The 262136-nt window shown below is 34.5% G+C and overlaps 2 protein-coding genes and 3 long non-coding RNA genes across 5 annotated transcripts; all 5 read left to right on the top strand.

The window, feature by feature from the left end:
- The first annotated feature begins 1764 nt into the window (after window positions 1-1764).
- LOC123562517 (uncharacterized) lies at window positions 1765-5465 on the top strand. The gene is made up of 4 exons (XR_008367163.1): window positions 1765-1882; window positions 3499-3591; window positions 3801-3884; window positions 4894-5465. It is a non-coding gene; the product is annotated as an uncharacterized LOC123562517 (long non-coding RNA).
- Window positions 5466-25624: 20159 nt separating this feature from the next.
- LOC128548562 (uncharacterized) lies at window positions 25625-27891 on the top strand. The gene is made up of 3 exons (XR_008367162.1): window positions 25625-25689; window positions 25953-25997; window positions 27056-27891. It is a non-coding gene; the product is annotated as an uncharacterized LOC128548562 (long non-coding RNA).
- A 16799-nt stretch (window positions 27892-44690) lies between these two features.
- Window positions 44691-242184, top strand: LOC128548226 (multiple epidermal growth factor-like domains protein 10). Its single transcript, XM_053522690.1, has 12 exons — window positions 44691-44711; window positions 44942-44999; window positions 46173-47624; window positions 52245-52356; window positions 53334-53419; window positions 55102-55331; window positions 61228-61321; window positions 237818-237882; window positions 238308-238347; window positions 238670-238773; window positions 239319-239444; window positions 242179-242184. The coding sequence occupies exons 1-12, from the start codon at window positions 44691-44693 to the stop codon at window positions 242182-242184; spliced, it is 2394 nt and encodes a 797-aa protein (XP_053378665.1).
- On the top strand, window positions 157309-164382 carry LOC128548561 (uncharacterized). The gene is made up of 5 exons (XR_008367161.1): window positions 157309-157436; window positions 158053-158126; window positions 159517-159576; window positions 159839-159871; window positions 161151-164382. It is a non-coding gene; the product is annotated as an uncharacterized LOC128548561 (long non-coding RNA).
- On the top strand, window positions 186002-212734 carry LOC123527945 (multiple epidermal growth factor-like domains protein 10). Its single transcript, XM_053523810.1, has 8 exons — window positions 186002-186165; window positions 200150-200201; window positions 200380-202038; window positions 204794-204932; window positions 205501-205574; window positions 205834-205896; window positions 206179-206223; window positions 208931-212734. The coding sequence occupies exons 1-8, from the start codon at window positions 186145-186147 to the stop codon at window positions 208975-208977; spliced, it is 2100 nt and encodes a 699-aa protein (XP_053379785.1). The 5' UTR covers window positions 186002-186144; the 3' UTR covers window positions 208978-212734.
- Window positions 242185-262136: the final 19952 nt, after the last annotated feature.

Below are 262136 nucleotides of genomic sequence, written 5' to 3'. Positions count from 1 at the left end.
CCACACATTTACCTAGCTTGTCAGCTGTTTGAATACAAATACGAACTCCCGTAAAAATGGTATCAGTATGCCTTATTAATATTTGTTTAAACTATTTCGATTACTCGTCTTTAACATGCAAGTAACAAAATCGGATTTAACAGATCGTAAACATTTTAGATTTTTTGGACGTTATAGTGATGTCAAATCAAATAGAATGAAATATTTAGTTCTGAAACAGTCAAGTGGCAAGATTTTGAATGCACTTCGTATAAATATACATTAACCGTCTTCTTTTCCAACAAATATAATTTAAAAAAAAAACAAACTTGTTTTGGCATTAGGCCTTAGACCACAGTTATTATTACTATATGTTCTATATAGACACTGGACACTTGCAATTTTGCATGTATTCCAAAACCCTTAAGGTACATTCTATAGCCAAAATATCGACATTTTAGTGCTTGTCTTTACAACCATTTTGCGAATTTTTACTGAAGAATTACATAATTTGATGAATTAAATGCCTATTGAAAATGATTTAGCTCTCCTTTGAAGTATATATCTTGAAAAACAAATGCCAACTTGTACCCGAAAATCCGGACAGAAGACAGAAAAAAATATTTTTAGGTGGTCATATTTTTTCAAAATCGACAGCTGCTACATTCAAGCATTATTCTGCCTAAAATTGTGACCAAAACGTACCTAGATAATATATCTACTTCCTGCGAGCAATCAATTTTTAAATAAATTTGATGAAAGTGCCTTTTATAGTCGATAATTTCAGATAATTTTTATTTTCTCTTTTTTTTTCATGCAGACATGATCATCTCACAACTAATTTGAGATAAACATGCGTATCTATGACAAAAATCCATAATATCATTACAAGGGCAATACACATAAAAGTCAGATGTGTCAATTTTATTTTTAGAAACGGTTGCAGTCACAAAGTAATTGACAGAATAAAATGTAAATTTCAGCATATTTTTTCACACAAAAATGTGTTAGTGCGTAGAAATGTGATCAGGCAGAGCACATGGCCTTATGGATTTTATGATTTTCGGCGCTTAACGTGAAAACAGTTAAAGCACAGGATTCACAAACATTAAATTTATGCTTAAATCTATATGCGATACATTATGCATATAATTATAATTCACGATAATATCGCATATGGAAGTAACTGGAATAAATTTGGACTATTTCCTTCGGAAGTTTACATGACTGTCTTGTCAAAAGGCCTCCCTCGTGTTTACATATTTCGACAGGTCGAGTTGTTCTGGGACTAGGAACAATGGTAAGTGCAAAGTTATATAGATTTATATAAATTAATTATTTTTGCAACGAGTTCAAAGTAATGTTGATTATCAGTCGACTCTATTTCAAGATCTGAGAATGATTTGCATATTTTTGGGCGGAGAACATAGCATATGCATGCTTGTATTACTGCCGCCATAGATTATCATTAGAACCACTGGTAGATCTACAACAAATCATTCTCAGATCTTGAAATAGAGTCGATGCAGAATTAACGCATTGTTTCATAGATAGTGAATCGATCAGAATAGACAGAATAGATCATTGTCATAGAAAAAAACGTTGATGTATTTTTTGCATTCGAATTGACATAATTTGAACATAGACTCTGCATCTATGCCATAAAATATGTCTGATCGGACGTGCTGAATCATCCGGCAAAAACCATCAATATATTTAGAGTAACATTAATTAGAATCAAGGTCTACTGTGCATTTAATCCGTCATATGTTTGTTTTAGATGAATGAATACCTGCACCATGGAAACAATGTCATTTGCAAGTTTTTTGAACCTGTGCTGGGCGTTCGCATTGACACTTCTTGTTCAACAGGAATACATGATGTCGACCAACAGTACAGCTAGGTAAATGTCAATGTTCTGTATATATTCTACAATAAATTTGTAAAATAAAAAGAACAATGTCTATAAGTAAGCTAAAGAAAGGACACCTCTGCATAGCTGACAAGGTCAAGGGTCTGGATGAAGCATGATCATGCACCAAAATATCAACAAATTTAAACAATGGAATGAAATAACATACAGTAGGCCTATATTACAGCAAGATGTGATTAATAAATAGTATCATAATTATTTATTTTACATGGCATGCATGAATTGTTCAACTTCATAAATCAGCTGTGCTGTAGACCTACAGAATCAGCATAAAGAAATGAAGCTACATGAGTAGTTTTAAGATACATTAATCCACACTTGTCAAGATTCCGTATATAATGCTGATTTCCTTATATGGGTGGTTTTCAAAATAATGAAGCTGTTTCTTCTTTTTCACCTTACTTTAATTCAGTTCAGTTTTAGAATGTGTTTTGGGGCAAATCATATCCAAATCAATGTATTCAAAAAATGTGTCCAATTTCAGATGAATGGCTCAAGCATTTTTAAAGTTATGTTAAATTAAATAGCTAATTTTGTCCCCCCTGCACCAAAAGTGTGACATTTTGCATGAAGGATAGTTTTCAACAGTGAACTGTGTTTTACTTTTTCAAACCAAACTTAATTGTTACAGCTTTGGCTTTTCTTATGAAATCTAAACTCTGTACATTTAAAACAAAATACTTCTTTTCATTAACTACATTTTATTCTTACCAATAGTTCATGTCTTGTGATGGAAGCCCCTTCATAAAAAATAGTGATACATTTAAAAATTGAACACTACAATTTCATAAGCCCATTACTTTTCTTAAGTCATAATGTTTTTCTAAGATCTTTATCCTTACAGCTTTGAAGACACCTTATGATTTTATTGTTTTATAAATCAACTTGCTCAGAATCTTCATATAATTATGTTTATACACCCAAAAATGTCCCTTGTAAGTATTCTTTAGATAAAATGGGTTTTCTATTTAGAGGAAAATAAAGTAAAAACCCAGATGTTTTACACTGATTTTTAATATGTGTCCCCTGTGCATCTCTTAAAAATCACCAGACATTTTTGAAATTTTGAATGTGGTTTATAAACCTGCAAAATGTGAGAAAAAAAAAGTTTTATAATAATATGTTAATTATTTTTCATTCAGCAACAACTTTTCTAGGTAAAATTTTATTTTTATGTCAGATTTGTGCAGAAAGGGTGATTTTAAAAACCAAAGTCCACAAACATTTATTAATTAAGTTTCAAACTATACACAAACACCTATTCATATATGTTGAAAAACATTTACTGTTATACATATTTCCTTGTCATAAAACACTGCAATATTTATCACCCATCTTACTGTAAATTCTCTGAACTTATGAACTGAAGGCTGTTCAAAATATTATCTGATTGGTATTTCTCAACACTTTCCCAAAGTTGTATATTTCCTTGAAATTTGAATTATTTGCTATCATAAAAAATAGGTGACCACCAAAAGAAATAGGTTTGAATTTCCAACCCCTATGTCACACTTTTGCTTCATTATTTTGAAAACCACCAATATGTTTCCTCATAGTTTTTTTATACTATACTATACTTATTTCAGATGAAGATATAAATTTATTCAAAGAAATAATGGGACAATGAATGCTAAAATTGCCAAGAAGAAGACTGCCAATTTACACACCATTTTATACAGGTAGGTGTTTAAAAGTGTTTTGAAAATAGATATGGCATTCAGCATTTATTTTACAAACTATAATAACTGATTTTAGAATTATGTTATGTACATTGTACTTTTAAATTGTTTTTAATGTGAAGTGTCAGAATTTTATAGAGAAATCACAGTTAATTGTGAAAGGAAAATGTATGTATATATAAATGTACATGTTGGGCTTTTTGTTTTAGTTACAGTATGATATGGTGAACAAAATGCCTCAATGCAGCCAGTTCTAGAGCTTTGGCTAGACTATGAACAGTAGACATCAAAAGGTACAAGATAGTTTAGAGCTGCATTTATTATTTTTTTATGTAATTACTATTTATCAGTTCAAATGAAACTTGGTACATCAGCATGAAGTGGACAGGCACATATTGTCAGGACTATCAAATTTGATTATTTGTTTCTACAGTTATTATGTCATTTTCTTTTTCAGATTGTCATATCATAGCTTCCTTCATACTTTTTGCATTAAAACTCTCTTTCTGCAGATTCCATCATATTCAAATGGATCATGGTATATTTCATGGCCAAGCAGCAGAATTATACACATACTATAGTGGATTTTACATCTGATGACAGTTTTCTAAAGTTATGGTCCTTTTAGAATCTTGAATTAAATGAAAGAGTTACAGTTTCTTTTCTTCTATTCTTTATGTACTCAGCTCCTCCCCCACTTTCTATCCAATGCCCTTGAAACTTGTAATACACTTTTACCTTAAATGTAAAATTAAGGCCTTTATCTATTTTAGCCTAAAATCTAAATTTGGAGTGTTATGCCCCTTTTTATATTTATATAAGAATTATATTTCATCTCCTTCTACAGTTTTCATACTGTGTCACAGTGCAAAAGTAAGTTGATATGAAATTATCAACATGAAGTAGGCATGCACATATTGCAAGACTTCATTTCAGGTTACTTTTTATTGAGTGATGTCCTTTAAAATATCACAAATACACTTACAAGTACATTGTGTATGCCTACTCACATGCCTTATGGACATGAAGTGATCATGTGCCTATATATAGTGTTAGTTGAAAATGGAATGCATGAAGACATACAGGCAAATATATATCATCTGTATGAATTCAAAGCTGTATTTCTTAGTCTTTATTACTTGTGTAAGGTACTGTTTTTCCACTTCTTAATGACATTTTGTTGATAATGTCTGTCAGACTGATAATATTATAATTTTACATTCTAAAATTTTGTGTTTTATGAACATATAAAACATGTTAAGTTTATACTAGTGTAAAAATGGCTAAATTTTTCCATTTCAGATGATCATCTGAAGGGCCACAATTGTTTAAAGCACTGGTCAACAAAAACTGAACTATTTGATGGATCATACATCTGCAGAATGTACTACCATATTTCCAGAATCAGAGAAATAGAAATATCAAGTATTAGAGAGAAAGAAAAGTATGCATCATGTATGAAGAACTGCCTAAGAATAATTTGCAAAATACATTGAAATGTAACAATTGCTAATTGCATAAGGAAGTTAAGGAAGGTGTACTGTTCTGGAAAATATGTGTCCAGTGCAACATTTCTTTTCCAATTTTGTGAGCACAATTCTGAATAAAAATTGCAACATGGCTACAGGGATAATACAAAAGGTTTAATCTTATTTCCAAACACATTGGGGGAATCAGAGAAGAAATATCAAGAATTAGGGAAAAAGAAATAATTGTCATGAATGAAGAACTTACTTTTTATTAATTTACAAAATACTTTTTATCCTCACAACTGTTAATGATATTATGAATATGGAAGTTAAAAGTGTGGACTTTGATTAATCTTCAACTTCTCTGAGCATAGTTCTACATAAAAATTGTAACTTTATAAAATAGTCTTGTAAGACTTTCATACTTGTTTTATAGAAAATGTTTCTGGATGTTTCCAGACCACTAACTCCTAAAAACAAAGAAAAATATCAAACAGGGAATGCCACGCACCAAAAGCGCAGCCTCCTCAAAACGAACCCCCCAGCACGCAAACGCGCGCACCACACACACACACACACACACACACACACACACACACACTCAAAGCTTACACATCAGGACAAAACGAGCAACACACACACACACACACACTCAAAGCCAACACATAGTCAAGGTTACACTTAGATGTCAAAGGTTAAAAGGGTCTGTTTCTGTCTGGTCAATAACTGCAATACATAAAGGGATTTTGGAATTACTCGGCAAAAATGTTCACCATAAAGAGACAACGTGTTATGCGCAAGACCCAAACCCTTGCTCCAAGGTCAAGGTCACACTTAGAGGTCAAAGGTTAATAGAGTCTTTTTGGTGTCTGGTCAATAACTCTGCGGTCCATGTAGGGACTTTTAGATAACTTGGCATAAATGTTCACCATAATGAAACCAGGTGTCATGCCCAAGACCAAGACCCCTAGCTCGAAGGTCACACTTGGAGGCCAAAGGTCAGATACAAAAATGACTTTGTCCCTAGCATTTCTTGTTCATGCATGGAGTGATTTTGATATACAATGGCAAAAATGTTCATCATCATGAGATGGTGTGTCATGAGTAAGAACCAGGCCCCTAATCCTTTGCTGTTACTATAAATAGCTATTACTGTAAAGTTCTATTCTATTAACCCTTACCAAGCTGAACATGATTTATTCTGTCTTTGCGACCACTGTAGATCATGATCAGCCATGCAGTCTGATGATGATCAGCACTGTTCGCCATTCACTCAGTATATTTTTGGTAAGCATCCCGTTTAACAGTAAATGGTACTGTCCAAATTGAAAAATGGACAAGTTCATTATAGAAATTCAGCAGGGTAAGGGTAAATATTAGCCCTAGGAGAAAATTGGGACTACTTTTCTGTAGTACAAAACGCATGTTACATCCAATTTTTGATGTATTTTGACGTAAGGCTACCTGATAAGTACTTTTGTGTGGACTGAGATTTTTTCAGATTAACTTCTCTTTGTTGTCACTATAAACAATATATAGACAACTTTTTATAACTGATCGTAGGGAGAAATCAAGACCATTTATTTGGAGAATAGGGGGGCTATACTATTCGCCCCGGCGTCGGCGTCGGCGTTACCCTTCTTGGTTAAAGTTTTTCGGCAACCTTTGTTTTTCTGTCATATTTTTGTTACTATTGCTTGTATCTTACTGTAACTTCATATAAACATTGTCCAGTATATAAACAAAGTATGTGTAGGGGCTGAGCCCATTATACCCAAGGTCAAGGTCACCAAGGTGTTATACTTAGGTTATTTTTAAGGTTAAAGTTTTTCGGCAACCTTTGTTTTTCTGTCATACCTTTGTTAATATTGCTTATATCTTACTGTAACTTCACATAAATATTGTCCAGTATACAAACAAAGTATGTGCAGGGCTGGGCCCATTATACCCAAGGTCAAGGTCAACAAGGTCTTACACTTAGGTTATTTTTAAAAGGTTAAAGTTTTTCGGCAACCTTTGATTTTCTGTCATGTCTTTGTTACTTTTGCTTATATCATACTGTAAGTTCAACTTTGTCCAGCATAGAAACAAAGTATGTGTAAGGGCTGAGCCCACTATACCCAAGGTCAAGGTCACCAAGGAGTTAAACTTAGGATTATTTTCATGTTTTTTTCCCGAAAACTTTGTTTATAGACATATCTTTGGTATTTTAAAAGATAATGACTTGAAATTAAAAGTATTTGTTTATGATCATCTGCATGTGTGGCTACATACCCCATAACTCTAATTGTGTTTTTGATAGAATTATGCCCCTTTTGTACTTAAACTTTTTTGCAATCTTCGCTCTCTGAATACTACTTTAATGTTACTTTCAAATTTTAGGTGTATTTTAAGGTACCACTTCTGGTAAGGAGTTTTTTGTGGACTTAAAAAATCAAAACTTACTTCCCTTTGTTGCTACTATATAAAACGATTATTCTTGAAACTTTTTACGCTGGTTGTTAGAATTGGATATGTCATTGTTTTGGCTTTCTGTCTACCAAACTTATAGTTTTGTACAGAAAATGTTTTATTATATCATCTTTCTGACGAGCATATATTTAACATCCTGGCACTCTTGTTTTATTTTGTTCATGCCAAGATGCTGTATTGGCATACAGTATAATCGATCATAAAAGTCAGGGCAACATGTACATATTCATTTCATGCTTCTGATGTATACCTAGTTTCAATTCAGTTGGATGGATTTGTTCGACTTAAGTTCACGAGTTTACGATGTGATGAATTAGTTCAAGATCAAATAGGGCAACAACTCCAGAAAAAACAACAACAAGAATTTGTAACAGAGTTAGCAACGTCTCCTGCCTAAGGACATTTGTCCCCTGCCTAGGGACATTTTCATCATACATTTTTCTGGAGTTGTGGCCCTTCTTTTACGACGGATGACAACTACATTGTAGTTTCCTTCTCTTCATTTCAAATAAAACTTGTTAAGCATCATAAACATTATGTAGACATGCGCATTTGTTTCTTGTTCAGTTGTTTAACTTCTATATATTTTTCCTTAATAACATTATTGACCCCTCGTTATTACAAGTTATTGAATGAGACATTTTTGTCGACATCATTCTAGTTCGCTTTGCAACCTCCGTGAAGGAATATTGTCAAACTATACCGATAAGGGGAAGAGTTTGCTTCCTTTTGTAGCACAGCTGTCTATGCATTATTGTGCCTTGCTCATATACATAATACTTTTATTTGTGTGAACATGCATGCATTTGTTATACTGCAAAATAAAACAGTCATCATTGATTACTTTACTTGTCGTCACTTTCATCCTTTTTATCGTAAATAGCACAGTCATACACAGAAGATGCTGTATGCTAAACATATTTTCTCAAAATTCAGACCCAAAATTCCATCAGATGCCACCATTACATAACTATATTTCAAACTTTTGCAGGGGAAGAACACCCTGATTCCTACTCGCGCTGGGAGCTATTTGTCTCACTGGTGACACATTCTTTCTAAACTGTTGCCTCGCTGCATCAAATAAAGGCATTTCTGGATCTGGACTAGCCTGGGAAGCCGTTGACAATAATTGTCTGAAGAAATCTTACCTACATTAAAGATCCAACTTAAATTGTGCTAATTAATGTTAATTGGCATTCATCCGAGTTTCTGATCTTGTCAATTTGCAGGTAGAAAAATGGTTAGAAATTGTCAGACTGGATTCCCAGGCTAGATCCGGACCTGCCCTTAAGTATGATAAAGGCCTTTAAGGTCGATGTCAGAAGAGGGATCTAGCAAAGTTTTACAACATTAAAGCTTATCAACGACTTTGGCAGAGCTTATGAAGTTGTTCTGTTGTCAGGCTTAAGATGCAGGCATACTTAAACTCCAAAACGAAAGCCGTTTTTGTACAATAAAACTCCATCAAGTTTGAATAAATAGTTCAAATGGTTATGAATGTTGTACAGTGATCATTTCTGCGTACAGACTGAAGTATTACCATTAGTGGATTCATAGCGGAGGTCGTGGGGGGGGGGGGGGGGGGGGGGGGGGGGGGGTCACCGGGTCGCTCCCGCCCCTAAAATCGCCGGAGCATAGGTAATTTGTCTGATGTTCTGGTTAAAATAATTGCAAAATATACATTTTTTTCTCGCTCGCTACGCTTGGATACATAATTTGTCTTTTATTCTGACTGAAGAATATGAAATATGCATTTTTTTCTCGCTCGCTACGCTCGCACTAATGATTGATCTTTTGTTCCGGCTGAAAAATATGCATTGCCACGCTCGAAAACTCGAAAATTTAATATGTCTTCTGTTCTGGGTTAAACATAAAAAAATGCATTTTTATCTCTAGCTTAGGTAATTTGTCTTACTTGTTTTTTTTTTTTTTGCTATTATTTTTTTTATTGATGGAAAAAAATGCTTTTTTTCTCGTTCGCTATGCTGGCGCATTTAAAATCTGACAGTTTGCATGAGCTCCAAAAAATTATTTCAGTCCTATGTAAACCCTCTCCATGAAAATCCTCAAAAAACGAACGGCTAAGAAATTCCGAGACACTCGCGAAAGAATAAGTCTGACAATTCATAAGACGTGACTATAATTAGCATGTTATTTGTGTTGATTTTGTCACAAAACCTGTCCTTTGTCAATAACAAATAAAGTACCCCAGAATGCACCAAATGGATCCATTATTTTCATAGTTTTCCGGGGAATCATGCCCTCGGACCCCCTATTTTATCTAGTCTTCAAATATTTTACGCCCCCTCTTACACCAAATACTGTATCCGCCTCTGAGGTAGTCAATTTTTTTTAAAAAAAAGTTATGCATGTAAGAATTTTTTTACAAAGTTTGGAACGATAACGCTTTTATCATATTAAGTAGACCGTTTGAAAAAATGTTGGATAGTTCAATGAATCAAATATTCTAGATTTCATTTCAGGTTGTAGAATATTTTGAAAAAAAATTGATTATTCTTCGAATACTTTTTGACTGTACTATTAGAATAGTGTTATTGGATCTATAAAATCTGCCGAGAATGATAATCGGGATAAAGAACTCTCCCTACAGGTAAGCGGCGTGAAGAACTATCCTTTATTATATTTGGCGGGAATCGAGCATGTTTTCACCGTGCAATATTAGTATTTATAGTAACAAAAAAGTAGTCCGTCATGTCAACAAAACACGATGAAAACAATCGTCTGAAGCATTTTAAAGTATATTTTCAATCGTAAATTGTCAGCCTTTTTGAAAAAGTTTGGGTAATTTAAAGGGTGGCAGGAACTAGATACATGTCTTGTCTGTCCATTAATGCAATTTAAATGGACTCCGCATGTATTTTGAAGCAACCCTTGATTTTGAAAAAACATGACCAATTTTGTTATCAAATTCGTCGTCGTACGACTTATGAAAGAGTCGTAGTCGTAGTTTGATTATCTAGTCGTATACTTCGTTCCAAGACGAATCTATTGGTGTATACTTTTTATGACTTTTGTCCAGTAACAAACCCGCCAATCTTAATTATTTAGACCCACTATTTTTCCGATAGAATGAACCTTAAAGTACTTGAACTCAACAGAACTATTCAAGATAAAAAAATTCAGCCACAATAAACATGGGGTTGTCCGGCTCTTTTCCACTATTTTGAACAAACTCACATGCGTATGAAGAATACTCTCCAGATGGCCGCAAACAGGCAAAACTGGCCCTATCAAAAAGTCATGTTATGCATATTCTGACATTCTCATTTTGTCAAATTGTATATGTACCTACTCTTCTATTCAAATATACAAGTTATTGCAGGTCTTTCACTAAATATTCACCATCAAACAGAGGACCTATTTTCCGCGTAACCACTTCCTTATTACGATCAACCAAGGGCAAATAACTGTGATCTTGTGCCTATATAGACTTTTTTTCTCTTCAAACTAAAATTTATTTTACCAGTACAATCTCAAATGTATAACAAATTAAATCTGAAAGTTTTACCTTTGTTGAACTGACAGCTTTCAAAGTTACATCGGTTAAATCTGAGAAAAAGGACAAAAGAAAAACGAAAAGTTCTATAACTTTTTTGTTCGATGAGATTTTCACCCGAAACAAAAACGGCATATTTCCTTATTATATATCTATACAAATTAAGAGCCAATAAAAGTTTGATTACAATATCACTATTCAAATTTAAGAACAATTATTTATATTACAAAAAGCACATCGAAACGCGTCGTCCACGAAAAACTAAAATGTGAACAAAGAAGAAGCATGTAGCTGTCAAATTCGCCCTTTTTAAGCAGCATCATATGTGGCAAATATGAGAATGAATAGCTTTTGTATATACTTTTCAATGATCATTCATATATATTGCTGCCCTATGTAAAAATGAGCCAGACAGCTCCAAAAAATCCAATACGTGAGCTTACTAAAAAGCTTATGAGTCTCTCTGGAATAAATATTTCACTGAACTCTTACACTTTAAAGACATTAAGTGTACTTTGTACAAAAAAACGTGCACACCATGACCATTTACACTGTACAAAATCTTAAAGCTGAGCTTTCCGGCAAAAACAGCCCCTCCCTATATAAAGAATGATTTAAATGTACATCACTGCAAACTGGCTAAATTTCTGTAAATACCTTAATAAATATTAACCTGAGAACTAAAACTGGTTCTCCTAATTTTTCCGGTGACTAATATCAGTTCAAGTGACCAGTTCATCCATTGTTTTTCCATTATTTTGAAAAATAATGCTGTTCTAATCGAGAAAAAGTCATTGAAATCAGTCTAGATAAATGGTTTTTGAATGATTTCTCTGAAAAAAAAGGTGATTCAATGGGGCTTTATGGAATTTCAATGCTTTTTTACCATTACATTTCGCTAAGGGTATGCCCTTGCCATGCTAATCACACTCTGATTTTTTGTTTACACTTTTATCAATGAGAAAGATGGCGTTGATCCCGAGTTGAGATGACGGGGCATTCAATTTTTACCTGTTTAAGCAAACCTGGTGCGTTAGAAAGAAAAACTCAGAAGTACTAATAAACTTTGATAATGTGGCAGTTGACCTCAATACAGTCTACACTGTTTATTTTCCAATACAGGTAGTTCCAATATTTGCTGCACAATAGATCTATGAAGGATTATCTTTGAACACCCCTGGACTTATTGGACTCACCTGCCACATTATCAAAGTTTATTAGTACAACATTATTTGTTAAACTGGCATTGTAAAGTACGTGTTTTTTCCGTATACAAAAGCTTAATATTTTGTGTTGGATGTACTTTCACGACGACCTGTTTTCTTATTGGAAGTGTCTAGGGGTACGGATCCGTACCTCTAGACAAGCCTGATACGGGTTTTCTAGGGGTACGGATCTCCTTTTTCTAGAGATTTAGGGTTATTTACATCTTAAATTTTGTTGAAAATAAAATAACAAATAAGACTTAACCAGTGTTCACTTAAAACTTTGATTTAAATGATTTACAGATACCAGCGTTCACTTGATTGTTTACCTTCTCTTTTAAATCCTAAATAACCGTGGAACTCCAAATGAATACACTGTTCCGTGCCGATTAGTTTATTGTAAAACAAACTGTTTATAACAGATTAATGAGTGAATCTAACCGCTGAATAAATTATATATGAAATTCGGCAGAAAAAAAAAAACAAGGAGCTGCTTTCAATAAACGCTTGATGCCCCCCCCCCCGTTCCCCCCCCCCCCCCCCCGTGGCATCTTTGTCGATAGAGTTTGCACCTTAGTCCAAAACGAGGTCAAGGTCAAGGTCAAACTGAGGACAGGTGATGTTTGAAGATGATGAATGGTCAATTTACATCTGAATAAATATAATTTAATTCTTGTAAGGGGTATTGATGCTAGACGAAACGGTCCCATTTGGTTAACCAAGAGATGGCCCATATAAAGCAACCAAAGTCCAAAGTGAGGTCACGGTCAAGGTCAAACTGAGGTCAGGTGATGTCTGAAGACAAGGAATGGTCAAAGGTTACATCTGCATTAGTATCAAATCATTCTAGTAAGGGGTATTGATGCTAGACGAAACGGTCCCATTTGGTTAACCTCTATTTAATGATAATTGGCACGGACCTGATTGTTTTAATAATCAATAACAGACATTAAGTAAAAGAAGCTGATTGAGAAAACGTCCCTTGTATCTCGTAACGGCTGCCAAATGTGTGAAAAACATAAATACCCTAAGACTTTATTATCGTTAAAAATATTTTTTTCACAACATATTTAATATTATTTTGTTAAATCTTTATATCTTTTTTTTCTGCCAGTTCGAATCCTCGTGATTTATTGGTGTTCCTCGGTTATTTACGTTTCCAAGGAAAATGTAACAAATCGGATGCACGTTGATATCTGTAAACCATTTAGATGCAAGTTTAAGGTGAAAACTGATGAAGTCTTATTTGAGATTTCATTTTCAATAAAATTTGAAATGTAAATGACCTTCAATATTTTACTTCCTGTTGTCAAATTCAAACATTTTGCAGTTTATTTCTGTAGGATAAGAAATTATTCGTGGTAGCATGTTGTATTTTAAAATGAAACGGACTTTCAGAATGGTAAGCAATTACAAATTTAATACATGCTTCCATCAGTCGACCTTACTTTAGCATTATGTTTCAATTTTTGACAGCATTTTTGATAAAATGATTTACACCCACAAAAAGCATTTTTCGGTTGATCGTTTCAAACTTTAGATCATAACAATTGAGTTTGTCCATAGAAAAAATTAAGCGTGTAACTCTTATTTCATTAGAAGTAAGACAAGACATGTAAATAACATAAAGCATTGTCATACGTTTCATATTACTCTTGTTATCTAAGAAATAATAAGTTCCGAAACGTGGTTTATCATAGAATAACCAGAGTTTTGAGTTCTTAAGCGCAAGAATGTATCACGAAGGCCGTACGATAAATCACACTTGGGAACTTATTATTTAGATTCTAACACGACAAACTAGTATCAACAGTATTAGAAAAAATGGTAACTATGCACTTGTTCGGATGACGGCATTGCACGCAAGTGGTTTATTGCAGAATAAGCCGAGATAGATTTTGCTCTACATGTAGATTATTTGCTAGTCGCATTAGAATGTATAATAACATTTTGACGTTGTTGACGTCGTTTCAAGTATATAAGATGCTGGTCAAATTGACATTACCTATAACATGTATAGAACGAAGAAATTTCAGTATTTCAGCAGATAAAGATTACATGCACAGTGAATAAAAGAAATATTACATTTGTTTCTTTCCATATTAAATTTATGAAACTTGTTGAAAAATGTCCAACTCATTTTATAAATTCAATATATATCTTTCGACATATATATTAATTCCTTGATCAAAATTAAATTTAATGTAGATTCATTGAACGGGATGCTTTGAAATACATGTTTTTGGTTTAAACATATTTATTTCTAAATATATACATTTTAAATAATAAGTTTCATATATGAATTTTAGCTTGAGCTGGAAGTAGGATTATTGAAGTCCATGTTTATTGTAATAATTGTTATAGCTATGAATGCACATGCCACTGTAATAAACAATTTCTGATCTTACATTAATACAGTCAAAGGGCGTTTATGTGTTACAACTCTTTTACAACAGTTTTAGTTCTCTGATCATATTTATTACACGATTCCTTAATAAATTTCTTCTTTTCGTCGATTTAAATAGCCATTCACCTTTTTATGGAAGACTAAAATATCGAGTTTAATACTATACAAATTTGCTCAACTATATCAAAGTCGCGTTTAAAATATATGAACTTGATCATCGTAGTTTTTATTATGTTTAAAATAATATTGCATTCAAAACTTTACTTCCTGATGGTAAACGTATATAAATATTATGTCAGTTTATTTCTTTAGGATTAGTAGCTGGCCGTGTTTAAAAAATGAATCGGACTTTCAAGATGGTATGTCAGGTTGCAAAGCGTTTGGATGAAATAAAGGAATAGTCTCTGTATTATATGGTGTCTGATTTCTGCCATTTCGTACTGGGCATTCATGTTCAAATGATGAAGTTTCGGCTTTGACAAAATACCTCAAACTGAAATCAATTGCTCACAGTCTCTAATTGTCCCATTTCCGGCGCGAATATGATAATTCAGTGAAAGTCCTTCTTCGATTATGTCTTAAATTCCAACAATTACGACAAATGCATGACAAAAACAGATTAAAACACTGAATTTCTAATCTGAAGAAGATATAGGCTCCAAAATGCAACTTTCACAAAGTGAAAGTTGAATGACTTAGGCTAAAATGTTACGTTTATTTCATGACAAAAGTTTGTTCAGGATATTTTTTGTTTCGGTGTAAGACAAAAATAACCTCACAATCGATCACCAAATTTACCGAACACAGTGTGCTGAAGTGAATAAGATACAAAAAGCTCATGCTGAATATGATACAGGCAAAATTGACTCATGTGGGAGTGACCATAAGAGTTTATATAAGATTACCAAAAAATCTTCTTGGCGATACAAATGATGTGGCTTTACCATCACATTCATCTCCACAGCATCTCGCACAAGATTTCAGTGCCTTTTTTATAGGAAAGATCGAAACAATTAGAAAAATATAACATCGCAAACACAATCTGTATCTGGTTTAGATGACATAGAAACTGAATACACAGGTAAAATAATGTTGAGTTTACTCAAACCTCAGAAGACAAAGTGAAATCAATTTTTAAAAGGTCAGCAAACAAATATTGTGGCCTGGATCCCATCCCGACATGGTTATTAAAAGAATGTCTTGACGAACTAACACCAGTGATAACAAAAACTATAAATGCATCTCTAGATGCTGCGTACGTGCCCGAAGCGTTCAAGCATTCACGAATAAGACCTCTTCTAAAAAGCCAAGCCTAGATTCTAATGTCCTAAAACAACTATAGACCTGTGTCAAATCTGGCTTTTCTGTCTAAAATCTTAGACAAAGTGGTGGACGTTCGAATTGAAAATCATCTGAGGAACAATGAACTCCATGATGTCAATCAATCTGCTTATAAGAAATTCCACTCGACCGAAACCATCCTATTAAAAGTCCAAAATGACATTCTTCAATCGTTGGATAAGAACAATGTGACTATTCTTGTGATGCTCAATTACCTGCAGCATTTGACACTATAGGCCACGGTACATTGATTCATCGCCTAGAACGTCACTTTGGTATTAGAAGCAAGCCACTCTCAAGGATGATGTCATACCTTAGTGACCGCTACCAGACCGTACGCATAGACGGTGAGCTATCACAACAAGTGCTTAAGAAGTACAGTGTACCCCAAGGGTCTGTCCTGGGGCCAAAGAACTACCATATGTACACCAAACCAGTCGTAACTATCTGCAAAAAGCACGGATTGAACAATCATTTCTATGGGGACGATTCGAGGTTACATCAATCCTTCAAACCAATAAAAAGAGAATATCTTTTGAAAAGACCATCCATCGCGTTGAAAGTTGTTTAAAGGATATAAGAAATTCGATGAATACTGACATGTTGAAACTCTATGCTGAAAAATAGAGCTAATCATATTTTCATCTGAACACAAAACACTATCTGCTTCAAACATATCTGTGAAAGTAGACGGCACTGAAATCAAACAATTAGGCAGTGTCAGGAACCTCGGTGCTTTCCTGGATGAGAATGGAGCAACATGTGAATAGTGTGTATAGGAATTCCTATACTCAGTTGTGGCAAATTAGTCAAATCAGACAATATATAACCGCAAACGCAACTAAATCTCAAATCAACTCTATTGTCACGTTTGGAATATTGCAACTATCTTCTATATTGGATTCCAAAACAGTCAATGAACAAACTACAATATGTCCAAAACACGGTAGGTAGAATCGTAACCAGAACATCCAGATAGGCCATATAACACCCTTGCTGCGTGAACTCCATTGGCTTCCTGTGCCGTGTAGGGTAGAATACAAATTCTTACACATACATATAAGGCACTCAAAGATCAATCACCAGCTTATGTAGTGAACATGTTAGAAATATATACGCCATCCAGAAATCACCTGAGATCGCAGAATAATGCATTAAAACTAGTGGTGCCTAAATGTCGGACAGTGCGATTTGGTGACAGGAGCTTTCATACAGCAACTGCGAGGTAATGGAATGCACTCCCATCTGGCATAAGCGATTGCAAGACCTTGAAAAGTTTGATAAAAGCGCTAAGAACGCATTATTTCGTACACTTCTTTGCTTAATTTGGGAACTAACTCACTAATTATCTGGTAGAATAATGTAGATACTTTGCCGGCAAATTAATTACTCTAATCAAGAACTCTAGTGTGACAGAATAATGTACACAGTGTTTATTCTATGGGATGTATCATAAATGTTCTCCGGATCGTTTAGGTGGGGACTGACCCAATCATCCGAGACGGTTTGCATGCTGTGATGCATTTCACAGGCATTATACTGGTTAGTTCTGTCTGTCCAAAATGTAAAATATCTTCTGTTCTATTCTACTCTAGCCTGTGTCATTGATAGGTCAGTTAATGTTTTACGCTATTATATTTTGTTTCATGTTTTGATCTGCTTACCTTTAATTTAAAACGCTATGTATCTTATTACCGTAATGTAAAATAAAATTCTTTCTGTAATAGTTCAATTACCTGTTTTATTGAACACTGTATAGATGTTTTAATGTAAAGCACTTTTGAACTTATTGTTATATGAAAAGAGTGCTATATAAATGTGGTATATAATAATAATAATAATAATAGTTATAATAATAATATGCATAATGAAAGAATTGACATATATAATATATTTACAGGTATCCAGCCTCTATGTACTGAGGTTGATATGGTTTTCTTCAAGATTTCCGGTGACAGGTGACTTATTTTCTTATGGCATTGATTATAAAGGTTAATGTGAGAAATGTTGCCCATACCATTACCTCTCCTGAATTGACCAATCAAGCCATGTTTGCATGCGTTAATTAAGAAATAACATATCTCATCCGGTGATTTGTCGTTGAATAAATCATTGCGCCCTCGTGATATAATAATACGCATCTGAACGACAAACAATGATTTATTCAAGAGCAAATCACTAAATGAGATATATTATTTCGATTCTAACACGTTACCAATGAATTTTAAGTATATCATTGACGACATTCATTAAATATTTGCCCGTTTTCAATCGGTTTCTTTTCCAGCGCACCGCTATGCCGTTTGATGCCATGACGTAATTATTGTGACGTCAGAACAGTGATTTGTTGTATAATAATTCACTGTTTTCAGCCTTTTTGTTTAATAGGAAAATGAACCGGATCGTGTTAGAATGCAATATAAATATTAATTAGGTTATTTTACACCAGTTTTATATATAGTTCTGATGATCATAGAATTCAAAATGTTCAGGAAATAATGGAATGATGTTTAGTGTTACTTTTATATTAATATATAAGAGAAAAGTTGCAACACTCAAATATACAACATAATCACGACGATGTATCCTTTTGTGGGTTATGTCTTCGACCCGAAATGTAATACCAGCTGTAACTGTTGTATAAACGGTAGATGTCATACTGATTTTGACTGGCCTAATGTCTGCTCAGAGGGATGCATCGATCGTCACTGGGGTGCTAGATGTTTTGTGTTATGTACATACAACTGCCTATCATGTAATAATAGCGTGGATATATGCACAAGATGTTTCGAGGGTTTCCATCTTGGACCAAATAAAGATTGTACATCAGAATGTCCCGCTAACTGCAGAGCTTGTACTTCCAACACAAGGTGTACTGCTTGTAAGGACGGATATTATAACAAAGATGGGTCGACAACATGTCCTTACTTAATTTGCCCTGCGAATTGCAATGCAATGGAAATACATGCGCAACTTGTAAAAACGGTTTCTATGATACAGGTAATGAATGTAGTAAAGAATGTCCGTCTAAATGTATGTACTGTTTATCCAGAGATGTATGTTACCAGTGTAAACATGGATTTCATAACGGGTATGAATTTGACAATAATATTAGACAACTATTCAATAATTGCACATTTAAATGCCGAGAAAGTTGCACAGAATGTCAGTCATACGACAACTGCTTGCAATGCGTTAAAGGAAAATATGGCCTGAAATGTCAAAATAATTGCTCAGTCGGTTGCAAAGATCAGACATGCCACATTGGATCGGCTATTTGCGACTGTTCCTCGAATTTTATGGGTGACAAATGCGATGAGTGTGTTGAAGGGAAATATGGGATATACTGTGACAAAAACTGCTTTTCATTTTGCAAAAATGGTATTTGTGACAAGAATTCTAGATATTGTAGGGACTGCATGAAAAATCATTACGGACCCCTCTGCAGTGAGATATGTTCTGAAATTTGCAATGCGTCACAAAACAGTGACAAAACTTCTTGTGCTTCATTTGACGGCGCATGCGTAAATGGTTGTAAAAACGGCTTCTTTGGTCATACATGTAATGAAACATGCAGTTTCATTTAGACATTTAGACATTTAGTCTAAAATATACTTATATTAAAGTATACCACTTCTTAATTAAAAAGATATTTTCATTGAACGACAACTGTCAGTTCCTCATATTTTTGTTGTTCTCAAAAAAGCTAGCCTCGTTTTTAAAATTTAAAACTAATACAATACCATAATCATCAAATTTCAGTGTTTATTTAGCCATTCCGCCTTTTTGTCTTAAGACCCTGCAAAAAAATAAAAAAAAATTAAGAAGGTTAAATGGTTAGGCGAGGACCGATATTTCGTTAAGCAGCGTGGTCTCTGGAAATCAATCCGCTTTTTTTACAATTACATATCTATAACACCACTATCTGAATTTCATAGACAAATACATATCCGAATTTTGTCCGTTTAATATTGTAGGAACTCGCGTACTGTAAAGCTAAAGAATATCAACGCTTAAAGTTTGAAAATAATTAAATATAAGTTTTGAAATCCTTGCACGCTTTATTTGTCAGTGCATGTGTCATGTGTCTCAACTGCTGCTATGAAATGCTTAATTATGTACAGCCTTAAGATCCCCCATCTCCCAAGTTGCTTAAATACGATTTCATGAAGAATTTGATCAAACTTTCTGTCAGCACAATCGGGGAAGTAAGATAAGAATATGTAAGATACCAATATTCTATCCCTCTCGGGTAAGCTGGAAACATTTAACCGTCGGTAAGTAAGAAGACGTTTAATCTATTATAATATAAGATTTTAATGTTGTTGATTTTATATTTTGTTTGATTTCACGTCCCACCGACACAATTATAGGGCATACTGGCGACTTTCCTGCTTGAATGGTGGTCAAAGACACATTTTTTCATCATGGACGGGCACCACAGATAGAACCACATACCTTCTCTAAGCAAGTAGGATGGCTTCCTCACATGAAGAACTCAACTCTTCGAGAGAAGCTTGAGCCCACATCGGCGAGGAGCAAGTGATTAGAACTCAGCGACCTTAACCATTCGGCGTAGGAGGTCCCTTGTTTAATTTATTATTTATTTTTTACATGATGGAAGTTTATGGGGATAAAACGCTATGGATAGCTGTAAGGGTCTTGGATTTTTTTCTAGGATAAAATGGTTTGCTAATTATTAGATATTTTCCTGTGTTGATGTGTGAAAAGAATCTGTATCTAGTTACGTCGTTAAAAAACATAAAAACCTTTTATCATGCAGATCATAAGGGTTGCTGTATAACTACAAGATACTTAGAAAAACAATGCTTCCAAAATGCTGTACTTTGAAATAAGTATATAGATCAAAGGGTAACATACAAAGATGAAAATTAACAAATGTATTCATTGAGAACGATATTTAAGCTATATGGTACAAATTCTCTTACATTTAAAATGCAACTTATCTATACGTGAGCAATATTTGTACAACTATTAAACAGAAAAAGATGTCTGTTGGTATGTTAAAGACATGCATTTCTTATTTCTACGATGAAATTATCACGTGCGCATGAAATCTTATCTCAAGCGCACCACATCCAGTCTCGTGCGTTCGCTCTTATCTCGTGCTCACGACATCTAATCTCGAGCGCTCGACATCTTATCTCATGCGCACGACATATTATCTGGGGCGCAAGATATATTATCTCCTGTGTTTGCTGTTATCTCGTGCGCACGACATCTTATCTTTAGAGCACGACATCTTATCTTGTGCGCCTGACATCTTATCTCGTGCGCACGACATATAATATAGGGCACATCACATACTATCACGTGCGTTCGCTCTTGCGCGCAGGACATCTTATCGCAAGTGCACGACATCTTATGTCGTGCGCCCGACGTCTTTTCTCGTGCGCACAATGCTAGAATCTTATCTCGAACGCAAGACATCTAATATCGTTAACTCGACATCTATTCTCAGGCGCTCGAAAACTTATCTTTGCCCTTTAATGATACACGATGGGGCACATGGGGTATTCTCCATCATCAAATGCTGGAAAGTCGAAATATGACCAATATTGTATCAGTGTGATGTTATAGCCTAAAAATAAATATTTAGAATGCCACTGCGATCTATTGTGGCTGATTTGTACCATTTCCTTCTGTCGCAGCGACTCAACGTCAAAACGTCGTAATAGTTCCCCGCTTAACAGTATTCCGGCAAACATTGCCCCGCCGAATGCCGCCAGCCAGAAGTCGCCCTGTCGAACTTCATTACTGCGCATGGACAAACGTCGTGCCGCCGAATTCCACCACGCCTGACGTCGCCCCGCTGAATGTCGTTCAGTCGAACGCCGTCGTTTAGACTTCGGAATGACATAGTATTAATTCAGCTGAAGATAAAAGTTAGTAAGATTTAATAGGTATGATGTATTTGTTATTCACTTATGAAGTGTTACCAGAGGAAATTTCTCACTCTTACCCCACCCCGTTACCTAAACCCAACCGTCTGTCATTCAGTGAGTTTATCAGTGACATTTTTAATTACAATATTGTTTATGACATACATATAGATATTGGGCAATATGCGTGTGTGCGTGCACCTGCCTGTCCATCCGTTCATTTAATGTTTGTTGTCGTACATTTTGCAAAGAATAATTGCTTGCCTCAGTGAGATGGATTTTTTTCAGCATGACCCTTGCTCAACCCTGTCGGTCAAATGTAACCTTACAGATACGATTTTATATTGCTCGAATCCACCTCTCTGAGTAAATCATTAAGTATTTTACGGCAAAGTTACATTCTGAACACAAAATAATCGGACAGAGGGACGAACGGACGGATCGACGCACACACGCACGTGTGTATATTGCCCTGAATCTATATATTTTCATGAAAAAGATGGTTATTCAAAAGTAAATCATCGTGTCACTGATGGACTCACAGATGAATTGAAGGAGGGGGAAGAGAGTCAGGGCATTGGAGTGAGAGTAGGCAACTTCCTCTGGTAACACGTCGTTGAGGACTGACAAATATATCATTATTATTCATAACTATTACCACCTTTTATCTCCAATCAAATTTATACAATCAATACAATGAGCGACGTTCTGCGGCGCGACGTTTGGGGGTGGGGGTGCATAACGACAGTCGGCGGGTGAAATTCGGTTGGGCGACGTTCAGCTGTGCGCCATTGCGACGTTTGTCATTCTGTTACTGCGATAGAACGAAATGACGAAATGGCATAAATCAGCCACCATAGCCATCAGCTAAATGTCGTTATATTTTAACAATTACTTTCATTTTTATCTTTTGGGGAGCGGGTCTCTTGTTTATAGAAAAACAAAAATCACAGCTGGTTTCTAACAAGCCCATTGAAGGCCGGTGTGACATGCTTATTTCTAAATGCTTAAATGTCCTTCGCACGAGATAAGATATACTGCGCACGAGACAAGAAGTCGAGCGCTCGAAATAAGATGTCGTGCCCTCCAATTAAGATGACATACATTCGAGATTAAATGTATTGTGCTAGAGATAGCATGAGATAAGATAAACTGTGCACGAGATAAGATGTCGCGATATATTTTATTCTTACTATAGAGTTTGGAAGAATTCTTATATTCAGAATAATTTTAATAAATTAAATGCAAAATACATTAATATTTGAAAGTCAAAAGAAGACTTAATGCATTTATTTATCATTTTATCGATTGTTTGTAAATAAACAAATTGATTCAGTTCATATCATCTGATCTATCAACCCCATCTAATGGTCCATCTCATATCTGTACATACTTTATCTAATTCAGGAAAATCTGATGACGATTCAACAGCAACACCTACAAATATTGTTTTAGCAACACTCTTGGCTTTGACTACTACTGCGTTGTGTATCTTAATTTTATGGATAATAGTAAGGAAAACACGATCTACAGACAGGTAATATTTTACAACTTGCTGGTAATAAACGGTGAAATATAAAGATTGGCCTGTGATATAACAAAGAACATAAACGTAAACAAGTACTTTGTAATATTTTGCAGGGACATCTTTAATGTTAAGAATCACAAGGACTTTTCTTCTAGTGTGTTACTCGCTGTATCCTGCATGTTTACATAAATAAGAATTGAGTGGACGTTATCTATTTATCATTTTCCATGCAAAAAATCCAGTTTTCCATCAAGAAAAGCTTAAGTTCGACTTGATAAGTATTCCAGTCACTTCTATCTAGCATAGTTAATAGAGTACCTACAATTGTTGTATTTTTGACATTATCTAGGATCCTACTTAAGGTTCCTAATTTCCATACCAGTATTGATTTGATCTTTAACAAACAACTTCATCATCAGAGCTATTGTTGGAGCGCAATTGCATATGACTTGTTCGTCTTTTACTGAATGGTTTAATAGCACCAATGCCATCGGCAGTCTAGTTTATATTTTCTACGTTATAGATTCTCTTCAGTATGTATTTTAAAATCTTTGATAAGTAGCTGTTCTATAAAACCAATCAATTGATTTCGCTTTCTAAAGCACTATTTAGGTTTGCATTCTTTTTCTAAATATTGTTGATTTTTTATTAACCAACAGATATTGTGTCACTTACAGGCAGACCGGGGATTCATTGTTTCAAATTCCAGAACATTCTTTGGCAGTGGATCAAACTCCACAAAATCAAAGTAAGTGATTCAAAATGATTTACTGCATACCGAATATTAATACAAAAAAACGCTGCTGCAGTAAGTTTCTAATAAAACAAAGTTTGAAATGATCACACCGTTTTTCCTTCTTGATTCTTTGCATATCTATAGAAGGAAATAGTTTTGTTTTTATTGCAGCGACATCAGTTACAAATAGGTGTTATTGCTTAAATTAGTTATCGCCTTTAGGTAAGTAACGTTTGCACAGGCAATGTGACTATTATTTAATGTTCATTTTGATGTTGAATACATGGGCGTACCAATTAATATAATTTATCATGTACATGCATAAATTGTGTAAGGCTTATCAAACCGAGCCTGCAACATTTTCATTTTTGTCGTGTTGAGCGACCTGTGAAGTTTTCCCTTTTTTTCTATTCTATTATCACAGCAGCGTTGTTTGTGCCGTGTGGCGGCCGTAAAAAGTCTCTCCGTACATTCAATCAGGGCTGTTATATTTCGATCTTCTCAGATCGTTCAGCACGACTTTTATGTCGTGTTATTGGTACTGTTTAGTTTCTCAACATGACCGTTTCGGCCTGGGTGGTTCCAATACTCCCGCTTTCATAGCCTTGGGTATTGTTTAATTATCCCTTGGATTTGGTTACTGCTTTTTAATTTTGTCTTTTGACAGTTCCAGTGATACGCAGGCTCCATAATCTCAGATCCCCTTCCTAAATTCCAGTTTGTTTATTTCTGCCCATTGTTTTCTCGTTTGCTTTATTGCTCTACTTTATCTGGGGACCAAACGCCGCTCTTCATGGAATTACACGCCTAGACACGTGTATCATTGAAGGTTCCATGTACATCGCTGCGGATGTCCCTAAATTGACTTTTGTACTTTTAGCATGTGTAAATGTTGAGTTCTGCTCAACACGTGGCTAGAGGGCGTGGACGGTAGCATGCATTTCTACTACCGTCCATGAACAGGCTCAATCAAACCGAGCCTGCAACATTTTCATTTTTGTCGTGTTGAGCGACCTGTGAAGTTTTCACTTTTTTTCTATTTTATATTTTACAATTAAGTAAGAACAGTCATAAAAGAAATTCGATGTTGGTTATAAATCCTGTATTATGCATAATGCCGTACTACTTTCATTAATCGAAATTGGTGACTTGAATTCCTTTAAAACACATATTCTATGTGCATGGGTTAAGACAAAGCAACAAAAATGTTCAAGTAATTAATAAAACGTCAATCTAAAAGTAGCCTAATCTGTGATGTATTACAAAAACTGCAAATGTAATAGGACTATCATAACAGTAGCTTGACGTTGGTACTTTTTTCAGCTCTTATGGAGTTTTCCAGGTCGGATCACCCGAGGCCTGCAGGCAATGGCCTCATTTGCAGTCTTTTGTAATAAGCACATTAATAACTTGAACGATGTCTGTATTACAAGATCAGTAAATAATGTTTATTTTAAATGTTATTGGTCTGTCTGAAGCAGATAATCCGGCCTATGAGTTTCTCGATAGGACTGAGGGTGGTAAGTGTATCAAACTTGCTTTAACATCATTCCTTAATTAAAACAGTAAAAAGACTAAACAGTAACACTTAAAAAGACAAACAATAAAATTGCACTAATCTAAAGTCACTATTATTCAGAATAATAGTTCTTTTAACACAGGGCTTATATTGAAATTATAGTACTTGCGCATTTAAATAATATTATAAAATTTGTTTCTTCAGTCTGCATTTATTCCAGTCATTTTTAAAGATTTAATGTAAGAGCTGAATATATAGTTGTAGCCCCAGAACACACGTACGATACAGCTTCTCCTACTGCACCAAAAAGTAAGTATTGCTTTTATTCATACAAAACACTCTTCCGCATAATAAATGACTCCTACAACACTTTGGTCAGATATATACTAATTCGAAGATTATATAACAAATTAAAGCAACAGTCACATATGCAATATATTGAGCTGCCGAAGGTGAGAAAATGTAAATATTTATTTAATACTGCGAAAATAGTAAACCCAGATGAACATTTTAAATTATTATGCTAAATAAAAAAAAAATCTTGAGATCATAATTCAAATAATTAAATAAAACAAAATGGAAAAAAGAAACACACCTTTAAAAATATTCGTTACATGTATTGCTCATGGTAAGCCTTTGATTTCCGTCGTCCGTCTATCAGTCGCTACAAATGATATCTTCTAAAAATGCACATTACAACTTCCAACCAATCCATAGAGGGATGTTCCTTTGGTTTTTCTCTTCTTAAGTCGTCCAAAGAATGCCATTACATACAAAAGTTATCGTTGAATGTATCACGTTTTTGTCATCTATATTACCACTAACATCCTAGTGAGAGTTGAATGTGTCACGCTGTTTCTTCCTTCGACGCGACTGATAGAAGTCCAAGCAGGATTCATTCCAACAAATCTTTGACTCACCTCTTCACTTGTAGAAATTCACATATAAAATATCCTTTCCCTCGTAATGGCTTCGATATTGAAAAGGGCTTTGTCGTGCTTTTTACGGACGATTCTGATCGGTTTCCGAAGATCTTTAGCGAGACGTCACTAATTGGATGACACCTTCTTTTCATGATGTACACAAAGTAAAGATATCGGTGGCCATGTGTCAGAGGTTCAACCAGGAAACCATGGAAAGCTTCTGATATGCGAGAACGGGAAATTAGCTCATGTATTTTAACAACTCCATTAATTATAACGATGAAAATTACGATTAATCAGAGGAATCTCTTTCATTTACTCGATAATCCATTTGGACCCTATATGTGTTAGTGTAAATCATATACATTGTATAGGCTACAATATATTATGTTGGTGCAAAATGTCATACTATAAACATCATTTGAATATCATCTTTTGTTTCAGGTACAGTCAGTTCTGGAAACGCAGAGTATTTGAATCTTCAAATGAAAAAATCATGAGATGCCAGTCTTCATTCGAGTACGTTTTCTTCACAACACGAAAAAGGATTCTAATTTTATTTAGATTTGTCGTTTGACTGTTTAATTCTTACTTGATAACTATTCCCTGTGTAACCGGTATAAAAACATTTCAAAGAAAGAATTCATCTATACTTCATAAAATATTAAATGAATTGTTCATTCGAAGAGATATTGAGCACTTTCGCAAATGGTCAGTTAAGAAAACTGTTAGTTGTGATGTCGCTTGTGTCTTTTCACCTTCAGCTAATGAGTTTTAACACATCAATGTTCGATGTAGATCGTAAAGCGGCCCTCTTCGCCTTCCATAAGATCGAGATCGGGTAGTAAGCACGATTTATAACATGTTTATAGGTACAAGGAATGGAATCTATGTAAACTCATTTTTATGACATGTGGTATTTGGTTATTTAATTAATATGATTTCATTTTACAAAGCGAAAGCAGAATATAATAGCACCAATTCTACATTATTTGCAATATGTACGAGCACTAATCTACTGACGTCACATAATAAAAAAGGAAGTAAAGATAGAACGAAGACGCTTGCCCTTGGCAATGAAAAGATCTACAGTCCATTTTTTGAAAAAAAGTTATTTCAAATTGATATGTAGTTTACAATCGATTCAACCGATATATAACACTAACTTCGTCTCATTTCTGTGTACGTATTTTCATTTATAATAAGACTTGTTGTTTTCTTATTAATGGTTTTGGTTTCGTTTGAAAAATTAATATATGTTTGTAATAAATATCACTTTTGAAATTCGACTTTTGACTTTTTGAGTTGTCTTTTTTGTGTTTTTTAATGTTACGATATATTTAATAGTTTTAAATTAAAATACGAAAAATCACACTGTTACTAATATTTAATGATTTTTTTTGTGAAATATATCTTAATATTGTTCTATAATAACTACGAACAATGAAGAGTAGAGAACAATATGCATAATAAAGTATTGTAAAAAAATTATAAACTAATCAGGGTATCTTTAAAGTTAAAAACTACTACCCCTCTGGATTAATGTGCAACTCTTAAAACAATTGATTCAAATCTAGGGGACATACATACCCCTTTACCATTTATCCAGCATATTTTTCTGACTTAAAAGATATGTATCTTAATGTCAATGCCACCCGGTCGATTTTTAATCCGATAGACTGAAAGACCTTAACATAACACTGGTTTTTAAACTTTAAACATTCCGCTTATTGTTTTGCGTTTCAGTTTGTAAACATAATACAAATAATAGTATCAGTAATAATAATAACTTCCTTCTTGACTATTTGTTAAAACTTTATTATTTTGAATAGATAGTATCTAATATTCTTAAAATAAAGCATGCCAGTGTAATCATTAAAGAAACAAGCAGTTAAATATGTATTATTATTATTAAAAGGAATAATGTTACCAATGATATCAAACATTGTCTAGCTCACAAACAAAAATGTCTAATCGGTAACTGGTGTACATTCGTCTGTTTGTGTATTTAATGTGGACTGTCAATTCAGCATAGGTCATTGTTATTAAACTCACTGCAGCGATCACCTTCTTTTACTGTAACGGGAGACAACTACGTAGGATATTACATTATTACTTGTAAATTATTTTCTTTCATAACTAGTTAGAATAGTTCGTGCAATTATCTGCATCGAATGGATAAGCGCGAAACTATTTTACGAGTAACTGTATATGAATAAAGAACATTGTCAAGATAAAATATTTTCGCAATCTGTTCGCGGCATGATGTTTGCAATTGCAGTTTCCTTTTAATTAATCAGAAAATCAGATATTATATTGGATATTTATATCCGTTTTCTACACGTTACTTTGCATTTTGAAATGTTAAACTCTCATTTTAAATGAAATGATGATTGAACTTTTAGATGACATATAGCAAAACCTGTTTGTATATGCAGTGTTTTACTTTCAAAACTAAATCCATACTAAAAGAACTTGATAGATGATAATTAGTTTTGAGACAATTATAAAGTGTTTGATTTATCTGTATGGAAAAGTACTGCAATTATTTTTGCTCATTAGTGAGATAAATTTGATTATTACATGACTGTATTCTATTGTTTCTCTGATTGGCTGAAAACGGTTCGAAAAGTAATAAGTACATTATTATATCAACTTATCTTGGGTTATAAATAGTACGAAAATAAAAATAGATCAAAGTAGGTGCTTGGAAGACCAATATCAACCTGATTTGATCTAACTTTGGTCTAAATTTATTTCTTATTTCTTTGTTAAAGATACAATTGTAAGAACAAGACTGACTAAACATTTATTCATGTAATAAAACAATTATTGACTTCGGCTCGGTGAATATAACTATTTTCGGGTTGATAAATCCTGATATCAACCTATGAAAAAGTCGATAATTGTATAGTATCAATACAGATACAGAATAGCACATTAATTGTCCAAGCATCTACACTCTTAACTTATCATAAGTATTTTGAAAACTGAATTTGAAACAATTCACGTTCAGGAATAGTTTGCTTGATTTTCTGTATTTGCATTTTCTTCTAATATTCCGTTTGACAAGGTGTGATCAAGTCATTAGTATCAAGAGGTTTCTGATTCCTTGAAATCCTTTCAAAATATCGATTTTAGATCTGAGTTTATAGGTTTAGATTTATTAAAAATATAGTGTAGTAGACAGTTGGCTAATTTGGAAAAGAGGCCTGGTTAACAAATCCGTAGCCATGTTTTAGTACAATATGGTATCATACCTTAAAACGTTCTTTATTCTTTCTTCTATACAACTAGGGTGGATACCAGGCTCAAAAATCCATTTTTAAATTTTTGTGAGGCCCCAAAAGGGGACAATTAGTTTTTTCTCAATTTTAAGGGAAATTAAAGAAAATTTTCATTTTTATCATTATTTGATGAAATGTGTATCTGTTTTAGATTAAATGTATTCTAATATGAATAAATATGTTCATCACACTAATTATTTTAGAATTTGAGGCCCAATACAGGGTTTTTTAAAAAATATTTTGAAATTTTTTATAGGTATCGCATAATTTAGAAGTATATTGTTTTTACTCTATTTGTGACATCTCTACGATAGTAAGGTTGAGTATTTCAGTTGTGTAACAGGCATTCTAACACACAAAATAATAAAAAAAAAGGCACCATGCCTGTTCTGGCCATGGATACAGTCCGATAACGATTTTAATAACAATAGCTGCCCAAAAGCCTTGCGCTCGATTATTCAACAACTTCTAGGATTAACAAGGACCATGGCTGGACAAGACTTACAAAACCATATATTGGTTACTTTCCGAGGTTTGATGACCGGAAGCACTATGTGAAATTTTAATTAAATGCATGTAGTTTCCGAAATACACCTTGTTTTTTAGGTACATGCTTTTACCAAATATTCTAGGTTGAAAACGAATCATATTTTGTATTAAACTCAGTCAAGATTATTTTTATTTCAAAAGGTTAGATGACACAAAAACCTTATGTAAAGTTTTAATCCAACACATATACTGGTTGCTAAGATATGAACTTACATGCAAAACTTATCCGAGGTGAGGATGTTAACAAAGGCGACAACAACACCAGAGTGAACAAAATAGCTCTCACTATTCTTCAAATGCACTGGAAGTTTGAAAAGTTTGGCAATTTATATGTGTATATCAATGTACATCAAATATTTGCACACAATGTTTTGCAAAAAAAAAAAAATGAAATATTTGCCCAAAAGTGATATTGCGTGTTTACTTTTTTGAGTGTATATATCGGTTCAGTATTCCGTATTTGGGCAATTTGACTATATGTGTCTCAAAAGTTAGTACCAATAAACCGATATTTTACGCACTCTTATTGTAGTAACAATTAAATGAAAATATTTTTTTTTGCCCCTCCGTGCATTATTTCATCACGAGCGGGCACCTGGGTAGAACCACCGACCTTCCATAAGCCAGCTGGATGGCTTCCTCACATGAAGAATTCAACGCCCCGAGTGAGACTCGAACCCACATCGATGAGGGGCAAGTGATTTAGGGAATGAAATGCAGCGAAGTAACATGTATAATGTAATATATTGGCTCTACAATTTCTTGAAATTCTCAGAGTTACTTATTCTATATGTATCAAAGTGTTTTGTGAAAGTCTCGGTTTTAGTGTTCTCAGACCTCAATAGAAAGTGATGCTGCAATAATAAAAACAATAAAATTACTTTACACAATAAGTTTTAGTACAGTTAATGTTTTAAGACAACGTGAGTATATCCACACACTTAACTGAATGTTACGTTGATGGCAAAAATGATATTTAACATGTCCGGTTAAAATTGTTCATTTTGAGTGTAACTCCTTTTGGGGCCTCTTGAATTATATATGAAATTTCAAGAAAATGTAATATGTCTTAGTTTTTTATATGCACTGGATACTATAGAGGATAAACATTCATTACTTAATTACATGTTAATACCAATGTACCGCAAATTTTAACATATTGGATACGTCACATCATCATGTAAATGCCGTCTGACGGAGAACCCCCAATTTAGGGCCTATTAGTCTTTAATTTCGCTTGAAAATTACATTTATATGTCAAATTATATTATATAATTGAATCTTTCCACTCTATTATATATTTAAGTCATATTTACCTTAACCTGTAATTTAAACAACATTTTACTTTCATTATTATTTCTTATCACGTGCACCCCTTTTGGGGCCTCACAAAAACTTGAATAGGGATATTTGAGCCTGGTGTCCACCCTGGCTGAATTCCATATACCCCAACGAACATTTTGATGTATGATACCATATTGTACTAAAAAATGCCTACGGATTTTTTTCTCAGGGCTTTCGCCAACTGTCTATAGAGTACGTTTCAAAATTTGAAACTGGCTTGCTCCAATAATAGAAATTCAAGCCAGCTCGAAATGGAGAATCAAATTTCGAAAAAGCTGAACTTAAAACTACCTTTTAATTTCGGGTAAGCTCAAATTATGAAAAGGTAAAAACGGAAAAATATATTTTATAAAAGATTTCGTTAAGTGATTATAGTCGAAATAAAAGCGAGCTTCAGCTACAGTCACACATACGGATATGTCCGTACGTTGTGGTAAGGTGCGGATGGAATTGGTCTGTGGACGAAGACGCGGATAAGTACGGAGCAGTGCCTCTTAGTACGGGAAAATGGTGAGAAACGGGGAACAAAATATACAGGACGCGAATAAGTACTACGTGGAACTACGTTTGTTTTTCTGAGCCTGGCAGCTATCCTAGCGCGTGAACGAGTCTGCGGTGAACTACGTTGAACTACGCTTAAGTACGGGCAACCTCGGATAACTACGTTCAGCTACGGATCAATACGGCAAGGTACGTTTCAGTATCGAAAACTACGGATGAATAAGTTTCAACCAAGTTGGACTAAAGTCACGCTCATATGGCTACGGATCGCTCAAACTTTTGTGCATGTTCAAAAGTTGGAGAAACTTGCAAGTTTGGGATAAGTCTTGAATACATTTTGACCAAGTGTTGGTACGGATTGATACAGATTACTACTTTGAGATATGGGTCAGGTATAGATCAATACAAATTATTACGTTTCTTTCCGTGACTAGACGTAGCTATCCGCGCCGTATGTGTGACTAGGATTTTAAAGCCACTAACTCAGCAAATATATTATATATATAATAAATATATAATAATATTATAGTTAAACGTACTAAAACGTAGTTATCCGAACTGAAACGTACCTTGCCGTATTGATCCGTAGCTGAAGCGTAGTTCACCACAGACTCGTCCACGCGCTGGACAAGTTGCCAGGCGAGGTAAAACATAGTTCAACGTAGTACTTATTCGCGTCCTGTATTTTCTGTTCCCCTTTTATCACCATTTTTCCCGTACTAGAACGTACTGCTCCGTACTTATTCTTGACATTCGTGTCCGCCCCTCCACCACAGACCAATCTCAGCCTCACCTTACCTCAACGCACGGACATAAACGTATGTGTGACTGTACCTTTAAATAGAGAATATTTTGATTTTGTTGAATTGTTTGAATGTGTTTACATTTTACTCTTTATTGCATCATGTTCCTGTCTACCACCGGCGTTAGTATGCATGTAAATTATCAATGTTACAGTATATAGTTCTTTATGCAGTCTACAATGTCTCTGCCCGCCAGCTTAGCTCAGTAGGAAAGAGCGTTGGTCTACGGATCGCGGGATCGTGAGTTCGATTCTCGGGCAGGGCGTATGTTCTCCATGACTATTTGATAAACGACATTGTGTCTGAAATCATTAGTCCTCCACCTCTGATTCACGTGGGGAAGCTGGCAGTTACTTGCGGAGAAACGTCGCCCCGACTTCATCTCAGTGTTGTTATATTTTCTGGTCCTTTGGGATCATTGATTTCAACTCATTTAGATTTGAAGATTGAATACTGCTTAAGCCGGTGCTAGGGGGGGTGTGCAGTGTTGCATTTTCCATTACTGCTCATGAACAGACTCAATCAAACCGAGTCTGCAATTTTCACTGTTTGCCTTGTTTTCGGTGCTTCCGAGGGATCTACTTTTCAGATTTTATTTTTTTGTACTGGTACAGAATCCAGGAACACTGGTTAGGTTAACTAACTGCCCGCCGTTACATGACTGAAATACTGTTGATAAAAAGCGTTAAACCCAAAACAAACAAACAAACAAACAATGTCTCTGTATGCGCTGTGATACAAATGAACGCAATAGTAACAGGTTTTTGTTTTAATCAGTTTTGTGTATTGTCAATGCTGGCAACATGGAATATGGCATTGTGAATCTGTTTATTTAAAATCTTGAAACTGACATGATATGAAGCCTTTACTCTACTCCGCTTTTGATAATCCGCCTAGATAGCCTAGCGGTTGAGCGTCCGCTTTGAGTTCGGGCGGTCGTGCATTCAATCCCCGGCCGTGTCATTCCAAAGACGTGAAAAAAATGGTATCAGTAGCTCCCTTGCTTTGCGCTCAGCATTAAAAGGGAAACTGGCCTCTTCTTTTATACCCTCGTGGCGATGGATTCCATCAGGAATGAGGTGTGAAGGTGATTAATATAAGTTGTAGAATTTTCTTCACAATTGAGCTAAAATAAATTATGTATAAACTAATAAAGTGCTCATTTGTAGCCAAATTTACTACACATATAGCCGTGTACCTATTATGAACCAATAGGGTAAAGAATATGATACTATTCAAAATTGCTAAACTAAATCGAAATCGCATGTCGTCTTTATACTTGATCAATTTTGTAACTTTTAGTGAAAATTTTAATGCTTCATATCTTGGGTTATAAATGAGTTTGGATACCCAAATTGCTGTTTCTTGATATTTTTGTCATTGATATGGGTATGGGCAAGTATGATACATCAAAATTCGCAGAATTGTGTGAGCTTTACCATAGTATAGTTTATATTTGATGAAAAGAACGTTTAAATCTCCAGAACAGATTTTTGTCTCTAGGACAACCATTTACGATATCGTATTTAAAATTGTTACCCCCAATCGATAGAATAAGTCATAACCTTCAAAATACATGAGGGGTTGTCGATTTTATTTTTGACCGTTTTTGAGTTATTGCCCTTAAACCTCTTTTTTTTTTTACCAAAATTTTCAAAATGTAATTTCTCCTCTATTTATGGACCGATTTTAATGACCTTGGTATCAGACCAAAACGTTTGACGAGAACTAAGTGTTGGTAGCATACAACCGGAAATGAAATCACTCATGCGTAAAATATCGGTTTTCTCATTTATTTCTCAACCGAATATACCCGTGTTTGGTATCCTACGAAATGGTTTGACTAGTACTATTTCATTGTTTGCACTAAAAGAATATGGGGTCACTCACGCGTAAAAGTAAGCTTACCTGATCCTTACACTTTGAGATCAAATATGACAATGAACGAATTCACAGGGTAAAGTAAAATAAATAGAGTCAGAGCAATGTTCTGATTAGTCAGTATAGGTTATAGCAATGCTCTGATTGGCTAGTGATATGACGCGTTCTGATTGGTTTAATTCTCAAAGGAAGGGTAGCTTACATGTTAAAACTTGTCATTTATGCGATAGTTTGGTTCAAAGCTGTTCCGAACTAGAATTTCTATTTTTAACTAGCCAATGAAATCACTCCCCCTTTTACATAAGCCTTACTTTGAAAATGAGTCCCTTCGAAACGTGTATATTGGAGCACGCTTTTAGTTAATCAAATCAGTCTGACTTTAGACGTCAAAGCTTACAGTATGAAAAACTCTCGCCATTCAAATGTCATCATCAAACGACAAAAAGCAATCATCATATGCACGATTATACTTATTGTTATATTTACCTTGCCTTTCGCTTTAGCGTTTGCGACTAAGAATTCAACTACATACGTAGATAATGAAATTAAAGTGAATGAAAACCAGACTGCCTGCCACTATATGAAACAGTTCAAGATACAGCAAAACGTGTATATTACTGTCTGCAACAGAGATAGTGAAATCCTGGTTGATTTGAGACGTTTCATAAATCCCACCGCAAGTATCATCGGAATACAACTTTACCTTAAGCAGTGGAGATCAATCATACAACTTCTTCCTAAAATCGACACAGCTATCATTGAAGCACAAAGCATTCAGAATATTACATATTGACACAAAGACTAGAAATACTATAAAAATAACAACAATCATTGCACCACCACCACACCACCACCACCACCACCTCCACCACCACCACCACCTCAACCACCGCCTCCACCACCACCACCACCACCACCACCACGTCAACCACCACCACCACCTCAACCACCGCCTCCACCACCACCACCACCACCACCTCAACCACTAACTCCACCAACACCACCATCACCACCACCTCCACCACCACTTCCTCCACCACCACTACCACACCACCACAACCTCCACCACAACCACCACCACCACACCATCACCACACCACCACCACCACCACCACCACCACCTCAACCACTACCTCCACCACCACCACCACCTCTACCACCACCTCCTCCACCACCACCACCACCTCAACCACCACCACCACCACCACCACCACCTCCACCACCAACTCCACCACCACGTCCTCCACCTCCACTACCACCTCCTCCACCACCACCACCACCTCCGCCACCACCATCACCACCTCTACCACCAACACAACACCACCACCATTACTGGCAATAATTCTGACAGCAAAATATGTTTTAAAAGCGTAAGAATTTAAAATTTGTAAGAACACAAAGCAGTGTTTTGTTGTATGAAAATAATTTTACATCTGCTTTACAAATGAATAAGTGCCATCTATGTCACCAGTCATTTTCTAGGCGCGACGCCATGCTGAGACATCAACGTAATAAGCATTGGAGTGACGACCACACTGGGAATTATTCACCATCATTACAAATATTGAACACTTCAAGAGAGACGACGTTTCAACATCCATTTTCTATGGTCGTTTCAGGACCAAGTGGTAGTGAAAAAAATGAATGGACAAGAAAACTGTTATCATCAAATCCTGTAAGACCTCAGCCTCAACGTATCATATGGTGTTTTGGACAATGGCAACCATTGTATGATGAACTTCAGCGTGAAATCCCCGGGGTCGAATTTGTATACGGTATTCCAGACCACTTGAATGATTCCCAATATATAAATGTTAGTCAAAGGAACCTGCTGTTCTTTGACGACTTGATGACTGAAGCTAAATGCGATCGAAGAATTGCTGATCTCTTTACCAAGGGCAGTCACCACAGGAACATATCTGTCGTATATCTCACCCAAAATTTGTTTCCTCAAGATAAAGCCTGAAGAGATATCGCTTTGAATATGCAGTATCTGGTGCTATTTAATAATCCTATTGATAGACAGCAAGTAGCTACATTGGCAAGAAGAATATATCCTTTGTCTAGTAACATCTTTATGAAACGGTTTGAACGAGCGACATCAAGAACGCACGGTTATTTGGTAATAGACTTAAAATCGAGCACCCCAGAACAACACCATTTACGTGATAACATTTTCCAGGCGGACAATCCAGAAAAGAGAAAACGAACAGATGATGAATATAAACAAGAAGACTATTTCAATAGAGAAGGATACTCATCTGACGAAAATGATGACAAGGTTGAAGATGAGGAGGAGGATTATGATGACCATGATGATGATGATGATGATGATAGTGATGATGAAACAGAAAATAGAAATAATGACACAAGCTTTGTAAAGAAACGATCTTTGATCAAGGGACCTCCCGGTAAACGTAGAAAAGTTGAGATTATAGAAGAGCGATCACGCCGTGAGATTTGGGATAAGCGTTTTCAGGATCCTCTCAGACAATCTATTAAAGAACAATTTAAAGCTAAAGTTAACAACTATACAGAACGAGGGCTCTCTTTTGAAGAAGCTTACCGTCGCACTGCTAATGACGAATTGCCTCAATTAAGAAAGAGACTGAGACAAAATTATGCTCGATTTCTAATTGACTTTTATGAGCTACAAAACGACCCTACTCAGCAGCAGATTCTACAGTCGGCTAAGAAACTACGAAGTCAGCACGGCATGACTGTCAAAGAATCTATTAGGCAAGCCATTGCCCTTAGAAAAGACCTATTTGATGAGTTGTGGCCCGATCATAAAAGCAAAGAAGAATATTCAATGGATGATAATAAAGAAGCTGATGACGATGAAGAATCGGATGATGATGAATGAACGTTGTAAGAAGGATTGGCGTGCTTTACCTTTCACCATGCCAAAATGGGTTCCATAGAGGTATACGATTATAAACAAGAAAAATGGGTACCGGATAAACCGGACCCGGAAAAATGGATACAACATTTCAAAGACCTGAGGGACGGATACGTACGGCCTGATCATATGGGCCGTTACATCGTGGGTAGCGGTGCACGTCTTAGGAAAATGGCCGAATTAAAAGAGAAACAAGAAATGGAAGCAATGAAACAAAAACAAAAAGAGGAAGATCTCCAAGTAGTTAAACTTGTGACATCCGTAGCCCAAGCGGTTGATATTGCTAGGTCGGAAATAAAACGGTCACGAAAGCATAGAGATCTGAAGCGACATGGGGATAAAATGGACACAACTATGAGTCATGATTTAGACAGCTCACGACGTAAGAAATATCGCGAAAGCATGACACGAGATACTTTGGATTGGAACGCCTATACATTTTAAAATGAATAACTATGAACTCGAGGAAATGTTAAAAGAGTACCCTGTGACAATATGTGCTGCGGATCAACTTCATATACGTAGGGGCCAATACGTCATTTCAAATACAGACACGAGCCAGGGATCAGGAAAACATTGGGTGGCCTTTTACTTTCCTAAAAGGGGACCTGACGAATTTTTCGATTCACTAGGTAATAGACAAGAGCACTACAAAGTTCATTTTGAGCAAGTGTTAAAGAAGCGTTATTGAATGAACTTCAGTCAAATACAGGATACAAGATTCAAGCATATGCGGGCTGTATTGCGTATATTACATTATGAACCGATGTTCTGGACGAAAAATGAAGGACATTGTAAAACCGTTTGTTGTGTATTGCAAGAAGTTGAATGATGACTTTATTTTGTCTTATATTAGTTGATACATTTAACCTGTATTAGTGATACAAGCTTTGGCAATAAAAGATTGAAAGAACAATATGTCTTTGTTATTTATAACCCATACGTTTGAATTTGATTTGAAAGAAAAGATGAAGCGTCGGTAGGTGTTGTGGTGTACACAAATAAAACAACATATTCCTTTTTTGTATTTTATTTCTTCAACATCGTTTCACAAATTGATATCATGCTTCGCAATAAGCGTCTCTAGCAGTTCTAAATGAAGAATTGCATCAATAATATCTACAGTATTCGTAAGAAAAATAAGATTATGTTTATTCTTCTTCTCTTGGACTGGAAACCAATCGTATTGAAATTCTTGGCCACCACCTCGTATCACATCGTTGACATAAAGCGCTATTTCCTCGTTCTCAGGAATATAAGTCATCCAGTCACTTTCACTGATCGCCTCAATATTTAAATTCATCTTATGAAAACGAATCATGTCGATCAAAGTGTCTTTAAAAGATATAAAAGTGTTCTTTTGCTTTAACCACTGTTTTATGCATCCTTGGGGAAAATTTTGTGCTGTTATTTTACTAAGAACCATTCTATACGGCTCATAGTCCAACATTTTAAATCTACCAATTTCTGTTTGCATAATGATCACAAAGCATAGTAAGTACATTTATGTAGATATTTTCGGGTTCTTCAGGTTCCGTACTGATGTTACAGGGGCAATAGGAATTTGGTTGCAAGCTATGTTCGCACCACTTGAGTTCTATTTGCGGATGATATTTGCTCATGTAGTTTCGGAGCATGTACATCCATATGGAGTAATTCATATCGAATTCAATTCTTGTTTTTGTTATGTCCTTGTACTTAACATAGAGGCACCCTTTCGCTTCCAGAAAGTCGCGTAAAGCACACTCTATGTCTACCAAATAATGACCGCCAGGCAAACTGTCCCACATGTCCCTATATGGATCATCAGTGTGAATGATGGAGAAGTCTACATTTAAATTCGTCCTGTTTCTTATATAGGCTGTTAATAATTCTATAAAAGTGTCTGTGGAAATCCCAAGATGCACTTTACTGAAATGCGCTTCATAAATCCATACTTTGTGATGTACTGGACACACTTCCTTTAGGTCAGCAGCGAAGGAATTCATCATATTCTCGAATACTCCCGAGCTATTTTCCATGATTTCAGTTCTGAGGTCAGAATGATTTTGTCTGATGAAGGCACTGTTATATAATATTCATTGGGATATTTTTAATAACAGTGGTCATTCCTATTATTTTTGATTGGCCGATCAAAAATAGACATTCCAGTATGGAAATGACAAGTTTTAACATGTAAGCTACCCTTCCTTTGAGAATTAAACCAATCAGAACGCGTCATATCACTAGCCAATCAGAGCATTGCTATAACCTATACTGACTAATCAGAACATTGCTCTGACTCTATTTATTTTACTTTACCCTGTGAATTCGTTCATTGTCATTTTTGACCTCAAAGTGTAAGCATCAGGTAAGCTTACTTTTACGCGTGAGTGACCCCATATTCTTTTAGTGCAATAAATGAAATAGTACTAGTCAAACCATTTCGTAGGATACCAAACACGGGTATATTCGGTTGAGTAATAAATGAGAAAACCGATATTTACGCATGAGTGATTTCATTTCCGGTTGTATGCTACCAACACTTAGTTCTCGTCAAACGTTTTGGTCTGACACCAAGATCATTAAATCGGTCCATAAATAGAGGAGAAATTACATTTTGAAAATTTTGGTTGCGAAATTTGAATTTACCGCTCAAAAGGTGACGTCACAAATGTGTAATACCATTTTTAAATCTGAATATCTTGGAAACAGTAGAAGATAGACCCTCTTTACCTAGTATATTTGGAATCAGAATGAAAAGAACTACTTTCAAATGGTATTATTTTTAAGTTAATCTGAGAACATTTAAAAAAAAAGAGGTTTAAGGGCAATAACTAAAAAACGATCAAAAATAAAATCGACAACCCCACATTTATTTTGAAGGTTATGACTTATTCTATCGATTGAGGGTAACAATTTTAAATACGATATCGTAAATGGTTGTCCTAGAGACAAAAATCTGTTCTGGAGATTTAAACGTTCTTTTCATCAAATATAAACTATGCTATGGTAAAGCTCACACAATTTTGCGAATTTTGGTGTATCATACTTGCCCATACCCATATCAATGATAAAAATATCAAGAAACAGCAATTTGGGTATCCAAACTCATTTATGACCCAAGATATGAAGCATTAAAAATTTCACTAAAAGTTACAAAATTGATCAAAATTTAATTCATTACTATAGTTGTTGAAAGTATTAGTGTCAACATTGGCCAGCTCCCTTTATGATTTATCTTAAGCTGATCTCAAGTCAAAAAATATTAATACTTAATGTCCGCTGAAGGTTGAATTTCATGTATGGTCTTGTAAAATCCTGCACAGACTTGCATTAGGTATCAAGAGTGCCACACACGTGTTGGTTCATTTTAGCCCGAGATATCGAGGAGTAGGTAATATCTTATCTTATAAGTTCATTTTACGAATAGAATATCAATTATTCTCATATCGTTTTAATGCTCTTTATTTTAATGGTTGATCAAACCATAGACAGTACGTAATTATATCATTATTAAACATTTTGTCTCAAATGGTTCTTTTTTATACAAAAAAGAGGTTAAAATGTTCTATTTCACGCATGAGTGATTTCACATGAGGTTTAATTTTTTTTGCCCTATAGTACTTATCGAGACCTTTGATTAGATACCCTACATGCCTAGCTTTTTTTCAATAATGAAGGAGTCAGCAGGGTTTTAATGCTTGAATTATTTTGGCTCATTATTCGGTCCCTTTTGGAAAAACGATTAAAGTATGCATTTTACGAATCTTCTTATGGAGACCTTTCCTAACTTTCCTCACTTAAGCAGGTTCGAGTCTAGGAATGCGCAGAAAATGTGAAATTTATGCATGATTGATTTTACTTCCGGTTTGAGTGTACCAACTTATAGTACTCGTGGAGACCTTCGGTTAGATACCCAACAAGCCTAGGTTATCTTTAATAGTAAAGGCGTGAAGCCGGGTGTTTCCGGATGAATGATTCCGGTTTTAACCTTAATATCTGGAAAACGGATAGAGATAGACCCATAATAGTACATATTTTCCGAACCTACTCGAAAGGATGTTTCTAACGGTACCGGTCCCGAGCCTGTACAATGACCTTGAAATTTAATGACTTCATTTTCGGTTGGCACCTAGGTTATGGTAAAGTGTACCCTATAGGCTTTCCAAAAATGCCAGATACCCAGAATGTAAAAATGGACCCTAAAATGTCTTATTTTTGATGATTTTTAGCAACCTTCTCAAAAAGTACCAAACCGGTTCTAAAACTCTAGACAGTCATTGAAAATGTTGGCAAATATTTTAGAAAACTATCAAAATCTTTCTTTAACATCATATTATTGATGGTATGAAAGAGGCACTTCGGTCCATATGTGACCAAGACCTGATGTCGTCTCCCTTCCCGTACTCAATACACGGATTAACTTGGACAGATCAATAGGCCTTTGTTAATGCATCCGTCCATAAGTCAATAGACGCTAGACCTTGTGGCGACTTCAAAGGGATTAACTTTGACAGTTGAATAGGCTATTGTTAAGACATCCGCTCTTAAATAAATACACGCCAGACATTGTGGCGACGTTAAAGGGATTAATTTTGACATGTTTACTTTTTATTGTCCGCCTATCCGGCCTTAAATCAACACACGCTAGACATTGTGACCATGATCACGTTTGATGCACTCGTGATCTTATTTAAATATAGCTTATAAAGTCATTGTGGAAAATAGGTCCGAGCATGCGCATTTAGGGATAATACGCTCATAATTGGAGTCATTTTGTCAGTAGACGCCAAGGAGGAAACATCGTTGACAAAAATGTAATACTTTATTTTCAGTTAACGTTATTTCTAACGTAGCTATCATAAATAAAGCTTAATGGTTTTAATTAAAAATATAATAAATATCTTGCTTTAAATTAACATTAATAAGTTCTTTGATAACCATACAATGTATTTATTCATTTAGGTTATAGATAAATCTATATGTTCAAATATAATTAATATTTATTTGATTTTCTTGAAATATTTTGTTTTCGTGTTATCTCCCCGTCTAGGGCTGAGCACCTGACCCTCAATGTGCGCGAACACGCCCTAGATAGGTATATAAGTCAGCTCTATATACTGCTGGGAGATATAAATAGCAGAGTGAGGTCATTCTTAAAATAGGAAGATGATGTCATTCTAAACATAGAATTCAAAATGGCCGCCGCGCATGACGTCATTCTCACGCATGCGCAGTCGTGGCGTTAAACCGATGCCTATACTACTACTCTCTTACCAGTATGCGTTGTACACAAGTTATGGCACAACAGTACATTCAAGTTCAAGTAGTTTCTATCTGGAGATCTCCTTTAATTTGTGGACTAGCATTTGATTTTCTGGTGGGTGGTTACATTGTAAAATGTTGTAAGGGTGATTAACTAAAGGTAAATGTATTTCATTCATCTTATGTATAATTTTATCTTTTACTTTGGTTTATGAATGATTCGTACATTTGTAATGTACGGGTTTTCATAGAACCAGCGATTATATATATGTGTTTGCTCGCTCTCAGAAGTCGCACACAAACGCGTACGCACACATATACACGCACGCTTGTAAAAACGCAATCTTATAAATAACCAGTATACATGCATTTACAGACACATTTGTAAACATATGTACACTCACTCCTACATACGATATTCACATTGCAATGTACTCAAATTCTGATATTAAAATTATGTCTTCAGTAAACTTTTAATAGTTTAAAACAGCTTTCAATCACATTTAAAATACTTTTCAGTGTTTTCTAAAAAAAGTCCTGTAACAATGAATGTAATTTTAAACAAGATTTTTGTTAACTTTGGAAAAGTATTATCTGACATATTCGATATATTATGTATTAGAGCATTTTATAGGTTCTTGAAGTTCTATATAGAACGACCATTTGCTTGTATGTTATATTGTAGTTTCCTGTTTTATGCTTACATAAACTGTAAGTATGTAAACTAATTAGTTTGTGTTTGTTCTATATATCTTTAAAATAAGCAATAAATATTATGGTTAAAGTGAATTATAGTCTTTTTAAAAATAATTGCTAAATTGTCTGTTTCAAGTGGTTTAAAGTTACAATGACGTTCCTTACATGAAACTGAACATTATAAAATCATTTAATTCATAGACAGTGTTGTTTTACAAACTAAATATTAACCATATTTAGCATGACTGTCTTACTGCATAATAGTAATACGCGTCATCCTGTTGCCACGGAATAAGGAACTAAATAGGGCTATACCTAGCTATACAGGGTTGTAATTCCAGACGGTTTTACACTATTTATACCCCAAAGTTATCAACGAACTATTACTCGTGTTAATTGTGATGCATTCTGAATGTTAAAATTACACAAGAAGTTAATCATTGGTTTCAGCAATTGTGATAATCTGTGAGAATTTTCTCTAAATTCGCCACCAGCAAAGGGAGATGATTTAAGCAAGCATTGTACATATAACTTAAATATCTGTTTTTAAGTATCCAAATTTGCTCCAAAGGCAAGGATGATGGTACATGTAACAAGCATTTAATCAAATAAACTCTAGAGTCAAATAAATAAACAGAACATCAATAATTTCTCATTTGTTACAGGAATCGTTTTTTTTTTTTTTTGTTGATTTAGATAAACATCTTCCATAAGAGTTTTCGTGCATTTTCACAGATCAAGCTTGAATTGAAATTATTTTCCAAAGGTTTGTAACAGTAGAGTTGGACAGAAGAGGAATGAACCGTCTTGTTTATAAGGTTAAAACGAGTTTTTATTTCATTTCGCTTTTGAATTGAAATTTTTAAAAAATGACAGTGATGTTAACAACGGTACTTTAAAACATATATAACGAATATCTTGATGTCTCTGTCAAGTTAAACTCATATAAATACGCTGCAGAAAGCAGTCATAAATAAGTTACAATTTTGTTCGCCAAGTGCGTTAAAACTGAGTCTATATAAACGCCCAGACAAAACTTGATAGTTCGATAATATTTTCATAAAATATGTTTGACGCAACACTATAATAATTTGTCTGAATATCTATTTTTTCCTTTCAGTTGATCCCACTTTTGGTAATTGAGTGCATTTCTCGTGGCAAATATTTCGTGTTTGCTGGTACGTATACGAATAAAATCTCGTACGCAAAATTGCAGATATTTCTTTTTTAAATTATATAAATTATGTTGATGATAAGCTTGTTCTAGAAAATGGGCGTGTTGCGTGATAGCACATGCGTCTGTCAATTTGTGTAGGATACTTCACGTTCAGAGCATCACTTAATAACCATCCAATGAATTGACTACAAACTTAGCATAAACGTAGGTGGCGATGGTATAACAGCAAAAGAACCGATCGGTAGGTACAGTAGTTTGTGAGCAATATAAATGTGACCAATCATACCGCTGCATGTAGTTCGTGCTATGAGTCATGCTGTCTAAAGTACACAGGCTTTCAGTAGAACTCAAACAAATTGCATAGTAAAGTTGGTTTGCATTGATGTCAAACTTATTTAGCGTTGTGCATGCATTTATCAAACTAAACATTCTTTGTAAGCTTGTTAGAAGCTGTCGTGATCTGATTTATATGAATGCCTGCTTTATTACGATACCTTTTACTGAACTAAACGTGTAATCTTACGTCAACATTGCCTAATATGTTTTGTAGAATAGTATCACGTTACTAAAGGGATAACGATCACCCTGGTAACCGCTTTAGATAATCGTTATGTTGAGAAGTTTATATTCCCTTACAAACTGAAGAAAATAATATTCGAACATAAACTCAGTTTCCTAAACCAAAACGTTTATTGCATTTTGTACACTATTCCCTGCTTGACAGGACCATGTATCACAATTCTAAAACATGCATGGTACAATTTTATGTTTGTTTCTATGGTTAAGTCGTTAACGTACATATAAAGGCAAAACATTAATTTGAAGACAGACATTAGAATTCTGTGAAATGTTTAAAACTGGATATTGGGTATAAAATGCAGTGACACATTTTGGTATAGGTTATCATCTTTAGAAACAAACCATGGTCGAATAAATATTTTATTCTCTGTTACGACCATTATCTCTCTGTGTATTTATGTATGATCCCTTTGTTTAGATATTTGAAAGACCTTACCTAAAATATGTAATTTATATATGTTCTACGTTTTATAAAAAGTGATAAAACCTTTGAAGACACTAGCGACTAAAATTTCTTTAAACGTTACACTCCTCTAAACAAAATAGCTAAAAATACCAAAGAACTTCTGCTTTTTCGCAATGTGATTTTTTTCAGTACTGAACGAAACTTGTAAAACTAACGAGTGCAGCATTTGTTGTGTTGACAAGATTTGTGCACAAGGCAACTATCCTAATGATTGCACAAATGGATGCATAGATGGCCACAGAGGCGCTCGATGCTATGAACTCTGCACATATAATTGCAAGTCTTGCAAAAATAATATTGATATATGTGAATCGTGTTATGATGGATTTTACCTAGGCGACCGAAAGGACTGTGCATCAAAATGCCCTCCTAACTGTAAAACGTGTTCTTCGAATTTGCATTGTAATACTTGTAAGGCAGGATTCTACGACAAGGGCGGGTCTTCTACCTGTGACTATTCTATTTGTCCTACACATTGTGAATGTGATGAAACCAACTGCGTTGCTTGCAAGAACGGTTATTATGATATAGAAAACTCCTGCAACAAAGCATGTCCGCTTAACTGTTTGGCTTGCTCAACTTTTAAACAGTGTAGTCAATGTCAAAATGGATTTTATAACGGTTATGGAATTCATAGTGATATCAACGTCCTTTTAAATGACTGTACCTATAAATGCAGAGATGCATGCATCAATTGTTCCTCATACGATAATTGCGTGAAATGTCAAGCTGGAAAGTATGGACTACAATGTCAAGAAAACTGTTCAGTTGGATGCAAAGAAAAGATCTGTTTGATAGAAACAGGCAAATGCAATTGTACTTCTAACTTCTCTGGTGAAAAGTGTACAGAATGTGTAACTGGAAAATATGGGAACTTGTGTGAACTATTATGCCCGAATAACTGTAATAATACAATCTGTCACAGGCTGTCAGGTAACTGCACTGACGGGTGTGTAAATGAAACTATGTCCGGCGCAAAATGCTATGGATGTGTTGTTGGAAGATATGGAAACCTTTGTGAGAATATCTGTTCAGAAAACTGTAAAAACAGAAAGTGTGATAAAGACAACGGAGACTGCACCGACGGATGTGAAGCTAATTTTAATGGCACAACCTGTACGGAATGTATAACGGGCAGATATGGAGACAAATGTCAATACATCTGTCCAGATACATGTGCAGATGATATGTGTAAAATGCAGTCAGGCGATTGTTTCCAGTGTACTGGCAACTTCGACGGAAATAAGTGTGATAGTTGTAAACCTGGATTTCATGGGTTAAACTGTGATCAAAATTGTTCTAGGAATTGCTTAAATAATTCTTGCGACAAAATATCAGGAACATGTAAGAACGGATGTAAAAGTAATTATTCTGGGGACAAATGTTGCGTTAATAATAACAACTGTATATATTGCTCATCAAACACCGAATGTCAAGAATGTAAATCTGGTTTCTTCGGTGATTCTTGCAATAAAACATGCAGCAGCCTTTGTATTGACAATGTATGTAGTCAGGAAAAAGGTGTATGCATAAAAGGGTGTAGTGGCTCACATGAGGATCCGGCGTGTCCTGTCAGTTTGGGTAAGACAGTATGATCTTTTTACTGCATTAAATGCTCTCTCTCTCTCTCTCTCTCTCTCTCTCCCTCCCTCCCTCTCTCTCTCTCTCCCTCCCTCTCTCTCTCTCTTCATTTACTGTATACTATAGGTTTAGATTATGATATTTTACTCCCCTCTGATATGAAAGTCTTCAAAAAGTTTTTTTTCTATTTAAATTGATTAAGTTCTTAAATGTTGTATAGCTTTCTAATTTAAATGTTTTGGTTGCAATACCAGAATAGGGAAAGGTGGTAATATTAAAGACACATCTGGCAGTTTTCAGTATGTATATAGACAAGCATTTTCTACTGACATAATTTCTTTAAACTTTATGTACTGGCTGAGAATCAAGTTTAAAATGGAAGCATGTTTTAAAAATCATAGGTACCGGTGCTTGATCTTGAATTATCTAAGCTTAAAAATAGATCTTTCAGTATTTTCCGACTTTCAAGGGCAGACAATTCATGAACAAGCCTGGGTACTTACAATTTGCTTTATATAATTTTTCTGTTTCTGATTTGATTCGCTGTCAGAAAACACAATTTAAAGAAGAAATTTTGTCCGTACGAAAATTTTGCCCCATGTCAATATACCATCTCATGCGGACAACCCACGTTCCGTTTTCATCGAAGGGAACGTCTTGCATAGCGATAAAATTCCCCCGAGTACTGCCTTATTCTGACTCGGAGTACCGAGTTTTATTGTTATATGACTTAAGCGGAATTTCGTCGAGTCAGTCCGAGAAATTACTTGATGGAACTCCGAGTCGAGAAATTATACAGGTAACACTATAATGATTTCCGGTATTTTACGGCCACTTCGCGCGACTCCGAGTGTTGGTCATTTCGAGTGGCGTGAGATGATTTAAACTCCGAGGCAGTATTCCTTACCTTGGTGGAATTTTTATAAAATAAAATTGTTCTTTTTACTGATTAAATTTTGTGAATTTTGATATTGAAATAGTTTCTGACCATACGAATTAGATTAGGCAGTATATTTATGTAAAATGGATTAAATCATTAATCATATAAAATTAAACTTTCAAATGACCGCCGTTAAAAAATTTAATTCAAAGTGATTTGTTAAATTTTGATATTATAATAATTTCTAACTTTGTGAATTAAGTCTAGAAATAAAGCTATGTAAAATGAACTAAATTAAGCATAATTTATATCTATAAATTTTACATAACACCCGCTAAAAGGTTTGTTAAGTATGATATTGAAATACTTTCTGACTGTGCTTAACTAAACACACTTTTAAATAACTGGCGTTAAACAATCGTGATTTGTTAAATATCATATTGAAATAGTTTCTGACCATGCAAATTAAATTCAGAAACAGATTTATGTAAATTGACAAAATTAAGACCTGTATAAAACAAGATAAACTTTAAGATAATGACCGTTAAAAATAGTGATCATTTTATTGAAAATTGCAGGAGAAAAGATTAATTTTCATTACGAAAATGGTCTTTCATTTTTGATTTGAAAAGATTTATAAAAGGGGAAATGATTGCTGCCGTATCCACTCAAAAAGTAATAAAATGTTATAAGTAAACAGAAAAAAATGGTTTATTTTAATGTAACATAGAAAGAAAATATTATAATTATTCATATTTTTTTTGTTTCACGTATCACGTACAAATATAATAAAAAATATTATTTTCTTCATCCATGTAATCTGAATATTCTGTCCTAGAAAGTCCTCGAAGACCTAATTAAATTTGTATAGGTAATTATTCATTCTTCTCGGGAGTCACCCGAAAGAATTCCGTCAAGTGACTCGTAAACCAAAGAAACCAATACAGGTATGCATTACGCTAATTGGATTTCACTTCGAGTCACTCCGAGGATTTCTTCAGTGACTTCGCATAAATCCTCAGAGTCGGAATAGCGAAATTCCTTGACGGAAACTGGCGACTCGAAGAAACTTCGGGCAGGAGCCTTGGTACTCGTTTTGGCCATCCTCCAGTGGAATAGGTATTCCGCGTGAACTGATCTGTAGCAAATGTCCTTGACTATGAACATTTCAAAATGATACCTCAAAGCACTGGTCTTTCCCTCGGACCGATAAAATGCAAATAATGACTAAAACAGAAATATGAATTAAAATGCTCAGTTCCCTTGCCTTAACCTTGAATTATCTGCCCTTGAAAATTGGATTGTTTATTATTTTCTGATTTTTCCATCGACTTTAATTTTATATCAATACATTATACATTGCTGACGTGTGCTTTGGCTTTGTGATACCGGTTTATCGACAAATATACAACTATAGACTATAGATCATGTTCTGCAAATAAGTGTAACAGGACGTCTGAATGTAGCCGGGTTCATGTATAAACAATATACAGCCTCAGGAGTTAAATAATCTTTTGTATTACAGTAAAATATTACTGTACTGTAAGAGCCTGTAACGATAATAAAACTTATAAAAATATGGACACAGTACTCACAAAAATTCTAAATGCATTCAATCGATTATCATTACAGGAAAGCAAAATTACTACAATTGATATGAGAAAGTGTCTTTATCTAATCTTTGGGTATAACGTATAGAATAAAATGGGTTATGTTATGTAATGTACTTCAAACAGTGTCCATATTTTCTCCGAATACTTAAAACAGTTATGGACAAACATCTGTACAAAGTAGATTATGAATAAACCTGTATTTTTCCGTATTTGGACGGTTCAACAGTCCCATGTTAAGTCTACTTAACCGAGCGCAATGTGTAAGGTGTTACTTTTAACAAACGACAAAATGTCGGTGGTTTTAACAATACACAGATGTATATTGTACAATATTTTGTTTTATTATATATCTATATAAATTCTGTAAAAAGATCGGCTTTTATTATATACCTATATAAATTCTGTAAAAGGTCGGGTTGTATTTCACAATTAAATATGAACAGACAGACAAAAATTCCGTATTGTACCTTTTAAATTCCGTATTGTACCTTCCGTATTGTATGCTGCCGGACTATTTTCATTAATATGCATGACCCGACACATTTCTATAAATAGCGCACATAAAAACTTCACTAAGTTCCATTTAATATCGATAAACATTGAAGATTTCGTTCAAGAACAAAACAAGAATCAAAATGGTAAAGGTATATAATAAAAGGGTCATTATAACAGTAGCTAGATCTGGGACTTTGTATTCGGCTCTCGTGGATTTTGCAAGGTCGGATCACACTCGGCGCTTGCGCGCCTCATGAGATCCGATCTGGCAAAATCCATTCGAGCCGAATACTGCATCCCAGATCAAGATAATGTTATAATAACCCTATTGTATATCACGATTAAATATAAACAGGCAGAAAAAAAAACGTATTGTACCTTTTAAATTCCGTTATGTACTTTCCGTATTGCATGCTGCCTGACTAGTTTCATTAACATGCATGACCTGACACAGTTCTATAAATAGCGCACATAAAATCTTCACTTAGTTCCATTTTAACATCAGCAATAATTGAAGATTTCGTTCTATAACAACACAACAAACGAAAAGGTCGAGGTATAGAATAAAATAGGTAGCGTTCGATTTGGGTTTCGGTTATTCGGCTCGAGTCGGATCACATTCGGCGCTTGCGCGCCTATGAGATCCGATCTAGCAAAATCCACTCTAGTCGAATAACCGAATCCTAGATCGAGCTACTGTTATAATAACCCTATTTTATTCTTTATCTGTTTTATTTATCCAGTCGTTAACATTTATTTGCAACACGTGACAGTACAATATATTTCCGTACTGGACACACGTGCGTACAAATAAACATGTATTTTTTCCGTATTTGGACGGTTGAATAGTCCCATGGTAAACATATGATAAAGCCGGAAACTCGTGAAATGTTCCGAATGTAAATCGGATGAAGTAGGCGGTCGGTTATGCGTCCTGAAAGCTTGGTTAATACAGAAAACTTTAAGGCAGAAATTAGATATTCAGAATAAAACTAGAATAATAAAGATACAGAATAAGACGGTTATTTAACATTGTTCTGTATAAAACGAGATATATTTGGACTCGTACCTAGCTGGGAAAACCATATTTGCCTATCGGTACTAGTCCAAATATATCTCCGTATTGTACAGAACAATGTTATATAGCCTAATAATACTTGTATCTGTACCGTATCAAAACAAATATATGATATGCAGTTTCGAGGGGCACTACTTCAATTATATTTCACTTTGTACACGAACAAAATTTACAGTTGTTCTAATTCTATGCTTATTTATTCTATACAGACAGACAATTTTAACGGTTAACAACTACTGCTTTTTAGTTAACAAGGAAGTTCGAACCAAAGCTGAATTGCCTGGTATAGAGTGCAACTACAGTTGTTGGTGCTGAGTTGGTGCACCACAAACAATGCCATGAATAATATTTGAGTTAAAATTATGTTTTACTTTGATGTCATTGAATAAAACATTGAAACATCGCAACGTTTGAAATGTTTTTTTTTAAAATATCAATACCATTTTCAAATATATCAAAGTTTCTGGCAAACATCATTACAAATGGATTTTTAATAATATTTTATATGTGCTGTTATGGACATTATAAATTACATTTCGCCTTCGTATTTGTAGGTCAAACGTCTACTACTTCACCCTCTATTGGTCCTATCGCGGGAGGTGTTTCAGGTGCTGCTTTGGCTGTTATAATTGGAATTGTATTTGCAGTATTCTTCGTCAAGCGAAGGTAAGGTCTGAGAACATTTTAACATTTGTTTGAATTTGGTTTTTAAAGCGTCTTGTTGATATTGATCATAGCTAATTTCCAAAATAGTTCAGGGTATTCAGAGTGTGCAATGTGAGTTTAAATGTAAAACGTTTCAAAGGATTTATCAAATGAGCCGCGCCATGAGAAAAACCAACATAGTGCGTTTGAGCATCCGCGCAGTCTGGCCAGGATCCATGATGTTCGCTAACAGTTTCTCTAATTACAATAGGCTTTGAAAGCGAATAGCGCAAACGCACTATGTTGGTTATCTCATGGCGCGGCTCAAATGACTCATCTGTTTTATTGCTATAAATCTTAACATCAATTTATTACAGTCCATTTTAAAGGACAAGGAATGCCTTACAATAACTTAATTTAATATGAAAGCCATCCTCAAACCTTTCATTAAGCTGAAAGAAGTTTTAAAATCGGAGGACTATTAACAAAGATACGGCAGTTTGAAATTTAAGAAAATTATTGATCATGGAGGCAATCATTTTAGTGTGTTTATGACGTCATTTACACACTGCCATATTCTTATTTAGCAAACAATCTTTTAAATAGATTCATCTTACTGTTTCTTGGATGTAATGTGTAAAAAATGATTATTTCTTTCAATTTAGCTGAAAAAATAGAAAAAAAAAGCTTTTGTTTTACAAAAATAAGTAAATACAGTTCAAATTTGTATCGTAAAATTCAGTTAATTCGCCATTTTGTTTTTGTTGACATTGAAACAAAATTGCCGCCAGTTTGTCCAAATATATCCAAATGCTCATTTGTACTCCGATTGTGAAAATTCTTTCCCTTTTTTAAAGGATTTAAGAAATCCCAGCTGACGAAAGATAGCATATCAAGAACGACGTCTCCTTTCGCTTTAAGAACTGTATTAGCTGATAAATGTTGGCTATCATTAGATAATTATCGTTTTGAAAATTGAAATATTTGTCTATGCTTAGGCGCACAGGGAAACCTTCTGAACAGCAGAACGACGGTGCTAGGACAGAACATGCAAGAGAAGGACCTGTATACGAAAATTATCGTGGTATGTAACATAAGAGGCAAAAACTTACAACTAACATTTACAGACTATGCGCTTCGTTGATCAAGAAATGTGCACAGTACTGGAACTGAGCGGAATATTGCGTGTGATTTTTGAGCGCAGTAATGATCTGCAAAATAACGAGCACATATTCCTCGATAACTATTAATTATCTGTTCATTACACACTTGTTTACACTTACACAAAATATACATTTGTTCCTAAGACATTGGCAAATGAAACAATGATCAACGGTTTTGAGCCGTGTATCGCGGAGACATTAAAGAGATGGTTTAATTCAACGAATATCACGTGTCTGATATGAAATATACACGTTTAGAAAATGGTATTGATGGATTATCTTCTGATGTAGGTACATAGAGTCAAGAAATGGGTACGTCTATAAAAGTAGTTATGCACGTCAGACAAACTAGCATTAGTCACGTGACATCATTTATCCGGATTACGTTGAATAAAGTCTGAGCTCGGTCTACGAATGTGAAATGTGTGTTTTATATATTAATGACAACCCGTGAGACAGCTAAGAATGACGGCAACGATACTATCTTTCTTATGATATATGTAAAATATAAAATTAAAACATTTACACGTTTATCATTTCCAGATATTGTTCTAAAATCAGCGTGTAATGTACAGATCGTTTTAAACATTAGCAAATAATAAACATGCACACTGTCCTTTATATATAAATGTACTGAATTATAGACCATACATTTATTTCTGACTGTAAAAAGTTTCATAAAAAGCTAGATTGGAGAAACAGCTCTTTGAATAACATGTTGTTTAAATTGTTAGTTTAAATACAAGCCCAATATCGAAACTTGTGTGAGGTCCAACTTATTCAAATCAGTCTAGCAAAAGCGATTGAAAACGACCCCATGTTTTTTGCCAACATTTCGTAGTGTATCCGGAACTTTTGAAAAATCAAGGTTTAATCTACGTTCTATTATTATCAGTTCTACGTTGCAGGCAAAACATTGTTTTGAGCTACCTTAATGAGTGTAAATGCGTGATTAGATTAGTTTAAAGGGAGTTATGCACTATGCTCTGTATTCGAGCATAAACCTGTTTTAAATATTCACCCAATTAATATCTGCAAAGTTTTATATAAGTAAGAGTAGAAATAGGTTCTCTAAGTAAATTCCATAATCTCTTTAAGAGATAACGGTCTGACTTGTACAAAATATTGATGCCAGAATGATATAATGGTTCATGCAACCAGTCAATTTACGTTAAAATTCTCTAAACGTATGCAGTTCACACAATTAAATGGGGCGCACCATTAGAAAACCAACATAGCGCATCCGTGCAGTCTGGTCAGGATCCATGCTGTTCTCTTTCAAAGCCTATCGCAATTAGAGAAACCGTTAGCCAACAGCATGGATCCTGACAAGATTACGCGGAGGCGCAGTTTGGTCTAGATCCTTGCTGGTCGCAATGGTTTCTCATGGTGCGGCTCAAATATTTATTTAAAAAAAATAATTTAAAAACAAAAAATAACAGCGTAATTATTCATTTTATTACATAATAATGATGAATTTCAAACTTTATGTATACATACTACACTATACCTATGTGGAAGGAAAAAGAAAGTTGTGGTTTGAAATCCGTTCAAACTGACTTAGCATGGTTTAAAGTTTGTATTTATTTATTTTGGTAAACAGAAACGCAGTTACTTGAAGATGATGAAGAACGAAATAGTTATGCAACAAGGAAGGACTCAAACACCGCAGTAGATGTTAATGAAGTAGAAATAGACGAACGGTCTAATGATGCTGCTAGCAGGCCCAGTGAAACGTATTACAACTTCAGACCAAACAGCCATCGGGTGAAAGTAAACGTCCTGTTTTCGTATGTCACGGAACACGTAGACTCATTCGCAAACGAGTTTGGGGTAACTGAGAGTTTTGTACTTCTCCTTAATATAATAATGTCACAACTGTACTAAAATATAGTACTATACTATAAGAGACATGAAATTTACTTCTCGCTAAAGGTTCACCTTGTAATATCTAGGCATGACAGTGTTCTTCTTTATATGATTAATCGAAGTATTTAATTAGCTATAGTAGTCTTTCAAAATGTTAAGAAAACGCCTACACTGCGATTGCAATGTTTAAATAAACGTATTTAACCGTCAGATATATTTCACTTATTGAAATGTATTCGTGTGTTTTGAATAAAAAGAGAAGCCTATAGAAATAATTTATATTTGCACAGGATATTTCTATAATATAAGCAATAGTAAAAAAAACGACGGTGTAAGTTTCAACATTAATGTAGTATAATTTAGCGTCGTTCACGCATTGTGATTCGATATAAGATTACATATAAACGTCTGGTATTTCAATCGTACAAAAGCTTATACACCTGTGTTTTCAAAACTTCCTTGTCTTAAAATGTTTGAGATAAAAACTTTCATCAGTTTCAAAATCACGAGTTTATGTCAAATGCAACGGGAATGAGGTTGGTGGTATCTAGTTTGGCAAATTAGTTTAAACATAGTTTATTTCAAACAAAATTGCAATATTTACAATTCATGATACATGGTACATAAGATAATGCCTGAAAAAGGATCAGAGCCGAAAGCAACAGCTTATAGAGGTCTTCTCCTACAGAAACATATTGTTGTAGGTACAGTACGGCAGTGTTTATGATCTTGTCTGAAATATTATCTTTAAGCAATATAATAAATCTTAGCGCTTAGTCAAAGAACTATATATAAGAACAATATCAATAAAGGGGTACAAAAGTGAAATAAGCACCCATGGCTAATGAGTGTATAAGTTTAAAGTGAGATAAGCAGAGAAAGAAAGAGAATGCATTAAAGTATAAAGATTCATTCGGATTGTAAAATGGTGGCAGCCAGTTATATTACATAATCAAGTGCTCATGAAAATCTTCTACTTTCCATGATGTAGTTTTGAACTGCTTGAAATATCTGGAAGTTAATATCATCGCTGAGATTCCTGTCTCCATTCAGTAAGGTGTGAAGTGTTACAGTACAAAAGATGGAAGCAGTCTCAAGAAGACGGACTCTGATGTCACTATAACGGTGACATTCAAAGAAGAAATGATGGTTACTCTCCGTAGTGCCACATTGACAAAGAGGTGATGGATGAATGTTTTTTCTAAACAAATGCTGGTTTAAGGAGCTGCATTCAGTACGAAGACGAGCATGATGGACTTGCCATTTCCTGTCGCCTACGTAGAAGTATTTAGGACATTTCGATTCGTTCAATTTAAGCTGCGTCTTGAAGGAGGCCAGGGACGGTGAATTTTGTAGCTCTCTCGGAAGTTCATTCCAATCTCTCAGAGCCGATGGCAGAAAAGCATTATAGTAAAGGGATGTCCTTGTGTGGAATGACTGGATGTCATCGGCATTGCGTAGGTTATACCGAGAAGTTTCTCCAACAGACGGTGGGACTAAGGATGAGAGGTAATCAGGAGTTAGGCCGTTTTTCATTTTGTATAGTAGAGTTAGTTTATGGTTTTGTCTTCGGCGCTCCAGGGAGTCCCAAGGAACTTCTCTGTTGAGTTCATTGAGAGACACAAGTTTAGTTGTCCCAGAAACGATGCGGGCAGCTTCATGCTGAATTTTGTCAAGTTCGAGTTTCTCATACTGCGTACAATTGATATAAACCACATCAGCATATTCAATAAGAGGTCTAATAAAAGATAAGTATATCACTTCTAGTGATCTTCTGTCAAGCTGAAACTTTAGTTTACGCATGATATGTATTCTTTTCCAGGCTCGCTCTTTAATAGAGTTTATATGAGAATGCCAGGAACAGTCATCAGAAAGATAGACTCCAAGATGTTTGTGTACAGTTACTGAAGAAATAGACTGATTATGCATAACAAGTGGTGGATGTAAGGGTTTGGATAACTTACGTGAGATGGTCATAGTTTCCGATTTGGAAGGATTAAAGGTAACTAACCATGTATCGGCCCAATTTGATATCCTATCAATGTCGGATTGGAGTATTTCTGCAGCCGAGACAGGGTGATCAACAATTATATGCAAGCTCGTATCATCAGCAAAAAGATGAACATTTGAACCCAAGTCGTCAACGATATCATTGATAAACACTAAAAATAAAAGAGGGCCAAGAATAGACCCTTGGGGAACTCCTGCGTTCACCGTAGACCAGTTTGACTGGGTACCCGGTAAGACAACAGACTGGCGTCTGTTGAAGAGATAATCAGAAAACCAATTATGAAGACGTCCATCCAATCCAGCATTTTTTAACTTGAAGAGTAGACCTTTGTGCCATACTTTGTCAAAGGCTTTGCTTATATCAAAAAATACAGTTCGTAATTCTAGTCCATCATCGAGAGCTTTACAGAAGGTATTGTACAAGTATGTGAGCTGATTCACTGTTGAATCTCCTGGTGTGAACCCAGATTGTAAAGACGAAAGAAAGTTATTATCACGTAGAAAATTGAAAAGGTACTTAAATATAATGCGTTCAAATACCTTTTCTATGCAGCAAAGCAACGATATCGGTCGATAGTTGTTGGGTAAAGACGGGTCGCCTTTTTTGAATATAGCACAGACGTTAGCGTCTTTCCAAGTTTGAGGTACCTTGCTGCATTGTAGTGAAGAATTAAACAGGGAACAAAGAGGAAATTTAAGCACAGGAGCAGTTTCGCGCAATATACGGTTGCTAATTCCATCGGGTCCGGCAGCCTTGTTGATATTAAGGGACTTCAGGGCGTCTTCAACATCTTGAGGGGTAATAATAATAGAGTCAAGTTTGTTTCTTGGTTCTGGATAGTAAAAGTTAGGAAGGTCCTTATTGGAATCGTCAATCGAAGCCTGGTTACAGAAGAAGTCATTCAATAGATCAGTTTTAGACTTAGAGTCAAAGACTAGCTCATGAGTGGCTGGGTTTATGAGTGGAGGAACAGTTTGTTTGTCAGATGGAGAAATGAAGTATTTAATAAGTTTCCACCAATCTTTGGTAGTAGCAGAATCAGATTTAAGCGAATCAGCCATTTTTAGGAAGTGATTTTGTTTAGCAGTACGGATAAGTGATACTATTTCATTACGTATTGTTCTGAATTTATTCCAATGAACAGGGTTCTGAGAATGCTTAGCTCTGCGGTAATACTTCTTACGTTTCAGAATTTGCTTTTTTATTTGTGTTGTGATCCATGGTTTATCATTAGGTTTAACATTTATAATTCTTGATGGTATGCACTCCTTTGAAAGTTCAAGTATTTTGTTTGTAACAAGTGAAGTATAAGTGTCAATATCATCATTATTTAGTTGGTCCCAGTTTATGTCGCTGATTTTACGTCTGAGTGAGGTGTAGTCTCCCCGGTCGTATAGCCAAACAAACCGTTTAAAGGACTTGACATGAGGTTTAGAGAAGTTAAATAGTGAATAAATAGGACAATGGAACCGTTGGTTTTGATCTAGAACTGGTTCTCCAACACCAGAGGTAAAACATCTGAATATTCTGATGATACATTTATCTCAACAGGAAGTCGATAATAATTGAATGTGGAATTGACCATTGAAATCTGGACACATCGGAGGTGAATTAAATGTTATGAAAACAAATTTACAGTTTACCCGATTTTAAGACACAAGTACGACAATATCATGAATGTCTTAACTACTATAAAAAATATAATGATTTTAAATATTTTGGCTGTTGTAGTAATCAAACGTACACTCAATACAAATTCATGCAGTGAAAAAAATAAACTTCAAAAATGAACCAATGAGAATAATTTAGTCAAGAACCTTGTATGTACTACTGAGTGGCTACAGGTACCGAACATATTTACAATTAGTTTGGTATCTATAGTTAAAAGTACATGTTTACACAATGTGACATCGAGACAATTAGTATATTGTATACATACGTTAATATGCAACTTCAGAAATTTTTGATCAGGTATTGTTTATAAATAACACATAGAAGACAAGTTTAAAATGTGCCCCAATTTAAGCCACCAGGTGCAATATCGTGAGTGTCATAACTACTTTGAAAATGTAATGATTCCGAGTATTATGACTGATACACTTAATCAAGCGTACATTCAATGATAAATGCATGCGGATTAAAAAAAATAAATAAACTTCTAGAATGCACTAATTTAGAGAGTAATTCATTAAAAACAAACCTAGTATGAGCTACTGAGTGGCTACAGGTACCGAACATACTTACAATTAGTTTTGTATCTATAGTAAATAATACCTGTAAACACTATGTAACATCTAGACAATTATTATATGGTATACATACGTTAAGATGCAAGTTTAGGATTTTGATCAGGTATTTGTTTATAAATAACACATAAAAAAGAGATTTGAATATGAAGTATTCGTTGATTATCAAAACACAGTATTTTAGATCAGATACATGTTTATAAATATCCTAAATTATGCCATATACAATAATTTAAGGTCAACGGTTGAGTGATTCAATCATCATGTCTTTTGTATACTTCCAGCCAAACAATGCGGTACACATACTAGTCAACATTTACTTTCTGAACTTGCTGTTCTCTTTGAAGTGGCTGTGGGCTTTTGGCCTTCAGTAAATCAGCTTCAGAGCTAATACGGTGAACCTTGTAATGGGCGTCCTTTATCATAATTGCTCCATCATATGTCCAAGCACCGGTCAAGTAACGACTTTTCACTAGTTGCCTGGCCTTGTAGAATAAGGATGACCGTGTCCGTGTCAAGTCCTCATTAATGAAGACACCCGAGTAGCCGCTAGATTTGAGTCCAGCCCTAGCTCTGTATAGAACGTTTCGCGCTCTATAGGACGAGAACTTTACGATGATATCTCTTGGTTTACGGGGCTTTTGTTGGCCGATACGATGTGACCGGTCGATGTCTGAGAGTGATACGTCAACATTTAGCGATCTTGCGATTTGTACGATTACATCGTCCGTAAACTCACGATTCGTCTGTTGGTCGTCAGCTTCATCACTGATCTGAGAAGATGTCTCAAGATCATGTGTTTCAGATTGAGGCTTGCTGCTGGGATTGTGTTCCGGGATGCCACTGACACGCAGACAATTTCGCCGACTGTATTGCTCGGCTGTGTCAGCGTCACGTTCCAGTTTAGAGACGCGTGCTCGCAATTCCTCGTTCTCGTGTTCAAGATGTTGAATCTTTTTGTTGAGGCCTGCTAGTACACCATCAATTATAGCTTGTACCTGTACGTCGACATTTGTTACTGGTTCCGGATTAATACATTCCGTTCGAAACGTATCTTTTAGAACGTTGGCTATGGCAACAATATCTTCATGCGAAAGAGTAATATGAGTATCTGACGTTTTTGATTTCTTGATATCAGTATCGTCAAATGGAGAGGATAATTCTCTTTTTTTGTTATCAAGTTTTGGTGTTGCACATTCAGCGCTTTTCAATTCACTCATGATTATAGTGGATACAAAGTTTTTGCGCCCAGTATAGATGAATTAATATTTGTGCGGGGGAGGTCTCTGTTACTAAATATAGTTTGATGCACGACTTTCTCGATTATCATGTGTAACAAAGTAGCGTCACTTAGCAATTTCAACTTTGAAGAATTTCAGTTATCAAAAGCACAGTTCATAAGTACATTACTTCTCTTCAATGTTTGTCTATCCAAATGAGACCTCCAGCCGTTAGTTTAATCATATTTCAATGTTTAGTTCTTGTTTACATAATTTTCAACACTACCATAACCGGAAGCGGAACCTGAGAAAGACATTTTATATAAAAAGGTATAAATATCGGAGTCAAATTGCATTTATTTGTTTTCTTTGCACTGTTTCAGAATCTTGCAAAAGATTTGGATTTGACACAACATTGCACTTTTGCGAAGAAGCCCGAAAACCTACCTTTAAATAGGTATAATGGCATATATCCGTGTAAGTAATAATAATATTACTAGTACAAATAATAATATAATACTACAATTGATAAAAAATAAAGATGAATTTGATTGAGCCTTGTTCAGTATTAAATCTAAATAGGGATAAAGCGTTTAACTTGAGAGAAACAGCTTATTAGTACGGGCACGGCAAAAAAAAAAAAAAAAAAAAAAAAAACGATAAAAAAAAGTAAGCAAATATGAAAACTGTGAAACACGCTCTATCATCTTTTAATACACTGTCAGAGTCTGCAATATCGAAATGCGAAGTTAGCCATTTCTGCTATGTTCTTACGTGTTGATATTGAAATACGATGGACGGCAGACATCTGACATCTATGATTATAATTATAAATGTTATATAAAGTGTACGAAAAACTGACTCATACTCTCTTTATTTCAGACGATCATTCTAGAGTTACAATATCTGATCAGCCGGGATTCTTTATAAATGCTTGTTACATCGATGTAAGTATAATATACAAGCTACATTCTGTGTGCTACGCAATGTAAACGATTTATATTCTATGAATTATGATTTTGTGTCAGTCATTAGCTCCTCTACTCGGAGAATAGGGGGGCTATTCTACTCGCCCCGGCATCGGCGTTGGCGTCGGCGTGAGCTTTCTTGGTTAAAGTTTTTCGGCAACCTTTGTTTTTCTGTCACATCTTTGTTACTATTTCTTAAATCTTACTGTAACTTCACATAAACATTGTACATCATACAAACAAAGTATATGCAGGGGCTGGGCCCATTATACCAAAGGTCAAGTTCACCAAGGTGTTATACTTAGTGTTTAGTGTTCAACCCGTTTACAGTTGGACACTACGCTTCCCTCTTTGATTGCGTCTGACGGAAGAGGGGGAGGACTCTATGATAAGCAGTTTTTAAATCCTACCAGGACTGAACTGTTTTGATATTTGTCTTCTGGCCTGTTTCGTCGGGCCCTTAAGGGTGTTTCTCTTGTTGCTCTGTCTTCTGAAAACTCATTGAGTACATACGTTTTTGGTTCTTAAGGTTTGTTTTTTATATATTTTTATACACGAGCATTTTTGTGTTTTACATGCCATGCCTTTTTGTTTCCATTACGTGTGTAAGAGATTCACCTGGAGGGGATTACTTTTATTTACACTGTCCCATGTCTTTGGAACATGGTAGGGGTAAGAGTGAGGTTAGGTGCACCATAAACCGGTTTAAGCTCCCCAGTGGTGTTTTTGCCACTGACCGTTCCAAGGCGGTGCCCCACTGTGTTCCTTTGTTTGTTCGTTTCGTCTTATGTGTTGGCTTTGTGTGCGTGTGTGTTGTTCGTTTTGTCCTTATGTGTTGGCTTTGGGTGTGTGTGTGTGTGTGTGTATGTGTATGTGTGTGTGGTGCACGCGTCTGCGTGCTGGGGGTTTCGTTTTGAGGAGGCTACGTTTTTGGTGCGTGGCATTCCCTGTTTGATATTTTTCTTTGTTTTTTTTTTAGGTTATTTTTAAGGTTAAAGCTTTTCAGCAACCTTTGTTTTTCTGTTATATCTTTGTTACTGTTGCTTATATGTTACTGTAAGTTCACATAAATATTTTCCAGCATACAAACAAAGTATGTGCAGGGGCTGGGCCCACTATACCCAAGGTCAAGGTCATAAAGTTGTTATACTTGGAATAATTTTCATGTTAAAAGTTTTTGAAAGCTTTGTTTATAGCCATATCTTTGGTTCTTTAAAAGATAATAACTTGAAATTATTTATAATGTGTGTTACAATCCCCATAACTCTATATGTATTTTGACAGAATTACGCCTCTTTCATACTTAAAATGTTTTGGCAATCCGCTTTCTTGATGTTACTTTAGTACAATATAAGATAAAGACTTGAAACTTTAAATGTATCTTTATCATCATCATCTGCATGAGTGGTAACAATCCCCATAACTCTGATTAGTATTTTTGACCAAATTATGCCCCTTTCATACTGATTTTTTTTGACAATTTTCGTTTTCTGGACATAACTTTGATACAATATAAGGTTATGACTTGAAACTCAAAATATATTTTTATCATTATCATCTGCATGTGTGGTAACAATCCCAATAACTCTAGTTTGTGTTCTTGACAGAGTTATGCCCCTTGGTGTATCTTCCTTTTAAAGTAGAGGTCTGTTATTGAGACATATATTCATTTTACTGTCAAATCGCCGAATAGAGGAGCGCGCTGTCTTACGGACAGCTCTTGTTTGGACTGGTGATGAGTTTCATAGTAAAGTTTGTTTATCTTGCAGTATCGGAGATACACATTAACACTATGCTTTATTTCTGTAGTAAAACTTTTCCATTTTGTGCTTGAAAATGGTCATAAGAATAATGTTAGACTGAAACAAATCTTTACTTTTAAGGGCTACAACAACAGAAAGAAAGCGTATATTGCCTCCCTAGGTAAATGTTATATCTATCTTCTACATTGAAACATGAATCTCTTATGATGTGTAAAATACTTTCATTTAATTTGTTACGACAAAAGAATATTTGGGCAAACTGTCCTGAATATAGTTATAAACGATATACTTTTTAAAACGAAATCATGATACTCTGTCTGAAGAATACCATACTCTTAGTGTATTTTATGAATTAGTAATTTCAGCAGGAAACTTCAAAACATATCTTTAATATGAAATAAGGCATCGTGCCGACTTCAACTCATTCTATAAGCTTTGAAAAGAACTGTCTAATGACAACACGGAAGGACACAGATTTTATTTCGATAGTAAATATCTCATTCGGTTTATCGCATGTTAACAATTTAAGGGTAGATGTTGGAATAAAAACAACACTGCCCATATTAAGACGTTGCGGTTCGGACAAGTTATGTGGACGCTTATTAGGCACAAGAAAAAATTCTTTATAAAATCCGAAGTCAGACGCTCTGTGCACGTGCCGGGAGTGCATTTTTTAATTCGATAGTATATATTCATTCGGTATATCGAATGTTACCGTAGAGGATCGATTCCTTATTATTGCTATATATCCATACTAATCTGTAGGTCCGACTGCAAAAACAACAGACCAGTTCTCGAACTTCTGGCTTATGGTTTGGAATGAGAAATCTGATATCATTGTGATGCTGACCAATCTCCGTGAAGCTTCGGTAAGTAAATACTTTAAACATTGATACACTTGAAAGGCAGTAAATACAAATATGATGATAGTAGAATATTGGTAAAGTTTTTTTGCCCGCGGGAAAACTGTTGAATAACTTGTGTTGCTTTTTTCTTCTTCGTAACGAGTCGTATATTTATTGTTTAGAAGCATTCTTACATTTTTGTTACAGTAACTGTATCACTTTATTGGAAGATTACTAAATATCAATGATATTAATCGGGATTTAATGTGATAACTTGCGTCCTTTCACTTGAGTTTTATTCATCACTATATGTTTTCCTTGTTTATTGTTAAAACTGCGTTTATAAGCAAGTGAGTAAGAAGAGGGTGTGCTGTACGCAAATTAACGCATTTATACAGGGCGAATAAACTAAATAAAATGTTGTTTTTATATTTTCTTTTATACCAGTTGTGTTTTTTTTTCTATTACTAACAAAGTTTAAATCTTAAGGATATCATAATATCACCATATTCTTCTCAAAGGGAATGAAGTGTGAGAAGTACTGGCCAGATTGGAGAAAGGGGCGATTAAATGTCAAAATCAAAGTGACATGTCCGAAGTCTTGAAGATTTTGGCTGAGTACACTGTCAGAACCTTCTCTATATCAAAGGTAACTACAAACACAAAGTTTAGACATTTTTCCGAAGACCAATCGAAATGCTTTATATCTTCAGTTTAACATTAGCACATATATATAATAATGATCTACTTCCGCCTTTACGAAGTAAAATTACTTTACTGAATTGAAATACTTGAATTAATGTAAATCATTATTTTCTGATCGTGACAATATCAAAATGATAGTGCTGTAATATTTGCTTTAGGAGAGTGTTACACTCTGAAATGTTCTGATATCATATGATTGATCATTGATAACTCTTCTGTCCTTGGACTTTCAAGTACTCTTCGTTATAATATGATAGAATCTTTCTCTAGTAAGGATTAAATTGTTTAAATACGAATTTCTAGAAAAAACTTACTTTTTTAAGTAAAGTGTTATACATCCCTTACATTTCAAGGGCAAAGCAGAGAGGCACGTAGTGCAGCTACATTACACGGCATGGCCGGATAAAGGCGTTCCACAAGAAGTGACAAGTCTTGTAGAATTTAGACAAGAGGTGAAGGCCGTTCCTTGATATAGGTGGTCCAGTCATTGTCCATTGCAGGTAGAGTTTGTACATGTAAAATAACTGACCAAGTTTTTTTCATGAAATGATATGAATATCGTTGGAAGTAAAAACGTATCACAGGGGAGTCAAAGGACAACAAAGTTTATTATCAAGAAATTATTTTTGGATTTACTTTTGGTAAGAACATTCCTAATATAAATCAAACTCAAAAAGCAGTTTTATAGATCACATACACGTTTATTTTCTAGGGTTACGGTATAAATAACGAATTAACAGCATTTCAACATATTTTGAATATTTTTAGTATAAAGAAAATATTATTCTTTAAAGACGTATGGCCTGGCAATACGGACGGGTTTGAGAAACACTTTGTTTATATAAGACGTTGCCTCTAAACTTTATGTATATTTACACTTCTGTAACAAATGTATCCATATTTATTTGGACTTTATTTAATGCATTTTCCACTGTCTACTATCCTCCATCTGATAAAATCACCCCTTATAAAAGTCACTGTCCTAAACAGAAGTGACAAGTCATTGTTGACAGAAACACTCACGGTATGAAATGTCTGCTATATCCTCGTGGAATGCTCACCTGATACTAGAAAACATAGAATCATGTCTTATTTTATCCAGGCAGGTAGTGCTATATTTGGGTGTCCTTATTCTACTTTTTTCGATCGACAGGCTTTGAAAGTCTTATAATTACAAATCGCAAATCTTAATAGCAACGATACTTTGCAAAAGCGACTATATACAGAAAACAGCACAGTACTAACAGTTTTTTGAGCAGTAAACCAAAATTAGGTTACCGTATCATTACAATAAGCATCTGACTCTATATAAAAATATCCAAATTAAGGAAGAACAATAAAGTAAAGTAAAGTACTCACTTAAGTATTTTAATTAAAAGCATCAAAAACGTTATTTAGAAAGCTGAAGAGAAACACACCCTATCAATGAAAAATACATTTTTATATAGTTAAATATTGTAAACATATGAAACATTGAGTTATTATTTTAACAATGGCAACGTATATTATCCACAACGCATCATGGAACTACATAAAGTATAATAGTGATAAAACTCAACGGCAAATAATGTATACAGAACGAATAAAAGTAATTATTGTAATTTTATTAATTATCAATTTACAAGCGCCGGAGTAGGGGAATAACTGGCACTTTTATGCTCTGGACGGCACTTACAGAAGAAGGCAAGGTTAAAGGATCTGTAGATGTATAACCAACTGTGTAAACAGAATGAGGGAAAAGGGGGGGGGGGGGGGGGCAAAAAAAAAGGGTCAATATGGTCCAAACCGCTTTGTAAGTAATGATAATCGTCCAGACTACTTATAAGTATAAATGTGGTCCAAACCGTTGTAAGTAATGATATCGTCCAGACTACTTTAAGTATAATTGTGGTCCAAACCGCTGTAAGTAATGATATGGTCCACACCACTTTAAGTATAAATGTGGTCCAAACCGCTGTAAGTAATGGTATGGTCCAGACCACTTTAAGTATAAATGTGGTCCAAACCGCTGTAAGTAATGATATGGTCCAGACTACTTTAAGTATAAATGTGGTCCAAACCGCTGTAAGTAATGATATAGTCCAAACCGCTGTAAGTAATGATATGGTCCAGACCACTTTAAGTATAAATGTGGTCCAAACCGCTGTAAGTAATGATATGGTCCAGACTACTTTAAGTATAAATGTGGTCCAAACCGCTGTAACTAATGATGCATAAAAGCAAATCACCAATCTTTACAGGAGTTTTCCTTTTCATAAATTTAAGGAGTGAACAACCGAAGATAATATAGCTTTCTGTCCAATTCCTGGAATGTTATATTGTAAACTGTCATGATATTTTGAATAAAAATAGTTTTAAACCAAGTTAAATTTGGAACTTGATGATGCATGTTTTTTTGTAATGAATGTACTTTTTAGATTACATTTTATCAATCGTAGCCATAAATAACATAATACGATCTAAAATAAATGGTTCAAGGGAGGACAATAATACGTACGCTCAAATACGTCCATAATTAGAGATATTTTGTTCCATGATATGGTACACAATCACTTTAGATATTTGTTGTCTTTTTAACTTCATAGTAAGATTTATTTGACAATTTAAATGTTTGAAACAGTACTTGTTTCAGAATGTATGTGCCTGTACAAGTATAAAACCATTATATGACATTTTGAATCTGCAGTTTTGATAAAAATGTTTATAAATAAATTGGTTATACTCTTTTTCTAATAATTGCCAAATCTCCAATTGTGTGGTTACACCATTTATCATGACTTGTCCTTTCTTAGTAAAATACGGAAAAGAAACACGAAGTCAGGCGTTAGTATCAGGCTGAATATTGTATAATTTTAGGATCAGTACAAGTTCCTTTACAAGTCTTTTGGTGCACGTTCCGCTTGTCATTTGTTGCGACGCCTTGACGGCTGAAAGAATTCAAGGATTTACATACAAAGCAGATGGACATTTGTTCACCAGACTTGTTTGAGGCTTTATAAAGGACGTTCAGCAAAATTGTCAATGATGGTTTTATCTTTAGACAATTAAAACTTCTATATCCAAATTGGACGATGTAATAGACGGAAAAAAAACATCATCCAAAATGTTTTTTTTATTTAGAAATGTCCCATTTCTAAGAACTTCCTGTATGTTATGTTTGGTTTGCACATAAATTATGTTCTTAATGAGGTGAATGTAAAAATACTGTGGTATATTGACTTTTGACTCAATACATAAATTAACAGCAATCTACAATTGTGGAACTAAAGCTTTACCCATTATATTTTCTAGACTCTCGACAAGAAGTTGATATTGAAGTAAGGAAGATACGGAGGATCGCCAAGAAAACAAAAGACGACCAAGGACAGAAACTCGACGACATTCTGATATCCCTGGTAATACATACCTATCAGTTAGATTTGGTACCTTAAATAAACATACCAAAATGAAACAATATTATTTTCAAAGTAAGTGCATCGCAATAATCTTATATCAGTTTTACTTTTATACTGACACATTCAAAGACACATTTTTCAAGTATGCACGTATGTTCAAAAGCAACCTACACGTGTTTCCAGTGTTTTCAAAAATGTTCTTCGGTCGATTTATTAGCTTGTGTAACACGACAGGTTTTGATGGACAAAAACGGTTTACAAACCACGTTTTAAGTAAAAGCATAAACAATGGTAAAGAAACAGCTAGCTCTCGATAATTTTTGGAACGAGACGACAACTGTCAATGTGCGGAGATCCCTTCTATCCAGTATTTATCTATGATTATATTCAAGCTCATCGCAGTATAGTATCGATTGTACCTTGCACGAGCAGATGGACACCATGACTACAGAAATGCTGTATTTATAAATTAAGTAAAATACGTTATCTCGTTAACGATGTAGCCATTATCCTATACAGCGCATTTATATTCAATGAATTAACTCTAACAATGATACTTAATTTCAATGCATCTAACCTCATTTTGAATAATAGGCCTCTTAGTTAATAATCTGACTGTTCATATACACTGAATGCTCCTAATATGTACTCATAAGAACATCTTACAACTGTATAGTGCCTTACATCAATCAACACCAACAGATTCGGAACATCATCTAAACATAATTATGTATGTTGACTCACCTGTCGACGAGAAAGCTTATGGTACTCGAGGTATATTGGTTTCCAGTTGTATATATGTCTTCGCCTGTCTGTCTTGTCCGTACAATCTTGCGGGCACCAACCTCTTCATTCCCTGTGACACAATTTAACGAAAATAGAAAAAGTGGAAACTTCTCAGGTCGCTCAACACGACAAAAACGAAATGTTGCAGCTCGTATTGATTGAGCCTGTTCATGAACGGTAGTGGAAATGCATGCTACCGTGCCCACGCCCTCCTAGCTCTCTAAACCTCACACAAGTGATCAATAACAATAGCAGTTATGCGTGTGCATGTAAGGTTCTTTCAGAAATTTTGCGGACATTGTTCCTTTTTTTTGTTGTTTCTTTTTTTTTATGTTACAATACTATATACATAGAGATTGCATATGCAATCTTATTATTATTATCCTCATTATTACTATAATTTACCAATTTTATGTATCTCCCTTTTCATGATAAATACGTTCAAAGCGCCATTTACATCTACAAAGGCAGCCACAAAGGACGCAAATCATCCTCTACTAATACAGTCGTAAGCTATTTGACCAGAGTGGGACAGAGTGAGATAAAGCCCCAGAACAGATAGAAGAATTTTTCGATTCAGACTTGTCCGGCTAACAACTTAATAAGCTCTTGTGAATAGACAGTCTCGTTCTTTAACGTGTCCGCTGTATATAGCACCGATAACGCGAACCGTCTTTCCTAGAAGACCAGTACATAGCTCTAATTTGATGGGAGACACTCAAGAACATCTCAGAAATTTCAGTGCCTGGAACCGGGATTCGAACCCGGACCTCTGGATTGACAGTCAAGCGTATTAACCACTAGACACACCGGCCCACCTCAGTCTTATGCGCACCTATTATATCTCCTGACCTTGCACACAATTAAGAAACTTCACCTCAGTACCAACCGTAGTTGTGCTTGGTGCTTTATATTCTTTTTCTATTAACATTCTGCAGAGGTACGGACTTTGTTTTTTTTTGTTACTGCACTATATACAAGAGTCTGCATCTGTGCGCGCCTAATCTCCCTGATCCCATGCACACAATTTAATGACACTTCACACAATCGACCAGTAGTAAACCTAGCTGTGCATGGTGCTTGTTATGTCTTTCATAAAATATTCTGCGGTGTTATGGGACTTAATAGTATTTTGTAACTATACTTAAAGTCATATACATTACATCCACTTAATTATGCATTCTTGGTGTGTCTAATTGCAATGTACCATGACAGTGCGTGCGTGAGGTACATTATCACCTTCGGTGATAGTTCTAATTTATACTTTTTTCAGTAAATTTAAAAATAGTGTAGATAAAGAATGTATATATTTTGTTAAGTGTCTTTCGCTACACATGAAATCGGAAAAAACCCAAAACCTACTTTATTTTTCTTATTTTTTGTGGAACTGCCGTTGCATGGAGCGTTTTGTTTTAGTTCTAAGATCTTTCTCTTGCGTTTAATGTTTTAATTCTGAACTTTTGGGAGCAATACATCATAGCGGACACATAAACAACATATAATTAATAGGATCATTTAAATGGGAATTTTTCAAGTCAGTTCCGGACGAGCTAAACATTCCTAATTGCAGGCGCGCGTTTGCTAATTTAAAGGTATTGATTTTCAAAATAAGCGTAAGCAAAATCCGAAGTTCTTTTTCCTTTCAGAGTTTTCAGGGAACCAGAACCCTTTATTGCTGCACAGTCCCCACTTCTGGAACTGTCGAAGCCTTTGTCGCCATGATTTATCAACGCGGGGAAACAGTTCTTGTGTTTGTTGATTTAGAGGAATCTCATGATCAGAAAGTATCTGATTACCTTATTTTGTTTCATTATCTACAAACGTAACGTAATACTGCATATCGTAGAAAGTAATCTGATTCCTAGAAATTATACAAAACCGAGTATGGAGATATGTCTAGGTATTTCTCTCCATGTACCATCGCATCATTAGAACTAAAAATCGCCATGATTACTATTAAGGAGCAAGAAATTTGTTATAATACTTTATTCATCCCCTTGCCACAAAATGGTATAATTGTTATTAAAAACAAACTAAGTTTAGAATAAAATGCTAGACATATTCTTAGATATAACGTGTTATTTTTCAATAAAAATTTAAGTTCATGGTTCACTGTTAAGGGGCGGGTGAATAAGACTTTAAATAACGATATTACTGGTAAGCTATAATTCTCAAGATTGTGTCAAAACTTTTATATTGGCCGTCAACGAATATGTAATAACCAGGAAGCAATGCAAATTTATCCCTTACGAAAGAAATCCTGTGCTAACTAATTATGCTTTAGTAGATAGAAAACTTAATAAAATAAAGAGTAATTGAGTTCAGGAAAGTTAATTGAAAGGTCCATAGGAACCACTATAAGTAAATGAACGTCATGAACACGGTTGTTTTTCTTTCCTCCTAATTACATCATAATTTTTATTTAAGAAGTAAGCCTTTAGAGACATAGTGCATGTTGTGTTTCTTAGAAATGAGTTAACCTTTTAGGATGTTGGAAAATATCTTCGTGCTGTCAATGAGACTACAAATGTGGCGATTTCACTGTAACGAGCTCAAAGTGTGAGACCAAAAAAACAGTAATATCTGAAGAAAGTATCAATAAAAACCACCAAGAAGTAGGAAGCAAAGACTAAAAGCTAATGTCTGAATAGAACAGCTCGATGAAAAATAAAAAGTTGGTGATTCATACAAATTAACGTAACACAAAATTTGAGACTTTGCCATTTCTTAACAAATAAAACAGAAACACGGAGTTTGAAAAGAAAACAAATTGCCAGATATTGGTAATTACTTATCGATATTTGTCAATACAACAGCGGAATCTACTTTGTCTTATCTTATCATACTAGAACCAAGGATAGAGTTTGTCTGATATTCTAGCATCTTATAAAGTCAATAAACGTATGTAGTTCGTCAGCAATCAAATGTGTCACAATATGACCAAATACACTATCTGAATAATGTATGCTTATCGCCTAAGAACATTATCTTAGAACATATCATATACATCAAAAGTTATCAAGTTGGAAGAAAATTACTTAAAATATTTAAGGATTACTATGTCATAACAGCTTCTACCTATATTCAATTCTCACAGCATATATACTCATATCTTTTCCACAGAGTGAAAGAAAAATCAGTTTATCACTTCAAGTAACCCGAAATGGGGAAGATCTAAGACGGTTCCAGACAGTGTTGAAGATTTTGTTCACTTCATAAAAGATGTAAAAAAAATTGTTAACCGTCAAACTGAGGGACCAACCTCACATAGTAGCGCACTGCTTGTAAGATCATTTATTATCTTAAAGCTGCACAAAGCGCTTCTAGATTTGTAAGCATCGAAATTTAGTCTAAGAACAAAGGACTTAAAAATAGTTTGATACACCTAATCATCTTTTGATTTAACTATACTGCTTCATGCCATCAAGTAATTGTGTTAAAATTAAAATAGTAAAACATCAAAAGTACTAGTCTCACTATTGCAATTTTATGAAAGAATAGATGTACATGGAATCATCCGCACACCACATCTTTCAACAATAGTGGTTAGTCATTTCGTTACCTTATACAAAGTGGTCTCTTTTGTAAATTTTTGAAATTTGTACCTTTATATAAGGTATTGTTTGAATGAGAAGGTGTACATTCAGTAAATAATAAACATACAATTTAATTACGAAAACAAAGTAATAATGCAGTTCATAGTAACACGTTGTAAAACTACTAGGACTCATATATGTGTAATTTACTCGATTACACATTGAGTAAAGTTGTAGCCAAGATTAATGTTCACATTTGTAAATAACTAATATGTATTTCAGGAGTGGCTATGAGAGAACTGCTGTTTGTGTCGTTAACAAACTGCTAGAGAAACTGAGGCAGAAAGACAAGTCAGTGTTGTTAACACTGTGAGAAAATAAGAACACATCGGAAACAGTCAATCACACCTGTGTAAATTAATTGGTCACTAACAATAAAAAATACCTGATTCCAATTCTAATCTTAAAATCCCAAATTCAGTTTAAGATCTTCTTGTTTGTTGAAGATAATATATAATATGTGCCCATCTTTTTCTTAAATTTATCCTTTACATCAGAAAAATCTATCAAATATAGATAACGTTACTACATATAAAGATTCAATTTGTATGTTAGCTACAACCACAGATATCCTCTAGTCAAAGTGTAAAAGGCCAATTGTTACAGCTCTTGGCCATACTAATTTTGGAAACATTATAAAATGGCGAACAAATCTAAGTAGTAGAGATGGTACCCAGTACCAAACAGGATGTAATTCTGAACTGAAGCACAAATAAAAACGCATTATCATAAGTGACCAGAAAATTAAATAAACCCTTTTTCACAGTGACAGAACAGGCTGACCTAAACATGACTTACCTTGTTTAAAATCATTTGTCGAGACATAGAACGGCTTTACGCAATCAGTTATTTTTTTTTAGTTTTCGAGGCACTGACATAGTTAGTTTGTAACAAAAGAAAAAAACATGCATCAAGATTGTTCTAAAAATTACTTTATGACGCAGACTTGTTACTGTAAATATTAGATTTTGGCTTTTAGCCCTAGGATATCATCTTGGTCAGAGAAAAACTTGAACTAGAATCGGTAAACTACTGGTATCACATATTTGTAACAATTTGTGTAGAATGTTGGATATTCGCCATTCCATTTTACAGATTTATATGCGTTTCATGCAGTATTTCTCCGACTCTTTCGTTGCAAACAGGGAAACACAAAGTGGCGCTGTCATTAAAGATAATTTTAATACGATCAACAAATCTAAGATACTGTTGTTATTGCAAACAATAAAAGTGAATGACTATAGAAAACTACAGTAGTTTATAACATACATAAAACTCAATACAGTAACTTTACATAAATTCATTGGGGCCGCTCATTTAAGATTAAATCCAGACAATTAATTATGACATTATTCCCTACTTTAAGTGGAAAAATATTGATGGTTAAATGTTGTACGGCGGCTTGGTTTACATTATAAACTCTTTAAAAAGTTCTTTCAGGTTAAATTTTGTTTTTATTGTAGTAAGCTCATGATAACGAGAATACATTTTTTTACTCGTAATTATTTTAAGAGTTTTTGACTCTTTGCTAGTCTTGGACTTTGAATTTACTAAAAGACAAAATAAGTTTTAATATAGCATTTTTCGAAGTGTAAACAGTAAACTAAACTTAACACTAAATTCTATTGAAATTAATTACCTGTGTATACTTTTGCCAATAGAGGTTAGTTGATGAAATCCCAAATTCATTGGAAAAAACTTCTATGCTAGATTCACCCCTTTTGCTGCATAGAATATTTCGTTTTATAAGCAGATGAAGAAAGGGGATTACAAATTACGTAACTGTAAACATAGAATAGAACAAGTGAAACCCAATCTGACCAAATCTTCCTAAATGTTAGCTTTGATGCGATCTATTACAAATTCATCCTTCCTGTATAATCGATATAATCAATATTGCTATTTTTTCATTTCAATAAAATAAAGGTAACCTCGCATTTCGGAACATACAGCTCAAGTTTTTGCTACCATGCATATCAGTTACTTTAGAGATGTACAACACCTACTTCCAATCATTGCTACTTGAGAAGTTGCACAAACTCTTTGTACTGTTAAAATGGATTGCCATACAATCAACGTATACTTATTGAACAAGTATCTGTTCATTGTGGGTTTATTATTCACTTATCATAGAATGCATTCAAAAACCTATGAGTGTATGTTAGGTAAATAGTTAATCATCTTCAATTATTATACTCAAAAAATTGACATTGTGCGTTTTCATCATTTTGTACTCCTGGTGAGTTCTTGAAATCTTTGTATCAGTATCTAGAGAAATGTAATTTTTTTTAATTTTTCCATATAACTCATTATAATGATAAGGAATATCAAGTTGAAAATAAATGTAATTAGATGAAGCATGACTGCAACGCGATAAGCTTGTATTCCTACCAGTTTTATTTGGAAAAAATCGAGATAACCAATCCTTTTTAAACCAGTAACTAATATCTGAAAATGTCCGTGACAAAGGTCAAAGGTTTTAAATAATTTGTGTTACATTTCTTATTGAATAAAAATTATCGTTTTAAGTTTTAATTGTTTTTACGACGTTGCAATATGGCTACTAAGGTAACGTGATGTAAAACGCATTGGTTTTTTATCACAATAGAAACCCCAGATCCGTAGCCTACCAGGTGGAACAATCCAAATAACTGATTGTGATTTATCTTTAGCTAGATGGCGCTTTACGAAGAGAGTTTCATCTACCAGTAATAAAGGTAGATAATGGTTTTAATATAGAGATGAAAGTTTAAAGAAAATACAAACATGTATTTCGAATGTGTGTTTGTATGGATATGTTGTTAAAAGTTGCCTTTTTGTTTTGTAAATTGCAGCTGTAAATTTTATATGACATTGGAAAAAAATGAACATTATTATCGGCGAACAGAACGTTTTTAAGTTCACTTCCGGAGATTGTTCTTATAGATTTTCTTAACTATCAAAACAGAAATCAAGAAGTTGCCATGTGAATGTTGCAAAATGTGTCCCGAGCTTGATCCAATGGCGTTATATTTTTTGGCTTTTTTTAGTTTACTTATAAGTGCAAATGAAACGACTTTGAAATAGCGGAAACCGTGTGTTGAGTGAAAGGTATGGCACATTTCATCCACCTCTTAGGATAAATTCAGTTTAACCCAGCCTGACTTTTATCTTGGTTGTGTACCATTCTTCCCAAGATATTCTCTAGAGAAGTAATCAATTGCAAACAGGGTTCCAGAATAAAAAAAAATATTTCCGTTTCAAACATGAGGTGGCCTTTAAATTTTATTAGCGCATGTTAAAAGAAATTGCCAAGTAAATTTTAGTAACCCGATTGTACTACACCTTTTAAAAGAACACATATATACATTATGTTAACGTAATTAACAACTTGTCGATATTTAACATAAGCAATACGAGGTTAAGACTGTTAATTATTCTTGTGAATATAAAAACTTGAAAGATATCAATGACAATAATACGTTGTTTTCATTTAAGTTGGTATTTTAACGATTTGTGAAATTTATTCACACATTCCATTAATATAAGTACCTTTTATATATAAGCAACACATATAAACCTATAGCATCTTTGAGAAAGTCAATCAAATCTCTTAAAGATAAAATTCAATACTGATTAGGTCTCTTATTATTAGGAGTAAAATGTACCAATCATCATAATTTTTTATTTAGGCTTGAAACAACGAGTAACTCAACTCCCCGTTTACCCAAATTATACAGCATTACTTATAGCGAGAACCTAATCACATAGTGGTGATGTTTGTCCTCGACTGTTTTTAATGCGTTATTGGTGCCGTTACAGGATAATTATACCCATGTAACCACAAAAAGGTGGAAAATGAAATAATTCTTATAAAGTCTTTTGCATGTAGGGAATAGTTCATAAAATGAAGCTAAACGTTTAGGTTTAACTGTTTACCTCTTAGCTGTAAACCTGTTTCAAAAATTTTTTAAGGTTTTAGGAATTTTATTCCTTTTTATCTTTTTACATTTACAGTCAGCGTATCGAGAAGTAGGGATAAAGTAGAATAAACGCCAAAACTTTACATATATATCTGACAATGTTATTTATTCAAAGGACATGCTTCAAAACATTATTATCAATTGATTTACGCATGAAAAACTAACAGTTTTAATGTATATGTATGAATCCTTACATCGAATTGACGCCCACAAAGTAATTACGTGACAATACTTACACCATAGTTTATTATAGATCCAAAGAACAAATTCACTGAAACCTGTCGTTGATTTAGATTTAAAGTGTAATCTTTTTATATTTCAACAAACAGCTGATAAAGCTGGAGTTTTTAATCTTCGGGACAAATCCCGAACAATGTGCAAATGTTGGGTACACTATACATGCACATACGAACACAAAGTAAACTAAGCATTCGTAATTTAAGTGGCCTTGTTTAGATTTATATTTACAATTAAAAATACTTGAGATATGCTCGTTTACACTCCTAAATTGATTGTTTGAATTCACATAATAATTGATGGTTTGAAATTACCCTATACTTGACTTATTGAATTTGCCCCCATATAATGATGGTTTGAATTAATTTTATTCATTGACTTGTAGATGTCATTTTCTGCTGTTCAAATATGTAGCTTTGTTGATCATTTTAATAAACTAAAGATCCAATTGTTTTTGTTTATCCTTTTTTAGAATTGTTTATTTTGTCAATATCAAATCAGCAGATGCAGTACTTTGCATAAAATATCACGAGACATGAAAGAAGTGTATAATCTATAAAACTATTTCGGCAAAATATGATGAGTCCTAATACACATGAACTTTGTAGTCCTCTTAAGGATTTGGAAACGTTTCAGGCCTATTTGTTTCTACAAATAGAATTTTTTCATAACTTTGCATGTTTGAAGACCTTTAGTATCTATGTTCATATAAAGAGCAAAAAAAACGTAGGTCACACGAACTCCTTTCATTAAGCGGCCATTTCTGATTCTACACACACTGTCAATACAAAATGAAATTTGAAAAACCTGGAAAATTAGGTAACATTTCAAACACAAACTTTCTTTATCCAGTTTGTAAAATAATTTGTATTTCTAACAATTCAGTTTGATATGCTATGAAGTCAGTAAATGAAATTTTTAATGATTTTTCACATACTCCAGTTACTCATTTTCACAAGGGTGCAATATATTTAACCCCACCCGCTTTTATTTTCCAAGGACCATACTATGTAATCAGTCCTAAAGATAGCATAACATTATTTCCACAGTTAAGATTTTGAAATACTTTTTGTATAAATTGTGTCTCCAAAAATGCTTCAAAATAAGTAAAAAAAATTGGGGGTCAACCGAACATATAAGTAGAATATTCTGTATTTAGTATATCATGAAAGTACCAAAATTTTAGAATAATTGTCGGAGTTTGCTGGCACATAACTAATAACAACAAATATTTTCATGGAAAACAAAATGCCCTAAACATATGAACAAATGTGTGCAAAACATAATTTTAAAATAACAAAATAGTTTTCCAAACCATTTACATTCGACATTTACATCATAAAAAATACAGATGAATATACCCCACCCACTTTTTTAAAGTTAAGTATGAATTATATAGCATTGTTAACACCCAGCATGAAAATTACTAAAACAATCTTCACCAAAGTAAAAAAACCAATATGGCATGGCTCCATAATGCTGGAATGTGATGCATTATGGGGATGATCCGACCAGTATAACAAGAGTACTGTGGCCCTCTGATAGAGTAAAAAAATAGCAAATAATAACCCATTTTTTTTACAACTGTATCGCATTTTATTTAAAGAAATCTCGAATAAATTTAGAAAATTGTCTAAAATAGACAATTTGTACGCCATTAAAAGGGTTTGCAAGACCTAATTTCAAGAGCATTTTCAGACTAGCAAGCAGAGTTGTCTGTCCCTGTTATATAAAAAGTGCAATATTTTGACAATTTTAACGCTCTATTTGAAAACATTTTCATAACAAATTTGTTTTATATAAAATAATAAAAAATAAAACAAAATCAGATTTAATTGGCAATGTATATGAGGACAAGCTCTTGGAAAACTCGATTTGGGATATGATCAGACCAGCTTGTCCAAATTATGTGCTCCTGATAAATCACAAAAGCTAGTCTGTTACTGCACACTTGAAGGGGTTGAGAGATACAGATCAGACACAAAATTGAAGGCTTTGAGTGTGACCTTGAACTTGAACCGACATGGGTGACTCATGGGTTCTGCAATTGTCTTGATGAGGTGGATCATTTGAACCAATTTTCATGAAAATCCCTTCACATGTTCAAGGGGTTTAGGAGATAAAGAGTGGAAACAAAATGTTACGGAAGGACGGAAGATGGAAGGACGGAAGTAGGGAAAGGATGGCAAGACCATTCCTATAACCCCACCACTTGTGGCGGGGAGTTATAAACACCACGACAATAACCATGGAGGAAATGACCTTCAATTCAGCACCTATAAAATTTCATGTTGTGATAACTGCCTACAAAAACAAGCTCCCAGTACCGTAAACCGGTATTATCATTTTTCCTAACAGAATGGTTAACCACCTTAAATATTTCTAACAGTAGTGAACCACGCAAGAATAGTAATCAAAAAGCATATTTCTAATTGTCACTCAAAAATATCTGGTATGGTAGGACTCTTAAATGAAAATTATCTTAGAACTATATGAGGGCGTAGCTGGCATTTTATAAATTGCAGGCCCGATGCAAACCGAAGAAAGCGACTTTGTATGGGGTATTGGAGTATCTCCCCACCGAATATGTGGAAAAAACTAAGAGTGTCTAATGGTGCATTATCTGTCCATTCTGGAGAATAAAACAAATGCTAAGCGGGAGAGTTTAATTCAATAAAAACACACAAAAAACGACAACGTTCAGTTTATGACTAAGTTTTTCATAACTAGAGTATACTACCCAACATCATATTATCAGTTCCAAATCAGGCACACGCTGTGATGATAAAGGTTTTTTTCTATTTCTTTTATTAGCATTCCAGCAACAACAAAATAAACAGAATTTGTTTTGTTTTTGAGTGAATATGAATAATCACATTGACAGTTTGATGCAATAAATATTTCATGAGCAAGGTTAGGCGAGTATTGTATTATCCAGTTTTTCTCGATGTGATATACCATATCCACTCACAGCAAACAAATCCTGTTTATTTTTTGCTGAATCTAATACAAGAAAATAGCAAAGCTATAACACTCACAGTGAGACTGATAAAAGATATGTTCCTGTATTTTGTTGGGATGGATAAAATGATGGAATAATTAATCAGCCTCATGGCTACCACACTCCTGATTTAATTACGAAGCATCCGAGTTCTGATTAAAATTTTATTCACCGATAAAATGTAGTAAACATTATTTATTAAAAAGATGCACTTCAATAATTATTCAACGAAAAATAAAGCTGTATACACACTCAAGATTTGCATTTTATGTACTATGAAAACAGATTTAACAGCACAGTCTTAGACTTCTTTAATCAAAAACAATACTTTCAACTTTAATAAACTTGAAACAGTTTTGTTTTCAAAATGCATTAGAATTCACGGAGTATTGAGAGGCACCGAGGTGTAGGGGTAGAATTAAAACAGGATTTTTCCCTTCATATAGGGGCTTTGCATCAGGGGTTTTTAATTCCCCCTTTGCTCAAATACTAGCTATATCCCCCCCCCCCCCCCCCACCCCTCAAATAACATGGCCTTGGCCCCTTCCCCCATCGTTAAAAAACCCTGGAGTACCGTCGGAACTCCTACCCGGAGGTCGCGGGTTCGACTTCCCGTCCGCGTAATTTGATCATGACATTCGCAACCCCATTTTTCGGCGCAAGTACTGTCTATTTTGCCAACATATCTAAAGTATGTGGGGCGAATAATTGCGGGGCGGTGGTATACGAGCAAGAATATACTAAAACTACTGGTATCTGTTTTTTTTTCTTATTTATCATGGAATATCTAATAAATACGCCACTAAAATACCTGTTCAATATTGGTCAGCGCGTATCTGGGCATAACGCCTATACGCCTGTGCGTACAAATGAAATTCGACATAAACATGTCAGCTAGAACATAACGACATATAAAGGCACACAGTGGGAACCGCACAGGAACGGCCGGTGGCAACACCTTCGAACGATAAATGTGTATTTTTTCTTTTTCTCCTTCTAAAGGACACAGTGGGGGGGCTTACAAAGCTGGGCATACTGATCTGCTTCATTTCTGTATACAAAAAAGACTTATCATTCTTTGCAGTTTGCAGTTTCATATATCAGTGGCATCTGGATTATGTGATCTATAGCGTAAAGTGAACAAACCTTATATAGGGAGTACGGACATATCATTTGATGGTCAACATCAAATGTGAATCGTTTTTTTTAAAGTTTCGTATATTTTAAATGAATTCGTATGTCAATGATTCCTTTAATTAACATATGTGTAGTATAGTGTGCATCCGTTAGTTGAAGTTTTCTATACATGTAGAAGACATTTCGCATAGATTATGTCCTCACAAGAACTAAAAATTTTCTGTCTGTCTAAGTGACCAAACTAAGCAGAACAAGCCAAAAAATGAAAGAAAAGCAAGGTTTTAATCCATGGAAAACAATTATGTAGGTAAACTCTAAACAGTTTCAGAGTTTAGTATAAAATCATCGACGTAATTTTACAAGTACGTGTTTATTGTCTCAAAAGAACTGTCCAGCTTTTAACAGTGTTTTAATGTTGGGAGGAAGACCCCCGGATGTCACCTCGAACATAAAACTTTAAGGCCATGACTGATGCCTGGATAAAGCCGTAAATTGTTCAGAAAGCCAACCTGATGTATGAACGATCCTGGATCAAGCCATAAATTGAGTTCAGAAGCCACCTGATGTTTTCCTCACAATGAAAATGAAAAAATAGACAACCTCGTGCGAGTTTCGAACATACAAAGATACAAGCGGATACAAGCTAAAGAACTTTCATATTTGAAAATAAGAACAGTTTATACAAAAGTTGAGGTAAACATAAAGTAACAGGTTTATCTGTATTACCATACTACTATGCCCAGGTTTTAAAATAACACGTATGCATGTATAGCTCAACACAGTAAAAAATATTTCTGCTATACACAAACGATTAGCCAATGTTTATAATAATTGACACTAAATCTCAGCATATACGGGTACATGCAAAATTAACTGATGTTTGGAGTTTTTAGATTTAAACCACCACTTCAGGCGAAACATTTTTCCACAAACCCCTAGTTGCAAATACTCAGTCAAAAGCGAGATTCTGTTGTGCATGCAAGTTTTCAACGGCAACTACGAGCGCATCGTTTCTCAACAAACAACCTACATAATCACCTCCCCCCTAAACAATCGTATACTCAATTTTGGACATGTCGGAATCTGTTTGCACAAAGGATCACCCGCCTAACAGGGCTATTCAAGTATCCAATAAGATCAAAAAACAGAGCAGTGGGAGAATAAAAATATAGTCTTCCGTACTCGAGAGTCAGAGAAAACGTGACTGCTTACGTGATATCGAAGACTTTTATTAATGGTTGCAATAACATCTATATCAATCTATATCCAGATCTGAAGCAAAGTACTTTTAGCAATTTGCGCAGTTTAAATTGCATTTGCCAAAATTAGGATTGTGTAATGCTAAAAAAATGTTAAGTTCCCGTGAGAAAACTTGAAACGTTGCAACGTGTGCATAGATTAATTTAATCAAAAACTTTGCCAAAATGTTGATGCACGACGCAATGCATTAAATTAAACACTGACGAAGATTTCAATACGATTACAACAAAAGTAAAAAAAAAACGACCTAAAATACCTTTAAAGTGCGAGGTATCAAAAGTTACCAAAATGCAATGCAGACGCAATCATTAATTCATGACAGAAGTGAAATAAAACGAATAAAAACAAAAAAAAACTAGTATACCCCTTAATGTGCTAGGTAACGTTTCCCATTCATTGCCAATGTAATCTAAATTGTGGAGGATATTAAATGAATAATAAATAAGTAAATAAATAAATAATCATTAGTGACAGCTTGGCACACGATTCGAATATTCGATGCTTTCAAGTGTGGTAGCAGTTAGATGGCAGTTACCCAAACTGCCATAGTGGTTAGGCCCCCCATTGGCGTGAGCGGGTCTTGGCAGTTTTGTAAAATAAAATATATCATAGAATTACACAGTGTTTGTCAGTAACAACAAATATTTTGAAACATACCCATATATCTACTGTTACTATTGAATGTTCTAATGTACGAAAACAGGGATATATTGTGTAGAGCAATTTCACAGAACTCTGATTCTTCAACGTTCTAAGCCTCAACAGTGCTAGAGCGGATAACACAATTGTAAGGTCAAGTTTAATTAGAACTCTTCATTGTAAAAATAAAGTATACGAAAAATGGTTGTAATCCGTCAAAATATCTGGGCTGCTGACGCACCACGAGTTGCAGTTTTTGCTTTTAGACAATGTCACGATCCCTGCCATTAAGCATGAGCGTGTGCAAACTTTGATTTTAAATGATTACCCTGTCCGAAATAATGTAGTACAATGTGAACAAACAGAAAATAGATTGACGCTGGAATAGTAGCAAGAGAACGCATCTCTTGCCTAAAAACATTCACTAAATCTCAATTTCTGGGAGATGGAGCACCCCCTTCCCTGATCTACCATCATAACTTTCAGCATCGCTACTTCGTCCAGTAACTACTGCGGCGCATATCTAGCGTACAGTTCAAAACCATCCATGTACGCTCCCGTTAGTGACTGATTCATACCTCCTACAGCCTAACCCCTTTTACCACCCATTCGATTTTTTATTGTATATTTGGCATTTTTATTTTCTCTCTTTCTCGATAATCCTGCAGGCCCGGGCCTGCGGTGCCTTATAGAAGCTACGCCACTTAATGATAATAAAAATCACCTTATAATGTCCGAAGTTGTGTTGACTACTTAAATATTCTTTCCTAAATAATACTAGAATTTAAACCAACGGCAACAGGCTACTTCTAATCGCATGTTCTAATCCACTGCCTGGCCTGGCCGGCCCGGCCTGGCCGATGAGCCCAATTTTCGAGTGGGCCCGGGCCAGGGCCAGGCCAGATTTTATTGTACTAGAAAAATGAATGGCATAAAATCTAAATATACGATACAGTAGCAGGTATATTAACCTGTATTGTTTACTTGCTGTAACAGGTCAAAGCAAAATGAGAAATCCAGTCCTCTGGAGAATCATTAATTAGCACGCATTCATCTTATTTGAAATACAGATTTGCACTGAAGAAAATGGTGTAACTAAAAGATCACTACCCATTTTTTTCTTTGATCAAATCTTTAAGTCAACTTTAACACTTGGTTTTAAAAGTAATGGCTACTTCATTGATACGTTTACCTGCTGCAATAATAACTAAATATTTTGCATGCAGTGTATGCATCTCTTTGGGACTTGTAATTACAGGTTGTATCCCTACTATCCTTAGCTGACCTCTTAACTGAACATTGAACTTTTAATGTGTGTTTGGTTTAATTAAAAAGCGAGTTAATTTATGGAAGAGTAGTGAAAATAATATTCATAGTGGGACCTCTAACTCCATTGTCAGGGTGTTGGCAATTTAAATTGTTGATATTTTTCTTGCCCAAAACATATGATGCATGAGTTTATGTTATTTCTAATGATATATTTTAACGTCCCAAAAAGATGCTCTTGAGCCTGTTTCACAAACTTTGTAGGAATTTTTTGCACATACTTATATCAATAAAACACAGTCCTACAAAAATATTCATATTTTGGTATAATAACGTTAAACTCCAAATTTATTTATCGCTTCCCCTGCATCATATTATCCCAGATCCTAGAACGGAAGATATAAATTTGAAAGTTGTTGTCCGTTAGTAATTGACAGTCTGCCACCCATTAATCTTCGCCAATATTTCGGGTGTGTTCTTTATTTTAACACCATATTTGTAACCTGAAAATAGCTAAATTGACCAAAACAACATGCATAGTTTTACTCAATGGCACAGTGGCGTCACGATAAGTTCCCTGACTTTCACGCATGTTACCGAGGGTTCATTTCGATTTCAATTCAGACTTTTTCATTAAATCAATAAATTCATTTTATCCGATACTGATTTTTATTCTTACAACATTTACGGTAATAACTGTATGTTAGAAAATGTCCAAATACTTGTGTATTTCTTCAATAAATGAACACTAAATCACGATAAGTGACAATTTTCCCCTCCAACAAGTTTACAGATGAAATTAAAAAAAAATGATAATGAAAATAGATCAAGCAGATGTCTCGAACTCACAATCCCGAAGATTGTAAACTGAACGTTTTGTCAGCACAACTATATCTGATGTACGACCCTGGCGATAAGAAATGATGATATTTATTTGGTTTTCAATATTTTATTTTATTTTATGTTTTAAGGCACGAAAATAAATTTACTGAAGCATACAGAATATTCTTGATGATAGTTTCAATAAATTTCGACAATACTAAATAATCCTCATAGATAAAATAATAAAATAGTTCGGTTATCAAGGTCGGGGGAAAACCAAGCATCCAGTCAAGAGGTGGCGATCCCTTGATAATATCATAACAATTTAATCAGGCATCACCTTTAAATTAGACTTAAGAGTTATGTTAGCTACAGGCTTTATTCCCAGGTGTGTAATTTTACAGAGTGGGAGTTCAAATGTATTTAATAATTGTCTGGCAATAGCCACACTTATTTCCTCAATTTAATAAGTTTCCAAAAGTCAGATTTAACAGATGCTATAGAAATTACTTTCACCTTTTACAAAATTGAAATCATGGCCTGGCTGGCCTGGCCTGGCCTGGCCCGGCCCAGACGAAAAATGGCTCATCGGCCAGGCCAGGCCAGCCGGCCGGGCCGGGCCGGGCCGGGCCAGCCACAGGCCAGAGATTAGAACAAGCCCTTCTAATCAGGCCATAAGAAATATAAAGTAATGTAGAGTACCAAAAACCTATCAAAGTGTCTTTCAAGTTCAGAACTGACTAGTACTGAAATAAAAAAATTTCCTTTTTAATTCACTGCACAAGATATTACATATTTGAAAATTTCTATTAGTTGACTATTTGAGAAAAGTACCTTGGACCTTTCATCAATGAAATTTACCAAAATTCTCTAATATAAAGCAAAGAAAACCTGTAATTTGTTCAGGATAATATTAAACAGTAATGTTCAAATCAAATAAAAGTACATGAATTTGTATACTGGGTATAATTACTCAGATTTTCTGAAAATCTATTAATAGAACAGTTTTACTTTATGCTAAAATTAGTTAACCACTGGACCAATGAAAGATCAATACTACCTTGTAATGAGGATGTGGAAAATTGCTGGAATCCCAAAATGTGTACTGTAACTAATAAATGGGGATCCAGAAACTGAATCAAAACAAGAGGGCCATGAAGGTCCTGTATCGCTCACCTGACCTATTGACCTAAAGATCAACAAGATTACTAACCAAGTTTCATTAAGGAGACGTCACGGCTGAGATAGTTTAGCAATATTACAATACACAGTCGGTATTGAAATTATGTATCCAATACATGTGCTCATTAGATAAATCCTCAATATCTATGTGAAAATAAGGGATGTGTTTTGTATGATTGCAACACTGTGAGTTGCTCTAATTACTGACAAATGACTGAAACAATAGGAATTCGTACGAGAGATGGATAGACAAAACAACAGTGAGGTAACAATATATTCTTTTATTGTTTTAATGTATGAGTTGTAAGCTACAATAAAGAATACCCATTTTATGAAAATCAAACTGGAAGTTAGAAATAACAGATAAAAATTAATTAGGTCATGAGTCATCATATACCTGTCAAAATTTGTCATTAGTTTTCACGAGCTGTCAAAATTACTTTTATCTCTCTATTCTGCAAATGCATTGTTTTTGTAAGTATCTTGGACGGATATTGTAATGTGTAACTTACTTTACATTCCACATTAATATTTGTGCTTGAAATTGATTTGTTGAGCTCACCGATGTCACATATGAATGTCTATTGCTTTAGTTTATTGTCTGTTATAAAGGTACCAAATCTCAATATTAAGATATAAGAATTGTTCCTTTCTGGTAGACAAAGGAAACAATTTGGTTGAATCATGATATAACGGTTTTTGGAAAGAACTGAATATTCTTTGGTTTTTTGTTATTCACCGGAAATTCAAAAAGTGACATCACCTTAAGATATGGTCATAAATGTGGCCTCTAAAGTGTTAACTAGCTATTCCTTTGATTTGACCCCGTGACCTAGTTTTTGACCCGACATGACCCAGATTCGAACCTGACCTAAAGATCATCAAGATTAACATTCTGACTAAGTTTCATGAAGATACAGTCATAAATGTGGCCTCTAGAGTGTTAACAAGCTTTTCTTCTGATATGACCTAGTGACCTAGTTTTTGACCCCATCTAACCCAGATTTAAACTTGACCTAAAGATCATCAAGATTAACATTCTGACCAAGTTTCATTAAGATATGGTCATAAATGTGGCCTCTACAGTGTTAACTAGCTTTTCCTTTGATTTGACCTGCTGACCTAGTTTTTGACCCGACATGACCCAGATTCAAATTTATCCTAAAGATCATCAAGTTTAACATTCTGACTAAGTTTCGTGAAGATACAGTCATAAATATGGCCTCTAGAGTGTTAACAAGCTTTTCCTTTGATTTGACCTGGTGACCTAGTTTCAGACCCCACCTAACCCAGATTTAAACTTGAGCTATAGATCATCAAGATTAACATTTTGACAAAGTTTCATTAAGATAAGGTCATAAATGTGGCCTCTACAGTGTAAACTAGCTTTTCCTTTGATTTGACCTGGTGACCTAGTTTTTTTAACCTACATGACCCAGATTCAAACTGGACCTTAAGATCATCAATATTAACATTCTGACCAAGTTTCATGAAGATACATCATAACTGCGGCCTCTACAGTGTTAACAAGCTTTTCCTTTGATTTGACCTGGTGACCTAGTTTTTGACCCCAGATAACCCAATATCGAATACGTCCAAGATTTTATTAAGGGTAACATTCTGACCAAGTTTCATTAAGATCGGGCAAAAAATGTGACCTCTAGAGTGTTAACAAGCTTTTCCTTTGATTTGACCTGGTGACCTAGTTTTTGACCCCAGATGACCCAATATCAAACTCGTCCAAGATTTTATTAAGGGTAACATTCTGACCAAGTTTCATAAAGATTGGGCCAAAATTGTGACTTCTAGAGTGTTAACAAGCTTTTCCTTTGATTTGACCTGGTGACCTAGTTTTTGACCCCAGATGACCCAATATCGAACTCGTCCAAGATTTTTTTGAGGGTAACATTCTGACCAAGTTTCATTAAGATTGGGCCAAAAATGTGACCTCTAGAGTGTTAACAGTCAAATTGTTGACGACGGACGGACGGACGACTGACACAGGGCGATCACTAAAGCTCACCTTTGAGCACTTCGTGCTCAGGTGAGCTAAAAATAAGACAAGTCAAAAAATAAATTCCACTGACTAAGATTAGTAACAAAGTACTGGCTTGTTGAATATACCTTTTAATTGTTAAATATATTGTTTTTAAAAGAAATTTTTATTTTGATGGCAATTTCAATAGATTTAAGAGATAAAATTTAGTTTGAAAAGAGATAGATAGAAGATACATCCAAAGAACTACAAAATACATTATAGCTATTTGATACAGTTAACATGCAGAATCCTTCACCAATTATAGTTTAATTCTGTTAAAATCCCTTTTACCAAGTTAATGTGACTTTTGAATTTTCTTTCTATCTTTTACAATAGCACATCATCTTGGCTGATAGTGATTCTTTTTTTTTCATTTGTACTTTATTGAAATCACTCAAAAATCCTAACTGATTACTGAAATACTAAACAGTTGTAAAGTTTCAACATCCAATTTTGAAAAATTTTGATTGATTTTATTTTACATTCACTCTAAACCTGTATGATATAATGAACACAATTCTCTCAGATCACTAGCTGTTTGTTGGAGGAATCACCGTGTAAAAGTCAAATCAAAATAAGTGTAGACCAGTCTGTAAATACTGTCTCTTCTGTCAATGGTAAACCTGTTTCCAAACTTTTCCATACACTAAAAGTTTTCATTTTACTAGTATAATCTATGTATGTTGTTTCGTCAGAATCACCGGATTTTTTCCTAAACTCAGTGTTGTCGACCTCTGTAATTGACTTTGTACTTCTGTTCTGTCACCCACTAACATTATTCATAAAATTTCTTCACTTGACAAATTAATCACCACATATGTATAAACATCAACATATGTGTGAAGTCTGGAGTACATCTGACATTGTACTTATAATATAAAATTCTGGTTCACGTATTTTTTAAGAGTATCTGCACAAAGATCAGCAAAAATTTCTCTCAGAACTGATAATTTATGAATTAATGTTACTTCAAATACTTGTCAATCTGACTGCACATCATTTAACGACCACACCTATACAGTTGACACCTCATCACGAACTCTCACTGGGGCTGCATTATTGTACTCGCCCTTACTTGGAACTTTACCAGTTATAAGAAGGAGGTCTGTTCTGCTCTTTATTATTTCCTTAGTATCTGTTCTACCAAGACATTTCTCAAACTGTACTCTACTCATATCTGGTTCTGAAAATAGACATAATCATATCTGGTTCTGAAAATTGACAATCAATACAATTCGCATTGTTACAGAATACTAACTTGATTACTTATAATTAAATATTTTAAAATTATGTATACTAGGTCTTTATTAATTCATTCATAAATTATCATGATAAAACATATTAAAGCACACTGGTCCATTACTCCAGAAAAGATAAAAGAACCTTAAGGCCTCAACAGACATTAAGTTCTAGTTGTACAACACTAATTATCTCAAAGATGTACAATTTTAAAATTGTACATCTTTCACATTCAGACAGTATTCCACTCCCATTTCAATAACAGAGCTTTACCTATTAAACATAGTGCATTAGGTACTGAAAAGAATGTAACCATTCTTAATAAAAAATAATATCCCATGAATTTGATTATGCATGACACAAATGAGCCACGCCATGAGAAAACCAACATAGTGGCTTTGCGACCAGCATGGATCAAGACCAGCCTGTGCATCCACGCAGTCTGATCAGGATCAATGATGTTTGCTTTCAAAGTCTATTGCAATTAGAGAAACCGTTTCATAGCGAACAGCATGGACAAGACTGTGCAGATGCTAGTCGGAAAGGCAATATGTTGGTTTTCTCATGACGCAGCTCAAATCTTACAAAATAGAACATGTCCTAATCTGTAGGTCAAGAAAGATTTACGAAATCAAGGAATAGCATCGTACACACGATAACATTTGGCTGCACATCTTAAATTTAATTGGTGTTGTACAAAAAAAACCTACCGTCTGTTGAGGGCTTTAGAATGAACGAAAATAATTAATAAACAATAATTGAGCTGTGCCATGAGAAAACCAACATAGTGGGTTTGCGCCCAGCATGGATCCAGACCAGCCTGCGCATCCGTGCAGTCTGGTCAGGATCCATGCTGTTTGCTAACAGTTTCTTCAATTCCAATAGGCTTTCAAAGCGAACAGCAAGGAGCCTGACTAGACTGCGCGGATGTGCAGGCTGGTCTGGATCCATGCTGGTTGCAAACCCACTATGTTGGTTTTCTCATGGCACGGCTCAATTACAGTACAGTATGATCTACTATCAAATGACAATAAAATATATTTTACATGACTCACCAGACTTTTGGAATCTGTAAACCATAAATGAACAGGAACAACTCGTGACAACTTCCGCATTCATTCTGGTGCTGTGCTATTTTGTGTTGATGTCGTATGTATTTCCATGTTTTTTTTTCTAGTATTTATTTTGGAAATTTTATGGAAAATGTAGACAAGCTTACTGTCGCCGAGTGGCTGCTTTTAAATTTCTGACTTTTGTAAGCTGCCTTGACCAGTGGTCCAATTCAATAAGTCCTTTTTTCCTGCCATTCTGGAAACTGGATATAGTCCTCATGGATCACTAGTGTAGGAATTCCGAATGCCAGACAAACTGTCCTTTTTTACGAACCATATTTAGATCTATAGAAATACTTCACAGTCTGTTCCGGTACTCTCGACAGCTAACAGTTACTGCCTAAAACTGATGGCAAACGTAAAACAAATGACAGACGTAGTGAGACGAAGAATTCGTCAACTTTTCAGCCAAAAAACTGCATCAAGACGACACTTCCGCATTGCGCCAAAACAAAGGGAAACCCTTGATTCAAACTTCAAAGGATTCAAACTACAATCTTGCGTACGATACTCTGACTAGAGGTTAGGGTTAGGTTAAACATAGGTATATATCGCTTGTGGTTTGAAATAAGGGCCGCTTGTGGTTTGAAATAAGGGCTATCCCAAAATAAACGACCTCTTTACGAAACCGGTGAATGTCGTTAAAAATCCCGCGATAAACATAGATTTAAAGGCATACAGACACTAAATAGCCTGAGCACCTATGAAAAAATGGTAGTCGCATAATGGTGGATTCAAATAGTTCTCAGTTTTTTTTTTTGCTGTAAGAAGGATTTTTCCTTGAAATCATTGCTATATATTGGTTGAAATCATATTGCATGCCTATACTTGACATACTGGTAGCATTTGCATGTTGAAAAAAGACTCCAAACTGATTTAACATGTGAAATTTATTCATACACCCCTACCCTAAATTGTAATTGTCATTTCAGTGTAAAAAAATACGGTGTGTCCGTTTGACCAGAAATATGTTTCTTGCATCAAACATGACCCATACTTTTCTTTGGATATTTTTACAGTATAAATGTTGCTCTACAAGAAAATGTAAGTTAAAGAAATTTAAAATGGGTCTAGGTGTGTATTGCAGCATTGTGAAAACTTGTCATTTTATATAGAATATATAGTGGTGGCTATTTAGTGTGTTATAACCTAAAGCCTCAACAAATAGTTTCCTTCTACCTTTTCTATTAAGACGCCGATTATTGAAGATTCTCTTGGAAAGCAAGCAAGAAATAAGTAAAATTCAACACACTTAAATTTTTCGACTTTACGTAAACCGAGATCATTCGCGCATGCGCACAAAATGTATCGAACTACCTTAAAGGCTGAACACCACTAAATCCAGCTGTTCTTTATTTCATATAAAATCCACTCACTTCATAACGGTGTTTCGACATTTTCTAGCATATCAGATTTTCAGAGACTTATATTCCCATAAAGAACTAGATCGCTACTTTAGAAAAACAAAAAGAAATGGGGGTGTTAACTTTTATATAAGAAAACTACAGTTCGTTAAATACAACCCGCTGAATTTACTACTTTTCGCTTCTTCCAATTTCTCTTTTCGTGACATTAAATTCTTACGCCGCCATTTTTATCTAGCATGCGATAGGAACATGCCGATTTCATAAGAATGCAAAGTGATACATACTGAAACGCGGTAGGGTAAAAGTAAGCACGTTGCTGCCGAGAAAATGCACTAGGAAAGGAAAAAAGATTAGTAATATTTATATTTGGACTACTTGTGACTAGACCTGCGAAGGCTTACATTCTATTTGGTAGTGATCAGCCTAAAACCCTTTATGTTTCATGGTACGTGGTACCGGTCTTCTAAAAGGCTTCTTCCATCAAGCTTCACGGTATGAGACAGTTGTCATGTAAAACGCTTCTTCCATCAAGTTTCACGGTATGAGACAGTTGTCATGTAAAACGCTTGTTCCATCAAGCTTCACGGTATGAGACAGTTGTCATGTAAAACGCTTGTTCCATCAAGCTTCACGGTATGAGACAGTTGTCATGTAAAACGCTTGTTCTATCAAGCTTCACGGTATGAGACAGTTGTCATGTAAAACGCTTGTTCCATCAAGCTTCACGGTATGAGACAGTTGTCATGTAAAACGCTTGTTCCATCAAGCTTCACGGTATGAGACAGTTGTCATGTAAAACGCTTGTTCCATCAAGTTTCAAGGTACTATGTAGAGGTCCTCTAAACAGCTTAATTCATCAAGGTCCGAGAAGTCAAATTCGGAGTCACAAAAGGCTCAGTATTTTAAATTGACCTTTGCTTTAAAGCAATGCACACATTTCGGCTCCCTTTTCGAACTTTATATTCATTTAAATTTAATTCTCTAATCGTTAATGAACACATAAGAGGCAAAAAGGTATGAGACTTGTTACAACATGAAGGTGATTATCTGTATACATCTCCGTGTTAGGATTTTTAATTTTTTAGTAAAATCATTGTACAAAATGATTATATATCATCGTCTCATAAAAGTGAAAATTCACCTTAATCGTATAAGACGTATTTGAAATAAAAAGGTAATATTAGGCATATTACGTACCAGTACTAATGCCTAATTTTGAAATCATCCATGCGCTAAGATAAACTGAAGGATTTTGTTTTTTGAAATGCAATTTATTTAATTCTTTGCGATTTGTAAAATGGTGGGAATCTCTTCTTCCAAGTGCCGTCTGGAAAAACAATTTTTACATATAAACTTGGAGATATTTAAAGGTGACGGGCAATTTTATATATCTTTAAATTGTCAAAGATTTTCACTCAGAAGAGTTGACGATGCATATATTGTAGGTGTTTAAAACGATACAATAAAACTTATTTCAGTAAATGTTTCAAAAGTCCTATAATTCTAGTCTCATTCTCAAAGTGGATAGCGAAATAGGCTTTAACTTAAGGGGAACTTTTACATCAAAACCTACAATTCAAAGCCAGTATGCACGAGTACAGGCTTTATCCCCCTTTAAACCGCTTAATATGTGTAAATGGTTATCAGTTGAATATTAGATCCTGCTTATATGCTCCGCCTATCAAATGAAATTCAGTATCCTATCGAATTTTATATCATTTTTTGGCTGTGATTTTCGCCGTGGGTTCCTCCTGAAGAATGAACATGCGTGACTACTCGTTCCCTCGTAAGGAAACATCACGCAATGTGATTTCTAGTGCTAGGTCCTAAAACAAACGCAGCTTATATCCTCGCGTGAAATAACTGTACTTGTTATATTCTGAATTGCTAGTAACTTCTTTAACTATTCTTACCGGAGGAATATCATGTTCCTTCTCCCGTTATTCTTCTTAAAAGTCTTTACGTTTTTTTTTTCAGATCTGTGAGGAAAGGTAATGCTTCCTATCTCCGGAAATTTCTTAATAAATTCAGTAACATAGACAAATAAATTTTCTTTTAAAAGACAAGCTAGTTTAAATAGTATTTATTGACATATCATATACAAAAATCAATACATACAGTCATATTTGTGAGAGCAAATGATTCATTTTCAGACAGGCTAACGAAGTAAACAAAAAGTAAAATGTGTAAAATAAAATCAATAACTAATAAATAGCTGACCACTTATAACAGTATTCAAATTTTAGAAAGCATGAGATAATAGAACATACTGTTGTTACACAATTCACTTAATTCTGAAATATCAAACAAGTAACAACAACTAAACAATAATACCTTTTCCACATTAATTGAAATAAACATTGTAAATACATGCAGCTTTGGGAGATTATTTCAGCAGAAAAGTAGGTATTTACAAATTTATTTCAAGAGTCATATCCACTGCATGCCTTAGTGCTCACTTTAAAAATAGTTATCATTGTACAATGTATCAGTGCCGGCGTAGGTAGAACTTGCACCTTAATATCTCTAGATCAGCTGACACAGGAAGACATGCTTGAAGTATCTGTAGAGTCCAAACTGTAGTAAGTATGAACAGAATACTTACTATAACGCACGACTGTGTCTTTTTTCCCACAATATTACTTTATTTTCAATTCTAATACTTAAAACAAAAAACAAAACAAATACATCATTCGAAAGCAAATTTTAAAACTTAATGTCATGCCATGGCCGAGGTACTGTAAATACGTCCTAAACGGTTCAAGGGAGATAAGGATACGTATAATTTTAGATTATTGAATAGAAAGTTATCTGTCTTTAAATATCTAGATACATTAATACTTCCTTATTGGAGCTCTTTCGCTTTATATGAAACAAAAAGTATTTATTAATTATAAGGATAAATGATTGTTCTGCTTAATTTTATTTTCCTCTCCAACTGAGAGCTCCAAAGTCTGCAGTTGTACAAGGAATGCCGTATCTAGAATGTGCTTCATAGTAAATAACAAAAACGAATTCAAAGTGTCTTATTTTGCTGCAAATGAAAAACACGAATACAGGGATTTGCAAAAACTTGTACGTTTATGTATTTATAGAAGCAGTTGCAAGTTTCTTCAGAGACCTTTTATGGACTCGATTTCCGTCGGTTGTGTAACTTGAAAACCCTTAAAGATTTAACGATTAGCATATGTAGCGGAGGAAAACAGTTCAGACCTGTTTGAGGTTTGAAGTAGAACAATCAACACAACTAATAATGAGTTGGTTCGACCATCGGGCAGTATAATGTAGTCCGTCTTATTATATCGCATTACGAACGAAGTACATGTAATGGGCACGGAAGTGGCGAAACTGCAGTCGCAATTTCTTTCCAGTTAGAGCATATCTTTTTCTTCTGACACCGAGGATGTTACGTTTACTTAAATTTTGTCAAGGAGTTAGAGACGAGAACAGCTTCCTTGATGTGGCAAGATAATTAAATTATGGTTTACATAAAAAAATAATTTCAAAAGCCTACTTAATACCCACTTCTTTGCATAACATTTAGCAAACTGGCCGTATCATATTAAAGCCTAGAACAGTATTTTATCCATATTCACTGGAAATAGGTTTGTAACAATGATTAGCTGTTGTTTAACATACATGTACAATATATCAAGGAGCAAGGAAAACTCCTCCATGATATATTGAGCTGAATAAAATGTATTTTGGCCGGATGAGAAAGTTTTAATACTAAAAGACTTTATGATTAACAAAAATTGATACATTAGAATTTTGTGAAAAGAAATGTTACAAGAGCGGGTTCATAGCAAGAAGCAACTACTAAGTTTTGTATACATTAGAACCTCTGAATACTGGACCTTTCAAAAACCGGAAACTTTGGACGATTTTCTCGGTCCCAGTTTATCTCCTTCTTTTTTTAATATAGACCGTACATCTTAATACAGGAATTTCCAAATTCTGAACACCGGGAGATATTTTCGAAAAAAAAATTATTTGAATACATGTCTACTTCCAAAAACCGCACGTCACGAACAAGTATATATTTTGTTCGAATAAATCAACACAAATTTGTGCCTCCGGGGAAATTCTGATCTTGCTCTAAATCACAGGGAACGATTTATGGTATATTAAGAATGCTAAAAACACATTCATGTATGTAGGATATATGTGTCCAAAAATATGAGTTAGATTCAGCCAGTCAAATTCAACATACATGACATTCAAAGACTTCTTAGTGTCGAAAATCAGCATAACATATATACTATAAATGAGGGTGTTCCATAAGAAATGCAACTCATGTATTCTCTTTTAATGTTGTAAAAAATCTTATTATACATCAGCAGCATGGAGTTTTTTCTTTACACAGGATTACATTTCATAACTTCTTAAACCATGAAATTGCTCTATATTACCAAAGATAAAGGACAATAGACAATCCTATTTATCAATTTTATTAAAAGGGTGGGCAACCTACGTGACCTACGTGACGTTTTGGTATCATAATTGAGCCGTGCCATGAGAAAATCAACATAGTGGGTTTGCGACCAGCATGGATCCAGACCAGCCTGCGCATCCGCGCAGTCTGGTCAGGATCCATGCTGTTCGCTAATGGTTTCTCTAATTGCAGTAGGCTTTAAAAGCGAACAGCATGGATCCTGACCAGACTGCGCGGATGCGCAGGCTGGTCTGGATCCATGCTGGTCGCTCACCCACTTTGTTGGTTTTCTCATGGCACGGCTCATATCACTCCATTTAGGTAACATCTCTGCTAAAAGCTATTTCAAACACTTCGCCCAAATCCCAGTGTGCTTGTTACCCACGCATTTTGTCCGTGAAATCCATTACAACACAAGTTTGTTTGTTTTTTGTACAAACTATTGTGTAGTGGTAGCATATTTTTTTAATTAAAATTTATTAAAATAATACTAGTGGGAACATCTTCTTATTCAATCAATGACATAAAAAAATCTAAAATGATTTCTTCATAATTTACCTCATTATTTATGTGAACAAATCCTCCTTAAGTACTAAATCTGCACTAATTTACAATACTACATTAATGGCTTTCTTTCCTTAAGTTTGTATTTCCCCTATCAAGATGACCTATTGAATGTAACGTAGCGGCCTGGCCGGTGCACCTGAAGTTTTCTTTAAAACACAACACCATTATGACAGTTCTAACATTTTCATTTCCTACGAAAAACAATGCACAGTTACTTATAAATGTTCAGTCGAATTTCAAAGATATAATCAATGTTCAAATAGCCTTTTAAAACAGTTCTATTTACAATTCTGTTAACAACATTTCTTAATTATAAACGTACTTCAGCCTAGCTTTTAACAATGATTAATGAGAGCGGGACTATGTCCCTAGCCCGTCGCCTGGGCTATCCCTCTGATCACAGTGTATATTGAGTTGATATAGAACACAAGAAAACGTTGCAGACACATTATTTAACATCTGTCGATTTACTAATTAAACTAAAAATAATTCACGGATGTTTAATACCTATAAGCTACTGCAGATTTGACAAGTTTTGTCTGACTTCGTTAATTAATGAAATCTACAGCTTTGTATATAATTTTTAAAATCTTAAATATCTGAAAGAAATATCCAAATTAAAATACAAAACCTAGCCATTACACTACATGAAAAACAAAAGCAATTTTTAAAAATGTCAGTTGATTTTAATACAAATATAATTATGACTGACTTTAAATAAATTAAATCATATTTATTAACAAAACAATTTACACAGTATTTGTAGAATTAATCACTAAATACATCCTAGATATTTTATTAAAATATCTTCGATTATAAAGATGTTATATTTTCTAAGTTGGATACTGTACAGTTCATAATTATACAAATTTCATAATACTAAATCTTTAGTTACGTTTATTCAACCAGGTAATAAGAAACGGAAAAAAAATAAATCAGTTTTAGATATACGGGATGGAAGAAAAAGATAAATTTATAACTAAATGAAATGTTTCTAAACAGACTTTTCAACTGAACTTCTTCACAAGTATATATGTTTCTTTTCAGAACAAAAACAATCGCCTAATAAAAAATTCAAAATTTAACACAGGACATGCATGATTTATAATTCAAATGCAAACAAATAAAAAAAAACAATGTAAGTAAATACTTTTGATGTAATATAAATTGGAGACTACCGTTAGGGATAACACCGCAGTTTTTGAGCTCAAAACATCTTAATAACGATACTACGATGTTGATAAGTCCAGGGAAACGAAACAACGATGATGAAATGCTGAAAAGTCAAAACAACAAATCTACGATATAACGATGGTGTAACCTCGAAACCACGATGATGAAAAGTCGACACAACGAAACCATGATGTTGAAAAGTCGAAAGATGATGAAAGTATGAAATAATTTCAACTTTTTTAAACCGTAGTTGCATGTTTTCATCATGATGGTAGTTCACATTTTTACTTTCGAAGTGTCGTTATTTTGACTTTGCATTATCGTTTTATCGTTCTTTCGTCAAAATCATAGTATGCGGAGATGTCCTTTGTATAAAGTAACATAACATATAAAGTAACATTTGTCCTAAAATATCATAATTTCATTAATTAATACCAAAAAAAAAAAGTAAAAAAAAACATAATGCGAAGAACGTCGAATAATTAACGCACTACCTGCAACATACCCAGATGAAGGAAAGTAATATGATGTTAAGAATAACAAAATAACCAGACAGCTATTGCAAAAAGATATATGTTATAATAGGACAGTAGTGTGGAACATTTTAATAACGTTTGTATCAGATATAATTGTAATAGATAACCCCGAATATAAAATATTAAAGAAAAAGACAGCCATTGGATGTATTAAACCCTTACCACGCCTAAATTTCTATAAGGAACTTGTCCATCTTCCAATTTGGACAGTACCATTAACTGTAAAAAGGAGTCCTTACCGAAAAGATACTGACTGAATGGCGAATAGTGCAGATCTTGATCAGACTTCACGAACGTGCAGGCTAATCATGATCTACACTGGTCGCAAAGGCAGAATCGTTCGTGCTCAGCATGGTAAGGGTTAAACTAAACCTCAAAACAGTATCATTTCATCTTGAAAATCCTTTTCAGATGTAATTTGCTATTTTCGAGTATTTTCATACTTCTGTCCAAAGAAACGTAGCAATACTTTTAATGAAATGCAGTTAAATGAAATCGTCTCTGGAACGCTGAAATACGATATTGTGTGATATATTTGATTAAGTACGATACATATCAGTTATAACGGGTCTATGCATTTGTTACAACACCTAAAGAAAGGCTGCATATTAGCCGCTGCATAATAACGATAAAATAGAAGGTGTTTTGACACGAAAACATATGTCTCCCACCTATGTATACCTTTAGCTCTGGCGGTGTTTTATGCAGCGAAGCGGAACGTGTCGGCAATATGCACAACTAGGCTTGGTACTGATCACTCCTACGAAGTTTCGTCAAAATCTTGCCAGCTGTTTGACATGTGAAAGCCGGACAATATCTTTCTATTTTTAGCTATGGTGGCCATTTCGTGCAGCGAAGCGGACCGTGGCAGCGATATGCACAACTAGTGTTGGTACCTATCACTCCTGTGAAGTTTTGTCGAAATCTAGCCTCCAGTCTGACTTGTGAAAGCTTCACAAAAATTTTCTATTTTTAGCTCTGGTGGCCATTTTGTTCAGCGAAGCGGAACGTGCCGGTGTTTTGCACAACTATGCTTAGTACTGATCACTCCTGTGAAGTTTCGTCGAAATCCGGCCAGCGGTTTGACCTGTGAAAGCCGAACAAGCTTAATGCGCACAGACAGACTGACGGACAGACAGACGACGAAGGCAGAAACAATATGTTTCCCCTGTATGGGGGAGACATAATACGATAAGTTGTCTATTGGTTTCCCTAAATGTTAGCATTTAATGCAGACAGCAATCTGACTTAAAAACTTGGTGATATGAATGCAGCCCATTCAAATTCATCTTTCTGTATAATCGGATTTCTAAATTTCTAAAATCTTTGTTTCCATCAATCTATTTTTAATTGAACCAATCAAATGACTTGTTTCAACAAGCTAAAAGGGACTAAACTCCAGATATAGGCTAAACATTTTTTAGAATAAAAGTTTCGTCATATTATAAACATAAGAACAAAATCTCATGTTTCTAAACTATCATCAAAAATGCGAAATCAACAAAATATCACGCCCTAGTCGGGAATTGAACCCGGGTCGCTGCGGCAATAAATTATTTGCCCGCGTTCTTGACCAATACACCACAGAGGAACACGTACTTACCGGTATTTAAATATAAGGCTTTGTAATTAAGGTAGTTTAATTCCGGTACCCTGTAGCCAACGCTTTCAATTTTGAATGGAAAAATAAGAAAAACAACTGTTTCTCTTGTGTTCGCATATCTATCTGTGTTATTAAAGAAAAGAACACCAGGGCACAGCCAAAAGACTTAAATAAACCCGTGGTAACATCATATCGAAAACTGGAATCTCATGTTAAATACAGACTTTTTAACTCCTTCTTTCCCTTTCAAAATGGTGAAAGCAATGCTCTGATTGGCTAGCGTAAAGATCTTCTGAAGGTGACTCTCTAATCGTCAGATCTAATGCGTAGCGTTGATAGATGATTTTAATCACATTGTGCAGAAAGTTGCTATCGACATATAACTTTTCTATGTTTCTTGAGATAATGACTGATTTAACTTTGTTTCCATAGTGACCGACCTGTCAGAACTACTTGTCGGCATGGCTTTCAGCTCCGAGGCTCCCTGGGAAGTGCCACAATCCGTCTTTCGTGTAGCACTTGTAGAAGTTGTAGATGCACGGAAGACAGAAAACCTCCTTGTACCCCAAACTAATCTTTGCACTGGATTTATATATATATTGTAAAAACATATACGAAACTTCTTGTTTAAAAATAAGTAAATATAAAAGTTTGCGTTGAACGAGAGTGCAAGTAAGATTTCATAAGCCATATGAATTGCTCTGTTTGTTTTAAGGTGAAAATTTTTTCCTTCATTCACTGTCTTTTCGAAAGCACTATATAAAAGGAAAATACCATACGGTATTTCAGGCACCAGGAACACGATCAAAATAGCAGTAACTATAATGGAAATGCGACGATTTTCTTTTTTCCTTTTTGACGGTTGTGATGCATTAAATCTTAAATGTTTGATAAACAGAACAGTAAACGTTGTCAGCGAGACGCATGGTATAAAATGACGTATAGAAAACAGTGCCCATAGATAGATACAATCACCGCCGCAACCTTCCTCACTAAGGTTCCATTCGCACATTCCGCCAACCGCTTTATCGGAAGCTAGATGATACACGTGCAAAACAGGCGAAATGAGGAAGATTAAAACACAGAAAATGATTGTTTTGTTGACGGTAAAAATAGATTTTGACTTATGAAGGAAAGCAACAGAAAGGTACCTTTGAATTCCAAGCAATAATGTGAGAAATATTGACATGGTATGAAACGACTTGGACAAGAAATATTTCGATATCATAAAGCCACGACATAGGTTCTTTGTTAGAAAGTACCCATCAGAAGGGGGCGTTGAAGCATAATGATCAAAATTTCGTATCTCAGTTACACCATCAAACTTTGGATAAAAGGACATTAAAGACATATTTTGGTTGTCAAAGGATGAAGTTGAAATTTCAAGATTTTGATTAGATAACATATATGTTGCATCAGGATACGATGGCAATGTGCTGTATTCATTGTTCGTTATGTTGCCAAAGTTATGGCCATCGTACGTGTAATAACTGTCTGGCAACGGATCATAGTCCTGGTACACCATGATATATGTAGGCAAAGTAATCAGTCCGGTTAGTGTGTCTGATATTGCAATAGCGGCAAGTATCAAGTTTGTTGCGTTGCGCATCTTTTTGTGCAGCAAAACAGATACAACAACGATGTTTACTAGAAATGTTGAAATGACCAGTATTTCCCAGATATACAAGTACATTGGTCCTTCAAACGTGTAGCCAGGATAAATGTACTCGTCTCCGTAGTCGAAGTAGTCATTGTAGTCAGTTGTATCAGAGTAGTTCATCGTAGTATCTGATCCTTTGTGTGGTGTTTCTATCCCAACTAAGTTTGTTGACCTACTGAAATTATCGGATGAATTGCTTTCAGCGGAATGTGATGACTGTTTTGATGTGTTGACCGAATCAGATGAGTCGGTTCCTTGTGTATATGTTGTATTTGAATAAACACTCTTTAGTAATACTGCAACAAATATTGACATGAATAGTAATAATGGTATGTTACTATTATTATTTCCCATATCTGATAATATGTTCCAAATACTAACTCATGTCACTAAAACAATTAGTATTGAAATCTCCCGATTTCGCGTATCATTAAAATCAACTCTTAACCCATTATGTTATGTCATTCCAGTTAAGATATTTTAAACACTGTCTTTCCTTCCATTTGAATAGATGTAAATTCTCTGTTTTGTGTTGTGGAGGTTTTGTCCACTGTCTGAAAGTTCTGAAAGTATAATAGAGCATATTTTGTTTTATGAACATGTCACGTATCACTTCAATGTGTTTTTCATAATATACATGCTTCAACTTTACCAAATATAATCTCAGAATTAAACCTCAATTAAACTATATTTTTCCTATCCGGAAATTTATATCGTTGAAGAAATAACCTTAAACATTGAATTTAGCGTTGAAGAAGATCATAGTTCTATATCACAATTATATGCATTTGCTTGACAAAAACACTGCCCTTATTCAACGTGAAAAGCGACTGATAGGGATATGTTAGTTTAACAGCCACCAAAAAATTGCAGTTATGCCAATAAAATATTGTCTAAACCAAACAAATCGAGCATTTACAGCGCTCAATTTTAGTGCCGGTTTAGGCGTAAGAACAATACCAGGAAAAGACAGAGTAACGTAAGCGTATGTATGTCACATTTTCAAACTTCTTTTATAACAAGAAAACAAGTTGGGTCAGTGCAACATTACATTTGATGTTTGTAACGAAACAGTCAGATTTGAAAATTAACAATAACCACTAAAACGGATATGGTACAACCACTAAAACGGATTAGGTACAATCTGTATCTCAAATACAGAAAAAAGCATAATAAATGCGGGTCGTTTAAATTGATCATACATTAGAAAAATAGTTTCCCTTTATGAGTCATGTAATCAAGAAAGGAAGAGTTTAGTATGTAAATCAAACACGGTCAAATATCGCGCACTTACAATTGTTTACAGTTTTGTATTTGCCATAAATGAAAGCATGTGGCGGCAATGAATTGCTAAGTTTTTTTTGGCACACGAATCCAGAGATTCTACAAAGTTGATTAAGTGTTCATAGAGTCCATGCAATCTTACGTAAAGTAGAGTTCCGCTTTAGCCGCTGTTTTGGACGTGAGGGTTGTTTCATGTTTCAACAACCATCAGGATAACATTCATTTAAATCGTTGTTATTATTTTGCTTGGTTGCAGTCTACACCTATGTAATTATCATGTTATGGCGGTAACTTTTCTTAACCTACATGGGACATGACTTAAGCTTGCAGTCCGGAAAGTTTTATTTGGATAAATATACAGAAATTTAGTTTTCGGTAAACTATATCGAATACCCGTAGAAGTAACGACATCCAAAAATGATATAGAAGTTAATCTTGGGCCAGTTCCACGAAGCCTACTAAGAAAAATGGTACAACGTGGGTAAAATTATTTCAAGAAAATCATTCCTAGTAGATTCGTTATGAGTATACGTATACCTCTACAATAAGAGCAGAACGAAAATACGATGATTACGTCATAACACTGGATTTATAAAAACTATTTAAAATAATATTTAGGAGTAACCTGAGAAAAAAGTTTGCTTGAAATATTCACAAACATAGGAGACACTTTAGAATGAAACATATTAGCTTTTGTGTAACAGGCACCTGGGTTTCAATATCTAAGGAGATCCGTTTGAAGACTAAATTGCAACTAAAAATAATAAGAAACAGGGTTTGAATGAGTGTGGCAACGTTAAATGTCGCAACGCCGCTAAATGTCGCAACCACCGTTAAATGTCGCAAGGTTGACGTTAAATGTCGCAACCACCGCTAAATGTCGCAAAATTGTCTGCCGCTAAATGTCGCACCATTAACGTTAAATGTCGCAAAAATTTGCCCACCGTTATATGTCGCAACACCAACGCTAAATGTCGCACTTCCTATTTGACCCTATGACTATTAATTCCATGTGTATATTTATTTTTTTTGAGGGAAAAAATGACAGGTTTATGTAATACAAATAATTATATTAATGATAAGTGCTGTTACGTATAGCAACGAGAGGGCCTTGTTGACCCTAGATCGCTCACCTGAGTTCCACACCTTGCTTGAACAGTCACGCAAGAAAAATATTTGTGAAATTATTTTGTAATAGGGCCAGTGTTTTAGGACAAAAATGGTCTGAGGTTTCTTCTAACTAAATACGATTTGGTAATGGTGTTGTATGTTTGTGGGGGTTGGGTATGGGTGGAGAACGAGGTGAATAACGACACAGAAATCTAAGACACAAACACACAGCACCAAGACAATTAACAGAAAATATAACTATTTACACTTGTGAAAGAGTGGGGTGGGGGAGGGTATGTGTGGGTAGGCGGAAAAGGAGGATAATGAGGACAGGGGGAATGAGACTAAACCAAACAATTTTAAGAGACTAAAAGTAAAATAATATCAAAATTCCCGCTTTACCTGAAAGAATGTACAGAGGGCCACATAGGATCTTTCTCCGCCATTGAAGCCAGATAGTCGCCTTATGACTTTAAATGTTAACCTCCCAACAAAGAAATGAACCCATGGCTGATTAATAGAAAATCTTCGTTTTCTACAGCTGGTACAAAACACATTTACACTGTTTAGGTTAACTGGGTACGGGTATATAATAAGTGACACGGACAGGTTTCAGTCTTATTAAGATTGGTATGGTTCGCATGTGTAACAAAATTAATTGCGATTGAATGTGTTTTAACATATCGGGGTTCGATCCTTTGGTGGCAAGACATTTTAATGTCGTATATATCTTAAATGTTTCCATTACAAAACTATATTTTGTAGCAGCTTTTACTGAAATGAAACGGATTGGGCTGGGCTGGGCTGGGCTGGGCTGGTTTAGCCTAAATATTTGATAGAAGCTATTCGCTTTCTATACGCCCGAGGGGACTTATGTTGTTATGACCACGATGTACGTCTTTCTTTCCGTCCGTCCGCAAGCAATTTCGTGTCCGCTCTTTATCTCTTGAATCCCTTGAAGGATTTCAATGAAACTTGACATAAATGTTCACCGCACCGAGACGACGCGCAGAACGCATGTGTTTAGTTTAAACATATTTATTCCCAAGAGTATATTACAGAATTGTACAATTACAACAACAATTAAACATTATATAAGGTCAGGATAAGAATGAAAGACAATGTCTTATAGAATTCTTCATTTGCATGTGTTTGGACGACTTGCTTAAAGGCCAAGTTCACAGTTAGGGGTTTAAGATCATATGATCGTTTGTCTTGTATCCGCACTGTAACTCTGAACTGCTCGAAATGTTTTTAGAAACTTGGTACAAATGTTCAGTATATCAAGAATGCGTGTAGAGCGCCTGTTTAGGATGGCTCGCTTCAAGGTTAATGTCATACTTAGGAGTCAAAGGTCATGCCTTCGTGCGTATATCGTTCCGCATTGCGGTGCTCTTGTTACATTTGGTATCGTGGAGGTAAGTTGTTGGCAACTATCTAAAACAAATGTTGTATTAAAGTAAAGTAGTAAAGTATGGTAGTATGTATAGGATGCACACTCATGTTGTTTATTCACGTATGACCAGCAATCGAAATAAGATAACGTGCGGTCGAGATAAGAAGTCGTGAACTCGAGATAAAAAGTCGTGCTATCGAAAATAGTCGCGTGCAAGCAAGACTCGATGTCGTGAACTCGTGATGTCATGCTCTCAAAACAAAATGTCGCGTGTTCGAAATAAAACATTGTGTGCTCGAGATAAGTTACACAGCGCCAGAGATAATATGTAATACTATGGAGGTAAGATGTCGTGTGCTCTAGGAAATATGTCAAGCGCTCATGATAGTTTTTTTGAACACGTGAGTTATGATGGCACGTCAATGTATCCCGTGTAATCAATATCTTATCTCGAGCGCATGACATTTATGTCGAGCACTCGAGATAATTCAATCTAAAACAAAAAAAGTATGTGTCCTAAACATACCGCCATATAGAAGGACATGTAACTGATTTTTGTCTTGTAGAATTGTTCAGGACCAAAGGTTATCTACATGTGAAATTAAAAACTTAAGAATTAAACTAAATATTGTTAAAAGTCGTATTTGTTGATTTTAGCAATACTTCAGATTTTAATGAAATTTAATTGAACACATGATTCGCTACGCCAGGCAACCGTGACCATTTATTTTTGAAAGGATACCTTAACTTTTAAGTTTATATTAAAGTATATTTCATTATTCTTGCGTTTTACATTAATGACTACAGACAATTGCTCAAAGAAATGGCTTTCCTAACATAAATGGTCAAGGTTGTTGATTCCAAGGACTAGAAGGGCAACAAATATAAGTTTCTTGATGATTAAATTACGTCATAATTTTAGGCCGTTATATTAATCTTTATACGGGCAGGTTGGCAGGTATATCTATAGGAACAGTACATACAATACGCTTTGATCAAAACGCCCACCACGCGACATGGCCACACACGGTATTTCCACACAACACGCGACATAACTTCCGTGTCGTAATGTAACTTGAGAGTCGTCTTGCATAGTTTAGCGTCGTGTTGTGTGTCGACCGTCTACTCTCCTAGGTCGACGCACGTAATGCGATATGACGCACGGCAATAAGAAACAAAGCACCCCGTGACAAGCGCACCAGATCTGTTTTAGTCACAGTATTTTCGTGTCGCGTAGTTGAACATCCTGTTGTGTAACAGATCCGGATCGATCCCTCCACCCCCAACCCCACCCTTGTTGGCTTAGTAGCGACTTATATACTCATCAACGTTGCTACCAATTATTTTGGAAATAATATTTTCTCAAAATTAACACCCAAAACGCCCCAGAGGCGACCATTTTATATCTATATTTCAATATTCTCCAGGGGGAAGAACCCATGACCCCTTAAAATAAGGGGAGTACCTCTCCAGTACCTTGAGATTAAGACAAAAAATGCACCAGAGGCAACCATTTTATACCTGTTTTTCAAGCTTTCCCGGGAGAGCCCTGAGCCCTCGAAAATGACAGGGGTAACCCCTCCCATACACCGAAATTCAGAACCAAAAATGCAATAAAAGTCCAGCATTCCATACCTGTATTTCAAAATTGTCAAGGGAAAGCCCCCTAACCACCTAAATTAAGGGGAGTGTCCCTCTAGTACGTACCTAAAACTTAGACAAAATATGCATCACAGGCCAACATTTCATACCTGTACATAAAAAATCTTTCCCACAAATACGGATAGAGGCACCCTGTACCTACCGCACGTCGCCGGTGACGCTTTTGTTTTAAACTGGTGCTCCCCCACCCCCTACACAACCCATCCCCCCCACCCCTCCATCAACAATTTCTGGCTCCCGACCTGTTGTGTAACGAAATAAAGGTCGACTCAAGACATGCGATATAACGCGCGACAACACGAAGCGCGAGCTTAATGTCTCATGAGTTAAACAGGACTCCATAGAATTACACAGTTCAGTCCTAAAATAAATTTAGTACTGTGGCGAGTACCACGTTATTGCTCAAACCTTTAGATATAAAATGTATAACGTATGTATGTTGCTGGACCACTGAAAAGCAAACTTGCAGATTAGAGTGGAAGGTCATTTCAGCCCTTCCCAAATGAACACATTGCATACTCATGCATGCAAGCATGCATTACCCAATCTTATCTCTAAGTTGTAAAGAATGTTTAACTTACCTTATTTTACTGTGCGACATTTAGCGTTGGTGTTGCGACAGATAACGGTGGGCAAATTTTTGCGACATTTAAATTTAAAGGTGCGACATTTAGCGGCAGACGATTTTGCGACATTTAGCGGTGGTTGCGACATTTAACGTCAACCTTGCGACATTTAACGGTGGTTGCGACATTTAGCGGCGTTGCGACATTTAACGTTGCCACAGGGTAACGTTAAATGTCGCAACGCCGCTAAATGTCGCAACCACCGTTAAATGTCGCAAGGTTGACGTTAAATGTCGCAACCACCGCTAAATGTCGCAAAATCGTCTGCCGCTAAATGTCGCACCTTTAACGTTAAATGTCGCAAAAATTTGCCCACCGTTATATGTCGCAACACCAACGCTAAATGTCGCACATCAAAATAAGGTAAGTTAAACAGTCTTTACAACTTAGAGATAAGACTGGGTAATGCATGCTTGATTTTGGAAGGACTGAACTGACCTTTCATTCTAATCTGCACGTTTGCTTTTCAGTGGTTCCGCACCATACATACGTTATATATTTCATATCTAAAGGTTTGAGCACTAACGTAGTACTCGCCACAGTACTAGATTTATTTCAGGTCTAAACTATGTAACTCTATGGAGTCCTGTTTAGCTCATGAGACATTAAGCTCGCGCTCCGTATTGTTGCGCGTTGTATCGCATGTCTTTAGTCGACCTGAATTTCGTTACACAACAGGCTGAGGGCCAGAAATTGTTGATGGAGGATGGGAGTGATGGGAGGGCACCAGTTTAAAACAAAAGCGTCACCGGCGACGTGCGGTAGGTACGGGGTTCCTCTGTCCGTATTTGCGGGAAAGTTTTTAGCTCACCGGGTCACGAAGTAGTGACAAGGTGAGCTATTGTGACCGCTTGATGTCCGTCGTCCGTCGTGCGTCAACAATTTCTAAAAAAATGTTCTTCTTGAAAATCACTGGGCAGAATTACACCAAACTTCACATGAATGATCCATGGGTGGCCCCCTTTCAAATTTTTTCAAAGAATTGAATTCCATGCAGAACTCTGGTTGCCATGGCAACCGAAAGGAAAAACTTTAAAAATCTTTTTGTCCAAAACCTCAGGGCATAGGGCTTTGATATCTGGTGTGTAGCATCATCTAGTGGTCCTCTACCAAGATTGTTCAAAAGTGTTCAAATTATCCCCCTAGGGTCAAATATGGCCCCGCCCCGGGGGTCACATGGTTTATATAGACTTATATAGGGAAAACTTTGAAAATCTTCTTGTACAAAACCACATGGCCTAGGGCTTTGATATTTGGTATGTAGCATCATCTAGTGGTCCTCTACCAAGATTGTTCAAATTATCCCCCTAGGGTGAAATATGGCCCCGCCCCGGGGGGTCACGTGGTTTATATAGACTTATATAGGGAAAACTTTGGAAATCTTCTTGTACAAAACCACATGGCCTAGGGCTTTGATATTTGGCATGTAGCATCATCTAGTATTAAGAGGCCCCGCCCTGGGGTCACTTAGTTATTATTTGAGTTATATAGGAAAAATACTTAAAAAATCATCTGATACTATTACCAAGACTGTTTAATTATAATTACCTGATGACCCTAAGTAATATGATATCACCTGATTGTGACCTTGACCTACTGACCTACTTTCTTGTTTTTTAAGATACAGCCTTGAAATGTGGATGACATGTACAGTTTTACACACCAATCTTAAAACTGACTTTTAGTTACCACGAATGTGACCTAGTGACCTATCTCCTTAATATTTTAGAATCAGCTTGCCATTTGAAACATGTGGCTGATATTACTCAGGTGAGCGAACCAGGGTCATTATGACCCTCTTGTTTATATACAGGTATGAAATGTTTGCCTGTGGTGCATTTTTTGTCTATTTTTTAGGTACGTACTAGAGGGGCACACCCTTATTTTAGGTGGTTAGGGACTTTTCCCATTGACAATTTTGAAATACAAGTATATATGGAATGCTGGACTTTTATTGCATTTTTTGTTCAAAATTTCGGTGTATGGGAGGGGTTATCCCTGTCATTTTCGAGGGTTCATGGTCTCTCCCCGGGAAAGTTTGAAAAACAGGTATAAAATGGTTGCCTCTGGTGCAATATGTTCCCTTAATTTTAAGGTACTGGAGGGGTACCCCACCCCCCACCATTTTAAGGGGTCAACGGTTCTTCCCCCTGGGGAATTTTGAAATAAAAGTATAAAAAGTTCGCCTCTGGGGCGTTTTGGGTCTACATTTTGAGAAAATATTATTTCCAAAATAGTCGGGTGCAACTTTTGAGTATAAGTCACTCTTAAGCCGACAAGGGTGGGGGGGGGGGGGGGGGGAATCGGCTCGGACAACAATCCAGGCCTGTTACACAACAGGATGTTCACCTACGCGATATGAAGACTGTGTTTTGTACCAGCTGTAGAAAGCGAAGATTTTCTATTAATCAGCCATGGGTTCTATTTCTTTGTTTGGAGGTTTACATTTAAAGTCATAAGGTAACTTTCAAGCTTTAATGGCGGAGAAAGATCCTATGTGGCCCTCTGTACATTCTTTCAGGAAAAGCGGGAATTTTGATATTAATTTACTTTTAGTCTCTTAAAATTGTTTGGTTTAGTCTCATTCCCCTCATTATCCTACTTTTCCGCCTACCCACACATAACAGCCCCCGCCCCCTTCAAAAATGTAAATATTTATATTTTCTATTAATTGTCTTGGTGCTTTGTGTTTGTGTCTTAGATTTCTGTATCGTTATTCACCCCGTTCCCCACCCATACCCAACCCACACAAACATACAACACTATTACCAAATCATATTTAGTTAGAAGAAACCTCAGAATATTTCTGTCCTAAAACACTGGCCCTATTACAAAATAATTTCATAAATATTTTTCTTGCGTGACTGTTCAAGCAAGATGTGGAACTCGGGTGAGCGATCTAGGGCCAACAAGGCCCTCTTGTTGCTATACGTAACAGCACTTATCATTAAGATCATTATTTGTATTACATAAACCTGTTAATTTTTCTTCCGTCAAAAAAGTAAATATACACAAGGAATTGATAGTCATAGTGTCAAATTGGAAGTGCGACATTTAGCGTTGGTGTTGCGACATATAACGGTGGGCAAATTTTTGCGACATTTAACGTTAAAGGTGCGACATTTAGCGGCAGACGATTTTGCGACATTTAGCGGTGGTTGCGACATTTAACATCAACCTTGCGACATTTAACGGTGGTTACGACATTTAGCGGCGTTGCGACATTTAACGTTGCCACAATGGTATTATTTCGGATTATATGAGGAAATTTTTGCTAGGAAAATGAAAAGCAGTCATTCTATGTGATAGCCGTTACTTTCATTTCACAAAAACTGGAATCACAGTAAAATTAGATCGATTTTTTCGGAGACAGAGTGTAGAAAAAAAGATACCTCTGACGATGTACCATGGTACCATCCTCGTTGTTTCTGTCAATCGAGCGGATACCGTCCTCGTTATTGAAATGAGCATTACACTGAGGCAGACCCAGTTTCTGATTTAGCGATAACATGCAATGGCCAGCCAAGATAAAGATAAAACTTTGGTCTTTTATGCCCTCCAGCTACTGGAAGCAGCCTATCCGGAGAAAAACTTCTCACATCGCTTCAAATTCGCTATCAACTCAGTATCGAGATCCATCTACATAGACACATTCTTATGTGTATTTTCAATTGAATATTGCTTCCGTACATTTTGTCTTGTTATTTAAGTTGTTACGGGGGGTAAAATGTCCATAGCAAAAACAAAATTAAATTTGTTCAGAAATTCTATTCTTTTTGTCGAATATTTTATTGCGATCGACCCATGTTTCTAAGCTTCGTTTTGAGGAATAAAGCCAGTAATTCGGCCGAAAAGTAGTCGAAAGAAGCCGGTAGTAAACAGATCCTTATTTCTCCATGTTTTGTTTTTCGAAAATTCGTATGGCACAAGTGCTTTAATCACACATTTTACTGCAAGAATACATCATGCTTGCATGAAATGAGATGGTTTATGTTTATAGGCCTACACTCCACACTGCAAGTTTTGCGGATCGAAACCGAAAGTAGGGGTTTATTGTGCGGACATGAGCATATTTTAGGGTAGCAGACCACAACTGACTGGTATTTTACTAGGAACTATTACACTCCCTCTTTATTTTCATCGTTATTTTAAGTTATGATAGAACTTTCATGAAAAATAGGTGTTGGAAAAAGTGATGTTCTATTAAATTTAAGATAGGTAAAGAGGACATGAAGTTTAGCAAGTTTGCAGGTTTGTCGAACAATTCAAGCATCGAGAAATTTGCTTATTATCAAAATGTTGAAAATCAGAGCTAAAAGGATGGGAAATGAAAAAAAAAGAAAAAGAAAACGACGAAAAATTTTGGTGAACTGGGTCCACCCTATGCTTGCTCTGGGTACCTTTTTGTACATCATTTCAAAGTTATTACAGCTCGTCTGATACTTAAACTTTAACAAAATATCATCTTACCTGTCTTATCGTCTGTTGCTAATTCTGTATTGCAAATGGTGATTATGAATCTAAGGGGAGTAAGTTAAAGTATAAACAAACCAATCTGCTCTTATATTGTGCCTTTGTATTGTGCCTTTGTAGATTACAAGAAAGCGTTTGATTCTGTCGATCGTGTGTGTTTATGGAATGAATTGCTGCAGCATAACATTGATGACAAAGTCTTTGAGGCTAAATATGCAATATGTGATAAAGCCAAATCTTGTGTAAAGAGTAGCCAAGGTCTATCAATTTTCTTCGTTATAGCTCACTCTGGTGTACGACAAGGTGAAAATTTATCATCGATCTTATTTTCTGTTTTCTTGAATGATTCAGTCTCACGTATGCCTAATTTTGTTTTCAGGACTAGTGGAATTATCAAACAATGTAAAGGACCTGCTAGATGATATTTCAGAAATGTTTTCAAGTTATTTTTGTTACTTTATGCAGACGATACAGTGTTATTTGCAGAATCTGAAAATGATTTACAAACTGCATTAAATGTTATGTCAGAATATTGTTATATTTGGAAACTTACAGTTTATTCCAATAAAACTAAGGTTGTTATTTTTTCACGTGTAAAAATGCGAAATAGGCCTACCTTTTATTATAATAACGCGGCACTTGAAGTAGCAGATGACTTCAGTTATCTAGGAATTTAATTTAACAACAATGGTTACTTCAATAAAACTAAAATGTATTTGGTTGACCAAGCTAGAAAAAATATGTATGCTCTGTTGAAAAAAATGTAGGAAATTGCAGCTTAGTATTGATTTACAATTACGTTTATTTGAGTCTGTGGTTCAAACATTATGGATCAGAGGTATGGGGTTGTGGTGATGTTAGCATTGTTAAAAGTTTTCAGCTTAATTTTTTTTTAAATGGTACTGAAGGTTAAAAAAGTCAACACCTAATGTCATGTTTTTTTGGCGAGCTTGGTTTATTACCAATAGATGTTATAATTAGAAATAGAATATTGAACTACTGGTGTACACTTATTAATGGTAAACAAAAAAAAACAAAAATAAAAAACTGTATACTTTACAGTTTCATGTAGAGACTCCATCAGAAAATGTAAATTATTGTTCTTGGATTTCATATGTAAAAGAACTTTAAGAGCAACTTGGATTTGCTGAATACTGGTTGAATCAATCATTTTCACCAGTGTATTTCCGCGGTATTGTACAACAGAGGTTGAATGCCAGTTTATTCAATCTTGGAATGAAAAAAACTTTGCAAATTTCCAGAAAATGTTTGTGTTACAGAATATTTATAACAAACTTTGAGTTTGAAAATTAGTTTTACCAACAAATCTCGCAATATCCATGTGTCATTTCCGATGTAGGAACAATCTGTTACAAGCTGAAAGAGGGATATTTTTGAATATTGGGCACAATAACAGGACTTGTTATCTGTGTGATAATACATCTTTAGGAGATGAATTTCATTACATTATAGAATGTCCGTACTTAAATTTAGACAGAGTAAAATATATACCAAATGACTTTCAACAATCAAATGTAATGTCATTTCAACGTTTATTTAATAGTAATGATAGTACTCTTCTTTTTAAGTTAGCATTGCTTGTACAGAAAATACTTCAATTGTTTTGGGAGGAATAGGTTTTTGTCACTAGCAGTTATCTGCTGGCCAGTTAAACACTGTTTTCAAACCTTGTTAATTCTAAATGTACACCGTCTTTTATCTTTTAGCTTACAAAATATTTGTATCAGATCTATTATGACTGTTAAACTACTGTTTTATTTTATGTAGGCCCTTTAAGTGTTTGTTTTGTTAAATTTGTTGTTATTATAATAATGATGCCCGTATAGGTCCAGTTATAAATAAAATCTTGAAATCTTGAATCTCACAGATTTCCTCCCTTGACGTACATTCAACGTTTACAACCGCTGTGAGGAGTGTGTGAACAAACATTAAAAAGAGATTGGATCTGATAACCAGACTTCCCTATCTGCTTCTTTTTCTTCAGTTAGTCACCTGTAAGACACTTATACAGTAGTGTATATTGTATGCACTTGTAAATAAGTCGCATAATTAGCACGAACTTATATAATGGAGGGTGCACCTATAATTACAAGATACGATAAAAGGCAGATTTAAGAAGCCGCAGCCTCTCCCTATACGAATACATGCCCAGAGAGAGGGTCCGATTCCCCTTTCAGGAAGAAAAAGAAGGTCAGTCTTAACATAGGCACATTTGCACGGTGCGACGACAAGTTTGGTCGCTTTCATAATGAGACTGGAGGAGAAAAAGAAAAACTCCAAGTAGGCAAGATGATAGAATGTGTAGAATAGAGGGTGGGTGTGAGTGAAGTATATTGATATTGGTGAAATACTGCTAACTCACTTCTTTACATTTTTAATGTTAACATTCTAATCAGATAGATCTACTAAAGGCCGGGTTTCACATTTCCAGTTCTTATTTCCAGATCCTCAAAGCGATTACCTTTAATTGTGTACTATATTGCGGAAGTAATCGCTACGGGGAGTTTTATAAATGTTCATTGACATAACGAGGACGGTACCCATGTGCAAACGGGTAGGTATCATTGTTTATTTTCATCCATCGTCAGAGGTACCATCAAAAACAGCGACAGGATGCATATAATTGAAATTTTATCAACAAAAATAACTTGCAGGTATACGATCCATTCGTTTTGTAGTTGAGTATGCATAGTTTTACTAAGGAGAGTGCCAAATTCAGTTATCTCAACTTCGAACAAAGAAAAATACGTCTCAAAACGTCAAATTACATGAATTTCGTTATATTTCTTCAAATTTTGTAGTCATATCAATATTATTGAGGACTGATATTTTCACCAGTGCGAATTAATGCATTTCCTCAGACGATTATGTCTTTAAAATGTACAACATGCTTAAATATGTGTCATACGTTGGTATTCTTTTTATATACCCTATACAACCTACATGTATATAAATCACACGAGGGCGGTATCGCTCACTCGAGTAGGTACCCGAATAACCAGTGTGTTTAAGCTCCTCAGTGGTGGTTTCCCACTGACCGTTTTAAGGCGGTGCCCCACTTCGTTTCTTTGTACGTTTTCGTTATTTTCCTCGTATGTGTTTCTCGGTATCTATATATGTGTATGTCATGCTAATTGGCGGCAGTTGACAACTGCATTACTATCAGCTGTATCTGCATTGACTAAAACATATGTTTTGCGATAATTCTGGATTCTCTCTGTTAAATGATGAAAATTAAGGACATAATCGGAAATAAAATCTGTTTTCAAAGTGTGTCACAAGAAGTGTAGGGGCTTTCATTTAGTTTCAGTTTCTACCGCACAATTGTTCATATTATTTTCCATGCATTGTTTTTTTAAGTCTATTGAACTTGCCCACATAATCCAGGAGATGTATGTTACAACATAAGTCATGTCTCAACGTTAACATGTAACAATATCCCAACGACAATTGTTACGGTTTCTCAATGTGACATGGGTGAGATTTCTTACATGTATAAGGATTATGTTGTTTACATTAATATGTGTCCTACAGTTAAATTTTATTAAAATTCAAAATTAATCAAATATTGACATTTTCATACTAGTCGTCTGTTGTTGTAAATAAAATCGTTTAGGTATTTTCCCGAAAAGGTGTTACGTCTGCACAGAATTCATATTTTAATTTCTTAAAGTAACTCATATTAAACATCTGTATCCTGATGCTAAAACAGATTTACTTAAATGGTAGAATATAGAATAAGCGCTAGTAGGAACCTTAAGCAAAGCTAAATCTTATTGACAGATCTGTTAAACTAACACAATAAATATAAATACAAACTCTTAAGTTTAAATTTGACCTTTTCAGTGAAATTATTTATTCACAGTTTCGTCCACATTTCCCGAAACAAAGGGTTTCCTTGACATATCTTTGGATATACCAGTATGTTAATGTAGGGTTAACGCACGTTTTTTTTTGTGTAACAACATCTGCAGAATCCCAAGGGATTGGTTGGTGCACAAGCCCATAGGGCGAGTGCACCAACATAGCCCGAGGGATTCTGCAGATGTTGTTTCACGAAACAAACGTGTGTTATCGCTATTCTTGCATAAAACACAACTAAAGTGCTGAAAATATGGAAAAAACAAGACTATTCAGCTGACATTAGCCGATCGAAGTCGGCCGTTTCAGGTTGTTATGGACACATGTTTTATTTATGCATTTCCAGGGCCTACAGAAACAGTGCATATTTTATACATGTCGTACGGACATTCTTGTTGTGGTAATTTCTTTAATATTAAATATATGTAAAATAAGTATGACTCCCCCTTTTCCCGATATATCGGTAGGAACTTTAGCTTTAGAGGTTCGGAATTATGAGAAAAGGGCATACACGGCATCCTGCCTTTACACAATTTGCAGGTGAGGTGCCGACAGAACACAATTCTGCTTGGTTCATATTAATAGTCTGTCCCTTACGCTTTTTAAATGTAAACATTACCGTTTAATAGAAATTGGTATCGATACCTATATTCTTCATATCGTTAAATATGAAATCTCTAGGCCTATAACGTAGAAAATTTTGCTTTGCACCCCACCCCATCGCGATCAAAGTTTGATAAACACAACAATTTGAATTTTTCCAACATCGATATAATCAACTTAGATTGGATTTATAAACTCAAACATGGTTGGTGAGATCTACAAATAAATTGAAAAATATATAATAAATACCTTCTGTTCATCAAATGTTCATAAACTATGGAAAAATCCTTCAATCGCTTCGTCATGTTTATGCTTTACATTACACACCATCACTACATCAGTAGTTTGCATAGATGTGTAAAGTAGACACAAACATTTTTTTAAAGTTTTAGTGTAAGATTTAAAGTTAGCATGTCAACTTTCTCTACGCAAATTAATTTGGAAAACGGAATTGTATTTTTGTAAATGATGTTTGCCTTTCATTTTCAGGGATTAAATCGCGGCGTGTAAACTTACTTTGAGTCAAATACGCGTAATAATACAATAATACGAAACGTCAATGCAGTCGCGTATCAAGAGAGGTAGCACTTATTACAAGTTAAAGTAAAGTTAGGTTGAAAAATTATATTTTTAATAAAAATGCAGATGAAAAGATTTCATAAATCTCGGACCTTTCGACTTCGGCCAAAATTGATTCGGGATCCATAATTTGCTTACGTTGGACCCGCAACAGCATATTCAAAACGTTCACCAACAGCGCGTGCTCACGAGAATCTCCTTGTTTGTACACGTTTTCCCTGTTTGTGCATGCCCGAAATCGGCAAAAAACAAAGGTTTTATGCAAGAATAACTTTCAAAGAATACATTATTTTAAATACATATCGGTGCACAATATATTTTATTAATGTATTTTTCGTTGTAAATTTCATTTTTCATTATGGGCATAACAAGTTCATAATATATATATATATATATATATATATATATATATATATATATATATATATATATTGGTTAATCTGTGATTTGATATTTTGGAAGTTTTGAAGACATTTTTTTAGAATAAAAGCAAAATATCTCCTAATTATTGATGAAACACCTCTAACTTTTTTTGGGAACAAATATGTAATTGATAGGAAGGTCACTGGTAGGCTTAGAACGCAGCCAAACATAAGATTAATTTACGTAGTCTGTTGAAAAGTGCACCATCGCCACGCCGGCTTAACCTCCAAAATACATGACTGTTGTAACTCAAATTTACGGAGACTATTTAATGGTGTTTTTTTCGAATTGACGGTAGTTTCGCTATCATATAATCCGTCTACCTTGGATTATAACTTGATAGTTACTATGGGATATATTTTATAAACTTCGGAAAATTAAACGTAATGCTTATTTTGAAAATCATGTTCCCATTTATAATTCTGAGCGATGCTGTTATTTGGTGTGTGGATGACGATAATATTATATTGGCTGAAAATTCGAATTTATTTTAAGAATTCACGTCCCTTACTGCCCTGTGTAATAAATAGGGTAATGCATGTTAAGATATATCTTCTGCTAACATATTTTTGTTAACATCACGTAACATGGTCGGATCTCGTATTTAAATTGAAGCTTCTTGCATAACATTAAAATATGGATTTATTGTGTACACGTGCCAACCGAACGTGTAGGCTTTGCTTACATTTAAATAGTTTACCTTACCTTAAACATTTGATTTACTGCATGGATGAAAGGTCACTTGTTAATTTTAGCTGATTTCAGCACGTTTCATTGTTTTAGCCATGTTCGATCTACGACGCCCGCACTTTTGTGATTTTTATTTTACTTTGCACGTTATACCATCCCTAATGTCTCAGTCCCATGGGGCGATAATAGGACTGTCTTGAATTTCAACATTAGAGAGTATTAGTTTATGTATGATGCCTTGTGTATTAAAGTATTCTAAAAGTTTTTAAACTAATCCAGACATCTTAAAAGTTTAAAATTACTACCACTCCAGGAGTAATATGTAAATGGTAAAATATTTTATTTAAATCTTTGCAGCATGCCGCTTTAATATTTATTACTTAAGCGGGCATATTTTTTCACCAAACGGTATACATTACAAAAAGATATTTATCCTAATTACAAATACACCCATCTGACTGTTGTAATGCCGATAAGCTAAAATCCTTACCCTACACACTTCTACTAAGTGTTTTTCTTTTTCAGTACTTAATAGTAAGACAAAGTATTATGGATCGTATCTGTCAAGATACAAGTTATATGAGCCTACACCTTTAGTATCTTGAGCAATGAAATGGGTCCAATCGCTACATTAATCGCTGGATACAGATTGACGTCACTGTCATCTGTCTACCAATTATATACTCTAGCACTCCTATAAATTATAGAAATTATTTTTGTTTTGTCTTAATTCGTCCATATTACTCTACATTGAGTTCTTGCTGTAACAAATAATACAATACATGATTCTAAGATCCAGCTATGAAAAAAATAACCAAAATCAACCATTAATATCCAATTCTTATTATTTTAACAACAATTCAACTATAATTATAACTATGATAGAATGCAAAGGGAGTCAACAACTATATGTACTTATGTGGTTAATTATTAATACATCAAATATACAAATTATTCTGGCAGTATCCTCCGTAAGTATAGTATCAGTCTGTAACATTAACTCCCTTCTTAACTATTCGTTAAAAACTAGTTTGACTTGTCAAATGTAAAATGTATTCATTAAATAAATCATGAAGATATAACCACTATAATCATCAAAATTTAAAAGAGTAATTTGAAATTTACTAATGCCACGTAAAAACTTATACATGAAACAAAACAATATCTATTCGGTAAATAGCATATTTTTCATTTGTACTTTTTTTAATTCTCATCTTTTAAACAAACTCGGGAAACACATTCGGGAAATGATTATTATTACAAAACTCCCTGCAGTGATTACCTCAACTGGCGCTCTTTTCTGTAAGGGGAAATAACTGTGTATTAAATTATGAGATTATTCTTACGATTTATCGCTCCAAACATTACAGCTGAGTCGTTTACCTTTGTTTTATCTAGTATTTGTTTAAAACGGTAGACAAGAAAACTAGATTTTTGCGGTAATTTGACAGAGCCTCGCTATCCTCGAAACGAAAATTCCTGTCCGCATCTACAACCAGTGACAGATAATTATAATGTTTTCTAAGGATATGTTCCTTAAGCATGTTTAAATATTCAAAATATTTCCATTTTAACCGCAATGACGTTTACACTTACAGATGATGTCTAGCAAGAATTGTATGTAAATTTTTGTATTGCTGTCAAAACTTAGTTTGCGGTTAAGAACTTGATATTGTAAATGCTCTAAGATATAGATTCGTTCCTAAGTACAGTGAACAGTACAACACAATAATATTTTCATTTTGTTGGTGGTGACAAATTTTCTTCCGAAGTCTTAATAGACCTTGGTAATTCTGACTGTAGCATTGATGAAGAGTTTCTGACAATGGCCTTCTATAGAAGGGTGTCCACTGTTCGGGAAATGAGATGAAGTATTTTTTCAAGGTAAGATCTACCTTCTACAGGCCTGCATGTTATGTTGCAGGCATTATCCTTGTGTTATTGAGAACAGCGAATATTAACAAACAGAACCACTTGCAAGATAACATTATCAGAAATGTGGTGAAAATTACATTAAAAAAACAACAAAAAACAAAAAAAACATGCAGCATACAATACCCGAATCTCAGTTACCAACCATTATTCATGTAGAACATTCTTTCGTTATAAGCGTCTTGTGGATAGGAGAAATTTAACAGCATGTGCATCATATATGCAAAACCAATTTATAACTGCATGTTATAGAAACCACTCAGCATTTCTGTAGAAATAAGCGTGTTTATGAATGTTACATAACATACCCTAGATTGATCTTAATTACACAACCAAAATAGATCAAAACTATACTAGTTCTAATGTCAATAAGGAAATTAAAATATGAGCCGCACCATGAGAAAACCAACATAGTGCGTTTGCGACCAGCATGGATCCTGATCAGCCTGCGCATCCGCGCAGTCTGGTCAGGATCCATGATGTTCGCTTTCAAAGCCTACCGCAATTAGAGAAACTGTCAGCGAAAAGCATGGATCTAGACCAGACTGCGCGAATATGCAGGCTGGTCTGAATCCATGCTGGTCGTAAATGCACTATGCTGGTTTTCTTATGGCGCGGCTCAATTATTTATTGGTATATATTCTGGAAATTTCGCAAAAGTTATAAAACAAAATTGTGGTACAGAAAATGTTATTTTTGATATTCCGTGTACCTTATTTTTATGTTTTACTATTCGATTATTTTGTTTCATACTTCTACACGTTTGTTTTTCGTTGTATTTTGTGATATTATTACGTCATATAATACGTATAGTACTTGTCCTTGTTTTTCTGCCCTTGGTCGTAGAAAGACAACAAAGTCAACTAGATTAGAAAATATATATGACTTTCTCTTCGTCACATTCTGAGTACGTATTAGTTCTCATATATACTTTATTCTTTAGTTGATTTAATATTTGTTCTTTTATATTTTTTAATGAAAATCAATGTATATTTATGGTGGATATGACATTTGATATTATATAATGATTATGTCTTATATGTACAGGAATTTGGATTTCAAAATCATGTTGTTGTCAATAACAAAAACACTTAATGTGTGACATTGTCGTTAGTATTAAACTATTAAAACAACAAGAAACTTTAAACACTTTAGAACAAAATGTACACGATATTTAGTCGAGCTATATTTTGGATTAAAGGAAAGGAAGGAAAAATGTCAGAAGCAATAATCTATAATTTGATTAATAATCTAGTAAGTCTTTACCTGAATGCTAGTAAATGTCTTCCTTATTTGGAACGTTATACAGTTCTTTTACATTTCACATAGTCTGAATAGATTCCAAGAAATATATAACAACACCAAATCTTAGTATGTGGAGATTTCTTACAGCCTCACACTGTAGTTAAAGATTGCTGTGAAGATTGTGATAAATTATAAAGTCTATGAGAAGATCCTATGGAAGCATAGAAAGCAACCAAGCAAAATAATAGCAGACTTTGTTGCGCTGGATCTGTTTATGAGAGGTAATGGACAGTTCAACACCCATCACGCCACGCCCGAAAGCACCAGCTTAAGAGAGGAGACTTCTTACGGCCGCCACTTCAATAAATAACACATTTACATAACTTCTCAACTATTTACCTAGTTATAAATAAGATAAATGGCCGATATGCTCGCCCATATGGGATTCCCCGGCGGCGAGGGTAATTAAACACAAATACGCACACAAATTGCAAGTCATATTCCGCGTAAAGATTGTACCAATATATCATACAAGTACGGACATTCCTGCAAGATGCAGCAAAAAGAACTCCGCGCCAAACAAAGCAGTGTTGACTGAACAGGAGATGATATAACGATACTGCTGTCATTTTTGTAGACCCTAGGCTAACAGACGGTCTGATGGGGTTTCATGAATGTTGGAGGAAAAACTTTGCATTTATAGTGTGAGAAGGCTTTTTATTATTTTTGTATTTAGTTACCTAATTATTGACTGGTCATGACCCATATGCGAAATTGAGGGGGGCCTCCGTGGCCGGGTGGTTACGGTCGCTGACTTCAAATCACTTGCCCCTCATCGATGTGGGTTCGAGCCTCACTCGGGGCGTTGAATTCTTCATGTGAGGAAGGCATCCAGCTGGCTTACGGAAGGTCGGTGGTCCTATCCAGGTGCCCGCTCGTGATGAAATAATGCACGGAGGGGCACCTGGGGTCTTCCTCCACCATAAAAGCTGGAAAGTCGCCATATGACCTATCATGTGGCGGTGCGACGTAAAATCCAACAACAAAAAAATTATGCGAAAATGACCTCTAAGTTTCGCTATATGGCATAAAATGTATTGCATACACGGTTGTGCTTAAATACAGACTTACATGTAAGTAGTAAGTAATCCAAAATGACTGAGTTTCAAACTTAACTCAGATGTTATCGAGTCCATTATTCTGATAAATATCTAATCAGGAAGGATTGCTGATTAGGAAGGACTAAGATGTAAAATAAATGAAACGCTACAAACATAATTTTATCCCACCTAGGGGCGGGAAACTCACAGTTTAAATGGAACAATAATGTTATATGTTGTCGTTTACTTAGGTGGTGTTGTTGCTATTGTTTAAGAAATAATAAGTTCCCAAACGTGGTTTATCGTTGAATAACGAGTTTTGAATTCTTATGCGTAATAATATATCACGAAGGCCGTAGGCCTGACTGATATATTGTTTCGCATAAAGACGAAAAACTCTGGTTATTCTACGATAAATCACACTTGGAAACTTATTGTTTCGATTCTAACACGACATACTAGTATCAACAGTCTTAGAAAAAAAGGTAACCACTTTTTACGACCTTGCTACGCACCTGCATCGGATGACGTCATTGCATGCGAGTGGTTTTCATTGCAGAATAACCGAAGAGAGATTTTGCACTACATGTATGTAGGTTATTTGCTGGTCGTGTTAGAATGTTTTATTCACCTCCTCCTTAAGAGTACAGCTTCTGAATACGCAGTAATGAATATTGACTAAACAGTTCTCTACTATAAACACCTTTACCACTATAATTATACAGTCATATTCTTTTCAACTGGTATTCTGGAAGGACAAACATGCTTGTTGTGCCATCAGCCAACTTGTAAGAAAGACGATTGTCCTGATATTGCTAAAGGTCAACCTGTAAGAAACATACATTGAGATAATAAAGCAAGGATACCTCTCATGAACAGACTCAGTCAAACCGAATCTGCTATTTTTCTTCTTGGTTGCGTTCTTTGCTTCCAAAGGACCTTTTTACAGATTTTATTAAAAAGCAAATCACCTTGGTTCAAAGGCCAGTCTTTGCCTTATTGTTAGATGACATTTGCAAAATGTTTGAATATAGTAATGAATATCAAACATTAAACACTTAAATGCATAAAACAAATCAAAATATAATATTAAAATATAAGATGATGTTTCTTCCAAATGTAAGTACTGTGTAAAAAATTTGATGTTGATTACCGAAAGAAGAATGGGCAAAGGCATGTCTACATTAAGATGACAGAGCCTTGTACTTTTAAGGAATTGCCGAGTGAGCAACAAACTTAATAGATAAAAACAACGAAATAGTAATAATATGATACACAACATACAATAATCCTTGACATATGCACAACAATCCTTAACAAATGCTGATACAGAAGTAGTAGAATAAAACGTACTTATTTTTTTTCATTTATTTATTTATCTTTTTTTTTGTGGGGGAGGGGGTTAAACGCCCTTTTTTAACAGTATTTCACTCATGTATCGGTGGATAGTTAACGTAACCAGTGTTCCTGGATTCTGTACCAGTACCTGTTCTCCGCAAGTAACTGCCAACTTCCCCACATGAATCAGAGGTGGAGGACTAATGATTTCAGACACGATGTCGTTTATCAAATAGTCATGGAGAACATACGCCCCGCCCGAGGATCGAACTCACGACCCCGCGATCCGTAGACCAACTCTCTTACCTACTGAGCTAAGCGGGCGGACACTTACCATTAAAAGAAAGTAACACGATATTTAAAGTGGGTTTAACTAGAGCTATCACTAAAGGTGATGAATGTACCCCCCGCATGCACTGACACAGTACATTGCAATTTGACGCGCACAAGATTGCATAATTATGTGGACTGTATGTATATAGACTGTATGTATACAGTATAGTAACAAAAAAAACAAAGTCCCATAACTATGCAGAATATTTATCTAAAAGAACAAAACATGCACAGTGCACAACTAGGGTTGGTACTGATCACTTGTGTGAAGTTTTATTAAATTGTGTGCAAGAGTTCGGAAGATTTGGCGCGCACAAGATTGCATATGCAGACTGTATGTATATAGTATGTTAACAAGAAACAAAGTCTCATAACTCTGCAATTTTTGTCGTTGAAAGAACCTAACATGCCCCATGCACAACTACTGTTGTTACTGATCACTTGTGTGAAGTTTCATTAAATTGTGTCAAGGGGATGAGGAGAGATGGTGCGTACAAGATTGTGTCTATGTATATAGTATAGTAACAAAAAACAAAGTCCCGTAACTCTGCAATTTTTTTCTCTGAAAGAACCTAACATGCCCCATGCACAACTACTGTTGTTACTGATCATTAAATTGTGTCAAAGGGATGAGGAGAGAGGGTGCGCACAAGATTGTGTCTACGGACAGACGGACAGACAGACAACCTGAAACCAGTATACCCCCCCCCCTCCATTACAACTTTGTTGTCGTGGGGTACAAAAATAAGCATGAATTAAATTTACAAAACAAATACCGTTACCCGCAAAAGAGATGTTCCACACACGCTTAGAGATGTTCCCGGGCTTAATCGAACTAAATGCATATATACGGCATGCTTTACTGGAACCAACCTTGGGCATGTTAAATAAACAAGGGGGCCAAGATGGCCCTAGGTCGCTCACCTGAGAAACACACCATAATACACCATAACATGTAAACATAGACCTAGTGATTGCATGGAAAAAATATTCTGACCAAGTATCATTAAAATTGGAGCAAACACAAGTATTTCTTTTATTTGACCTAGTGACCTAGTTTTTGACCTCAGATGACCCATATTCAAACTTGACCTAGATTTCATCAAGGAAATCACTCTGACCAAATTTCATAAAGATCAATTGAAAAAAACAGCCTCTATTGCATACAGAAGGTTTTTCTTTGATTTGACCTAGTGACCTAGTTTTTGACCACAGATGACCAATAACCAAACTCTACCTAGATTATATCAAGGCAATAATTCTGACCAAATTTCATAAAGATCAATTGAAAAATACAGCCTCTATTGCATACAGAAGGTTTTTCTTTAATTTGACCTAGTGACCTAGTTTTTGACCCCAGATGAACCATTTTCGAACTCGGCCTAGATTTCATCAAGGTTATCATTCTGACCAAAATTCATGAAGATTACTTGAAAATACAGCATGTATCGCATACACAATTTTTTTCTTTGATTTAACCTAGTGACCTAGTTTTTGACCCAAGATGACACATTTTCGAACTCTGCCTAGATTTCATCAGGATAATCATTCTGACAAAAATTCATGAAGATTAATTGAAAAATACAGCCTCTATTGCATACACAAGGTTTTCCTTTGATTTGACCTAGTGACCTAATTTTGATCCAAGATGACCCATATTCAAACTTGACCAAGATTTTATCAAGGCAATCATTCTGACTGAATTTCATGAAGATCAATTGAAAAATATAGCCTCTATCGCATACACAAGGTTTTTCTTTGATTTGACCTAATGACCTACTTTTTGACCCCAGATGACCCATATTCGAAGTTGACCTAGATTTTATCAAGGCAATAATTCTGACCAAATTTCATAAAGATCAATTGAAAAATACAGCCTCTATTGCATACACAAGGTTTTTCTTTAATTTGACCTAGTGACCTAGTTTTTGACCCCAGATAATCCATTTTCGAACTCTGCCTAGATTTTTATCAAGGTTATCATTCTGACCAAAATTCATGAAGATTACTTGAAAAATCCAGTCTCTATCGCATACAAAATGTTTTTCTTTGATTTGACCTAGTGACCTAGTTTTTGACCCAAGATGATCCATTTTCGAACTTGGCCTAGATTTCATCAGGGTAATCATTCTGACCAAAATTCTTGAAGATTAATTGAAAAATACAGCCTCTATCGCATACACAAGGTTTTTCTTTGATTTGACCTAGTGACCTAGTTTTTGACCCCAGATGACCCATTTTCGAACTCGGCCTAGATTTCATCAAAGTAATCATTCTGACCAAACTTCATGAAGATCAGTTGAAAACTACAGCCTCTATCGCATACACAAGCGAAATGTTGACGGACAGACAGACAGACGACAGACAGACGCCGAACATCGAGTGATCAGAAAAACTCACCTGAGCATTGCTCAGGTGAGCTAAAAATGTATCCGAATGCATAGTGACTCTTTAGAGGAGTTCCGAATCGCATGCCAACGGCGTAGCAACGGCTGTTCTTGAAAAATAAAGTAAATTATTTTAAATATTTTGTATTATTTCAGTGTAAAATAAACCTTACCTTCCACTTAATATCAAATTCAGTATTCAGTATTAGTAGTAATATATTTAAGGTAGTTCTGCACGTTAGGATCGAATTTTTTTCTACAATGTAGAATTTGATTTAACTCTGATTTTTCAAAACTTCCGAAAAAAAATCAGCAAATAAAAAACATAGGGTCTTGTGCTTGATTTTTTGCTAGACTGATATGAAAAGTTTCGACCTCACGCAATTTTTTATAACTGGAGTCTATGGGAAAAACGCAATTTTCATAACATTTTCGCGAATAGAATTTTTCTACAATGTAGATTGTAATAGAACTTTCACAGTCGTAAATGAACATGTGGCCTATAATATGATGAAATAAAATGTATAGGTCCATGTGCTTATTTTTTAGATATCTGGCTATGAAAAAGGTGAACAGCCTATTTCAAGCTAATTTTAAGACATTATTTTGAATTATTTAACGTGTAAGATGTTTAAATATCATATTTGAACTTTAGAAAGATAGTAACAGTGCCAGTTTAATACATTTACTCACGGGTTGCCCTTATATCATAAACTGGTTTTCGTTTCCGTACGCCGAATCCAGGCATTATTCTACGTTTTCCGGATAAATGACGTTACGCCATCACTTCCGGTTTATCAAACGTGCAGAACTACCTTAAGTCCAATAAAATTATTACGGTCATGCGTGCGTAGTTTATTTGAATTAAATACATACAAATGCAAATATTGATTTTGTTGTTGCTAGTAGAAACTTTGGTTTGCAACAGTTATATAATTATGTTATATTTGAAAGAATCTGTATATTAAACTTTAACATTATGCAAGTTTGCTTACGGTGACATCTTCAATAAAAGGAATTTCAAACTATTGATACCCCAAAACTTACTGAATGAAACATTGATTAGCTCGATTAATAGAGAAATAGACTATGGTGTATGTGTATTACATTTGTACGCACTTTGTCTATACTTCAAAACGATTGCAAAATGTTATATTTCCTCATGAAAATATATCAAAATTGTGAATCTCAACACAATTGTTTGATGATATCTTATTGAAAATACAATTATTTTCATTATTTTGTTAGTGATTAAAATTGGAGAAAACGGGTTCTCTAATTGTAATAGGCTTTGAAAGCGAACAGCATGGATCCTGACCAGACTGCGCGGATATGTTGGTTTTCTCATGGCACGGCTCATATTATTATATAAAACCTGTCGAAAATTTGTGAATATACACACAATAAATGGTAACATTATTCTTATCCCAAAGAAGGAACTTTTATTATTACTTGTACTGATTTATTAGTTCTGCCTCAAGAGAACATAATGTGAAGGTATCTATATGTACCTTCTCATTGTAACTTACTATTTGACAGGCCAATATGCTGATGTCGCTTCGTCGACTGATGAAATTTTCTTCCTGGTTTATCTGTAAACTATAAAATGATAAAATCTGAAAGAAGATCATTGACTTGTGAAATGAAATGCATACTATACAAATTTGTACAACTTAAACATTTCAGCTACATAATAATATTTATACGTGTATACCACGGACGGTTAGATTTCTTTATCTTGGAGTAAAATATGCCATTTGTCAATTCATACATTGTACTTTAAACAATATTGACTGAGTGATATCTTCGTTATAGTGAAATTATTTGTTATTTTTCGCTTTGGAAATATGATAAAAATGAAGTGGATTAACAAGGCGGTATGTAAGCAAAATTAAATCATGTATTGCAATATAATGGGAGATCGTACATTACGTTAAAACATCTTAGCGTATCTAAAGAAAATATACGTCTGTCGGCATTTTTCTTGAAGTTATAAACTGGAACTATATTATGTAAATTGGTCAGTGTCAAAATATACGAATGTTTAAATCGTTGGTTCGTTTCATGTGCAGCGTTATGATTGTAATTTATCATTATTTAAGCGCAAGCTGACCATTTAGCATCAAAAGTGTGACATGTTACTATTTATGTATGCAATGTGACATGGGTGAGATTTCTTACATGTATAAGGATTACATTGATTACATTAAATTAATCAAATATTGACATTTTCACGCTAGTCTTTTGTTGTTGTAAACAAAATCGTTTAGGTATTTTCCCGAAAATGTGTTACTTCTGCACAGAATTCAGATTTTAATTTCATAAAGTAACTCATATTAAACATCTGTATCCTGATGCTAAAACAGATTTTCTTAAATGGCAGAATATTGAATAAGCGCTAGTAGGAACCTTAAGAAAAGCTAAATCTTATTTACAGGGGTCTGTTAAACTAACACAATAAATATAAATACAAACTCAAACATTCCCCGAAACAAAGGGTTTCCTTGACATGTCTTTGGATATACCAGTATGTTAATAACTTTCAAAGAATACATTATTTTAAATACATATCAGTGCACAATATATTTTATTTATTTACTTAATGTCTTAAATAAGTGAACATTGAATTTGATGTATTTTTCGTTATAAATTTAATTTTTCATAATGGACATTAACAAGTTTAAAAATAATATATATATATATTTTGATTAATCTGTGATTTGATATTTTGAAGGTTTTGAAGACACTTTTTTTAGAATAAAAGCAAAATATCTCCTAATTATTAATGAAACGCCTCTAACTTTTGTTGGGAACAAATATTTAATTGATAGAAAGGTCATTGGTAAGCTAAGAACGCAACCAAACATAAGATTAATTTACGTAGTCTGTTGAAAAGTGCACCATCGCCACGCCGGCTTAACCTCCACAATACATGACTGTTGTAACTCAAATTTACGGAGTCTATTTAATGGCTTTTTTCCGAATTGACAGTAGTTTCGCTATCATATAATCCGTCAACCTTGGATTATAACTTGATAGTTAAAGTAAGATGATTTCGATGACAGGAATCTTTATATTAACCAAAAGTCATTACAGCAGGGTTACCGATATCATAAATTACGGAAGGTCTTCACTTAATTTTACTACAGATCGCCCGAACTTTTAAAGAAATAAAACACAACCTTATCTAAAACTTTGTTCGTACACATTCCGCATACTATGGGATATATTTTATAAACTTCGGAAAATTAAACATAATGTTTATTTTGAAAATCATGTTCCCATTTATAATTCTGAGCGATGATGTTATTTGGTGTGTTGATGACGATAATATTAAATTGGCTGAACATTCTAATTTATTTTAAAAATTTACGTCCCTTACTTACCTTTGTACTAAATAGTGTAATGCGCGTTAAGATATAACTTCTGCTAACATATTTTTGTTAACGTTTGTTCAGCACACAACCATCACCTAACATGGTCAGATCTCGTATTTAAATTTAAGCTTCTTGCATAGCATTACAATTTTCATATATCATATGTATTTATTGTGTACACGTGCCAACCGAACGTGTAGGTTTGCTTAAATTTGAATAATTCACCGTAAACATTTGATTTGCTGCATGAATAAAAGTTCATTTGTTATTTTTAGCTGATTTCTGCACATTGCATTGTTTTAGCCATGTTCGATCTACCACGTCGGCGCTTTTGTGATTTTTTATTTTTACTTTGCACGTTATACCATCCCTAATGCCTAAGTCTTCGATATGCCCTCACTCATTGTTTTATGACTGCCAAACAAATTCCAATAGGAAATTATCTGTCCCATAAAACTTTCATTTTTTTCCATTATTTTCAACATTAGAGAGTATTAGTTTATGTATGGTGCCTTGTGTATTAATTATTCTGAAAGTTTTTAAAATAATCCAGACTTTAATGTTAAAAACTACTACCACTCCAGGAGAAATGTGTAAATGGTAAAATATTTCTATTTAAATCTTGGCGGTATGTCGCTTTAACAAATGTTTTTTCACGGAACGGTATAAATTACAAAAAAAGATATTTATCCTAATTACACATACACCCATCTGACTGTTGTAATGCCGATAAGCTAAAAACTTTACCCTACAAACTTATTGTTGTTTTTTCCCCTTTTTTAACACAAATTATTGTGGAACGTATCTGTCAAGATACAAGTTATATGAGAATACGCCTTTAGTATCTTGAGCAATGAAATGGGTCCAATCACTACATCAATAGCTGTATACAGAATGACGTCACTGTCATCTGTCTACCAATTTATACTCGAGCACTCCTATAATTTATAGAAATTATTTCCGTTTTGTCTTAATTCGTCCATATTACTCTACAACGAGTTCTTGCTCTAACAAATGATAAAATACATGATTGTAAGATCCAGCTATGAAAAAAAATCAACAATTAATAACCCAATCTTATTATCTTATTATTTTAACAAAAATTCACACTATAATTATAACAATTATAGAATGAAAAGGGAGTCAGTTACTATATGTACTTAAGTGTTACGTTATTAATACATCAAATATATTAATTAATCTGACAGTATCCTCCGTAAGGATAGTACCAGTCTGTAAGGTTAACTTCCTTTTAACTATTCGTTAAAAACTAGTTTGACTTGTCAAATGTAAAATGTATTCATTAAATAATTTAAAATCATGAAGATATAACCACTATAATCATGAAAATTTAAAGAATAATTTGAAATTTACTAATGCCACGTTAACATTACCTAACTTATACATAAAAACAAACAATATCTATTCGGTAAATAGTATATTTTTCATTTGTACGTTTTTTAATTCTCATCTTTTTAACAAATTCGGGAAACACATTCGCGAAACGATAATTATTACAAAACACCCCGCAGTGATGACCGCAACTGGCGCTGTCTTTTCTGTAAGGGGAAATAACTGTGTATTACATTATGAGATTATTCTTATGATTTATCGCTCTAAACATTCCAGCTGAGTCGTTTTCCTTTGTTTTGTCTAGTACTTTTTTTTAAAACGGTAGACAAGAAAACTAGATTGTTGCGGTAACTTGACAAAGCCTCGCTATCCTCGAAACGAAAATTCCTGTTCGCATCTACAACCAGTGATGCTCCTGAAGCATGTTTAAATATTCAAAATATTTCTACTTTAATCGCAATGATGTTTACACTTACAGATGATGTCTAGCGAGAATTGTAGGTAAATTTTTGAATTGCTGTCGAAACTTAGTTTGTGGTTAAGAACTTGATATTGTAAATGCTCTAATATAAAGATTCGTTCATAAGAATAGTGAACCGTGCAACACAATAATATTTTCATTTTGTTGGTGGTGACAAAATTTCTACCGAAGTCTTAATAGACCTTGGTAATTCTGACTGTAGCATTGATGAAGAGTTTCTGACAATGGCTTTTTAGGGAAGGGTGTCCACTGTTCGAGACGTGAGATGTAGTGTTTTTCAAGATCACTTCTACCTTCCACAGGCCTGCAATGTCATAACATGTACTTTGGTTGCATGCATTATCCATGTTTCGTTGTCAATAGTGCTTAGACCGACATGTCCATGTATAATGAAGAACTACACGAAGCCAGACATTTAAAACGTACACTTGAACACAAATGGTGAAAAACAAATTTGATAGTAGATCATGTGGTATACAGAAATCACTGTGTCAATAAATTGCTGAAACAAACACATGTTAATTTGAGTCCTGTTGACGCGATCAGAAAATTTTATTACAAGTGTCAAAGAATCTTTGGATGTCGTCCTGCTAACATCTTCATCTTCCAAAATTCTAGCACAAAATTTCAGCGACTTTTTCACCGATTCAATGGATGGATAAGAACTAAAATTAGATTAGAAACAGAATTACAAGTCGGTGCGGTTACCACCGAGGAAATTTCAAACACAAAATCTGCAAGTAAATTGTGTGAGCTAGATACCATTCCTACATGACTTTTGAAAGAATGTTTAGAAAATTTAGAAAATCTGCTACCACCTCTTACTAAAATAATCAATGATTCTAAGAGAAAGCATATGTACCAAAATCCTTCAAAAGTTCGTTGATCAGACCATTCATCAAAATGTCAGATCTAGATGCAAATGTTCTGAAAAACTATAGACCTGTCTCTAATTTACCGTATGTAACTTAAATACTTTAAAAGATAGTCGATGCTCGTTTGGAAAGCCACTTGTCTTTGAACATTCTCCACGAAGAACAACAGTCTGCATACAGAAAAATTCACTCCACTGAGATTGCAACACTGAATTTTCAAACTGACATTCCTTGAATTCTTCATGTGAGGAAGCCATCCAGCTGGCTTACGGAATGTTTGTAGTTCTACCCAGGTGCCCGCTCGTGATGAAATAATTCACAGAGGGGCACCTGGGGTCTTCCTCTACCATCAAAAGCTTGAAAGTCGCCATATGACCTATAATTGTGTCGGTGCGACGTTAAACCCAACAAAAAAAATCCCAAACTAAAATGATATGACAATGTCAGTTATGCTTGACATACCAGCTGCTTTCGGTACCATCGACCGCAAGACACTACTACACCGCCTCCACGACCACTTTGATATCACAGGGAACCAACTCAAATGGATAACTTCATATCTTGAGTGACCGCTACCAAACTGTGACCATAGATAGTGAATCGTCAAAGCCAGTGCAAATAAAATATAGTGGTTCACAGGAGTCCGTTCTCGAACCAAAATTTTTCATAATGTACACTAAACCAGTTGGTACAATATGCAATAAACATGGACTAAATCACCATTTTTACGCCGACGATAGGCAGATTAATTTATCTTTCTAACCAACAAATCCGGTCTCTCAGAAGGATGTTTTACTCTGTCTTGAAAACTGTCTCGTCGAAATTGTATCGTTGATGAAGAGCAATATCTTAAAAATCAACAGCGATAAAACTGAAGTTATTGTATTTACATCTAAAAGAGACGAAAAATATATTGAAATTGGAGGAGAGAACATTAAACCATCTAAATGTGTAAGGAATCTTGCTCTTTTCTAAACTCCAAATTGAGCATGGAAAGGCATATTAAATCAGTTTGTAGATCATGATACGGACAGTTATGTCAACTATGCCACATCTGGAAATACCTAAATAAAGATGCTACAAATGCTATTAACTCTCTTGTCACTTCACGCCATGATTATTGCAAAGACATCTGAGATCCAAGAACAACTCAAAACAACTAGTTGTTAAAATGCAAAACTGTGAGGTACGGTGATCGTAGTTTTTCACCAGCTACGCCGAAGTTATCGAATGCATTTCCGGCTACCATTAGAGACGCTAAAAGTTTTGATGCTTTTCAGAAGATCATTAAAAACACACGTTTTTCCTCAGAATCTATGGAAACAAACTTTGCAAGGGAAAGCAAGCTGTTGTATGACTGTGCAATAGAAGTTATTTACTGTTATTGTTCTTTAAGATATATAGTATAATTGATATGTAAAGTCAACCCTGATTCCTAGCTAATTACCTCTGGTAATTTTAATGTTGATATTTTTTTAATATATATATTTTTTGTGTTGTATTGTGTGTCCATATCATAGTTTGTGCAGCGTTTTAGATGAAAAGAGCGCTTTAAAAATCTGGTAAATTATAAAAATAATAATAATAATAATAATAATAATTGTTCAATTAATCTGTAAATATTGTAAGATGTTCAATGTGAACTAACCGTCACAATACACATGATGATTCTATTCATTGTTTGGTCTTAATTATAATATTAAACTAAGCTTCATCTTAGTAATATGTGATATATTCTAATAATATCTTGTACGTGAATGTGGCAGCTGTGTTTTTCACATTCTTGTTCTTAAGAAATTAGCTAATCTAAATAACAAAGCCAGTATGGAACCTCTTAATTGATAACATCACATTATATAAAACATATCGGAACTTTGTGAATATACATTATTCTTTGCATAATGAATTATGCGTATCCCAAAACAGGAACTTCTTTTATTACTTATTAGTTCTGCCTCATTAATACAGGTTGATTTAGGTATCTATGAACTGTCTCATAGTAACCGAAAATACTATTTGACAGATGAATATGCCGGTGTCGTTTCGTCCACTGTTTTCTTTGTAAACTATGAAATTATAAAATCTATAAGATCATTGACTTGTGAAATGAAATTCATACTATACAAATATGTACAACTTAAACACTTTTAAACAGATAATATTTCATTGTGTATCATGGTTAAATTTTTTTACTTCCTGGAGTGAAATATGCCATTCGTTAATTCATACTTAAAAATATTGACTGACTGATATCTTCATTATAGTGGAATTATTTGCTATTTTTCGATTTGGAAATATGATAAAAAATGAAGTGGATTAACAAAGCGGTATGTAAGCAAAATCAAATCTATGCATTGCGGCATAATGGGAGAACTTAACAACGTTTAAACACAGACATCTGTCTTGCAAATTTCTATCCTCCAAGTACAGATATTCGCTAATTAGATATATTTAAATGGTACTGTATTAAGTGCTTCTCAAAGCATGACAGAAGCATAAAATATTCATATTTCCTTTGATATCAAATAATATACACAGTGTGTACCTACTGTTTTTTAAATGTCATGCACATTTTCCTAAAATTTAAAGATTATACGTTTATAAAACAGGTATTATGCATGAATGTGGTGTCGCTCTATCAAGTTGCTCTGCCAATAGAATTGCTCCATTTCGTTCAAATCAGGCCACTCAGTTTCACATACAGTTGCCACATCAGTGTCTCTCACCTAACTAAGAAGCCTATACTTGTTCTTCCCAGGAAAGACGGCTTCGCTTGTATCGGTGCAAGTTAAAGAACCAGACTGTATTTTCGCAAAGAGCTAGGCTAAGTCAGCCGGACAGGCCTGTATCTAAAAAGAATTTCTCTTTATCTGTTCTTGGAACGTAATCCAGTTTGAAACTTGCCTAGGAATCAACAATATAAACATTCTGACCAAGAGTCATAAAGATAGGGTCATAAATGAGTGTAAACAAGCTTTTCCTTTAATTTGACTGGTTAACCTAGTTGTTGACCCATTATAACCCAGTTTTGAATAAGGCATAGAAATCATCAGGATAAACATTCTGACCAAGGTTCATGAAGAAAAGATCATACATCTAGCCTCGAGGATGTTAACAAGCTTTTCCTTTCATTTAACCTGGTGAACTAGTTTTTGACCCCACATGACCCAGTGTCGAAATTGGCCTAGAGATCATGAAGGTAAAAATTTTGTGCAAGTTTGTATCAAATGAAAGCATAAATGAAACCTCTATATTGCTGGAGGACCAAAAATAGAAACTTTTGCCCCGCTCAGGGACTGTTACTCTAAAACACATGATGGAATCTAGCCGGTTTTCGAAGGGAACCGAGATTTTATTGTGACTTACAACACTGGGGGCAGGCACGTGTAACGTAAAATGTTTTTCAAATAATGCACATGTATGTTCCTCAATGAAAGCGTGTTTACATTCCTTCAAGTGAACACTGTTGAACGCATGCTGGATACAATTTTGTGTATTCCTTGGACTTTTGTACTTGTGACGGAGTTCAAAAAAGAGTTTTACGATGGTAAATGTTATTTTCAGTAACACAAACGCCTCTTGTTGTTATACTTTATGTTTTAGTTCAGTCTATGTCATGAAAGTACGCGCTTTGTACTTCCTTGCATGATTTCATGTATATACTAACTTACAAAGAAAAAATATAAACGTCGTGTTTGATAAAAAAAAATTCACAGTTTATTGTGTGTACGTGTCGCACAGAGAGTGTGTATGTTTTCCAACAACGAAGTCAAATTTTATGTGTGTATTTATCAACGAAGTCGTGTTTAATTTTAGGAAATGAACAATGTTGTATGTCCACACTTTTGCCTTTCATTTGGAGTGGTAAATGACGCGTTATGTCGAAGCGTAGCGGTCCACTCAGAGGAAAAATTGTCATACATGTTCAAGACACTCACTGCGTCGAAAGTACGATATAAACGAGCAAATTCGATCAACTGGTATCCTCCGCCAAAGGGTTTGTGGTGAGGAATGGCAAAGAAACATAGCCAGCAAACAGTTAAAGATGTTGTTACTAAGAAGCAAATAATTTCATTAGTCAGGATCAATTTCACAGAAAACAAACGTTTTACGTGTATATAATAAATGTATGTTACGTTTTGATCCTGGCTAATGAAATTATTTTGAATGGAGTATGTTTACTGTAATAAGCTTAGCTTTTAGAATAATATGGAGTTATTTTAAATGTGAGCTTGAAGTGTAACTAGAACGAAATATTGTATTCGAGTAGTTTGGCACCAAGTGTCGCTGTTTAACATGTACATTTGTACTTAAAAGAACAGATGTCCTTTAAAGAGAGCACAATCAAGTAAGAAATCTTGAACGTTGGTGGTGGTGGTGGTGGCGGGGCTCGGGTGTGGGTGGGTGGTTTGTTGTTTACATTACTTTACATGCTGATAAATATTCATGGAAAGTTTTAAAAAATTAAACAGAAAGGAATGGGAAAAAATGTTTTCTTTTTGTGTGTGTGGGTGGGGGGGGGGGGGGGGGGACCGGGTGAGGGTCGAAATTACACATATTGGTAATAAATCTTGATGGAAAATAAAAACAAATGAAAACAAAAGGTTGGGGAGTTAGGTTGAAGGGATGCTGCATAATCCGGGAGGTGGGGGTGACTGGGTGGAGGGACGAGATGGGATAAGGGTACAACTTAGCATGTTGATAAATATTCATGGAACATTTGAAAATTTAAAAAAAAATGATATTTTTTGGCGGGGTGGGGGATGTTGGGAGGGGGAGGGTTGTGACCAAGGCGGTATGGGTGACCGGGTGTGGCTACACAACTTCACTTGTTTACAATAAATGTTCATATGAAAAAGGGAAGAAGTGAAATGGAATTCTACCACTCTGAAGATAGTAAAGAGATCTTGAAGAAATTGTGTATGCACTACCACATAATGGTGATCTAAATTCTATTTAAGTTTTATAGTTCTAGGTCAAATATATCACAAGTTATGGAGCAGAAATTGTCATATTTATAAGTACTCTATATAGTTAACAATAGAAACTTCTAAGGGCCATAACTATGGTATTACTTGGGCAATTTGACTGAAACTTGACGGGCCGCATTTCCCTAGTGGTGAATATGTATATGAAGTTGTTTTTTTTTTAAATATTCCAAACCACTCCCTAGATATGGCTCTGGACGGACGGACGGACGGAAGGACAATGCCAAAACTATATCCCTCCGCCTTCGGTGGGGGATAACAAAAGACATTTAAAGTACGCGCACGCAACTTTATAGAGAATCATTCCTTCCTTCCGTCATCCGCGAATAAAACGCGCTACCCGAGCATATAAAAAAATCATCTACATTAAGTGAATTCAAGTGTAAACTAAATACGAATTGTCATAGTGTACCCCCACACTTTCTTATTGGGAGCAGACTTGGACAAATCCTACAAAGCCGTCTTCGTCTAGAATGTAGCTCCATGAAATACGACTTATTCAGAAAATCAGTTGTAGATAGCCTGTCCTGCATATGTGGATAGATTGAAACAGTGAACCACTACTTACTAGCATGTCCTCTTTATAACGCAAATAGATTATTATTCTTTTCACATTTACCGTGTCCAACAACCTTCCAAAATCTCATTTAAGGTTCTGAAAACCTAAGTCAACTAGAAAACATTGCCGTGTTCTTGCAAGCCCAACCATACATCGTTGCCACACGACGTTTCATGACATGGTGCTCATTAAAGAGTTTGGATTGTCGAGTCGCGTACACATCGGGCGTTGGGCGATTGTTGATTGCAGCAAACTTCATTTTCTATCCTTTTCTGTTTATTTCTTCTTTTTTATCCTTTCCGCTTCGAAAACATCATAAGATGTTATCTCAAAAATATACACACACACATACTCAAAATTTTGACCAACGTCATTAAATCTCAATCTAGGCATTGCAACTCTTTTAAAAGTGATAATTTATGTTTTGTTAGCAATACAATAACATTCGATGTATAAATGTATAGATTTATGTCTTGATTATCAAAACATTGCATCATTTCATGAAGCGACGATAATTTGTTGGCATTTTAAACGTTGAAACACGTAAAAACCACTCTGCATTTGCATAATTTTTATTCGAAGTTTAAAACTAAGAACAATTTCCTACATCTACGCAGTTTATTTCGTGTTCATTTATCTCACCGGTTAGATGGAGGTCGGAATGTTAACACGCTTTCATTACGAACATATACGTGCTGTCTTTGAGACACTTTTTGTTACACTCGTCAGCCCCAAGTGCACAATGTACGATGTTATTATCTTCGCAATATGTGTGGTGTTACAAGAACTTGAATTAGCGTTAAAATAAGCTTTATATGGATGATGACTCAATTTTGGAATCCAATACATTGTTGGAAGTTTAATTTGCTGGTCTTCTATACGAACTTTCAAATTAAAAACTACAGTGATGTGTTCAGTGATCAAATGATGTTCAACAGAAATACTCAAAGTCAGTATTTGAAGGAGTTCAGTATTTCGACCTTTTAAATACGAATACGTTTGTCTTTAACAATAGCAAAATTACCATTGATGACATGACCTGGATCTGAATAGAAAATTAGAGTTTTTACATTCCCAGGAAGTCAGAGTATTTGTATATACATCTAGGTCCAAAACAACTTTATTGTAATTGAATATAATATTTCTTACAGCTGTAAATTAAATTTTCTTTGATTTCATTTATAAAATATAATTCGAATTTACTGCAAGTAAATTTGAAGGTACCTTATTTTAAGTATGTTTCAAATGCAGGTAAATTTCATCCAACGTAAATTCCAATAAACTTTATATCTCACATTTAAATGTATTAAAATGATCATGATGATATATGGAAAAATCTCCAACTGCGTATCGGACATGTCAGGCGTGATGGCTATTAATACCCCAGTCACACATACGGCGCGGATAGCTACGTTTAGCCACGGATAGAAACGTAGTAATTCGTATCGATCCGTACCTGAGCCGTAGCTAAAAGTAGTAATCCGTATTAATCCATATTAACACTTGATCAAAACGTATTCAAGACGTACTCCAAACTTGTAAGTTTCTCCAACTTTTGAACATGCACAAAAGTTTGAGCGCTCCGTGGCCATTTGAGCGTGACTTAGTCAAACTTGGTCGAAACTTATTCATCCTTAGTTAAACGCACTAAACGTAGTTATTCGTACTGAAACGTACCTTGCCGTAGTTTGACATGATGTAAAAGATAATGATATGAAAACGCTGGCTACACGTGGCCTATTTATATGAAACTTACCGTCCCGTTATTAAACCTTAATGCGAACGTAGTCATGCGTATTGATCCGTAGCTTAACGTAGTTATCCGAGGCTGTGCGTACTTAAGCGTAGTTCAACGTTGTTCACCGCAGATCCGTCAACGCGCTGTGCAAGTTGCCAAGCGCAGTAAAACGTAGTTCAACGTAGTATGCCGTACCTATCCGTAAATTTTCGCGTCCAGTATCTTTTTGTTCCCCATTTCTCACCATTTTTCCCGTACTAAGACGTACTGCTCCGTACTCATCCGTGTCCACTCCCCCACAGATCATTCCCATCCGCACCGTACCTCAACGCACGGACATATCCGTATGTGTGACTGTAGCTTTAGGAAATAGACACTTGAGAAGAATGGCTGAATGAATAATAAAATCAACGATTGATTGATTGATTGATTGATTGATTGATTCTATGAAAGAATGTAGAAATGAAAACATGAATAAAAGTTTATAAATCAACCGAAATGAATGAGTAATTGAGTGTACAAATAATGTAAGCATTCTTGTGGGAACTAACTAGGAAATAGGACAAATAAATAGCTGATAATCAATGTCAGGATACAAGTTATAAGACCCAGGGAAGTGCATACGCCTTTAGTATCTTAAACAATGAAATGGGTCCAATCGTTAAGCTGACTATGTCTTAGACTAGCTGACATACGATGTAGAATGTCCTTTGTTAAAACGTATAGCTCGTGAGACCATATATTTCGTAGGTAAAATGTTTCTCTGGCTACCTCGCCTAAATGATTCGTGTACCTGATTTGTAAATGATTTTAATAATGAGCTAGATACTTTCAGAGATCAGGAGAATCAATGTTTTAAACTATCAACCTTCAATTAATGTTAATCAGCTCAAATCCTATAGGCTGGAGATACTATAGTTGACTGGTCTTTTTGTTGAAGTTCCCGTCAGACAATGTCTTTGAATCTACAACATACGAGTCCTATCGCATAGTTACTCAATCTATGTCTTCTTTATTGAAGTTGCGCCCAAACACCTGGATGCTCAGTGCCTATATGCTATCACATGTAGCATTTAACTGTCATATAGATATAACTCCGATGTTTTGGCTGAACTTTGCATTTAACGCTGAACCTTGTCTATAAGCTGGAACTCTCCTACTGTCTTTACGTTAGTAGATTACCAAAACCTATGTCTCTGTCTCAGCTTTCCGATGCTCAGCCATCGTCTATAGCATTCAACTTCCCTTAAGGTAAACCTCCAATGCGCTTGCCCTATAGCTCGAAACTTTGTTGAAATTCTGCAACTCTTCTTAGTCTATGAACTTCAAAAGTCTCCAGACCCACCCGCTTAGCTAAGTAGGTAAGGCGTCAGTCTACGGGTCGCGGGGTCGTGAGTTCGATCCTCGACCTAGGCGTATGTTCTCCTTGACTATTTGATAAACGACATTGTGTCTGAAATCATTAGTCCTCCACCTCTGATTCATGTGGGGAAGTTGGCAGTTACTTGCGGAGAACAAGTTTGTACTGGCACAGAAGCCAGGAACACTGGTTAGGTAAACTGCCCGCCGTTACATGACTGAAATACTGTTGAAAAAACAGCGTTAAGCCCAGAACAAGCAAACAAATAAATCAAACGTCTCCTTTTTATTAATTGATCTGGACAGGAATATCTCACCATGTGTAATTATTGCATGACATGGTGCTAATTTATATGTACCGTTATATTATCTCCAAGAGCCTAAAAATCACTCTCAGTATTTTTATATTCATTTAGAGAGTGCACTAGCCGGTTTGACTGTTTATTTATTTCTTCAATTAGAATTACTTGGATAAAATTACTTCTGTTATATGTATCTTTTATGACACAATACAGAAACCAGATTACCTTTACTTTTGTAGCTTTACAAAATTTACGAGAACCTTCCTCGTGTGAGCGGTATGCATATATATAGGAATATCCATCCTAAACACACGTAAGAGTCTTGGATGAGATTAACCCTTGGGGTAATCTCAACTGGGAACGGGCCCTTGTGAGGCATTCTGAACTATCCGCACCCCACCCCGCCTTAACTTCATGGCATTAAATTTTACGATATAGACGTATTTACTTGTGTGAAGACTCTTTAAATTCATTTCAATCCGATATAGACGTATTGTGTAAAATTAAATTCAAAGACCTTCACATTTACTTGTGTGAAGACTCTTTAAATTCATTTCAATCATCCGATTTATTTCATTATATGAATTATTGGTTAATAAAATTTCTTTTCATACAGACATTTTGTTAAATATGGTAAATGACATTTAAATTTTACTTGCATGAAGTTCCAATGCACTCATATAAATCGTCAGATTTATTATCCTAAAATTTATCTGGGATTGTATGAAATTTTGGTAAATTAAGTATCTTTTTATACAGACAATTGTGTGATATTCGATCAGTAGCGCTCAAAATTTACTTGCATGAAGATCCACTAAATTCAAATAAATCATCAAATTTAGTTTCGTAAACTTACAATTAGATCAGAAATGTATGATTAAGAGCAACTTAAATGCAAAGGAAATTTAGGAATTTCATGAAAAAATGAAGGCAAAGTAAATTGAAAGTAAATTTTGAAATTAAGTTTACATTAAATTCACTTTCATGAATTTGTTTTCAAATTTACATGTAATTTATATTACATTTAGTTTTGTATAAAATCCCAAAATTCATGCAGTAGGACTTGCCTACATTTTTTTTCAAATGTTCTACTCATGATCATTTTATTTTCAGCTCAAATGAGTCTTTTTCAGAAAACGATAGTTTCATTAAATTTCAGACTGAGTACTTTGATATAGTAAAGAGTCCTCTCTGGCGCCGCTGGCTCGAAAGGGAAATCCTTAACTTAGACAAATAAAAATCAAAAATGAGTATCCATCAGAGAAAGCCACGTTCCTTAAACGTTAAGGACATGTAGATATGAATAATTTTTTGACTGAGTGAACATATGTTTCTTTTTTAATAGTTTAATCATATTCATTGCTTAAGAAATTAGACAACGCAATATTGTGGACATAAATATGACAGAAGAAGAGGGTTTTTTGTTGGGTTTGGCCTTAGTGTTAATAAGAACAATGTTGATTTTTTTTTCAGTTGTTGTCACTTATGGTACTCGAGTGTATTTTTCGTTGGAAATATTTCGTGTTTGGTGGTACGTATACGAATACAATCTCGTACGCAAAGGTTAAATACATTGTTTTTATTATTCATAAAGACACGTTGATCAAATAGTGTGATGCAGTAGATCTGTGTACAATATTAATGAATTACACCTACCGCTGCAAGTTAGCTCATTCTATCAGTTGCTGTTTGCATTTATCATCGTGTTAATATAGCTTAATGAACCTACATTACCACACATTCAAGATATTACGCACATTGCATGCATTTATCAAAATCGACATAAAGTATTAGCCTTGTAATAGTTGTTGTAATCTTAATTGTTAAACCATCGAACTTCCGTTAGCCAGCTGGATGGCTTCTTCACATGAACAATTGTACGCTTCAAGTCAGGTTTAAACACACATCAGAAAGGGTCAAGTGATTCAAAGTGTGCGGCCTTAACCAATCTGCCACGGGGACCCGGGGACCCACATTGACATGTCTTGCACATCATTAACATTTCAACATATCTTACAAGAGGTAACCTCCTACATCCAAAGTGTTTCTGTATTTCATACATTATTCCCTGCTTGAGGTAAAAGTGTCACATTTTATTACGTTTTTTTATCGTTTAGTGTTTATAACTCTCTACTATTTTACATACCAAACAAGGGCATGCCATTAATTTGCAGACAAAATTTAAAACTCTTTGCTAGCATGAATGTGTGTATAACATGCGCAAAAGTGTAACCTCTAACTATAACTTTTTATCCCTGTAGTGACATATTCTTTTTTATAGTCACAAGAGTAGCGGAGGGCGTCTCTCTAGACCACGCTTTTCCTTCTTTGTCGATATAAAGCCGCTATCTTGGATTGGGAGGATTTGACTGCTTCCTGATTGGCTTTCGTTGCAATAGGTTGTGCATTGTACAAACCCTCTGCGACCTCAGTTAATTTCATTTTGGTGAATAGATCTAGGAGAGTGCACATCACGGTATATGCTTATTAACAATTTAATCAAGTATTTCATATCAGGTTCATTAATGAAATTAATGACATTTCAATATTGTCATTTCTATAACTATGTTAAAGCAATTCAGCCCTATTTAAAACCAATATTTACGTATTATATAGCCTGGAGTAAAGGTAAACCTGTCAAACTTCTGCGTTCTGTTAATTAATTACATCAGTAGTTATATTTGATTACAGGCTGGTTAAAGTTTATTGTCATCTAACGAAAACATGCATTGTTAATCCAATTGAACAGGTCAATATTTTTTCACATGTCATATGTGATACATGTTTAATTAAAAAACTCTTATCGAAGTGGCTGGAGCAGAAACTAGGTTTCGTTAAACCAACTTAAAACAAGAATCCGAGTGTCACGGCTAGCTTGTACTAGGAAAATCAATATCTCCGTGAAGATAATAAAATAAAGCAACACAAACGACGACCATGCCACCTTTGAACCCGTTGGAATGAGTCCGTGATGTACGTGTTTTAGGTTTGAGAGAGGTAAATTGGCGACTAACTGGCTCATATGGGGAGCTCTAGTTTATTGCGTTGTTTCAATTCTACACATTTTTCAATTATAACGATGATCAGGTCAGTACACTAACTAACTTCAAAATTAATGGCATCTCGCTTAATTTAAATATATCTAAATTTTATAAGGAGAGTCGTCTCTGTACAGTAAATGGCGTCTTGTTATCGTAGTTCCTTACCTGAGATTCTAATGACTTCTCAGACATCTTCTCTACATATATATAAAACGGCGGACAAACATACTAACGTGACCTCCTTTTGTTGATATGAGTCAAATCCCGTCATTTCGCTCCTCCCAATCCAAGACGGCGGCTATATATAGACAAAAAAGGAAAGAGAGACATCCTCCACTACTCACAAGGACTATAGTCATGTTTGTTTTATCTGAAAATACCTCTTTTCGAAATATTTGTAGGTTTATATGCTTCCACATTTTATTAAAAAGAGATACAAGCGACTATAGCAAATAAAATATCATAAAGATTTAAACGTCACATTAAACAAAATAACAAGATGAAAAACACTTTTGTTGATTCATAATGTGATTTCTTTCAGTAAGAAACCAAACGTGTTTAACTAACACGTGCAGTTGTTGTGTTTACAGTTATTGTAGACCAGGGCTTTATTTTGAAAACGAATGCGTGAAAGGATGTATAGATGGCCACAGAGGCGCTCGATGCTCCCAAATGTGCACATATAATTGCAAGTATTGCAATAGTAATGTTGATATTTGTGAGTCGTGTTATGATGGATTCTACCTAGGACCCAGAAAGGATAGTACATCAAAGTGCCCTCCTAACTGTAAGACATGTTCTTCGAATTTGCATTGTGATACTTGTAAAGAGGGATTTTACGACAATGACGGGTCTTCTACCTGTGCATATTCCATTTGTCCTACAAATTGTGAATGCGACAAAACCGACTGCGTTGCTTGCAAGAATGGGTTTTATGACATAGAAAACTCCTGTAACAAAACATGTCCGCATAACTGTTTGGCTTGCTCATCTTTTGAACAGTGTAGCAAATGTAAAAATGGATTTTACAATGGTTATGGACTTCATAGTGACATCGACCGTCTGTTAAATGACTGTACATATAAATGCAGAGTTGCATGCATGAGTTGTTCTTCATACAATAATTGCGTGAAATGTCCAGCTGGAAAGTATGGACTACTGTGTCATGAAAATTGTTCAGTTGGCTGCAAAAATAATATCTGTTTGACAGAAACAGGCAAATGCAATTGCACTTCTAACTTCTCTGGTGAAAAGTGTACAGAATGTGTAACAGGAAAATATGGGAACTTGTGTGAACAAAATTGCCCCCAAAACTGTGAAAATAGAATCTGCCACATGTCATCAGGTAACTGCACTGAAGGGTGTAAAACTGACATTATGTCAGGTGCAAAATGCGATAGATGTGTTGTTGGAAGGTATGGAACACTTTGTCAGAATATCTGTCCGGAAAACTGTAAAAACAGAAAATGCGATAAATACACTGGAAACTGTTCTGATGGATGTGAAAATAATTTTAATGGCACAACTTGTACCGAATGTATCAACGGCAGATATGGAGACAAATGTCAATACGTCTGTCCAAATACATGTGCAGATAACATGTGTGAAAAACAGTCAGGCAATTGTTACAAATGTACTGGAAACTTTGACGGAAATAAGTGTGATACTTGTAAACCTGGGTTATATGGCTTAAAGTGTGATCAAAATTGTTCCTTTTATTGTTTACATAATACTTGCGATAAAATCACAGGAGTATGTACCAATGGATGTAAAAGTTTCTATTATGGGGACAAATGTTGCGTAAAAAACAGCAACTGTATGCAATGCCTATCAATCACTGAATGTCAAAAATGCAAATCAGGTTATTTTAACTCTTCTTGCGATGAAAAATGTCCAATAAATTGCTTAGATTCCTGCGACATCTCAACGGGCGTTTGCAGAGACTGCATAATAAACCATTTTGGTAACAACTGCAACTTCACCTGTTCCAAAAATTGCAAAGCTACACACAGCAGCGAAATAAGGCAGTGTTCATCATTCGACGGAACTTGTGTGTTTGGTTGTGAAGATGGTTACTTCGGAATTTTATGCAATGAGACATGTAGCCAACTTTGTATTGATGGCGTGTGCATGAGAGAAAGTGGAATATGTGTTGAAGGATGTACAGGCTCATACAACGATCCCGTGTGTGGCCTCAGATCAGGTAAAATATTACTGTACAATCACAATTTATAATATTGTTACAACTGAATTAAGTTGCAAAATAGTGTCCGGCATTAGAAAACATCATTAGCTAAAAACATCTTTACATGTAAAATCCTATTGAGGTAATATGAAGCGTATGTAGAAACTTTGAAAATAGATACGTTTTATATTACTACATCTGATAAAATATCGAACGTCTTGAAGGCAAATATGGGAACCAGACGGGACAAGTTTTCGTACACTTGTAATGACCGCTTTATTTAAGAGTGATTCACACAATCAATTTATCCGAAGCAATTGCACGATTGTTCTTTATTTATATAACAAATCACAGTTTCACAAGACTGTGTTAGCGTTAAGTTTTATGATGAAACTTTACAACTTTCGGTCTCAACGGGGCATTCAAAAGCTGTAACTTGCCTAGATATCAAGTGGGGAAGAATTAATAAAACTGCATATTCCATTAATGGTGAAGATATGAGATACTTTTTCACTACGTTGTATTTAGCACATAAATTGCAGGACTGTCAAGATTTGGTTTGAATTCCTTCTAAATCTATTCAATGCAGAGTTCGTGTAAGAAGAAATTTGAGTTATGCAAAGTTAGCTTCTCATGCTTATGTAGCTTTCTGGCGAAAACATGGTTAACTTTGATATGTATTGTTGTAATGATGAATGATAAAGTAATGTGTAAAGATATTTTAGTATCAACATAACAACAAATCAATGTACGGCTATTGATTAACTACAAGAGAAATTTTATGACCCCATCCGAGGCCCTAAAAGACCTATACTTAGTTCGTCATTACGTGCAGCTGATTATATTTTCGGATGCAGTAAGAGTTAAAGCTCATTCAATTCTGGTTTCATGTATGAATTAAATACTGAAGAAAAGATAGGAAAATTTGTCCGACTACTGGTTCCCGGATATTGCATCTGAATTTCCAGGGACGGGCAATTTGAGTAAAACGCATTCATATCAAGCTGCACATACAATTCTAGAAAGCTTTTGTTTTCTATAAATAGCTTTCCAAGTATGGCGACCACAAATAAAACATATACTGTTCTGGTTTTCATTTATACCTGTTTATTATATTACATTTGTAACTAGAACACAGATGAACCAATATTAGCTGTATGAAGATTGTTTCATGGTGGCGTCTAATCAGTTTGTAATAATGTCGTACTACGTTACCAAAATAACAAAAATAGAAAGGCTTTAATGTAACATACCGATTGAATAATGAATTATATGATAAAAAATATATGTGTTTCCTTTTTTGCCGCTATATTGGCCTCCAACTTGTTTCTAGGTAAATGCTCTGTTGTGACACTTGTCCATCAACCGGATTCATTATCTACAACGCTACACTTTTTAGCTCACCCTGTCACATAGTGACAGGGTGAGCTTTAGTGATCACCCTTCGTCCGTCGTCCGTCCGTCCGTCCGTCTACAATTTCCTTGTGACTACGATAGAGACCACATTCTGTATTTGATTTTAATCAAACTTGCACTCAACTTGTATTGCATTGTATCTCGGTTCCTTTCGGAAACTGGCCAGATCCCATCATGGGTTCCAGATTTATGCCCCTTAAAGGGCCAAAATTTGCTATTTTGGGATTGTGAACACACACGATAGAGACAACATTTTGCAATCAAATTCAATCAAACTTGCACACAACTTGTATTAGCATAATATCTTGGTTCCTTTCGAAAACTGGCCAGATCCCATCATGGGTTCCAGAGTTATGTCCCCTTAAAGGGGCATAATTTGACATTTTTTTGGCTTGTAAACATGATAGAGACCACATTTTGCAATCAGCTTTAATAAAAATTGCACACATACTTGCAAAATACCTTCAACAACAATAAATCTGGGATTCCATGATGAATCTGTCGGGGATCCAATCATAGGTTCTGGAGTTATTTTATATCTGATTACCTACCTTGATTTTAATCAAAATGGATTTATATCAGTAAGTACTTATAGGACTCATTTGAAATTTCATTATTGTCATTAGTTGGACTCAGACAATCAGGGTAGATAACTATGAACTGATTTTATGTCCAATTATCTCCCTTAATTTCAAATTAAAATGGGTATATCTCCGTAACTAGTGAAGATACTGATCTGAAATTTCATGTATAACATCAAATGGACTTGGACAATCAGTAAAGATACATATTGACCGAAATTATGACAAATTACCTCCCTTTATTTTTTATGTAAATGAATATACCTAGCAGCTTCTAATGAGATTGGTTTGAAATGTTATTTATGTCTTCCATGGTAAGAAATTTCTACTTTTACTTACATTTCTAATATATTGTTGTAAAGGCTTGTATTCTGTATCTTCTACATGCATATACCAATGCATGATTACCTCCACTGATTTTAATAAAAATGGATTCATCTCAGTAAGTATTTGTAGGACTCATATAAAATTTCATTATTGTCATTAGTTGGACTGAGACAATCAGGGTAGATAACTATGGACTGATTTTATGTCAAATTATCTCCCTTTGTTTCAAATTAAAATGAGTGTATCTCAGTAACCAATGAAGATACTGATTTGAAATGTCATTTATACAATCAGATTGACTCGGACAATCAGGGTAGATAACTTTTGACTGAATTTATGACAAATTACCTCCCTTTATTTTATGTAAATGAAGTTATCTCAGCAGCATCTAATGAGATTGGTTTTATATGTTATTTAAGCTTCCAGGGTAAGTAATAGTCATGCTAGTACAAAAATGCAGCATTTGAGCCTAGGACCCTGGACCTTGGATTCTCAAAAGGGGATACGATGCGGAAATCGTGAAGCACAGTGCATGTTTAGTGATTGGCCCCTCTACAGTTAATTGCTACGCTTTCCTATTTTATGGTGCGATGACTAATAAAGTGTAAGACTCCATGATGCTTTTCTCTTAAATCCTACATACAACGGACGGAGGGATTTGATTTTAGTCTTGCAGTTTTCTTAGTCGTGCCCTTAAAAGTTAGGCTTTTGTTTGACTTCAGACAAGTTGTTGAGTACATTGGTGTAAATATACCTTAAATTTACCTGAATTTTATGTTTTGCTTTATTTATCTATTATTTTTGCACTAATGTTAGAGCCTTTCTCAGCGGGGACTTTATTTACATTGTGTTGCTTAAGTTGTTGAAAATAGGGTAAGTGCGAGGTTGGCATGCCCTAAACGCGTTTAAACCCCCAGTTTTCTTTATATAGGTTACTGACCGTTCCAAGGCGGTGCCCCTATTTTCAACTGGTTGTTTTGTCTGTCTTGTATTGTCTGTTGCGTATGTTTTCTTGTTTGTTGTAAGCGCTTTTCCTACGCCTCACTCCCATTATTGCCCGCTCCTTTCCCTTGGATTTACGTTACTTTTTGCATCCCCTTCCCCTTTACTTTTAGTAAGTTTTCGTGCTCCCCTTTGTTTTGGCAGCCGAATCCTAAGACGTTACTTAATTGTTTTTTTCCTACTTGTGTGGGTGCGTTTGTATGCTTGTGAGTCTATAACGGTACCCTACTGTTTAGAGACTTACCCTAAGCCTTCTTTACACAAGGGAAACAATCCGTTTATATAGTGAAATTGTTGAGTGATCACCGTTTCTTAATCCTAATCCTGCCCATGTTATATCAGTGCAAAGGAAGAGTAACCTATCTATGATAAATGCCATGTATGATTACACAGTTATGCATCTAACAGTTTTGAAATTGATTTCTTAGATTTTCTCATATTTCTAGATATTTTTCCCATACTTTGACGCATATGTATGGGAATATTGTTCTCTTTCCAGCAGTAGCCTTTTCAAAATATTTCACCTTGTGAAATTCTGTGGGTTTTTACTTTTTAAAAAAATCGTCTGTTTGTTGACAAATTTCACCACAAAAAATGTCCTACTTTCCCCAGAGCAATCAATTATTTGATCTTTACATAGTTTTATATTCAGGTTGCTAATCCATGTGGCAAGTATGCATGCTTTTTTCATGATTAGAGGTAAAAAGTGCATAGTTTGCATGAGGTACTAAATCAATAGTCACCTAAGCCTATCATAAAGTCTTTGCGGAGTTGTCTCCATTTTTTCCAAATATTTCATCCGGGATCATTTTCTTCAGCTCAAATAACTCTTTTTCAGGAATTGATATTTTAATAATTTTTTCAGTCCTTGTATTTTGACGCAGTTAACTTCACATACATCTAATATAGATCGCTCCTACTTGAAGTTTGTATTTTCAGTTACAATGCCTATACTGTTTTCATATGTGTTGCTTGTTTGTTTTTCTATGTTATTCAGTTGATCGTAGTCATATGGGAAAATTAGACCCATCGTGAAAATCACCACAAAACCCGATAATAAGTTTGTCCAGGTAAATCGGCTGTCGAGACAGTTCGTTAGTTTTCGGCATACTCCGTATTTTAGGCCGATGTCTAACAAGTAATCCATGTACCGTTACATTAATACTTTTGATCATATGGATTTAAGGAATAATGTCAAGTCTAATTTACAGTGACTGAAAAAATAAATTAGAAAATAAATTGGAACTAATCGGAACCTATATGGTATTTGGCGGATTAATCAGAATACCTTTATAACGGCATTCTCAACAAACACATTATTATAAAACCAAACAATCCCGTTGCAAAAATAATTTCTACTATATTACAATCAGAGGGACGCCCGCTTTTATAATACTTTGTTTGATGATCATGATTATGAAATAAAGCTTTTAAATAGTTTTTTTTTGTGTAATCAAATAACTGCACATTTATTATTATGTCGTGAGCGGTGTCCAACTAGCTTAGAATCTTATGCCAGCTCGACGATCGAAACTCAACTTCATAACTTGTCGAATTTTTATCCCAAGCTACCCCTGAAGATCGAGAAATGTAAAATTTCAAAATAGCTTTTAATTTGTGGCCAGCTCAATGATCGAAATTCATAATATTCCAAAAGCCAAATTTCGATCTTGTATTGAATGAACAGCCTAAAGATTGATAATAATTTTTTAAAAAGTCAAATATCGAGCAAACAATTAGTGTCGAGCCAGCTCGAAAATCGTACTTCAAATTTTGAAAAGATTGACTAGAAATTCATGCTAGCTCAAAATATTTAGTGTCATTTATACTAATTTGTTTTAGCTCGATTGTGATGAAGGCTTCAAGCTTCCTTGAAATACCAGCACTGGTGTCATATGAGAAGTCATGGCCGTGACCCCAGTAGGGCTCGATCCCACGACCCCTGGGTTGAGCGGCCGACACATTATCCACTAGACCACCGCTCCCCGCAAAATATTTGAATTTCAATCTTCCTGCTGGCTTTAATTTCAATTCTGCCTCAAAATTCGATGATTTCTTTTGATTTTAATTTCGATTTCCGAGTTTGTGCGAAATTCAATGTAAGCAAAATTCAACGTCATCCTTTCGAAAATTTGAATTTCAATCTTCTACTTCTAACTTGCCCAAAACATTCCGCCTCAGATTTCAACGTTTTGAAACTCAGTTTTAAGTCTTTTTTCTGCTTACACGCTTGAAATTTAATTCAAGCTCGAAATCAGTTCCTTAAGGTTTCCATTTTCGACAGACTCGATGTCCAATGCTGGCTCGAATGAAACACTGAACATTCAGTTTCGAGCTTCGAGCAAGGTTCAAATTCGATGCAAACTCGAAATTCTTCATTTTGAAATTTTGAATTTCGATCCTCAAGCTGTTTAAAGTTCACTATTGGCTTAAATAAAATCATATTATGGAGCGTCCACTAATTTATAAATCCATACATGTGTGCAGTTTAGCGGGTGAGAAGAAATCAGTCCTTACCGTTAAGGAGCTTAAATTCCGTAAGAATTTACGAAAATGTACGAGAATGTTTGAGTCTTTCCGATAACGAAAAAAAAACTATACTCATCTGCAAAATGCTTAAAAAAGACAATTTTCTTCTTTACCTAGAAAACTGAAGTTAATATGAAACAATAGCTAAATGAATATAGTTTACTAAGTAGTTTGCAATGGTCTTCAAGGGCAAATAAGAATCTATTTATTCTTTGTTAAACAGAACAAATTTCAGCAAATTATCCATATTTTTACTATGTATCTAATTGTAGATAGACAGACATAAAATATACGCAAAAAATACCATTTTCTTTTAAATTCATTTTAAAAATAAAATATTCATAAGAAAGACAATGCATTGAATATTATCACATCGTTCGCAAAGCTAAAATACCTATAATACTTTTTCTATAAATTTAAATAAAGTAAAGGGCTCCTTCTTTGCGCTATATAAAATATTTCACTCGTGCGAAAAATCGATGGGTCTAATGTTCCCATATGTGTATGTATATCTCTGGTACATGAGTGCCTGTGCTGTTGTGGTTTACGTTGTAGTGCGACTGTTTCTAAAGAACACGGCATTCCCTTGTATATTCGTCCTTGTTCAACTTTCCCCTTTGGGCTCCTTCCTCCCCACCCCCCCCCACCCACCCCGACCCCATTTCGCCCTTTACTATTTCCTTCCCCTCCGTCAATATGTAACATGAATTAATATGTACTTGTTGGATGTTTGAAGCAACCCGTCTGAAATATTTTTCCATTACAGCTTCTTTTTGTTGTTGGCAAATGCGTGGCTCTGGGGCTGTGTTTTTGGTGCTCTGTGCTTCCGAGAAATCTACCCTTACCTATTATCTTTGGTATGGAGATTGGCTATGACTAGTACATGACCCATAGGTCTAAAGGGACTGTTACAAGAAAATATTTATCCTGATGATTTTTAAAGTGTATGCCTATGTGATCGATCGTCAAAACTTGATCCTATCATTAAGAGCAGTGGTATTCAGATGAGCGATATAGGGCCATCATGGCCCTCTTGTTTATGTAACCAATGCAATATGTTACCTGCCTTTTACCAGAACAACGTATAATTTTGAAAATGTACAAAATATTCAACGGATATTCACATGATGTATTATTTTAACCTTCTCTGCAGTTAATTGTTAATTTGCATAGACCTTTGGTCCTATAAATATTAATATTAGGTATGTAGTTCAATCCGTCTCAGTTGTCTCAGTCCCAAATGGTATGTTACATTAAAGCTATTTTTTGTTATTTTGGTAACGTAGTACCACATTATTACAAACTGAATAGACGCCAACATGTAAGTTCTGAATATAAATCAGGGAAACCACATGACGCATCAGCCGATAACTCAACAGTAGCTGTAATTGCAGTTCTTGCAACACTCTTGGTTGTAGTTTCTACAGCGTCTAGCATCTTCATGTTGAAGAAACTCGTAAAGAAAATACGTTCTACTGACAGGTAATCGTGCATACTTTACATCTGTATTATTCTTAGGCTATTTAACAAGTTAATAATAAATTTCGTGCCGAGATATAACCGTTTATCTGTTACATAGAAACATAAGACAGATGTCTACGCGTTTATTATATTATTATTATTATGTATGTTAAACACATTTATTTATTAAAAAACAACTTGCATGCGTAATAGATAAAACACTTATTGTAGTTGATAAGTAATATTTAGTTTTTTTAACCAGATGTCACTTGCCTTCCACATGCAACTGACAATATCCTCACAGGGTTCGGCTTGTGAGGTAAAATGCCATTGAATCTGTCAAGTTAGGGTTTTGTTTCGCCTTGCTTACTACGGCATTGCTGGAATTGAACTTTTCGACCTATCCAAAACATCTTTGTCTTCTTTTTACTGTAAGTGCGAGGTTACTAGCCATGAACGAATTATGTGATTCAACTTATTGCAAAGACGTCTGTTTATCAAAACCTCATCGTGATTGTTATATGTCCTTTTGTACAAACACATTTATAATGTTCATCGTACAAGAACGTAATGAGTTTAAATGTTTTAGGCACTTTTTTTAATTGTACTCCAAAATGTCACTTGTATCCATTTACAGGCAACCAGAGCAGTCTATGGTCCAAATTAACTTTGACAATTTAATGGTAGAAGAACAAACTACACACAATGAATGTAAGTGTAACTATATACCTGTTATGGTTGTTGTGATTTGAAAATGATCGAGACTTACAAAATAACGTCATGGTAGTTATAATATATGTTAAGAATAATTCGGTATGGTTCCGCCTCAGATTTCAACGTTTTGAAACTCAGTTTTAAGTCTTTTTTCTGCTTACACGCTTGAAATTTAATTCAAGCTCGAAATCCGTTCCTTAAGGTTTCCATTTTCGACAGACTCGATGTCCAATGCTGGCTCGAATGAAACACTGAACATTTCAGTTTCGAGCTTCGAGCAAGGTTCAAATTCAATGCAAACTCGAAATTCTTCATTTTGAAATTTTGAATTTCGATCCTCAAGCTGTTTAAAGTTCACTATTGGCTTAAATAAAATCATATTATGGAGCGTCCACTAATTTATAAATCCATACATGTGTGCAGTTTAGCGGGTGAGAAGAAATCAGTCCTTACCGTTAAGGAGCTTAAATTCCGTAAGAATTTACGAAAATGTACGAGAATGTTTGAGTCTTTCCGATAACGAAAAAAAAACTATACTCATCTGCAAAATGCTTAAAAAAGACAATTTTCTTCTTTACCTAGAAAACTGAAGTTAATATGAAACAATAGCTAAATGAATATAGTTTACTAAGTCGTTTGCAATGGTCTTCAAGGGCAAATAAGAATCTATTTATTCTTTGTTAAACAGAACAAATTTCAGCAAATTATCCATATTTTTACTATGTATCTAATTGTAGATAGACAGACATAAAATATACGCAAAAAATACCATTTTCTTTTAAATTCATTTTAAAAATAAAATATTCATAAGAAAGACAATGCATTGAATATTATCACATCGTTCGCAAAGCTAAAATACCTATAATACTTTTTCTATAAATTTAAATAAAGTAAAGGGCTCCTTCTTTGCGCTATATAAAATATTTCACTCGTGCGAAAAATCGATGGGTCTAATGTTCCCATATGTGTATGTATATCTCTGGTACATGAGTGCCTGTGCTGTTGTGGTTTACGTTGTAGTGCGACTGTTTCTAAAGAACACGGCATTCCCTTGTATATTCGTCCTTGTTCAACTTTCCCCTTTGGGCTCCTTCCTCCCCCCCCCCCCCCCCCCCCCCCCGACCCCATTTCGCCCTTTACTATTTCCTTCCCCTCCGTCAATATGTAACATGAATTAATATGTACTTGTTGGATGTTTGAAGCAACCCGTCTGAAATATTTTTCCATTACAGCTTCTTTTTGTTGTTGGCAAATGCGTGGCTCTGGGGCTGTGTTTTTGGTGCTCTGTGCTTCCGAGAAATCTACCCTTACCTATTATCTTTGGTATGGAGATTGGCTATGACTAGTACATGACCCATAGGTCTAAAGGGACTGTTACAAGAAAATATTTATCCTGATGATTTTTAAAGTGTATGCCTATGTGATCTATCGTCAAAACTTGATCCTATCATTAAGAGCAGTGGTATTCAGATGAGCGATATAGGGCCATCATGGCCCTCTTGTTTATGTAACCAATGCAATATGTTACCTGCCTTTTACCAGAACAACGTATAATTTTGAAAATGTACAAAATATTCAACGGATATTCACATGATGTATTATTTTACCTTCTCTGCAGTTAATTGTTAATTTGCATAGACCTTTGGTCCTATAAATATTAATATTAGGTATGTAGTTCAATCCGTCTCAGTTGTCTCAGTCCCAAATGGTATGTTACATTAAAGCTATTTTTTGTTATTTTGGTAACGTAGTACCACATTATTACAAACTGAATAGACGCCAACATGTAAGTTCTGAATATAAATCAGGGAAACCACATGACGCATCAGCCGATAACTCAACAGTAGCTGTAATTGCAGTTCTTGCAACACTCTTGGTTGTAGTTTCTACAGCGTCTAGCATCTTCAAGTTGAAGAAACTCGTAAAGAAAATACGTTCTACTGACAGGTAATCGTGCATACTTTACATCTGTATTATTCTTAGGCTATTTAACAAGTTAATAATAAATTTCGTGCCGAGATATAACCGTTTATCTGTTACATAGAAACATAAGACAGATGTCTACGCGTTTATTATATTATTATTATTATGTATGTTAAACACATTTATTTATTAAAAAACAACTTGCATGCGTAATAGATAAAACACTTATTGTAGTTGATAAGTAATATTTAGTTTTTTTAACCAGATGTCACTTGCCTTCCACATGCAACTGACAATATCCTCACAGGGTTCGGCTTGTGAGGTAAAATGCCATTGAATCTGTCAAGTTAGGGTTTTGTTTCGCCTTGCTTACTACGGCATTGCTGGAATTGAACTTTTCGACCTATCCAAAACATCTTTGTCTTCTTTTTACTGTAAGTGCGAGGTTACTAGCCATGAACGAATTATGTGATTCAACTTATTGCAAAGACGTCTGTTTATCAAAACCTCATCGTGATTGTTATATGTCCTTTTGTACAAACACATTTATAATGTTCATCGTAAAAGAACGTAATGAGTTTAAATGTTTTAGGCACTTTTTTTAATTGTACTCCAAAATGTCACTTGTATCCATTTACAGGCAACCAGAGCAGTCTATGGTCCAAATTAACTTTGACAATTTAATGGTAGAAGAACAAACTACACACAATGAATGTAAGTGTAACTATATACCTGTTATGGTTGTTGTGATTTGAAAATGATCGAGACTTACAAAATAACGTCATGGTAGTTATAATATATGTTAAGAATAATTCGGTATGGTTTAGGTAATCAGCTCTACAAGTTTTCGGTTAATACTCTTCAGAAAGAGCAAATTTAAACATTCAAAGTTATTGAATAACTAGACAATAAAGAGTGTTTAACTAGACAGTGCAGATTTCGAATCACACATCACAAATCTTCTACGAAACAATTAAGTTTTTTCCAACATCTTAGATGTCACATGAAGTTTATCTTTGAGAATTGACATACATCGTGTAATAATATATTGATTGGTTAACGCTTAGAAAACACAGGTTGTAGGACGTAAATGGTGCTTTCAGTGATTTAAATGAGAACATTGTCTTGTCGGGTAAATATTGCGGCTTTTGTTGACCAATCATCACCCTAGGGCTGATGTTTTGCCTCACCCTTGGGGATGTTTAACCACGTAATTGAACGCTTTATACGGAAATAAATAGTTCAAGTCCTGCTCAAGTCCACTTGTCCAAAGAGTTTTGTAAGAAACGGTAAAGGTTTGACCAAATTTATGATAGCTAAGGCTTTAGAATTATTAATTCTTACTTACGACTGTATAGTACAGGTACAAGAAAATTGTATCGATTGATTATCCTCGAGATCCAGTTAACTTTCAGAGAGAGAAAATATAGCTTCTCTGGTTCTATTCAGTTAAAAAAAAAACAACTAAAATGTCACTTCTGATTTGTGAGACATGAAAACAAAGATTTGAGTATATATATGCAAAGATTGAACCAGTACGAATGTGAAGTACAATTCGGGCTCGTATATAAAGCAGCATCGAAACTAATCTTATTGGGTTAGTGGACTTGCTGTGGCATGTGCGTGTTCGTTTGTACTTCTAGGCGCTTTGCCGTAATTTGTCTGGTATATTGTGGTGGTGATTTAGTTCGTATAAATTCTCTCTTATATATATATATATATAATTATATTTAAAATAGCCATGTTGTTGGGTCTATGGTGAGATTCATCCCGTACGGTTGGGTCTCTACCTGCTTATTGGGTCTAATTTTCAAGTTATTGGGTCTTTAAAAACAAAAGAAAGACCCAATATATATATATATATGTGTGTGTGTATATATATATATATATCAGTCGTACCATTTGGATGCAAAGGGTAAAATAACCATTGAACCATTGCAAAGGCAAAATTGTAGCTATAGAGTAAAATGGAAACAACAATATTTATGCGGAGCTGTGACTTAATACATAGTGTTTGTATTCTTCAAATACAAATTGTCAAAATGTACGCTATATATACTTGATGAAAATAGCCATTACTTTAGGTAAATTTATGTTTTTGCAGGCAACACTAATGTTTCTGATGATGAAAACGTCGCTTATGAAATTCTCGATAGAACCCAAGGTAGTAAAGTATTTCTTATAAGAAGGTACTTGCAATTCAACTTAAATTTTATGGAACGTGCAGTTTAAGGATACACATAACTAACTTCAAAGAAAAGATGATACTTAAAAGTGAAACATAGAATAAAATCTTTTTGTACTTATATCTTTGCAACTTTTTACCTACATAACATTTAGTTTCATTCACTCTACATTAATTACCCAAACCTACATGGATATAGTTTCATGATAGAGCTATTTATTTATTTATTTATTTATTACAGCCCCAGAACACACGTATGACACAGCTCCCGAAAGTAAGTACCACTCTAAATTTTAACTACTGTACAATCTGAATCGACGTGATTTTGTTTGATGCAAGTAGGCTCTGAAATAACATTAGGAAAGTCTGACAGAAACGCACACTTGCATGATTTTATGAATATGAAAACCAAGCAGTCACGTTGTGAATGTAAACAAAAACAACACTTAATAATACTACGCATAAACGACAAACAAACTCTCTCCTATGTGAAGAGCACATTTTTAGTGTGAATACTAAAGGATGACTAGCAATGTGTGGATCTAATCTAACGACACACTAAAACATTACATACTAAAGTACTGATGCTATCACTAGGGCCTTTTCTTTAAATAAAAAGCTATATTCAGATATTCCCATTTACAGGTTGAACACTCCCAATTTAGCTTGGGGAGAATATGAGTACGATTAGTCTGTCCGTCCGCCTATCAGTACGTTAGTACATTTTTATCCAGTCAATTCCTAATTTACTATTTCGACAATAAAGCGTGATATGTTTTGAAGATAAGAGACTTCTTCCAAAGGGATTTTGTTGTAAGAATAGCTTCTATTTCAAAATCTTGTGTATCTAATTGTTTTAAAGACATTTTTTATCTGCTGTGCTTCACTTTGACGCTAGTGTAACGTTTTTGAAATTATGCAACTGAAAACATGAAAAAGTTCTATCAAATTAATTGTAACCGAAAGTTATTACAAAAATGTATATCTTTTTGCGTTTCGTTTTCGTGTTAGGATTGTCTCGCTTAATGTCTGCATAAGTGAGAATTGATCTATGATTGTAGCAAAAGCGTTTGTCGGCGTAGTGTTAGTTACAAACCAGTTAGTGCTTTGACGGTAAAAGTGCTATGCAATTTGACCCTTTATATGTTTGAGATTTGTGTTGCCTAGTTTCTTGATTTAAATATAATTCACACATAGAAGTATTTATTGATTATCCATACCATATATAGAGCTATATTCACAGCAGAGAAACATGGAGTCTGTATTTTCATTGGTTTGAAAATACAGACTCAACATAGAACTGATGGATCAAAACAAAATACATTGATTTGAATAATAAGCAAATTTGTTATACATGTTACGTTTCAAAATTTCTCTATCTCTCTCTCTCTCTCTCTCTCTCTCTCTCTCTGTGTAAATCTGACTAGTAGTTACCTTTTCCGGTACAATTTCACTTCGATTAGCAGCATATAACCACCTTTGTTGTAATTTCTGCAGAAATATATTTCATAAAACGTTAGTTCGATAAACTTAATATTTGAGATTCGTTTCAGGTATGGGCAATGTGAGAAACGTAGAATATGAGAACTTGCATTTCTAAACAACTGGACATTCTACTATATATCTGTGACTGTGTTAAACACCTAGGGACGTCAGGCAAATAAAAAAAAAACATGCTTTCTTTGCTTTTTTTATATTCTAATGTTGATAATTCTTATAACATGGAAATGGACTTTTGTCCATTTTTAATGATTTCACAAATGTATGTAATACTATCAGAATCGATATACAGGATATAACATATTGTACTATGGAAATGTAATTGCAGAATGGATATACGTGTACATATGTACATACGGAAAAATGTTGGATAAATGTAAACGTTTTGCTATCAGTGATATAGATTCATTGCCGGTATATAAATTGATAATAGTTACTGTACGTGAAACCTAACTTGGTTTAGGATGTTATCATGGTGAGGAGCCAGCTGTGTTCTGAACAGCATCGACTTGATTTCAAACATGCGGAAAGATAAACACCCAAATTGAGTATGAATACGATTTCTGAAACTTGATTCGTCTCGTTATAAATACTGATTTAGTAGCTAATAGACATTTTTAATATTTGCATTATTATGTCTCCCCCAGGAGACATATTGTTTTTGCCCTGTCTGTCCGTCCGTCCTTCCGTCCGTCCGTCCGTCCGTACGTCACACTTCATTTCCGAGCAATAACTGGAGAACCATTTGACCTAGAACCTTCAAACTTCATAGAGTTGTAGGGCTGCTGGAGTAGACGACCTCTATAGTTTTTGGGGTCACTCCGTCAAAGGTCAAGGTCACAGGGGCCTGAACATTGAAAACCATTTCCGATCAATAACTAGAGAACCACTTGACCCAGAATGTTGAAACTTCATAGGATGATTGGTCATGAAGAGTAAATGTCCCCTATTGATTTTAGGGTCACTCCATCAAAGGTCAAGGTCACAGGAGCCTGAACATGGAAAACCATTTCCGATCAATAACTAGAGAACCACTTGACCCAGAATGTTGAAACTTCATAGAATGATTGTACATGCAAAGTAGATGATCTCTATCGATTTTGGGGTCACTCCATTAAAGGTCAAGGTCACAGGGGCCTGAACATTGAAAACCATTTCCGGTCAGTAACTTGAGAACCACTTGACCCAGAATGTTGAAACTTCATAGGATGATTGTTCATGCAGAGTAAATGACTTCTAACGATTTTGGGGTCACTTTGTGAAAGGTCAAGGTCACAGGGGCCTGAACATTGATAACCAGTTCCGATCAATAACTTGAGAACCACTTGACCCAGAATGTTGAAACTTCATAGGATGGTTGAACATGCAGAGTAGATGACTTCTATTGATTTTGGGGTCAGTCTATTAAAAGTCAAGGTCATAGTGGCCTGTTCATGTAAAATCATTTTTTGGAAATAACTTGAGAACCACTTGACCTACAATGTTGAAACTTAATAGGATGATTGGGCATGCAGAGTAGATGACCCCTATTTATTTTGAGGTCATTTGATCAAAGGTCAAGGTCACAGGAGCCTGAACAGTGACTTGAGAACCACTAGGCCAAGAGTGTCGAAATTTAGCGGGATGACTTGACATGCCAAGTAGATGATCCCTATTGCAGCCATCAGTGTCTCTTTGACTTTCGCTCCTGACCCCTATTGACTTCTTGCCTATAGGACTTTGCATTGGGGGAGACATGCGCTTTTTTACAAAAGCATTTTCTAGTTTACGTCTGAAACAAAATCATTTTTGTGAAAATTCTTTTTTAAGGAATAATAAGGTGTACAAGTAGCTAGTGGCTTAGCTCCCGTTTGATACATATCAGTTTGTTTAAATAATAACGCTACAAACTTCATTGACTTCTGATTCTACTATGTAGGCTTTCAGTGTTTATACACATGTCTTCACTCCGTACAATAACGAACAAAATTTCGAGTATTACGTAACGTTACAGTAAATTTTGGAACTAAAGATCTTTGTCCGGCAAAACTTCAACAGGATAGCTTTTAGCCTTATTATTGCCTAAATAATAACTACATATACGTAATCATATAACTAACGCACACAAGGTATTGTACATATCGATTAAGGTAGTTTTGTGGTTTGAATTTAATTAACTACTGGTTATTATTTAAGGCAATGACGTTTTTAACGTTTTAAAGCATTTTGTATCGGTTTTATTTACTTTTAAATTAACTGGATTTTAGGTTGGCTGCAGTAAAACTGAACAATGTTTGATATTAGCTTTGACATACATTTGACAGAAAACAAAAAGAAGATTTTTTTATCGAATGATTTAGTATACAACCAAAATCAGTTAGAAGCTTGTAAAAAGAATATATGAGCTGCTCCATGAGAAAACCAACATAGTGGCTTTGCTTTGCGACCAGCATGGTTCCAGACCAGCCTGCGCATCCGGATCCATGCTGTCCGCTTTCAAAGCCTATATCAGTTAGAGAACCCGTTGGCGAACAGCATGGATCCTGACCAGACTGCGCGGATGGTCGCAAACCAACTATGTTGGTTTTCTCATTGCGTGGCTCATATGTTTTCTTTGTTTTACTTAATTTGTCATAACACTCTTACCAACAACAGTTGTATCACAATTTATGGCACAATATTGCATTCAAGTCAGTAGTTTATACTTAGAGATATCCTTTGATTTATTGACATATTATTTACTGGTTGTTATCTTGTAAAATGCGGTAAGGCTTTGTCAAGGTAAATGCATTTCATGCATCTTATGTATAACTTAATCTTTAACTTGCTCATGAATAATTAACACACTTTGATGTACGGATTTTATAGCACATGCAGCGATTTCACAGGTGTGTTTGCTCGCTCTCAGAACTCGCTCACAAATGCATACCCTCACACATACATGCACACTTACATTAACGAACTCTCATAAATAGCAAAAACACATGCATTTACAGACGCATTTGTATACATATCTTCAATCACTCCTTCATACGATCCTCACATCGCAATGTACTACAATTCTGATGTAAAATTATGTCTCCAGCAAACTTTCGATAAACAGCTTTCAATCACATTTCAGTGTTTCCTAAAATAGTCTTAAGATATACTTAATGTAACATTTTTTTTAATCGGAATATTGTTATTTTGACATAGTATGTTTTAGAGTATAATGTAGAATCTTTAAGATCTTTATAGAATAACCTTCTGCCTGTATATTATATTATATTGTTGGTTGTATAATTGCAATTATATAAATTAATCTAATTGTGCTTTTCTATATATCTTTTGAATAAACAATAAATATATGATTAATTTGAGTATGTCTTGTTATGTAATTATTGCGAAATGTTCTGCTTCAGGTTGGTTACTGTGACGTTCCTTATATGAATTGAAAATCATCAAATAACTTAATTTAAAGAAAGTGCCATTTAACAAACAAATGATAAAGCATGTTGAGCATGACTGTCTTCCCGACAATTACTCGTCAACCCATTGCCATATCATATGTATTCTTTAAAAGGAAGCTGCACAGTGGCAAGGGGCTTTAGAGATCTGTATTTTATTGACAAACTAAACTCGCTTTAAACATTTAAAATCATGTTCATATGATAAATTGTAAGTATTCTGTATGTGACAAAATACAAAATACAAAAAAAACATGAGTATATACCTTTAACAGGTGAAATGAAAATCACCGGTGCATTACTGATCATGTTCAAAATAGACTATTTTTAACACAAGGTCAGTTATGACTGAATAGTTGGTAGCTAATTATAGATCTGGAAAACCTACAAAAGTACAATAATTTAATTCTAAGTGGTAGTTGAACTGTCTCTTCGTGCTTTTCTGTTAGAAAACACATATTTATTCATGAAGTGTTTTACTTATTTAAATGATATTGAACTAGATCTACCTGTATATACATGTAGTTAGAGACAGCAGTCTCGAATCGGCACTACGTAACATAGTATCCAGAAGACATTAACTAGGCATTGGAGGGTGTGATCTCATGAACGGTCAGAACGGCATGGCAGTGTGGCCACCTGTTTATTAGTACGCTTCCGTGTTGTCAGTAAATATTTTTATCTTTCAACTGCCCTGATCATGAAACACTGAATATAAATCTATATAATGTATGAAGGTTTTGAACAATTACACTTATATATATTAAACTATACATAACTTCCATGTTCGTCAGTAACTATTGTTGTCTTTCAACTGCCCTAATCATGAAATACTGAATATGAATCTTTAAAATGTTCGGAGGTTTTGAAGAATTACACTTATATATAAGAATGTTTTTAAAAATGATAACGAAACATAGACTATTTAATCGGTACTTTTTTCTTACTTAAGCTGAAATAGAATTTTAAGATCACATGTACCTGGTCATATATGAATGTTGAAAAATGGCATTGAGGCCTCTGTTAAAAAGTATATTTTGTATTTTTATGTTGTTTTTTTTGTGTGTATTGTGTGTTTTATTTTTATTTTTCTAAATGTAATTTGCATTTATCTTACGTAGAAAAAACTTTCAGCTATAGAAAAATAATGTCGATAGTTCTCACTATATATAAGCTCACTACTTAAAAATTGGTACTCTTGACGTCTTGTCAAAATATGTTTTCCACTAAAAACAAATTCAGTGATAGGATAATGATTGTTTCCATGTTAAGTAATGTTTTAATAGCACTACTTAATAGTTTATGGCATCCGTAATTAGCTAAATGAATGTTAGGGGTTTACGAAATTCAAATAAAAGAAAGCAAGTATTCCAATGGTTAAAATCTCGAAAATTCTCAATAATGGAAAAAACTTTATCATTGGGGGAGATTTTAATAGAGTATTAGATATAACAAAAGACAAACGAAATGGGAAAGTGGACGCTCAACTAAAATCAAGAAATAAACTTAAAGCAATTATACAAGAATGTAGCTTAATTGATATATGGCGACATATAAACAATTCATCCACCCAATTTACATGGAAATCAAACTCAACACCAGGTATATACAGTATACTCGATTATTTTTTAATTTCCGAATACTTATGTAATCAAATAATTGTTATGTAAAGCCAGGCTTTAAAACCGACGAATCGTGTGTTAATCTGCAAATACAATTTGGCAAATGTAAACGAGGTCTAGGTTGTTTAAGCTAAACTACAGTATTCTTTTAGGTGGCGATTTTAAATCATTGATAAAAGACAATATTAAAGAAATAGTTAGACAAAACTCTGAAGCTGAACCTGATATTTTATGGGAAATTATCAAAGGTACTATTAGAAATACAGCAATTAAATATTCTACAAACAAAAAGAAAATCGAAATAGATTATAAAAGTAAACTGATAAAAGAAATCGAAAGTTTAAATAAACAGGTACTTCACGAAAATAAAGACATAAATAATATTAAAGATCAATAACGGAAAGACAGAATGAGCTTGACTGTTTATATGAGAAAGAAGTCAATGGTTTATTGGTTAGATCAAAAGCTATACATATTAAAGGTAACGAAAAGAATTCTAAATATTTCTCAAATATAGAGAAAAGACGTGCAGAAAATATGAAAATTACAAAACTAATAATTAATGGTCAAGAAATAACAACAACAAATAAATGATCAGATTTTAAAAGAGGAAGTAAATTATTAAAGAACTTTACGAAAAACATGAACAAAACAAAAGAAAAATAATTTTTTCGCATCAGAACATAAACAAATTATCACATGATGAAATGGAAACATGAGAAGGTTTATTGACAGAAAAAAAGTGTAAACAAACACTACTTGATATGAAAAACAACAGAAGTCCCGGTTCTTACGGACTAACAACAGAATTTTATTAACTGTTTTGGAACGAAATAAAACTCTACCTCCTAAACTCCTTAAATTTCTCGTATAGAAAAGGCGAATTCACAGATTTACAAAAGCAAAGTATATTGACACTATTACCAAAAACTGAAAAAGACAGATCATTACTTTCAAACTGGCGACCTATCAGTCTTTTAAATATAGATTACAAAATTACAACCAGAACTATTGCCAATAGAATTTTAATAGTTTTAGATAAAATTATTACTCATGAACAAACTGGTTTTATGAAAGGCCGCTATATTGGGGAAAATGTTCGCTTGATTTATGAAATCATTGAATATCTTGAAGCTAATAATCGTCCTGGCCTACTCTTTTTCTGACTACCAAACAGCTTAATTCACGGCATTATGACGCGATATCTCCATCATTTCAACTTCGGACCATCTTTAATTACATGGGTAAAATTATTTTACACCAAAATAAACAGTGTAATAATAAATAATGGTTATATGTCAGAAAGCTTTCCAATAAAGGATGTCCCCTCTCCTCTTCTTAGTTCATAATATGCATTCAATTACTGACAAATTTTATAGCAAAAGATAATACAATAAAAGGTATAACAATAGACAACACAGAAATTTAACAAACCTTGTTCGCAGATGATGCCACTTACGTAAATAACAGACAGAAAGAATCTTTTGAACGACTTATACAAGTTATAATTGAATTTGGCAAAATATCCGGACTCACACTTAATACAACAAAATCTATAATTCTAAAGACTGGTTCACTTAAACAGAGGAACTTAAAATATGCTGAAAACATGAATTTCGTTTGGACTTCTAAACAAGCTAGAACACTTGGAATGACATTTTACACAGATTTAGAATCAAATAATAAGCTCAACGTCGAACCTAAATTGCACGAATTAAAAAATTGTCTGAAACAGTGGCAACATGGAAAACTATGATTAAAACATATGCTCTACCGAAACTTGTTTATCCATTTACGGTGTTTAAAAACCCACCGGAAGATACTATCAAAGATATCACGTCAACTATTTTTAGATTTTTATGGGACGGAAAAAATGAAAAAAATAAAGCGCAAAACATTAGTAAATGACTATGATCTGGGAGGACTTAAACTCACAGACATTAAAGCTTTTCTGTACTCGATCAAAGCATGTTGGGTTAAAAGAATAATTTCGAATGAAAATAACGGCTTTTGGAAAATATTGTACAAGAAATTCCTTAAAAACTTTGGGGGCAATTTAATTTTCGAATATAATTTACACATACAAGATTTTGCTAGAATTTGCAAAAATCACACATTTTTGAAAAATATATATTGACTTCGTGGTTTGCAATCATGAAATCTTCAAACACAAATAATGAAGTGAAAAAAAAACATATAATATGGAACAATGTCGGCATTAAATTACAACAATATACAATATATTGGGACAATTGGAACAGAAAGGGAATAAAATATATTGATCAATTATTTGATTTCCGAACAAAAAGGTTTTATAAGTTCGAAGAAGCAGTACGAATACTTAACTTGGAAAAAGTGATTATCTCAAATACTACCAACTGGTTACAAAGATACCGAAAATATTAATAGAAAGCATCTCTGAAAATTTTCTGTACGGAAATAAAACTAACATTCATATAGAAAAAGTAAAAGTTTGTAAAACACCCAACCAGTATCTTTATAAATTACAAGCAACCAATGTACCAACTGCTACTGTGAAATGGGAATTTGTTTTGAAAATGAAAACCTAAATTGGAAGAATAGTTTTAGCTTACCATTCCTTTCTGCTATTGATACAAATCTACGCAGTTTTCAATTCAAATTTCTAATGCGTCTGTTGCCCACAAATAAATATCTAAATTTGATTTTTTTAAAGAGGATTCTACACCAATAATCCTCTTTTAAAGAGGTAAATTTAGCCTTTTTGTCTCTTTTTTCTCATTTTTCTCATTTTTTCACACAGAATGTGGAAATTTCTACGACAATATGTAATATATCACAACGCTTTTATTCATTTCTTTTCATCTTTTTTGCGAATGTGGAAATTTCCACACCAGAAATATGTTTAGGAATACCCATTTTAATGTTAACAAAATAACAACAAATATAGTTGGCATATAAATACATATTTATTGAGGGAATAAAAGAAGTAATAACAAACATTGTGGAAATTTCCACACCTCGTCGAATGCATAATATAACGGGGTAAATTTTCATAATATCAACACATGGTAATTTCAACATTACTTAGCATAATCTTGGTGTGGAAATTTCCACGTCAACCAATCATTCTGTAAAATATGAAACATAACAATGTTGAAAATCAATCTATAGATCAACTAAGAAATCTGATCACTCGATTCAGTGTGGAAATTTCCACTATAAATATATTGTCTAAATGTTTTCAAACAGTAATCTTTGGCGAAATATTACAAGCAGTAAAGAACATTGTGGAAATTTCCACACCTCGTAAATGCACAATAAAATAGGGTAAAATTTCAAAATATCAAAACATGTTAGTTTCAAAATTTACCCTTTATAAACATCTGTAGCAATCTTGGTGTGGAAATTTCCACGTCAACCCATTATTCCGTAAAATATTAAACATAACAATGCTCAAACCAATTTATAATAAGAAATGTTAACACTTGTACAAGTGTGGAAATTTCCAGAATAAATATTGTTTAATGTTTTGTCATAAACGTTTTCAAACAGTAATCTTTGGCGGAATATAATAAGCAATGAAGAGCATTGTGGAAATTTCCACACCTCGTAAAATACATAATGAAATAGGGTAAAATTTCAAAGCATCAAAACATGGCAGTTTCAAAAGTTACCATTTACAAACATCTGTAACAATATTGGTATGGAAACTACACCAACCCAAATTACAATAAGAAATATTTTCACTTGTGGAAATTTCCACAATACATAAATTGTCTAAAGGTTTCTTTCATAAATGTGGAAATTTCCACGTTTTCAAAGAATCGTTTTAGCGGAATATAATTAGCAACAGCGAACATTGTGGAAATTTCCACACCCACACCTCGTAAAATGCAGAATAAAACAGGCTAAAATTTCAAAATATCAAAACATGGTAATTTCAACATTTTCCTTTTACAAACAGTTGTAACAATCTAGGTGTGGACATTTCCACACCAACCCAAATTATTTCCGAAAATGTGAAACAACAAAGTTTAAAATAAAATTACATTAAAAAATTTTCATTACTTTTACAAGTGTGGAAATTTCCACGATACATGTATTATCATGTTTTTCGCCTATACGCGGATATTTCCACGTTTTCAAAATGTCATCTTTGTTGGAATATAACATGCTTTGTTTGTTTGTTTTGGGTTTAACGCCGTTTTTCAACAGTACTTCAGTCATTAAAGGCGGGCAGTTAACCTAACCAGTGTTCCTGGATTCTGTACCAGTACAAACCTGTTCTCCGCAATTATCAGAGGTGGAGGGCTAAGGATTTCAGACACAATGTCTTTTATCAAATCGTCACCGAGAACATACGCCCCGCCCGGGAATCGGACTCGCGGCCCCGTGATCTGTAGACCAACGCTCTCCCTACTGAGCTAAGCGGGCAAATAGCGAATATTGTGACAATTCACACACCTCGTAAAATGCAGAATAAAATAGGGTATTAACATTTCAATAAAAAATCATCAAAATTTCATACAGAAAAACATACTGACCAAATTCCCTGCACATCAAATGAAAAAAGCAGCCTCTATTGCATGCACAAGGTTTTTCTTTAACTATAACAAGTGACCTAGTTTTTGACCTTAGATGACCCAGATTTAATCTTGGGCTAAAGATCATCAATATCATCATTCTGAGCAAGTTTTATGAAGATAGGATCATACATGTGGCATCTGGAGTATTATCAAGTTTTTTATTTGACCAGATGACCTAGCTTTTGACCCCAATGACCCAGATTCACCTGGAGGTCATCAACTTTGGCCTAGAGATCATCAAGACAAAGATTCTGACCGAGTTTCATAACGATTGTGGTCTCTAGAATGTTAACGTCATTTCCTTCGACCCAGTTTCAAACTTATCCTTGAGATTATCAAGAGGAACATTCTGACGTGTCATACAGATTGAGTCACAACTGTGGCCTCTAGAATTTTAATTCGGATAGATGATCATTTGACCCAGGTTTCATTTGCATTCTTCAAGGGCATTAGGAGATATAGAGCGGACACAAAATGGAAGGCTCAATTTTTTGCCTCAGAGTTGTGACCTTGACCTTAAGCCAACATGGCTGATTCCTGCGTTCTGCACATTTTCTTGATGAGAAGATCATTTGATCTTAGTTTCATAATTATCCTTCAAGGGATTTAGGAGATACAGAGCGGACACAAACTGAAAGGCTCAAACTTTTAACCTTGAGTTGTGACCTTGACCTTGAGCCAGCATGGTTGACTCATGGGTTCTGCACATCGTCTTGATGAGGTGATAATGTGACCTAAGTTTTATGATTATCCTTCAAGTGGTTTAGGAGATACAGAGCGGACACGAAATAGAAGGCTCAAACCTTTGACCTTGAGTTGTGACCTTGACCTTGAACCGACATAGCTGACTCATGGATTCTGCACATCGTCTTGGTCAGGTGATCATTTGACCCAAGTTTCATGAACATCCTTCAAGGGTTTTAGGAGATACAGAGCGGACACAAAATGTTAAGGAAGGACGGACGGAGACCATTCCTATAACCCCCACCACTCGTGGCGGGGGATTAATCAAATGTTGGGTACAACTAACCCGCCAATAACAAATAACTACACTAGTATGAAATAATTACAGAAAAGATTAACATTATGGACATTAATCAAAACATAAACAAGTTATTCAACAAAGTGACAAATAGAGGATAATTGCCCAATAGTGTACAAAGAGGACTGTGAACAGTATCTCAAAAATAAATTAATAATATTGGGAGAGGAGGGTGGGTGTAAGTCAAAATGTTTCTGGTTTGGAAAAACGTGTTTAAGAAAATGGCGTAGGTAAGACTGAATAAAAAAAACTGAGTGTCGTCCCTAATCCGGATTCGACTAGGTTATACTGCACTAAATTATACTGCTCAACGCATATATAAAAAGTAACCTAGTCTCACAGCCATAAAAACATTTATTTACAATAAATAATATCTATGTCTGCCGATACATGTTGGTAGTTTTTCTGTTTGATTACATAAAAAAGACCAAATGTATTGAAACATGTCATTTTAATAACAAATGACTATATTATTATATAACTGCATAATAGTGCAAAGAGATGAACATCAAACTTATAAAATAGTATGTCACTTAATACACCCATTATTATATTGTCTGCAACTATTATGCATGTAAATCAAATGTTGTGTACAACTAATCCGCTACAAAATGCAAACTGCAGACTCGTACTGCTATTAATGTGTGCCTGAACTTAATGCCATACCTGCATTTTGCAGTACAAAAACTACCACGAAAAACGAAAGACTCATGCCAAATATTGAATCAATGAATTTCGGATAAGACTTAAAAGATATACCAAACAAATTTCATCGTTTAATGTACACTGTCAAGAAATGATGACAGAACAACAGTTTCAAGAGGATAATATGAATCATGTGGAAAGTGAAAACAAGAAAAAATTAAGTACAAGTAAATCAAAGTGGAACATCATATACAACAGTTAGAGGCCCTTGTTCCCAAGAATATATTGTATAGGTGAAATTATAGTGCTGTTCTATGTTCAATACCGGTATATCTTGGCACCGAAAAAGTACTTTTACCAATATGCATTTCCAGTCACAGAAATGGTAAATATAAAAATTATATTTTATAGAACTGTGCTTACTTTAGTAGAATACCTCAGGCCATGTAAGTTTATCAAATTTGAACTGTGCCAAAAAGCTGGGTCTTGTGAAAAATACAATGAAATAAAAAAAATGCCTATATTTAAAATCAAACATGCATGAAGCACTCAGTTAATATAATTAGGTGTTGAACTTGAACATCATGTAAAAGGATTAGATTCCTTTAAATAAAACTAAGTCTGTACTAATGACATCATTAATGAAATGACTGATATCTTTCGGTATTTTGAAAATGATTTAATTAATTCAGAAATAAATGCTACACTTCTACTATGTACTAATTATCAACACCCATTAATCATATTTAGAATATCATGTACTAACATAGATTTAAAACAATTTTTAATGAATTCTTGATACGATAACATTTATTTTCAAAACGAAATACATGTAACTGAATTTATGATAATAAAAAAACGGCATGTATAGATATCTTAATAATCAATTTTGTGTTGTTGTTTTTTCTATCCATCTTTTTATAACTTTTCATCATATACAGCATAAAATTAAAAGCAAATGCTATTCGTTCGAATCACTTTTTCTGTCTGATGTCTGTATCAGATACTTCTGTTACAACACCATCCTCTTCATAGCGAAAGTAAAGAAAAGAATATTTCTGTTATAAAGCTTCTACATACAAAAAAAAAATAAAACATAAATATAGCCACAATAAAATTCAAAATCCCATGTTTACCATGTCAATTAAAATTAGACGTAATATGTCTTTGTGAAACTAGGAAACCCGTGGCAGGGCATATGTAAGCTGGCCCCCAGTAACCTTTGTGACTTCTGCTGCATGAATACAGAAACAATTGAACCGATAATATGGGAATGCTCCAAGGTACAAGCCTTTTGGACCAATATACAAAATCTATTGACTACTAAAGGAATTGACGTGAAACTGAATAACAAAGACATATCGGTGTGTCATTTTTACGATGCTCTAACTCCATTTTTATGAAAATTGAGTATGATATACCGTTGGATTCGGGATTTCAAGTCCTATCTCCAGCTCTATTCCATTCATTGATCTGACAATTCTACTTGACATAATGGCATGGGATTCCTTCTTTGTTTTCTAAAACTGAAATTGAACTTAGTGTTACAATGTCTTATGTCCATTATTACATGGACATAGACCAATGTAATTCTAAGAAATGTTAAATTATAGTGTAGATAGAGCAGTGTTATAATAAGAAATATTGCATTTCAGTGGAGGTCACGTGACAATCTTTTGCAATATTCTTAAACAAGAGCTGTCAGTGGACAGCGCGCTCGACTATTCTCAGTGCTTGATAGTATAATATAAGCTATGAGTAAAACTTTAACATTACAATAAGCATATTCTAAGTCGGAAAGGGGTCATAATTTAGTAAAAATCCTTGATAGAGTTGCCTCCTGCTTTTTACAGACTGGGGTCATGATGGTAAACAGGCACGCAAAATATCATAGCAATATCTCAAAGGACTTTATAATAATAATTATTTTTTAATTCATATTTGGGGTGGTACGCAACTTTAACATTTGTTTGACGCTAACGCTAACGCTCACACACACGCCGGGCGAGTAGGATAGCTCCTCTATTCTTCGAATAGTCGAGCTAAAAATACTGTAACATTATCCACTTAGTTTTCTCTCTTACATAGTGCTAAGTCCTGTTGCATCATAATACCTGTACTGAACAAACATAGCTATCATTTGTTATCTTAAGATGTCCTATATTCAAAAGCAATGTAATACTGAACGTTTGAATTGCTGGAATTTTGAAAAAGTTCTATCTCCAAATGAAAAGTTTACTTTTCCAAAAATTCGAGATACCGGTTGATATCATAAAAATGGGGCACCTGAAGTCGTTACCAAAACAATGTCCATCCAAAAAGTCTAGATATTTTTCCATTTTTATCACAGAAAATAAGAGACCAAATTTTCAAAGTCAATTTCCCACAAATGGAGTTAAAGCATCATAATAATGACACGGCAACATAATAATGACACGACGATATGTTTCGGTGTAACAAAGCAATAAGAAAAATGATGTTCTAAACTTTATAATGATATTATGTAAATATTTTATATTCAAATGCAAGTACAGCAAAAACATTCCAATGTTTGACTGCTTTGTACAATACTTGAAAGCTAGGATAAAAACTGAAAAAGAACTCGCACTGATGCAAAACAAGTTAGATAGACATGAAGAAAAATGGTCAAAGTTCGATGAAATATAATAGCTGACTAAATTAAACTTTACAACCCCTAAAACTTTCGTACATATACTAGTATTGAGTACTTACTACTGAAACCAGGAAACGATCATACCTTATTCCTCATTTTTATTCTACTTTTTCATTAATAAAAGTTAGAACTACCAAGCGACATAGCTCTTTCCTTCTTCTCTACTTCCTTTTCCTTCCTTTTTCCTTACCTTCCCAAACTCTTTGCATAATGTTCGTATTGAATCTGACGTGATCGTGATTCGAAAGATGTTAAGTTCATGTTTTTTGACTATATATATCATTGACATTGTATATGAAATTGTATGTCATATGTATGTTATGCAAAGGAAAATGAACGGGGTTACCCAGCTGGGGCCTCAAAAAAAGGGGCAACAAGTAAAAACACATTAATGAACACAGCGTGGCACCGGTGGCAAAAAAAATATTTAAAGAGAGTTTTAACCTTTTATCACGCCCAAATCCTTACTCTTTATCCCAAATATATTCTAGTTATAGGACATTGTAAATAAAAAATAAACCAGTTAGATGTATCCAAAACATTCGTATTTGCTACTAAAGGTGCAGTATGTTAACCATAAAAATACTAGTGTTAAATACATTAAAGTATAAAATACGCAGGTACCAGTTGTTCAATTGCAGCTTTAAAGGGGATTGACAAGAGAAGCAACACCATTAAGGGCCTAACTAAACATGTAAGAAGACAAATATTAATGTAGCTTAGTCACAGTGGGATATAAGAACTGCACGTCCTAGTGTCGTAAAACACAATACTGGTGTTTCAAAATCAGAATTACGTGAACATGTGGCGGAAAATGTAAGGCTAGTCTATAAATATTAGAAACAATTAAGAAAACAAAGGTTGAAAAGCTGTTGAGTCTCAGTGTCAGTCAATAATTCTCGGGTATGGATACACAACCGTTATAAAATGCCATAAATCTTTTGTCTTTGAAGCTTCAAAGACTTCTTCAGGTAAAACAACCCATTTAAAAATAATTCTATAGCTGGTGATTTCTACAAATATTTTTTCCGATCATCAGTCTATATAAATAGACCAACAAATGGAATTTGGCATCCAACCAATCGGCATTTGCCAGTGTGTCTGCTGGTCACCGGACTTCTAGACCCAACGTGTAACTTTTTCCTTTCGGTTACAAAACCCCCTGTCCCTTTTGTATATTTTGGTTAAAATAGTATAACTAATGGGTCGTCAGTGAATGTTGCAGTCTTGGTTTGATTAAGCGTGTTCATGGGCGGTGGTGGAAAAGCAAGCTGATGTATTATATTCTGATAGAGTTATAGCTTCTTATTACGTATGCATTCATTTAGATGATTTGGACAACTGTCTGACCCAGAACGTCCGTAACAAGTTTCCGTTAGTTTCATCTGAAGTTATCCAGAGTGCCTCCGTGGCCCGGTGTTTAGGTCGCTTACTTCAGATCACTCGCCCCTCACCGGTTTGGGTTCGAGCCTCACTTGGGGTACTGAATTCTGTATGTGAGGCAGCCATTGAGCTGGCTTACGTAAGATCGATAGTTCTTCGTGATGAAACCATGCACGGAGGAGAACTTAAGGTCATTCTCCACCATCAAAGGTGGAAAGTCGCCATATGCCTTGTAACTGTGTCGGTGGGACGTTAAACACAACAAATGAAATTATCCAGATCATCATATATGCTATATAGGTCTTAATGGATGGTAGTTGGAGCTTTCCTAAACTTTCAGGTAAATCCAGCAACAAATCGTGTCAAAACTGCATTATGGTATGAAAAATGGCCCTACCATCTCTGAAAAATTGAGTAAATTTATGATATTGACAAACGTTTTTAGTTGTTCAGTTTCAGCTTTTTTATTCAAGTACACACTTTACATACACGTTATATTGTAAGTCTATGAAATGTAAAATGCACGCTATTTGAACTTCAGCAAAACCGCTCATTTGTATTGCGTTGAATATGTAAAAGCTGCAGATCGTAGTCTCTGTAAAGATCAGTGTTTCATATTTACTTCCTTCATTACTATTTTATATTAAACGTGTCAAACGCCATAGTGTATTAACGAAAAACGGTAAGTTCTTTTGCAAAACCTAGTCGGCTACCCGTATGTTATGCTTCTGTTCGACATACTTAAAGATCTTCTTTTTGGACTGTATCCATATTTGCTTCAAAGGCAAGGATAATTTCATATATAACAAGTATTAAAGTAAATAAGCTTCTACGCCAAAAGAATAGAAATAACATCTGTTAAATTACTTACTTTGAGACAGGAATCTTTGTTTCGATTTAAATAATCGTCTTCCACAAGCGTTTATGTGCATTTTCTCATATCAAGCTTGAATTGAAATTTATTTTTCAATTGCTTATAACATTAACCCAGTTCGGAACACGTATAGTCCGCTCGGGATAATGTTTTGTTTACAAACATTTAAATCGAAAGACTAAAACACAGAAAAATAGGTACGGGTTATGACAATGATAGCATTTATAACTATTGAGAAATGCAAAAGAAAAGCAAGAGCGGAAATAGTACAGTGTTTAGAGCACAGAAACTGTACTCCTACGACACTTTTATTGCGGGTTCGAATCCAGGTGGAGACAGATTTTTTTACATTTTGTTGAGTAAGTTTTTGAACGAGTTTTTGATATTATTTGCTTTTTTTCTTATATGTGTTACCTTCAGTGAAATACTTCAGTGCAAAAATTGTCGTCTAGATGTCAACTTCAAATCAACCATACTCAAACGATGCACGACAAATTATGCAATCAATTTTACAGACACAGCCGATGAATGTACCGACTTTTTTGTAACTGTTGTTAAATATTGCAATTACATACATGTACTATGCTGGTTTTAATACTACACGACTAATGAAATGCTCATTGTTATTGCAACTGATTACATTAGAAATATGAAACAAATCAAATAAATAAAACTAACCAATAAAGAAAAATGGTAAAAACAAAATAATTGAAAAAAAAATCGTTGTCTGGGTTCGAACCTATACCTGTCCATAACAGAAAATGTTACAGAAAAACAAACAGACGCATTACCACTACACTACCATGCCATTCAGAATACAAAACATAAAAAAGGTACTTATTACTTCATACACCATTAATTTTTATTATAAACCTGACTACCTTAATTCATTGTAGCAAACAGCTTTCATGTAAATAGAGTCTCTTTGGGCTAATTGTGATAGTTAAGCTTGTTTTAAGCTTTTCGATTGTTTATAATAGCAAAACGCAAAGATCAATTAATATATGTCATGCTTCTCATAAGCGTCATAAGCTTCAGTTTGCTCTTGTCTGTTAAAAGCTCAGTAGAGCTTATGTTACTTGTGTTTGTCTTGCTGACTCCAAACAAATCTTATCTTATCCTATCTTATCATATCTTAACCTCATAAACTTTACAATATATGAATAAATTGATTCATTAATAACATTAAGTGGTTGTATACATTTTTATCGCGTTTGGCTTTATGTACACACATAATTGTTATATGAAAGAAAATTACACATATAATTTCCATTCAACATATAGCAATATTGACACCACATCGACAAATGGCGCCGAAAGGGTGCTACCATATTTGATCTGACAAATTTCAGAAACAGAGCGCTGTAACGCTTAATTTTTACAAACTTTAAATCGATCAAAAGGCTTGCAGAATAACTTTCAGACTACGTCATTCGGCCAAGTTATCGATCGTGTTTGATTATTGTATAAAAACGATCACGTTTACTCCATGTCAATCAGCTTTATTGGTTGTATACATTCGCCATGAAATAGTGTTTGCCAAAAGCATCCACTCGTCTACATAAAAGAAATATTAGAATCGAAATGATACATAGCACAAACATGTTTAAGTATATTTAACATTTCGAATGGTTATAAACCGCGGCCATTTTATTTAATAGTTCGCCCGGGCTACGCCTGGTGTATAACCTTTTGGTCGCCTTACATATTTTAAAATATGTATCTGTTGTATATCATGTATATCATGTTTTAATTAAAAACAGTATTTCAGTCATATGTTTAAAATGACAGTTGTCGTAAAGCGATTTTGGGTTATGTATTACAACTGACTTGAACTTCACATGCTACTGACAACTTCCCAACATGGACCAAAGGATCAAAACAGATGACTAATAATTATTGTTTAATGGATTTCATTTAAATTTAAAATAGCTGTCATACGTCATCACCGACATCATTTTACTTAAGATACATAACTACTTTTCACATATTTCATGAATTTTGTACCCTTTTTATTTTAAATTTCGGGTTAATGGTTTGGTGCGCCTTGGTATTAAATTAGTTAGGTTTAAACTTGTTTTCCGACTAAAGGGTATTGATAACACTAAAGTGATAGCTCTAATTTCCTCAAATATGTCCTGCTTTCTATATAAGGATAGAAATATTCGAGCACACTGCCTCCACTTACATTTCTTGTTGGTATTTGTAATAAATATTGTCTGATTCAATAAATACTGACTCCAAAATACACTTAGAAGAACCATCTATGTTTACCTTTTTAATAGAGATATCAACAAAATCTACAAGGAGACTTTAAAAAAGCAAACAAGATGTACATTTCAGATTTCTGATATCCCGGCCTCCTAACCAATATCCGAACTGATTATCCCGGAAAGGTACCAGGAATTCCACTATTTATATCGTGATCCCACTATGCCAGACAGAAATTCAAGTTATATCCCGAGTCTTTGTAAACAAATCCCGGTAAATGAGTGATTTCCAGACGGGATTTCACCATCCCAGTGGAATTGTCTACAGGGTTTAATATATAGTATTTTGTACATACATGTAGTGCATAGTACTATGAACACATTTTATTTTTTATCAAAAGCTATATATATTTTCAAACATAAAATTTGGGTGTTATATAACTTTATATCATTAGATTTAAAGCAAACGTGATGCAGTCGATGTAATTTGAAACCCTTTTTCTAATCAAGTATAATGTTTTTCTGTTATTTTATATACGACTTGATGTTCAGACCTGTATGTATTGTACGTCTTCAATCATTCTTTGAAAAGTCACAAAAATGTAATGACACATGTAGATTTTACATTCTAGCGAACACGTTAACGGGAAAGGAAACGACAGCACACATAACATAGCGTCTGTCGTGCCGTATCGCAATAGAGTTTTGTTTGATATTTGTGTGATTTTCAACAAATTTCCAGACAAAAAAATCAAAGTCTATACCTTGTATGCTTAAAAATGCTGAAAACCCGTTTTCTGAAATCATAAACGTCCAGGTATTTTTTGTGATTTTTAATGGGGTGTCGTAGAAAAATGAATAAAACTATATTTTTGCTTTATTTGATATTTTCTAAATTAACATCATATTTAATTTAATGTCTACTTAATTTCAAAGAGGTAGAGGTGTTTTCAGCTATTTTAAATATATTAGCAAAAATATATGGCGATTTAGCTCTTTTAATCAGTATATGTTTATATGCTTTTATTCTCATAAATACAGAAGGTCATTAGCTCGTGAAGCGGCGTGTTGGATTGACATTACGGACTGCAACAGGGAGACTGTTCCTATCTCTAATTATTTCTATTTTAAAACACTTTTCTAAACCAGGATGACGTTCTTTGAATTCCTCTGAAATGATGCAGAATTTTGAATACTTTTAGAAAAGAACTGAAGCATGAGAGTTAAAGGAAATATCTTTTGCTATTACAAGCAGTTTTCTATCCAAGGGACACAACATATATTAAATACAAGAATTCTGTTAAAGCAGATTGTATAACGGGTATATTCAGATTCCGATAAATTTTGATAGTCTAAAACTATTTCTATCAGAAAGAACTTTGCACTTTCTGTTTGGATAAATCTCTTTCGCAGTTGTCGTTAATTTGTATACTGTACCCGCCCTATGACAAGGACTTTATTATCATTAGTTGTTTGTTTTTAGAGAATGTTTAGGTATCATTGTACAATCTCAAAATAACATTTGACAAACCAGTGCGTCGTTGAAATCGTTTCGTCGACTGTTTTCTCCTTCTTCCTGGTTTATTTGTAAATTATTATAATTTATTAAACACGTGAATGTGTAATGTAATATATACTTCACAAGTTTGTTAAACGTAAACACACTATACAAGGTTGTAAAACTTAAACATTTCAGCTTCTGAACATAATATTTGTGCTTGCGTTTCATGGTTAACCTATTCCATTTTTTTAATTTAGACTTAAAAACTAAAAATATTGACTGATTTATATTTTCGTTAAAATGGAATTAGTTGTTATTTTTCGTTGTGGAAATATAATGAAATGAAGTGGATTGACATAACGGTATGTAATGCCTTAAAATTTAGAGAGCATTTTGGGCTTATTTATACGCTTATAAAAGAGGTATATATTCAGGTGGTTTTCAGTAACTGTTTATTCGATGAGGTATAGCAATATATGAAGGTGGTGTCGTTCTAGTTTAAGTTATCTTTAAATATTAGAAACAATTAAGAAAACAACGGTTGAAAAGCTGTTGAGTCTCAGTGTCAGTCAATAATTCTCGGGTATGGATACACAACCGTTATAAATTGCCATAAATCTTTTGTCTTTGAAGCTTCAAAGACTTCTTCAGGTAAAACAACCCATTTAAAAATAATTCTATAGCTGGTGATTTCTACAAATATTTTTTCCGATCATCAGTCTATATAAATAGGCCAACAAATGGAATTTGGCATCCAACCAATCGACATTTGCCAGTGTGTGTGCTGGACACCGGACTTCTAGACCCAACGTGTAACTTTTTCTTTTCGGTTACAAAACCCCCTGTCCCTTTTGTATATTTTGGTTAAAATAGTATAACTAATGGGTCGTCAGTGAATGTTACAGTCTTGGTTTGATTAAGCGTGTTCATGGACGGTGGTGGAAAAGCAAGCTGATGTATTATATTCTAATAGAGTTATAGCTTCTTATTACGTATGCATTCATTTAGATGCTTTGGACAACTGTCTGACCCAGAACGTCCGTAACAAGTTTCCGTTAGTTTCATCTGAAGTTATCCAGAGTGCCTCCGTGGCCCGGTGTTTAGGTCGCTTACTTCAGATCACTCGCCCTTCACCGGTTTGGGTTCGAGCCTCACTTGGGGTACAGAATTCTGTATGTGAGGCAGCCATCGAGTTGGCTTACGTAAGATTGATAGTTCTTCGTGATGAAACCATGCACGGAGGAGAACTTAAGGTCATTCTCCACAATCAAAGGTGGAAAGTCGCCATATGACTTGTAACTGTGTCGGTGCGACGTTAAACACAACAAATGAAATTATCCAGATCATCATATATGCTATATAGGTCTTAATGGATGGTAGTTGGAGCTTTCCTAAACTTTCAGGTAAATCCAGCAACAAATCGTGTCAAAACTGCATTATGGTATGAAAAATGGCCCTACCATCTCTGAAAAATTGAGTAAATTTATGATATTGACAAACGTTTTTAGTTGTTCAGTTTCAACTTTTTTATTCAAGTACACACTTTACATACACGTTATTTTGTAAGTTTATGAAATGTAAAATGCACGCTATTTGAACTTCAACAAAACCGCTCATTTGTATTGCGTTAAATATGTAAAAGCTGCAGATCGTAGTCTCTGTAAAGATCAGTGTTTCATATTTACTTCCTTCATTACTATTTTATCTTAAACGTATCAAACGCTATAGTGTATTAACGAAAAACGGTAAGTTCTTTTGCAAAACCTAGTCAGCTACCCGTATGTTATGCTTCTGTTCGACATACTTAAAGATCTTCTTTTTGGACTGTATCCATATTTGCTTCAAAGGCAAGGATAATTTCATATATAACAAGTATTAAAGTAAATAAGCTTCTACGCCAAAAGAATAGAAATAACATCTGTTAAATTACTTACTTTGAGACAGGAATCTTTGTTTCGATTTAAATAATCGTCTTCCACAAGCGTTTATGTGCAGTTTCTCATATCAAGCTTGAATTGAAATTTATTTTTCAATTGCTTATAACATTAACCCAGTTCGGAACACGTATAGTCCGCTCGGGATAATGTTTTGTTTACAAACATTTAAATCGAAAGACTCAAACATAGAAATGTAGGTATGGGTTATGACAATGATAGCATTTATAACTATTGAGAAATGCAAAAGAAAAGCAAGAGCGGAAATAGTACAGTGTTTAGAGCACAGAAACTTCAGTGAAATACTTCAGTGCAAAAATTGTCGTCTAGATGTCAACTTCAAATCAACCATACTCAAACGATGCACGACAAATTATGCAATAAATTTTACATAATTGTTATATGAAAGAAAATTACACATATAATTTCCATTCCAAACATAGCAATATTGACACCACATCGACAAATGGCGCCGAAAGGGTGCTACCATATTTGATCTGACAAATTTCAGAAACAGAGCGCTGTAACGCTTAATTTTCACAAACTTTAAATCGATCAAAAGGCTTGCAGAATAACTTTTAGACTACGCCCTTCGGCCAAGTTATCGATCGTGTTTGATTATTGTATAAAAACGATCACGTTTACTCCATGTCAATCAGCTTTATTGGTTTTATACATTCGCCATGAAATAGTGTTTGCCAAACGCATCCACTCGTCTACATAAAAGAAATATTAGAATCGAAATGATACATATCACAACCATGTTTAAGTATATTTAACATTTCGAATGGTTATAAACCGCGGCCATTTTATTTAACAGTTCGCCCGGGCTACATGTACGCCTGGTGTATAACCTTTTGGTCGCCTTAAATATTTTAAAATATGTATCTGTTGTATATCATGTATATCATGTTTTAATTAAAAACAGTATTTCAGTCATATGTTTAAACTGACAGTTGTCGTAAAGCGATTTTGGGTTATGTATAACAACTTACTTGAACTTCACATGCTACTGACAACTTCCCAACATGGACCAAAGGTTCAGAACAAATGACTAATAAATATTGTTTAATGGATTTCATCTAAATTTAAAATAGCTGTCATACGTCATCACCGACATCATTTTACTTAAGATACATAACTACTATTCACATATTTCATGAATGTTGTACCCTTTTTACTTTAAATTTCGGGTTAGAGTTAGACTTAAACTTGTTTTCCGACTAAAGGGTATTGATAACACTCAAGTGATAGCTCTACTTTCCTCAAATATGTTCTGCTTTCTATATAAGGATAGAAATATTCGAGGACACTGCCTCCTCTTACATTTCTTGTTGGTATTTGAAATAAATATTGTCTGATTCAATAAATACTGACTCCAAAATACACTTAGAAGAAGCATCTATGTTTACCTTTTTAATACAGATATCAATAAAATCTACAAGGAGACTTAAAAAAAGCAAAAAAGATGTAAATTTCAGATTTCTGATATCCCGGCCTCCTAACCAATATCCCAACTGATTATCCCGGAAAGGTACCAGGAATTCCACTATTTATATCGTGATCCCACTATGCCACTAAATACAAGTTATATCCCGGGTCTTTGCAAACAAATCCCGTTAAATGAGTGATTTCCAGACGGGATTTCACCATCCCAGTGGAATTGTCTACAGGGTTGTAGTATTTTGTACATACATGTAGTGCATAGTACTATGAACACATTTTATTTTTATCAAAAGCTTATAAAATTTACAAACATAAAATTTGGGTCTTATATAACTTTCTATCATTAGATTTAAAGCAAACGTGATGCAGTCGATGTAATTTGAAACCCTTTTTCTAATCAAGTATAATGTTTTTCTGTTATTTTATATAACGACTTGATGTTCAGAGCTGTATGTATTGTACGTCTTCAATAATTCTTTGAAAAGTCACAAAAATGTAATGACACATGTAGATTTTACATTCTAGCAAACACGTTAACGGGGAAGGAAACGACAGCACACATAACATAGCGTCTGTCGTGCCGTATCGCAATAGAGTTTTGTTTGATATTTGTGTGATTTTCAACAAATTTCCAGACAAAAAAATCAAAGTCTATACTTGTATGCTTAAAAATGCTGAAAACCCGTTTTCTGAATCATAAACGTCCAGGTATTTTTTGTGATTTTTAATGGGTGTGCGTAAAAAAAATGAATAAAACTATATTTTGCTTTATTTGATATTTTTCTAAATTAACATCATATTAAATTAATGTCTACTTAAATTTCAAAGAGGTAGAGGTGTTTTCAGCTATTTTAAATATATTAGCAAAAATATATGGCGATTTAGCTCTTTTAATCAGTATATGTTTATATGCTTTTATTCTCATAAATACAGAAGGTCATTAGCTCGTGAAGCGGCGTGTTGGATTGACATTACGGACTGCAACAGGGAGACTGTTCCTATCTCTAATTATTTCTATTTTAAAACACTTTTCTAAACCAGGATGGCGTTCTTTGAATCCCTCTGAAATAATGCAGAATTTTGAATACAAAGAACTGAAGCATGAGAGTTAAAGGAAATATCTGTTGCTATTACAAGCAGTTTTCTATCCAAGGGACACAACATATATTAAATACAAGAATTCTGTTAAAGCAGATTGTATAACGGGTATATTCAGATTCCGATAAATTTTGATAGACTCATACTATTTCTATCGGAAAGAACTTTACATTTTCTGTTTGGTGAAATCTCTTTCGCAGTTGTCGTTAATTTGTATACTGTACCCGCCCTATGACAGGGACTTTATTATCATTAGTTGTTTGAATTTGGAGAATGTTTAGGTATCATTGTACCATTTCAAAATAACATTTGACAGACCAATGCGTCGTTGAAATCGTTTTGTCGACTGTTTTCTCCTTCTTCCTGGTTTATTTGTAAATAATTATTATGACAAACGTGAATGTGTAATGTAATATATACTTCACAAGTTTGTTAAACGTAAACACACTATACAAGGTTGTAAAACTTAAATATTTCAGCTTCTGAACATAATATTTGTGCTTGCGTTTCATGGTTAACCTATTCCATTTTTTTAATTTAGACTTAAAAACTAGAAATATTGACTGATTTATACTTTCCTTAAAGTGAAATTAGTTGTTATTTTTCGCTATGGAAATATAATGAAATGAAGTGGATTGACATAACGGTATGTAATGCCTTAAACTTTAGAGAGCATTTTGTGCTTATTTATACGCTTATAAAAGAGGTATATATTCAGGTGGTTTTCAGTTACTGTTTATTCGATTAGGTATAACAACATATGAAGGTGGTGCCGCTCTACTTTAAGTTATCAAAGGAATACTATACAACTCTAAATTTGATAAGGGCCACTGGTTTCTCCGATGGTAGCGTCATCAATAAGATGTGCATGGACATATAATTAAGCCAAAATAAAGTTTATAGTGTTGTCCTTATTGCCATATATAGGAATTATTGATTTGTACACGTATAGCGACACATGAACACGGGGACTTCGTAAACCTCGAAAATTAAGATTTTGACGGCATGTTTACTGAGTGTACATGTCTAAATTTTTGTGTTCTTGTTAAAACTTTGCAATTCAGCGTTTGTGTGAGCATTCAAGATAATGAATCAAGACCTACGAATCGGCTTACGCCTGACGGAATGAATAGGGGGTTCGGTATTATGCAGGCAGGCGTGTCCCAGAGGTAGGTTTCTCGCACATTGAATGCGTCCCACAGCGTTGTTCAGCGCATGTGGAATCGTTTCCAAAACGAAGAAAATGTAGCATATTTACATGGTGATGGCCGTTCTAGGTGTACAACACATGCACAAGACCGATATATTGTTGTTCAGGCCAGGGAAAATATCATTTTAATACAGGTTTCCTGGAGCTACAGTTATATATGCTGTCTCTGTTTAATTTAGAGACAATTTTATTTCGTTCCATGCCTACGAGTGTCAGAATATTGATATTTGTTTGTTAGTTTTCAAATGTGAGATTGGGAGGAGCGGTGTGATTCAAATTTCTATTTTAACGTGTTTTGTTTGGAAACATCAATACATTCCTACAGACTTTTAGACGACACCTGATAAATTTTCATAGTAACATATATTGGATTAGACAGTCTTAAATTCTGTACCGGCCAGTATCTAAGCATTTTGTTCCCATGGCAAAAGTCCTGTTGCATTCTTGAATCGTGGCTATTGCTAACAGAGTTTCAGCCAGGTGATCCCAAAACATCCATAGGAGTTTTTTTTTTCTCGTTTTACGTAATTTTGCTACTGTTACATTTTTGATTGAAATCAAAAATGTATTTAGTTTACTTTCTTGTTTTTTGAATAGCAAAAGTTTAAAAAGCTTCAAGTACATGCATAACTTTTTATGAGAAAAAAACCCGTCTGTCCGTCTGTTGGCATTTTTACTTCTTATGAACCTCTTTAAAATGAAGTTATTAAGTTGAAACGTTTTAATCTTGATATATATGCCACGTGATTCGTTTTAATTGTAGCGTTTTGGTAGTAATTTATCATCATTTTAGCGAAGGCTGGCCATTTAGCATCAAAACGATAACATGTTGTTATACTGCTTTAGGAATGATGTAAATATTTTTGAGGTATATATGGACGAATGCATGCATTTCAAAAAATTTTAACTTTAAAATATATATAACCCAAAAAAAAGGCATAATGGGGGAATCACAGAGGACTCTTCTTGATTTTAAAGAAACCCAGTTTCCTCAATGGACAAAGTGAAAACCCCCTTTTTTTTTCAGGGAAACAGCTAAATAAGAAAAAATTTCCTCAAATTTACTCTTTATGAATTATAAATTTCAAATTCGCCATTTTACGAAAACCACAGTCAAAGAAAGGGATAAAAATTTGGGGTTCTTTTTTTCCCCATCCCATGCCATAAAAACTTATCTAAAAGGGAAAAACCCTTTATGTTTTTTTTCAAGTAAAAAACTTTTTAAATTTTAAACAAAATTTTAATCATATTAAACCAATTTATTCTTATAAAAATGGGAAACTATTTTTCGGGGTTTTAAACACTTGTTTGATACTAAACCATTCACTTTAGAGCCCCATTTGGGTAAAAAACCTTTTTTATCAAGGTGATAAAAACAAAACTTAACAACATGTTTTTAAAAAACCTATAACGGGTAATTTAATATGTGCCCCTTCATAAAACATTTTATGTTATACTAACAGAAATTCCTTTTTCATTTTCCCGGGATTTTTGTGTATAATCATTTAAAGAATGAAAAAATCCCAAACCCCTGTTTTTGGCATTTTGATCGAAATTTTGGAGTTCATTGCTTTTTCAGCAAGGTTACAGCCTTGCAATTTTAAATTTTATTTTATGTGTTTCCCCTATCTGCCCGTCACAAATTGCATACGGCCTTTTTTTATATTAGGAAAAGCAGGTATTGCATCATCTTTTTGTAAATTTTTAGTTATTGAAAGGGAAATGTTTAATTTAAAGCATGAAATACCTCTCATGATTTTTTGGGATTTCATAACTTTAAAATTTTCCCTGTAAAATTTTATTTAAAATTTTGTTCAGTAATAAGAAATTAGAAATTTTAAAACTTCATATTTTAAAGTTTTTATCCCCCAAAACCCTATAAAAGGGCCTCAAATTGTCAAATTTTTAAATTTGCGCCCAAAATAGTTAATTCCCCGGGTATATCGTGAAAACCCGTAAAAAGAAAAGTAAGAGTCCCCGGGTTAGCCGTGAATCCTTTTGAAATTTTTGTATTTGGCGGGGCATTATCCTTTTAAAAAGACTGGGCTTGTATGCCTTGCGCCACCAACCTTACCTTTATAGAAAGAACTATTCTGAATTATTTTCTTGCTTTAAAATTTTTTCTCGATCGAGGTAAAAAATTTATTTTTTTAGTTTTTTTATGATTTTTGCATTACGTTTTTTTTTTTGGGTAAATTTTTGGTCATTCTACAGAATTCTGTAACATTACTTTTCGGCATGTGATTTTAGCTAGTTTCGGTATGTCGGATGATTTATTAAATTTTTCAAGACTTTTGTAAATTATTTGGAAAGAGGAATCTAAAATGTTTCATTTATATAAGAGTAAAATTTGTACTGAAATTTGTAACATGATATTTATAAGTACTTTGTTTCAAAAATTTATGTCAACATTTTTTAATTATGGAACGCCATTACTGAAATTGTATTGTTTTATGTATAAATCTATATGCAAGTCTAGTACCATGTATGGTAATATATTATTGAAATTTGGTAATTGTGGCCCAGTCTATAGCACATCTAATTAATGTCCGTTGTAGTGTAGGGGCATTTGGATATTATATGGATGCCAACTATGATATAACGTTTGATTTATATTGAATTTTGTTAATTTTTGTAGTTGTAAATAATACTGCATTTTTATCATGTCCGTATCTGTAATGTTTCACCCAATAAACTTTTCATATTTTTTTCATACTTTAACTTTAGTCTTTTAAGAAAGTAATTTTTGTAATAATGGAATAATAAGTGACGTATTTTAATCATGTGACGTTTGAACTTAGTAGCACATATTTTTTGTATAAGTAGCACGTATTATTTATGGAGCCTAGGGAGGTATGGTGTACCCAAAGGAGCAGTTTTATGCCCTGACTTATTTGTTTTGGCTATGGTGCTTACCATATGTTATATTTTTTAGCTTCTTCCGCCAAACATTTTACCTGGTGATGTCAAAACCCCGGGAAAGTACAATGCCCGAGGTTCACTTGTCTTCACTCGCCTGGATGTGATATTCCCAGCGCAAGTTTTCCCGTCCCCAGGGTTGTCCCGTAAACCGCAAAGACGATGATTTTGTTATCCTCTGAAGTCAGCTCAGGGATGCAATCACCTACCACCATAGGGAGCCAACACGGAATAAACGAAATTCAGGGTTTTAAAAGGGGACTGTATTTTAAATTTAGAAACTACGTTTTGTTTGTGCTACTTAAAGTTCACAATTACATTAAAGACCTGTGTCACGTCAGATTAGAATGGAAGTATAAGAACTTTTGTATCTAGAGATACTGAACTTTTTTTTTCTTTCTTATAATCAGTTTTTTTTTCTTTTCATATCTATTCATGTTAATAATCTCTTATTAAAAAATTTGTAAATATTGAAAAGGGTGTTGATTTGTTTGATGGTTACTGTCCCCGGTACGGCCTTTCCTTCACAATGGTGTCAGAAGTGGGATTGGTCGACCAGACACGTAGCTATTCGAACATTATTAACCCCTTTAACTGCAGAAATAATTTGTAAAGATTCCTTTGTTTTGTTTTATTGTTACACATATAATATTTTTATTCATTTTCAGAGTAAACGCCCTTACCTCAGACAAGACAAGACAGATCCGTAGCTTCAGCTAACCAGCTTTTTTGGTCACAGACTGATAGCCCAGTTGTTTACGACACTTGGATTCTGGGTGAGTTCTTTCCCTTTTATTTTTCTTTTGGGTTTTTGTGTCACTCTATGATTAAGCCATCATATATCTGTGCTGAGAGTGACCGCCCTTGACAAGGAGAGTTATCCTACTCACTTTTACTTGTGCGTCGCCCTACTTCTCCCAGTGATCCTATTAGTATTAGGGGGCTGTATACATACCAGATACAGTATTATTTTTTTCATTTGTGTGTGTTAGAAAGCTTTTTACTTGCATTTACTTTAACCTACTCTTATTTTTTAGTGCTACACTGTTGTGTTATACCTATTTTTTATCTTAGGATAAAGCACTTTGGTTTATTTTTGTTTTATTTGTTACACTAAAGTGTTAACACCAGTTACAGTTGATTGATATTTGATAAGGCAAAGGGTATTGTTACAGCCTACTGCCCACTGTACTTTGTTGATTGTTGCCTATGCAACCTTGATTGACACATAGTACTGTTGCGCAACTTAGTGTATTTTAGTGAGGACGTTTTGTGTAGTATATACGTTTTGTATATACTTTGTTTGGCTTCATTTGGTAACTGTATAGCCTTAGTGTAAACTAGTGTAGTCTAGTATTCCCCTCACTTTGTTTAAAAACTAGTGTCTCAGGTTGTTTTAGTAGCTGTTGTACTGTAGTGTTATATAGTTTTAACGTAGTGTAACATGACTAGTGTAGTAGAGCTAACAAAGGGTAGGAAAAGAGTTAGGTTATGAAGAGGGGAGTTACGTAACTTTGTTAAGGAAAGCAGGCTAGGAACGTGAGGAAAGACATAGTAGATTAGAAGCAGAGAAAGATAGGTTAGAACAGAGAGAGAAAGAGATAGGGAAAGATTAGAATTAGAAGCTAGGTTACAGAAGGAAAAGATAGAATATGAAAAACCAAAGTAGTTTAGAACAGAGAAGGAAAGATTAGAAGCAGAGAGAGTAAGGTTAGAGTTGAGGCTGGGTTGCAGAAGGAAAAGTTTAGAATATGAACGTAAGTTAGAACAGGATAAGTTAAAATGGAAAAGGATAAGTTAATGTAGCTAGAAAGTTAAAACAGAGAAAGGAAGCAGAAAGTAGGAAATTAGAAACAGAGCATAAGTTTAAGACAGACTTAGAAAAGATGAGTAAGAAAAAGGTAAAGGTTAAGATGTCTCCCTTTGAGAGAAAATTGATTCCATGGATGCGTACTTGAATGTGTACGAAACGTACGCTGTTGCGCAGGATTGGGAAAAAGGGATATGGTCACTTAACTTACCGTTCCTTCTAAAGGGTACGGCAAGAGAGGTTTTTGATATTTTTCCGTTGGAAGATAGGAAGGATTATGATAAACTGAAAGCCGCTTTGCTACGTCAGTTCGAACTCACTGACGATGGCTATAGAAAAAGTTTAGAACTGAAAGGCCTCGGGATAATGAACCTTTGTGATTTTTTCTAGCCAGAATAAGTAGATATTTAGATGGTTGGCTTAGACTGAGTAAGGTAGAGAAAACGTATGAAGGATTATTAGTTTTTATACTTAGGGACCAATTTTTAGATGTAATGTAATAGAGAACTATACCAGAATTTGAGTAGTAAGAAGTTAGTTAAAGCTAAGGAATGTACAGAAGATGCAGATTTGTTTGCAAAGACTCGTGGGGGTTTCCCAAGTATTCTGAATCGAACCAATAAGGACCGAGCTATAAACCATATGAAATACCTCAGAGACAGTATCCTAGTAGTCGTAATGTAGGCACTAGTAATAGAGGTAGTAGCAATGTTGCTAATAGGGGTAGAGGTTTTCAACCCTTTGGTGTACTGAAGTGTTATAAGTGTGGTCGAATAGGGCATAGTTCATATTACTGTAGGAGTGGAAAGTACGGCGGTAACAGTGCTAATGCAGCAGCAGAGTTAGAAGTAGAGCAGGAACGGGAAAGAAAGAAAAGGGAGAATAGAAATAGTAAGGAAAGTAGAAATAGAGGTAGAGGCCGTGACCGATTAGGAGTAGAGGTAGAGGAAAAAATAGAGATAGAGATAGGAGTAAGTCAAGTAGGTCAGAGAGTGGAAATAGCATTATAGAACTAAGTGATGTTGAGGAGTTAGGTATGCTTAGTGTAAGTACATGTCCTACAAAACCCGGTACTTGTAATGGTAGGGATGAATCGCTATGCGAGATACAGGCTGTACATGTGTGATAGTGAAACGGACTTAGTAGAAGCAAGTCAGTTTTTAGAGAAAACCCGTAGATGTAAGTACATAGATGGGATGAACATAGGCTAGATGTAGCAGAATAGATATTGATTGTCCGTATTTCAAGGGTACAGTAGAGGCGTTGGTTGTAGATATCCTACCAATGATGTTATAATTGGTAAGGTAGGGGGAGCTGTAGAACCTCAGTTTAGTATTTAGCGTCAGCAGGAGAAACTGGGGCGAAAGCCAAAGTTAAGAAGCAAGTAACTTAAAGTTCCGTCTCAGATTTTAGATGTATCTAGAGAGGAATTCTAGAAAAGCAACAAAAATGATAGCACTTTGGGTTTTGGTAGAAAGAAGGCTGAGGAAGGTACGATTAAGCAGTGTAGAGGTAAAGGTTCAGTAGGTTTGAGATAAGGGAAAAGATTGTTATAAGAGAGTATTTCCGCCAAATTTAGACAAAAGTAGACAGCTGATTGTACCTAAATGTCTTTGAGAAACTGGGGATGAAAAATTGCACATGATTCGTTACTGTCAGGCCATTTAGGTATAAGGGAAAACTAGTGATAGGGTATTAGGCGAATTTTACTGGCCAGGAGTAATGGCAGAGGTTAGGGGGTACTTCAGTCATGTAGTATTGTCAACGTACTATAGCTAAGGGGAGAGTAAGTAAAGTTCCGTTTGGAAAAATGCCTTTGATTGATACTCCGTTTAAGAGAGTTGCTGTCGATATCGTTTGGTCCGATCGAACTATGACTGATAGGAAAAAAAGGTACATTTTGACTATGGTAGATTATGCTACTAGATATCCAAAGCTATAGCACTACCTAGTATTGAAACTGAGAGAGTAGCAGAGGCATTAGTAGATATGACAGTAGATTAGGAGTGCCAGAGGACAAGCTTACCGATTGTGATCGCAGTTTACGTCAGACCTTATGGGGAAAGTTAGTAGGTTATTGTCATTAAAGGGATTAACTACAACACCGTATCACCCTATGTAACGGTTTTAGTAGAGAAGTTTAACGTAGTTTTGAAGCAAATGTTGAAGCTATGTGTAGTGAGAACCTAGAGATTGGAAGGATTTGAATGCTATGTTTTTTTGCTTACCGTGAAGTTCCGCAAAAAAGTTTGGGATTTCTCCCTTTGAGTTACTTATGGGAGAACAATCCGTGACCGATAACTGTGGGTAAGAGAGTTATGGGCTGGTAAAACGGAGAATGATGGGTTAAAAACCCCTTACCAGTATTTTATGGATTTGCAAGAAAAGTTGGAGGATACGTGTAAGAATAGCTCAGCAACAGTTAGCAAAAAGTAGTGCCCAATACAAGAAATATTACAATAGGAAGGCTAGAGATAGGAGGTTTAAGGCAGGTATAAGGTACTTGTATTGTTACCTACAAAAATAATAAGTTGTTGTTACATTGGAAGGGTCCTTACGTAGTAGTAGAGGTAGTAAATAGACTAGATTACAGGATAGATGTAGACGGAAAGTTGAAAACGTTTTCATGCAAACATCGAAACAGTAATGTGAAAGGAAGGATGAAGCAAGTCTATACCAGATAAGGGTATTTAAGTAAGGTTGGAGCACTATTGTAGAGGAGGATCAGAGAGATTTTGACAGATTAGATCCGAATGAAAGTATGATGAGTTTTCGAGTAGAGTAGAAAAGGATATATTTTGTGTCCTATAAAGCAGGGTACAGAAACGTACAAAGATGTAGAGATAAATCCGGAGTTTTCCAGTAGAATGTAAGCAGGAAGTAGTAGACTTGTTTGAAAATTTCTCAGATGTACTGACAGATATTCCTGGAAATACAACTTAGTTGAACATGATATTCAGTTGTCAACTACAGATCCGATAAGAGTAAAGGGTTATCCTATTCCTTTTCATTCACAGCCAGTAGTGAAAGAGGAAGTAGATAAAATGTTGGGGGTTGGAGTAATCGAACCATCAAATGCTCCATTTTTTCCCCCCCTATTGTCCTCATAAGGAAAAAAGATAACAGTATAAGGTTCTGTATAGATTTTCGCCAGGTCAACAAACTGACGGTTTTCGACGCGGAACCTATCCAAACATGGAGGGAGATTTTTCAAAACTATCTAAGTACAGATATTTTTTCCAAACTAGACTTGAGCAAAGGTTACTGGCAGGTTCCTTTGTCTGAAAAGGCAAAACCCATGACTGCTTTTGAAAACCCCCAAAGGTTGTTCCAGTTCCGTAAGATTTCCCTTTGATTAGTTAACGCACCAGCAACGTTTTGTAGACTGATGCGGAAGGTTTTTTAAGGACCTAGGGCACTCAGAAGCTTCATAGATGATATCCTGGGGTATACAATCACATGGCCAGAACATGTAGTAGCCCTTACTGAGTTTTTAACCAGACTAAGAGAGGCTAAGTTAACAGCAAAAACCCACTAAGTGTTTTTATAGGTTTTCAGAAGTTAGAAATGTTTAGGCACATGATAGGAGATGTTCAGACCCCTTGAACCCGTTCCAAATAAAGTACAGGGTATACAAGATGCCGAGAGACCGAAAACCAAGAAGGCAATACGTTCGTTCTTAGTGTAGTCGGATTTTACAGAAGTTTATCCCCAATTTTGCCGCCATTGCAGTTCCGCTCACAGATTTGACGAAAAGGGTCAGCCAAATCTTGTTTGAGTGGGGTGAAAGTCAAGAAAAGGCTTCCAGACTTTGAAGGCTAGCTTAATTTGGGTCCGCCTATTTTGAAGTTGCCAGATTTAGATCAGACTTTTATATTGAGAGTAAGATCATCAGATTTGGTTTTGGCTCAGTATTGCTTCAGGAAAGTGAGGAGAGAAATTACCTGTAGCGTATGCTAGTAGAAAATTGCTACCTAGGGAGCAAAAGTACTCAGTGATAGAGAAGGAGTGTTTTAGCGATAGTATGGGCATACTAAGTTTCAACCGGTATTTGTTCGGAAAGACTTTGTATTAGAGACAGATCATCAGCCGCTCACTTATTTGAATAAAGCGAAACTTAGCAATTCCAGGCTGATGAGAGGGCATGGCATTTCAGCCATATAGGAATCATATTAGAGCAATTCCTGGTAGAGAAAATGTAGGCGCAGATTATTTGAGTAGAGTGTAGACAGGTGGCTATATTATATTGTGTACAGATAAATGACAGTGTTTTTCTTTTTGTGTTTGCTATTTTCAGTATGTCAATTTTGCTTTCAATTAAGAAAATTGTGAATTTTCTTTTTAAGGGGGACGTGTGTCACAAATTGACATACGGGCCTTATTTATAATGTAGTGTAAATGCAGGGATTGCTCATCTTTTTGAAATTTTTGAGTTATTGAGGTAAATGTCAGATTTCACGCATGAAATACCTCTCATGTTTTTCTGTATTTCATAACTTAAATTTCCATGTAAATTTCATTAAATTCTGTTCAGTAATAAGAAAGTTGATATTTTATAAACTTCAGTAATTTTTTGTTTTTAAATTTCCCCAAAACCACTATAATGGCCTCAAATTGTCAATTAAATTCGCGCCCAAAGTATTAGATTCCCCGCTTAAACGTGGAATCCCGTGAAAATAGAAATATAAGAGTCCACGCTTAGCCGTGAATCCTATGAAATTTAGTATTTGGGGGGGACATTATCCTTTAAATAGACTGGGCTTGATATGCCTTTTCGCACACCACCTTACGACTTTAATAAAAGAATCTATGTCAAATTATTTTCTTGCTAGAAATTTATGCTCGACGAGGTAAGAAATTTATTTGTTAGATTTTTGTATGATTTTTGTATTACGATTTTTTTTTGGGTAAATTTTTGGTCATTCTACAGAATTCTGTAACATTTACTTTTCGGCATGTGATTTTAGCTAGTTTCGGTATGTCAGGATGATTTATTAAATTTTTCAGACTTTTGTAAATTATTTGGAAAGAGGAATCTAAAATGTTTCATTTATATAAGATGTAAAATTTGTACTGAAATTTGTAACATGATATTTATAAAGTACTTTGTTTCAAAAACTTATGTCAAACATTTTTGTTAATTATGGAACGCCATTACTGCATTGTATTGTTATGTATAAATCTATATGGCAAGTCTAGTACCATGTATGTAATATATTATTGTAATTGGTAATTGTGTGCCAGTCTATAGCACATCTAATTAATGTCCGTTGTAGTGTATGGCATTTGATATTATATGGATGCCAACTATGATATAACGTTTGATTTATATTGAATTTTGTTAATTTGTAGTTGTAAATAATAGCTGCAGTTTATCATGTCCGTATCTATAATGTTTCATCATAAACTTTTCATATCTTTTTCATACTTTAACTTTAGTCTTTTAAGTAAGTAATCTTTGTAATAATGGAAGTAATAAGTGACGTATTTTAATCATGTGACGTTTGAACTTAGTAGCACATATGTTTTGTATAAGTAGCACGTATTATTTATGGGAGCCTACGGAGGTATGGTGTACCCAAAGGAGCAGTTTTATGCCCTGACTTATTTGTTTTGCTATGGTGCTTACCATATGTTATATATTTTAGCTTCTTCCGCCAGACGATTTTACCTGGTGATGTCATAACCCGGAAGTACAATGCCCGAGGTTCACTTGTCTTCACTCGCCTGGATGTGATATTCCCAGCGCAGAGCTTTCGTCCCATGGTTGTGCCGTAAACCGCAAAGACGATGATTTTTGTTATCCTCTGAAGTCAGCTCAGGGATGCAATCACCTACCACCATAGGGAGCCAACACGGAATCAACGTATTCACGGTTTAAAGGGACTGTATTTTGAATTTAGAAACTACGTTTTGTTTGTGCTACTTAAAGTTCACAATTACATTAAAGACCTGTGTCACGTCAGATTAGAATGGAAGTATAAGAACTTTTGTATCTAGAGATACTGAACTTTTTTTTTTCTTTCTTATAATCAGTTTTTTTTTTCTTTTCATATCTATTCATTGTTAATAATCATCTTATGTAAATAAATTTGTAAATATTGTAAAGGGTGTTGATTTGTTTTGATGGTTACTGTCGCCGGTAAGGCCTTTCCTGTCACCATTTGGCTGAAGTCCACAAAACCTCAGGAGTGATCAGTGTGAGGCGTAGTTAAGCATATTATTGGCATGCTGCTATTTAATGATTTACAGCAGAGTTATGACCCTTAATTTGTCAAATTCTATGATGTCTAGATCTGTGCTACACTTCCCTTATCGCTGGTTGGAAATCCACCAAATGTCACAGTAGTGATTTGTGCCAAACCTAATTGTGTATATCATTGGAATATAAGGGGCAGCGATTTTCAATGGAAATATGGGCCTTAATATGTGAAATTGTGCAATGTGTACTTGGTAAATGGTTTGAGGTATACGTTTTTCGTCAAAAGAATCTCTGGTTTATATACTAATAGCTATTGGTACAGTGTGAAGCTAAGTCATTCTACATCCACATTGTCACTAATTCTACAGGTAAAATGTTTTGAATAAGGTCTTATTTGATTTAACTCATTAAAATTAAATGCAACAAGTTTGGAATTTTTTAAAGGCATTCACTTGTTGTAAAAACTCTCGTAGTATCCGAATACACCAACGCTACGAACACCCGAAGACTTTATACCTTTAATATATGATTAGTTCCGTGAATCAATACGTTGTATGTTTATCTTCATCCCAGATTAATCCGATAGGATTCAACATTACTTAATAATCCTATAATATGCGTCAGAAAAAAATGTTCACATTATCAATCATATACGCGGCTACAGCCATCACGAATGTAACGGACTTTATCCAACGATGTCCGAGATAACGACCGGCTCGGGCTAATTCATGCCAGCGACGTCATCGGCTTGATGACGTATATGCCTGGAGATTCTAAGACTAACAAAACGCCGACTTCTGCGCTCTTTCTGTCTGTATTTGGCTAGACGTTATATATAATTATCTATAGATCTTACATCTAGAGCCGTTATTTTGGCCGATGATTTTTCTCTACCAATCTTTGAAGCCATGCAATCTTTCATGCCTGTGTTCCCATACACTTAAAAGGCATTATAAAAAACACATAATAAAAACCAGTAGATCTACCCAAAAGAATATTATCTTGTTCCAGATAATGTAAATAATTCCAGATTTGACCAGAAACTCCAAAGACCATAGAGCCCTACTACTTTATTTAGATTTAGATCTAGTGTAAAAGATAAAACCATCAACAAATCTTATGCAGCTAAATCCTTACACTATCCTGATATGTAAATAAATTCCAAGCTAATCTATATTTGTAAGACTTCTGTATAAGAAACTATCAAAAGGAGGATTTCAGCCATTTAGATGAGGCACAAAGACCAGAATTGCCACAGACAAGGCTCATAGACCTAATTTCTACTTTAGTCACACATGTAGGTGGAAAAAAAATATATATGTAAGTTGGGAATTCGTATCAAATATATAATTGATAGTAACAGCCAAGACCAACATAATAAATGTCTAACAAGAACATAAGTTGTATATTTTGCAGCAGAAATTCAAAACGTGTTCCTAACATAAACCTTATGCCTTTCTCACGTTGTGTGTGACGTCATGGTAGTACGTACGCAATGGAAAACATAGTTAATACCTTTTTAATTACAATAAGTTTGTTTCTTTTCCAAGTGAGATCAAAACATCTTTCACCCATGAATTGTAGATTATACAGTCTTATTCGTCGTTACGTCTGATGTTCCTTAGTTTAAAGATATTTCGATAGTACAACTGATTAATCAAACATCCTTTACGTCTGTTTCTTCTTGTTTGTTTGTGTGTGTGTGTGGGGGGGGGGTCTAACTTTGTACCGCGCTGTCATTATTGATTTTTATTCTCTTGTTGTTGCTTTTTTATAATTGATTTGATTTCTTATAATCTTTAAAAAGGTATAATGTGTTTACGCATACTTACGTTTTTGACACTTTCACGATACACAACTCAGCATCTGTCATATGTCATCTAAATAGATCGAGTCTTCGTACTAACGTGACATATTTGCAGTCAAACGAAAACTGCTTTGAACACACGTTCTGTCAGTTTGAATCGAGGCATTTTGCTAGTGGAAGAATAGTAAAAGCTTTATCTAGTTTTTTTAATTTCTGACGCAAAATCAACTGTTGATTAACAAAGTATATGCATGAAGCTAGGCATAGATTATTTTCCAACCACTTGACTATAAATATGTAGAGCAACAGTGAGAATTGCTGAAATACTTGTGCGGAGTCTCACTATAAACAGTGTTGAATACTGATATTTGAGTTTCCTACTTTCGGTTTAGTAGAGAAAAGCAATAAATGTTTATTATTGCATGATATACTAAGTATTTGTTCATCCTACACTCGTTGCAAATTCAATATCTTTTGCGGTGGCCGTTGTCGTATTGATGTACATATTACAAGTTTATATCAATATAAGTCTACAGTATATCATTTTCGCGGTAGAGAATTACGTTTGAAATACATATGCTTTGATAAGAGTACTCAATTAAAACAAAGAGATAAATACTTACGTTTAGCTCTGATAATGTCTTACAACAGAGAAAAAGCAACTCTTTTTTTTTTCTTTCAGATTCTACTACTTTGGATATTTGCATGGTCATTATTCTATCAAATATTTGCAGGTAGGCAACTTCTTCAGCTCCGAAGATATCAAAAATTAAGGAATTTATGTAAACATTTTGTTTGTTTTCTTTACATTTTATACAATTCCAATAATTAGTCTGAATTAAAAACTATATGCAACATATTGTAATCTAGTAATGATTTCGTAATACTATGTAAAACATATTCTTATTCCAGGTGGTGTAATTGACGAAAGTTGTAAAACTGGTTGTAGTTGTTGTGTTCGAGAGACATGCGGTCCGAGCCAAGGATTTGCAGATGCTTGCACACACGGTTGTATTGATGGCCATGCAGGTGCTAGATGTTATAGAACATGCACAAGTAATTGTAAATCATGTAATAATTACGAAACTAGATGTGAAAATTGCTATGATGGCTTCTATCTTGGAGGAAATAATGACTGTAAAGAATGCCCAGCAAACTGTAAGACCTGCATCTCGTACACGAAATGTACAGCGTGTAAGGAAGGATTTGAAGACAGAGACGGTTCTCAAGCATGTGAATATAGTATTTGTCCGCAGAATTGCATTTGCAATAAAACCAGTTGTGTCAGTTGCAAAGCAGGATTCTACAATACAACTATTTTGTGTGTAAAACAATGTCCTCAAAATTGTCAGACTTGTGTATCATCTGAATATTGTGATAAATGTAAAACTGGATATTACAACGGCAAGGAATTTGATATCGCATCAAACCGTCATCTTAATAATTGTACATATAAATGTAGAGTTTCTTGTATAAGTTGTTCGTCGTACAATTCTTGTCTTAAATGTTTCACTGGGAAGTATGGAATAACTTGTCAAGAAAGATGTTCGGTCGGTTGCACAGACATTTCATGCGCAATGAACTTAGGAACATGTGATTGTTCATCTAATTTTTCAGGTGAAAAATGTACAGAATGTGTATATGGAAAATATGGAAATATGTGTAACAAATCCTGTCCAGTTAACTGCAAGAGTAACTTTTGTGATAGGTTATCAGGTAATTGTACTGCAGGGTGTGTTAAAGACACTATTATCGGTGATAAGTGTAACATTTGTATCAGTGGAATGTATGGTGAACATTGCAACACACACTGTCCAGAAAACTGCAGAAATAATAAGTGTACAAAGGACACGGGGACTTGTTCGGACGGGTGCAAACGTAACTTTGATGGTACAACTTGTACAGAATGTATAAATGGTAGATTCGGGGAGGAATGTGAACAATACTGTCCGCAAACATGTGCAAATAAAATTTGTAAAAAACAGTCAGGAAATTGCTTTCAGTGCATAGGTTACTTTGCTGGAGATAAGTGTAATGTCTGTAAATCTGGATTTTATGGACCAAACTGTGACCAGAAATGTTCTTTCAATTGCTTCAACGATACTTGTGGTACTGATAAAGGGGTGTGTAAATATGGATGCAAGAAAAATCATTCTGGGGACAGATGTTGCTTGAATAATGAAAACTGTGTAGAATGTTCATCAAATGCCAAATGTAAAAAATGTAAATCAGGCTACTTTAATAGTAGCTGTAAACAAAGATGTCAAGTAAAGTGCCACGGTTCTTGTGATTTTATCACAGGCATTTGTGGTGAATGTATTACAAACTATTACGGACAGTTTTGTGATTTGACATGTTCTGAAAACTGCAAAGATTCACAGACCAACATACGTCTTTGCGCTTCATCCAACGGTGCCTGTATTTTGGGTTGTATAGATGGTTTCTTCGGTCTTGCATGTAATGAAACCTGCAGCAATCTTTGTGTGGATAGCGTGTGCACGCGGGAAAGAGGAATATGCGTAAAAGGATGTACTGGTCAATACCACAATCCCGTGTGTCTTCCCAGTTCTGGTAAGCATGTAGGAGATGTAGAATCACAGTTTGTAGTTTTGCTACAACTCTATGTGACCGTTTTGTCTTATTTCTTGCTATTGAGTTACAAATATATTAATGTTTCAATGTCTCAAAACAAAGTTATACCTGTCCGACATTAGATTATTGTAAGCGTGATAAAGATAAACTTAAAAATAACATCTTATAACATCCTATAATAAACCAGCTAATTATATATTGCAGTACGTCTCTATTTTGCGAATACTACCATTGTATACATCTTTGCGGAAAAAAATGTAAATTCCATAAGTGCGTTTATTCATCTCCCACTTATCATCACCAATAGTTTCCTTTTGGCGAAATAATTCTGTCTTAGAATAATATAAGGTGTTTCGTTATTAATAGGAACACGATTTATAATTTGTATTAATTCATGCTATAACATGCCAGTAGTTTTTCTTTAAAGACATAACAAAAGATATGGAGGCATTGATGCTTGCCATATCTAACACTTTTTTCGAATAAAAATGAAATGAGAAAAGGACTCATGTTAATTAAGGCTTAAAATATGAAAACGAAAGATTTATATGTAACATATGTAAAATTTATCATGTGCCACGCTTGTCTTAACGGTAACAGTTGAAAACAGCCAATAGGTGTCATGATGTTCTACTTTTATTTTTCATTACAGAATAATTAAGTCGGAAACATTTCTTATTTATAGCTTAACTGCTATTTTTGGCTGAATCATAATGTATACATGATAATGAAATGTATGCACACGAGATTCGATGTTTTACATATTCAGCACGAGATACTTTTATTAGTATTGAAGTTAAGGATATCAGATTGTGGACAAAACAGTTGTAAGAAAATATGTAGATAAATATGGTCATATCACATGATTGTATTAAGATTTTTAAAAATACCTACCCATTTGTTATGGCAAATTCATAAAAGAAGTAAATCTGCTGACACGAAATATTGTTAGGTTGATCATATTTTGAATTATATTGTTAGCTGAAATTGTGCCTTTTTCATTTTCAGAACGTACGCGACGGGTATTTCAGAAACTATACTTAAGCATTTCTTATGTAATGATCAAATTGAGTGATTAATGTATTACATTGCATTTACAAATATTTCTTTTTCTAAATGCTAATCATTTACTACAGATTTCGAAAGTATTTTATACAAATTCAAACTGTAGAAAAGTATTTATGTATGACCCCAAAAATACCAGCTTAAAGACATATCGGACAGTTTTCTATGTGTATATAGGCAAAAATTTTCCTACTGACAGAATTTCTTTAAATTTTGTTTACTGACTGAGAGTTAAGTTTAAAACGGAAATATGTATTAAAATCTTAGATATCCGGGCTTGTCTTGAATTATCTGCCCTAGAAAATAAGAATATCTAAAATGTATTTAAGAGGCAACCAGCAACATTTGTTTAAAGGGAATTCCTATAGTTTTTTTATGCGCATCTTTCTGCGCAGCCGACACTTTCTATGGAAAACTGAACTGAAGTCAACATTTGTCGAAACATGTTACAGACAATCTTAGATATGAGGTTTCTTGAATGAAATAACATTTTTTGATAAGTTTAATCAGTAATCAAATGTTGATACTGGTTTATGTTGTATTGACAAGTATCATGCCTGACAGATATCTTGCTATTTTTGTGGTTGTGTTTCACATCGCATTTTAGTACAAAGACAGTGTTGTTCATATAATGTAAGATAATTGACTTAGTACTGATAAGTCAATATCACCTTTCAGATTATTTAGTATTCAATTATAGAAAGAATTAAGAATTTTTTAAACTTTTTTTAACTTCTAGCGCACATACATGTAATCAATTTGGCCAGGTTCGCGCCACTTTCCGTCCTAACAAGTGTTGTATTCTAGCGGTCTTAACATAAAATTTAGCCTGGTGACCCTTACATTTTTAGCCATTTTTATGTTCGCAATACAATTATCTATACACAAGAAAAACAGGAAAAAATTCTATGGAAGTGTTTTTTTTAAATTTAAAAAAATATTCTTCACTATGGGTATTTTTCATTGAAAAAAAGTTCACAAAAGTAAATATGAAACAATTTTTTTTTCATTTGTACCAATTACTGTAAGGATAGAGTATTACAAATATGACTATAATATCAAATAAGTATATAATAAAATTTGTAAAAAGAAAAAAACCTTATTGTGCTGTCTTGATGTATATTTTGGTTGGTATTTATAAAAAGCAGAAAATTATGAAAATGTTGAAAAATCGCTGGCAGTTTCAGCAACAGTGGGTGTGTTCAAAACAATTTTTCACAAAAACGAGCCTGGTGACCTATTGTTTTTATTTGTTTATTGTTTTCAGCACAAAATTTCATATCATATATGTGAATTTAAAAAAATTCTATGAAAGGAAAAAAACTATAGGAATTCTCTTTAAATATAGATTGAATTTTACAATAATTGTTGGTTTCAGAACTGTGTGCGTAAAGTAATGGATATACTTTATTTCCGAAAAAGAATGTTGGATTATTTCTCCGAATGTACGAAAAAAAAAATATTCAGACTAATCCTTAGTAATTAAAAGCTAAGTAGACGGCTAATGGTTTATACCTTTTTATTATTATACGAAAGGAAAAAGAATATGGTTGCCTTTATTAGTGGATTTTGTACTAGTGACTTTTTCGGAGGTAGTCTTCAGCAAAAGTTTTGCCTGTCACGTCTGTCAATCCCATACAGCAAGCTTAATGTTGTAAACCTTATTCAGGGAAACCACAAGACGGACAGGATGATAGTTCGACATTGGCTATAATTGCCGTTTTATCAACTCTTTTGGTTGTCGCTTCTGCTGCGTTATGTATCTTAGTGTTGAAGAAAATCATCAAGAAAATACGCTCTACTGACAGGTAACTTTATATTCTTAGCCTGTTCATAAAACCTTGTAATATTTATAACTATGCAAACTTAAAAAGAGTATAAACAAATCTTGGTTCCAGATACAGCTGCCTTTCTGTTACAAAGAAAACATTAAAACGGAAATTGACGCTTTTGTGATATGTTTGTTATGACAAACTCCTTACGAACTGATTACTGATAGAATTTATAGATTCGTTCTTTTGCGTGTAACTGACTTTTTACCATATGGCTTAACTGACTTGGACGTATTTTATCAAACTGTCTAGTACGAATTCAGCTTCGCCTTGCCGGTCACGAAATGGTGGGGGGGGGGGGGGGGCACTAAGGTGTACAAGTGGTCAAATCTTTATGAAGTATCTAGAGGAAGGGTGTGAGGTTAATAAAAAGCCATGTGCACGTAAAATTAATTGTCTCTGTTTTCAGCAAGTCCTTCTTTGGTGAAATCATAATAGACTTGTTTGTATAAGAATCGTTCTATATACTACACCATAGTTTTTAAATTAAGCCCTTTTGTTTCTATATACACCCGGAAAAAACAACACTTGTATCCATTTTCAGGCAAACCGAGGAATCTGTATTTCAAGTTCACTATGAAAACTCATCAGTAGGAAAAGAAACTACACAAACTGAAGGCAAGTGTAACTACATACATGTTAATCTTGTTGAGATTGAAAATGCTTGCAGACATTTTAATGTGAGCAATAAATTATTCTATCCAACCTATGTACATATTTCAGCTTATAAAGATTATTTCTAATGATTAAGATAAAGTGAAAATTAAAGGGGTTTTTTTTGCACAAAATACTAAACTTTTTTAACTTGGAATAAAACTTGACAAAATGTACACTATGAAAATAAATATTACTTCGTCTAAAATTTTGTTCATTTCAGATCAAACTGCTGTTTCTGGAGAAGAAAACATCAGTTACGAAATCCTCGACAGAACAGACATTGGTAAGAATATCGTATTGATAACTTAGTAAATTTTTATAAAACGCCAAGAGTACATGTGTATTAAATACATGATTCAAATGCCATGTTATATACAGTTGAAAATTAAACATACCTTGTTTAAAGGACAATGGTAATAATGAAAGAAAGCACCTGAAGATAAGATTCTTTATAGTTTTAAAACGAATTGCCGATACAACGTATTTTGACATCTCTATACAATGATTGCTAGCTATGCCATTTATATATGTTCATTATAATGCTAAATATAATATATATTTGTAGCCACTGAACACACGTATGATACTGCAAATCCCAATGTTATAGAAAGTAAGTATCGCTTTAGGATTCAAACTAGCTCAATGCATTTTCCAATTAAATCAGGATATGAAGCGTCAGAAGTAGTGAAAGTAAAAATGGAAACGTTGATTAATGTATATGACACAATGCTGTTCAGTATTACAGAAACCTGCAAGCAATCATGAAGTGTCTCTTTTTCATACATCCGTTTAACTGTCAAGTATATGTTTACTTTTCATAAAATTCACTTTTGATACATCAACATGAAAAAGGTTACCTGCAATAAAACTGAAGAAAATAACCTTATTTCATGATGATATTTTCACATATTTTTTTTTGTTCTGTTTCATTTCCCTTAAATAAGTCAATACTTTAGCATAGCTTAAGCCGACGTTCAAGACGATTAGACTAAGGTAGACTAGGTTGTGAACTCCCGTAGTTGGAACAAAGGCTTTGTATTCATAATACAAGTAAGTAAAAGTAACGATTGGTTCATTAGTCAGTCCGTTCTGCCGTTCTACCATTAACTTTGCAAGTCAGAGATTGATAAACTCATTTTATTCTTGATACATACATATACCATAATTACACGATGTGTCATGTTTAAGACATATATCCCTAGATCAAAGGTAAGGGTCATTCTTAGAGGTCAAACATAAAGGTCATTGATTACTTGTTTACGTTTTGTAAATTTTCAGCTTGACATTTTATTAAGAGCACAAATATATCATTCTTAACTTACTAGTTAGACTTTGAAACAGATTCGTTTTAAATTTGCAAACCCATTTTCTGTGACTAGGAGTTATGCTGTACTTAAATTTAGAATTCCTATGACTAATATGATTTTCATTGCTTCCTTTTAAATCTAATATGCTCCGTTTTGAGAGTGTTTCTGCAATAGGATTAAAGCAGAAAGGTACGGACTTTTAGAGCGTATGGTGAGGGTGTGGAGGCGATGGATTTACTTTGAGCCGAAACTTATTTTCGCTTTCTATGAAAGATAATTTCTGTCTTTTGCCACATTCTACTTCGGTTATTCAATAACTAATAAGTATGATAAAGATATACATTCTGTAGTGAGTAATTTCCTTCAGCACACATGAAATAGCTAATTGCAAGATTTTTAAAAAAGAACCTAAATTATAATTCCAAATTTTTGACACCGTCGTATACTTTTACCAGCAAGATGGTTGCATAATCTGCTATTGATGTATATAATATATACATCTAGAAGATACAGGAGTCATATGGTGCATACCCAGCCAAAATGGATGTCGATGGACAAATAAGGGGAAGCGGGGTTCGTGGGTATCCTCTACCAGAAAGAAAGTTAATTGTAAAAGACCTCTGATGCATTTTGATCTAAATTTGGATGATATAATCTCTCTCGCCCTTTTTTGGAATTATTAATATATTGTATTGTACCTTTGGACCTAATACGTAATTGTACTAACAGTTTCGTATATACACCTGTGTGCCTTGATTGATGTAAATGGAAAAAAAGACTAAGGTTAGTTTTTTTTTAAGAAAAGTTGTTTTTAGCTAAAACAAAGGTCATACCAACCAAGCCCTAATGCAAGGTTCTAGTAGTTTTATGGGTAAAGAAATGGAGAAGAGTATCTGGGCTAACAAAGAGATAGTGGATTGTTGTCCAGTCTATCCTGAACTTCAGCTTTATTTAATACTACTGACACCAGGTTTTCTAGCAGAGCTTTTAAAATGCTTTTTTTTAAAGTAAAAAGTTACAATATTGTTATTTACATTTTTGGTCTGTGTTTTTGAGTGCTATTTCCAACAGCATTAGAATGTGTTGTAAAATAGAATGGAGAGCGGGTTCGGTTGTCCTTCCATCGAAAACAAGTCCATGCCAAATCCTGCACCCATAAACAACTTTAAAACTGAAAATATGGTTGATTACCCTAAGTTCATATTATAATGTCAAATTAGCTTTTGCAAAGAGGTTCGTATTAAGCTGGAATTGTCACAAGGGTGCGAGATCTTTTGTAGGAAATGATACCATATATTATTTTGAATATTTCAAAAGCTAACTGCTGAATACTAGAGACATTTTTGATGAAATTGTTAGTAAGAGTAAGGTCTTATGAATTAGAAAGAAATATAAAAACACTCAAAAAGTGTTGCTCTCTCCTCACCTCCGTGCTTTGGTGCAAATGTATAGGTTACTGTTAAACAATATAGGTTATTATTCATATCATATTGAAATTATCTGTATAAAATAATGCAGACAAATTTTAAAAATTTCAAATTAATCTTGCAATCTTCTTCATCAGTGTTTGATATTTAAACCTCAATGGAAACACTTTTTCCGTAAAATAACAATAAAGAAAGATCTGTTGAAGCTAGAATATTTAATTAAATTCAAAATCAGAATTAAAAAGAAAATTCCAGAACCACAACCCTCCTCATCCCATCCCTCATAATATCAAATGGTCAGTTCCTAACTTTAGTCGATCACTTGACCATTTTTCTCGTAATATATTTGTGTATTAAACTGGCTTGGATAAAGTTTATTTAGACTGTCCTGTAACTTTGGAACATGACTGGGATAAAAATTGAGGTATGGTTCACAAGTAAACAGTGGTTATTTTGCTACTGACCGTTTAAAGGCGGTACCAAACTTTGTTCTTCTCTTTGTTTGTTGCTTCTCTATAATGTTCACTTTTGCCTTTGTATTTTTGTGTATTTATTTATCATTTATGTTCATCACCCCTTTCAGGTACTCCCAACATCAGAAACATAGAATATGAGAATTTTCAACTCTAAATTACTGGACATTTCATGCTTCCTTCACGACTGTATGAAGCGAGCGCAAGAGGCATCAGGCCATATCGGGTCTACGGACAATGTCAATAAACATGAGGGAAATATATGAAGTCCAATTAAGTGAGAAGAAACATATAAAACTCGATTCGTCCCGTAATAAATACGGATCAAACATATATTAATTTTTGCCACAATATAGTCTCGGTGTAGGACATTATCACTGATTAAGGAATATACAAAAAGTGAGAAAAAACAGATAAGGGTAGATTTTTCGGAAGCACAGAGCACAGAAGCACAGCCTTAGAGCCACGTATTTACAAAGTAGGCCAACAACAAAAAGAAGCAGTAACGGAAAAATATTACAGACGAATTGCTTCAAAAATCTAACAAGTGGAACATACGTCAAATGTTGCTTAAATTGTTGATTGACCACAATAAGTTTCTACTTATACATTTTCAACGGAATGAATTGAAGTTGATGATATATCAGATTCAAAGTTGGTATTTTGTCCGCTAGGTGAATGAAATATTGGTGCTGATTTTATTTGTCTTTGTACATATTAGCATTTCAGTTATTATTTCTATTCATACATGATTTTATTTCTTGACGGTATCACAAATAGTCAAAATGCAATAGCATTATGTTTATTAATCTATATGTAAAATGTGTAAATGCTCTTTAACTTCCAATATTTTGTTTTAAGTACTGTATTTAAAGTTCTCCGATACCCCTCACGCTGTCCTATGTTGTAGGTATATATACACTTGATCAAAGAGTATATTTGGAATGTTAATAGTATTTATTTCTTTTCTGTGTAAAATTTGTCAAGGTTTAGTCTGTTTGACCCGCTAGATTAAATTTCATTTGCTTTGTAATTTCATAAGAATTATATTCAAAACACTACACACAAGGAAGTTCGCATAATTACGTACATTAACTTTATTTAAATAAATTGATTGGTTTCGTTGGCCTTGGAATAAAACCTAAAACTGTTTGATTTTCTTCTCAAGATTCGTGCTATGCATCATTCTATATGAATCTTTGGGCAGTACTATGAACTCTGCAAAAGTTGCATGTGAATTCATTGACGAATAAAAGTGCACCTTGCATTTGTCAATAAATCAAAAACTAACCAAAAAAGCAAAAAGATCCTCCTACCCTCTGGAATATTTATAAATATAAGATAGTTAACCAGGTTTGGAGGCTTTTCCCCTTTAACAGTTATTACAGAACTCGGCAGATACGATTTTACACTAATCTCAATAAACTTAAACTTCGTAAATTGCACTCTTTTTAAGCTTCAACAAAAATCTTTCAGCTGTATGACAGTATAAATATAAAGCTAGCAATGGCGTATCATATTTCCTCAAATGTTCATATTTACTTCCTTCTTGACTATTCTTTCGTAACATTTAAGTATACTATTTATGTGTAGAAGTTTTAATGTTCAGGTTATCTCAGCATATTTTTAGCTCACCTGTCACATAGTGACAAGGTGAGCTTAATTTGTGATCATCCTTCGTCCGTCGTCCGTCTGTCAACAACTTCTTGTCTGCACGATAGTGTTTTTATTTATGATTTTATTTTAACCAAATTTGCACACAACATATATCACCATAAGATCTTGGTTCCTTTTTTGAACTGGCCAGATTCCATTATGGGTTCCAGAGTAATGGCCCCTGATAGGGACAGAATTAGCTATTTTGACCTTGTCTGCACAATAGCAGCTTCATTTATGATTTGAATTTAATCAAACTTGCACATAAATTGTGTCACCATAATACCCTGGTTCCTTTCTTGAACTGGCCAGATCCTATAATGGGTTCCAGAGTTATGGCCCCTCAAAATGCCAAAATTAGCTATTTTGACCTTGCCTGCACAATAGCATCTTCATTTATGATTTGATTTTAACCAAACTTGCATAAAATTTGTATCACCATAAAATCTTGGTTTCTTTCTTGAACTGGCCATATTCCGTCATGGGTTCTAGACTTATGGCTCCTTAAAGGTCCAAAATTTGCTATATTGGCTTTAGCAGCCATATAGAGACTTCATTATGGTTTGATTTGATACACTCTTCCGAAATATCTTCAACAACAATAAATCTTGGACTCCATGACGAATCTGTCAGATCTAATCGTAGGTTCCAGAGTTATTTCATATCTGATTACCTACCCTGATTGTAATCAAAATGGATTTATATCAGTAAGTACTAATAGGACTTATTTGAAATTTCATTATTGTCATTAGTTGGACTGAGACAATCAAGGTACATAACTATGGACTGATTTTATATCAAATTACCTCCCTTTATTTCAAATTAAAATGGGTATATCTCCGTAACTGATGAAGATACTGATCTGAAATTTCATTTATGTCAACAGTCGGACTTGGACAATCAGTGAAGATACCTATTGACTGAATTTACGACAAATTACATTCCTTTATTTTTTATCTAAATGAATATACCTTAGCAGCTTCTAATGAGACTAGTTTGAAACGTTATTAATGTTTTCCATGGTAAGAAAAAGTCATATTAGATAACTCTTGATTGAACATTTATCGATATGAATAATTTACTAATATATTGTTGTATATGCTTGTACTCGTTTTTTTCTACATGCATATACCAATGCATGATTACCTCCCCTGATTTTAATAAAAATGGATTTATCTCGGTAAATATTTATAGAACTCATTTGAAATTTCGTTATTGTCTTTAGTTGGACTGAGTCAATCCGGGTAGATAGCTATGGACTGATTTTATGTCAAATTACCTTCTTTGTTTCAAATTAAAATGGGTGTATCTCAGTAGCCAATGAAGATACTGATTTGAAATATCATTTGTGCAATCAGATGGACTCGGACAAACAGGGTAGATAACCTTTGACTGAATTTATTCCAAATTACATCCCTTTATTTTATGTAAACAAATATATCTCAGCAGCATCTAATGAGATTGGTTTTAAATTATTTAAGTCTTCCAGGGTAAGGAATAGTAATGTAAGTACAAAAAGGCAGCATTGGAACCTAGGACCCTCAAACTTGGTATGGAAATTGGCCCTTACTAGGTTAAAAGGGATTGTTACAAGAAAATGTTTATCCTTATGATATTTAATGTGTATGCTCTATGTCAAAACTTGATCATATCATTTTGAGCAATGGTACTTAGGTGAGCGATACAGGGCCATCATGGCCCTCTTGTTTAATTTAGTATGCTTGATCTACCAAGTCTGCTTTTGTTTAGTTTTGTGTACATTTGTTTGCTGCTTTTATGTTGACTAAAATACTCTGGATCAAGCAACAGACAGAGTATCCTACTAAAATGAATTTATGATGAATTATAAAGTAATCAAGATATCATAAGAATTAAGAACTAGTCTAAAGCCATCCATGAGTACTGTTAGTACTGTGTAAATATCAGAACATTTTATTAAAGGTTTGGTGGCATGCCCCTTTAACAATTATTATTTAAACGTGCATACTCTCCCTACGGGACGGTGTAAATACCCAAAACGTTAAAGATTACCCCACTTAATTGATTTGATACCAATAAACTAAAACAAAACTACATGCTATTTCAACTTAAAAATATGCATTCGTCTTGTTTATAAAATACAAAGTATTGGGGATTGTATTCCTCCTAAAGATATTATCAGTTCAGAATATTAACTTCCTTCTTTACCATTTTGTTAAAAAGTTATTTCACGTGTGTAAAGTGTCAAGTGTATTCATTAAATAAAATATGCAAAGTAATATGCAAAGTAATATGCCTACTTATTAAATTTGTTACATTTAATCCATCTTTAAAGAATAAATCAAATTTTACAGACGCTATATATGACATTTTCGTATTTTTCTTATCGAACAGAAAAATCTTATTTTTAGCAGTCACTGTGCTGGAAAATCTCATCTCACACGCATGCGAACTACTTTCTTATTCGTATGCCTTAAATCAAGGGAGGTAAATATCTTTAAGATCACGGGATTACTTACATAGAGTTGCTTTCCTCGGCGAGAACAAAATAACGCTAATATCAAACATTGTAATAGAATGCACGATTTTTCGGTCGAGGACTCTGTTCAGGTGGGATCAAATGGCGAGAAAGAAGAAAAAACGGACATCGTACACCCACCAGGATCTTACTGCATGTACAAAGTGCATTTATCAGTGACATACAAATCCTCACGGTCGCAAAACATGAAATGGTGAAGGGTTTACCAGACCATTTATTTAACTTTGATAAACAACCAAACCAGAGTATTGCTACACATACAGTGTCACGAGATGAACTATACACAAAATGTTCAGTTCCACAGTTTCAGAAACAAAGTTTATTTGAAGATTCGATCTTGACGATATTGATTCTGTAGAGATAAACAATCCGTTCTATGTTGACAACTCAACCTTGCAATTCTTTGATCAGGCTCCTTGTGGCGCAGAAAAGTTGTATGAAATGCCTGCATTGAGCAATTAGTCTCCCACTGAATCTAAGCATAATTTGCCATTACAAGCACAGGTTAGTTTGAATGATAAACCAAGTGAGTGTCGTATCAATTAATCTAAATGATTTCAGCAAGCTACCTTTCTAAACAACAAGTAACATATTGGTCCACTGTCACATCTTCTTACACACTTGGTTTTGAAGTCCATTTAAACACATGCTTTACAGAAATAAAGCCTAGAAATGACCAAAAAAAATATGTTTAGATGAATCAGCAAAAATTGTAAGACCCAGTGTCAAGCACAAAATTTGCTACTACCACTGTTTCTAGCACAATTAAAGAAATTGATAATAGTTGTTATATTATGTTAATGCAATCTTAAATTTGCCTAAAAAGTATCATTTCATATTTTGTTGTCCTTGTTAATGGCCAGTCGGACTCGACCCTTTCTAAATTGTAAACCGTAACATGGAAATATGTCAGGGAAAAACCGACGCTATTTTTCACCATCACTTTTTTTTTTACTTTTAGGCAAATCGCTTTGTCAGACCAGTACCTCTTAGAAAATGAAAATGCATCAACTAGAAGAAAAAAATTGAGACATTAAAAACTTCTTGAAAATGACCTTTCATTCCAGTATGAGCATCGTCCTATTCAACAGATTCCTGAATTAGAATTGCATGTACACATCTCTTAGATTTTATCGGCGTACGCCAAATGAATTGGCAGAAGTATGAATCTGTATCAAGAAGTTTGCTGAGTAGCTTTGAAACGATATTTAAAGGTATTAAAGAGACTCAATTATGGCATATGTCTTATCTTATGGTAAAAATGACTGAAAAGGCTTACTTACCTAGTCGTAACAACAAACATCTGACAAACACCAGTGTCAGAAAACATTTGTGCCAGAAACTTTTCAACAATAGTGTTCCAGATGATCAATCAGCTCATGTATCCACATTCTCCAAACGACTATAGGAAGATCAGCAAAACATGTCCAGAATCTTGTCAATACACATCAACTGTCCACGACTTAAAAAGAATGTCCAACCACAGCATGGTAATAGTTTAATTTAGCCTGAGGATCTTCACCATTCAGCACAAACACGCAGTTCCAAAGTACACATATCCCAGGCGCAACTTCAAAAAACATCATCCTTTAACATTTACCCCAACGGTGCACTGAGTTCCATTTTTGGAAATTTAAATATCTATGGAGGCACATTCAATATTACTCTGCATATTAACCAGCCAAAGAGGCCATGCATTGACCAGTGGCAGTTTTCAGCTTATTTATGTTGTTTCCAGCTGTAGATCTACATGTTTAATATGCCGTGTAGTCTAAAATTACTCAACACTAATTAATTACATATTTGACTCCTAAGAGCATAATTTACTGTTAACAGTGGTTGTTGCATTTCTAGACGCGTTTTTCTTCTTCATTGTTACATATGTTAAACGTATAACACTGTTTAATACATTATTTTCTTGAAATTGTTGAATTACCTGTTGACCTCGCAGAACACTCGAATCAATGGTATGTGATCAGGCTTCATTACGTAGTGATTTAATGCTAGACATAAAATAGTTCCATATTTTCATGCTTTTTTTATTCTTTCTGTTGTGGTAAGTGGGAAATAGACTCCATCATTGGTGTTCGGTGAAGATCGGAAATCCCAACCCTCTAGCGCACCGCTCAAGTCGACTTGGGTTGGGATTTCCCGATCTTCATCGAAGACCAATGACAGATTTTCTATTTCTGATGTGATTTTTACGTTTTAATGTATATTTTTCATTTAAACTGCAAAATAAGCGCTTTAATATCGCAATCTTTGCTACAAGACTTTATAAAGCGATTATCTCCCCTAGCGCTAAATTTATTATTGTCTCTTTACTATACAAGAGACCACTGTGTAGGAAATTGCATTGATTATGCTCCCTTTTGACAAGAAGTTATATTGTTTTAATCGTTGCATTGTGACTTTCTGTTCGTTGGTATATAGATCAGAGGACCATTCAGGTTCTTATCAATAACTACAGAATGCATGCTCACGTAATTCGCACTTAATAGGATGGTTGACAGACATCACTTGTCATTACCTGGAATACAAGTCTTACATGTACAGCAACTTTGGGGTTTGCATCACTAGATATGAAGTCACAAAACTCATAACAAGACCATACGCGAGATTTTTTCTAGCTCAATAATATTATATCGGCATTCCGTAATTTGGATATATATCTGTTTGACAGCGAAACTATTCTAGATACCCAATCTGCTAACGCATTGCTTTACGAGATACACTCTGACGAAGGCAATGCCCTAAATGAACCGTTTACTCGATACCAAGTAGAATAAATAAAACCGCAAAGTTTCCTTTTGTAGGAACATAACAACTACAACTCAGAGGCTAAGAAAGAAATGTGTGCCCCTTATCAACATCATGTCTGGGTCAGATACCATTAAATAATGGAGTGGAAGAGGATGCCAAAGTCTGTATATAAAAAAAATGAGACTGTCAGTATAGTGAAATCTAAAAGCAAGTGCATTTTACCTCAGGAAAGACTCACCTTGCAACTTACATTAGGTCTTGCAAAAATGTAGGAGACCCTAATGATCTTCAATCAACCTCTGGTAGGAAGTCTGATAATGATTAGCAATGCTGTGTTTGTAAACATGGTTTTCCACCCCAGCTCAGAGCTCAGAGGATACGTTAATCAAGTGATAGGCCAATATGTATGAAAACTATGGACACTGTGTTCATGTAACCTACTGTAATGAGGTTAAGGTTTTCCTTCCCGGAAAAGTAATTTTGTGATAGTGCAATTGTTAACAGTCCATATAAATGTTTAAGTTGTTTAATGATTTTGAGTTTTCCTGTTAGTTAGATTCAGACAGACTATAAATGTTGAATGATGATTAGTGTTCTCTAACCTATGATAGTTTGATTGACAGTTGTTGATCAATAAACCGCGAGATTAGTCATATGACCTCACATGATGACGATGACTTACTATTGTTTGAACTACAAATGTTTGCTTCTTGAAATATATTGATTGATTTTAAATTACGTGAAATAGTTTGGTAAATACCAGACATACTTCTGTAAGTTGTTTGTTCTTTGTATAAGTCGTTTAACTGAACGTCAATAACCCAGAAAATACAGATGAGTGGTATTCTATAAGGAATGTAATTTGAATGGTATTTAATATAGAGTTATGTGTATGAGTTATGTGCATTTTACTCCTTCCTCACTCATATCAACTCCGGAAAACAAAATCCTAATCGCGAATGTAGACAACTTGAAAAGTATTAAAGATACAGTTGTGGTTCCTGAAAACTATACTCCTTTTAGAATTAAGGTCTGGAGTGATACACCGGACAAAGTAAGCGTGGCGAATGGACAAAGAGACAGATAGAATGACATACATCCTGACGCGAAGGACAGACAAAGCGACAAAAAAATTGCAAAGTCAAACACTTTGCTCAGCATAATGAAATCGATATCCATATGCATTAAACTAATAAATAAATGGGATTGTTTATAAAACTGATAAAGGAATTTTAAGGAGTTTTACTCTAAACTTACCATACTATTCCAACATGATCAATGTATTGTCACAAAAAGTAGCAATGAACAGACAAAAACAGTTAACCGACAATTAGGACACACCACACTTTCTTCGTAAAATTATAAAATTGAAGAGCTTGCACATCTAACGCACGCTCCAGTGCTTGCAAGGTAAGTATTATAAAAATTGTCCATACGGTCTCTGTCTTTTAAATTTTGAATGCAGTGATAGTATGCGTATTTATGTTGCCTTTATGAAAGGTCTCTGTATTATAGCTACTTTTGCAGAAGATAACGTCCCCCAAAATAAATAACATATTTATCCACGGAATTATGTGACGGGTGTAGAAATGTATTTGATAAGGGGTATCAGTTGAACAATAATACTAGACATTAATGCTTAAAAATTGCAGAAATAAATACACAAAATGTCAATCATCCGGCACATATTTGCATGCATAGACGGTAGATATGAACAAACATGTCCAGAATACTGCTTAGTTGCTGTATTGGATGCAAAAGATAGGACATGCCATACGGACTCCGTTAAATTGGGTTTGCTCCTCCAACATTGTGATTATTAAATGCGAGGATGTGTTAAGTTAAATATAATATTTACTACGACTGTTTCCGCTTTTATGGTTGCGGTGGAGAAAGGCTGTCTCATATGAGCCACTTTTACATCCCACGTGAAGTTTTAAACCACACTGATTAGGAGAAAGTAATTCGAAGTCATCAGTCTTACATACTTGGCATGGAGTACCCCACCACAAAAAAAGAAGAAACGGTCTGTCATAGATTCAAAATTGTTAGATTTAAATAAAAACTGAAAACCTAGATTATTCCTCATTGACTATGAGTTAATATAAACAGGCAGATAGAAAGTTTGTCAGTTTTAATTTGTACATTCTACTTGTTTAATATTACTTAACGATACGATTGCTCTATTTTACTTCTTCAATTTATGTTACTGAACTGGCCAATAATTCAATGTCTTGATTATGTCGATTAGCTGTTCATCGTATTGCAGTTTCATTTAAATACAGACATGGCGAATGAATTAGATACTAAACAAAATTATTCAACTATATCCATATCGCATGTTGTATTGGATTTAACATGTCTATATGTGATTTCCTAGCCGTAGTAGTTTGTATTATGTTGCTGATGTTTGCGGTCTGGCGGCCTGAAATATCTAACAGAAAATATGAAAACTGAAAAATGTCAGATTTTTGCTCAAATGTGACTGACTACGTTTAATCGGGCGGAAATAGAGGGCGCAAAATCAAACACAAAATTACACCGCGCTCATCGTATCGAGAAAATCGACAACACTAAAACGCGACCTATTTTGGCTAAGTTTGTATAATATCCGGATAGAGAGAGTGTACGACTTAGTGCTATTAAACTGGAAAGGCCGACTGGTTCCTATTATGCTGTAAACCCAGAAACAGGGAAAGGACACGAATCTCAAAGATGATAAACTCTATATTGACTGTCGATCATTCAGGGAGACTGAGGATGACGGAATGAAGTAGGACAGCGGAGGGACAGACCTAAAGTTCCTATAGTGGAATATTGAAGGTAATCACAGCAAAAGCGATCATGCACAGATTTTATCAATTTCATTGGAAAATACTATCTTATATTTTAATGGAAACTTGGACGAGTAAAACATCTAAATTAGATTTAAATGGTTTACAATTGTTTTCATCAGCTAGAAAATACCAAAAAAAGCAGACGTGCAAAGAGAAACAGTGGCGGTTTACTGGTGTATGTGAAAAATTCAATCATCAGTGAGAAATGACGTAGATTGTATACTGTGATTAAAGCTTGACAGAACTTTGTTTCATAATACGGAAGACATGTATCTATGTGTAACCAATATTGCACCTGAAAGGTCTCCTATATACCAAGTATACGATTTAAACATTTCAGCAAAACAGAGACAGATATAAGGTATTTCTAGGAAAAAAGCCAAGTGTATTGTTTGAGAGAAATGAATGCGCAAACTAGGTCAAAATCTGATTTCATAAAAAATGATGAACCGTTACATGATCACTTTTGTTTCGATTGCGACTCGTATTCACCGCAGGCAACGACAAACACGGGAACGAAACGGTTTGGTGACTTGTTACTCGACATTTTCTTCGTATTGTAAATGGTCACGTATATATCTAGATTTTACTATTCATTCTAATTTAGGACGCTGCCGCAAGGAAATATAGTTCGCGAACATGTGTACTATAAATGGGATCCAGAATGTAGAACTGACTTTTTAAATGATATTTCGCTCGATATTGAAATACTTTGTAGTAATTCAATCACATTTAAAGAAAGAAATAGTGATCCTGATGATATGTTTCGGATTTTTACAGATTTTCTGTCTGTGTAAGGTTATAATTATTTTGAAAATCGACGTAAAACAGCCACAAGTATATACTTTTCAAATTATTTGTCAGGCTAATCAAAATAAATGGTTAAGCTAGGAATTTAGAACCAAACACGATAGTTATAAGCAGGTACCTGCTCAATTTGATATGAATAAAACAGCTGAAAATACAAGAATATTGTTTGATAAGAAATTTGAATATACGTCAACCTGACTAAAGTACATCTCCTATTACGCTACGCACAGGATCTGAGAACAACCTATTGATAGCCTCGTTCTGACGACCCTTTCGCTAGCTAATCAGAGCTTAACTTACAACATTTTGCAAATCTACATTTAGCCTTGATTTTTGATATTTACAATTCTTATGTCGTAATGTGTCAAATAGCTGGTTAGCTCAGTCGGAAGGCCACTTGCTCTGTAAGCGAGGGGTCCCGGGTTCGAGCCCTGGAATGACTGCACATTTTTCCTACTCTTTGACATTCGAACAAGTCGTCTGTTTGGTTCAAATTAAAATAGATTTGTGAAAATAAAAATAGCAATACTGGAAATCCAAAATATACAGAAGACATATGTGAATGGGGCGTTCTCAGATCTTCGTTTAGAAGATCAAGTACTTAAGTCAGATCGGATTATACATATGTTGTAGAATTACAATAAAAAAGAAATATTACAGGCGAATGACATTAAAGATTAATGAAATGAAAAGGAAAAAACAGAAACAAGAGAATTTTGGATGATGTTGAAACATGATAAAAGCACAAATGATGGAGATGGTGAAACTTGACTGATTTGCATGAACATGTTTTAAATCTAATGGCTGAATTTTAGATAGATGAATAAATTGCATGTCAAGAATTCTTGAATGAACTTGACAGTAACGCAGATATTGGTGCAACTTTTGAAGAGTTGGACTCGCTTTTTACAATTAATGAAATAAAATGCTGTAAAATTATTGGGCACCAATAAAGCTTTCTCATTCGATAATATTATAATATAAATGTATCTAAAGAAGGGGTTGATGTTTTAGATAAACCTATAGAAGTTTTATTTAACTACATCTAAGTAAGCAAACAGTGTTTTTCTAAGTCTTGGTTCGCGGGAGTAATAATACCCGTGTATAAAAAGGGAGACAACAATGTCCCTAATAATTAAAGAGGTATTACCTTGATTAGTTGTTTTGCAAAATTAGATACCGTTGTTTTAAATGAAGGACTTAAAAATTAGCAGTACAATATGATATTCTCACTGATGTGTAGTTTGTTTTTAAGGCAAATTACAGAAAGGTTGATGCCATATATTTTGTTTAATTCTTTTATTGAAAAACAATTCAGAATGAAAAACGTCTATACTGCTGTTTTTTAGATCTTATGAAATATTTGATTTGATTTACAGAAATGTCCTATGGCTAAAACGTATTAAAAGTGGTATTAACGGAAAGTATATAATATAGTATATCAATGTAATAAGATCTATTTACAATGAAACAAAATGATGCGGCAAGCATCTAAATGAATTTTCTGATTTTTTTATGCCCCCGAGAGGAGGCATATTAGTTTTCAACTGTCCGTCCGTTCGTTAGTTAGTTAGTTAGTTAGTTCGTTCGTCACAACGTTAACATTTTGCATGAAGGCACTTTACTCGCGAACCATTGCACCCAGGACCTTCGAATTTCACATGCTGATAGTACTTATTGAGTACACCATCCATACTGACTTTGGGGTCACCAGGTCAAAGGTCAAGGTCATAGGGGCCAACATTAACTTTTTGCATGAAGGCAGTTTACTCGCGAACCACTTCACACAGGACCTTTAAACTTCACATGCTGATAGTACTTATTGAGTACACTACTCCTACTGACTTTGGGGTCACCAGATCAAAGGTCAAGGTCACAGGGGCCAGGGTTAACTTTTTGCATGAAGGCACTTTACTCACGAACCACTTCACCCAGGACCTTCTAACTTCCCCTGCTGATAGTACTTATTGAGTACACCACTCCTACTGACTTTGGGGTCACCAGATCAAAGGTCAAGGTCACAGGGACCAACATTAACTTTTTGCATGAAGGCACTTTACTCGCGAACCACTTCACCCAGGACCTTCAAACTTTACATGCTGATAGTATTTTATGAGTTCACCAACCTTACTGACATTGGGGTCACCAAGTCAAAGGTCAAGCTGCTGCGGGGGCAGTTGTCACCATTAGTGACAGCTCTTGTTTTTTAAAATGTGACATCGGTTTATTACAACGGGAGATAATTTCTCCTTTACTATTTTCCCTAATCATAAACGATGTAGAGTTATCTATGCAGCAAGACACATCTGCCTAACACTGATCCCTTAATCTATATACTGACGACGCATCCACATAAGGGCTTCAACAATCACTAAATAATTTTGAATCTTATTGTATCAAAAGGAAACACACTGTCAACGTTCAGAAAACAAAAATAGTTATATTCAGAAGAGGAGGGAGACAGCGAGATAGGGAACAATTTAATTTCGGCAATGAAGAAATAAAAGTTGTAAACTGTGTTGTGGGTGTTATTTTCAAAGTTAAGCAACATTCTTTTTATACTTTCTTGACTTTTAATGTTGTATTCACAGTTTTCATTATATTTATCTCGTATATTCCAAAATAATTATCTTACAATAAATACCAGAGTCTGCTTGGCCGCTTGGCCGCCAGACCAGCAGACCGTTAAGCCGCTAGGCCGTCAGGGCGCTGGATTAGAAATTTCAGAGTAATTGATAACGTTGTTTTATGTATTTAATTGAACATAGATTAACCACAAACATTTCCTTGTAGTAATTGTATTTTCAATGTTACGCAACATTCTTTTTTATGCTTTACTGATTTGTTTACGTTTGTATTCATAGTTTTCTTTATATTTATCTTATCATACAAATAATTCTTTGACAATTAATACACGAGTATGCTAGGTCACCAGGCCGCAAGGCCACCAGGCCGCAAACTTCAGGCCGCTAGTCCGCCAGGACCCTGACTTTAGGCCGCCATATTCAGGCCGCTAGAGTGCGGTCAGTATTATACTTCCTGTTGTTAAATAAAGACATTCGTCAATTAACGTTATCCTGTTATCTTCCTGAATTTTTTACGAAAATGAAAAACGTGTTAAGATTAAATGTAGAAAAGGAAATAGGAGTTTAAAAAGGGTACGTATTTAAGCATAATTTTTAAAAATTATTACTCAGCACTTTTTCTTGGTCTCTATTTACTTTGTTTTACTTTGAATATTGAATACCTTCTTAGGATTGTTGTTAATAATATTATTTCTAAATTGTCTGAAGTAATCATTTGCAAAATACTATGTCAATATTAAAAAAATTAACTCGAATAAATATTCAGGACAGAAAAATAGCAATACTGTTATGCTATGGGTATTATACATGATAAACATGGCAAATCCGTTTCAGCATATACATGTGTCCAGAAGAACCACGCGAGCTTAAGGTTATAGGATGTGTGGCGTCTACCGTGCATCAACCTGTCCGTCCGTCAATCCGTTAACATTTGTTTCATACTACTTGTTTTCTCGTCAACAACTTAATGCTTTGTGTCATCGTAATCCGACGTAATCCGACTGCGTATTAAAAAAAATCAGAGTAATTATTACTGTAACAATGCTTTATACAAGATTTAACTTTATTATACATATCTCTGACAATACGAAGTATTTTACCTCTAATACCTACTTTATGCATTTTTAGCCACAAAGCATTCATATATACACAGTCAAACGCTTTTTTAAATTCCACAAAGACATAATATAAACATTTGTTGTCATTTATATACTTCTGAACTACTGACAATAAAATAAACAATGCATCTACAGTAGACCGTTTTATACCAGCCATAACTTAAACACAAATATAGTATTACGTCTAAATTATATCTATTTTGACTTTAAGTCCAATCTACCATGTTAGTTTATCCAAAAAATATATGTTTTGCAATATACTTGCTCTTAGCTAAAAACAACCTGTTTTACACCTTGATCACGTGACCTCCCTTCAAAACAAAACAAAATGTCCCTTCAACATTTTCTAATGAGCCTAATTAGGATTTCAAAATTACACTTTGGATTATCTAAACATTTTTTTCAAACGAGTTCACACCTTTAAACACAAGCGTCGCTAGAGCTCCGATCATGACCAATTGTGTGATCATTAACAGTTAGATTTATTGTCACTGTGCGAAGATATATTTTGACTACACCAAGGGCCATATCTGCTGAGTGAAATGCCGGACAAATTCCTTGAAGTAAAATTGCACATGCTGAATTATATTCTTTTACAATTTTATGGCATAAATTTTAATGCAATTCATGGATACTTTTGACTAGAGTAAAGGCCATAAGTTTGGTAAGGCTGTGCGAAATCACAAGCAAAATGCGTAACTTCACATAAAGAATACTATCCCTATGCTGTTTCAAAACTGTGTCAAATACTCCTTAAAATACACGTGACACAACCTTTATGTACATTTAACAGGAGTCTTAACTCTGATCTTACTTAGTGGACAACCTAACATGCATTCTCGCATACTAGAGGTCTACCATGGCAACCTAGTTAGTCTCGGGATTTTGACAACCCTCTGATGGACGAAATGCATAACGTGCTGAATAACAATCCTAAATTGTTTGATGACTTTGGATAAAATACTTTGTACCATATGGACAAATGGGATGACGGACGAACAAAGGCAAATCTAAGTGTCCGCCTTCCCCAAAGGACAAACAAAAATATAAAACAAAAAGCAGATAAAATCATCTTCACACGCCACCATCTCTGACTCGCATTACATGTCTGCTCCACAGTTTTGAAAAAAAAAATAATTTTATGCAAAATGCCGGGTTTGTGGATTTCACATTTTTATACAATACCATTTATTGTTGGTGAAGTGTTTGTTATTGTATTAAGTGATGACGGTAGCAAGATATTATCATAATGTATAAAACGGGAAACATGATCGCTCTAAAATTTATGCAAATAAATCTTCCTTTTCTGTTAAATCCATCAATATGGAAACATCATCCAGTGGTTTGTCCTGCAGTTTGTGGTGTTGTTTTGTTACAATAATAATAATACAAAGACAGCCGTCCAAGAGGATTACGGAAATTGCAAAATCGTTCACTGAATTAGATTTTAATATTTGTACATGTTAAAACCAAACAATGCAAGTGTTATTTCAATTACCTACTTTGCCGCCACTCAAAACAGTTTGAGGTTTTGACTCTTGAATGGTTCTTGTGTATGACGCATCGAGTTTTAGGAATTTTGATTCATTCAAACAGCATACAAGTACCGGTTAATATTCTGCTACGATTTTATTTACCATACTATGAGATAATGAAATGAAATATGTCCAAAACATACTTTATTCTTTTTCATTTTGTCTGTCAGTTTCATTTATTTTTTTACGCAGAGATGTCTCTCCAACCGCAGAAGGATACTCCAAATATTCGACTGCTTCAAAAACATACCCTTTGCTTTTCTGTCTCTATTTTGTAAATCTTTCCTTCTTATTACACACTTTCTTCACCAGTGGCGTATTAAAGCCAAAACCGGAAAATCTAATTATTAACAGATTTATGATCTCTTCAGGTTATAAAATAAATACATTTCATTTTTAAGTGGATTATTGCAATGTAGGGAATAAATGTATCGGATTTTTTTTTCTTTTTGCTTTGGAAAACATCAAATATATATTTATATTTGTACTGAACTACACCTGAATGCTGGATCCTCCGTGGCCAAGTGGTTAACGTCGCTGACTTCGAAGAACTTTCAATCTCTGATGTGAATTCGAAAACTCGCTTAGCATCGTATTCTCCATGTGAGGTGCACAATTAAACGTTTGGAAAATACCCGTATGACTTAAATGTGTCGGTGTGTATATCGGATGTCCTTATAAAACTATACACGTACTTCTGTAAAAGCAAACACGTACACATTAACTACACGAACATAATTATAAGCGGAGGACACTTCCACAGTACCCAAAATAAAGGTTATGAAAAATATTTACAGAAATGAGAACAGAGCGTGTATTTCTATTATTGGTTCTAAGTGTAACTGGCACAATTTAGTCCATAAATATGGCGACTAGGTGGTAATTTAATGCTGAATTCTAGGATGGTGTCCGCCTTCTAAAATCATAACGCTATTTCTGATAATGAACGTTAATTTACGATTTACTAACTCCTACGTAAGACAAATTAAATAATATGTTGGACTTAGTAGGACTTAGTTACATCGTTATGATTTAATATTACCAAATACTTTAAATGAGAATTATTTGTGTGTTTACGGTCAATAAAACTCCATGTTAACGAAGCGCTGTAAATTAACGTTCATGATCAGAAATAGCGTTATGATTATAGAAGGTGGACATCATCCTAGAATTCAGCATTAAATTACCACCGTACACGTACACCGTATTACGGTGGTTTTGGCATCCAGCTCATCAACGGCAGATCAAAGGTGTAAGCTTCATTTGGATCCATTCCAATGTGGTCTGTTTCTGAGTCGCTATCTAGTAAGAGAATGGCAAGCAACTGCCTTCTTGCCTTGAGAAGAGTATTAATACAAGATCAAGGGGTCTCATCAGTCAAAATTTCTGGCCCTTAAGTAAAGGGGATGACACTTTAAGGCATACTTTGTCAGGATACGAGTTATATGACCTAGGTGTGTACCTGCGCCTTTAGTATCTTGAACAATGAAATGGGTCCAATCGCCAAGGTGACTATGTCTTAGACTAGCTGACAAACGATGTAGAATGTCCTTTGTTAAAACATAGATCTGGTGAGACCATATATCTCATATATAAAGATTTTATCTGACTACCTTGCCTAAATGATTCGTGTACCAATGTTTCGTAAATGACTTCAGTTATAAGCTAGATAATTGCAGGCAAATCAGTGACTGTTTCAAACTAACAACCTTCATCTAATGATAGTATGTTCAAACTCCTATAGGCTGGAGATACTATACTTGACTGGTTCTTTTGTTGAAGTTCCCGTCAGACAATGTCTTTGAATCAACAACATCATACGAATCCTATTGCAAAAATTGTCAGCCTATGTCCTCTTAATTGAAGCTGTTAATGTTTGCCCTGACTCCTGGGTGCTCAGAGCCTATATACTATCACTTATGGCATTAAACTATCATATAGGTATAGCCTCGATGTCTTGGCTGTACTCTGCTTATAACGCTGAACCTCACCTATAAGCTGGAACTCTCCTACTGTCTCTGCCTCAGCTGTATTTGCTATCGTCTATAGCATTCAACTACCGTTAAGATAAAACACCTATGCGCTGGCCCTACAGCTCAAAACCTAGATACAATTCTGCAACTCTTATTTAGTCTTTGAAGGTTAAATATCTTCTTTTAAATAATTTATCAGCCCTGAGAGCAAAGTTGCAATAACTTTCACATCCAGGTACTGGGATAAATGATTAGTTGATTCCACGATGTGTCTATTTATTTATAATCGCCACCGGTAACCTATATGGGCGTCCCTCCAGAAGACTTTTAGTAATGTTAGTGGGCAGGAGTGCAAGATATAGAAGACGCTCCAATTTTAGAAGCTTCCCATATTCTTTAGAGCACCCATACACGGGACACTTGTCCCAATGTTAGAAATTTTAGTTGGAGAAGCGGGGCCTCGAAATCACGACCCCTGATTTCCTAGTCAAACAGTGTTACCGCTGGACCACGTTAGTAATATATCAACATAAATTATATAATACAAGAAAATATAATGTAATGATTAAAAACATTATAAAGTCGGTAGACAGACTAGTCAGTGGTAGTCAGTTATACGTTTATTAGAGCAGATTTATAAGTGTCCGAATATTTTGTTGTGTTCTTTTACAGTGGAAACCCCGTTCTTGCAGAATGATCGGATTCCTCACACAGGTAAGAAAATTAATGTTTTCTAACATTCGTTTGCTTAAAGCCTTTACTTCAAATGCGATATTTAACGCTTGTTACTTCTTAATTATTTCGTCAAAGCATCAGAAGTAAACTATACATTTAGTTTGTTTAATTTTCTCAAATACTTTTATAATTTTACCTGTCCATGTACTGATGCTTTATTTATGATATGACCATCTCTACATTTTTGTTTGTCATGTTTTCATTGATCTAAATATTTACGTTTGAAAGTAATTAAAATTAATTTTCACAAAAAAAATACAATTTACTGTTCTTACTTAAATAACAGCAAACTGCTAAAATGAGCTCACTACCGGAAAATCTTTTGTAGTGGTATGATAGAAAATAAAAATGTTTTATCGTTAGACATATTTTTTAAATTGTGATTGTCATATCTTCCTACATGATATGTTTAGGCGTAGGCCGAAGTGAAGATAGACAACGGATTATTGATAAAAATAGGGGAGAAGTTCAAATAAATTTTATTACCAACTTGGGCCATTTGAATATATTGTTTCGTTTGTCACATTTTGCTTTCTTTATTTCGTTGATTTTATGTACTCTCTCGCAGACCAATTATGAGTGTACAGTCTGAACTGTCTGCCATTCCGTTTGTCTGCTTATGTATGTACTATGTTGTGTGTCTTTGTAGCATAGAGCAATTAAATATAATAATTTAATTTATATATCTGTCTGTCCAGTTGTTTTGTACTCAATCCATCCTGTAGTTTTAACCTTTTTCCAACGAAACTTGTTAAACATCATCAACATGGGAAGGACATGCGCCAATAGTCCGAAATGTCATATCTAATTTTTTTTTCCTGAAGTAAGGCCCTACTTTTTGATTTCACTATAATATTATAAAACTATTATGTACCCTTTGTACACAGATCCTCTTACACTTTCCATTCAATTCCACGGAAATTTTGTATAAAACATCATCAACGTGAAGCGTATTTTTGAGTGTCAACAGAATTCAAGAGGCCGAATAAAGACCTGTAAATGTGTTAGTTTCGTGTGGCGTAATGCCAGGAGATTGTTTTCTGTCAATGGGATAATATGTGCAGTGTGCCGGAGGAGATCCTTATATTGTATGTAAAATTTATGCTATCACTTCTTACTTATTTCTTTGATAAACTCACCGGTGAAAGTAGCTAATCCGTTGTCCATCATCATATCGGTCTTCGCATGTATATCTGTACATGCACGTTAAGACAATTTATGCTCTGAAAATAATAAAGATATTTAAAAGAAAGTATAGTAAGAAAGTATATTATATCTTGATTGCTTAGACAACATCAGCTACACAACTAAATACCAATCGCTTTCTTTTATAACCACACAAACGGTTTGTATATGATGCGACTCGTTTCTATTTGTTTCCCGTTGGATTTATCATTCTAAAACACAATTCGGGTAAAATTTGAATGGAATGTTCATATCATTCTTCTGCCATTTTGCAGACATTCCGCAGTTGTGGTTTTTTCAATTATGACATGAATGTCATCATTTTTATGTATTAAATGATTTATATAATGCATAAATGCTCTCATTGCACTTCTATCGCATTAGTGACTTTGATGCACTATATTACATCATTCTGAAGACAGGTCCGCATTATCTGTGTCTAATTTGATCGAATTTTTGTAACGTCTTCCTAATACCTACAAGGGTTTCATGAAAAAGCATTGTTGCCAAGGCTGTAGTTACATATTATCTAATATTCAGGGCTATAATTAATGTTTTATCAATGTCAATTGTAAAGAGTTTTTAAAAACTGTCTACTATTCTTCATCCCGTTTGCCGATCCTTTTCAAGTAATATAACTAATAAATACAAGAACATTCCGAAGGACGAATGTTATATACTTCTGTTACATGTTTTAATGTAGTTGTTACAACATTTCTTTGGACATAATATAATCAGCAAATTAACCTTGCATCGCTCTTGCAGTCGATGGATTTGCCGATTATGTTCTATTATTGATTTCACACGAGCTCGGAAATCTTAACTGAAGTCGCCGTCATAACAAAAGCTTAACACAATTGAATGCATTTTAACAACAAGAAAGATCATTTGGTAGTCTAATACGTATATTGCAAAACCCGAACTTTTGTCCAGTATTTGTACTGTTTAGTTTCTCAGCATGACCATTTCGGCCTGGGTGGTTCCAATACTCCCTCTTTCATAGCCTTGGGTATTGTATATTCATCCGTTGGATATTGTGCCTGCTTTTTAATTTTGTCTTTTGACAGTTCCTATGATATGCAGGCTCCATAACCTCATATCCCCTTTCTAAATTCGAGTTTGTTTAGTTCTGCCAATTGTTTTCTCGTTTGGGGCAAACTCATTACTTTATCTGGGGACCAAACGCCGCTTTTCATGGAATTACACGCCAGAACACGTGTATCATTGAAGGTTTCATTTTCAACGCGTTCGAAAACATCTGCGGATTCTCTAAATTGCTTTTTGTACTTTTAGCATGTGCTAATGTTGCGTTCTGCTCAACCCGGGGCTAGAGGACGTGGACGGTAGCATGCGTTTCCACTACTGTCAATGAACAGGCTCAATCAAACCGAGCCTGCAACATTTTTGTTTTTGTCGTGTTGCGCGATCTGTGAAGTTTCCACTTTTTCTATTAAATATTTGTACACTAATACATACTATGAAAAACGCTGCATTAGTTTTGCCACATCTTTTAATAGTGTCACCTTCATCAGTGGTATGTATTGCACAATGTTACAAGTCTGTGGAAATGTGGTAACTTTGGCAACGCTTATAGTAGACCGCACACATGGCACGTATTTGACTTACAAGAACATTGTATGTTGTATGAAACTCTGTTTACACTGATGAATAGGTCACCTTCTATGATATATCGGAAAACTGCACATCATTTACAGCCACAATGCCACAGGAATTTAGTCACTTGATGTATTGTCGGTTGTGTTTTGTGCAAACGTATGTTCTGTAATTTATTGTATCATTAGTTATTAAAGTTAGTTATTCCTTTGGCAACGTTTGCAATAGACCGCATACAGAACATGTATTGACTAACATGCTATGTGCATACAAACATTGTAAGAGACTGAGTTTAAACCGATGAACGTATCACCTTCTGTGAAATATAGGAATATTGCACATCATTTAAACCCACAGTGCCCCATGATTCGGTTGCTTGAAGAACTGTCCGTTGTGCTATTGTGCACAATTTCATCTTGTAAGTTATTGTCTCTTCTAAAAGCTATTAATCCGGACAGACTGCTTATATGGAGTAAAGGTATTTGTTCAATATTTGGAAGCGCCCGAGGTAACTTAAGCATCAGATTGACCTTTTTAGTTTCTTTCCTTTTATGTAATATACTCTAGTATATTTATAAACATAATCATTTGCTTTCTTATATGAATATCCTATGATTTATCTGGTATACCTTTGTGTGTGTGTGTTAGGGTTTAACGTCTTTTTCAACAATTTTTCAGTCATATAAACGACGGTGTCTACTTGTAGCAGTGAGCACAATGCCCAACTTTATAGTGCTGCTTCACTGGAATATCACACCGTAGACACGTGGCATGATATCCCACCCAGTCACATTATACTGACACCAGGCTGACCAGTCCTAGCACTATCCTCTTAATGCTGAGCGCCAAGCGAGGAAGCTGCTAGTACCATTTTTTACGTCTTTGGTATGACGCGGCCAGGGATCGAACCCACGGCCGGTATACCTTTGTTATACATATTCTCAAGTAAAGGCAGCTAAGGGGTTTGGGGTTGTTGTTGTATTTCTGTGTGCCAGAAGACTCAAATATGTTCTATGCAAGGGATAGTTTAATTCACCTCTGGATATTTTCGTATACTGAAATATTTCTTTTCAGGGGTTGCTCTTGTGGATATTCGCACGATCTTTATTTGGCCCACAATATGCTGGTAAGTGTCTAAGTGGAAACGTAAGCAATGAACTATTCCAGAATGCACATTTGCTAAGTTTGATTAACATTTAATATTATTTTTATATCTGGTAATACGTCTTAACTGAAAGATAATACCAACAGACTACAGTCTACTGGTAACTTCTTCGCATGTTAAAAGTCATGTTTTTCCAGGTGGTGTAATTGACGAAAGTTGTAAAACTGGCTGTAGTTGTTGTATTCGTGAGGCCTGCGGTCCGCGTTTGGAGTTTAAAGATGCGTGCACATACGGTTGTATTGATGGCCATAGAGGTGCTAGATGTTATATACTATGCACACATAATTGTAAATCCTGTCCTAGCAGCGCAGATATATGTGAAACATGCTTTGACGGCTTCTATCTTGGAGATAATAAGGACTGTAAATCAAAATGTCCAGCAAACTGTAAAAGTTGCATCTCGGACAATTATTGTACAACGTGTAAGAACGGATTTGAAAACAGGGACGGTTCTAATGCATGTGAAAATAGTGTTTGTCCGCAGAATTGCATTTGCAATAAAACCAGTTGTGTCAGTTGCAAAGCAGGATTCTACAATACAACTACTTCGTGTGTCAACCAGTGTCCTAAAAATTGTCAGACTTGTCTCTCTTCTGACTATTGTGATAAATGCAAACCTGGATATTACAACGGAAAAAAATATAACATCGCATCTAATCGTTATGTCAATTATTGCAATAAATGTAAAGATTCGTGCGGAAGTTGTTCGTCGTACAATTTATGCCTTAAATGCTCAGTCGGGAAGTTTGGTATTAATTGTCACGAAAAATGTTCAATAGGTTGCATAGACAATTCTTGCACAATGAACACAGGAACATGTAAGTGTTTATCCAATTTTTCGGGTGAAAAATGTACAGAATGTGTAACTGGAAAATATGGGAATATGTGTGACAAGACCTGCCCAGTACACTGCAAGAGTAATGTTTGTGATAAATTTTCGGGTTATTGTACTAAAGGATGTGTAAAAAACACTTTTACCGGAGATAAATGTAACATTTGCATCAGTGGAATGTACGGTGACAATTGTGAAACACTCTGTCCAGTAAATTGCAGAAGTAATAAGTGTGAAAAGGACACAGGGACTTGTTCGGACGGGTGCAAAAGCAACTTTGATGGAGCAACTTGTACAGAATGTATAAATGGCAGATTCGGGGGAAAATGTGAACAATATTGTCCACGAACATGTGCTAATAATGTCTGCAAAAAGCAGACAGGTTATTGCTTACAGTGCGCAGGTAATTTTGCTGGATATAAGTGTAATGTCTGTACATCCGGATATTTTGGGTTAGACTGTGACCAGAAATGTTCCTTGAATTGCATCAACGACACTTGTGATATTGATAAAGGAGTGTGTACATATGGATGCAAAGGAAATTATTCTGGGGACAAATGTTGTGTAAATAATAAACACTGTGCAAAATGCTTATCAAACAACGAATGTCAGGAATGTAAATCTGGTTATTTCCAAGAAGTATGCGAACAAATTTGTCCGGAAAACTGCGAAGGATCTTGCAAGTTTTCAACAGGCGTTTGCAAGAATTGTATAATAAACCGTTTTGGTCCATTCTGCAGCTTGATGTGTTCTGAAAGTTGCAAAGTTTCACAGAGCAATGTACGCCGCTGTGCATCATCCGACGGGACATGTTTACATGGCTGTAACGATGGTTTCTTCGGCGGTTCGTGTAATGAGACATGCAGTAGCTTCTGTATTGCTAATGTATGTACTCAGGAAAAAGGTGTGTGCATAAAGGGATGTAGCGGCTCGCAAGACGATCCGGTGTGTGCTGTTAATTTTGGTAAGACAATGACTTTTTCTCTCTGTAGACAAACAAAAGGTCGTTAATGAATTTCTGAACAAAATAATGTTGATGTTGTTTCTTTTTCCTTTCTTGAAAAAATAATAAAGATATCATGCTATTGAGAGAAGAATGAGTATTTGTATGTTTAACGTAAGTTGTTTATCTTAAATGTTAATGCACCAACATTGAACGTCATTCAATGGAGAAAATAATGAATATTAAAGACGTTATTGCAGTCTGGTGGGTTTGTCATGTGTTTCTGTGGAAAAGATTGTATACAATTGTGATACAAATTTCTCGGTCAAGTTTTCACGTGTTACACAGGGCGCTTATGTATTGTATGAAATAATAAGTGTCAGCGGTGTTAAAGCTGAATTGTCTTAATCTTCAAATCCATCGATAAAATCAACATATTTTCATACTCGTATTGAACAGTTTACGCACATTACGATTGTATGCCTACCGTTGAAAGACATGGTCGATAAAAACAAAATTACAGATTCCTGTTACTTTGGGGTAATAACTAATTAATCAGTTCTACATATAACCCGTTTATATGAAGAAATGATAACAGTAAGCAAATAAATGAAGAAGGTACAGGTTAATTGAAGGTTTTACACAATCAGTTCCCTGCCTATATTAGGGATATGATAGAAGTGTATAAACAGGTCATAAACCTAAGATCACAAGACACACTGTCACTGGTTATGCCAAAAACTAAAACCATGATGTATGGCAATCGCAGCTTTTCTTTCACTGCTCCATATCTTTGGAACTCCCTTCCCGTCAAGACCAGGGAAGCTCACACGCTAGCTGCTTTCAAAAGCATGCTTAAAATCCCCTTCTTTGTACAACATTTTGTTAACTGACCGATATATTGTTTACCTTTTCATATAACAACGTAGCCAAAATTGTTTCCTTATTCTCTATAAATACATATACAGCTATGGGCAAACATCTGGATAAAGTAGATGATTCTTATATGCAATAATGTTTTTATCGATAAATTCGTATATTCTGTTGTACCAGTTATACCATTCTATTTATTTTTAGGACAAATGGATACAACAACCGATCCTCCAATCCCTATTGGCCCTATAGCTGGTGTAGGTTCAGCTGCTTTGGTTATCATAACTGGGATTGTACTTGCAATATGTTTCCTCAAACGAAGGTAAGTTCTGAGAATTTGGTTTCTTATGAAAGCGTCTTGTTGATATTGACCATCACTAAATTCCAAATCAGTTCAGAGTAGTCGACGTGTCTAGTGTGAGTTAGAAAGTATAACGCTTCTAGATATTTCTCTAATCATATATATTAATGCCATAAATCTAAACATCAATATACCAAACTCCATTTAAAGATCAGCATAAGCTTCAATTTGATAATTGTAGTAGAATTTATTTATTTGTTGCATTAAACATGCCCTTTTATAACTTTGATATATTTGTCTATGTTAAGGCGCATGCGAAAACCTTCTGAAAGGCAGAACGTCGATGCTGCGACAGGATGTGCAAGAGAAGTGCCCGTCTACGTCAATTTGCGTGGTATGTAACCTAAAAGTCAAACATTTTAGTAACAATTTATGTTTATCACATGTGCAGTTCTGCAGCAGAAATAATTGTCCGATTATAGTAGCTCTGGACGTTTGACCGTGTGTAATGACGTATCAGCCTGGACTTGGTATACGAAAGCAAACATTGTGTTATTTTCAAATGTCAACACGGCAGCAATACTATATTTTATAAAACTGAATATGACATCAAAACGTTTTAAAACAATCAGCGTGTAATGGGTAGATCTCTTTAAACATTGGCAAATGAAAGAACAAGCACACGGTCCTACACAAAGCATTTCACCATTATTATAGACAGTCAGTTTACTTATAACAGTGAGAAGTTTCAATAAGATCTTAACTTGAAAAAATGCTCTGTATGCAAAAGTGTTACAAATTTGCAATTTTGCCAAATTCAACAAGTTTGAACTTGGATGAGGTCCATGTTTTTTTCAAATCATTCTAGCATAAATCTAGCACATGGCCTTATATTTTTTATTTGCTTTAATTTCTAAGTATATGTTGAAGCTTTGAAAATTCATGGTTTAATCAATATCAACATAGCAGAAATAAATTGATTTGAACGTGCAGAACTACCGAAATGATTGTATTGATGTAAAGACGAAATGCTAGAACAAATGCGTGATTTATTCGTTTAAATAAAGGAAAGTATGCGCGATGTTCTACAAACGATCATAAAATCTTTAAGTATTCATTGAATTGATATCTACATAATTTATATACAAGTTATAGTAGGCATGTATGTTTTAAATTAGCCTATACCGTCATTAAGAATTACCTGTATGACTTGTACAGACGTATCAGATCACTATAAAGGTGAATATTACTAGTTAACTTTACGTTTCACAGAATTTCTAAACATAAGCAATACATACAGTTTAATGATTTATTCAATGAAACAATATCAGATAATGTGTTTTAAAGGTAATGTATACATACTATTCTGTACCTTTATAGAAAAGAAAGGAAAGTAGTAATATTAAATCTATTCAAGATGAACTCATGCTTCATACTTTGTACCATTTACTTTTGAAATACAGAAACACAATTACTTGAAGATGATGTAGAGCAAAATAGTACAGTAGCACGGGACAATGCAAGAACTGCAGTAAAAATTGATGAAGTAGAAATAGACGAACGGTCTAATGATGCAGCAAACAAGCAGCCAAAGAGAAACAGAGTGAGAGTGAACGACCTGTTTTCATATATCACTAAGAGACACGATGACCCGTTTGCAAACGAATTCGAGGTAACTTAGATTTGTATACTTCTCAAATTATAATAAAATTTGTATGTCGATCCTTTGGAAGCCTAGAATGCAACTAAGCAAAATAACAGCAGACTCGGTTTGACTGAGAGGCAATGAATTATGCCCCTAACATCGGATTCAATTACAGTATAAAGTCGAGTGTACTCTATGGTTTCAAAGAACCAGAAACTATAACGACGCTGAATCCAAGTGCGGGGAAACATATTATGACTGTTGTTGTAATAGTTGATGAGATAAGCAAGTCAGTCATTTGGAAGCATAGAATGCAAACAAGGAAAACTAGTAGACTCGGTCTGATAGTCTATTCAAAAGAGGTAATGAAATGTGCAACACCCCTCACGCCCACAGCATTTCTAAAGCAGAATTCTATTACAATATAATTGAGTATGTTCAAATATCTCAATGGCCAGAAAATGTAACAACACTGAGTCCAGTTACGTGAGATTTTTACAGCGCCACATTGACACTTAATGTCACAATTATATGTAAAAGTAAAACTAAAAACAGTTTCCTTGTCAACGGTTCACTTTGAAATATCTATGCATGACAGTGTCATTTTTCAGTTGATTAGTTAAATAAATCATAGTAGTTATCAAAACGTTACTGCAATTGAAAGTCTCAATAAATGCATTCAATCATCAAATATACTTCCTTTATTGACATCAAGTGTTCATTTGAACTGAATCAAAAGAGATGGCTACAGAAATAAAGCTTTATATTTACTCATCAACTTTTGTACAGACTACTATTTAAATATTCTGTAAGAATTAAGTGCTTAAATGAATGCAATTGATTTCATAATAACAAATCGTGGAGACTTTAGGTTATACCCATGGTTTCGTAATTCTAGATGCTTGTACGGATAAATAAAATTAATGATTCAGTTTTACAACATTTATATAGTATAATGGGGGTATTTTAGGAGTATTGTGATTTGATGTGATATTACAGATAAACTTCTCGTTTTTCAGTCGTTCCAAAACTTCCTTCATCTTGTATTGAAATCTTTCTATACTACACTATTCTCAAAACTTCCTTGTCTAATGAAGTTTAAATTAAAAACATTGCAAAGTCATCAATTCTAAAGTATAAAGTTTACGTCAAATGCAATGGAAATAAGTGTTGATGGTGTTCTTTTTTTTAAATGTCACTTTTAATACTTTTCCTGCACCAGTTAGCAAATTATCATTCTAGAGGTAGATCCATAAAGATCTTAGTCAAAAGGTATTCATTTGTGGCATTTATATTTTCTCAATGCTGTTTCAGAGTCTAGCAAAAGATTTAGATTTGACAGAACATTGCACTTTTGCGAGGAAACCCGAAAACCTACCTATGAATAGGTACAATGGCATATATCCGTGTAAGTTTACATTGCATTACTAATTTTAATAAAATACTAATACTACAAATAAAAATAGATATTTATTGCCTCTTGCCCATTGTAACCTTAAATGTATTATTGATGATAAGCTGTACATGCTTAAATCAAAATAAACCTATGTTCTGTTCTGTTCTTAAAACAATGACCAAGATCAAATAAGAAAATCATGTTAATTGAGAAAAACAGCATATTCGGAACAGACACAACGAAATTAATGAAAAATAGAACAAAGTCAACAAATGTAGAGACTATGGCTAAGACCAACAGACAAATTCTGTTACCTATTTAAAGTCTCTATATACTATTATAACACAGTTGTAGCGTCTTCACTATCAAAACGTTAGTTTACCAATTTCTGTTACAGATGTTCTTACGTGTCGTTGAAGAGCGATGGCATTCCAATATCTTACATATATGATTATATAAATTTAAATTATATAAAGTGTATTAATATTTCATTTTTTATCCCCTATATTTCAGACGATCATTCTAGAGTTACTATATCTGCTCAGCCAGGATTCTTCATAAATGCTTGTTACATCGATGTAAGTATATATATTCAGATACATGCTGTGTGTTACACAATACAAAAGATTTATATTCTATGTGTAATTATTTTTTGTCAATCACCTTTGACAGGCGACGAGTACCGAAACTAAAAAGTGTCACATGTCTACTTATTTCATTCTATGATTAAATTACTTCTTCTGAGGAGATTTATTCTATGTATGTGTTATTAGGTAAGGTTTGCACATACATGAATAGACGAAATAATTGTGTGAAGATCTCCGCTAAACTAGTTGAATTCAAAGATATTGGAATTCCTATCATATAGGGTTACATTCGGCATAGTTATTGTTTCTCTTGCAGTATCAGAGATGTATTTTAACACCATGTGTAATTGTTTCATTGTTTGCTTGAAAATGATAATTAATATTGTGATAGTCCGAAATACCCCTTTATCTTTTAGGGCTACAACAACAGAAAGAAAGCGTATATTGCGTCCCTAGGTACATTTTACATTTAACTTCTGTATTGAAACAGGAATCACTTTTCAAGTGTAAAATACCTATATTTCATTTTTACGAGAATAATCCATTTAGGAATCCTGTCCAGAATGCAGTTATTAATGATATTCGTTTTAAGACATAATTATGGCACTCTGTTTAATGTTAGGGCCTTAATTGTAGTTCAGTTTATAAATTTGCCAGCTTGCAGTTTTAAAGTGTATAATGTACAAAATTTAATGAAATAAATTGAAATTTGAAAACCTCAAAATATATCTATATTGATTCTAAACATGTATCTTTTAATATGCATACTGATCTGTAGGTCCTACTGCAAAAACAACAGACAAGTTCTCGACTTTCTGGCTTATGGTTTGGAATGAGAAATCTGATATCATTGTTATGCTGACCAATCTCCGTGAGGCTTCGGTAAGACAGTAGATACTTTAAACTTTGATTTTCTAGATAATTGTATTAAAATCGTAAATATGATGATAGCAGAAAGTTGGTAAAGTTATATTGCCGGCTGTAAAACAGTTGAATGACGGGGAAAAGAGCACTTGCTTTATTGTCTTCTTCTTTTCGAATCATATAATTTTTGTTTAGAAGTATTCCTGCTTGCGCTCTATGTGTTACTATACTAAATATCAATGATTTTAATCGGAATTTAAGGACAATGTGATAACTCGCGTCCTTTCGCTTGAATTTCGTTCACCCTTTAAGTTTTCCTTATTTATGTTAAGACAGTGTGTTGATGCAAGTAAATTAGAAGAGAGTGACTGTGCTAATCGAACGTATTTATACTGGGCCAATATGCCGAAGAAAGTGTTGTTTTAATATTTTACTTTGTGTCGGTTTTTATTTATTGCTTAGAAAGTTTAAATCTTAATGATAATATAATGCCACTTTACTCTACCTCAAAATTTATTACCTTTTTTATTTCCAATTAAAATATGATTTGTGTCTTCACAAAGGGAATGAAGTGTGAAAACTACTGGCCAGATTCAGATAAAGAGGAGGTCTATGGTCAAATTAGAGCGACATGTCGTAGTATTGAAGATTTTGCTGAGTATACTGTCAGAACCCTCTCCATATCAAAGGTTAGTTAAGGCTCTGCTCCGTAAGTCAATTAAATTTCTTTAAACCTTCAGTTAAACAAATACAAGTGACATGACACAAAACATTTTTTCCAATTAATTGAACCCGTTTTGTGCCTGTCTCATGAAATTAACATTATAAACATTGTTCTACTTCCAGTTATATGAATTAAAATACTTTAATGAATTGAAATGCTTGAAGAAATGATATATATCATTTCATGGTCTTGACAAAGTCGAATAGCTAGTGTTCTAGTGTTATAATATTTCACCAGGACGTGTTCAGAAATGTTCTGAAATCCTGTGAGTGATCCTTTTTAAATGTTCTGTCCTTGAACATCAAGCACTCTCCGTAATGATATTATATAATCTTTTTCTTGGGCAGATAGAAAGGATTAAAATCATTGAAATGAAAATTTATAGGAACGAAATTTTTTTAAGTAAAGTGTGATATCTAATAAGATTCAGTTAAATTCCTAGGGCAAAGAAATGAACACGTGGTGCAGATTTCATAAAACAAAATCTAGAAAATTATGTATTTGTTACCCTTTGGGTTCTTCAAACTTATAACTATAATACAGCTAATATGCTTGAACCACAACACTAGTACAGTTCATCATTTTATTCATATTTGCTTCACAGTTTATAGCATAAGGTTGCAGGGTACACCGAAATGTTAATACAAGTATCGTAAGTATCGACAATGTTGTGACCCTGAAAGTAAACAATAAATTACACTAAATACTTAATATGAGCTTACATATACATAAGCGGCAATATGAATTAAAACAATAGCAATCTGGACAGCATTGGAGACGATTATTCCTTATTCAATATAATACTCCAACAGGGAATATTACACAAATTTTAAATATAACTCTCACAAGAAAAAGTCAGGTTCGACTCCGTATCAGGCATCTGGTTTCATACATATATTTACAACATATTGTAACCTTAAGGACGGGAGGAGTGTAGTGTGGTCGTCTCTCTCTTATTACGTTCTGGAATGGCACCAGAGTTGACTTTTGATGAGGATCACTTTATTATGACTTTTAAGATTTATATTATAATAAAAAGGTGAAAAGCTGAACTTTGTTTGTTGTCATTTATATCCCTGAGCTATATCTTGATAAACACAAGATTTGGTGGTGTAACGCCCTTTTATACAAGATTAAGACCGATAAGAACACAACACAGAATATTTCAAACCAAGAGAATTTTAATATATGAACACTTTTAATGTTTATTAAATAATAACCAATAGCTTCTAATTCAAAGACTTTTAATAATCATACTATCGTCCCTTGGTAGATGGTGTCCAAATACATTCGTCTCCATGTACTCCGTTTCGCGGAAAGGGTACCTTTTCGATTAAATACATACATTACGCAAAACGGTTACGGTTGCGCATAAATTTACGTAGATTCCGTGTATTACCATGTAATACGAAATGGTTGCGCCGTAACTAGAAATATAACAGTTGCGCCGTAATTAGAATGTAACAGTTGCGCCGTAATTAGATGTAACAGTTGCGCCTAAATAAATCCTGATGGGCGTTAAACTTTGACATTGTTTACCTTGGTTACGGAATTTCAGTTGCGGACTAGACTATACTGTATAAACTACCCTAGTGGAACTTTTAAGTTTAACCTATTGGTTGCGCTATTTTGAACCAGAACCGCCAAATGAAGTTTCTAACCTCTTTTTATAGGGTTTTGTCGTATGAATTCCGCTCCTCAACTAGATGGTTTTTCTATATGTTTCTAGTGGTGGAGAGTTCCTGGAATCGGTTGCGGAAAGCGTTATTTGCCCCGAATTCGTACACTTCAAAAATACAGTTCCGTAACTCAACGGCGTAACTCAAATTAAAAGTTAACTACTACATTGTTAAGAAAACCGATTACAGATCTGTTATTGGCAACAAAATCTTTGTTGCAATACCTTTTTGTCATTTGGTAATCTTTCCGTTTAGAATTGTCCTTCGGGCACTATATTCGTAAACAAAGTTTTATAGACTTTGGGAAAATGCGTAAACACACACAAATTGCAGCCACTCTCGAGGATGTCAGAGGCCACTACCGGTTTACATAAATTAAGTAAGGTTTATTCATTACATTTGACTAAATATTGTGTCTGAATTCGCTTTCTGATATGAGTTACGGATGATTTGTCACACATTTTCGCGATCTATCAAAAGTGCGTTCCAAATTTCAAATTACAGTTTTATTGGTTGTAGGTCATTATTAATGATGATAAACAGATTGTGTATTGTTGTTTTGTATATTTCTCATGTTTAATTCATTCTGAAGTTGATTTGTCACTGAATATTACTTTTACCATTTTGGTCAATAACCCAGCTTTATCAAGGCACCCATTTCCTAACACTTCCCCCACCTCAGTTTTAACTTATCCTCCTGGATAATAGCCTGTTTATTCTGTTCTACCAAGGATTTTTTTAACTAATATTATATCATATTCTATAAAATCAGAAAAACAGATAAGAAGAAATATAAGATCACATGTATTAACAAACTCTTCCGCTCTAAAAACATAGAACTATGCAATAAAACATTATGTGGAACTTTAATTTAACAACAAACTTTAGAAATATTCATCAAGCGTTACCATTGAAATGGTCATCCATAGTTTTTCTCCTGTATGCATTCTCGTATGTTCACAGTTATAATTTTTCATAATTGCCATTGTGTTTTCTTTGTATGTATTCACTTTTTTTAAGGATTGACATTTTGACACAAGTATTAATAAACTTTTGTAACACTGTGTTAATTTATAAACACAACTTTCCGTTTTTATGTATGTATACTAAACTTACTAAACACATTTACGTTACGTTTATCTCCATTATTTAATCTAGATATGATGGTCCTTCCTGCAATCGAAGCAGCGTGGTAAGGAGACTGGGATCAAAAGGCAACTTCTGGTTAACAGATACGAACTGTAGTGCCCGTAAAATGTTGGACCTCACCAAAGGAAAAATTTCTTCCCAGCTACAACTTCTTTAAAAATCAAAAAGTTCTGAAACCTTGCCTAGTAATGCTGTCCTCGCTCTTTTCTTTTCGGTGTACGAGGGCTCCTGGTAGCGCAAGAAACTTGTACTTGTCAGAAGGTAACACCTTGACATCTCAGGAGCTACTTCTCCGTAGACAAAAGCTTCCAGAGTCATGGCCATCATTTCCACAGTCAACAACCGTCTATCAGGCGTCATATTCACCACCCTTTTGGCGGCCACTGAACTACTTGACCATTTCCAAGGTAAATTTTCCTCCAATGTATTGGTCCCCATTGCCGGCGGGCTGGAGGACACATTGGCATGGCACCTTTTTCTAAAATACTTCGGCCGTCGCCACATGATTCGCTTCTTCAACCGGTTCAATTTCTGGCTCCTTACCATCAACAGTTTCAGTGTTTACAACCACCTTCACTTGTCCGTTTAACTTATCAGGTTCTCCCGACTCATTACCCACTATGTTCCCTTCCGATTCTTTGTAATTATTATTTATGTCCTTCACCTTCCTCCATATCTCATCATCACCCTTTTTCATTTCAACTGAGTCCCCTTTTTCATTTACAATAACCTCTCCTCCATCTAAGTCACTTACTCTTTCTTTGGTTGGTGTTGCAAATTTCACTTTCTTCACATAGTCTTTATAACTTGTCTTCCTCTTTTCTTTGATTACTGCGTTGGTGTCAACAATTTCATCTGGTATAGTTTTAATGGCCAACGATTCAGTTATAAGTTGCAGCTCACCTTCCAGGGGATTATTTATACTAAGTCTTTCTTTTTCTTCACTTTCATCGCACCTTTCACTAATGGCTTTCTCCTCAATCCCAATTACTTCCTCGACTACTTTCACTTGTTCCTTTATCCTAGTTTCATTATCAGTACCAACTTTATTTTCAATTTCTCCTTCTTCCTTCACATTAGCTTCCTCCCCGACCACTGCACCCGTTACATTCTCCTTTTCCTCCATAATTGCTTCACCGGTACTCACTTCATCTACCTTCTCCTCTTGTTCCGTCATAAAAGTCTTACTAGTGTTCAATTCACCTACTACCTCCTCCTTTTCAACTTCTGCTCCTGTAAATTTCATCTGTTCTCCCTTAGAACTTTCAGCTTCTGCTTTGAAAGGCTTTCCTGCAAGTTTTCCCTTCACAACTTTGCCGTTTTGACTTCTTGCCAACATTAGACGCCTTACACCATTTTTATCCAGTCGAGTAAGTACAACTTTCGCCTCTTTTTTATTTCTTTCTGTACTCTCGAATTCTGTTTCGCTCATTGGAGGAGTGTCATTATTTTGAATTTTTGGTATATCCAGTTTAATAGGGTCAGTCTTAAACATTTGTTCATACACTGCTTTTGTTTCTTCCAATGTTCCTTTGCGTTTCATTTTCTTTGCTGGTGTCTCATTTTCTTTTCCGTTCTTTCTCTTTTTGTGTTTCTTGGCTGCTGTCGCATTAGCTTCTTTCATTTGTTTGATTTCCTTTTCTTTTCACTCTAGATCTTCTGCTATCTTTAACCCTGCTTTCCATCCTTCCCTTATCTCACTTCTAATTTCATCATCTGCTTTAATATTATCTAAATGGTTTGTCAACACACGCCTGGCTTCAATTGCGATGGGACTATCATATTTCTGGACCTTGGTCATGATGGCGTAATGTTTTGGGTACACTGCCAGATAAAAACAATTTGGAATGGATAAAAATCCATCTGGCATCAAACTATATTCTCTGAAGTGCACAGAGTCACAATGTCTGCTTAAATCGTACACTCTGGTGAAGATGTTCATTTTTCGACACCAAGGACATCGAACTGACTGTCGCCGATGCACTGCCGAAGACATGTGGTAGAATAACTCCTTCCTACATTTGAACGTCTTTGTGCATAGAGGGCACTGTATCGCATCACCACCACCTTGTTCGTCACCCATTGTCTGTAGTGAAATAAAAGAGGGTTTACTATTGTTGTTGTTGTTATTGTTTTATGTTATCTCTTGTTATTAAACATATATTTTTAATTAATTACATTAAAGTTTGCAACTTCCAAATAGCTGGACTATTATATATATATATATATATATTTTTTTTCAAATCATTGTTTCATGTTACCTTATACTTTGTTGTATATTTAGCTGTTATTATAGTGGTTGTTTTCTTTACAAACATCACATAACTTTATACAATTTGTTAAACAAATTTCCTAGGGAGTTCTTCCACAATTAGATAATTAATGTTTCTTAAACAAGCCAATATAAACATTATTCGAGCCCTTTTATTGCAACTGTTACATTCGAGCTTTTTCGCGAGTAATCCAAATTGGAATGTTAACCCCGGAGTAAGGCCAAAGCCCTGTCAATGTGGTATGCCTTTGGTTTCATTAATTTAGAGCGCTTCACTAGACACACTATGTCATCTAATACTTTTGTGACTAAATAAGGACCTTTCCATTTATTCACCAGCTTAGAGCACACACCTTTGTGTCGTGTAGGGTCATGCAACCATACACATTGACCAGCATTGTACTTCTGTAGTTTCGCATTAGAATCATAGTGACGTTTTTGATAATCTGAACTCTTCCTGATATTCTCGCGAGCAAAGTCATGAATGCACGCTAGGTTTGTACGCAAGTCACGAACATAGTCATCAACAGTAATCTAACTCGTTTGTTCAGTGCGTGGTCGACCTATTACGGCGGCCATTGGGAGGTTACATCACGCCCGTACACCATTTTATTAGGAGACATCTTGGTACTTGAATGACTTGAACTTTGATACGCAAGCATTAACAACGGTAGCAGTGTGTCCCACTGCTTTTGATTTTCTTGACAATATTTAGATATCATAGACACCAGCGTGCGATTAAATCGTTCTACTACGCCATTTGCTTGCGCTCGCATACTCGTCGCGTGTGTCTTCTCAATCGTGAGTAATCCACAAATTTCACTGAAGAGTTTTGATTCGAAATTTGAACCTTGGTCCGTATAGAGTTGCAGTGGTACACCAAAACGACTTACAAAGTTATCGATGAACGCGTTCGCAACTGTCTTTGCTTCCTGATTTTGCAAGGGCACAACTTCGGTCCATTTTGTAAACCAGTCTGTGATAACTAATATATATTTATTGCCACTGTCAGTTGTGGGCATAGGACCTAGTATGTCCATCATAACACGTTCCATTGGTTCACCAACTGCATATTTACCTAAGGGTGCTTTGTTTTGCGACTTTGACAGGTTGCGGGCGGTACATAAGTCACATTTACGACAATAGTCCTTAATATGTTCAGTCTTACCGGGGCCAGTAAAATGTTCGTCTTATCTTGTCAATAGTCTTGTCAAAGCCTAGATGTCCTGCTGTCGGCACGTCATGGTAAGTATAAAGTACTACACTACGTTTACTTTTGGGCACAACTAACTGCCAAATATGTGAATTGTTATCAGTGTCAAACCTACGATACAACATTCCCCCCTTTCACACACAGTCTCTCCCACTGGCGCCATAACGTCTTTAATTCAGTTTTACCTGCTGAAACTTTGGACCATTGAGGACGATCTAAATTATCCAATTTAGCAGTCAGTATCGGTGAAATATTTGAGTCACCTAACTGAGCATTTTGTATGTCAACTGGAGTCCACCCATCTAATAGCACTTGATTTTGCGTTAGATCATTATCTTGAGCTTTTGCATGGTCACCTCTCGTCATAGCTCTGACTTCAGCTACGGTTTCATTATCTGCCCCAACGATTCTATTATCACTTTCCTGATCTTGCACAACTTATAGCCTTTATGTCACTATTTGATGCAGTTGGGTTATCTGTCTCTATGGTTTTGCTTGCAAACTCCTGACTGACGCATTCAGTAGCCTCATTAAGTTCCTGCTGCCTCGAACATGTGCTACATGGCTTCCTTGATAAAGCATCTGCATTACATGACTTCGACCAGGTCATGAATTACAGTCATACTGTATGTGCTCAACTCTTGCAGCCAGCGAGCTGTCTGACCATTGGTGCCTTTAAGTTGCGCATCCAGCTAACTGCTGAATTATCAGTGCGCAAGAGAAACTTGCGACCATAGAGGTAGTGATGGAAATGTTTAAGAGCTTTTACCACAGCCAACAGTTCTTTTCTTGTAATACAGTAAAGTCTCTCGTGTCTATTCATGGTCTTGCTCATGTATGCAATGACGTGTTCTTTTCCCTCTATTATTTGTGACAAGACTGCACCTGAGGCCTGATCACTAGAGTCCGTGTCCAGGATAAACTCACAATCTGGTTGCGGGTATGCCAGAATTGGGGCTGTGATAAGAGACTCCTTTAAATTTTCGAATGCCTCTTGACAGCTTTCTGTCCACGAAAATCTTACGTGCTTTTCACATAACTTGTGTAATGGCCTTGCTATGTCGGCGTATCCCTTGATAAATTTTCTATAGTAACCTGTGAGACCCAAGAAGCTTCTTACCTGCCTTTGGGTACGTGGTATCGGCCAATCCTTGATAGCACTAATTTTGTTCTCGTCAGTGTGTATGCCATCTTCGGATACCACGTGGCCTAGAAATGTGATTGACTTCTGGAAAAAGAGGCATTTGGATGCTTTTAATTTCAAATTGTAGAGCTGAAGGCGTTCGAACACATTCTCGAGTCTTACTAAGGATTCCTCTACAGTCTTCCCTGGTGTAATGATATCGTCCATGTAAAGTAGGGACTGTATCCATTGTTTACCCCTGAGCACGTTTTCCATTAATCTCTGAAACGTGGCGGGACTGTTGACGAGTCCAAATGGCATTACTTTAAAGTGGTACAAGCCGTTTGCTGACGTCGAGAATGCGGTCTTATGCTTGTCATTTTCGTCCATCTGAACTTGCCAAAATCCGCTACAAAGGTCCATGATGCTGAACCATTTGTTTCCGGCAAGTGCCTCGAGGCAATCGTCGACACGAGGGATAGGATAAGCATCAACCTTTGTTACTAAATTTAATTTCCTATAGTCAACACAAAATCTTGTCGACCCATCTTTCTTAGTGATTAACACGACTGGAGATGACCATTCACTATCTGATGGCTCAATTATGCCCTTTTGAAGCATGCGTTCCACTTCTTCTTTTTCGTTTTCTCGTTTACCCAATGGTTGGCGTGTTGGAGCTTGTTTGATCGGTTGTACATCACCAGTATTTATCTTATGCTTAACTTTATCAGTACATCCCAACTCGTCGCTGGATGTTACAAAGATATTCTTATATTTGTTTAAAACTGCTGCAAATTGTTGCTTTTCTTCCACATTAAGATGAATTGAACTCTTTTCAAATGTAGCTTTCAGATGTTCTGGCACACTGAGAGGGTCGTAATCAGCTGCTTTGTTTGCTGAAATGTGCGCATATTCCAATACCTCAGCTTCCGGCTCTTCATAGGACGATTTGCAAAGTCCAAAGCTTTCTCCTGGATGAAGAAGAATATTTTCTTCACTTTTGTTAATAACACCTACCCCTACATTTGAACTATGAGGATCGACTAACCCTTCTATAACTTGGAAATTTCTATCTCCAGTTTTTAAATTCTCTATAAACCCAGTTGCGGGGAGCTGTTCGTTATCGGGAATAGTCACACTTACATATGCATACGATTGTGAAGGAATTTCAATGGGCTCACTCACAGTTACTCGACAAACACGATTAGCTTCATGACTTCCGTAGCACTGAACACATTCGCCTGACCTTAACACCAACTGAAGATCATCAAAATCTAATCGCTTTGCATGCTTAAGAATAAAGTCTTGGCCAATAATGCCATCGGTGGTAATATCACACACTATTACAGGATGATTTATTCTTCTTCACCTAACTGAATTTGAAATTGCTCTTTGCCATAGATTTTATATTAGAACCATCAGCACCTTGAACACTTATATTTCTATTCCTGACAGCAAGAGATTCAATACCCAATTGATCAAATGTATGCTTTGACATAAGCGTAGCAGTACTACCACTATCTAACAGAAAATTGACAGGTTTTCCCTTCATGTAACCTTTGACATACAGACCCTTATCATAGCTTGCATTTCCTGTGTTACCTGATTTACACAGCTATACCTATTGATACTGCCAAATAATTTTTCTTTTTGAACCACCAACACCCATATAGTTTATTGACTCACTTTCTTCGTTTTCATTTATGTTAATTTCTTTATCACTTTCAGTTATATCTATTTCTTTATCACTTTCTTCATAACACTTCTTTTTAAGATTATCATATTCCTCTGACATGGCAGGTCTTATACCTTCCTCTTTCGCCCGCTCCCGACCTACGGAGTGGACGGTGACCCGTTTCCCGACATCTTGTTGCTATTTGTTGAAGCCCAGTGACCGTTGTTAGCACCATACCTTCGTGGACAATCACGAGCTATGTGATCCACTGACCTACAGATGTAACACCTTTATTTCCTCGTACAGATCCCTTTCTATTTTGGGCTAACCTTATCTGTATTGATTTTAGAGTCTTCTGTAATCCATCCTCGTAACTCTCTTTCTGGTTTGCCAGCTACTTTACGCTGTCCAAAGTCGCCTTGCTTTAGAGCTACTCTCTCATCTTCAGAGCTCTCCACTTGCCTGACCAGATTTCTTCTTCTTTCTACATTTGATTCATTCAATAGATCTTCATACCTTTCCAATACCTCTACTGCTTCTGCGATTGTTGACAATCTCTGTCCATAACTCTAAAACTTCATGTCAACAGACAATGCTTTGCAAAACTGTTGCAATGCTAGTGTCTCTTGAGCTGCCGGTTCAAGATTGCTATAAGCTCTTCTTGCCAATAACCGGAGATCATCACCGAAAGCTGCGATTGATTCACCTACTAGCTTAAGCCTGGTCTGGAACTTTGAAACGTACCTGGTTTGTTGCCTGGCAGCACCAAACCTCTGCTCTAAAGCATGTGCAAGATGAGTGAACGAACGCTTGTCCAGTCCTGTAAGGGTTGTATAGAAAGCTCGCGCTTGACCTCGTAAACATGCAGCTAATGTGAGTGACTTCTCTTCTTCGTTCCATCTACCAAGATCTGCACAGTCTTGGAAGTGTGAGAAATACTATTCCCAATCTTCATCACCGCTATATTTATCTGGTTTAATTGTGATTGCTGGTCTCCTATCACGACAACAATGATCTGGGTTCTGACGTCCAGCGTCTATATCTTGATAACGACGCCTTGAAGGGGAGGCGTGTTCATCCCTGACATCTCCCTGACCCCTGTTGAACTCTATTTCAGAATCAGAGTCACCCATCTTTTAGATACTTTCTTTTCAATAAAGCGGACGTTGTTTTACCTGCCAGCAGGGGGTTCTGGTTTGACCTTTGACCTTCTGTTATTGAATGATAAATGCCCCTTTTTTACTAGGGTATTATAAAGTCAAAGTCTTGTCGTTACTGTCAATAACGTTCTTGTTTTCTTGCAGACGAGAGTCCTAGATATCCTGTAGAATGATATCCGCCACTTCTGACACCACGTGTAACCTGAAGGACGGGAGGAGTGTAGTGTAGTCGTCTCTCTCTTATTACGTTCTGGAATGGCACCAGAGTTGACTTTTGATGAGGATCACTTTATTATGACTTTTAAGATTTATATTATAATAAAAAGGTGAAAAGCTGAACTTTGTTTGTTGTCATTTATATCCCTGAGCTATATCTTGATAAACACAAGATTTGGTGGTGTAACGCCCTTTTATACAAGATTAAGACCGATAAGAACACAACACAGAATATTTCAAACCAAGAGAATTTTAATATATGAACACTTTTAATGTTTATTAAATAATAACCAATAGCTTCTAATTCAAAGACTTTTAATAAATCATACTATCGTCCCTTGGTAGATGGTGTCCAAATACATTCGTCTCCATGTACTCCGTTTCGCGGAAAGGGTACCTTTTCGTTTAAATACATACAGTTACGCAAACGGTTACGGTTGCGCATAAATTTACGTAGATTCCGTGTATTACCATGTAATACGAAATGGTTGCGCCGTAACTAGAATATAACAGTTTGCGCCGTAATTAGAATGTAACAGTTGCGCCGTAATTAGAATGTAACAGTTGCGCCTATAATAAATCCATGATGGGCGTTAAACTTTGACATTGTTTACCTTGGTTACGGAATTTCAGTTGCGGACTAGACTATACTGTATAAACTAGCCTAGTGGAACTTTTAAGTTTAACCCATTGGTTGCGCTATTTTGAACCAGAACCGCCAAATGAAGTTTCTAACCTCTATTTATAGGTTTTGTCGTATGAATTCCGCTCCTCAACTAATGGTTTTTCTATAGGTTTCTAGTGGTGGAGAGTCCTGAATCGGTTGCGGAAAGCGTTATTTGCCCCGAATTCGTACACTTCAAAAATACAGTTCCGTAACTCAACGGCGTAACTCAAATTAAAAGTTAACTACTACATTGTTAAGAAAACCGATTACAGATCTGTTATTGGCAACAAAATCTTTGTTGCAATACCTTTTTGTCATTTGGTAATCTTTCCGTTTAGAATTGTCCTTCGGGCACTATATTCGTAAACAAAGTTTTAAGACTTTGGGAAAATGCGTAAACACACACAAATTGCAGCCACTCTCGAGGATGTCAGAGGCCACTACCGGTTTTTCATAAATTAAGTAAGGTTTAATTCATTACATTTGACTAAATATTGTGTCTGAATTCGCTTTCTGATATGAGTTACGGATGATTTGTCACACATTTTCGCGATCTATCAAAAGTGCGTTCCAAATTTCAAATTACAGTTTTATTGGTTGTAGGTCATTATTAATGATGATAAACAGATTGTGTATTGTTGTTTTGTATATTTCTCATGTTTAATTCATTCTGAAGTTGATTTGTCACTGAATATTACTTTTACCATTTTGGTCAATAACCCAGCTTTATCAAGGCACCCATTTCCTAACAATATTATTATGCGTATTTCATAATAACTCTAAAAGTATACAATGTACATGATCAAGTAGCCAGTCCAAGCATTACCTTAAATAAGCTTTTTCAATCATATGTAATAAATACAACATTTTACATACCGATTGTGGATCGAATCAACACACACACCGTCTCTACAACTGCTACGTACACTGTCCAACACACCCTCTCGTGAAGGTGCTGTTATGCTGCAAATTAGAGTAACAACGAGTGCAACTAAGTACCATAGACTGTGATCCTTTATTGTTACTGCATATGTATTAATTAGGTTTAAGAATAGGATTATAGAAAGTAAGAAAGTTAAAAATGCCGCCATCTTGAAAACTATATACATGTACAATTACATGTATTCCAAATATTTCATTACTTATAAAACACCAGAAATAATCTTGCAGTCTATATTTAAACGAATAAAAACAAGAGCAAAGCATTCCTAACCTGTAACAATGACCATTAAAGCGATAATTAATCAAACAGAGGAACCAATTCAACATGTCCGTCCTTCTCTACAGCTGACTAGGGACTGATCTCACGTGACGCTTACAACAACAATAAAAGGCGGGAGAATTGCCAATGATGGTCCAAGGGAGATAACTAGTACTTGATTATGTAAATAATCCAACCTGGTTACATATTGCGATAATGTTTTCAGAAAATGTACAACTTTTGTGGAAAGTTTTATATATTTTCGCTATAATTTACAAGTATCTAGTGGCAGCTTCAAGCACTAACGCGAAATGTTGCGCTAAAATGATTTTTAGGAAATAAATAAAATATCTAGAAAATCATGTATAATGTTTTGCTGAAATGTCCACACATCTTTTGGAAAGTTTACCTAGCTACCTCGTGGCAGAAATATGCACCCATAGTTATCATTCGCACTAAAACTAATTGTAATTCTGCACGTCCGAAAAAAGACGGAACACCGAAAGTATCGGCGTAATTAAAAAGACAGTCTTCCATACGGCACACTACTTAGCAAACAGGGAAATTTGTTTGTGGGGAGCACACCCTATTAAACTCATAATTAAATCTCCAACACTTGTTATTTTGAAGTCAGTATGAACGGAATTGCAATGACCGTTATTTCAAGAAGTGATTAAATAAGGTACTTATAAACGTCAGATGCTGATGTACCTTGTCGCATATGTCTTTAAGGCCTCACGCCACAACTACAACATTAATGCATTATTGTAATGCACAGCAGGTATTAAACCTTGATTAAAATGTATGTCTTAACACCATAAAAATATCCTCAATATAAATGTGAAAATATGTTTTGTACAATTGCGACACTGTAAATAGCCCTAACTAATGTCAGACGATTGAAACTATAGATATTCTTGACGTGACTTGGATAGCAAAATAGTTAATGTCAGACGATTGAAACTATAGATATTCTTGAAGTGACTTGGATAGCAAAACAAAATGTAGTAAATTAACATTCTGTTGTTTTCATTGTTTTTAATTTGTAAGTTGTAAGTTACAGTATAGAATTCCTATAATGGACGCTAGAAATAACAGAAATGTTTTAAGTCATCAATTCTCATTTATTATATACAGTTTTCCTGATCTTCGAACATTATTTCTGTCTTTCCTTTCTTAGTATGCGTTGTTTTTGTAAGTATCTCTGTCAAATATTGTAGTGAATAAATTTTATGTAAACAGATGTTGCATTCATTTAACAACAAAGACGTGGACAAACATCATGTATGTATTTCTATTGCGTTAGTTTACTTTCCTAAACTCGATCTAAAGACACAAGAATGGTACCTTTCTATTAAATATTGAGTTAAATATAAGACTGAGTTTTTTGTGTTTGTTTTTCTTTCTGGAAGCAGTTGAATAATCTTTGTTGTCATTCATGGTTGACCAAAGGTGGTCAATCACATTTGAGCAACATTCTATGACATTTTTCAGTTCTCATAACTTCTGTTAGAGATTTATTTAAGAACAAAAGGACCAATTACATAGAGTTAGATCCCAGTTGGAAATGTATATTATTTTATTACTTTTTATGAAAATTTGTAATTACCTCCCTTTAATATTAAAGTATTCAAAAAGTGGTATATTTCTTTGATTTAAATATAATTTCTAGTTTTACATTTGCGTTTCATAAAGATAGGGATATTTCAACTACCTGAAACGAAAGGCCAGTTTTAAATTAGCGTTGAGCTTTGAAATTCATCTATTTTTAATCTTGGTTGCGTAACCAAGATAGACAAAGGGAGGTAATAATAGTTATATAAACTTGCATTTCTAATTAATGTTGGCAAAATATAAAATTGTCAATGCAAATATTTGACAACTTTGATACAAAAGCGCTTATATTCATATTATTCCCTAGGCAAAATATGTTTATTTAATTTATACTTACGCTAAAATAACGCTATCTTGGTTAGGCAACCAGGATAGGAAAATGAAATTTTAAAAATACTTCTAGTGAACATCTGACATGTTTTAAGAATTCGGTGAACACAATAAGTGTAAAAGATCAGTTGGTTAAGTTTTTAACAAATCCGTTTAAATAACGACAGAAAGACTTAGTACAACGTAAAACTTGATACAAGAAAACCCATCTGGGAACGAATGTAATGTTATTCTGGTTTTCTATTATTGTTAATTTTAGATGATTGTCGAATATCAAATTATTCAATTTAATGTAACATTTAACTGTATTTAAACGGTTACACCTGTTAATGCTTGTAACACTGCAGGTAAGCCCTTTGAGCTATCATACTTTATCTGACTTAAACGTTATTTCCATAACTCTTTAATATAAGAAAGAGGTACTTAGCTCGTGGCAATTTCGTGAGTGTGCATATTGATTTGACAAAGGTAAACATCCAAGTGATAAATAGACATGGAAGTTGGGTTAGGAGCAGTCTTGAAGAGTTTTTACCCGCAAAACTAATTTCTCCTGTCCTTCAAAAGTACGTTCGATAATAATTTACTAGAACATGCAACTTATCTGAAACAGGTTTTTAAACATGATAAGCAGTGATGGGCATCATGGACATTAACAATTAAACGGAAGTAAGGAATACAAGAACATTTTTTCCTTTAATTGCAGTAAGTATTTGTAACAGAGTTACGAACGTCCCCCGCCTAAGGACATACTGCATGCCTGTAGCATATCATCCATGAAGACATTATGAAGTTGTCTGGAAATGTACAATAGGTGAATGCTTTTAAATGCTTATATCTGTATTTTAAAGATTTAATTTGATTTAGTTTTTAAATTGGTAAGGAAATATGAATAAAAATATAATAAAATATTGTATTATATTGAAGGGAAGTAATTAATAAACAAATACAATACATGTATCAAAAACTTGTTTTTAAATTAGACAAAAAAATGTTAATTCTACTGTTGGTCAATGCAGAGCTACACTATATCAACCTAATGTTTTGCAATTACCTTTATTACATGACTGTATTCTATTGTTTCTCTGATTGGCTGAAAACGGTTTGAAATGTAATGAGTACATATCATATCAACTTATCTTGGGTTATAAATAGTACGAAAATAAAAATGGATCAAAGAAGGTGCTTGGAACACCAATATCAACCTGATTTGGTCTAAATTTATTCCTTACTTCTTTATTACAGATACATTTATAATAATAAGACTGACCATACATATATTCATGTAATAAAACAATTATTGACTTTTTCATAGGTTGATATCAGGATTTATCAACCCTCAAAAAGTTATATTCACCTCGCCTTCGGCTCGGTGAATATAACTCTTTTCGGGTTGATAAATCCTGATATAAACCTATGAAAATGTCGATAATTGTATATTATAGCCTCTATACCATTTAGTTATAACTTGTGCCTGGGTTTGTCCTATAAAGGCTACAATTTTTACTAGCTTTTTTATATCTATGAATACCAACTATCTTACTTTAAACATATTTTCATTTTTATTAAATTAGTGGGAAAATTGATATAAAAACACATGTATTATACTTTATCATATAAAAGGGAGGTAATTTCATGAACAAAAAAATGAAGAAAGTTATCTTGGGTACCTTTGCACATGACACAATGTCTTGTAATGATGAATATTTATGTCAAGTTATTTTTATATACAACAATGCATAAAAACGTGACAGACCAGACAAAAATAAATTTCCAAAAATGTCCAAAGGTGACCTTGACCTTAGAGCTAGGGTTCTGGGTCTTGCACTGTTGCACATGATAAATAAACTCATTATGGGGAACATTTGTGCAAAGGTTTTTTAAAATCACTAAAATATCAAAGTTATGGACCAGACAAGAAACAGACTTTGACTTCTAAGTGTGATCTTGACCTTGGCGCTAGGGATCTGGGTCTTGAGCAAGACACGTCATCTCATTATAGGGAACATTTATGTCAAGTAATTTAAAAATCCCTTCATGGATGGTAGAGATATGAACTGGACAAGGAACAGACCATGTTAACCTTTAACCTCTGTGTGTGACCTTGACCTTAGAGCTAGGATCTTGATCTTGCGCATGACACGTCGTCTTATTATGGGAAACATTTATACCATGTTATTTTAAAATCCCTTCATGGATGGCAGAGTTATGGACGAAGAAGTGTGACGGACGAAAGGAAGGACGGACGGACGCAGCCTATTTCTATGTCTCCCTATTTTTCTTCGAAAAAAGCGGGGGACAAAAAAGTATAATATTCAAACCAGGTCATAATTTATCCTAAAAATGATGAAAGAACATTATTACTGGTAGCGAACCAATGGACCAAAACCAACAGGAAGAATAGAATATTCATTTTTCTTCAATTGGCGATTTTGCCTGATGTCCATCCCCTTTTCAAACATTTTCCGCACATGGACATACCAGACTTTATAAAGAACCTTTTTACAGTGCAAAATTGACAAAGAATGTTGCCGTTTGATTAATCACTACCATAAAAGTTATACAAAACATTAACCATTACCCTGCTAAATTTCTAAAATGGACTGATCTATCGTTCAAGTTGGGCAATGCCATTTATTATTCAAAGGGATGTTCACTGAAGATTTACTTACTAAATAGCGAACAGTGCAAACCATGATCAGACTGCACGGATGTGCAGGCTGATCTTGGTCTGCACTGGTCGCAAAGGCAGAATCACTTGCCGCCAGCAGGCTAAAGGTTAAACAAAATTCTGTTTCTCGTTACTTCGTCACGAACCGAATGTGAATTTTTCCAGTCCCTTGCAAAGTTAATTCTAACCTTATAAATAAGATCAATATTCAAGATCGGATGACAATATTTCAGTTTTCCCATATAACTAGTTCAGAAGATGCTTCAGATGGAATTTACATTAAAACTTTGATTTTTATCCTTGTTTCTTTGGTAAAGGAATCTAATAAAAATAATGAAAAATAAACAAATCAGCTGATAACTAATTATCATACAATTCTATAACGCAATTAAATTTGGAAACAAAACTTACGTTCTCCCTTTAGATAAAGTATCCTTATTTCTAAAACTCCTAAACGGTTCTGCGAGGTTTTCATACGTTTTTGTTACCTGTGTTACCTTCTTGCACTTCAGGAATTGTGGCGCGCATATCAATATATAGCGCTCTTGATCTGTAATTTTCTCATAACAGTTGCTTTGCTTCATAATTGCTTTGTTAGTTATGCAATGCTATAGGTATACCCAATTTATCTTGAGCTTTATATATTATACCCTTTTATTTCCCGTTAACCCTTACCGCTAGTGTCTAAAACTTGTCCCTTAATTGGATGTACCATTACTGTCAGGGGCTTACCAAAAGAACGGATGACAAAGGCGATCATGATCAACTGCACGATATCAGGCTGTAGATTACCGGTCGCAAATGCAGAATTCAATCGTGTCCAGCATGATATGGCTAAAGTGCTCCGTAATTAAATACAGCTAGAGCACAGATTTAGACTGAAGTCATTGGACATCGGAAATTCAACATTTGCGTTGGCTTTATTACTGGGAAAGCATCACATCAAATGATCTAAAATCATTTTTAATATTCAGAGATATATCAAGAAATTATTTATATGTAGATAACATATGTACAGATTTAATAGAGATTCATCAAAAATATTTAAATGTCTTTTGAATTTAAATGATGACTGGATTTTGATTAATACTAAAAGATACTAGATTATCAGTCCTGATAAACCTTTATAAATTTCTTACCATTTTAATAAGTACGGCATACGTTTTTCTGGTTTTGAATCATGTTTAATTCAAAACTTATGAAAAATAAGTTATGTTCCTAGTCAGAAAGTCTCAACAAACGGAGTAAACATTGCGATGTTCTATAATTTTACATTACTACAATGACTGGAACTTACAAGGGAAAAAATAATATTTTATCAAAATTATTGTTCTCACTAGATTAAAAAACAGCTTGAAAAGTGCAGATCAAGCATACGACCCTATCTTTTTTTCATTTCTGATGTTTGTAAGTACACTGTTTAATTTTGAAACATCTCATTGTAGAAAACAATTTGATCAGAACGTGCAGAGCTACCTTAAGGTGTTGCCTACGTATAACAATCAAAGCCTTGAAATGTCTGATGGTTGCGGGTTTTTGTTAGATTTATTTTCTGTTTAAATGCCAGTCTATGAATATACATGAATGAAAAACAAATACAAATTTAATGTGCCTCATATCTAAGATGAACTTTGCCTGACCCAGCTTGCGATGTAACCATGGGCTGGAATACCTTATCATTGATAGATCTTATATAATCTAAATGGTCAGTGTGAATGGATACAGGTTGAATAAGAACTGCTTGTTCATTGATTATTCATCCGCATAGTTCATGAATGGGACTATTTTGTGTAGCACATGAACATCCTTTGGATGTGATTTGGAATCAAATAAAGATGCTATGGTTGTCAGAAATACACTTTAACTTTGGTAGCGGGATAAACCCGCAACCAAAAAGCGATTTGAAATTAAATTGACATTTAGATATATTTAGCCAATGTGTAGTGATTTGTGATTGAAAGAGATAAGGATATTTATAAGGACCCGTTTTCTTCTGAATTCTATAAACTTTCAACGCAGATGTCGTCTAAAATCATCTCTCAAATGTTTCCCTCTGTCAAATGCGGTAGCTTCGTTTCACGCGATCTTTTATAAAGAAACTAGTCTGGTTATCTGGCTATTCTGAAATTGCTACTACCTCCAGACCGCTAAATAATGCTTACATTTTCCCTTTAGACTCTCTATACATATTTATATTTGTATTGTTTTCATTTTCCGCATGCATGAACAGAAAACATTACCGTAAATGTCATGTTAAGTAATTTAAACTTGTTAAATACAAAATTAAGATCTAATGACTCTATTCCTCCTTACAAAATTGGCATGCCTTCTGTTATCATTATGTGTGTAAGGCATTCACCTTGCGGGGATAACTTTTACTAGCAATGTCAAGTAAATTTTGAACATGTCTGGAATTAAGAGTCAGTCTTGATGTACCATTAACTGGTTAAAATCCCCAAGGCCCATGAAGGAGTACCATAATGTAATACCATCGCGTAAATTCGCACCCTCAGTGCTTAGACTTACACGCTAGGTCCGTAGTTTTCTTGATCCGTTTCCAGAATTAGAACTCAAGCGTAAGGTCCAATAAAAATGGACATTACAACCTCACTTTTTTTCCAACAGACCGCTCAGTTACAGTTACCCTCAGTTTTCCTTCGAGAGTTTGATTCGTCTTCATTGTTTGTAGGTCTTACTTTGCATTTTAGTGTATATTTTTATCATTAAAATACCTGTTTTGCTAGGGAAATAGAAAAAAAGCAATAAAATCAATGCGTTTTTAATATATTTATTTAAAAAAAATCATTACAGTGTACACATGTTAATGCAAGCATGTCAAGCAATACGGTGTACACAACTTTTATAATTCTGATTAATTAAAATGCCGAAAGTTTCCTGAGTTTCGCCTCGTGTGTGAAATAGGAACTTGTAATAATGATATCAAGTGATCAATTTATAAACTATCAACTAAATATACACACAATTAATAACACGTACTAGTAATATTTTCGCATTCTGATCGAAATTAGCTTATCCATAAGCATAAATGATTGATAAAATGAAAAAAACTCCCAGTGTTAGACAAATGGCAAAAAGGAATAGCTTCGTTAGCCCTTTCTAACTAAGTAGCCCTTTAAATACAAGGATGTGAGTACATAACGGATAGGTCCACAAAAATCATACAATAAATAAAAGCACAAAAATGAACACACATACTGGCACCCGATGGCACACAGCCTTGGACCGGTCAGTTTCACAACACCACTTGGAGTTTTAAACTTCTTTAAAATAAATGAGTAATGGATATCAAATAAACTGGGGGATACACCACAAAGCAAAAATAATTGCTTTATAATTTTTATAAACGAAAATAATGTTAGCAGCTAATGAGTTCGATAGAAAAAGATCTGTCAAGAATTCAGGTTATGTGTTATTATTTATACTAATAACTACCATAAGCACTCATTACGCTGCAAAAATTAGCTACAGGTTATGCAAGTTGCTAGGAAATCTATAGAGACTTTTTTAACATCTGTTAAACTATTTATGCATGTTATTTATGTAACTTGCATATTCATTTCCCATAAAAACAGTTGATGGATATTAGATTGTTTGGGAAAGCAGTTTCATTTGATGTCTGATTACCTCCACTGCGCATTTAAATGTGACCTAGAAGAAAATTAAGCAAGGCAAATTAATCACAGACTGTAGATTTGAAGTGTTCTGTTTGAAGTTTACCCGGGTTCTTTCTTAATGTATTAGAGATAAAATGTATTCGGGATTATGTGCAAGTTATATGCAAGTTACATAAATAACATGCATATATTTCAAAAATATGCTACATCATCTTACAGACGTTAGGAACAATTGTTATGAAATAGAAAAGTTAAATCATGATAGCTGCAACACTAACAAACACTGTTCTCTAATTTAGTAAATGATACTTTATATTTTCCGTTTCAAGAATTCTTGCTCCATTGACACAACAAGGTGACCTTGACTACGTCGTACAAATAATTTCACTGCCCACGTGATATTATTACGCCCGACGTATAACCGCCCATCGTGCATAAATAGTGTTAAAACACTTTTTTGCTATAAAGTATTTCTTAAATATACGACAACACATTTGTTTAGTCTGCAAGTGACCTATTCCCATGGAATTTAGTGACGAAACAACTTTGTTTGAAACAAAGGCAAACTTTCACCAAAAGAATTACATTCATCTGAATTTATCTAGTAACAAAACCCAAACCATGGTCACAGGTACTCTTTTGATGAAAGATATGGACCTTGTTATTGTTTTGTTACATCTCAGCAAAACATTTCAGTTTCTTTACACCCTTATATACATTTTTTGACGGCTCACCCGTTGAATATGACGTGATATTCGCCAGAAGAAGGTTATAGTAACCATGGTTGTGACGAATGTTCTTGCGAATATAACATCATATTCAAAGGCTGAGAGGCAATAATTATTTATTTATAAATATCAAAGTATCATCTCAGACGAAGTTGTTTGAATCTTCGTTTATTTATTTACGAGAGGGGTTCAAAACGTTTTAATTTATCATGCATATAAGATCGCTTCATTAAACTATGTTTTAAGTTGTCTGAAAAAGAGATAAGCATCGTCTGTAGAAAACAAAATATAGGTAAGACCATTTTTTGCGAAGCGTGTGTACCTTTCAAAATCTTCTTGTTTAATTTTGGATGCATAATTGTTATAGTCACGTCTTAAAAATTGTACTTGATGACTGGGTTGTGACTTGCCCTTCATCTGTTGCTACAGCATTTTTCATGATAAGAAACGTATCATCAGTAACTGCTTCTACATTGATTAAACAGCGCAAAATAACATTTACGTTCTGATCAGATTTGTTTCTTAAATGAAAGCATCAGGTATCCTTGTTTGGTTTTTAAATAACCAAAGTTTGATAACACCAACAAACTCCATAGTTTAGTCGAAGAAAGAAGCATGCATAATTGTCAAAACAGACGCAAACAACATCAGACTGTTTTATCGTTCGTATGTCGCGATTAAAAGACACAAAAAGATTAAGTATACAAATAATCATTTTTTTTATTCTTTTAAGCAGTATCATTTGAGAATATGATCTAATATAAAAGACAAACATAAGCAATAAAAAAGTTAATTAGAAAAAATATCAACTTAAAATGGAGCATGAAATGTATTCTAGGATACAGGAGATTCAGATATACAGCATTTTTATGTGAAACTTAGGTTTTATGCTTATATCATTACCCTCAAGAATTACATATACCTTCGCAAAAACATTTTCAAATGTAAACTACATTGATTCATACACGCACAAGCATATTAAGAACGCAACATCCGTTAATGGCAAATAATACATTGTGAATATTTTATCTGCAATTATTATTATTCATGATTTCTTTCATTTGTGATGCTTGTCATCTTTGCCCGCGGAACTCGTGGTGTAATTTATGTCATACCCATTCCACAGCGTGCATTTACAAAAATGGAATGTTACATAAAGCAGGAGTCGATTATAAGCTCATAACCAAAGATTTCTCCAAATCTTAATTTTAAGCGCATGTTTATTAGAATCGCTGTAGACAGTTATTCTTGTCAAAATTAGGTGTATCTCAAACATATTTTGTTGACGCGATGCAGGAATCCTCTTGAACATCAACAAGTCAACGTT

Source organism: Mercenaria mercenaria, chromosome 14 (assembly GCF_021730395.1).
Source record: "Mercenaria mercenaria strain notata chromosome 14, MADL_Memer_1, whole genome shotgun sequence".
In the NCBI taxonomy this organism is placed as follows: domain Eukaryota; kingdom Metazoa; phylum Mollusca; class Bivalvia; order Venerida; family Veneridae; genus Mercenaria; species Mercenaria mercenaria.
The sequence above is the reverse complement of the archived record's forward strand: the minus strand, read 5'-3'. Positions and strand labels throughout refer to the sequence as shown.

Bases quoted from the DNA above. Each gene is read 5' to 3' on its own strand.
- LOC128548226 (XM_053522690.1), top strand. From the start codon at position 44,691: ATGACAGTGATGTTAACAACG. The intron at 45,000-46,172 runs GTACGTATACGA...GATTTTTTTCAG, and splicing joins CAAATATTTCGTGTTTGCTG to TACTGAACGAAACTTGTAAA. The intron at 53,420-55,101 runs GTATGTAACATA...TTTGGTAAACAG, and splicing joins TGTATACGAAAATTATCGTG to AAACGCAGTTACTTGAAGAT.
- LOC123527945 (XM_053523810.1), top strand. From the start codon at position 186,145: ATGAAGTGGATTGACATAACG. The intron at 204,933-205,500 runs GTAACTTTATAT...ATCCATTTTCAG, and splicing joins AAAATACGCTCTACTGACAG to GCAAACCGAGGAATCTGTAT. The intron at 205,897-206,178 runs GTAAGAATATCG...ATATATTTGTAG, and splicing joins CCTCGACAGAACAGACATTG to CCACTGAACACACGTATGAT.